Here is a 288,358-nt window from a genome sequence, read left to right on the forward strand (position 1 = left end):
CCAGGATCCAGGAGCTTCTTCCAGGTCTCCCATGTGGGTGCAGGGACCCAAGGACTTGGGCCATCTTCTACTGCTTTCCCAGGCCATAGCAGTGAGTGGGATAGGAAGTGGAGCAGCCGGGTCTCGAACCAGCGCCCATATGGATGTCAGCGTTTCAGGCCAGGGCTTTAACCCACTGTGCCACAGCGCCAGCCGCAAAGATATTCTTAAATACCACCAATATTTATAATTCGGAAAACATATTAAACTTCCATTAGAGGTTGGTGAAATAAAAATGTAATTTTTGTCTGATCCAAGATGATGTATGTCCTCTTTTTCACACCTCAGAACGCTGTACAGAAACCCCTTGGGGCCTGAGACTAAGATTCTCAGGGGTGGTTTAGGGTGTGTGTGGAGCACAAAGGTGAACAGAACCACTTAGGATGCCCACTTCTCATGCAGAGTTTAGCCAGAGCCAGCCCTGGCTGCTGCAGGCATTTAGGGAAGGAACCAGCAGATGGAAGATCTCTGTCTCTCTATTTCTCTGTGTCTTTTTCCTTCTTTTTGTTTTTTAAAGTTTTATTTATTTATTGGAAAATCAGAATTACAGGGAGATATAGTCCATCTGCAGATTCACTCCCTAGATGGCCGCAATGGTCAGGGCTGGCCCAGGCAGAAGCCAAAAACCAGGAACTCCATCTGGGTCTCCCACATGGGTGGCAGGGGTCCAAGTTCTTGGGCAATTTTCCACTGCATTCTTGGGTGCATACGCAGAGAGTTGGATCAGAAGCAGAGCAACCAGGGCTCCAACAGGCACTCTAATATCAGATGCTAGTGTTGTAGGCAGCAGATTAACCACTGCGCCACAATGTTGCCCCCCATTTTTGTTTTATTAATGTAGTCTACTTTTTTCTGGTACAAAGCTGGTCCTTCAGGGTTCTGATTTTATTTGCCCTCCAATTTGAGTGTGATTCTACAACAGGTATGTTTACCAGGAAGCAAAGATTTCTCCAGGACAACTAGTGGTTTAAAAACTTACTCATCTTTTGATTCCTGCTTTTACTTTGTTTTCAACTTGAAATAACTTATAAAAAATAAAGGAGCAGAATGTCTTAGTGTTGCCTTTTAGACCATTAATGGATTTGAATACCAGGTCTTCTATCTTACCCTGTGCAATCCTGAGCAATCTATTTGCTTTTATGCAACTGGAAAAATAATATTTATCTACATATTTGACTTTCATGAAGGCTCAAGATAATGAGTATGAAATGCCCATAAGAGAGAAGAAACCTTGCCTGGCACCTAAACAAAGGAAGCTATTACAAATTTTGTTATTAGACATTCTTGGGATAAATACCCTGAGATCTTTAAAATCCCCATATTAACCATTTTCCATGCAGACCTTCTGCCCATTAAACGCAGAGTGGCAGTGACAAAAAAGAAACTGAGTTTGAGGCCAGGGGTCTGTTACATTGTGAAGGAAGGTGGCAGCAAGGGGATTTTCTGTTTCTCCATCTTCTCGTGGGCCATTATGTATCCCAAACTGGAATGGCATAATGACGTGTAACAGTGGCATAAATGACAGTTACCTGATATACAAATGAAAAGGAAATAATAAATAGGGTAGGGACCCTGGAAAACAAGAAATCAGGTGCTTTTCTCAGAATCTTGAAGAGTAACAAGGAATATGAGCCCAGTGATATTTGCAGATTCTACCTATGCCAAGGTGGTGGCCTTAATGATTGCATTCATAACATCCAGACTTAATTCACATGTTGCTGATCCACGTACACTAATGTAATCTGAATCTGGCTTGAAAGACACTAACAGTTGTACAGACCGCCCTCTCTCCTTTAGTTAATTTGGCCAGATGAAAATTGATGAGAACTTAATGTCCACTTGTAAATTTTAGGTCTATTGGATTTTACATGTGACAAACCATCTTTATTTTAAAGACTTTTAAAAATTTGTTGACAGAAAATTGGATGATTATGGTCATTTTGGACATTTTTGTTTACTGTGACCTGCATTAACCACTGAAAGTCTTTTAAAACAATATGTTATAGCAGCATTACTTGGACATGCTCCCATATATATGGAATGTTTTCTTATGAAACTATGGAACAGGGCCATGATTTCCATTCTTTCTCATCTCCTGAAGGGTATTGGTATTAAATAGAATTCATTTTGCTGCCAACTTTACCCCATTTCCAGTGTTCATTCAATGTTCTACAAATATTATTTGAACCCTACAATGAATATCTGAGGTTGAGTTCCTTGGGCTACAGATTGTGAAATACAGATTTCCTTGCAAATGTATTAAGAAGTGCTGTGGCTACAGCAATTTTGAGAGGGGGTAGAAATGAGACTGTGTAGAAGGAGAATTTGAACTGTGATGCATTTTCAACCAAGGCCTTGGTTTCATCTTGGAGCTGGGTTTGGTCCTTAAGAGGTGTCCTGAATTTAGGCAAAGTTTTCCAAGTCATGGTACCATTGTGTTGCCCAGTCATCACGTTACAACTGTAGAGAAAACAATATGGTGGTCAAGGAGCTTTATTCTACCAAAGGCGTTGCCTGGGAAGACCCTCAGCTATGAGTTAGTAACAGCTGACATTCCTAGGAGCTAAGAAAAAGCATAGATGTATCCTGAAGGCAAGACCTAACAGTGCATTAATCACAGCGTCTTCTAACCCTGGAAGGTGCTAGCAAGCTAAACCAAACGTAGTCTCTTGCTTCAAGGACTTTACAGTCCAGTGGATATTCAGTGTTTCCTCTATTTTCTGGCCTCAGATGGTGAAACGCATACTATCTTTGGCGGTCCAGCCCCCTGATTTACCTTCATTACCTGTTCCAGATTTTTTTGTTGTTGTTTTTTGTTTGCTTGTTTTCATCTAAGAACTGTGGAAGCAATGATGATTTTAGCTAATAATGTTTAAGTCTGTGATGGGCACTTTCCTGTGTGAGGATAGTTTTATTAGCCCAATGCTATATTCTAGCTGATTTGTTATTAATCATGATATGAGATCACATTTATAACCTGAAGGCAAATTTAGGTTTGATCCAGGGAATGTGCACTTTCCAACCTTTGTCTTTCTCCACCTTCCTTTAGAACTGGCCTTGGACTAGATGCCTTCAAACCGTTGTTAGCATCAAAGCAACTTGAATCTGTTTTAAATGGAATAGATAGCCAGCTCCTGCAGTTCTAATTTAGCAGATGTAGGTTGAATCCTGGTGCCCATAACAAAGATTTTGGAAGGCATGCCTACATATTCCAAGTTTGAGAAGCATTGCTGGCTCTATGCTACCTGTTTTGTGTTTCCTCCCTTCACCCAGAATTACACTCATGGCTTGCAGCTTTTCTCCTCTAGTCAAATTATGCTCCAATTGAAAGGTGTGCTCACATATGACCACTGTGGTTAAGCAAAAAAGTGATACCATGATGGAGTGTGGGCTCTGGAATGAGATAAAATCAAATCTGTTTCTTAATGTGACAGCAGGTGGGACCAAGTTTTGTTACATAATCTCTCTGATTTTCTGGTTAGTACTGCTATTATCTCATACTATTTGTGATGGAGATTAGTGATATTTTGATTACAAGATTATATATTATTATATGACATAAGACCTGCAAAGTATTTAGTTCACAACCAGTGACTTCCCTATGTAGAGATAGCAGACACATGGATTGAAAAAGCAAGTTCTTCACCTATTAAGTGGTTAGAAATGGGACCTTAGAAAGTGTATTTAGTTTCTCTGAACTTCTTTTAAAAAGTGCTGTATTTTCTTTTTAAAATTGGAAAAACAATAATATCCACATTGAAAGATAACTGTGAGGATGAGAGATGGTAATGTACATAAAGTGTTTTGCACTGCACTTCAGCAAATATCTAATATTATGATTGTCTTTTCACCCAATTGTAAGGCAGAATTTGCTTTTCCTGTTTGGTACTTCCATACACATACATGTATGTAAGTGTATACATGTGCATGTATATGTGTGTGTATCATACACACACATACTATATATATATGAAAATATTTCAAAAAGTTCACGGAAAATAGAATTTAAAATGTGTGTTTATTTTGGTGCAATTTTGAAATCCATGTTGGGGCCGGCACTGTGGCACAGTAGGTTAATCTGCCGCCTGTGGCGCTGGCATCCCATATGGGCACCGTTTCTAGTCCCAGCTGCTCCTCTTCCAATCCAGCTCTCTGGTGTGGCCTGGGAAAGCAGTGGAAGATGGCTCAAGTCCCTGGACCCCTGCACCCTCGTGGAAGACCCAGAAGAAGCTCCTGGTTCCTGGCTTCGGATAGGTGCAGCTCTGGCTATTGTGGCCAATTGGGGAGTGAACCAGCAGATGGGAGACCTCTCTCTCTCTCTCTCTGCCTCTTCTCTCTCTGTGTAACTCTGACTTTCAAATAAATAAATAAATCTTTGAAAAAATCCATGCCTAGTTTCTTCATAATATGATTTTCCCCACATACTGTTAAAAGATTTTTTACAATAAATTGTTTTGCATCAAAATAAACTAATGTTTAATTCTATTTTCTACAAACTTTTTAAAGTAAATGTGTATATATATATACACATATAAAGCAAATGCAACTTCACAGGTGTTCAATGAATGTTAATGAATCAACCCCAAATAATTAATCAATAAGAGGTGGGATGGGCATTTGCCACAGTGGTTAAGATGCCACTTGGGACCTCTGCCTTCCACATCAGAGTTCCTGGGTTAGAATCCAGTCACAGCTCCCAATTCCCAGTTCCTGCTGATGTACACCCTGAGAGGCAGCAGATCATGGCTCAAGTACTTGGGTCCCTGCCACCAATATGGAAGACCTGGATTGAGTTTCCAGTTTCTGGCTTCAGGCTGACCCAGCAGCAAATGTTGTGGGCATTTGAGGAGTAAACCAGAAGATGAGAGATGTCTGTCTGTCCCTGTTTCTCTTTGCCCTTCAAATAAATAGAATAAACAGAAAATAGAAATAAACACAGGCCTGCGCCGCGGCTCAGTAGGCTAATCCTCTGCCTAGCGGTGCCGGCACACCGGGTTCTAGTCCTGGTCGGGGCACCGGATTCTGTCCCGGTTGCCCCTCTTCCAGGCCAGCTCTCTGCTGTGGCCAGGGAGTGCAGTGGAGGATGGCCCAAGTGCTTGGGCCCTGCACCCGCATGGGAGACCAGGAGAAGCACCTGGCTCCTGGCTTCGGATCAGCGCGGTGCGCCGGCCACAGTGCCCTGGCCACAGCAGCCATTGGAGGGTGAACTAACGGCAAAGGAAGACCTTTCTCTCTGTCTCTCTCTCTCACTGTCCACTCTGCCTGAAAAAAAAAAAAAAAAAAAAGAAAAAGAAAAAAACACAAGAGGCTATTTGAGTTGGTCCAGAAAACCTGACTATGTATAACCTGATGAGTTTTTGGATAATTAACAGCTCATCCTGTGTTTAATGAAAGTCAGGAAAGGGCATCAGATCATCCTTCTGGAACAGCTACAGAAAGATCTTAAGAGAAGATAAGTGAAATGAATGAACTAGTGCTGGGCAAGAGCAGTAGCTCTGGGGAGAAAAGTACTTGTATAATAGCATAATGACTGTGAGTGATTGACTTGGTGCCTGGCATCTTCTTGATGTTTTACCATAATAATGTACATCTTACACAGCTTTCGTGCAAATGGATGGCATAGTGTTCAAATGACCTCTATTCTACAGAGGAGGGCTAAGGCTGGCCCAGGCAGAGACTTCCCTAAGCCATATACTAGTGAAATGTTGGAAGTGGTAAAAATAGCTACAGCTAATCAAGATTCCCCTCATTGTTAGACCTGCTAGGAATGTGATCTTTAATTTTCATACATACTCTGAAAGATAGATATTAACAAACCGAAGTCCAGAGGTCCTGACTTTCTTAAAATTATGCAGTCCTTATGCAGCATAATTTGGGACCAGCCACATGGTCCTAGTGCCCATGATCATTGCATTGTACCATGCCCAGGTTTTCTGAAGCATGGCCTAGGGTATCACACAGTGAAATAGCATAGCAGCACTGGCTTTTCAACAACTTGAGAGTAGGGGGCCAGCATTTTAGCGTAGCAGGTTAAGCCACTGTATGAGATGCCAGCATCCCTTATGGGCCCCAGTTTGAGTCCTGGATGCTCCACTTCCAATCCAGCTCCCTGCTTATGCAACTGGGAAAGCAACAGAAGATGGTTCAAGTCCTTGGTCCCCTGAACCCAACTGGGAGACCCAGATGAAGCTCCTGGATCCTGGTTTCAGCCTGGACCAGACCTGGCTGATTTGGCCATTTGGGGAGTGCACCAGCAGATGGAAGATTCCCCTACCCTCTCTCTGTAATTCTTTAAAATAAATAAAAATAAATCTAAAAACAAAATTTGAGAGTAAGATTTCAGGGTTTTAAGAATGGTGCATGGAACACAGTTAAAGATGGATTTAACCTCAGGTGAATGAACTGTTACAAAACCAGGTGTTGTAGTTCATCCAATATGATTAAGTTGCAGTGGGCAGTGGGCTAGAGATGGAAGAGCTTAGGAAACCTGCTCTGGCTGGGTGAATCACACATTCAAGGACCCAGACTTCAGCTGGAAAGAGTAGCCTTTCCAAGAGAGCAGGTTCCTTATCTTTTGTTGGAGCAGCCCACAGAGAGGAGATGCTGCAGAGGCAGTGCAGTGGTGTGGTGTAAGAGAAAGCTTTGGAGCCGGCTCTGTGGCACAGTGGGTTAACGCCCTGGCCTGAAGCTCCGGCCTCCCATATGGGTGCTTGTTTGAGACCCAGCTGCTCCTCTTCCACTCCAGCTCTCTGCTATGGCCTGGGAAAGCAGTAGAAGATGGCCCAAGTCTTTGGGTCCCTGTGCCTGCATGGGAGATCTGGAAGAAGCTCCTGGCTCCTGGCTTTGGATCAGCGCAGCTTCAGCTGTTGCAGCCAACTGGGGAGTGAACCATCAGGTGGAAGACCTTTCTCTCTCTTTCTCTTTCTCTCTGTCTCTGTCTCTCTCTGTCTCTGTCTCTCTCTCTCTGCCTCTCCTCCTTCTGTGTAACTCTGACCTTCAAATAAATAAATAATTAAAAAGAGAGAGAGAGAGAGAGAGAGAGAGAAAGCATTGACTTCACAACTTTCCATCTCAGTACTGACATTCTGTAGCAGATGCCTGGGTCTGTCCCTTCACCTAGCTGAGTGTTAGCTTTCCAGTTGGGAAATCAAGGATATTCTAATCTTCTTTACAGCAATCTGATAATTATTAAATGAGAATGTGTATTTAAAATGCACTAGCAGAGATGGCATCGTGGACTTGGTAGCTCTAACTCTTAGCAAGACATTAGCTTCAGCATGGGCCCTCCCACCCTGGCAAGGTTGGAACTCAGTGTTCAGAAAGCCAAGGTGCTTCCCTGGGGCTGAAAGGTATGAGCCCAGGCAGCCCCAGCTGGTTTGGGGTGACAAGCACAAACCAGACCTTATTGCTTTGTAAGGAGGAACAGGAACATAGTTCCAGTTCACTGGCTTGTAAAGGCAGCACCCACCAGGCTAGCTGAGAAGAAAGAGGCTATGAGGACAGGAAGGTAGAGAGGTCAGGGATAAGGGGCCAGGGAGCTCTGAGCTGCCCACAGAAGAGTTGGGTGGGCTTTGTGAAGTCCCATAGGAACTAGGAAGGGACAGGAGAGAAACTGCATGCTTCTCAAGCTCACTTGCAGGCCTCAGATGTTCCTAATGTCACCCACAGCTTTGCACCGAGCAGCAAGGCAGCAACGCCACCTGCCAGATGACCTACTTGTATTTTGCCTGATGAGCAGCAGGCACTGTGGGCACAGCTTTAGAAGAGTGGGCGCTTTATCATTCCAGATCAAATGGAACCTACCTGGCACCAGGGACTCCTGTTTATTATTTCTCGGGAGCCTTTCTCTCTACTTTAATTAGCAATTAATTAGCAATTAATAGGGTGGACTGTTTTTCACTTGTCAGCAACCTTGACTGTCACTTGTCCTCTCACTGCACAGCAAACTGTGTGGCATAGGGCTGGAGAGCCTTGACTGTGAAGCACATGATAAGGGATGGACACCTGCTCCACTGCCTACTGATTGATGACCTTGAACTTCCGGGTGGGGGAACAATGCTAACATACACTTGGTGCAAATGAACTAATGCATTGTGAAGTGTTATTCTAATGCCTGGCACTTGTTAGATGTTCAATAAATGTCGAGAACATAATTAGTAGCAATCACAGTGGTATTATTAATGGAGCAATAATGTAGAACAAAGGAAATATAATAGAAATGAAATACACAGATTCCATGACTAGAAAGAAACACGGGATGCAGAATTATGGAAAGTGACCTTAAAGACATTTATTCAGGACAGATGGCCATACTGTTACCAACAAAAGTCAGGCAGCTCTAAGGGGACCTCAGCTTTAAACTGCATTTTAATGAGAAGGATTTTTAACTTAGTTATCATATGGCTCAGGGGTGTTGGTGATAATTTCATTCATTCCACAAATATTTTTACAGCCTACCATGTGCAAAAGTTTTCAAAATAAAGTAACTGACACATTTAGGCTAGAGTGATGCATATAATTCTTGTGAACCAATTGGAAATATTTGGAGTGAAACTGGAGAAAGCCGAGTTTCCCCAGTGCATTTTCCCAGTTGTTCTGTCAGTGTGCTGTCCTGTTCTGGGGACTTCCAACCTGCCCCCTACCTCCCAAAATATTCATCTTAACACAAATGTCCTTCATTGTTTTGTAGGGGCATAGAGACTCTCCCACTTCCTTTTTTTAAAAATTTATTTATTTATTTGAAAGGCAGAATTACAGAGAGAGAGAGAGAGAGAGAGAGAGAGAGAGAGAGGGCTTCCATCTGCTGGTTCACTCCCCAAATGGCCACAACAGTCATGATTGGGCCAGGCGGAAGCCAGGAACCAGGATCTTCTCCTAGGTCTCCCATGTGGGTGCAGCGTCCTAAGCACTTGGATCACCGCCCGCTGATTTCCCAAACATGTTAATAGGGGGCTGGATCAGAAGTGGAGCAACTGTCACTCGAACTGGAACCCATATGGGATGCTGACCTCACAGGTGGTGGCTTAACATGCTATGCCACAACGCTGGCCCCAACTCTCCCTCTTCTTAAACAAAAACTTCTTCTGAAAATAAAAACTTCTCTGTCCTTTAATAAATAATGCTGGGAAAGCTGGATATCCATATGCAAAAACTGAAACAAAGCTACATCCTCACTCCCAGCTTTTGCACTATACAAAAATCAACTCAAAATGATCTAAATGTAAAACCTGAACCTACTGAAAGATTATCTTTGGGGGATCACTTCAAAATAATCATTTTTGCTAAGATGCCCCCAAAAGTATATATTACACTGTACCCCATAAAATGTACAAGTATGACCATATTAATCAAAATTTTAAATAAAATAATATACATGATACATGGGAGACCATATTTAATGTTCTCATTAAAGCACTAACCACCCCAGAAATATTTACATTGTACAGGAGCATACTTGGGGACCCAATACCTTGGCACATGGAATTTAATTTAATAGGGTTTCAGGCACTGAAACAGGAAGGTGAGGTAATACAGACTATTCCACTTCTTACTCTGACATTGTAGCCAAAAGATGGGAGAAATGAAGGGGAGAATATGCAACAGGAGCAATGGACCACATGTTTCCTTGGACTGGGGAAACACCTGCATGAATAAATTAGTTTGAACAAGTCAGTAAGCAGGAAAGTAGGTGTTTTGAAGAGTGCTAAGACAGTCAATACATTTCATTGGAAACAGACATTTTAGCCATGTTACAATTGTGCCATAATCTCGACATTTTCCTTGGAGTCACATCTGCTTGCCATTTCCACCTGTCTTATCTCTTGCTCAACATATTGGAACAATCGTAAAATGTTCAATCCACTAAGAAATTTTTTAAAAGGGAGTTTGTGATGATTTCAGCCCAGTTCTGTGTGATAGTCTTTCCTGAAGTGTGTTTTCCTGACTTTCTGAGAAGTCAGACCAGTGATATTTCATGTGTGGATATTGCTTCTTGCCAAATTGTGATTATTTTGTTTATATTCAGAGCTGATGGCCAAACTATCTTTTTCCTGGGGAAGTTGCTTTAAATTCTTAAAGTAAGTAGAACATTTGATATATTAGGAAAATTTAATTGTATTTGCAATTATGCAGAAAGGAACTTAAGGCTAATTATTTGAAGCTGGTTGTGAATACTTCATGATGCAGACTGGATTTGGATTCAAGAGAATTCAGATTTCTCTTGTTTTCAATCTGATACCTCTGGAATGTGGAATTTGAAGTTGTGTCCTTGAATTTCACTCTTGGTATCAATCCATTCTCATACAAGTCTACAGAAGATGCCTCAGGGCAGGAACCCACAATCCATGTGTGGATTCAAGGCGCCCCTAAGCTGCTTGAGAAAGTATGTGTTTCCTCCTGAAATAAAGTTTATAATTTTCTTCAGCTGCTTGAGGTTGTCTATGCTCTTTATTTATTTATTTATTTATTTATTTGGGGCACATGGCACCTCTCTTCCTAGCTACCACAGTTCACATAATGAGTTTTCTGTTTTGATTCATTATTTCAGTTCAGTTTAACAAAGGCTTTTCAGCTTTTACGTGGTGCCCCATTGACTGTAAAAAACTCATGGCTGGGCCGGCGCCGTGGCTCACTAGGCTAATCCTCCGCCTTGCGGTGCCGGCACACCGGGTTCTAGTCCCAGTCGGGGCGCCAGATTCTGTCCCGGTTGCCCCTCTTCCAGGACAGCTCTCTGCTGTGGACAGGGAGTACAGTGGAGGATGGCCCAAGTGCTTGGGCCCTGCACCCCATGGGAGACCAGGAGAAGCACCTGGCTCCTGGCTCCTGCCATCGGATCAGCGCGGTGCACCGGCCGCAGCACGCCGGCCGCGGTGGCCATTGGAGGGTGAACCAACGGCAAAAGGAAGACCTTTCTCTCTGTCTCTCTCTCTCACTGTCCACTCTGCCTTTCAAAACAAAACAAACAAAAAAACAACTCATGACTGAAGCAAGCAGTCTTCCTCCCAGAGGAGCTCAGGCCCCGAATGGGAGTTTCACATACTGACTACCAGTGTTAGTGTGTGGCAGCAAGGCAATTTCCCTGATGTTATGGCGGCCCTGAGAGCAATTGAATCTTGGGTGATCAGAGAAATCTTCAGGGAGGAGGATGCATCTGAGCTGAGTTCTTACCGCCTGTGTGATTAACAGGGATCATTTATGGAAGCTTCTTCCAACCACTGTGCTCTTTCCCATGTATGTTCTGATTTCAGCTTCACAAGAATCCCATGAAACAGGCATTGTGATTTTCTCTGTTTTACAACTGGGCAAACACAGGATTAGGACCCAGATAACTCCAGTTGCCAAAGAGAGTTCTTGCTGACTCCAGAACCCTTCCCCTCCGATGCCACCTTCACCTGCTTATTTGAGGCAATTTTGCAACAGGCAGGAGAGGGCAAGCTTTCCAGACCGTACTAGACACGCAGGTGAAAAGTCTCAAAAGGCAGGGCTGTGGGAGCCTATAGAAACCATACAGGATTGACTCTCAACTACTGAATATTTGCTGCCTGCCAGGTAGTGCCTGAGTACTTCACAGACACAAAGCCTCATAATAATCTTGATAACTAGAGATCATTATTTCAATGTTTACAGGTGGGGAGATCTAGGCTAAGTTTATTTGCTTGAGGCCTCATGGAACATTGAAGAGCAGGAATTTGATGCAAAGTCAGATAGTTCCTTTCTCTAACTCATGACCAGAAAACAAATTTATAGGAAGGAAGGAAGGGAAATGGAAGTTCTTTCCATGAAATTGCATTCCTATTGCTAGTTGGAACATTGCAAGTTGGAACGTAAACTGATCCTAGAAAGAAATGAGAGTAATTCTCACCATGACCCTTGCAACACCAGTGGTGCTTTCCACATTTTTGCAAATAAATCCAAAGCCTTCCACTCAGCAAGTGAAAGGCATTAGCTAACACCAGGTAGTAATTAAGAGGCAGAAGGAGAGAATGCATCGTTGTAAGACACCTGCTATTCAGATATTTGCTCCTGGACTCCTCTGGATCATTACGTCAGAGGATTCAGAGTCAACATTTGTGCATGAGTGTTCTGTCTTAGAGTATGGATGTGGGAATTTTGGGAGTTACCATAAATGACAATGAATGCTCCTTTTCATTGTCTCATGCAATATACCTGAAGCAGTATACCTGGAGACAATTGCACAGATTTGGACCATTTCTACAAAGGAGATGGGGGGGAATCCAAGCCCCAGGGGACACTCTATGGAAACAGTATGCTTCTCAGCTCACCATGCAGTAAATGCACAAACACTTATTGGGTAGTATAATGATATTAGTAAATTACAGAGCAATTCACTGTAACAAAGAGTACTTAGAAAAACCAACTGACAGCCATGAATATCAGAGTGCTTCTTAGAGGTGAAGCGCTGTTACTAAAGATTGTGGATGGTCTAAAATAGCTCAGAGTTTAAAATTATATAACAGTAAAAATTAATATTTATTAAGAATCTATTATTGATTGAATAATCTGCTGGAGTTGAAATTTAAGGACAGTAAAATAACATATCTGCCTCTGGAGACTTTACAATCTAGAGTAAATTCCTGAAAAATTAACAACAAGCACAATAAAGTGTGGAAAGTGGTAAAATAGAAGCGCTGGGAACAAGAATGCACAGGAGAGGCACTGTGCAGAGCGGAGAACAGGGTGGACAAGGCTTCCCAGAGGAGGTGGCACCTAGGCTGAATTCTGCAGGTGAATTGGAGTGTGTCAGGTGAGTGGGGAAGAGAGCGTGGAGAGTGTTCTGCACCATTGGAATACCAGGCAGAGTCCCGGGAATAAGAAAATCATGGTATTTTTAGTAAACTAAAAACAATTCCTCTTGCAGAATAGTACAGTTCTGGGAAAGAATCAGTGAGGAAGGGGGAGAAGGGGCTGGGAAAACCCAGCTTCTAATCTTTTTCAAAAACCAGTTATTGTCCATAATTATTGTTCATTGAATGCTTCAGGGACTGAGCTTTATCAACGCTTAAAAAGTATATCCACTTTTAGGAATATAAATATATCTCCATGAATTCATTTATTTGGGAGGAAGAGAGAGACACACACAGAGGTGTGTGGGAGAGATGGACAGAGGATGAGAGAGAGTACTCATCCACTGGCTTACTCCCCAGAGGTTCACAGCAACAGCCAGGGCCCGGCTGGAGCCAAAGCTGGAGGCTGGGGACTCAATCCAGGTCTCCTACTTGGGTGGCAGAAGCTCAACTATTCTGTCCATCATTACGGCCTCCCAGGTTCTGCAATAACAGGAAGCTGGAGTCAGGAGCCAGAGGTGGGTACTGAACCAGACACTCTGATACGGGATGCAAACATCCTAACTGGCATCTTAACTGCTAGGTCAAATACCCACCCCTAAAGAACATATTTTAGTCATAAATCAGTCGCTGCTAAAGTTGGATAAGTTGATTTATAGAATCAAATCCCTTTGTTTAACACATGAGGACACTGAAGTGAAACTTAGCCAAGGTCCCTAGCAACCATATGGGGGTCTGGCATTGTGGCTTAGCAGGTTAAAAGTCTGCCTGCAATGCTGACATCTCATTTGGGCACCGGTTTGAGGCCCAGCTGCTCCACTTGCAATCCAGCTACTTGCTAATGTCCCTGGGAAAGCAGAGGAAGATGGCCCAAGTGTTTGGGCCCCTGCACGCACATGAGAGACCCAGTGGAAGCTCCGGGCTCCGGGCTCCTGGCTTAGGCCTGGCCCAGTTGCGGCCATTTAGGGGAGCAAGCCAGCAGATGGAGCACTCTCTCTCTCTCTCTCTCTCTCTCTCACACACACACACACACACACACACTCCTTCTCATCTCCTCTCTCTGTAACTCTGCCTTTCAAATAAATTAATAGACTCTTAAAAAGAGCAACAAACAAAAAACTGCTGTATGACCCAGCAATCCCACTTCTGGATGCTTGTCTAAGGGAAACGGAATCCATCTGTCTGGTGCAGAGACATCTGAACTCCCATGTTGAATGCAGGGCTCTTCCACGATAGCCAGGAAATGGAAACAACCTAAATGTCTACTCATGGATTTATAAATAAAGAAAATATGATACACTAGTACAACGGGATATCGGTCAGCCATTGAAGGATGAAAATTATCATTTGTAGTAAAATGAATGAAATCAGAGATCATTATGTTAATTGAAAAAAGCCAAGCACAGAAAGACAAATATCAACTGACTTTCACTCATGTATAGAATTTAAAAAGTAGTATTTTTCACAGAAGTTAAAAATGTAATGGTGGGGGACCAGCACTGTGGCGTAGGGGGTAAAGCCGCCTCCTGCAGTGTCGGCATCACAATGGTCGCTGGTTCAAGTCCACTTCCTATCTAGCTCTCTGCTATGGCCTGGGAAAGAAGTAGAAGATGGCCCAAAGTGCTTGGGCCACTGCACCCACATGGGAGACCCAGAAGAAGCTGCTGGCTCCAGGCTTTGGATTAGCCCAGTTCTAGTCGTTGCCACCATTGAAGGAATGAACCAGTGGACAGAAGATCTTTCTCACTGCCTCTCCCTCTCACTCTCTGTAACTCTACCTGTCAAATAAATAAACAAAACCTTAAAAGCCCTCTGGGGAAAAAAAAGATAGAATCTTGGATGTTTTCACTATAAAGAAATGTTAAATGGTAAGTACATTTAACCTGACTGAACATAGCACAACATACACATGTTGTGAAACGTCATATTGTATCCCCAAAAATAGGTATAATCTTTCTGTTAATTTTTTAAATTAAAATATTATATATAAGTAAGTACAACAAAAGTCTCATTACTAATGTATACTATAAAAAACTATAGGGGCTGAGCCAGCACCACGGCTCAATAGGCTAATCCTCCACCTGCGGCACTGGCACACCACGTCTAGTCCCGGTTGGGGTGCCGAATTCTGTCCCGGTCGCTCCTCTTCCAGGCCAGCTCTCTGCTGTGGCCCAGGAGTGCAGTGGAGGATGGCCCAAGTGCTTGGGCCCTAAACCCCATGGGAGACCAGGAGAAGCACCTGGCTCCTGGCTTCAGATCAGTGCGGTACGCCGGCCGCAGCGTGCTGGCCGCAGCGGCCATTGGAGGGTGAACCAAGGGAAAAGGGAAAAAGGAAGACCTTTCTGTCTCTCGCACTGTCCACTCTGCCTGTCCAAAAAAAAAAAAAAAAAAAACACAAAAAACAAAAAACAAAAAACTATAGGGGCTGGTGCTTTGGCACAGCCAGTAAACTTGCAGTCTGTGGAGCCAGCATGCCATATGGGCACTGGTTCAAGACCCCGCTACTCCATTCCCCAGCCAACTCCCTGCTAATACACCTGGAGAAGCAGTAGAAAATAGCCCAAATATGGCCAGCGCCATAGCTCAATAGGCTAATCCTCCACCTGCGGTGGAGGTTCTAGTCCCAGTTGGGGCGCCGGATTCTGTCCTGGTTGCCCCTCTTCCAGGCCAGCTCTCTGCTGTGGCCCGGGAGTGCAGTGGAGGATGGCCCAAGTGCTTGGGCTCTGCACCCCATGGGAGACCAGGATAAGCACCTGGCTCCTGCCTTCGGATCGGCGTGGTGTGCCTGCCGCAGTGCGCTAGCAGCAGCGGCCATTGGAGGTTGAACCAACAGAAAAAGGAAGACCTTTCTCTCTGTCTCTCTCTCTCTCACTGTCCACTCTGCCTGTCAAAGAAAGAAAGAAAGAAAGAAAGAAAGAAAGAAAGAAAGAAAGAAAGAAAGAAAAGAAAATAGCCCAAATCCTTGGGGTCTTGCACCCATGTTGGAGACTCAGAAGAAGTTCCTGGCTCCTGGCTTTGTTATCAGCCCGGTTCCAGCCATTGCAGCCATTTGGGGAGTGAATCAGCAGATTGAAGATCTCTCTCTCTCTCTCTCTGTAACTCTGCCTTTCAAAAATAAATGAATAAGTAAATCTTTTTAAAAACTACAAATGGATTTAAACAAGTTTTTGCACCTAATAAACTCATCCTTTAAATTCCTTTTCCACAAACTTTTTCGAGTTCCTTTAGTGGCCCATGAAACATCCAGAGGTGGTCCAGAAGCAGCCCATGGTTTGTAACGAGGATGCATAAAGTGTGCTGCAGCAAGCCAGAGACAGAGGCCTGGCAGGGGCTGAGGCTCCTTCCTTACCCAGAACGTCCGCAGCCGTTCTCACCTGGAGGACTCAGAACTTTCTATAAGTACTGCCGTCTTTACTGCAGAATGCCGTGGGTCCCTGATACAGTCCCTCTCCTGCTTTAATCTCAGTTTGTCCTGGCAGAGGAACTTCCCTCTCCTGGCCTGAGAATGCTGAAGATGAATTAGACTGTAAGTGATGCCTTAAATTTCAAAGGGCAGTATTTTTCTTGAGCAACAAGAGCTGACATTTTTCCATGGCTAATCAGAAAGCAACCAAGCATTGCAATGTTAGTAAGCCCTTTAGAGCTGTTGAGATACAATTTTATAAAAGCATTAATTGCTATTGCAGTTGGAAGGAAGAAGAAGAAATGATGTATTTTTATACATTTATTTATTTTTATTTTCCAGAGGCAGAGAGACAGAGGCATACAGATGTATAAAGATCTTCTATCTGCTGGTTGGCTCCCCAAATACCAGCAACAGCCAGGTCCGGGTCAGGCCAAATTCAGGAGCCTGACACGCAATCTGATTCTCCCAATGGGCGGCAGGGACTCAGCTACTGAACCACTACCGCTGCCTCCCCTTGTACACATGAGGAGGAAGCTGGAACCTAGAGTGCAGCCAGGAATCAAACCCAGATGTTCTGATATGGAGTCAGTCATCTCAAGTAGTGTCTAAGTGCTGTGCCAAATGTCAGGTTATTGATCTATCTATCTATCTATCTATCTATCTATTTATCTATCTATTTGAAAGGCAGGGCTGTGGAGAGGCAGAGGCAAAGAGAGAGAGAGAGAGAGAGAGAGAGAGAGAGGGAGAGAGAGAGGTCTTCCATCCACTAGTCCACTCCCCAAATGGCCACAAGGGCTGTTGCAGCTTAACTCACAGCAGCTAAGATATGGAATCAACCCAGATATCCATCAACTGATAATGATAAAGAAAATGTGGTATATGTGTGTGTATATATATATATGTGTGTGTGTGTGTACATATATATATATATATATATAGTGTGGAGTACCACTCACCCATAAATAAATGAAATCTTATTTTGTAACAAGCTGGATGCAATTGGAAACCACTATGCTTAATGAAATAAGCCAGTTTCCAAAAACACAAATATTATATTTTTTTCTTTTTAGCTAGAAACCTTTTATTTAAGGTATACAAACTATGTGCGCTTCATAAACACAAATTTAGGAGCATAGTGATTCTTTCCACCCTTCTCTCCCTCCCACTCTTCTTCCTCCTCCCTCTCCTATTCCCATTATAATTTCTTTTTACAAAAATCTATCTTCGATTAACTTTATACACATAAAATTAACCCTACACTAAGTAAAGAGTTCAACAAATAGTATGAAGAAGAAAAAAAACCTGTTTCTCAACAGTTCAGACAAGGACTTTTCAAAATAATCACATCTCAAAATGTCCATTTCACTTCTATAGATTACCTTTTAGGTATTTTGTTACCACAAATCAAGGAGAATATATGGTATTTGTCTTTTTGAGATTGGTTTATTTCACTAAGTATAATAGTTTCCAGTTGCATCCATTTTGTTGTGAACAACAGAATTTCACTTCTTTTACCACTATGTAGTATTCCACAGTGTGCATATACCGTAACTTTTTTATCCAGTCTTCAACTGATGGACATCTGGGTTGATTACATATCTTAATATGGTGAATTGAGCTGCAATAAACATTAGGCTACAGAGAACTCTTTCATATGCTGTTTTTATTTCCCTTGGGTAAATTCCCAGGAATGGGATGGCTAGGTCATATGGTAGGATTATATTCAGATTTCTGAGGTATCTCCAAACTGTCTTCCACAGTGGCTGCACCAGTTCACATTCCCACCAACAGTGGATTAGGGCACCTTTCCCACTACATCCTCTCCAGGATTTGTTGTTGGTTGTTTTCTTTATGAAAGACATTCTAAGGGGGGTGAGGGTGAAACCTCATTGTGGTTTTGATTTGCATTTCCTTGATGGCTAGTGATTCTGAGCATTTTTCATTTGTCTGTTGGCTGTGTGAATTTCTTTTTTTGAAAAATGTCTATTCAAGTCTTTCACCCATTTCTTAACTGCATTGTTTTGTTGTTGTTGAGTTTCTTGACCTCTGTATAGATTCTAGATATCAATCTGTTATCAGTTGCATAGTTTGCAAATACTTTCTCCCATCCTGTCAGTTGCCTCTTCAATTTGTTGAGTGTTTCTTTTGCAGGGCTGAAGCTTCTCAATTTGGTATAATCCCATTTGTCAACTTTGATTGCCTGTGCTTCTGGGATCTTTTCCAAGAAGTCTTTGCCTATGCCAATGTCTTTCAGGGTTTCCCCAGTGTTACTAATAATTAGATGGTATCTCTTATGTGTAGTTGTTAATACAGAATACCAAAAATATATAGGAATTAAATAGACATCTTGTGATTTAATTGTTGTTCTGTTTATATGCCTGTGGAACTGTGGTCTTTATACTTTTTACTTGCTGAATTTTATTATTAGTGATGCATCAAGCTTATGACAATAGAGTAGATTGAAATTATGTTTTCACAAAAATTTTAAAAAAAGGAAAGATGAAGAGAGAATAAGGAAGGAAGGGAGAAAGGGAGGGAGGTAAGTGTGATGATCTTCTTAGAATTGTACCTATGAAATACATGAAATCTGTTCTCTTTATATTAATAAAAACATTTTTTAATTTAACATAAAAAAGGAACAACTTGTAAGGAAAATAGTTAATTTCCTAGGCATTTTAAACTTAAATATAATATATAGTAATCTAACATTTCTATTTTTTTTAAAGTTTGGATATTATAATATGTGAAAGCAAGATGGACACCTAAGGATATGATCTCTAATAAGCTTAAAATCTGAAAAAAGCTTAAGTTCTGATTTCTACCAAAGTTATTTCAGTACATTCATGTAATCATTTTGGTATCTCAAGAGAAATTATGAAAGTGAAAATATTGAAGATAAAATACCTTTAAGAAAAACTTCTGCAAAACTCTGAAGATACTTTCATATTTTTTAGAAATCCTTCCACAAAGCAAGGATTGAACCTAACATACTTGTTTTGCAGCAAAGTATGCATGAATCCATGTGTATATTCTGATTCTTCCCTGTTTACCTACTTTTGATCCCTGTTGTTTTCTTTTCATTCCATCTTTTCCACCAATAAGTTCATAAATTCCACACAATTTTACCACATAAGGACAGGGAAAGAGAAAAACAAAACAAAACAAAACAAAACAAAACAAAACAAAACAATAGATAAGAGGGGCTGGTGCTGTGGCGAAGTGGGTTAACGCCTTGGCCTGAAGTGCTGGCATTCCATATGGGCACTGGTTCTAATCCCGGCTGCTCCTCTTCCAATCCAGCTCTCTGCTGTGGCCTAGGAAAGCAGTGGAGGATGTCCCAAGTCCTTGGGGCCCCTGCACCCACATGGGGGGCCCAGAAGAAGCTCCTGGCTCCTGGTTTCATCAGCACAGCTCCACCGTTGCGGCCAGCTGGGAAATGAACCAAAGGATGGAAGACCTCTCTCTCTCTCTGCTGCTCCTCTCTCTGTGTAACTCTGACTTTCAAATAAATAAATACATCTTCTAAAAAAATAGATAAAAAATCCTATTAAAACACTCCACACTTGTGCTACATTCCTCTCCACATTTTGAATTTCTGATTTTATGTTTGATCTCTTTCTATACTGCCTGTCTCTTAACATTTTAGTGAAGGAATTATGATTTACTTTAGACTTCTCAGTAAAAATATAGATGGTTTGCACCCTATGTTTACAATACTAGAGCATTCTGAATTTGTATATTACCAGTGAATTTTCTACTTCTGATAGCTTCTTCTTACTTGTTAGCATTTCTTTCTTTCAGTTTGAATAGCTCCCTTTAGCATTTTTTATAAGGCAGGTCTAGTGGTGACATATTTTCTTAGCTTTTGTTTTCTGGGGAATGATTTTATCTCTCCTTCATATCTGAAGAATAGCTTTGCTGGGTACTCACGATTTTGCTTTCCCATTATTACTGTAAAAGTCTCATCCCACTCCCTTCTGGCCTATAAGGTTTCTGTTGAGAAGTTGGCAGTCATGTGAATTGGGACCCCGTTACGTGTTATTTGCTTGCATTCTCTTGCAGCCTTGAGAATCCTCTCTTTTTTATATCATTGGAAAGACTGACTATAATATGTCTTAGGGCAAATAGACTTGGTTTGATTGAATCTGATGGATGAACATTGACCTTTCTGTACATAGATAATTATATCTTTCTCTAGGTTTGAGACATTTTCTGTCCATATCTCTTTGAATATGCTTTCTGCTCCTTTGACATTCTCAATCTATTCTTGAATCTAGATAACTGGAATGTTTTCTGTTTTCATGCTAAACCATAGTCCCATAATCTTTCTTCATTCCTGTTGATTCTTTTTCCTCCTTCAGTTGTATCTTTTCAAATCGCCTCTCTTTGAACTCCCTGATTCTTTTTTCAGTTTGATCTATTTATGCCATCTATCACAGTTTTAGTTTTGCCTAATGTACTTTTCAGTTGAAGGGTTTTTGCTTGATTTTGTTTAATCACATCTATCAAATCTCTGTTAGAATACTGAATCATTTCTCTGGATTCCCTTGATATTCTTTGAGTTTTCTTATAACGACTGTTTGAAAGTGGTCATTTAAGCATTGGAAATTTCAATTCCTGAATGGTTGGCTTCTGGTACCTCATTTTGCTCTTTAGGTGATGTCACCGTTCCCTGGAAATTCTTAGTGCTTATTGGTATTATACTAATCCATATTCAACTGTGGTTATCCTTGTAGATGTTCTAAGCTGTCTGCTTATTCTCTCTGAGCCTATGGATAACTTTACTATCTCAGCACTAGATAGCCCCTAACTTGTAGTTTTCCCCAATTCCATTGTTGATACATTTTTACTGATCTGGATCCTACAATACTCTCCAAATTCAAATTGTCCCCAAATCTCACTTGGTATGTGGGGACTTGCTTAAAATTGAGTTGTCCAGCCCTATAATCTTTTTCCTGGGCCTGCGGTATGCTTAGATTCTTTGTCATGTGCCCCAAAATGCCACAATACTAGATAACAGTCAGATTGCCCTAGCCTACCAAGGCTAATGAAGCCTGGAATGAGGACTGATGCCAATCCTGTCGTCTGAGTATTCACTGTCTCAGGCCCTTTCCCCACTAATAATTTCTTACACATGCTGCTCTTTCTTTTTCTTTTTCTTTTCTCAATTTCTTTAAAGTGAGATATATGCAATTATCAGATTGTTCCTTCAGGATAAGGATTTAATGGAGAATTCTCGTTAGCATTTGGTATCAAAGCTAAGATCTCCTGGTATCATGTAACAACCAATATTATTTACCACTTGCTATTCACCTGACACCTTTCAAGTGTTTTACATATGTTGACTTACTTAATTTCCCACAAAAATTATATGAAGTAGAGCAATTTTCCCATTTTTACACAGGAGGAAACTGAGACACAAAGGCATTCATTGATTGACTCAAGTTCTGCCACTCTGTGTTCCCAGGGATTGCTAGAAGCCAGAGACTGTGGCTAGAATATTAAGGCTGCTTTTCAAAGATGCAAGTTCATGTGCAATGGAGGTTAGGAAAGAGGTGAAGCATGAGGTGATGCTGAGAGATACTGTTGATGGGAATCTTTCCCTCTCTGACACCTTTGGCAGGAGAATGCGTGCCTCAGAGAAGACAATAGGAGGGAGAAAGGAGAGATGTTTACCCATCTGTTCCCTGCACTGTCTCATTTCATTTTGCCTGAGGTGCCCTCTCTTCCTCCCCAAGAGCTCACTGCCCCTCATTGCCAAGGTGCATCACGCAGTCCCTCAGTGTGGTGGCTGATCAGGAAGACAACCTTCTGTCTTCCAACCCAGTTGAAATGTGGAGACAATCGAGTGCAAGTGGGGTGCAGTTTGAGAAAGAACGGTGGCTGAAGGAAGCCGAGAAAGCTGGGCAGGACTGCACTCAGTTGTAACTACTAGACGGGTGACCATGTCCCCTCCATAGTAAATTCCCCTAGAATTCAGATGCATTTGTTTCCTGAGACTGCTGCAACCTACTTTCATAAAACTGAACACTTTACACAAAAGAGATGTATCTTCTCACCATTAAGGAGGCCAGAGGTCAGAAATCAAAATGTCATCAGGACAGAGCTCCCTCTGACACCTCTCTGCGAGAATCCTTCCTAGCCTCTTCTTAGTTTCTGAGTTTCTGGTGGCTCTCAGAAATCCTTGGAGTTCCTTGGCTTATAGGTGCATCCCTCTGATTGCTTCCTCCATCTTACCTCTCCTCCTCACAGGGTTACAGTCATTGGCCCATAGGTCTGCCCATACCCAAGATTTCATTTTGAAATTCTCAAATAATTGTATCTGCAAAGATCTTTATCCAAAATAAAGTCAGGTAGACAGAAATTTTTGGAAAATACTAATTTGTGACACTAGGCCTCAAGAAACCACCATTGCTATTGTCTGTAGTGAAATAAATAGAGTAGTGTGGTTGAGAAAGAGAGAGAGAGAGAGGGAGAGAGAGAGAAACAAGGACCACTGTGTGCTCCTGTAAGGCACTGATTAAAATTCTTAAGATCAAAATATCTCAAGGATATACTGATAATTTGATCCATGGAGCCTATCAGGACAAAATCACTTGACAGCTCTAAGGATTTTGAGTTAAAGTGCATTTTCTTTGGGATGCCCAACTGAAATGTGCTGTGTGGTCCTGTCATAATGCTACAAAAATAATGACAATGGTAGAGAAACCAACTATGTATGTTTGGGATGCATCTGTATACACACACGCACACACACACACGTATACACACATATCTTTAAGTAGAGACAGAGAACAAGGTTTATACTACACTGCTTTGTTATGTATGTTGCTATAACCAAAAAGACCAGAAGTTCTTTGCATTTTTTTGTGTAATTAGAGGCTTAGTTGAAACTGTTGCTTACTTTGGTTTACAAACCATGATATTTCCCTCCATGAATTATATTCCTTGCCCTAAAACCATCTCATTTTGAATGTTGCCACATGGTGTGCTGTTCTGTTGATTATTTTCTCTGTAATGTCACTAGCTAGAGGGCCACATTATTTCACGTCTTGCTTCAGTGACTCTTGAAAGCATTTTTGAGGGAAGAGGAATATGCACTGAAAAAGGAAGAGTGAAGAGTGCTTTACTTCATTGCTGTTGGCTGCATTTAACTCATCCATGCAAAAGCACACAGAGACAGCATCCACCATCAGTCCACCAGTCCTTCATGGGGCTGGGGGCATTCAGTGGCGAACACAACAGGCGCTATCCTTGCTTTCAGATGGCTCATTGTCTAGTTCATCAGGCAGCAGCTGCTTGGCTATCCTCAGCTCATTTGTCAACCAATAGTAACTCAGAAAAACCACACTTTTTGGGCAACTTCTTGCTCTGAATTTCATGTTATGAGAAGCATCAGCCAAACAGAATTCACTCTTTGCTCCTGGAGGCAGCAATTTTTAGGGTCAAAAGACTGTGACCTCAAGAGTCACTTGGTCTAGTCTCTTGATTTCAGCCAACAGACATCTGAGAAATATGAGATTACTTCAAAAATGTATGGAAAATGGAATTTAAAAGATGGTTATTTGGAAGCAAAACACTTTTAAAATTCGTGGCAATTTTGTCTTAATGTGTAATTTCCATGAAATTTTTCAATACCCCCCATAGTCACGGATTTCCAATGTACCAAGAATCATATCATGACCTGAAGAACAATGTGCACAAACAGGCACAGGATTGGCTCTTGTGGAACTTAGGATCTAGTGTGGGGAGTCAGATGCTATCAAATAATTATAAAAGTTATGCAAAACCCAAATGTGATCAGGCCATGAGAGTGTGAGCTGGGGCTTTTCTGAGTCAAGATCAGGTAGACTTCCCAGGAACTTAGACTACAGCTGGGTTCTAAGGAGGAGACAGTTTCCAGGGGCAAGGCAGGGGGAGTCAGGGAAGAGCACTCAGGCAGAAGGGTCCTGCAGGTTCTTTGTGGGCTCCCATTTTCCAGGTCCCGCTTCAGACCTCCATCAGTCTGTTACAGACTGGGATTTTGCACTTTATTATTATGATAATTATTGTTACTATTGTTTTTCACTAAGTAATTCTGATGCAATCGTGAAAGTCCTCATGTTGAAAGCACAAGCTTTGTGTTCTAACAGACATCAAAACAGACGATGCCCTGGCCAACCCCAGCTTCATGACCTTGAGCAGATTTGCCTGTAAGCATCAGTCTTCCTCAATGTAAAATCGAGATGGCAATGACCCTCAAAGGGAGCAAAGATGGCATTCAAGATAACACATACAGAAGAGTGTGCCACAGTTAGCCCCACTGATGTAAGCATGAAGAGTGGTGAGATTTCCTTTTCCTTTGCTCTGGAAGATCTACAGGAGCAAGTCACCATGAGCTAGTAGGGAAAACCTTAGACCTGACTTACATAAGGTGAATCAGAGTGAACCTGTGCATTTTCAAGAGAAGTTTTACCTTTGACTTCCTGAAGGGTGCAAAGTTGGGATTTGGATGCAATGACGAGAGAATTGAAGTTGAAAAATAGTGAATTGAAAGGTGCTAGGGAAGAGAGTCGTTGCCTCGAGTCACCAAGGACCACAGCAGCTGGAGGCAGATGTCCAGAACTGAGGAAGTCACACTGTTTCAGGTTCTTCCTTGTGTCCAATCCAGCCAGCTACCCCTTATATCCTTCAGGACCTGGAAGGAAGCCAGTGCCTATTCCACGGGGTCGCTAGAGAAAACTGTTAGAAGAACTATGTACAAAGCCGTGAGCAAGTTTAAGGATGAATAACTCAGAGCGAGCTACATCTGCAAATCACTGTGACATCACCACCCCAGTCCTGAAGGGGCAGAATGAGCAAATGAGGGAACCTTTGCCTTGGAAGATGGGCCAGCCAACAAAAGCCAAGGCTGCACATAGACACCAGGGCTTGGCAGTCAGGGAGCTGGGGGATGAATATTTTGACCCCTCTCCTCCCATCCTTCTGTATTCTGCTGGTGGCCCCATTGTCCAAGCCCAGCAAAGAGCCAGAGGGCAGGAGAGTGCAATAAGGCAGCACGTGGAGCCTCCCAGGATGCAGTGCGGGAAAGAGAAGAGATCTGGAAAGTAAAATGGAGAATATCCTATACATAACCTTGCAAAATACTTCATTTCTTTTTTACTATGAGGCCCTCTTCTTAACACTCCACATGTAGTGCCTCATTTAATTTTTATGATGCATAACAAGTAAACATGCTCATGCATGTGTGGGTACACAAATGATTATGCATGCACACACACACACACACACACACATCCTGCATAGCTTTGGCTACGCAGCAGAAATCCTGCAGTCTATTGGTGCTTCTGTGAAGGGGAAGGCAGCCCACTGTAGAGAGTTGAATTATTTTGGTAGGTGTTAATATTGCAGCATTTAAAAAAGCTGAGGTAGAAAATAGTACTAATTAGTGTGCAGTGTGTTCAGCTCCAGGCTGTTGATAGGGACAGGAGGGAGGAGACTCTGCTGCAGTTCTCAGTTCTGCTCTGTCACTGACTGCGTGGGTGGTGTGCGAGCAGGAGCAGGTGGCAGGCTCCCTGAAAGCAGGATTACAGTGCAAAGGCCTCCACACAGCCCACGTTCTGTAGAGCCAGGGGATAGCCTGCACGTGGATCAACAGCCAGGTAATTGGCAGAGGAGCCCTGCCTGGTTCTGTAGAATGTTTGGGTAAGAATACAAAATCAGAAACTTTCTCAATAAATAAATATACATCTAGGCCTACGGTCCTAGACTTTGGTATGCATAAAAATCTTATGAGATGTAGTTAAAAATGTGTATTCCTGGGGCTGGTGCTGTGGTATAGCAGGTAAAGCTGCCACCTGCAAAGCTGGCACCCCATAAGGGAGCTGCTTTGTGCCCCGGCTGCTGCACTTCCAATCCAGCTTTCTACTAATGGCCTGGGAAAAGCAGTGAAAGACGAACCAAGTGTTTAGTCCCCTGCCACCTATGGGATGACCTGGACTGAGTTCCAGGCTTCCGGCTTTGGTCTGGTTCAGCCTTGGGCATTGCAGCCGTCTGGGGAATAAATCATTGGATGGGAGACTTGTCTGATGGTCCCTGTCTCTCTGTAACTTGATTTCAAATAAATAAATAAATAAATGATTTTTTATTTAAAAAAAGTATTTCCTGGTCCCCATCTCTAGAATCTCACTTTGCTAAGGCTGACCTGGGCCCTGGGACTCTCTTTAACATGCTTCTCAATGACTGTGATGCAGGTGGCCTATGGCCCTTGCAGGCATCTGTAGTTTTGAGTGGCAGTATAGCATTACAGTTAGGCAGCTGTAGGCTTCTCAGGTGGCTAAGTCTGACATTTGAAACCCTTTGATGTAAAGTGCAAGGCTGAAAGGAAGTGCACATGTGCAGCTACAGGAATGGGATGATGTGAACATATGTGAATCCCAGCTAAAGGATAATGAACTTAAACGTGAGTCATTTTTTATTTTGTTTTAACTTTTTATTAAAATGTTAAGGGTACAGATTGACTTTCTTTTGTAAATGACAGTTTTACTTTCTCTGAAATAGGACATATAAATACTCTGATAAAACAGAATGAAAGCGCAGCTCCAGCTGTTGCGGCCAATTGGGGAGTGAACCATCGGACAGAAGGCCTCTCTCTCTCTCTGCCTCTCCTCTCTCTGTGTAACTCTGACTTTCAAATAAAAATAAATAAATCTTTAAAAAAATGGAATGAAAAGTCTCAATTCCAGGAGTTCCCATACAGGAACTCTGATACTCTGCTTTCAGCTATATTATTACACGTATGCTGTTCTGTGGGCAAGAGACAAACTGGACATCTACTTGGCTTTGCCATCTCTACTTTTTCTCATGGCCAAGATAAACCACTTTCACAAAGAGCTGACTTCTGTAGAATCCATGGTTTTCTGCCTTGCTACAAAGTGATTGGGGGGAAATAAGAGAAAAAAAGAAAACTAACACTAAAGCAATCATACTTCCCATGTCTATGAGTTGAGAAGTACAGGTAACCTTTAGCTAAAGGAAATCAAAAGTATTCCTAAAGCTGTACCTATGAAACTGGTATTCATTAAATAAAAGCTTTGTTAAGAAAAAAAGTTCACAAGTTAACTACCTAGTTCATTTTCCCTTAGCTACATTTTTTCACTTAAGGCTTTAATCCCCTTTCCAAACCAACAACAGTGTCTTAATCCAGCAATGCATGTGCCTCTGAGGCTGACTCCCCCAGGCCTCTGCACTGGGCCCCTGGCAGTGACAGCAGGCTTTCGCTGCAGGTCAGTACTGAAGACAAAGAACAGGAAATCCAACTACAGAATGCTACTCTCTCACCCCAGAAATATGCTATCTGCATCCTCCCTGCCCTCACGCAAGGAGGAATCCACAGAATTCAGTTCAGTCCTCTGCAGATATGCATCACCATCACAAAAATTACCCAGAACCTTTTATTAAAGGAAAAATGAACACATGTGCCCTCTGCACCTGAGACCACCTCCTGTCCCTTCCCCTTCCACCGCAAGGGTAGAACACAGGCTAAGATCATGAACACCCAACTGCACGCGTGGCACTGAGAAAATGGAACGCTATACAAACAGCATTCATTCCACTCGGGGGATGCTGATGTCTGTATCCTGGGTACTCACTGACACATGAGGCTGCCTGCGAAGGAGCAGCCCACAGTGGGCCCTGTGTTCTTGTTTTCCCCCATTGATTTTGTGAAGTGAGAGAAGTAGTTTCATTCCAACCCAAAAATCTGGAAAAGCTACAGATATAGACCTTTAAACAAACACCAAAAAATAAAAATAAGAAAAGATAACTGGTAAGAAGAAAAGATGTAAGCAAAAGGTTCATGAATGGCCCAATAAAGGGGCCAAATTCTGCAAGAGGAAGTTTTAAAGCCCACTGTATAAATCTTCCCTGGATTCAAACATGTACTATAATACCAGACTTTTAAGTCCTCAACTCACAGAATTAAGAGTTCTTAAGCTATTAACTTTGTCATTGTTTTCAGAAAAGTTTCCCCCAGAATCTGTGCAAAAGTAGCTGAGACACACCTGCAGTATATGACTACATGAGATGTTCTCAACTCTGAAATGAGGCAAAATCACTTTATAACTGACAATGAAAAGGTGCTATACAGAGAAATGAAATTTTACAATAGTATAAGAGCAAAGATGACTGAAATTTGTAATCTTATAAGTAAAAATAGTAACAACCCACTCTGTAATGAACTCCTGTACAGTTAACGATGTCTATACTCTGGGGTGAGGGATGCCCCTAGCTTACCACAGTGGAAGCCTGCCACTGGGATGCCAGGGTTCCACCCCTTTTCTACTCTCAGAGCACAAGGTGATGCCTTCTGCTACAAGGCAGGAGCTCAGGGAGTGTCTCTCACCAGCCTGCCAACTCAGCAAGAGTAAGGCCACCCAACTGAACTTGCCTCTAATTGTATTGGTTCATAATTTTATGAAGTATCTAAATGCCATTTACTAGTTTAAAAAAAAATAGAAAACTCTGGACCAAGAAAATTGTGAACTCAAAAAAGTTAGAAGGGAGACCAATTACAATAGCAACACTTCCTTTAAAAAATAAAATCACTTTCTTTTGAGATGCACCACAGTGGTGAGACTTGTTTTTCTTTTCAGTGACCCCATGATGGCTCACAGCTTCACTCCCCAGGTTTCTGACCTGTACCAGTCCGTGGGCAGCGTTACCTCCCGACAGCGTGGAGAAGAGCCCATGTCACCCCTGGGCGATGAGAGAGCTGACGGAGACTCTTGGCTCCTCAACACCAGACATGGTTGGACAACTTTCCTTGTTCTATGAGAAAAGTTCATGAGGAAGCTGTGAATAGAATCAGTGCAGAGAAAGAAAACTTTTTTATTTTCATTGTCCAAACATCAGTCAATATATTTTGAGCATACTGCACGTGAACATTTCAAGGTGCGGGCATTCAGTTCCTTCAGGGTCACATTCCTCTTCCCAGTGGTCTCTCCAGAAAGCCCAGATATTTCACAGAGCTTTTCTTCACTAACTGAATCTGTTCTGTCAATTTTGTTGCCCAAGATAAGGATTGGCACATTGGATATTGTTTCATCAGTCATTAAAACATTAAGCTCAACTTTGGATTCCAGGAGACAAGAATGATCTGCACAGTCCAACAGAAAGACAATCCCATTAATTGCTGGGAGTTAATTTTTCCAAACCTGGTGTTCTTGCTCATCCCCACCAAAATCAAAAGTTGCAAAAGTCATTCCAGCAATTGTCAGCTCTTCTGATGGCGTATGTAGTGTTGGAACATGTTGGCTCAATCTGTCATCTTTGATCATGTGAAGAAGAATGGTTTTGTCCGCATTGTCCAAACCCAAGAATACAGGCTTTCCAGATTTCTTATAGAGTCCTAGGAACCAGAACACACTGCTGAAGCCATTGTAGATCCAAAGCCATTGTAGAGTCAAAGATGAAAGACATTATTAATGCTTGCTATGGACCAAGGGGCTCCTCCAGTGGTGGCAGGTGGCTTGGACCCTCGCTCAGAGCACACAGACCAGCAGCAATGGTACCTGGTGGTCCAGGTACTCGCCTGATGTTAAACGTGAGTTTTAGTTAAAGGTTAAGTCAAGGTGTGACTCTGGGAAGCCGCAGACAGTGCTGGAGGACAAAAGTGACAGACCATTGGCGATGTTCACTTCGCTGACGGGAAAGTTGCTTTCAGAGAGGCTTTCTCCCCTGCTAACTCCTGGGCCTCACCACTTCTCCTTTAGCATGTTCAGAGCATAGGGATAAATGTTATGAACTGACTCTTCCAAAGCACTAGAGCATCAGCCATTTCTCCTACCTGAAGGACAGGTTCACCCAGTCTTGCCATATCAAATCTGTTCATGGACCAGACCAATGTGGGATGCTTCAGGAACTTGACTTGCAGCTGGGGAACGTAGGCTTATGTATACACCCTGTCACCCAGTGTTTCTGTGACTTGGACCTTGTTGTATCTCCTAAGCTTACATTTCCAAAGTGGTAACTGGAATTCATAAAGCCGGCTTGAGCACCTTTATGAGCTTGAGCAAAGATGAGCTGAAGGGGACAGCATTGTGGCACAGCAGGTTATGCTTATAGGAGTCAGTGTGAGTGCTGGCTGCCCCACTCCCAATCCAGCTCCATGCTGATGGCCTGGGAAGACAGCAGAAGATGGTCCAAGTATCTGGGCCCCTGCATCCATATGGGAGATCTGGAAGAATCTCCTGGCTAGTTCCTGGCTTTGGCCTGGCACAGCTCTAGCTGTTAAGTCATCTGGGGAGTGAAACACCAGAAGGAATCAATCTCTCTCTCTCTCTCTCTCTCTCTCTCAAATCTTAAAAAAAAAAAGGTGAGCTGAGATCATGAGAAAGCTCTGCAGATGGAAAACAATAAATATTTATTGAGCGCAGACTACCTGCTGAGCTGTGTTTTTTATACATTATGCATAATACCACATATATGAAATGCTACACTGTTATTTTGTAAAATTCAGGTTTAAGCACTGACAAACCAATATCAAATTAGGAAATATGGTTTAGAATGACATCACATAAAGTGTTCCCTGGTTGAATTGCTTTCTCTCTTTTCTCTTATACACATTCAAATCTCCTCAATGAAGATTTGATGCATTCTCTAACAGGTCATGAGCTCCAGATGGTGTAGGTATTCTGCTTTCTGTTCCTCCACTTGCAAGCACATGATATATTTACTAAAGCAATATCTGGAACAGCCTACATATCTCAGGGCTTCATCATCCTTGGAGATTCCCTAAAACTAATTAGGCTCTTGGCTTAGCACTGTCCTACTCCACTCCCACCAGAGATGCCACCCCATTTCCCATGCTCACAATGATCTTCTTTATCAGGATGGCTCCTTTATCTGCCCACTGCTGGAACATACCAAATCCCTGTCCCTCACCTCTGCCTCTAGTGCCCAGTGACACTTTCCCTAGAAATGCACTCTCAGGGACCAGTGCCACCCCCCATGCTCATGTGCAGGATGGATACAGCCCCTGAGAGTGGTGACACCACCTTCTCCAAGTTTTTCTCATGCTCAAGCCCTCCAGACTATCATCTGCCCATGCATGCTCTGTTGCCCTGCAGAGCCCCCGGGTTGCTCATTACATTGGTTTGCTGAATGATTCCCTCAACTCTAATTTCTAGTGTGTGTCTGAGGCCATAATGACAACCTACATTTGTATCAAGCTTTCTAATTGATAAAGCCTTTGTATTTGATATGATTCACACAACAATCTTGTGGTGAGTGGCAAACGTTGTGTTGACCTTCCATTTTATGCATGATAAAACAGAGGTTACAGGCTGTGTTTAATTCAGTGGTTTCAACCAGAGGTGATTTGATCACCAGGGGGGACATTTAACAATGTCTGGAGACACCTTTGATTGTCACAAGGCAGAGAGGGGAAATGCTCCTGACATCTAATAAATAGAAGCCAGGATTGCTACTTAACAACCTACAAGGAGTCAGCCCTGTGGCTAAGCTGCTACCTGAGGATGCTGGCATCCTATATGAGCTTCAGTTAAAGTCCTGGCTACTCTGCCCCCAATCCAGCTTCTTGCTAATGTAACTGGGAAAAAGAACAGAAGATAACTGTAGTGTTTGTACCCCTTCCACACACGTGGGACAATTGGATGAAGTTTCCCACTTCAACGTTGTCCAGCCATGGTCACTGCAACCATTAGGATAGTGAATCAGTGGATGAAAGACCTCTTCTCTTCTCTTCTCTCCTCTCCTCTCCTCTCCATTCCTCTCCTCTCCTCTCATCTCTTCTCCTCTCCCCTCCCTTTAACTCAGCCTTTCAAATAAATAAATAAAACAATAAATCTTTGTTTAAAAAAAGCTTTTATTTAATGAATGCAAATTTCAGAGGTACAAATTTAGGAATATAGTAGTTCTTCCTCCCATACCCACCCTCCCACCTCCACTCTCATCCCACATCCTACTCCCTCTTCCATCCCATTCTTCATTGAGATTCATTTTTAATTTAACTTTATATACAGAAGACCAACCAACTAAAAATTTCAACAGTTTGCATCCCCTCCCCAACACACAATGTATAAAGTACTTCTTGAGAGCAAGTTTTGCAGTTAATTCACATAATACAACTCATTAAGGACCAAGGTCCTACATGGGGAGCAAGTGCATAGTGACTTCTGTTATTAATTTAACAGTTAACACTCTTATTTATGATGTCAGTAATCACCCAAGCCTCTTGCCATGAGCTGCCAAAGCTATGGAAGCCTTTTGTGACCACAAACTTCATCAGTATTTGGAAGAGGCCATAAGCAAAGTGGAAGTTTATCTTTTTTAAAAAATTCTACAATATACAGGAAAGCCTGCAACAACACGTATCTGACCCAAACCATCAATAGTGCTAAGGCTGAGGACACCTGGTTGAAGGTCCTTTGTCTGCCTCGCAGAATTAGGATTCTGATTCAGACACTTCAATTCCAGAGGCTCTATTCTCATCAAGACCATCTGTCATTGTTCTGAGGTCCTGCTGTGATCGTTTAGTATCTAGGGAAATATAATCTCCTCACCAAGAGAAACAAATAGATGAATCTAAGTCCCCTTTGTGTCTTGTACTAGCTGTGAGTTTCAAGGTTGTAACCAATTATCTCTAAATTTCGTTCTGCCAAACCACAAAAGACTTGTCCTTAAACTGTGGGACAACTGATTGTCTGTCACAGTGAAGCACATAGTAGAGTATCTACATAGGCACACCTTATTTACCATTGCTAATCTCCTTCCTTTTCTTTCCTCAACATTGGCTCTCTTCCTTTCTTCTGTTGCCTACAGTATAAGCATGTTTAACCTCAGTGGTGCTTCAGGGTAACCAAATGGCTGAGGGGTGTCCAATTCAAAAAACCTTAAGAAATCGAAAGGTTGTGCAAAAGGTGGCAACACTGAGGATGGGAAGGACAATCTGGCTCACTCTGGCCATTCAAGACCTCCCACAGCTGAGTGGGGAAGCTGGCAAATACCCTTTCTGGAGGGAGAACATGGATGATTCAGCAGGAACTTGCCATGAATTACTTATAGCATCTATCTAAAGACCCTGCACTCTGGCCCCATAGAGTTACAGAAAAATCCCGACCAGACACCAGAATGAAAAAGAAAAAATAATGTGTACAGCAGGAACCATCCAATAATTCCCCACCAATAGTTCAGGCTAAACATATACTCATCTGGGACTAGCAACTTCATGCAGGGAGTAGGATGAACCATGTCCTCCGCTTTCACAACACCTTGTCCACGGACCTTAATGCTTCTGTGGATTCAGTTCTCTCTAGGGCAGTTCCATGGGTCTACACTCTTCCTTTCTAACCTACAATAAGATAGATGCCAATCCAGAGTGTATAAAAGTATCTCTGAGGGATGAGCTGATTCAAGGGTTATTCTGGGGGTTACCAATTCAGATCAGGCTAATGTGGAATACTCAGAATATTTCAACAATGGATTGTGTGTTTGAGGAAGTTTCCAGATATGAGTAGATCCATGTCCCCCAAAGTGTCATCTGAGTGGCTACGGGTTTGTCAAGTTTTCAGGTCTCAGGACTAATAATAATTGTTGGTGAGGATGTAGCAAAATTGGAACCTTCATACACTGCTGGTGGAAATGTAAAATGGTGCTGTAATTTTAGAAAACACTCTGTAAATTCCTCAAAAGATTAAACAGAGTTACTATATGGTTCAGCAATTGCAGTCCTTGATATTTATCCAAGACAAATGAAAGTATATATGTCCAACAAAACCTTGGACATGAATGTTCATAATAGCTAAAAAGTGAAAACCTTGCAAATGCCCATCAACTTTTTAATGGTTCAACAAAATGTGGTATATCCACATGGTAGAATATTATTCGGCAATAAAAAGAAATGATATATGGATATATGTTACAACATGGATGAACCTTGAAAACATTATACTAAGTAAAAGCAATAAATCATGAAAGGTAACATATTGAATGATTCTATTTATTTGAAATGTCCAGAATAGATAAACTTGCAGTGACAGGAAGAAGTGTGTAGTTTTTAACTAGGGCTAATGGTTTAACCGTAAATGTATATTAATTGAAAATGGGTACAGAGTTCTTCTTGGGTGATAAAAATGTTCTAAAATTAATTGTAGTGATGTTGTACAACTCTGTGAATAAACTGAAAGTCAAAGTCTTTATCTTGAATGGTTAATTCAATCTCCATGAAGCCAAAGAAGGGGGAGGAGTATGGAGAGGAGGAGGAAGGGGAAGGAAACGGGAAAGAAGTAGAAGGAAGAGGAGGAAAAAGAGAAGGAAAAAGAGAAAGAAGAAGAGAGGAGGGGGAGGGAGAAGATGGAGTTCATGGTTTCAAATGCTCAGTGGCTGAGTCTTGCCAACACATCTGTGAGCTACTTGGAGATGATCTGGCCCAATGGTTGTAAGTGTAAACTCTGGAGTCAAAACGAATGAGTTGGGGCAGATACGCTTCATTACCATAATGTTACTCCTTATGAAATAAGCTCTGCAATTTAAGCAGCAGGTTCTGAAGTTTCCTCTGAACTGCTCCTCACTTCAGCATGCATTAGGTCACCTGGAGAGCTTAGCACGCACGTTTCCATGCTGTATTCTTAGAGTGTCTGATTCAGTGGGGCTGCGTGGGACCAGAGAGTTTGCATTTCTCACAAGCTTCCATGTGATGCTGATGCTGCTGGTCCTAGAATCACCCTCTGAAAACCACTGCTCTAACTAGGTCTAACCACTAGGTCCCCATGGCCTGCAGAGTATTCTTTGAGAGCAGAAATCCATAGAGCAAATTCATTTCTTGTGAGCTCATATAGATAACTTCATAAATATGTTATTTGGCCATTATTGCTGAATGTCAATTTATAATTGCTAACTGCAGTTTTGATCAAATGATGGAAAAATTGCAGAATAGCTGTCCAAATACCTGGGGTAATATCATTCCACCTCTAGGAATGTGGGCCAAAACATTCCCTGACCAGTTTCCTCACAAATAAATCCAAATAATTTGTCGCCAATACACATTATGAGTAAGATAACACGATAATCTAGTTAAAAACATATGGTAGGTCGTAAATACATTGAACTTATGGCCCTAATGCCTGTTTATGGAAACCATTCTGTGAGCCTCCCACAACTCTCCCAAAGGCCCCAACAGTTCCTGGAACCCCTGAAACCTTGCATGAATTAGGTAATTTGAGCTCCAAGAAACAGGAGTCTACACTCAAAGTGTCCTAAAGCATAAAGGTATTTTTGCAGATAACAGGGAGTCCAACCATGGCAACTCTAGCTGTATGAAAGAGAAGTATGCAGAGTGAGGACCAGGCAGACTCTGGAAATTGTTGGAAAATAAATACATAGGCCGGCGCCATGGCTCACTAGGCTAATCCTCCACCTAGCGGCGCCGGCACACCGGGTTCTAGTCCCGGTCGGGACGCCGGATTCTGTCCCGGTTGCCCCTCTTCCAGGCCAGCTCTCTGCTGTGGCCAGGGAGTGCAGTGGAGGATGGCCCAGGTGCTTGGGCCCTGCACCCCATGGGAGACCAGGAGAAGCACCTGGCTCCTGACTCCTGCCTTCGGATCAGCGCAGTGCGCTGGCCGCGGCAGCCATTGGAGGGTGAACCAACGGCAAAGGAAGACCTTTCTCTCTGTCTCTCTCTGTCTCTCTCTCTCACTGTCCACTCTGCCTGTCAAAAAAAAAAAAAAAAAAAGAAATACATAATAAATATGAATGTTTACAAGGATTTGCAATGTCTTCTTTAAGATGTAAGATTGTGTATAAGTCACACCAAGAATGCAGAATACAAGCATCAGGATGATAAACTGGAAAACAAACCCTCCAAAGTAGTGGTTGTCAGTTCTGACTGCATATGAAAATTATACGGGAAGGTTTTATAGGACACTATTGTCTGGGTCCTTCTCGGAAATTTCTGATCTGATTGGTCTAGGGATTGCTCAATATTGGACATTTCCTAAACCTTCCCAGGTAATATTTAAGTGCTAACCAGACTGATAATGATTGCTCCAGCATATTCTAAATCACAGTGCTCACTAAATGAGGAGAACTCCAGCTGCCAGCACTGAGCAGTTACTTAGGGAAAGAAGTCGTGGGGAAAGAGAGTGCCAAATACAAGACACAAGCTTAATTAGCTCTTCAGATTTTCGCTTCTTCAACCTCACAAATGAATCCAAATAATTTGTCACCAATACACATTATGAGTAAGATAACACGATAATCTAGTTAAAAACCGGGGTCATCAGAGCAATTGCACACACACCCACAAATACACACAGTTGCTTTCTGCCCATGTGTGGCTTTCTTCAAGACTATCTTGATGTTTAATCTGTCCCGAGAGCCTGTCTGGTAATGTGCTGCAGGCTGGGCAGAGTCTGGATTCACAGTGTGATTTTCCCCTGGCTCCACATGCCTGTAGGCAGCTCCTTCCTAAACACTGGTATTAATGAGAGTCAGCTGGAAAGCATTTCTTTGTAATATAGATACCTGGACACCCCTGTGAAGTTATGACTTAGTAGATCTACTGTAGGGCTCAGGAGTCTGTATTTTATTTTATTATTTAATTTATTTAGTTATTTGAGAGGTAGAGTTACAGACAGTGAGAGGGAGAGACAGAGAGAAAAGTCTTCCATCCACTGGTTCACTCCCCCAAATGGATGCAATGGCCAGAGCTGTGCCTATCCAAAGCCACGAGCCAGGAGCTTCTTCCAGGTCTCCCACAAGGGTGCAGAGGCCCATGGACTTGGGCCATCCTCTACTGCTTCTCCAGACCATAGCAGACACCTGGATGGGAAGAGGAGCAGCTGGGACTCGAACTGGTGACCATATTGGATGCCGGCGCCACAGGCGGAGGATTAACCTATGTGCCACAGCGCCGGCCCCCAGGAGTCTGTATTTTAAAAAATTTCTTGGGGGGACTTCTAATCTAATTGGTCAACAATCACGATTTTAAGAGACTTTCTTCAGGTTGACCATGAGGACAAATGGGAAATATCATGCCTAAGACACACCCAAAGGATTCTTTTTTATTTTCTTTCCCTTTTTACTTTTAATTTTTTGTGATAACGTATTTTCAGTTTGCTTTATAAGCACATCAAAGGCTCCATGCTCCTCTAAACAAAGAAATCTACAATTAAAAAGTAGAGACACCAAAGGGATCACATAAACAAGAATAGTGTCTGCAAATACTAGCTGATAGAATAAAAAAGGGAGAGAATGATCCAACATGGGAAGTGAGATACAGACCCATAGAATGGCTAATGTCCTAACAGCACTCTGGCCTCATAATCAGCCCTTAAGGCATGCAGATCCGGCTGAAATGCCCATGAGAGTATTTCAGGCATGGAAAGCCAAGACACTCTGGGGGAAAAAAAAAAAAACAAACCTAAATGAAAGATCTCCACGAGTGAGATCCCAGTGGAAAGAACAGGTCATCAAACAAGTAGGTACCTTTCTCTGAAGGGAGGAGAGAACTTCCACTTTGACCATGGCCTTGTCTAAAAATGATCAGAGTCAGTGAACTCAGGGGGCTTCCATAGCCTTGGCAGCTCATGACAAGAGCCTAGGGTGATTACTGATGCCATAAACAAGGGTGTGAATTTGTTAAGTCAACAACAGGAGTCACTGTGCACTTACTTCTCATGTAGGATCTTTGTCCTTAGTGTGCTGTACATTGAGATTTAATGCTATAACTAGTACTCAAACAGTATTTTTCACTTTATGTTTCTGTGTGGGAGCAAACTGTTGAAATCTTTACTTAATGTATGCTAAACTGATCTTCTGTATATAAAGAGAATCGAAAATGAATCTTGATATGAATGGAAGGGGAGAGGGAGTGGGAAAGGGGAGGGTTGCGGGTTGGAGGGACGTTATGGGGGGAAGCCATTGTAATCAATATTCTGTACTTTGGAAATTTATATTCATTAAATAAAAGTTAAAAAAATAAAAAATAAAAAAAGTAGAGACACAACTGTTATCCAGGGGTATAGGCAAAGGTTATAGATAGCAATCAAATAATAAGATGTCAGTCTATCTGGACACATTGGTTTTTGTACTCTCTATATCAGTTGCAGTTAATCAGACAAAATATATAGTGTTTGTCTTTTTTGGATCTGGCTTATTTTACTAAGCATAATGGTCTCCAATTGCATTGATTTTGATGGCAAAGACGAAATTTCATTCTTTTATGGCCTAGTAGTATTCCATTATGGGGCTTCAAAAGTTCATAGAAAAATGCATGTTTTAAAAAACTATGACTGGATTTCCGAAAGCACTTGCACCAAAGTAGACTTATGATTTTTCCATGAACTTTATTCATAATTAGTTTTACATAATTACTTATACATGATTAATTTGCAAAAATTGAAAATCCCAAATGTTCTCCAACTGATAGATATTCCATATTATGGACTGCTTCTCAGCAGTGAAAGGGAACAAACTACTGACACACACAGCAACACAGATGAATCCCAGAAGCATTATGCTAAGTGAAAGACTCAACGGCTACATATGGAAGAATTCAATTCATTTAACAGGAAGGAGACCTGTGGTTACCAGTGGTAGTGAGGATTTGACTACAAGGGGGTATTAGGAGATATTTTTGGATTGATGCAATTGTTTTGACTTGATTATGATGCTGGTTACATGACTATACACTAGATGTCTTGAAACATCCATTTTGTTAATGTACTTTGTGCTTTAATGAAAAGAAAACTCGATATGAAAGGAAAAAAAAAAACAAGCATAAAATGTGGGTTATGCAGATTAACCTCTTTACATATTGAGAACAGAGCATGGTTTCTAGATGTGGCTGAGTCCAATATCCACATCTTGGGAAGAGGCTTACATTTAGATAATGCTTCACTAATCTGCCCGTACATACATATGCACCACAGGAATTCTCAAGAGTAGCTCATACTCAAGGATTCAAAGATGTTGGAAAAAGAAACCAGGCATTCAGCCATGTAGAAATCTAAATGACTCTCATCTCTCCATCTGATTATTTTGGTGTTTTGAGGTCACTGTCTGGGATTTACGAAATTCTGGAAGTGCAGGGCAGAGCGGTGTGAGGTGCTGAGAGACGAGTGACAAACGTGCTCCTCACCAGGCTTTTTCGGGTCAATGATTCTAGTGGGTGTGAAGCAGTTGGCTTTTATGAACTATCTGCAAAGTTGTTCTTTCTCCAGGGAGTTTCTCTAACGTACATGTTCCTTGCATAGTCCTAAAATTCCACCTTAAAACAAGTCGAATGTACTTATGGCCAATTTCTCAGCGTGGAAAACTTCTGCTTCAGCGATGACACACTGCAGTTGGATCCTTTCCCCCAACATCTGGAAGCCACATGTCAGTGGCAGCTGTATAAAAGTCAGCCCAGCAAACTTAGGGTGACATTTTTTTGCCAGGAGCCCAGGCAGCATGGACTTCTCTCTCCTGTGGGCACTTTTGCCATTGGTCACCATGGCCTGGGGCCAGTATGGTGACTACTATGGATACCCATACCAGCAGTACCATGACTACAGCGATGATGGGTGGGTGAATCTGAATCGGCAGGGCTTCAGCTACCAGTGTCCTCATGGCCAGGTGGTGGTGGCCGTCAGGAGCATCTTCAACAAGAAGGAAGGCTCTGACAGACAATGGAACTACGCCTGCATGCCCACACCCCAGAGCCTCGGGGAGCCCACCGAGTGCTGGTGGGAGGAGATCAACAGGGCTGGCATGGAATGGTAAGGGGCTGCTGCCACACTTGGGCTGGGGACATTGCTGCACTACCTTACCCTGAGGGCTGCTGGACTCTTGGGGATCAAAACGACCTAAAGCCTATGCAAACCACACCCCCAGCTTGCCATTGCATGCTCTGGGTGGGGCAGAGCTACTGCGGAGTGGACAAATATCACAGGACAAATGCCCAGGCAGGGAGGGCGTCTGAGGCAGATGGACCCTTTTGGGGTTCCGTTCCTTTCAGAAGCAGCAATACTCTCAGTGTGGCCCAGGGGATGGTGTGGGTCTGATTAAGTGTAGAAATGGAAAATATTGAAGAAATTACAGCAATTTCACATTGCTGTGACAATCGAATGACATTTTTATTCTGTAGCAATTTATTTCTGCTGTTTTACACAAGTATTGGTACACTATAGTGTGGGAAAAGCAAACAATTGGGCCCTCAGAATAGATAGTGTGAGAGATATTGATTTAGAGCCAGTGACTGGGGAAGAGAAGAAAAAGAAATTGAAGCAAAGGGAAGTGTAATTGAACAGTTCTCTGCTGGCTTGATGAAATGTGCCCTCTTGATTATGAGACCCGAGGTCCTTCTCTCTGCTGGAATTTAAAGTGGCCTGCGTTGCTGGAAACCAGTTTCCTAAAAGTGTTTAGAGAGAGGTGCTGCCTTTGCGTGACTGCACTCTGCCTGACTTGCGTGACTGCAAGTCAGTGGCATGGACTTGCGCTTCTTCCAGGAGGGCCCAGCCCCAGTCCTGGCTCAGGAGCCACTGACAGCTAGGCGGGTTGATTCACAGCAGCCTCAGTGGAGCTGGACTGCAGCGGCGCTGGGTGAGAGGGTAAAGGCTGACCCTGAGGGAGGGAAGCATGCGCAGTGAGGAGGAAGCCCAGCTGGTGGACTGTATATGCAGAAAACACCAGGGCCCTGAGAAGGGTTCCAGCAGGCCCTTGGTGGAGCAGCACTTGGTGGAGTGGGGCTCTGGAGTTGTCAGGCTTAAGCCTAGGGTCACACAGCCAGAAGACAAAACAATTGCAGGAAGTTCAAGGAGAAAAGATCCTGATAGGTGAAGGAGCCAGGCCAGAGAGGAGGTCTCTAAGCAATGATATAGCTGCCATTGATCAAGTGCTTACCCTGAGCAGCCACTAAGCTAAGTACTTTACCTGGATTATCTCATCTCATGCTCAAAACCTATCTATACGTTATTTTATAAAACCTATAAGCAGAGAGACTGTGGTAGAGATCAACATTTCCTCCACTGGAAAACAGGGATTTGGTTGCAGATCCAGTCTCTGCTCCTAAGACTGGGTGTTAAGCAACTGGGATGGGCTTATGAGAGCTGGCTGCCATAACCCAACCTGGGCCCCAGCGCAACAGCTGATTCTGTGATGGGAGAACCAGGCCACAGCCCCCATGTGTGCTAGAGCTCTTGGTCCTAAAGGGATGGAGACAAGCATGACTTCCTGACTGGGGAGGGACTCTACCAGTTTGTAGGTTGGGTAGGGAGAGGGGTCCCACAGGCAGCCGGGAGTGGGAGAACTGAGGCAGTAGGCTACTTGGACAGCTTTTGCTGGGCCATCTTCATCTACCCTTGCTGCCTGTGGCAAGCCAATTTAGTGATCTCAAACTCTGTCTGACAAATGGCTGGTGCACAGACCAGATTTCCTTGAGGAGAGTGTCCAGACTCCCCACAGCCAGCCCATTGTCTCGCATGCAGGATGGAAACAACCAAGTTACAACTCTCCCTCTGGTTCTCCTCTCTCAGAGGAACCTTCGTGTGGTCACAGGACCTTCTAACACCCCTCAGAAGAGCCACAGTGAAATACACTCTGCAGTGATTCCTCCAATCCCGGAGGAAGAGCTCTGGCCTCTGAGTCAGGAAGCCTGGGTTTGCTGCTGGTGCTAATGACATACGGGTGACCTTGCCCCAGACACTGAGCTCTCTAAGCTTCCACCTGAAGGGTCACACAGCGTGATCGCTGCAGGCTTCACAGAACTGCAGTTCACCCCTGAAATCGTGCTTGGCTTTCTCAAGCATGCTGGCGTCCCTTGTTCACATCAAATGATGTTTAGCTTTACACTGGACAACCCGTGGTTGAGTTATCATATATTCCCAAACTACTTGAAGAAAACGCAAAACAGGAAGGTGAAATTACATGATGTTTTTGGCCGATGGGGAGCCAAGTGAGAGGCTGACGGATGAGAGTCTGTTCCACCTCCCTGCCTCTGCATCTTTGGTGGACAGGGTTGAGGGACCTTTCTCTTCCTCCCTCCACTCTCTGTTTCTCCTTTTCTCTCACTGATCAGAGGGTTGGGCACTCACAAACAAGCTAAACAAGTTCTTTACGCTAGGACTCAGCTGCCTGGGGACTGATACCAATTACCAGGAACGTGTTTTTTAGATAATTATGACTTTGAGTTCAGACTCCCGTCTCGCAGAAAAATCTGGAAGGAAAGAAATTTCTCACAGGCTGGGGAGCAATTACATCTTCCTATTGGATTCAGGCTCTTAATCTGTTCAGGGGGAAGAGTTGGTCACACTGCTGTGCAATCTGGCTGCCTTGTGTAACAAAATTAGCTTCAAGTTTGTTTAAAGAGAGGGGAGGGACGCTGAACAGAGACTTGATCGCAGACATAGGATCAGCCAAAGAGGTCTGCTCGGGGGGCACTGTCTTTAGAAGGAGGTGCCATCCTGGCTGAGTGGCTTGTGATGCTGGGGTTTATCCTGGTTTCTCTGCTGAGAACCACACTTCAGGTCCCAGTCTGAAGTATGGATATGGCCTCTGTCACTAACTAGAGCCAGGAGATTTCACCTGGGTCCCCTAGTATCTTGCCATCTCAGAGTGTGCTCGGGGGTGTTCTCTAACTTGGGTTGGAAAAGGTGGCTGTGCACCAGGTCCTCTGTGGGACAAGAGAAAGCTGAGATGTTCTAGTGAGGCTAAGCTATGTGTCATGTGATGGAAGTTGCCCCAGGCTTGCAATCAGGAACCCTGGATTCACAGCTCCTGCTTGTGTTGTCTCTTAGCTCTGTGTCTGTGGCATTCAGTTCTTCATTCTGGAAGAAAAAGAAAGGAAAAAGAATGGGTGTTGCTCATCTTATCAACTGCTAAAGGGTAATTACTGTGACGCTTATAGGAGAAACTAGGAGAGATTTTTAAAGCAAATAGCAGTCTAGAACAGGAACATGGCACATCACACCCTATCAACAGGCAGGCAAGAAAGATTTACTGCATCTGGGACTTGGGCAACCAGTTTTACCTGCAGTCCACATTCAGAGAAAGAGTGTTCTCCATGTCATCACTTCTTTTTCCTCTGGTGTGTCAAAGAACACTTCCCCCCTGAAGTGACAGTTAATATCAGAGATGAATTCCTGAGCTCATGATGGAGGAGAGGAGAAAGGAGATATTTCCCACAGAGCCATGTCAGCATCAAGGTACATGTTGGGCAGGAGCTCAGTTTTCCTTAATCTGACCATAATTAGGTCCAACATTCTATCCAGCACTGAACAGTCATCCTGGTTCTGAGTGTTTAGTACTCATAGACCCCACCAACGCTTCTCACATTAATCCCTCAACCCACCTGTATCCTGTGATGCACTTGTCACCAATGATATGTGTTGTTCATTGCTTGTTTACCTGATGAAAACAGAAGCTTTTCGAACACAGAGACTTTGTCTCATGATCATAGTCTCTTCAGCGCCTACAATGGACCTGGAACAAAGTGAGCCCCTCAAATATATGTCGCAAGAGACTAACTCAGTCTAATTAGTTGCATGAGGCAGTCCATATCTCACCAGTGTCCCCATCATCATCAACAGGAAAGTCTGCAGAATTTCTTATGGGGAAAACATTTTTCTCATACCTTTGATGCTCAACATTCCTGAGATCCCTAAGTCGCAGAGGGTGGCTGATACACTTAATTACTGCAGGAAGAATTCTTTGTATTCAGTTTTCAATCTCCTAATAATCCTAATGTCTCCATAAACTGTTAAAAAATGGTGAACTCTTTATTTAAAAATTCATAAGAACTGAATGCTAAACAATATCTTGGTTTGGATCCTGGAACAGAAAAAGGACATTAGTGGAAAGCTGGTAAAATCCAAATAAAGTCTGAGTTTACCACTGTGCCAATATTAATTTCTTAGTGTTCATAAATACACCATAATTATTAAATATTACATCAGGGGACGCTGGATGAAGAGTACATGTGAATTTTGTGTATTATCTTTCTATAACTTTCTTCAAAATACAAGGGTTAAAAAACACACATAAGATTCCAAGCTGGCAGAGAATGCACTGGGAGTTCAAAAGTTAGGCAGAGCATAGCAGAAGGCAAACATCCCAGCATTGGGAGGGGACTCTGGTGTCATCTACAGCAACCTCCTTACATCATAGATTAGGAATTAAGGCAAAAAAAATGCAGCAACTTGATAAATAAATGAAGTCATTACCTAAATACAAATTCTATGACCTTATTCCTAATTTATAGTGTATAAAGAATTACACTCTCACAAATTCATTTGCTCATTTCTTCACTACTAAATGCTTAATATCACAAATTTTGCTAGATTCAAGGAGCATGAAGATGAACACATACCGTCTCTAGCATTGAGTGACTGATAGTCTAATCTTCTTTGGTCTTTACAACAGTGAAGGAGGCAGGTATTAACTATTGTCTCCATTGTATAGGTGAGATGTGGCTCCGAGACATTGGGAGGCCTCTTATTCATTATAGTGCATGTTAAAGGCAGAACCCAAGACAGTGAATCTAATGCCATAAGGCTACAGGTGGATATGAAATGTTATTTTTGTTCTTGGATAAAGCCATAGTGAGTGCTGAACTAAAGGAAGTCATCATATCCATGTAAGAATGACTTTGGAGGGCAAGAAGGCAGAGTGTGGGAGAACAAGGTACGGCAGGCAGATCTAGGATTCTTGCCAATTTTCCATCTAGGTCACTCTGCTAAGTACCAGGAATCAATTGTCTGGGGGAACTTGAGCTTTGCAAAAATGGTTGCTATCTGTTCTCGCAAGAATGGCAAAAGTTCACTCCTCCAAGTGGAAGAGTTGCTTCCATCTGGGTACCTGCCAGACATAATCTTCCCAATCGATAAGATATTTCCACAGTGTTGGAATACTTTCCTCTGCGTGTGTTGTGGGGATTGGGGGTAGGGGCAGTTATTTGAGGCATCTTGAAGTAATGGAAAGTTTATGAACTTTGGAGTCGAACAGAACAACCCTCACAATGCAGTTCCACTACAACCTTTCGGCAACTCCCGTCAACTCTTGAGTCTTCAGTTTTTTATCAACAAAGCAACTTCCTAGAATTGTGAGAATTAAGTGAGATAAGGTGGGTACTTCAAAAACTCTGTGGAAAGGGGGAATTAAAAGATAACTTTGTTCTGTTGCAAAGAATTTTCAAGTCCATGCATAGTTTTTTCATAGTACGTATTTTTTGTAACTGTTGCAGATCCCTCATGTATGTACATTACTGGCTGTGTGTCCTTAGGGAAAGCACTTAACATCTCTATACCTGGGTTTTCTTATACATAAAATGATGATGGTTATGGGAAACTGACTACATGAGCTATTTCATAGGATTGCATTGGTGATTAAATGGTTAATGTTTATTTGGTGCCTGGCACAGTGTCTGGCAAATGTTAAGTCCCTGATAAAGACCATTTTTCACTGCTACTATGACTGCTCTGTGCAAACTGATACTCGTGCATTTAAAACCACACCAGTGGCTGGCGCCGCGGCTGATTAGGCTAATCCTCCACCTTGCGGCGCCAGCACACGGGGTTCTAGTCCCCGTTGGGGTGCCGGATTCTGTCCCAGTTGCTCCTCTTCCAGGCCAGCTCTCTGCTGTGGACAGGGAGTGCAGTGGAGGATGGCCCAAGTGCTTGGGCCCTGCACCCCATGGGAGACCAGGATAAGTACCTGGCTCCTGCCTTCAGATCAGCGCGGTGTGCCGGCCGCATCGTGCCAGCCGCGGCGGCCATTGGAGGGTGAACCAACGGCAAAAGGAAGACCTTTCTCTCTGTCTCTCTCTCACTGTCCACTCTGCCTGTCAAAAAAATAAATAAAAATAAACCACACCAGTGATCAAAAACAAGAGAGACATAATTTCATCACAACCTCTAGATATCAAGTGTACATTATATACATCTCACAAGATCATCGGTATCTACTCAGAGGCCTTTAGGGTAGCTTCTACCATCTGCATTTTTCCAAAATGGGTCAGGAATATGTATATATATTTGGGAGAGGTGTTCTCCCTTTGTTCTTTACTTAGGCTTTCTATCCAGGTCAGTTGTTCAACAGCTCATTTGTGGTTTACCATCTTAAAACCTGGAAGACAGACTAGCAGACTTAAAACATGCATGTGGTTGGGGGCAGGTGTTGTGGTACAGCATGCAACACCAGCATCCTATGTCAGAGTACCAGTTCAGGTCCTGGCTGTTCCACTTCTGATCCAGCTCCCTACTAATGCACCTGGGTACTTGGGCCCTGCCACCACATGAGAGACCTGGATGGAGTTCCTAGCTCCTGGCTTTGGCCTGGCCCAGCTTTAGCCATGTGGTGAATTGGGGAGTGAACAGGAGCCTGGAAGATATCTCTCTCTCTCTCTCTCTCTCTTTCACTCTGCCTGTCTAATAAATAATTCTTAAAAGAAAATCCTGGATGTACAGAAGACAGCAGACTCTTACCTAGCTGCAGTGTGCACCCACCCCATTCTGTTTAAAGAGGCTGTTCATGTGCGCACCATTGTGGCAGGAGACCGAGTAGTACATGGTGCAGTGTCTGCCTTCCAAAAGGTCACACCATGGTACCATGAGATTACTCAGGGACAACACACATTAGTTGAAATGTGTGATGGTGACATCAACATGCCACAGGAAGGAAATTCTGTATGGGTCATAACTGTCAAAGAAGGAAGGCTTCTTCAGGGAAAAAGAGCCTTTAATATTTTTTTTTAATTTTCTGACATCTACTTTCTGAGAGAACCCAGTGATTATAGAAAGTGATTTTTGGAGACTAGAATGTAGCTTCCCTTTCTATTAAATTATAGCTATTTATGGTCACTCTAAAATAACAACTATGCCTTCTCTTGCCTTTTAATATCATACTTTGTGCCAGGCTCTATGCCAGGCATGTGACATGTACCGTCTCTTCATTCTTCACATAATACTGTCATGATAGGGATTATTATCCCCATTTTCATAAAAGTGGGTATGTGTATTAGCAGAAAGAGTGGGACTGGGAAGGAATTATTCTGTTCAGGCTCAAGAGGAAAATCCAGAACTTTAAAAGCCCCTTGGTTGGGGCAAACTTGCCCCCTATGCGGGTGTGTCTCTGCTTCTTGCCACTTCCCTGCCCCATGCTCCCCATCCAATCCCCTATTTCTCTTCTGCTCTGTCTTTGGTACAAGTCCACTGCATCTCCAGAATCTGTCTTATCACATCTGCTTATCAGTAGTAGTCCTCTGGAAAAAGATTCTAGACCACATAGAGCACCAGGCATAGAGTGAATTCTGGTGAATAATTATAGAAAGATAATGAACACTGTAAACTCTGTAGACTATATTACAAATGCCCAATAGCACCTCAGATAATTATTATGGGGAAAATAGTATTAACGAAAGTCAAAACCTTGTTCTGCAAAACTGAAATACAGTGGGTATAACTTAAAACCTTGTCCAGCTTAAGACAGAGGAGAAGAAATTTGGAGGAATTAAAGAGACTATGTCACATAGTCTTCCCAACACAGGAGATTAGCCACTGGTCAGGATGAGGAACTCATCTTGTCTTGGTCCACCTCTACTTTAGGGTTGTAGACCAGCTAGTGGCCTTTGAAATACATCTGTTTGTGGGACTTGGAAGAAAAAGGCCATCATAATTGGCTCTCTCATCTATTTTATTATTTTGAGAGTTTCTTTTTTTACCAAGATGGTGCTCTCCCTTCTACCCTGTCCCACAACTGACTCATCTTCACCCCCTATTTTTTTTCTGTTTGACACACTAATTTCATTTCCTTTCTTTTTTTTAATTTGTTATTTTTTTAACTTTTATTTAATGAATATAAATTTCCAAAGTACGACTTATGGATTACGATGGCTTCCTCCCCATACCGTCCCTCCCACCCACAACCCTCCCCTTTCCCACTCCCTCTCCCCTTCCATTCGCATCAAGATTCATTTTCAATTATCTTAATATACAGAAGATCAGCTTAGTATACATTAAGTAAGTATTTCAACAGTTTGCTCCCACACAGAAACATAAAGTGAAAAATAATAGATGATTTTTTTTAAATGATGATGAAATCAGATCAGACCTATTGTCATGTTTAATCCCAGTGAGAGTCAAATTGGGAATTGATAATTTCTTTTTTTTTTTTTTTACAGAAGATCAGTTTAGTATGCATTAAGTAAAGATTTCAACAGTTTGCACCCCCATAGAAACACAAAGTGAAATATACTGTTTGAGTACTTGTTATAGCATTAAATCTCAATGTACAGCACATTAAGGACAGAGATCCTACATGAGGAGTAAGTGCACAGTGACTCCTGTTGTTGACTTTACCAATTGACACTCCTGTCTATGGCATCAGTAATCTCCCTATGCTCCAGTCATGAGTTTCCAAGGCTATGGAAGCCCTCTGAGTTCTCCGACTCTTATCTTGTTTAGACAAGGTCATAGTCAAAGTGGAGGTTCTCTCCTCCCTTCAGAGAAAGGTACCTCTTTCTTTGAAGACCTGTTCTTTCCACTGGGATCTCACTCACAGAGATCTTTTTGCCAGAGTGTCTTGGCTTTCCATGCCTGAAATACTCTCATGGGCTTTTCAGCCAGATCCGAATGCCTTTAGGGCTGATTCTGAGGCCAGAGTGCTATTTAGGACATCTGCCATTCTATGAGTCTGCTGAGTATCTCACTTCCCATGTTGGATCACTCTCCCCTTTATTTATTCTATCGGTTAGTGTTAGCAGGTACTAGACTTGTTTATGTGCTCCCTTTGACTCTTAGTCCTTTCATTATGATCAATTGTGAACTGAAATTGATCACTTGAAATAGTGAGATGGCATTGGTACATGCCACCTTGATGTTCACCCCCTATATTGCTAGCAGTTTGGATCAAGACCAACAGGGACCAGAAGGAGAGATTAGAACTCCACAGAGGAGTTCACAAGCAAAAGCAGTTCCAACCCCAGCCATTCTGCCTGTCCAACGGCCCTGGACTTGATGGAGAATACAGACAACAGAGGGAAAGCCTGGCCAGAGAATTGAGCAGAGTTGACAGACAATTCCAAAGCCATTTTTCTGCTTCCTGTGAGCTCATGAACATGAACTTTGGCCTCAAACACATTGGAGTTTGGATCCTGGCCCTTTCGGTTGCCATCTTGACCAAGAGTTTTGCAGGCATTATTTCACTGAATCCTCACGGTGACTTAAGTGAGGCTGTCCCAAAAATCTGAAGGTGAGAACTAGAAGCTGCGACAGCTGATCACTCTGCCAGGGCTCTTTCCTCACATCTTGAGGCTCAAGTGCTTTCATATTGCAGACACAGGAGAAGGTTTTCTGCCTTTGCTCCCAGAGGGCCTCTATCTCAGAACAGCTCTGCAAAGCAATACTTGGCTGTGATTCTCCTTCTAGAATGTTTCTAGTGTCAGGTGGAGCAGGGCTGACAGTATTCCAGTTTGTACAACTAGAACTGAGCCTCAGCCTTCAGACATGTCTTCTGAGGTGGAGAGAAGCATCTCTGAAGCTTGGTGCCTGTGCCCATACACTCCAAAAGAACGCTCCCTGGAGTCCATGCCAATGACTCAACTGGGGCATGTCACATTCACCAGGAAAGCTAGAGTTTGCACCAATATTCTCTTCTGCAAACCATTCAACAGCAACAACCGAGTGCTGTAAAATGAGTCAAAACTTCACTATTTTTTTTTAAATTGAATTTGAATAACTTCAATGATACAAGTCCCTCTAGGCCCAAGTCCCTTTAGGCCCAGTACTTTTTTTTTAATATTTATTTATTTTATTTGAAAATCAGAGCTACACAGAGAGAGGAGAGGCAGAGAGGAGAGAGAGAGACAGACAGACAGAGAGGTCTTCCATTCAGTGGTTCACTCCCCATTTGGCCGCAATGGCCAGAGCTGAGTTGATCCGAAGCCAGGAGCCAGGAGTTTCTGCCAGGTCTCCCACGTGGGTGCAGGGGCCCAAGGACTTGGGCCATCTTCTACTGTTTTCCCAGGCTATAGCAGAGAGCTGGATTGGAAGTGGAGCAGCTGGGACTCGAACTGGAGCCCATATGGGATGCCAGCACTTCAGGCCAGGGCTTTAACCCACTGTACCACAGTGCTGGCACCCCTCTAGTCCCAGTTCTACCCATTCAGATGCTACCCTCACATCTTCCCTCACCTTCTTGGCTGCTGTGTATTTAATCTTACAGATGTGGGCCAACGATTAGGCGAGATTTGTTAAATAAGGAGCTTGAAAAAGGTGGTTGAGAGGGAAAGGAAGCATGAGGAGAGGAATACCTGAAACTGTGTTCACTTTGTATTCTCATCCCCGAGCAGTCTGAGTTTCAAAGAGAGAAGGCTGGAGTGGGAAGAAGGATCACTCACCAAGTCCACAGAATCTACTGGGTAGAGTTTCAGAACCCATCATACATTGGTGTGATGAGCTCTTCTGTGTCAATTCTGCTTCTGATAATGGGAGTAGCCCAATTAGTCGCTGGATGATCCATTTTCCCTCTAAACATTTGTAACAGTGTCAGGCACTGTGGAGAATACAAAATCAAGATTAAATGGTCTCCTCCCTCAAGGGCTTTACCATGATGCATGGTAATAATACATATCCATATACCTCCACTGCAAAGGGGGCCACTGAGACAACCAACCTCAAAGGACTTGAAATAGCAACTCAGGGAATGCATATGAGTAAACCAGAGGCACGGAGCCAAGGAGAAGCTTTCAAAAATTCTACTCACAGTGACTGTGTAGACAAAATGAAGGCACAATGCAATCGTAAATAATTTTGCATTGACAGACATTATCTTAGACACTACACGTTTGTTTATTTGGTTATCACAATAACTCCAATTAGTATGCCCATTTATTTAGTAATTTTAATTAGAATATCCAGGGCTAATAACTTTAGTATGTCTATTTATGCCCGTTTTATAGGTGAGGTAATTTGAGGCTATTAGTGGCTATGAAGCCTGGCAAGATGACATACCAAAGAGCAGTGTTGCCCCAGTCCAGCAACATAGCCGAGGCTCCAAATCCCATGCTGTACTGCTCTCCATAGTGTGAAAATGCACGCCTACAAAGATCAGTTCTAGAAAGAATTATTTCACACCACCACACGACCAAGCATTCTCACTGCACCAAAACACTAAGGGAGACAAAGCAAAGCTCAGGACAGAGGATGATGCTCTGTTATCTAAATTTTATCACATGTTTTAGGCTCTGATGAGACTGTAAGTTCCCAGTAATCTTCCCAGGGCAGTGTTATCTGGGGTGGTGTCTGAGAAAGTGACACACATGCTTCCCATCCAGGACTGTGGGGCCAGCTGCCTGGCTGACAGCCGGTGGGGAATTCATGGAACTTGGCTTGCCCTTCAGAACTGCTACTCCATGAAACAGCTTATTACCCCGCATTTATTTTTACTTAAGGGAACTTGCCACCATGGGAACTCTGTCCCCTGTGGGGATCGGGGTGCACAAGACAAACCAAAGCAGTAGAATAATACAAGAGGGCTGGTGCCGCGGCTCACTAGGCTAATCCTCCGCCTTGCGGCGCCAGCACACGGGGTTCTAGTCCCGGTCAGAGCGCCGGATTCTGCCCCGGTTGCCCCTCTTCCAGGCCAGCTCTCTGCTGTGGCCAGGGAATGCAGTGGAGGATGGCCCAAGTGCTTGGGCCCTGCACCCCATGGGAGACCAGGATAAGTACCTGGCTCCTGCCATCGGATCAGCATGGTGTGCCGGCCGCGGTGGCCATTGGAGGGTGAACCAACAGCAAAGGAAGACCTTTCTCTCTGTCTCTCTCTCTCTCACTGTCCACTCTGCCTGTTAAAAAAAAAAAAAAAGAATAATACAAGAGGACATCAAAAAGCTTGTGGAAGATACAATTAAAAATAAGTTTATTTTAGTGCAAAAATTCTTGAAACGCATGTGTACCTTTTTTCATAATACACAACTTCCATGAACTTTTTGGAGACTCTTTCTATGCTTGGATTTTAAAAATTTGTGTACCAAAATAAACTCGAGTTTTAACTCCATTTTCCAGCAACTTTCTTTTTTTATATTTATTTATTTATTTGAAAGTCAGAGGAACACAGAGAGAAAAGGAGAGGCAGAGAGAGGGAGGAGGGAGGAGATATGGAGGAGGGAGAGAAAGAGAGAGAGAGAGAGAGAGAGAGAGAGAGAGAGAGAGAGAAAGAGAGAGAGAGAGAGAGAGAGAGAGAGAGAGAGAGAGAGAGAGAAAGTCTTTCACTCACTCCCCAATTGGCTGCAATGGCTGGAGCTGCACCCTTCTGAAGCTAGGAGCCCAGAGCTTCTTCCAGGTCTCCCATGCGGGTGCAGGGGCCCAAGGACTTGGCCACCTTCTACTGCTTTCTCAGGACATAACAGAGAGCTGCATCAGATGTGGAGCAGCTGAGACTCAAACCAGCGCCCATATGAGATGCCAGCACTGCAGGCAGTGGATTTACCTGTTGCGCCACAGCACCGGCCCCCAGCAACTTTCTGAAGTCCCCCACAGATCCAGGGAAACTGCATGGCAGCTCAGCTATGAAAGACCTTGGTTTTAGAGGAAGGCAGCACATTAGTGATAGTAAGAGATGTCCTGGAAATAGGAATTCCAACATAATTTGCATAGTTGACCAGTACCAAGTCCATCTCTCAGTTCTCTCAGCACATCAGCAAAGTGATGGATGAAGAGCAGTCACATAGTATAAGTTGCTGAATGGATAAGAGAATACATGAATACATATTTGAATAACATACCAAAAATGAATAAAAGGGACAGGTGCTTTTTAACCACCGCCGTGAAATGAATTTGGTATCTAGTTTTGTCAGATCCACAGGTTCATTTCTCACGATGAAAAAGAACAAAATGAAATCCAGTTGCTAATAACATTATAGTTTTTGTGTCAGTGTGATCTCTTGTACCAGTCAGCACTTTTGTTCTTACTTTATGCTATTATTCTTCCCTTATCTACTCTATTTTCTGGAAGCTTATCTCTACTTGGAAAACATGATTATGCTCCAGCAGCTATCAGGCCATTCTACGTGAATAGCTGCCTGCTCTGCCCACTTAGAAGAGAGATTGGACCCATGGCCTGGGTGGGGAGGAAATGCAAAGAAAGAGGGGTAAAGACCTATTGGGGATGGGCTTATGCAATGGCTTGAATATGTTCTTCAAAGTTCGTATGTTGGAATCTGAATCCTCAAGTTCATCTAATGATGGTATTTAGAGGTGGAGCCTTACGCTGGTGATTGGAATGAGATGAGGTCATAAGGACAGGTCCCATTATATCATCTTTGCCTTCACAAGAAAAGGAAAAGACTTGAACTTGTGCAAGTGGTCTGTCTCAGCATGTGATGTACCCTTCCATGTTACAATTAACAAGAAGGCCCTTACCAGATGCTCAGCAGGTGCCAGTGCTGTGCTCCTGGGCTTCCTAGCCCCTGAATCTCTTTAAATAACACTTTATTCCTTATATGCTACCCAGTCATTGGTATTCAGTTATAGCAACAGGAAATGGACTGAGCTTGTGAAAAAACTTATTATACATAAAGTGGAAACCTACTGTGACCAGGGTGAAAACCACATCCTCATCAACACATTAACAAGGGGCAGCCACACGGCACCAAAGGCACCATGGGGCTCAGGGCAAGAACAGGAGAAAGTACTACTGGAAGTGGAACAAAGAAAGAAACGATTGCACGTTCCGAGCCCATGATTAGTCAGGAAGGTGCTGTGACAAGAAAACAGGCGGCTTCTGAGGTCAAATGGAAGTGGAAATTCTTTGTGGACCGTGAATCACAGCAGAGTGGTTAATGTATTTGAAGAATTATGACTAAGTCGTTAGGACAGGAAAAGACCCTTAGAGGGAACTTGAGTGTAATTGGGCTATTGCAACTCTGTAAGGCCCTGGGGATAGACTTCTGAGCAAAACACACCCTGACCGCATCGAACTTGTGGTCTAGTGGGTGGCAGAAAGATCCCTGGGCCAACAGTGAGGAGTTGAGATGCCCCGGACAAATCACTGCTCCCTCTTGGCTTTGCATGCTGTGTAAGGCAGATGAGATCATCACTCATTTCCAGGACTCTATTCTATAGCAGAAGAAATGTTTATTTGAAATTCACCAATTTGTTACATTTCTTTTTGTCTTATTTTTATATTAAACTTGAATAAAAAGAATTATGCCACATTTTATTTTAAATGACATGAATAATGCAATCATGCATTTGTAAAATTCTCAGGTGGGCTGGCACCACGGCTCACTAGGCTAATCCTCCGCCTAGCGGCGCCGGCACACGGGGTTCTAGTCCCGGTTGGGGCGCCGGATTCTGTCCCGGTCGCCCCTCTTCCAGGCCAGCTCTCTGCTGTGGACAGGGAGTGCAGTGGAGGATGGCCCAAGTGCTTGGGCCCTGCACCCCATGGGAGACCAGGAAAAGCACCTGGCTCCTGGCTCCTGCCATCGGATCAGCGCGGTGCGCCGGCCGCAGCGTGCTGGCCGCGGCGGCCATTGAAGGGTGAACCAACAGCAAAGGAAGACCTTTCTCTCTGTCTCTCTCTCTCACTGTCCACTCTGCCTGTCAAAAAAAAAAAAAAAATCTCAGGGTAAAATTCTATATCCCATTTATTTACAAATTCTTCCATCTAACTACACTTCATAGAGGTAAATCAGGGACAATGTTCTCCAAGCTTCCTTCAGTTGAAAGATTCTGGTCAATTGAATTTTAATAGTGAACATATGCCATATCTACAAATACAATTATGTCTTTATTATCCACATAAAAATGGGATATGCTAGGGATTCAAGTCAGCGAAAGAACATGTGACTGTGACAGATGGGATCTTGGGAAGGGGTCGCTTGAGCACCATTGTCCTTGGGTTCCTGAGGGTTGCTTTCTTCTCCACAGGTACCAGACATGCTCCAACAATGGCCTGGTGGCCGGATTCCAGAGCCGCTACTTCGAGTCAGTGCTGGATCGGGAGTGGCAATTTTATTGCTGTCGCTACAGCAAGAGGTGCCCATATTCCTGCTGGTGAGTGGATAGCCAAGCCTAACCTCTCATGACTCTTGGGGTTGGAGGGGAGTCTAAGGGGTTCTCTGGCCTCAGATAGGCCTGTCCCCTTAAAAACTGGGAATATTGCAGCTGGTATATAGAATAAAATGAATGAATGAATGAATGAGTTAGAAGAATGTGCACAGTGGGAGGGACTTACAGCTTACCCAGCCCAATGCTCTTAACAGAATTTATTTCCTATAGAAATAAATTTCCTAAATAAATTTGTCAGAACAGGAAACAGAACAATAGAGCAGCTTAGTGACTGGCTGGGTTCACCCAGCTGTATCACGGGGATGCCAAGTCCTGAACTGACCCCCATTGACTCCTAGCCCAGGAACATTTTCCCCTCTATGATGCTAACTTCTAACCACATCAAAGGCTGCAGCATCTACTTGGAAACCTATTTCCTGTTGGCTCTGTTTGAGAAGCAACCCTGTCATGAATTAGAGTCTAGTATATAGTTACAGGCAGAAAAAAAATTAAGAGACTCTGCTGTTTTATGCATTACTTCTCAATTACAGTCTGTGATATTGTGTTCCCTTCCTTCTCTCTGAGTTCATGCCAAATGTTTCTGGCCTATTGATTGGAGGAGTGCGTACTGGAAGAGTATGTATATATTTATGTCCTTGATAACTTGGACTTGATGCTGATAACACAGCATGTCATGGGTTCTTTCATCTGCAACCCAGCTGGGTATTTCTATCTTGGACGAAAGGATCCTGACATGTCAGCATTTGAAGGTTGTATTCCTCAAGTGATTTATTTCCCTGCAGTCTGCTGTTTGGAAGGATAGCCTTGTGGGTCATGCCTCTCTACAGTCAAGCATTGAGTCTGTGCAGAAGCCCAAGGAAGCACTGGGTCTCTAGGGACACACAGGTACTAAAGCTTAACAGTTCTCTTTTTTAGGGAACGAGAAACACCACCCAACATCTTTACCTGTATGACGAAGCCTGGACATTCCCTCACACACACGCTCTCCAAAATCACTTCCACAAAGCATTCTTACTCCACTGCGGCAGGTGAGAAGGCAAGGTCAGGGCTGATGATACAACAATAGTAGCTCCTGAATCGTAGTCCTGAAGATCCCATGTGGTGGAGCAGATAGAATGAGTGCCAGCATGGACCATGGAAACATGAGTTCCAGTCTCCGTACTGGCCCCTCCTCACTCTCTCCTTCCCTTTTTATTCCCCTCCACACTTTATTAGATAGATAGATAGATAAATATGTGTGTGTGTGTGTGTGTGTGTATTTGATGGATGGGGATGAGGGAGACAGACAGACACACACACACACACACACAGATTTTTCAGCTGCTGGTTCACTCCCCAGATGACCACAATAGCAAGGGCTGGGCCAGGCCAACGCCAGGAGCCTGGAACTCCATTCTGGTCTCCCCTGTGAGTGGTGATAAAGCAAGAGTGGCTTGTTGTTCCCAGCTTCTCGGGCTATGAAGGTATGAGCCCAGAAGGGTGAATGAATATTGAAGCAATGTATAACGAAGAGAAGCCCCTCCACACTCTAACTGTGCTGTCTCTATGGAGTCATTTACTTCTCTAGAAGTCTCAAGCTCATCATTTAAAAAGATGGTCATCTCTTGCCGGTGCCGCGGCTCACTAGGCTAATCCTCCGCCTTGCAGCGCCGGCACACCGGGTTCTAGTCCCGGTTGGGGTGCCGGATTCTGTCCCGGTTGCCCCTCTTCCAGGCCAGCTCTCTGCTGTGGCCAGAGAGTGCAGTGGAGGATGGGCCCTGCACCCCATGGGAGACCAGGATAAGTACCTGGCTCCTGCCATCGGATCAGCACCGTGCACTGGCTGCAGCACGCTGGCCGTGGCAGCCATTGGAGGATGAACCAATGGCAAAGGAAGACCTTTCTCTCTGTCTCTCTCTCTCACTGTACACTCTGTCAAAAAAAAAAAAAAAAAAAAAAAAAAAAAAAAAAAAAAGATGGTCATCTCTTCTGGGTCTTCTAAATGTTGAAGAAATGATGGAAACGGTAGACCCGGTCTTCAGGGGTTCATTTGTACAAAGTTTACAGAGCATCTCAGAAGCCCTCTCACTCTCTAAAGGCTTTCTAAGGACACACTGCCAGTATCCCCTGGACCACAAACTGAAACTCCCAGCACCAAAAGACCTCTAATCCCTAAAAATTCCTGAACTCCAAAGGTGCTTTTGCACAGGGCAAGCTGGATGCCAGACTGCCTTCAAATACAGATGGAAGGTTCTGAGATAAATTGGCCCACCTGAGAAGGGAGAGAAGGGAGGAGTCTGCTCCTGTACCTTGAGGAGCTGGGCCTTCCCCGATTTGCCCTTCCCCTGTCTGCTAACAGAACAGCCCCTCCTACCAGGAAATCAGCCTCCCTCTGTTACAAGGGATTGAAATTCAGTTAAAAAGTAAATAAATTATCTGAAAGAGCAAACAAAAGCCAGCACGCAGTCAGTTAATACCTGTACCACATTAGCAAGACTTTAGGTTGGTCAGGCTCCAAAGGAACACATCAGGATTAGGGGTGCACTGGGTGACCACATGGAGAGTGTTCAGGAGCAGGAGAGGGAGTGGAGAGGGAGAGGGCAGCTCTGAGTGGACTTCATTGGGGAGGATGGGCACCCCTGGGCAGCTGGAGCCCCCACCATGGGTGGCCTGTCCCGCTGCCCTGCAAAGGTGCCTTTGTTACAGCACATGGTCTACCTTCTGACTGCTTCTGAGCACTCATCTGTGGTTGCTTCCTTCCATCCTAGACGTAGGATGTCTGTAGGATGGAGGGACCATTGATCTTATCCTCAGGGCCCAGTCTAGTGCTGGAACTTGGGGTCTTCTTGATCACTGTTAACTGAACGTTCAAATAAACGGCTCCAAACAGCATGCTAATAAGCTGAGTAGGCCCCGAAAACAACATTTTCTTACTCCTCTAGAAATTTTCACCCCACCCTCCATTTTGCCCTAATGATAAGCTCTACATAAGCAAGAATCTTTGTACTGATGTCTGCCAAGCCTTTTTTTTTTTCAGATTTTATTTTATTTATTTGAAAGGCAGAGTGATAGAAAGAGAGAGAGAGAAGAAAAAGAAATCTCCCAGCCGTTGATTCATTCCCTAAGTGACTGCAATGGCCAGCACTGGGCCAAGATGTAGGAACTCCATCCGGGCCTCTAACATGCTCCAATTTGAGCAAGGGCTCAAGTACTTGGGTCAGTCTCTGCTGCTTTCTTAGGCACATTAGCAGGGAGTTGGATTGGAAATAGAGCAGCCAGGGCTTGAACCTGTGGTCCATTATAGGATGCTGGTGTCACAGGGGTGGTTTAACCCACTGTGCCAGTGGGCAATCACTGACATTCATTGGATGAATGAGTGAATGAATAACTCCAGTCGACTCCCATTTTGCTGTGAGATTTAAACGAGATAGTGTAGACAGCAAATTGCTATTATATATGATCATACAGAGCTGGCCCATCTTGCAGCCAAGTCCCCTTCACCTTCCAAGCTGCAGGAGAGACCCAGCCTCCTCTTTCAAAGGCAGACACTGCCCAGGATCAACCTGGTCAGGTGTCAGATCATTCTTCAGGAAGCAGAACTTGTGGCTGGAAATCCTTATGCAGAGGAGCAAGAATCATGTCCACTTCGACAATCTGCCGCGGGGGACACTGACTCATTCTTCCCTTGCAGAGGAGGAGTGAGTGGGCAGCTGTATTCCTCATCACAGCAAGGCCAAAGTGTCTGCCAAGATGAATGGGGAGAGCCTGCCGAGTCTGCGGCCAGGCGGTCATGGCCGCTTCCCAGCCAAACAGAACAACAACAAGGAGTGGGCTCAGGGCCCAAGACTTTGGTGAACGACCAAGCAAGAAACTGGTTTTAGAAAAGTCGTCACCCGGCCTGGGTTGGGGATGGATGGAGGTAAGGGTGGGCTAAAGGGAGCAACACTAAACCTTTCTGGAATCCACATATTTCATGGAAGTCCATGACTTGCATCCATACTTTGAGCATTGCTGCCTGAAGGTTATAATGTTTAGTTGGATACTGGGACTTGAAAAAGACAGGCTTTTGTGTGTGTAAAATTCCACTTGTTGTGCTAAGAGTGCCTCAGTCTTCCAGGGGTCACCTGGGAGCTGAATCTGGGCTACACAGGACACAGCCAGGTAAAGTGATGTGACAGAAGATTTCAGCCTCCCCAAATTCTGGGGTCCTTCCTCTCCCACACTTTAGAAATTGCTTTTATGGTGACAGGTGTTGTGGCACAGAGGGTTAAGCTGCCACATGTGATGCTGGTATCTCATATGAGCACTGGTTCAAGTCCCGGATGCTACCTCCTGATCCAGCTCCCTACTAATGTACCTGTGAAGGTAGCAGAAAATGACCCAAGTACTTGGCCACTGCCACCCATGTGGGAGAACAGAAAGGAGTTCCAGGCTCCTGGTTTCATGCTGTCGCAGCCTTTGCCATTGTAGCCACTGGGAAGTAAAGCTTTGGATAGAAAAGCTTTCTGTGTCTCCCTCTCTGTCACTGTGCCTTTGAAATATATAAAATATGTCTTTAAAAAAGAAATTACTTTTGAGATTCCCTCAAATGCAGCTCACCGACCAAGATTTTGAGAATTTAATGAGTAAGAGAATATATACAAATATATAGGAATAAAGTCCCAAGGTTAAAGAATGACAACTAGAGCCAACTACTTTCTCTTCAGTTGTCAGAGACATTTATGTCTCAGCTAGATCTCTGGTGGCAAAACTAACCCCAAGCCTTGGTCTACAGTGATCCTGCCACTCCCACCTCCACTGTTTGCTCTCCTCACCTCACCATCCAGACATATCACTGCTCCTTGAGAGAACTAGAAGGTGGGAGGAAGAAGAGAGGATTACTCAGACATGACAGTCAGCTTGGAAGCAAGTCCCTCTAAGGTGTGCTTTATCTTGGCTGGCTCAACTTCTGAGAGCTGAGAGCTTCCACGGTTGCCAAAGGAAATGGTCCTTTTTCAAAGCAGACCTTGGAGAAGCATCAAAATGAGATTGCAGTATGTCCTCTGGTACATCGTGAGTGAGTCACCGTCCCACCAGTATGTCTAGACATTTTAGTGACATCTTTAAATTGTCTGAGTCATGACATTAGAGTATATAGATTTCCAAATTGAACGACGCCTCCAGGGCATCAATTAGGTCTTCTTCTTCAACATCCCAGCATGTTGCCTAGCCCAATGTAGACCCTTAATGAATAACCAAATAGGGCAGGCCCCTAGGAACAAAAGCTGTGATGAAACCTGACACTGGCACGATGATATTTCATGGTGGGCTTCTTCCATGTGCATTATTTTTTTCTCATCCTTTTAACAGCCCTACCAAGGGAAATGAGAACAATTTCTCCACACCTCTGCAGAGAAATGCTGATAACTCTTCTGTTTGAAACCTTCCGTTATGCCACTTTAACCAGCTTGAATTACCTCCCAGAGAACTGGACACACGAGGGTAGGGACGGCGCTGTTCCCTCCCCAGTTTGAAAGCCATTGTGCAGCAGGCTGCCCGCCGCTGCTGTGTCCTAGCTAAGCGAGCATCTAGGGTCTCTGAGCTCGTGAGGTTTCAGGGGATGAGAAACAACAGCACTCAGGGCTGGAGAAGAATAAGTCATCCTACCAGCTCCCAAATGAGTGTGGGTTTTATTTGTTTGGTGGGAACCAAGGTGCTGCTCTTGCTGCTTTCTGTGCAGTTGCTTCCTCTCGTCTCTCCGAACTCTGGCGAGAAAGTGAATTCCTGATGCATGAGGACACGCCGTTACTCGCCAGTCCCACTGGACTACAGGAATATACATATACATAAATATACATATTTATTTATATATGAGTATTTGAATTCTGAGTCCAATGGCTGCACGCCACAAACACATGTCACTGAAGCAGCCACAAGCCTCCAGAGTCTGTTTGTAATAATCCCCTGTTCTCCAAACAGCTCCAGGGCTGCGAGCCGTGCACCAGACAGTCTCCCATCCAGGAGACTGTGTGTCTGAATGGTTCTGAACTGAGCAACTGTTTCCTTCTCCAAACAGTTCTTCTCCTGATCCAGGGTCTTTCGCTAGGTTCTTTGGATAATATATTTTGGTTTAAATTAATCATAAATTTGCTTAGATGAGGTTACATTTTCTATCAGTCCTGAGATTCAGTGATGCTCAGACTTTGAGTTCTTCTCTGCCTCCCCCTCCCTCTGTGCTCAGATCATAAGCCAGAGAGTGGTTTTTCTTAATTCCTGGATAGCTCCAGTTAACGACCAAATCAGTTAGTGAAAACGCTCTACTCCTCTCTTCCATCCAAAGTACCCCTACAAGGCTAATCATTAACTCCTCTCTTCATTGTTCAGGTTTTAATATAGCACAAGGACTGTCTGCACCACCACTCCCTGTGGCGTGTCAGGGACAGGAATGACCTCACAGACCACTCCATAGTGGTGCCCATCACCCCCACCCCTGCCTGACAAGGTCTTCCCACAGCACAACTCACAGAGCCCTGATTAGGAAGGTGGCTTCCACCTGGGCTCCTCTGAGCAGGCTGGAAGCAGTTATTACACAGATGGAGACCCCCGTATTTCAAAGTCAGAGTAGCGGATGTTACATTTTAAAGGCGTTTGCTTCGGCTTTACATGTTTCTGCACTCTACTAACAACCATTGCCTTGCACTGCACGATGTACAAAGTGTTCAATTCTGGCAGACAACAGCCCCTTTGAGCCTGAGCAACATCAGTCACTGCTTTCATCAGCTGGAGTGACTGTCCTAATGACTGTGCCATATGTATGGTTTGGACGCGTATTTGCTGCCTGTGGATGGGAGACGCCTTCCTACCTGTGCTCAAACTTCAAAAGCAGAAATTTCAGAGAGATGGCTGCCTAACCGGAGGCCAGACCCCACTAGCTACTTAGAATAAAGCTAGCCTCTCAATTACAGACCAAATCTGCTGCTGTTGCTTGGTTCTGTCTAGTCTGCTTCCTTCTACTGGATTCTAGAAGCAATCATTCCTTCCTCCATTCATTAATTCACTTAATCAGTAACTCAATGGATGTGAAAGGTTATAGGATCAGTACAGTTCACATATTTTGGCTGAATTCCTGAATGATGATAACTTTTATTTACTGACACTACCATGTGCCCAGTTATTAGCTCATTTCATCCACACACACAGAGGTTGTAAAACTCTCACACAGATGAGGGAACTGTGATGCACAAGCTGTGACTTTCTTCAAAGTTCTGAACTTGATTCAAGCAAATCTGTGTGCTTCCCAATCCCATACTCTTTGCATGGTACTGAGCTTTCCCTGAATCTAAGTTCGGAAGTGAGACCTGTGCAGGTGCAGTGCTAGAGAGCCGTGCAGCAGGCATCTAGTAGCAAAAACAGGGAAGAGTGTATTTACTTTAGTTGGAGGCACAATGCTGGGTGTGGAGTTGTCCCTGCTGGTGTGCAGGCCCAGGTGGCTGTGATGCAATGTGGCTCATGGGAATGAACATAAGCCAAAACAAGTGGGCTGCTGACCACTCCTGGGCTTGGACAGTGAGCTGGAAACTCAGCTCCCAGAGACCAATTTGAAACATGTTCAGGGACTTTCCTCTTCAAATTTAAGCCCCAGACATCCCCAGAACTGTGTCCCCGCTATTATGATACAGATCTCAACTGTTTGAAACGTTAACCCCCAAAGTACTACAAAAAGAGTGACACGAACATTTGACATTCTTTCTCACAGCTCCCAGGGCCCCGGGATTCAGGCTGTCTACACAGAATCACAGTTGGGGGACCACAGAAGTCCTTGTCACTCAGGCCATCATGACCAATCCCCATGGCTTTGGAACAGAAGCCAGGGTGACTGTTTCTCTGTGGGTGCCTTCCTTTATACATAATTTTGTTTGAGTTTTGTTTTTCCTGTCCTTGCAAAAATAGTGCAAGCAAGTTCTGATATAACGCCTATTAGGTATACTAGGCAATGACAAAGTAATGTAATCTGAAATATTCTTATTCCTTGTGGATTACTTAGAAAAGCATTGTGCAATAAGATTGTTGATGAACAGACCAGATTTATTTAAGAAAGTTTTCAGTGATTTGCCTGTCCAAAGGGAGTCTTCTTTTTAGCTGAATGCAGAAAGTAAGCCAACCTTCCCACATCGCACCAAAGAATCTGAAGTTTCCCCTCCATGCCCACTTCTGTACTAGCTTACAGAAAGTGTTCACAGTGCCAGGTACCAAGGATCCCGCAAAGTGATGACTATATTGAGCATCATCATGAAACAAGATGGTATATAGCATTCTATTATTATAATCAGATGCCAAATAAATAGTGCTGATATGTTTTAGAACATTAGAGTAAGATGCTCAAAATAAGATGCTAATCGTGAAACAGAATTAGCCATTGAACCATCAGAAGAAGCTTCTATAAAATGGTACTGGAGCATGAGCTGAACTCTACAGCATGGTCTGGAAAACATTTTCATTTTATTTGCATTTTGCAAAAAAAGCTTCTGAAGCATAGCTTCCTCAGGTAGCCCAATCTGGTTTGTTTACATGTAAACAAATCTGGGATTTGTAAACATGTTTACAAACATGTAAACAAATATTTGTAAGACTGTTTGCTTACATGTAAATTCGGGATTTTCTTCCAGTTTCTGTGGCAAGGAATCTGTGGTGTGTGCTTTTCTGGAATTCTCACAGGATAGGATAATGTGGAGGAAATGACTCCTGCAGAATTGGAGCTGGGGCACAAGGCCACATTTGTTTATGTGCAGACCAGTAGGAGTGAATGCTATGAAAGTGGAGACTCCTGGCTAATGCCAAATAATCCCATTGCCCACTGCCCACAGCTCAGACAGATGGAGCAAACAGGTCCCAGGGCTGTGAATTTGACTGTAGGTCCAACCACTTAGCTATCAGTAGGGTCAAAGGGAGGTGCATTTTCACAAAGTCTTATATTGAACTGCTTTATGTTGAGAAATAGGCTCAAATCTTTTCCTTTAACAATTGGAAAACTGATCTCTGTGAAGAGAAAGAAGCCATAACTTTTTTTAAAACTTTTATTTAATAAATATAAATTTCAAAAGTACAACTTTTGGATTATAGCAGTTCTTCCCTGCATATGCGCCCTCCCATGTGCAAAACAACCCATCTCATACTCTCTCTCCCATCCCTTTCTTCATTAAGATTCATTTTTAATTATCTTTATATACAGAAGATTAACTTAGTATATACTAAGTAAAGATTTCAATAGTTTGCACCCACACAGACATACACAGTATAAAGTACTGTTTAAATACTAGATTTACCATTAATTTGCATAGTACAACACATTAAGGACAGAAATCCTATATGGGGAGTAAGTGCACAGTGATTCCTGTTGTTGATTTAATAATTGACACTCTTATTTATGACATCAGTAATCACCCAAGGCTCTTGTCATGAGCTGCCAAGGCTATGGAAGTCTCCTGAGTTCACAAACTCCTACTTTATTTAGACAAGGCCATAATCAAAGTGAAGTTCTCTCCTCCCTTCAGAGAAAGGTACCTCCTTCTTTGATGGCCTGTTCTTACCACTGGAATCTCACTCACAGAGATCTTTCACTTAGGTCATTTTTTTGCCAGAGTGTCTTGGCTTTCCATGCTTGAGAAACTCTCATGGGATTTTTAGTTGGATCCGAATGCCTTAAGGGCTTATTCTGAGGCCAGAGTGCTGTTTAGGGCATCTGCCATTCTATGAGTCCGCTGTGTATCCCGCTTCCCATGTTGAATCGTTCTCTCCTTTTTAATTCTATCAGTTAGTATTAGCGGACACTGGTCTTGTCTATGTGATCCCTTTGACACTTAATCCCATCTTTATGATCAATTATGAACTGAAACTGATCACTTTGACTAGTAAGATGGTATTGTTACCTGCCAACTTAATGGGATTTGGAATCCCATGGCACGTTTCTAACTCTACCATTAGTTTAAGTCCAAGTGAGCATGTGCCAAACTGTACTTTTCTTCCCTCTCTTATTCCCACTCTTATTTTTAACAGGGATCAATTTTCAGTTAAATTTAAACAACTAAGAATAATTTTATGTTAATTAAAGAGTTCAACCAATGGTATTAAGTAGAACAAAAAATACGAAAAATAATAAAATAGTAAGCTGTTCCTTGACAGTCAGGACAAGGGCTGATCAAGTCACTGTTTCTCATAGTGTCCATTTCATTTCAACAGGTTTCCCCTTTGGTGCTCAGTTAGTTGTCGCTGATCAGGGAGAACATGTGATATTTGTCCCTTGGGACTGGCTTATTTCACTCAGCATGATGCTTTCCAGATCCCTCCATTTTGTTGCAAATGATCGGATTTCATTTTTTTTTACTGCTATATAGTATCTATAGAGTACATATCCCATAATTTCTTTATCCAGTCTACTGTTGATGAGCATTTAGGTTGATTCCATGTCTTAGCTATTGAGCTGCAATAAACATGGAGGTGCAGACAGCTCTTTTATTTGCCAATTTAATTTATTTGGGGTAAGTTCCAAGGAGTGGGGTGGCTGGGTCATGTGGTAGGGCTATATTCAGGTTTCTGAGGAACCTCCAAACTGTCTTCCATAGTAAGCCATAACATCTAATAGCAATTCAGTCTACAATATTGTATCAGTCAGCAAACATTCACTAAGTCTTATTAGATCTGTTGACAATTTCAGTGCTTTGTGAATCTTAGATTACAGGACCAGGTATCAGTATCAGAAATGTCTTCCATTTAAAATGGTTTTCTTCAGCCCATAGCTGACATATTAATTACTTTTCACCTCATTCAAAATCATGTGTCACATGTGGTACCAGTGGTTATATGTTATTCAAGTTCTAGGTTCATTTTGGATGAACTGTCACTCTTTCATCTTAGCAGAAAAAGCACTGTGACATGAGGAATTGCACTCCAATAATCATTCACCTAAAAATGATGGGGGGAGCGGTGCTGTGGTGTAGTGGGTTAAGCCACTGCCTGCGACACCAGCATCCCATTTGAGTGCTGTTTCATGTCCTGATTGCTTCACTTCCTATCCAGCTCCCTGCCAATGGCCTAGGAAAAACAGCAGAAGATGACACAAGTACTTGGGCCCCTGCCACCCACATGGGAGACCTGGATGAAGCTCCTGGCTCCTGTCTGCAGCCTGGCCTCACCCCAGCCATTGGGACCATTTAGGGAGTGAACCAGCAGATGCAAGATATTTCTGTGTGTGTGTGTGTGTGTAACTCTTCCTTTCACATAAACAAATAAATCTTAAAACAAACAAAAAAAGAGGAATGAGCACACACACGCACATAATAGTTTTTTTTTTTTTTTGAAGGGAGGCAAATGAGGGCCTTATAGATCCCTTTAAAAATAGACTAATTTCAGTGAATTGAAAATAGCACTTTCTTGATCTGCCTTCTGCCTCATCTTGCCAAGCTAAAACATTGTTTGATTTTTTTAATTGGTCTAGAAATGCGTGGCAGATCTCAGTATGAAGTGCGCTTTGCCAAAAACAAACTGCCTGAAGTGATCTAATCATACACAAGAAAGTTAGAACCACAGAGAGCTCTTCCCCTGCTTGCCTTCAAGAAGGCCAAAGCCACAGCTTATGAACCCTAGCCATTCTTCTACTTTGTAGCCTCCCTTAATTTCCTGACAAGTCCCAATGCAGGCTCACTGTATGCTTCTCTCTCTCTCTCTCTCTCTGAGGAGCTACTACTGGGGCTTTTATTTATTAGGCCATCATTGTGTGCTCTGTGTGTGTGTGTGTGTGTGTGTGTTTGTTTGTGAGAGAGAGAGAGAGAGAGAGAGAGAGGTCAAGAACTAAATGAAGGAGAGGCATTTGTCACAGTGGTTAAGATATACCAAATAAAACCACAGTGGATCTACTCACAGAAGTGACCTAGAATTGACTTAATCTTGGAGGAAACAGGAGAAGGAAGGCAAGAAAAAAACTATGGTTCCTAATGATTCAACACCTACCATGTATCAGTCAGTACATCATACATAATTTTATTAGTGCCAATAGAAACCTATACGGTTGCTTTCATTCTTTTTATGGATCTGGAAACTGAGATTAAATGACTCTCCCAAGACCATTTATTTATTCAACAAATATTTACTATGTATTGGGAACTATTATAGCTGCTGTAGAAACAGTGGTGGATAAGGCCACAATTCAACCTTTGCAGAGCTTACATTTTAGTTAAGTATTTTTGAAACACTTTTTTGATTGTGACTCACACAAAGAACTTTATGTTAAAATATCACATAATATACACATCATATAAATACAAACATAAATACAAAAATTGTTCAAAAATTTCATGCAAGTGAATATTATGAAAAACTCTACATGGATTGCAAAACTTTTGTGCAAAACTGAATTTATATATTAATTCTATTTCCCTATGAATGTTTATAGTACCCTCAAATAGCTGAAAAAAATGTTTACATACAGGCAAACTTATCCTTTTACAGGCAGGACATCCTCTTATATATTGTGTTGTATTATGTCTTCCTTCCGTTGGTTCACCCCCCAAATGGCCGCTATAGCCAAACTATGCCGATCCAAAGCCAGGAGCCAGGTGCTTCTTCCTGGTCTCCCATGCAGGCACAGGGGCCCAAGGACTTGGGCCATCCTCCACTGCCTTTCCAGGACACAGCAGAGAGCTGGAATGGAAGAGGAGCAACCGGGACAGAATCTGGTGCCCCAACCGGGACTAGAACCTAGGGTGCCGGCTGATGATTATCAATAAATTGACTTTCTGATCTACTAATAAGTCTTCATCCAGTTTGAAAACTTCCTGTTAGTTGACTGAAATGGAATAGGATTACTATTAATACTACTCAATATTTCTTCAAAGTCTGAGGCATTATCTACATCTTTTTCAGTGTATGATTTCAGCTAGAGAAAGGTGATAAAAGGTGAAACAAGAGCTACCTGCCTTTCTACAGACTGAAATGGTTTGCAGAGGCCACCTGACTCCAGTTTAGCTCCCCCAAGGTCACATTCTGTGTCTTCCTCATGGTCTGTCTCCTGCTTGCTCGCCAAACATAACAATGGGTTTATCTTTTTCCTCTAATCCTTTGTTCTCCTGCACAGGCTAACAACAGAATACCCAGGACACTATGGTGAGGATATGGACATGATTTCCTACAATTATGATCACTATATGCGAGGAGCAACAACCACTTTCTCTGCAGTGGAAAGGTGAGAAGGGCAGCCCGTTCCCCAGGAGCTAGGGTCCAGGAGAGCTTAGAATGAATGCCACACAGGGATCATGTCAGCAGAATCTTGACTTGAGCTTTGCCTTATTTTATTCTCCTGATTGGTCAAATATTAACTGAGGGCTTGGCTGGACAATAGGAGATGATGGAATGCAAAGTAAGCTGTTCTCATGAACTCACCCTTGGGCTCCAGCCTGCTGCAGAGCAGAGAGTCTTAAACTTGGCATCTTTGATGGTCTAATCTCCTCCCTCACTCAATTTAAAGGAGTACTTTTTCTTACAAAACATCAAGGGGAGAGGGGAACCCACTGCCAAACTGGACGCTCTCCAATCCTGTACTTGACAGGATCTCTACATTGGGTTGAAGGAAGAGAGAGAGAATTCAGAATACACTCTCTTGGTCTGTTTGGCTCCTGTGAAGCAGTACCTTAGACTGGATAACTTACAAACAACTGCTGACCTGTCTGGGGGCTGGAAAGTCCAAGATAAGGGACCAGCAGATTAGGTGCCTGGTGAGGGCCTGCTCAGTGCTTCAAAGATGGTCTTTTATCCCTGGATCCCCTCAAGGGGAAAAGCCAAGGTAGCTCCCCTCCAGCTCTCTCACAAGAACAGTAATCCCATTCCTGAGAGTAGAGCCCTCTCAAGACTTGATCCCTTCCCAAAAGACCGTGCTTCCTACCACCATAGCGGTGGTTAATCTCCAACAAGTAAGGGGACACGAACATTCATACTGTTAATCATGCTTAGAAATGAAAAATGAATATATTGTAACTCAATTAAGCTGGGATAAAATTTTTAAACAAAAGAAGAAAATTCAAAGAACCTAAACTTTAAAAAAGTACTAACTTTTTTCATTCCTTTTCTCTCATAATCAGTTCCCCAACCCTATCTCAAATATATTCAAACAAAGCAAAACAAAACCATAAGAAAAAAAGAAAATTCCTTCAGACATGATCCTTGCATGGAGTTAGTTCTTAGCTCTTCTCTTAACATAGAGAGCTGTGTGGCCCTGATTAATAAGAGAGAGGTGTTGGTAAATTCATATTCTGAAGGGTCCTTTGGCTACTTTCAGTCAAGTGATAATCACTTTATATAGAAGTGGATTCCTGAAAAGTTACCAGTAAATGTTTTGCAAGTTGAATAAAACTTACCTTAGCTCATTATACAATGGCCTAAGATGAATTTCAGTGTAACTTATCTCTTGTGAATATTTATCTTTCCACTTGGAATTGCATCTCACCCAACAGAAGTTAACTTCTTTAATACAAACATTAATTTTCTGAAAAAAGGGACACTCAGTAGCTCTGAAAAGGTACAAAATATGTCACAGCCACCATGAACAAAAACCCTAACGTTTTCCCCACAGAAGAACCTCTCAGTTCTCACACAATACTTCTTTCTATTTTAGATACACATTTAACTCACTCAGTTCCCTCTCTTCTAGAACCAGCAGAGTTAGGAAGGGGATAGGGAATAGAGAACATGGAGTGAACCTTGTTCATCAGGAAGTAGTTGGATGACAGGACACACAGAACAAATACATTTAAGCAAAGGAAAGACCCAAGAACTCAAAGAATGTGGCATCCTGGTATCGCTTAGCAAGGGTGTGTACCCCAAAGCACAGAGCTGAATAAGAGTAAATTGGTGCTCAATGGTGCTAATGATGTCTCCAGGTCAAGACAATTAGATCTGTATTTTCTATTTAAGAAGACAGCAAGAATGTGGTAAATGGAATGTCACCCTAAATCATTGCAAAATAAATATATTTTGGCAAAGCACTTAATATCTGTTGATATGTATATATTGTTATGTGGATTACATAGCATCATGTAAAACTAAGATACTATGTCACTGTACTGGCTCTCCAAAAAATTAATATACCTGTGTTATTTTGCTGCTGTCAATTACAGTGGCTTGAAGGCTCATAAAGTGGACACACATCTTGGAGAATAGTGACAGTATAGGACTCACTGAACAAGGGTTTTCCTTATTTGCAAATTGTAGTGGTTTCCTCCTGAGCTGGAGTACCTCAGCTTGTGCATTGTTAACATCTGGTGCCAGATCACTCTTTGTTGCAGGGTCTGTCCCATGAACTCTGTATTTTAGGTCACTCACTAGAATCCCTTGATACCCTGCAGACATTGATATCTGAACCCTGGGGAGCAAATTTGCCTCTGGTAGAAAGCCACTGTCCTAGAATGAAATCGGAAACTGATCCTTGTTGAACTCCTTATTCCTCTTGGGGATTCGATCCTAAATCTAAAATGTCTCATTTGTTTCTCCATATCCATTTATTGCCTCTTGGAAGAGCAGTATGAATGTGTGGCCATGATATCTTGTTTGTGTTTTCTTGCTGCACAGTTAAATAAGAATTGCCTGCAATAATTAAATTCATTTGTAAATAGACATACTGTCAATCCTAACATGCACCCCAAACAAGTTTTTCTCTCTGTTAAGAAGAAGTACAGAAACAAATACCAATAAATGGTGGATCACCAGGCCCTCAGAGACTTGTTCTGGGGTACTCTGTTCCCACTTGTTCTCAACAATCCACGTGGAGCAGCGGACTGAAAATTTCAGAGCCTGCTTCAGACTGTGTGAGCAGAGGACACCATCTCTCCTAAAATTAAGAGTGTGTGCAATTCCACTTTCCAGTTGTGGCCTTGTCAGCCATAGTGCTTAGGTGAAACTGAATTGCAAAGTGGTCTTGCAGATTGAAAAAGGAAACAGATAATGCTGAGGTTAAAAGACTCCAGCGTGCATTGCGTGCACTGGAAGGATTTACATGATCAAGAACGGAAGCTTCTTTGTTTTTGTCCTTTCTTGTCCTTTCTCAGGACTGTGGAAAGAACATGACAGCCACTCTTCTGGTGGAGTTATGGGCACCCAGCTGGAAAGATAGTGTGATGTAAGAGAAAGACCATGATTTCAGCTATACAAACGTGGCATCAGACATTGCCATCTAGTACATACATTCCCTTAAAGCAAGTCACCTATTTCTCTGAGCCTACTTCTTCACCTAACCAATGAATCATTGTGAGGATTAAATGAGAAAGCACATAAAGCGTTGAGTACAGTGCTGGATACATTGGAGGTGCTCAATAAAGAGTGGTTACGATGGCTGTTCTCAGTGTAAAATGGTATTAGACCATAGGAGTGTTGTGCAGAATGGGCACTCAGTTTTATTAAATGGATGAATAAGCCTTGCCCTTAGTAAAGAGTGTTCCTTGACACGGATCAGCACCACGTTTTGAAAAATTGAGCATCTCTGGATGCCCAACCACTTCAGAAAAGAGGCAATTCAATGTGGTGCAGGAGAGGAAGGAATTTGCTCTTTTCCTCATTTTTAGGAGTTCTGGGGCTGGTTCCCATCACTTCATTTCTCTGTAGTTGTTGTAGGAAGGATGACACATAGCATTATAGCATGGAGGTTTGCACAAGGTGAGTGCTTGATTAAAAAAAAAAAAAAGAAATGGATGGCCTTTTACAAAGACAGTTCTTTACACTGAAATAGAGACAATGTTAACAAGTGCTTTTATTCCCAAATATTAACCCATAGGTGCTTGAGGTACCTTGAGGGGAAGGCAGTGGTAAGCAGACCAGCAGGGAGGAGGGAGGAGCGGGAGCCCACACACAGCAGGTGACCTAATCAGACCCCTTCAAGAGGCAACCTGACCTTCTAAGAGCAGAGAGGCCAGGTGCCCCTCCAGCTCCTCCAGATGTGCCCCTTGCCTCCCCCAGCCACGTTCTTCCTACCATGGGTGACTTTTTCTCACTTGTGTTAATTTTCTGACTCTCACCTCCACCTCTTCCACAGGGATCGTCAATGGAAGTTCATAATGTGCCGGATGACTGATTACGACTGCGAGTTTGAAAATGTTTAGGTTTGCCACACATCAAATCTGGTGGGAGGGAAAGGGGCCAGGAGTCCCAGGGGTGCCCACATGTGTTCACATCTGTTGGATCTCCTGTAGCTATTTCTTCTCCTCTCTTTTCTTCTCCCTGAGCTGGTGGCCACAGTGCCAGCTCCCTGGGACTTTCTGCCTAGTATCACAATTATAATTAAATCCACAATTAAACCATGTTTTCCACTTTCAACACAATTCATAAGCTGCCATTCTCTGTAACCAGTGATGGCTTCCTTGTACACCACATATACAGCATGCATGTACATAGCCTGCCTCCTGGAACACCTGCCACAGCCTGGCTATGGCTTTTACAACAAAATGGGCTGCACATTCAGATAATGCATAGTGGGGGTAGAGCTTGAGGAAGGGAGCAATGAAGATTCTCTGTATTCACATCTGTTTGAATGTCACCCTGGGTCCTCACCAAAGGTAGGGCTTCTGCCCTTAGGGCACACAAGCTTCTGCTGTTCCCTCCACATGAGCCAGGCATGCTAAGAAGTCCAAGTACAGAGCTCTGAGCTCCAGCAGTGAGGGGATTGGGGGGGGGGGTGAAATGAGGAGAAGAAAGTTTTGGGACAGAGTAGAAAGATTTAGAAGAACTTCCTAATCAGAAGATAAATGTTGGCATATCCAGGAATGAAAAGATTTCAGGGGCCAGGGGCACCTGTTAGAATCAGTTTCAAGTAAGATAGGAACAAAGAAGAAAAAAAAATGTCTGAGAATGGGATTCAGATTGGGAACTGGCAGGGGACCGGTGTTGCTTGAGAGTGGCCAGGTTGAGTTTGGAAATGGAAAAAGGAATTTGAGTCACTGGCACCTAAAGGCAGCCCCAGGATTCTTATAAAGTCTGTATATGCCCTGCAGAAATGGAGAGCTACCGGCAAACTCACCTGGAAAGACTGCCCTGGGCATCTGCCTATGTGTGGCTCACGGGTGTCTTCTACAATGATAGTACCGTCTTTCTTCCTCTTGTGATGTCTTTGTCCCCAGCCCTTTGTACTCTCTTGCGCATAAAACGAATAAAAGTATTATCATTTACTATGCTGCAAACTTTATGGCTCAGTTTTTTTCCCTCTACCCCTACCCTTCCAGACCATTAATCCATCCATTCTAAAAATAGGGCTTGGTGTTGTGATTTGAGCTCCGCAACAGGCAAGACACCAGAAATACAATGATGACAATGACGAAATGTGCCTGGGCGATCAGATAATGCAAACATTAACTGATCAGTGCTTTACTTTAAGGATTGGCTAAAGCATGAAAACACATTTCTTTGTCGGTGTTTTCAGTCCTTCTCAGCCCAGTGTCACATGCATTCTTAACTGTAAGAAAGCCCTATTCCCTTTATCTACAGTTTGCCTTTTCCTTTCTGATTAGCACTGACTTTCCCACATCCTCTCTCCAGTGAAACAAGAAGAGGAGACAACCAGGCAAACACACAGGGTCCTTACAGTGTTACACAACCCTTCTAGGAGGTCCGAGATGGCAAGTCTCAGCCCTGAGCAACTGTATTTCCCACTGCAAAATCCCAGCACTGTGTGGGGAGAAGGCAGAGTGCAGGGTGTCCTCTTCCTCTTCATTCTAAAGCCCTTTTTTCATATTGTGGTGTTGCTTTATTTACTCCGTTGCTTTGTTTCTGCCTCTCTGGTAATTTAGATTTACACTAAGAAGCTTCCCAGCATTATATTTCACAAAGAGAACCATTAATATTTTAGCAGTTGCAGTGCCGGTTCAGGACAGGAACCAGGAAATGACCTCCTCTGGGTTTGTGGGGCACAGCTGGAAGGGAGACAAGCAATCCCGATTGACTGACCTGGCGTCCATGATGCAAACAGAAGACTGGTGAGAAGATGGGGTGGAGAGGCCTGTTAGCTGGGAGGAGCTGGCCAGAACACCTCAAAAGAACACAAGTCAGGGGAGAAATGGTAAAGCAACCCAATTAGAAGGTTCTGTACCAGATGGAGAAAATAGAGATTTTATTATTATTTGCTTTATAGGCCAAGCAAAGACAGGAAAGACACTGTTAACTTGGACCTCTTTGATATGAATAGTTTTTACTTTATATCAAAGGTCAATCATCAAAAATTAAGCGTCAGGAAAAAAGACTCAAACCCAGCTCTTCTAGTGAAAGTTCTTTTGCACTCTACTCTTTCTACCTTGCTGCAGAGCCTTGACCAAGTCACTTCTGCTTTCTAGATCTACTTTCTAAGTAGGATAAGACATTCATCTGGGTAATTGCTGTGATTTTTTATTTTTGGAATTCTAGAGTTACATGAATTCTACTATCTTCCCTGAATTGTTTATAAAGGAGTTTGCTAAGGCATTTTCTTCCAGGGAAGAAAGCTGGCATTGTAATTGAAGAACACCTGGCTCTGGCAGAAGGTGTTTGTGTGATGTTAGACTAATCCCCAAGCCATCATTTCCTCATCTACACCGTACAGAGAAGAATCCCTTTCCCAACAACCTCACAGGATGGTGGCCACACAAAACGAAATGAGAGACACAATTTCTCCCTCACAGGGCCTATAGTCTAATGGCAAGACAAGAAAACAGAAAGTGAAGCTGAGTGTAGGTAAATTTCCTAAAGAAGTCCAGGCTATGCTCAGCTTCATGACAAGTAGTCTACTGCAATGGGTAGACTGTGGGTGATGGGCTCAGTTGCCTGGGGAGAAATCCTGCCTCTATCACTTCACAATTTCATGACCTTGACCAAGTCACCTACCATTCCTGATTCTATTTTAGAGAGTGATAATGCCTATATCTTGTATTATTATAAGAATTAAATGAGATCACTTAATGTCTTGCATGTAATAAGTCCCCAACAAATGTAGTAAAAAGGAAGAAGGTTAGTAGTATTATAATACATTGGAAATAAAGTTCCTTGGGTGAGTTGGATGTTAGAGTAGAAAAATGATAGAAAAATTTCATAAAATAGGTATGACTTAAGTTTGGCTCCCTCTCATTCATTTCTTCATTTGTTCATCACTGAATCAATAAATTATTAAATGCTTATTAGATATATCAACCATGGTACTAGGCATGGTTCCTGATTTCCAGAGGATTTTAAACCAAAGGAGTGAGGCAAGCAAATGAGCCATTACAGTACACTTTGCCAAGTCAGCATCCAGCGGCATTTCAATAGAAGGTGATGAGGAATCAGAGTGGGATTTTTCAGGCAATGGAAACAATATGATGATATGCATAAATAACATTCAGACTTAAGGAAATTTCCCCAGAAAATATTGGCCTCATCAAGGAGGTCTGGGTAGCCCAACATGTAGCCATAAAGCCTTAAAGAAGGGTTAGTAGTTCACATCGACACCACGAGGCATTCTGTTTGTGCCTATCAATGATAATTTGTTATGTTTATCTGGAACTTAAACTTAATCTGGGACCTCCTGGCCCTAGAAATCTAAAATGGGAGATTTATCATGTGCACACATAGACACACATGTACACACATGCAATACCATGGCCTGAGGAAGTTCTCTCTCCAACCCAGCTATTCATCCACTCATATTGCTCTATAATTAACTGTTTTAAATAATATATAAATTCAACATTTTTAATTCTTTCAAAAGAAAGAATTTAATTCTTTCAGAATCACCAGCAAATATATAATCATTAGCAAATATATAAACTCAGAAAAGAGCTTTCAAACTTCAAAAACTTCATCTTCCAAGTGATTTCACCATGAAAACACATATTTTTCTCTCTCTCCAGAGGATCTCCTATCTAGAACCAAGCTGAGATGTTTCCCTTGTCCTGTGGATCAGAGAGAACATGTCCTAGTTCAGTCCATGTACAAACATTGGTGAGTGTTCTGATGGCCATGAGAACAGACATCATGTGGCATTATGTGTCTACTCTCCTTGTACAGTCTTAATCAAATTTAACCAAATCAATTCCATTTATTTCTGTTTAATTAAACCCCCTTGTTAAGGAGTGGCACCTGAACTTTTTTATCATACTAGATCCAGAGTCAGTGAGACCAGGCAATGAGAACCCTTTCAAAGTGGCATCTGGGCCTGCAAGAGAGTGTGATCCCTTACCCATTAACTTGTTGCATCTGTTATTCAATTTACTCCTTTGTGAAGCAGGATAAGAAAGCATACCTACCTCAAAAGTTGCTCTAAGGGATAATAATAAGATATTCAAACATAGCTCAAATTTTGATGGGACTTGCAACTTTTCACAGATTGTGATATCCCTAAAAACTGAAAACAAACAAAACTTCCTATTAAGTTTGAAACCTATTTATTGGACGCCACAGTGCCTTGCTAAGGACCTGAATTTCCCATTCTGTGACCACCCCCTTTTCCTCACTCTAATGCAGGCCTGTCTACTCACAAGGAAATCAGTTATCGATGTAAATGAAGAAATGTCTGCATCAGTGAAAAATGGTGACTAGAATATTGCAAAAGTAGTATGACTGCTCATTTCTTTGCTTTTTATACTTTTCTACCTTCCCCAATTTGTAAAAGCAATTGTCATTCATTATGTTTATAATCAACTAAGAAAAGCAATTTTAATCTTGTGGATAAAAATAAGTCACTGTGGTTGCCAAACAGTTCAGCTTTAGGATGATGTTCCAGCTGTAAGGTGACCATATGGTTATTTCATGGAAAGAATGAGATTATAAAACCAGACCCTTTCATCTAACTGGCTGCCTAGTGGGTCATAATTTAATATGCAGAACTACCTGCTCTTTCCAGCATCTCTCACCATCTCCAGAGACAGTGGAACAGATGTTCCCCTGCCATATGGCCAATGAGAAACAAACACTTAATGCAGTGGCTCAAATCCCCCTTCTGCCCTCCTCCCCTCACTTTAGACCTATTTCAGAGCCAAGCATAGCTGTACCTCCTAAGGCTGGGATCTTTCCTTAATTCCAGCAGCCTATGTCATCATTTTCATTTTCCTGAGGGAAGGACTCCTATCTTTCTTATTTATTGGTAGATATCTCATGCCTAGCAAAATGGTTTATTCATAGTAGACACCCAAACTATATGTTCTAAAATTAAAATGGATTTCTAGTTGGTTTCCAATTTTGGGGAGGAAGATCTATCAGAGGTCTAAATTATAATAAATGAAAGAAATAAGAAATAAGTGTAAAGCACTTTGAAAATTAGGAAGTTCTGTTAGAAGGCAAGGTATCAGGGTGCTGTGCTTTTGATGGAGGTTCAGGCCATCTCTCTCTTTCTCTAGCACCACTGGATCATCATTAATTCCATCTTTTTAAGAGCTGTTCACTAATGATGGATAAGATGTAAAGCACAACATTCAGTCACAATCGTCAATCGCACATTCAGAAATTATATGTTGGCCGGCGCCGCAGCTCACTAGGCTAATCCTCTCCCTTTGGTGCTGGCACCCCAGGTTCTAGTCCTGGTCGGGGCACCAGATTCTGTCTCAATTGCTCCTCTTCCAGTCCAGCTCTCTGCTGTGGCCCAAGAGGGCAGTGGAGGATGGCCCAAGTGCTTGGGTCCCTGCACCTGCATGGGAGACCAGGAGGAAGTACCTGGCTCCTGGCTTTGGATCGGAGCCCACTGGCCATAGCGGCCATTAGGGGAGTGAACCAACGGAAGGAAGACCTTTCTCTCTGTCTCTCTCTCTCTCTCTCTCACTGTCTAACTCTGTCAAAAAAAAAAAAAGAAAAGAAAAGAAATTGTATGTCACCTCCCTAGTGAATGCCAATGTTGGTGTTTGTATGCAGAGTGAACTATATTCAAAACAGCACCTGAGCAGCTAGCACAGTACTAGACACTCAGTGGACAAGAGATGAAGCTTGTGGAATGAACCCTCAATGGACTGGTGGACAGAACAGCCAAAGGACAAAGGGAAGCAGACTGGTAAAATAGATGACATGCAAGGAAGAAAACCTCCAAAGTAAATCAAATGGAAATATGATACAATGGAAGCATGAACAACATTCAATGGGAGCCTAGAGGATGAAACCCAGAAAATCCAGAGAGGGGTCTTCCAGAGCTGATGTCAAGTTGGTAATAGACAGATGAAGAGGATTTCTGTACATGGAGAACAGGAAGGACTTTCTCACTTAGAGGATACACCCAAGTTAATAATCACAGCTGCCATTATTGAGTGTATACAGCTGTGCCCAACACTATTCAAGGTAGGCATCATACATAGATTTATTTATCCTTCTAACAGTGTCAAAGGTGGATATTATTTTCTCTATTTCATTCTTCAAAAAATTAAGGTTCTTCCATGTGAAGCAGCTTGGCTAAAAGTGTGGGCTGGCTGTGGGGTCTCTGGCTCAAAACCACATGTCTTTCCATACCCAACTTCATTTCCATAACACATTTCTGTGTTTCATGGATGTGGATGTCATCCTTGTACAGGAACCACATTAATCCATCTGTTAATATTTGTCTCTGAGGGTAGCTTTGTTGGCAGGCTCAGAAGTGAGCTCATTAGCCATTACCCCCATGGAAAGATGTTCTTGGAAGTCAAACATGCTGTGAGTCACACACCTCCCCGTGCCCTACTTCAATGGTACAAGATATGCAGGTTAGTTCTGCCCATAGGATTCCAGAAGAAGGTAATTTAAAATCTCTCATGGTATGAAACTGCAGTTTGAGCTGGACAAGGACATCATGCTACAAAAATTCACACTGAAGCTAGGCTCTTAATTCTCCCCACACATTGGTAAGTTTTCAGAAAATTCACAGGCCTCTGCAGAAGAGGCAGGAAAAAAAGAAAAATAGTGAATAAGTAGATTGGGTTGGACAGGAAGACCAGATTCAGTTCTTGCCAGAATGGTACCATTGCTTGTTCTGCATTGCTAAACTCACATGGCTCTGTTTTTGTATACTTAATGTTGACTATTGCCTCAATAAGGTGTTATTAATCACCTATTTTGTTCCTGAGACAAACTAAAGGAAACCAAGAGACATAAAACCCACACTTTTTCTCAGAAGTATTTTCTTGTTCTAGTTAGGGAGAGAAAGACTGGATGTTTGGAAAGGTAAGGAATAAAAGAAGACTGCTTACAACTGCTCACACGGTAAGTGATGCACACAGAAAACCTCGTGTTATTATTTCAGAGGGGAAGTGGGGTCAGAATGAGCTGGAGAAAAGAAGAGCTGTGCATGCATCAGAGACTGCCTGAGCAGAGCTACGGAAGTGAGCACAAGGAAAGGGCACAGGCTGCAGCCCAGTGAGGGAGAAGACTTGCTCAGGACACTCGGAGAGCAAGTGACAGAGAAAGCTCCAGAATTCAAGACTGTGTGTTGTTAGCTTGGTGAATTACTCTGCCAGGTCCCAGTGTTGTGCTTTCGTGAGCCAAAAGGAGCAAGGGAGAAAAATAATCACAGACTCTAGCCCTCCACGCCCTGAAAGGTCTCCCTGTTTACTTCTTGTTGTAACTCCAGACAGGGGTGCTTACTCCCATTTTACAGATGGGGTTAAAGACTTCTGAAATAGTAGGCAATTTGCCCAGGAAAAATAGGATTCAAATTCTTATTCCAATATTTTAAACATTGTCCTTGGAGAGAGAGAAGGCATTGCATGTTAGTCTGGAAAAGTTATTGGAGGTCTACAAAGTTAGATGAAGGGTCTAAAAACCATTATGTTTCTCCTCTACTTTTTCATATTCATATAGACTTACCCAACTTTAAAGTCCTAGATTCAGTACTTCCTGAAGTTATGTCATTGTCTGCCTTCTAAAATGGTTCCTAAATAACAAACCCTCAATTCCACAACATAAATGTAACCCAAATAGCAGAGTAACTCTAACAACTGAGACAATAATTGCCTTTGCTTGATCCTTCAGCTTATACAACTGTTTCAGCTCCACACACAAAGTCACTATCTTCTTTATCTTTGCTGTGTGCTGTTTCTGCCTAGACAACCTGCATATTCAATAAACACCCTGTTCCTTTCTGTTGATTAAACCCCAGGATACTCTGTCTATTAGTTGAAGCATGTGGGGATGCTATCAAAGCTCTAGTTCACCTCATCTCATGATGTTCTTTTTCATCATTATCTTAGAATGTGCAGGTTGCCTGCATCATAAACTAAATTGATCACTGGAGTTTAGTAGTCATAATAGATTCTAGACACATAAATTACTTTTCATTTGCTTTAATTCCCAGTAGAGAAATTTAGACACCTAAAAAAAGCAAGTGAAAAAATGTAGTCCAGCTCTATTAAGCAATGTAAGAGCTCACTTACTAAAAGACAAGTGGAAAGGCAAGCAAATTTACAGGAGTGGCTACATTGAGGTCCTTCCACAGGAGGCCTGTCCCTTTGGCCATTAACCAGCATAAATATCAAATGGACTTACTATTAAAGCTCCTTTAATGGCCTTGGGGCTAGTCAGTCCTCCCTTAGCACCCAAGGTTCATCACTGCCTCTTCAACACTTAGCACAGTACCTAGTATATTGTTGGTACTCAGTGGACTCTGATATGTGCAGCTTGGGCCCATACTGGCCTCAATGAATTCAAAGCAGGTTTCCATCTTCTAAGGATCCAGGTCTTTGATTCTCCCATGGTTCGTTTCTCTCTCTCGCTCTCGCTCTCGCTCTCTCTTTGCTGTGTGCTGTTTCTGCCTAGACAACCTGCATATTCAATAAACACCCTGTTCCTTTCTGTTGATTAAACCCCAGGATACTCTGTCTATTAGTTGAAGCATGTGGGGATGTTATCAAAGCTCTCTCTCTCTATTTATATAAAACAGGAAATGAGGATAAAAACAATTCAGATGATTTTGTACATACTCAGATCCAGACCCTTTCCTAAGCCCATATATATATATATATATAATTTGAATTATATATATATATATAATTCAAATATTTGTAGTGCATTTACAAATGAGAAAACTGAGACTCAGAGAGATTGATTACTTTCTCTGGAATTTACATCCTACACATTGGAATAGAATCCATACTCAGACCTGAATGAGTCTAAAACATGAATATTCCAGTATATTCTATCCTAGCCTGAGATTCCAGTGTAGACTGTGCTATGCTGCTTCCATAGTCTGTGCTGTGGACAGCTAATGTTATCTTTTCTCACACCACGTAGGTCTCTACTAGTATTAGCACCAAAGCAACTTAGCTGCACAGCTCATTTGAAACTTTTGGGGCTAGTCAGTCCTTCTCTGTTATACATGGCTTATTACTGTGTCCTCAACTCCTGAAAGAGACTTCCTGGGACATCAATCAGTAAATACAATAGTACTTGAAAAGTTCATTGAAAATATAATTAAAATATCAGCTTATTTTTATGTAAAAAATTGAAATCAATGTGTAGTATTTTCATAATATAATTTCCATGAACTTTTGAGTAGATATTACATGTATGGATTTCAAAGTGTGGGACATTTGTTTTTTAAATTATACAAGTTTCATGTATTTCATATATACAGATTTAGGAACATAGTGATACGCACCCCCACTCTTCCTCCCATCCAAACTCCAACCCTTCTTCCTCCTCCCTCTCACATTCCCACTCTATGTATCCCGCTTCCCATGTTGGATAGTTCTCTCCCTTTTTTATTCTATCAGTTAGTATTTGCAGACACTAGTCTTGTTTATTTGATCCCTTTGACTCTTAGACCTATCAGTATGATCAACTGTGAACTGAATTAACACACAATTATTCTTAGGTGTTTAACTTTAACTGAGAAGAGTGGGAATAAGAGAGGGAGGAGATGTACAATTTGGGACATGCTCAAGCTGACTTGCCCCAAATGGTGGAGTTAGAAATGTGCCAGGGGATTCCAATTCAATCCCATCAAGGTGGCATGTACCATTGCCATCTCACTAGTCCAAGTGACCAATAAATCTTTTTTTACAAATGAGAAAATATCCTTTAAATATCCTTTTGCGACTTTTAAAATGCTTTCGTGTTAAACATACTTTCCTTTTAATAGCATAGTGCGCTTCACTGGCCTCCTCTTAGGTGTTTGTGTACTGGCTTGTAGAATTAATCACATCTCCCTGAAGATAATATGTCTCTTAAAAATGCCTCTGTGCACTTTCATACACTGTTGCACATGCCCGGAAATCTCTTACCTGCACCTTATTTCTCTGGTGGATTCTCGGGTCTGTATTTCCTGGTTCCCAGGGTGATATTGCCACGTACCTGATTATGTCTACTTCATAGCACCTGGAACACTTTTGCATTTCCCTGTTTCGAGAGTGATTAGATGTCCTCTGTGTCCCTATGTACCCAGTTCCTGGCATATAGTCGGTATTCATTAACTATTTTCAATGTTTACAGAATGAGGGAAGTGCCATTCAATTCCATGGAAAATAACTGCAAGTAGGACTCATTCTCTTTCCCAGACTATTTAACAGCTTTAATTCTAATCTTGCTTGCTCCATTCTTGCTTGGTTCCTTTGAATACACTTACTCATGGCTGCCAGTGACAGAACAAAGAAATCTTTGACTCTAAAGCAGGTACTTTCTGTAATCCTCATGGTACACAGGTCTAAGTTCAAGTTCTTAACAAGACTTTACTGCCCTCCATGAAGCAGTGTCCTCTGTCTCTTCTCTGCCTCCTCCCTGCCTTCATTGTTCCCTCCAGTCTGGGTTAGGAAAACTTCACAGATCTCATAATATTGTATACAGGACCATCACTGTCTGTGCCATGATGTGAAGTATTTAAAATTATGTTCTCATCATGTGAAAGTAAGTTCCTTGGATAAAAAATTGTTATATTTTTCTCTGGAAGCCTGGTAGCTAGCAGGGAGGGATGCATTAATGGGTATTGAGTTAATAGTATCTAACAATAACCACACAGTGGTTAATTGTCAGGAAACATACTACAAAGTATTGGAAAGAAAAGCAAACTTTCAGACAAAAACTAATCCTTCTAGCAGACTTTAAGTTCTATGTCTCCTAGAATGTTAGGGAACTTAGATTTCTCATTGGAAGTTTTTCAACTAAGAAAATATTCATGAACATTCTTTGGTGCAAATAAAAACCTGATGATATCATAAAAGATAAGTGGAAAATAAAATGCAAATGGTCTTCATAAAATGCAGCTAATTTCAAAGAGCAAGAAGTTTTTAATACATATTTTCAAAACTAATGATACATAATATTAACACCGTTGCATGCATTGGTGTAACACAGAGCAGTTAATTGCAATTCCATTCCATTGGCAACTTTGTGATGTCTCATCATCAGGCAAGGTTTCAGTCCACTGGAAAGCAAATGTTTATTAAAAGCATCTTGTAAGGACAGCACCGTATTGGTTTCAGTTGGAAATAATGAAATAACAGCTTTCTGACACTCAAATGTTCACAATTTATTTAGGTGGAGCAAAAAGACACCAAAGAGCAATAAAAAGATAATCTGTAAAAACAGAACTGAGAAACTAACCATCACACATCTGATGAGATGAAGGTTTGTGAAGGAATCAGGGCTCAAGAAAAGATTTGGATCATTGGAAATAGAATGAAGGAAAACATATGCCTGCTTCGTTTGTCTCTTCATTCTTTTCCCAGCATCCAACATCCCTGTGGATGTGCTCTACACATGATCATTACCGATGAACACAGACATAACAACTATATAGCTCTTCCAAAGACCCATGTAGTTATTACCGTCCCTCTTTTACAAATGAGAAAGTATGCTCCCAGACATCATCACCTGGCCAGGTTTACAGTTATATGAAATAAAACTAAGACTTGAACTCAACTCTTCTGACCCTTCAAACTCAAACTCTTTCTAGTTCTACACAAGAGCCAAATGTCAAATTTAACCAAATGTATCATTAGTCCTTCCAAATTCCTTCGACCTTGGAATTTTATAGACTATCTCTAATGCATATGAATAAGAAATATATAATGTATCCTCTAGTCTAAAACTGCACAATCCTCTCTGCTCTGTGTATCTGGACACCATCAGTGCAGCCACAATTCAATCATTAAAACTGAACTCTTCCGTCAAGGAACCAGTCAGGGAAAAAAGAAGCAAACAGTATGTCTGACTTATTTAATCAGATGATTTAAGTACAAGGGTTAAGCTGCTTAAGAGTGCAACAAAGCCTGAGTCTTAGTCAACTTTAATATAATTTCATTATTTCAGCGTGATCATATTTAATATGCTGAATCTCTTCATAATCAGCACTGTGCTCTCATTAAAACTGCATTTTGGCTATTAGAGGTTCTAATAAAATTTATTTTGGAGAATCAAAAATACTTATTATTCTCTTCTGGTTTCCTTCTTATCTCTACAGTCTCACACAACACCCTATTATTTTTTTTTTAACTTTTATTTAATGCATATAATTTTCCAAAGTACGACTTATGGATTACAATGGCTTCCCCTCCATACCGTCCCTCCCACCCACAACCCTCCCCTTTCCCACTCCCTCTCCCCTTCCATTCACATCAAGATTCATTTTCGATTATCTTAATATACAGAAGATCAGCTTAGTATACATTAAGTATGGATTTCAACAGTTTGCTCCCACACAGAAACATAAAGTGAAAAATAATAGATGATTTTTTTTAAATGATGATGAAATCAGAGCAGACCTATTGTCATGTTTAATCCCAGTGAGAGTCAAGTTGGGAATTGATAATTTCTTTTTTTTTTTTTTTTTTACAGAGGATCAGTTTAGTATGCATTAAGTAAGGATTTCAACAGTTTGCACCCCCATAGAAACACAAGGTGAAATATATTGTTTGAGTACTCGTTATAGCATTAAATCTCAATGTACAGCACATTAAGGACAGAGATCCTACATGAGGAGTAAGTGCACAGTGACTCCTGTTGTTGACTTTACCAATTGACACTCCTGTCTATGGCATCAGTAATCTCCCTATGCTCCAGTCATGAGTTTCCAAGGCTATGGAAGCCCTCTGAGTTCTCCGACTCTTATCTTGTTTAGACAAGGTCATAGTCAAAGTGGAGGTTCTCTCCTCCCTTCAGAGAAAGGTACCTCCTTCTTTGAAGACCTGTTCTTTCCACTGGAATCTCACTCGCAGAGATCTTTTGCCAGAGTGTCTTGGCTTTCCATGCCTGAAATACTCTCATGAGCTTTTCAGCCAGCTCCGAATGCCTTTAGGGCTGATTCTGAGGCCAGAGTGCTATTTAGGACATCTGCCATTCTATGAGTCTGCTGAGTATCTCACTTCCCATGTTGGATCACTCTCCCCTTTATTTACTCCATCAGTTAGTGTTAGCAGGTACTAGACTTGTCTATGTGCTCCCTTTGACTCCCAGTCCCTTCACCATGACCAACTGTGAACTGAAATTGATCACCTGGAACAGTGAGATGGCATTGGTACATGCCACCTCGATGGGATTGAATTGGAATCCCCTGGTATGCTTCCAACTCCACCACTTGGGGCAAGTCAGCCTGAGCATGTCCCAAATTATACATCTCTTCCCTCTCCCATTCCCACCACCATGTTCAACAGGGATCACATTTCAGTTAATTTTCAACACTTAAGAATAACTGTGCATCAATTACAGATCTAAACCAGTCATATTAAGTAGAACAGATAAAAAAACTACTAAGAGGGATAATGTATTAAGTTGTTCATTAACAGTCAGGGCTATGCTGATCAAGCCACCATTTCCCATAGTGTCCACCTCACTCCAACAGGTTTCCCTCTTGGTGTTCAGTCAGTCGTCACCGATCAGGGAGAACATATGGTATTTGTCCCTTTGGGACTGGCTTATTTCACTCAGCATGATGTGTTCCAGATTCCTCCATTTTGTTGCAAATGACTGGATTTCGTTGTTTCTTACTGTGGTATAGTATTCTAAAGAGTACATATCCCATAATTTCTTTATCCAGTCTATCGTTGATGGGCATTTAGGTTGGTTCCAGGTCTTAGCTATTGTGAATTGAGCTGCAATAAACATTAGGGTGCAGACCTCTTTTTTATTTGCCAATTTAAATTCCTTTGGGTAAATTCCAAGGAGTGGGATGGCTGGGTCGAACGGTAGGGTTATCTTCAGGTTTCTGAGGAATCTCCAGACTGACTTCCATAGTGGCTTGACCAGTTTGCATTCCCACCAACAGTGGGTTAGTGTCCCTTTTCCCCCACATCCTCGCCAGCATCTGTTGTTGGTAGATTTCTGTATGTGAGCCATTCTAACCGGGGTGAGGTGAAACCTCATTGTGGTTTTGATTTGCATTTCCCTGATTGCTAGTGACCTTGAACATTTTTTCATGTGCCTGTTGGCCATTTGGATTTCCTCTTTTGAGAAATGTCTATGGAGGTCCTTGGCCCATCTCTTAAGTGGGTTGTTGGTTTTGTTTTTGTGGAGTTTCTTGATCTCTTTGTAGATTCTGGTTATTAACCCTTTATCTGTTGCATAGTTTGCAAATATTTTTTCCCATTCTGTCGGTTGTCTTTTCACTCTCCTGACTGTTTCTTTTGCAGTACAGAAACTTCTCAATTTGATGCAATCCCAATAGTTGATTTTGGCTTTGACTGCCTGTGCCTCCCGGGTCTTTTCCAGAAATTCTTTGCCTGTGCCAATATCTTGAAGGGTTTCTCCAATGTTCTCTAGTAACTTGATGGTGTCAGGTCGTAGATTTAGGTCTTTAATCCATGTTGAGTGGATTTTTGTGTAAGGTGTAAGGTAGGGGTCTTGCTTCATGATTCTGCACGTGGAAATCCAGTTTTCCCAGCACCATTTATTGAATAGACTGTCCTTGCTCCAGGAATTAGTTTTAGATCCTTGATCAAATATAAGTTGGCTGTAGATGTTTGGGTTGATTTCTGGTGTTTCAATTCTGTTCCATTGGTCTATCCATCTGTTTCTGTACCAGTACCATGCTGTTTTAATTACAACTGCCCTGTAGTATGTCCTGAAATCTGGTATTGTGATGCCTCCGGCTTTGTTTTTGTTGTACAAGATTGCTTTAGCTATTCGAGGTCTCTTGTGCCTCCATATAAATTTCAGCACCATTTTTTCCAGATCTGAGAAGAAGGTCTTCGGTATCTTGATTGGTATTGCATTGAATCTGTAAATTGCTTTTGGGAGAATGGACATTTTGATGATATTGATTCTTCCAATCCATGAGCATGGAAGATTTTTCCATTTCTTGGTATCCTCTTCTATTTCTTTCTTTAAGGTTTTGTAATTTTCATCGTAGAGATCTTTAACGTCTTTGGTTAAGTTTATTCCAAGGTATTTGATTGTTTTTGTAGCTATTGTGAATGGGATTGATCTTAGAAGTTCTTCCTCAGCCATGGCATTGTCTGTGTATACAAAGGCTGTTGATTTTTGTGCATTGATTTTATATCCTGCTACTTTGCCAAACTCTTCTATGAGTTCCAATAGTCTCTTAGTAGAGTTCTTTGGGTCCCCTAAATACAGAATCATGTCATCTGCAAAGAGGGATAGTTTGAGTTCTTCCTTCCCAATTTGTATCCCTTTAATTTCTTTTTCTTGCCTAATAGCTCTGGCTAGAACCTCCAGAACTATATTGAATAGCAGTGGTGAGAGTGGGCATCCCTGTCTGGTTCCAGATCTCAGTGGAAATGCTTCCAACATTTCCCCATTCAATAGGATGTTGGCTGTGGGTTTTTCATAGATTGCTTTGATTGTATTGAGGAATGTTCCTTCCAAACCCAGTTTGCTTAAAGTTTTCATCATGAACGGGTGTTGTATTTTATCAAATGCTTTCTCAGCATCTATTGAGATAATCATATGGTTTTTCTTCTGCAGTCTGTTAATGTGGTGTATCACATTGATTGTCTTGCGCACATTAAACCATCCCTGCATACCAGGGATAAATCCCACTTGGTCTGGGTGGATGATCTTTCTGATGTGTTGTTGCATTCTATTGGCGAGAATTTTATTGAGGATTTTTGCATCTATGTTCATCAGGGATATTGGTCTGTAATTCTCTTTCAGTGCTGCATCTTTCTCTGGCTTAGGAATTAAGGTGATGCTGGCTTCATAGAAAGAATTTGGGAGGACTCCCTCTTCTTCGATTGTTCTGAATAGTTTGAGAAGAATTGGAGTTAGTTCTTCTTTAAACGTCTGGTAGAATTCAGCAGTGAATCCATCTGGTCCTGGGCTTTTCTTTGTTGGGAGGGCCTTTATTACTGTTTCAATTTCTGTCTCAGTTATGGGTCTGTTTAGGTTTTCGATGTCTTCCTGGTTCAATTTAGGCAGGTTGCATGTGTCCAGGAATCTATCCATTTCTGATAGGTTTCCCTGTTTGCTGGCATACAAGTCCTTGTAGTAATTTCTGATGATTCTTTTTATTTCTGTGGTGTCTGTTGTTACATTTCCTTTTTCATCTCTGATTTTATTGATTTGGGTCTTTTCTCTTCTTTTTTTAGTTAGTTGGGCCAATGGGGTGTCAATTTTGTTTATTTTTTCAAAAAACCAGCTCTTCGTTTGGCTGATTTTTTGTAATGTTTTTCTTGATTCAATCCTGTTGATTTCTTCTCTGATTTTAATTATTTCTCTTCTCCTACTAGATTTGGGTCTGATTTGCTGTAGGTTTTCTAGATCCTTGAGGTGAATTGAAAGCTCATCTATTTGGTGTCTTTCCAATTTCTTGATGTAGGCACCTATTGATATAAACTTTCCTCTTAACACTGCTTTTGCTGTGTCCCATAAGTTTTGGTAGGTTGTGCTGTTATCCTCATTTACTTCCAGAAAGTTTTTGATTTCTCTTTTGATTTCTTCTATGACCCATTGTTCATTCAGGAGCATGGTGTTCAATCTCCATGTGTTTGCGTATGCTCTAGGGATTCCTGAGTTGCTAATTTCCAACTTCATTCCTTTATGGTCTGAGAAGCTGCATGGTATGATTCTAATTCTTTTGAATTTGCTGAGGCTTGCTTTATGGCCTAGTATGTGGTCAATCCTAGAGAAGCTTCCATGTACTGCTGAGAAGAATGTAAAATCTTTAGCTGTAGGATTGAAAGTTCTGTATATATCTGTTAGATCCATTTGGGCTATAGTGTCGTTTAAATCTACTGTATCCTTGTTGATCTTCTGACCGGATGATCTGTCTATTTCTGAGAGTGGAGTATTGAAGTCCCCCAGTACTACTGTATTGGGGTCTAAGTCTCCCTTTAAGTCCGTTAATAAATCTTTTAGATAAACTGGTGCCCTGTAGTTAGGTGCATATACATTGATAATTGTTATATCTTCCTGTTGAATTGATCCCTTAATCATGATATAGTGTCCCTCTTTGTCTCTCTTAACAGTTTTTGTGGTAAAGTTTATGTTGTCTGATATTAAGATCGCTATGCCCGCTCTTTTTTCATTTCTGTTGGCATGGTATATCTTTTTCCAGCCTTTCACTTTCAGTCTGTATGGATCTTTGTTGGAAAGATGTGTTTCTTGTAAGCAGCAAATAGATGGGTTTTGTTCCTTAACCCAATCAGCCAATCGGTGTCTTTTAACTGGACAGTTCAGGCCATTCACGTTCAAAGTGACTAATGATAAGTGGTAACTTTGCCCTGCCATTTGCCAAAGATAAGTTCTAATATATGCTTTGAATTCCCTGTGATCTTTTGCTGTGAGGTTTCCTTCCTTGGTTTCCTTCCTTTACCTTCTTTCATATTGATGACCGTGTTTCTGTGTTTCTGTGTGTAACACATCTTTAAGCATCTTTTGCAGGGCTGGACGAGTGGCAACAAATTCTTTCAATTTCTGTTTGCAATGAAAAGTCTTTATTTCACCTTCATTCACAAATGATAGCTTTGCAGGATATAATATTCTGGGCTGGCAGTTGTTCTCTCTTAGTACCTGGGCTATATCTCGCCATTCCCTCCTAGCTTTTAGAGTTTCTGATGAGAAGTCAGCTGTGAGTCTGATTGAAGATCCTCTGAGAGTAATCTGACGTTTCTCTCTTGCACATTTTAGGATCTTTTCTTTATGTTTCACTGTGGAGAGTTTAATTACAACGTGTCGTGGTGAGGATCTCTTTTGGTCGTGTTTATTAGGGGTTCTGTGGGCTTCCTGTACTAGGATTTCTCTGTCCTTCTCCAAACCTGGGAAATTTTCTGCTAATATCTCACTAAAAAGGCCTTCTAATCCTTTCTCCCTCTCCATGCCTTCAGGAACTCCTAGAACCCGAATGTTGGGTTTTTTAATAGTATCCTGAAGATTCCAGACAATATGTTTCAGATTTCTAATTTCCTCTTCTTTTCTTTGGTCTGACTGTATCCTTTCCTGTTCTCTGTCTTCTAAGTCCGATATTCTCTCTTCTGCTTCACCCATTCTGTTTGTAAGGCTCTCTATTGTGTTTTTCATTTGATCTATTGAATTCTTCACTTCAGTCACTATCACAGTTTCCTGTTGTACTAGTTGTTTCGTTTCATTTTGATTCCTCCTTAATATTTCATTTTCACGAGAGAGATTTTCTATCTTGTCCATTAAGGATTTGTGTAGTTCCAGAATTTGTTTTTGAGAACTTCTTAATGTTCTTATCAATTTTTTGAGACCTGCTTCTTGCATTTCTTCTATGTCATCATCTTCATAGTCTTGAATTGGGGTGTCTTTTTCATTTGGGGGCGTCATGGTGACTTCCTTGTTTTTATTACCTCGGTTTTTGCGTTTGTTATTTGGCATATTGGAGATATTTGGTTTCTTCACTGTGGTGCTTTTTCTTGTTATACTATGACTCTAGATTAAGTGGACTATCTGTTTTTGATGGAGCCTTAGGGCTTGAGATGGGTGTGGCCTGAGAGCTCTGTTTGGTGTGCCAAAGGTGACACTCCCAGGTTAGGCGTGGTAAATCTCTCTCTCTCTCTTTCTTTTTTTTTTTTTTTTTTTTTTTGATTCAAAAGGGAAGTAATTCCGCACAGCTGAACGAAGTTGGAGGTAGTTAGCAGGCAAATGATATACCCACAGGAGCCAGAGATCGGAAGCTCTTTCCCAAGATCCCCACAGGGAAGCTGTTCGGCCCTCAGAGTGGGCTCAAATTCTCCTTCAGCCTCCCACTGGGTTGCCAAAGTTACGGAATTGTAGCGTCTCTGGAGAGTGCTCACGTGAATTCCGTGAGTTCTCTCCCCCACCGTCTCTTTTTTCACAGTCTCAGTTCAGTAGCACCACCAATTTACTAGGTCCTAATCTCCTGTTAATTTGCCCCGCCCAGAGTCAGGTTTTTCTGCTAGGCTCAGGGCCGGTGCAGACCTGAGGTCGCTCTGCTTATGACGTATGTCCAAGATGGCGCCTGCTCTTTGTCTTGCTCGCCCTTGAGAGGTGAGCGGAGAGAGAGAAACCCGTGTCCGTACTAGTCACCCTTTTTTTTTTTTCTCTCTCTCTCTCTCTTCCAGTTAGCCTTGTGAACTTCCCCCCGCCGGGGGTCGTTCCCTCTAGTCTCCTCTCTCCGCTTGCCTGCCGGTGTCTCGGGCTATTGAGGTTCGGCTCACCTCGCGTTCCAGCGCTGGTGTGTTGAGTCTGCCGCTGATGTCCCGAACTGTGGGCTCCCACGCTCTCCACGCAGGTCCGCTGTGAGTCACGCGTTCCGGAAGAGTTTCTTCTGCTGTTTCCTCCCCTACTCTTCCTTGAACCTGCAGTATCTCCACTTTTATTAAACTATCTCTCCCCAGACTATCAGTGTGCTCCCTTCCTATTCCGCCTTCTTGCCGGAACCCCCACCCTATTATTTTTTATTTTTTCATTAAATTACAATGTATAATTATGGTTATAATGTGAGCATTGCACACGGTATTTTGTGCACAATTGTACACAGAATTCTCTGCTTTCCTATGTTTGACCTTTGTGTCAAACTATTGAACAGAATCACTAGGAAGAGACCCTCTGAAGGCCTTTGGAGATGTCTGAGGGAAATACTCAGCTTTCATCCACTCCCACGTGGTCATTCATCTTCTGCAGAGTTAACCCAGAGGAATCAGACTGTGGCTTGCTTGGTTTAAGTACCATTATGAGCATAGCTTTGAAGTACCACAAGGCAGTTTCTCAAAGGACAGCCCAGGGGTATTATCCTTATATTTGCCCTTGAATCATGCACTGTCACAGCTACATTCTACCTTGTCCTGACTTTGTAGTCTGGATACTTGGAGTAATTGTTAAATTCCAAGACAAATGTTCTTTCTGAAATACTGGCCCTCAAAATGAAAACAATCTGCCTTTATCCAGTATCACAAGTTTTATTTAAATTTAATTTGGCAAAGAAAAGCACAAAAGAAATTTTAGGTCAATTTGTCTCTTATAACAAATTGTCTTTCAGGTGCATTCAATTGAAGAATTTGCCCCTAGATATTTCTACTAAAACCTGAAGTTAAAATATGGTAATAGAAAATTGCTCTGATCTTATGCAATAAAAGGATTTTAAAAACATTAGTTTCAAATCAGTAATTCTAGAATTGGCATTGTAGCATAGTAGGTTAAGTCTCTGCCTGCAGCACTGGCATCCCATATGTGTGCTGGTGCAAAACCAGCTACTCCACTTCTTGTCCAGTTCCCTGTTAATGGTCTAAGAAAGCAATGGAAGATGGCCCGAGTGCATGGGCCCCTGCTCCTGACTCATGGCTTCAAAACAGACCAATTCTAGGTAATGCGGCTATTTGGGGGGTGAACCAGCAAACGGAAGACCTCTATCTCTGTCTCTCCTCTCTCTGTAACTGTCTCTCAAATAAACAAATAAATAAATAAATAAATAAGCAGCTTTAATAATTCCATCTAATTTTGGTCATATGTGACTCTATTATATCTGAATGAATTCCTGCCTTGTTTTACATTTTTTAACAGTTATTTCAATAGAACTTGGTTTTTAGGGTATGTACCCCAAGAGATGACAAAATGGAAATTGATATCATTATGATTAACACAATAATGTTGGAAATCAAGGAGATTGTATGCTATTATTTGCAGTCCCATTGTGAAGTGGTGGCTCAAGTTTCTGTTACTCTGCTTCTGATTTGACTTCCTGATAATGCACCCAGGCAGCACCCAGTGATGGCCCAAATACTTGGATTCCTAACCACGTGAGAGACTCAGATTGAATTCTGCATTCCTGGTTCCACAAGCTCCACCCCAACTGTTGCAAGTAGGAAAAATGAAAGATCTCTGTCTCCCTTTATCTCTCCCTGTTTACCTCCCTCTTTATCATTCTGCTTTTCAAATAAATAAAAAATAAATAAATCAGTAAAAATAAATTGTACCTATTGACCATAGTATGAACCAGTAATAGCAGTAGTTGCTTTCTCTGTAATTCCATAGATCATGTTTCCTTATACATTTGCCACATTTCTATCATTTTCCTGGAAAGATAAAGAACCTTGTGCTAAGATCTAAGTTTTGGATTCTGTCTTCTTCTCTTCAATTATCCATCATTTTCTGGCCTCAACTCAGGAATGGCACAATCAAGGGATGACTTTTCCCTTGGTTCAGTCTCTCTAAATGCCTACGTCTTTTCACAGCTGTGCCCGTCTTCCATGGTGCCTTTGCTGCTCCATGCCTCAGAACCTTCTACCCTCTACCTCAATTATGTGTGAATCCACACAACATTGGTCACACCCAATTGGCTTTAAGTCTACATTGTCCCAAAATTTTCAGGATTTGTTTTTTTAATCTATATAATTTCCATGATCAGCTCATAAATTTATTAAGGTTAGGACCATCATATATACTTTTTCTTTCTTTATTATTTACCTTTATGGCTTTGAACAGAGAGTTAAACTCATATTTAATGTTTAGTGAACACTAACTTGCTTACAAATTTTTACCTTCTTTCAAGCTAAAGTTATTGAAGGAGTTTGAAAAGAATTTGCTCAGATAAATGAGGGTATGGAGTTAATATTTAACAACTTAGCATATGGGGTTTGTGTATTTCATCCTCTCTCAGCTGAGCCTTACCAAAACTCAGTGAGGTAGGGAGGAATTGTTGCAGTTGTCTTCATTTTACAGAGCAAGACTAATGAGGACAGAGTCACATGCCCAAGCTGTGAAACTTGAGTGTTATGGGAGCAGAATGAGAACCAAGAAATCAGACTCCACAGTCCAAACTCTCCTAACTGTGCTATGCTGCTGCCTTCCCATCCCGGTTGATCAAATATTTTCCTGTGAAACTATCTAACAATATATGAAGGGTCTTCAAAATTTCATGGAAAATGTGCAATTGTGAAAAAGCTATGTATAGACTACAAATTTTTTGCACCAAAATCAACTGTTGAATTCCATTTCCCATAAACTTTTTAACATACCCATGTACATCTGATCCAAGGCAGGAAGTATCATACCCTGCCCTAGAAGTAGGACTGTTCATTGTAAAGAAATTTTGGACTGGGCTAATGTTATGGCACAGTAGCTACTGCCTGAGATATCAGCATCCCATATGAATGCTGGTTTAAGGCCTGGCTGCTCCACTTCATGTTCAGGTCCCTGCTAATGCATTGGGAAAGCAGCAGAAGATGGCCCCCTGTCACCCATGTAGGAGACTGGGATGAATCTCCTGGCTCTTGACTTCACCCTAGCCCATCCATGGATGTTATAGACATTAGGAAGGCCTATTTAGTGAAATAATTACAGAAACTTCCCTAATTTGGAGAAAGAAAGGGATGACCAAGTAGAGGAAGCACATAGAACTTCTCTAACAGTCATGATCAGAAAAGAGTTTCATCATGACACATTGTAGTCAAACTCTTCACAGTAAAACATAAAGAAAAGATTATAAAATATGCATGAGAAAAACATTAGATTACTTTCAGAGGACCTCCAATTAGACTCATAGCTGACTTCTCATCAGAAACCCTACAGGTTAGAAGGGAATGATGGGATATAGTCCAAGTCCTAAGAGAAAAAAAAAGTCAACCCCAAATACTACACCTTGAAAAGCTCTAATTTATGAATGAAGGTGAAATAAAGACCTTCCATTACAAACAGAAATTGAAAGAATTTGTCACCACTAGTCTAGCCTTACAAAAGATGCTTAAGGATGTGCAACACACAGAAACACAGAAAGATAGATATCATTATGAAAGAATGAGAAGGTAGAAAAACCCCCAGTAAAAGTACAAAAGAAATAAAAAATAGGATTATTTATGGAAAAATGGCAAGGCCAAGTTATTGATCAATAATCACGTTGAATGTAAATGGCCTCAACTCTCCAGTTAAAAAATAAAGACTAGTTGAATGGATTAAAAAGCAGAACTCATCTATTTGCTGCCTATGAGAAACATATCTCACCAACAAAAATACATGAAGACTGAAAGTGAAGGATGAAAAAAGATATTCAATGCTAATGGAAAGCAAAAAAAGGCAAATGTCGCCATCCTATTATCAGACAAAACAGACGTTAACACAAAAACTGTTAAAAGAGACAAAGAAGGGCACTATGTAATGATTAAGGGATCAATTAAACAGGAAGATGTGGTTATAATAAATGTATACACACCCAATTACAGGACACCTGGGCTATTTAAAAGAAATGTTAATGGATCTAAAGGGAGACATAGACACCAATACAATAGTAATGGGGACTTCCACACTCCACTTTTATCAAATGGACCAATCAACTAGACAGAAAATCAACAAAGAAACAACTGAGTTAATCGACAAATGGACCTAATGGATATCTACAGAACTTTTCACCCCACAGTTACAGAATACACATTCTTCTCAGCAGTGCATAGAAATTTCTTTAGGGCAGACTATATGGTAGGTCATAAAGCAAGTCTCAACAAAGTTTTAAAAAATCATGCAGTGCGTCTTCTTTGACCACAATGGAATGAAGCCAGAAATCAACAGCTCAAGAATCTTTAGATCATATGCAAACATATGGACACTGAACAACATGCTCCTGAATGAACAGTGCATCATAGGAGACATCAAAAAGGAAATAAAAAAATTTCTGGAAATGAATGAAGGTGGCAATACAACATATCAAAACATATTGGATACAGCAAAATAAATTTAAGAGGAAAGGTTATAGCAATCAAGCTATCAATGCAACTCAAGGACCTAGAAAAACAACAAACCAAACCCAAAATTAGTAGGAGGAAATAAATAGTTAAAACTAGAGAAGAAATAAACAAAATTAAAACAAAAAATACAAAATATCAGTGAAATGAAGTTTTTTTTTAAAAAAATAAACAAAATTGATACAACATTGGCCTAACTAAACAAAAAAAGATAGAAGACCCAAATCAATAAAATCAGAAATGAAAAAGGAAATGTAACAGTAGATATACAGAAATAAAAAATCAATAGGAATTACTACAAAGATCTGAATGCCAATAAATTGGGAATCCTAGAAGAAATAGATAGATGCCTGGACACATACAACTTACAACTTACCAGAATTGAGCCATAAAGACATGGAAAACCTAAATAGACAGTAACCAAGATGGGAATTGAATCAATAATAAAGACCTCCCTCTCAAAAAAAAAAAAAAAAAAAACAGGACCAGATGGCTTCAATAATGAAATTCTATTAGACATTTAAAAAAGAACTAATTCCAATTCCAATTCTTCTCAAGCTATTCAAAACAACTGAAACAGAGGGAATCCTTCCAAATGCTTTCTCCTTCTTTTAGGCTGCCTGCATGACCTTAATTCTTAAGTCAGAAAAAGATACAACAGAGAAAGAAATCTATAGATCAATATCCCTGATGAGCATGATGAAAAAAAAATCTACAACAAATTATTAGCTAATTAAATCCAATAATATATCAGAAAGATCATTCACCCAGACTAAGTGGGATTTATCCCTGGTATGCAGGGATGGTTCAACATTTGCATATAAATAAATGTGATACATCACATTAACAAACTGAAGAAAAAATAATATAGCTATCTCAATAGACACAGAGAAAGCATTTGATAAAGTACAATGTCCTTTCATGATGAAAATGTTAAGCAAATTGGACATAGAAGGAACATTTGTCAACACAATCAAGGCAATTCATGACAAACTCACGGCCAGCATCCTATTGAATGGGGAAAAGCTGAAAGCATTCCCACTAAGATGTGGAACCAGACAAGGATGCCCACTCTCACCATTGCTACTTGATATAGTCTTGGGAGTTTTAGCCAGAGCCATTAGGCAAGAAAAAGAAATCAAAGAAATAAAAATTGGAAAGGAGGAAATGAAACGATCCTTACTTGCAGATGACATGATTCTATATATATAGGAGATCCAAAAGACTCTGCTGAGAGACTATTGGAACTCATAAAAGAGTTTGATAAAGTGGCAGGATATAAAATCAATACAGAAAAATCAATATCCTTTGTATTCACAGACAATGCCATGGCTGAGAAAGAAGTTTAAAGATCAATCCCATTCACAATAGTTCCAAAGAGAATTAAATACTTTGCAATAAATTTAATCAAGTAAGTCAAAGATCTCTAAGATGAAATTACAAAACACCAAAGAAAGAAATATAAGAAGACATTAAAAATAGAAAGATCCCCCATGTTTACGAATCTACATCATCAAAATGTCCATACTACCAAAAGCAATTTACAGATTCCATGTGATCCCAATCAAAATACCAATGATGTTCTTCACAGATCTAGAAAAAAATGATGCTAAAATTCATATGGAAACACAAGAGATTCCAAATAACTAAAGCAATCATATATAAGAAAAACAAAGCTGGAGGCATCACAATCCCTGTTTTCAAGATATCCTTCAGGGCAGTAATAATCAAAACCGCCTGGTACTGGCACAAAAACAGATTCGTATAACAATGGAACAGAATAGAAACTCCGGAAATCAATCCATGCATCTACAACCAACTTATCTTGGACAAAGAAGCTAAAATCAATCCCAGGAACAAGGACAGTCTCTCTAACAAATGGTTCTGGGAAAACTGGATCTCCACATGCAGAAGTATGAAACTAGACCCCTACCATGCATCTTACACAGAAATCCATGCAAAATGGATCAAAGACCTAAATCTGATACCTAAACCTGATACCATCAAATCATTAGAGAACATGGAGGGAACTCTACAAGACATTGGCATAGGCAAAGACTTCTTGGAAAAGACCCCAGAAGCACAGACAATCAAAGCCAAAATTGACAAATGAGATCGCATCAAGCTGAGAAACTTCTATACTGCAAAACAATAGTCAACAAAGTGAAGAGGCAACCAACAGAATGGAGGAAACTATTTGCAAACTATGCAACTGATAAAGGGTTAACATCTAGAATCTATAAAGAGCTCATGAAATTCAACAATAACAAAACAAACAATCCAGTTAAGGAATTGGTAAAGCACTTGAACAGGTATTTTTCAAGAGAGGAAATTCAAATGGTCAACAGACACTTGAAAAAATGCTCAGGATCACTAGCCATCAGGGAATGCAAATCAAAACCACAATGAGATTTCACCTCATTCCAGTTAGAATGGCTTTTATACAGAAATCAACAAACCGCAAATGCTGGCAAGGGTGTGGGGAAAAAGGTGTTGTTGGTGGGAATGTAAACTGGTGCAGTCACTGTGGAAGACATTAAGGAGCTACCTCAGAAAGCTGACAGAGACCTACCATAATATCTACACATCCCACTCCTGGGAATTTGCCCAAACCAAGTCAGCATCTGAAAGAGTTACCTGTACCCCCATGTTCATTGCAGCACAATTCACAATAGCTAAGATATGGAATCAACCCAGATGTCCATCAACTGCTGACTGGATAAAGAAATTATGGTATATATACACTATAGGGTACTACTCAGCTATTAAAAAAAAATGAAATCCTCTTTCACAACAAGATGGAAGCAGCAGAAAACCATTATACTTAGTGAAAAAAGCCAGTTACAAAAAGACAGATATTCTATGGTTTTCCTGACCCAAGTTAACTAATAGAGTACTTAAAATGTAATGTATTAGAGTAAAATGGACATTTTGAGATTTGATGATTGTTTATAGCCCTCGTCTTTTTTGATGAAGAATGGTGGTTTTTTTTCATACTATTTGTTGAACTTTTACTTATTTAAGGTTAACTATATGATCATTAAGTAAACAGAAAATAGATCTTTGTAAAAATTAAGAGTGGGAATATGAGAGGAATGAGGAAGAAGTGTTAAAATATGGGCAGGAGGGAGGATAGGGGAGAAAGTATCACTATGCTTCTAAATCTGTATATATGAAATACATGAAACTTGTATAACTTAAATAATAAAATAAAATTTAAAAAAGAAAAAAGAAAGAAATATTTTTCTGAACACATCTAGTACATCTAAACCATAAATTGTTCAATTGGTGCAAAATAATTTACTAGGGATTACATTTTCTGTTTTCAAGTATCCATACCTTTTAAGAAATGACAAGCATTTTTATAGTGTGTAATATGTGCAAGTTGCTATACTAAGGTGTTTAATAGACATAGAAATTATCTAATTGAATGTAAATTCTGAATGAACTAAGTCCTTATATACACATTTTATAGAGGAAGCTAAGGAGCAGGGATTAATTCACCCACATAAATGGCAACATTAGGATTCCAACGGGACATATTTTCAGTCACCTTAAAAATATTACTAACTTTTATATTTTCATGAGCCAATTGTTCATTTAATGTTAGAAGATTGCAAAATATTTATGGAAGAAACAGCTTAAACTGTATATCGATTATTCCATAATTCGGGGGGCTGGCATTGTGACTTAAAGAGTTAAACTGCCACCTGTGACACTGGCATCACATTTGGTGGCCAGTTTGTGTCCCGTTTGCTCTACTCCAATCCAGGCACTTGCTAATGACCTGGAAAACAGTGCAAGATGGCCCAAGTGGGAGACTCAGGTGAAATTCCTGGCTCCCAGCTTCAGCCTGGCTCAGACCTGCCCATTGCATCCATGAAGGGTCTCTGTCTCTCTCTCTGTCTTTCTCTCTGTCTCTGTCTCTCTCTCTCACCCTGTCCTCTCTCCTTCCATCTCTGTAACTCTAACTTTCAAATAAGTAAATCTTTAAAAGAAATCATTCCATAATTTTGTTTTCTCTGTGAATTGAGATGTAAATCCATTGTTCTGTCTTAGTGACAAAACACTTTTGCACTAGGCATGTTAGTTGTGGAGTATGGGACTAGCTCTGTAGGTGCTTTACTTACAAACTACCGCTAAGCAAATTAACAACTTGGAGGACAGAAGCTAGGATCTTTGCCTGGTACCAAGCACAATTCTGACAGTAAATTAACTGGCTTTCTCCAGAATTTTTATAATTTGGAGCATTAGGATGCTAGACAACATGAAGAAAAGGAATGTTGGGGTCTGGGAGATCAAGTCACCATTAAAGAAACCTGGGTACAATAAGTTTTTTTTTTAATTATTTATTTATTTGGGTGTCAGAGTTATACAGAGAGAGAAGGAGAGGCAAAGAGAGAGAGAGGTCTTCCACCCCCTGGTTCACTCCCTAAATGGCCACAACGGCCGGAGCTGCACCAATCCGAAGCCAGGAGTCAGGAATTTCTTCCAGGTCTCCCTTGGGCCCCTGCACCTGCGTGGGAGACCCAAAAGAAGCTCCTGGCTTCAGATCGGCACAACTCTGGCTGCTGCAGCCATCTGGGGAGTGAACCAGCACATGGAAGTCCTCTCTGTCTGTCTCTAATTCCCTCTGTAACTCTGACTTTCAAATAAATAAATAAATCTTAAAAAAAAAAAAAAGAAAAGAAAAAAAGTTGTGTGCAGCCTGCCTCAGCCTGACAAGCCCACATGATGGACATGAGGCAGACACAACGTGGGAGACTTGCTAGAAAAAGTCTTTCCTTCACTTTTGATCCAGGTTCAGTTTCTCAGCTCTGAAGGTGCCTTTCTGTGCCAGGAATGTGTACATAGGTGAAGACATGATTAAGAATGGCTGAAATGGTACTCAAGAAACATGTGCAATATTTTTGTTGTTATTTTTTTTTAGAAATATCTAGAACTTTGCAGAAACTTTTTGATTTGCTAGCGAGCACTTTTATAATGAGCAATACAGAGATATGGGGACATTCAGACAGCAGCTAAGAAGGCAAATATTCTCTTTACAAGACAAAATCAGTGGTGATGTTGTATTTTTAAAACCTTGAAATAGGGGCTGCCATTGTGGTATAGTAGGTTAAGCATCTCTCAGCAGCACCACATCCCATATGGACGCCGTTTAGAGTCCCAGCTACTCCACTTCCAGTCCAGCTCCCTGCTGATAGCCTGGGAAAGCAGTAGAATATGGCTCAAGTGCTTGGGCCCCTGCACCCACGCAGGAGACCTGGAAGTAGCTCCTGGCTCCTGGCTATAGATTGGCTCGGCTCTGGCCATTGTGGCCATTTAGGGAGTAGACCAGTAGGTGGAAGACCTTTCTCTGTCTTTCCCTCCCTCTGTCTGTAACTCTGCCACTCAAGTAAATAAATAAATATTTTTTTTAAAAAAAACTTGAAATAAAATTGACATCCTCAAAAGTCCTCATCTAGGTTCTTTGATTTCCTGTTTTCAAAATCAGAAGGAGCCCTAGGAACATAGGCCTATTGGGCAAAATTGAGCTCCTCACTTAACCAGGTAGAAAGATTCCAGTGCTCCGATGCCGCCTGCCAATTGTTCACCTGCAGTAAGGGAGAAAGCCAGTGAATGGAGACATTTGTGTAAAAATAAGCAGAAATAGAAATAGAGGAAAAATTTAAAATGATGCAATGTGCGTATTAGTGGTCTAGGCAATCTATTCCCCCGGTTAAAACAGCTGCCTACATGCTCAAAACCACACCCCATTCTGACTCTGGCCCCCAAGTGGCGGGAGGGGATACAGAATACATCAGTAAGGAAGGGAAGATCATTTCCAGAGACAAGTAATGCGGAACACTTCTTGTAGGAAGACTCTTGGAAAGTTAAAGAATTCCTTAAAAGATGTAGGAAAGTGAAGAACAAATATGATTCTCAGAGATCTAACCAGATATATAACAGATATGCTGGCCTCATATAAAGTTGACTCTATCAGATCATACCAATGACCAGACATAGAGTTCATCTTTGTGATGCAATGAATTAAAGCAACAAAAAGATGCTCCCCCTTGGCTCGTCTGTACTCAGGTTTGAAACATGGAGTTTCTTTTTTTAAAAAAGAAAGATTCATTTATTTATGTATTTGAAAATCAGAACTACAGAGGGAGGGAGACACACAGAGAGAGAGAGAGAGAGAGAGAGAGAGAGATCTTCCATCTGCTGGTTCACTCCCCAAATGGCTGCAATGGCCATGGCTAAGCCAAGCCAAAGCCAGGAGCTTCATCCAGGTCTCCCACATAGCTCAGGGACCCAAGCACTTGGTCCATCTTCCACTGCTTTCCCAGGCATATTAGCAAATAGCTGGATCAGAAGTGGAGCTGATGGGATTGAACCAGCGATCATATGGAATGCCAGCACCACAGATGGTGGCTTTACCTGCTTCACCACAAAGCCAGCTCTGGAAAGTGTGGCTTTAAGTCCTATTTTTATTCTATTGACAGGTAATGACTGTACATCTTTATGGGTATAGTGTGATGTGTTATATATTGTTCAAGTTAAGATACTTAGGTTATCCCTCATCTCAAACACCATTTCTTTGAGCTGAGTACATTCAAAATCTTCTCTTTGGACTATTGTGGATTACACAATACAATACTATTAACTATAACCACCTTCTGTGTAGCAGAACATCGACATGTGTTTCTTCTATCTGGATGTGGCTGTAAAAAATCAGGAAATCTCTCTCCATCCTCACTTACTCTCCATGATCTCTGGTAACCACTATGCTGCTCATGAGATCAGTTAGCTCAGCTTTTCAGAGATTGCACATGTGAGTGAGATCCTTCATGTACTTTGCTTAGAAATTCCCTCAGCTAAATATCCAACATCATCTTTACAAGTTCTGCTTGCCAACCACCACCAGAACACTGTCCAGCCAAATTTGCTGCCACCTTATAAAAAAAAGCTATCTTTCCTCCAGATTCAAATAAGATGCTCCACACTGCCTTTCTGAGATCCCACAAGAAACACTGCTATATTTCTACCCATACTTTCTTCAAGCTGATCTAGGCTTTTTCTATCATGTTTCTCAAAATTCTCCAAGCCTTTACCCATTGCCCAATTCCAAAGCCACCCACGCACATGTAGATATTTGTTGCAGCAGCATCCAACTTCCTAATGCCAGAAATAAATGTGTATCAGGCAGAGTTTATACTGAAAACAGAACGTGTGTCTGTGTGTGGGAGTGAGGTAGGGAGAGAGGGGGAAATGTTTATGTGATATGGGAACCAGTAAGTTCAAAATCTATAGGGCAGACCAGCAGGTTGGAAACTCTAAGTCTACAAATGACACTGAAGTCTACAGGAAAAAGTTATTCTACTTCAGGGAAATCTATTTTCTTTTAAAGTCTTTCAGCTGATTGGATGAGGTCCGCTCAGATTATATTATATATATTCTTTACTTAAAGTCAGCTGCCTGTAGATATTAACGATGCTTCAAATCACTTTCACATACTTAATTAAGTAAATTTGTGAAATTATTCGTCAGCATTCTCCAGAGAAAGACTCTTAGAAGCAAAACTATATTCAAGAGTCTTCAGAATCTATCTGTATCCATCTATATACAGAAATTGTCTCATACGGTCATGGAGGCTGAGGAGTCCCATGATCTGCTATCTCCAAGCTGAAGAACCAGAAAAGCCCATGACAAAATTCAGCTCAAATCTAAAGTCCTAATAAGTTGAGGAAAGGGGATGATGTGTAATTCCCAGACTGAGTCTGAGAACTCAAGAACTAGGAATACCAGTGTTCAAGGGAAAGAGAACAGAGAGATCTCATTCAAGCAGAGAGAACAAATTTTCCCATCCTCTGTCTTTTTGTTCTATCCAGCCCCTCAACAAAGCAATGCTCAACCAAATTGGTGAGGGTGATCTTCTTTATTCAGTCTACTGATTCAAATGCTAGTGTCTTCCAGAAATGTGCTTACAAATACACAAGTAACAATGTTTTTACCAGCCATGAAGGCATCCCTTAGTCCAGTAAAGTTGATATATAAATTTGATCATCACAATAGTCTAAAGTAACAAATACAACTAGACATCACAGAACAAGTCATTAATGGGGTTTGAAGTTGCATAAAGGATTTCATTCTCCCTGGCTTGCACAGTCCTTTGATACAGAAAAGTACTTACAATATTAATTGATTTGATTGCCAAATCTAATTTAAAAACATACTTACATACAGTCATGCATGAGACTGAGTGTTTCATATTGCTTATAAAAATATAGTGAATCTCAAAGAATCATCATTTAACATTATTATCCTTTTGTATTGCTTCTCCTCCTATGAAGGTACCACAGAAAGTTCATAGAAAATGCATATCATGGAAAAATGCATGGATTTCAAAATGGTTTTTACTGAAAATAATATTTAATGCTGTTTCTCCCTGAACTTCTTAAAATACCCCCATTTTCTCCCCCTTGGTTCCTTAAGTGGTATCCATAAGGAATGGTTATATCCTTGGCATTACTGCCCAGAATACTATACCTGAAGCATTCCTTTACATTCAAATAAATCACCACATAGAGAAAAATTTTTCTCTATTTCTCAAGTTAAGTTGTAAGTACTAAAAAGACTATAGTCATTAATGCATTGTCTTAGGACATTTCCTATGCTACTTTGGGAAGAAAACATAGGGAACTGGGCTCCCATTTGTATATACATTTTTTAAGATAGTGTCACCTGGGAACCCTCCCATTAATTTTGTGATTTCAGTTTGATTATCAACTCAATTTAGGATGTATGGGATATAAACATCCTCCTGATAAATTTAAATAAACATTTTTAGAGACTATATGGAAAGGGATGTTGACAAGGTTAGGGAGGACCACTTGTTATGTGGGGTAAATTAACTTCCTCTGGTGAGTTCTCTATTCATCCCTGTCTCTCAGTTGCATAGACTCAAATACACCATTTATTCAATGGCCTGGACTTGATTTGCTTCTGAAGCTAATTCAAACTAAGTTTGCAAGAAAACAATTTATAAAACCAGAAAGTGAATGTATTCAAAATAAAACCACACTAACGCAATAAGATGCTGACATTCACCTGACTGTCCCATTCTTACTTTGTAGAAAAGCCTCATGAACATCTAATTCTCAGAAGATTGCTTGGTGACCATAGAATGAGATACAGAGAAACTGAAAGAATGAGGCTTTGCTAAATGGATGCTTCAGTTTCTACAGTGGGAATTTATCTATCAAAACTAAATACTTCTACGTAATTCCACTTCTCCGGAAAGGACTTTGAACAACACATTGTCTACATCTGTATCTATTACTATTTCTATGTTACTAAGTATGATGGCCTTCAGGTACAATCTAATTAACTTAGTCTTCAGATATGTTAACTTTTTCAATATGGTTTATATCTATAATGCTGGCCTGTGAGCCAATCATTTTCTTTAACAATCATAATAGTTTTTATAGTGACCCCTCCTGGGTATATGATAAAATTACACTTTATAGATTCCTTGAACCAGCCATGTGACTGATTCTGACACATTAAGTTTCAAGTGGAAATGTTATATGTTATTTCTAGACAAGAACATTTGCATATCACTCTAAGACTCTCTAGAGTTCTCTTTATTTCCCAGGATACACAATTTGACAATATTCCCAGAAGAGTCTGTTCTGGGTCACAAAGAAAAGAAAATGTATAACACAGACCTCAAGATAACTTGTGAAGGCTACATATAATGAGCCAGAAACAAACCTTGATGTTTAAACTTTGGAGTTGTTTTCACTAGAGTAAAACCTTGCATATCCTAACTAATAAAATGCATAACATATTTACAATATTTTGGTTAGAAATTTTGCTTCTCCTTTTTAAAGTTTTTAGCAATTACCTCACTGGTGCTTTTCTACACATACGAACTATGAAACCTTAAATAAATAAATTCTAGGGGACAGCATTGTAGCATAGTGGATAAAGCTGCCACATGCAATGCAGGTACCATAAGGATGCTGGTTTGTGTCACAGCTGCTCTACTTCTGATCCAGCTCCCGGCTAAACACCTGATAAAAGCAGCAGAATATTGAAGCAAGTGCTTGGGCACCTGCTACCCACCTGGAAGAAGCTACTGGCTCTTGGCTTCAGCCTGATCCACCCCCAATCTTTGTGGTCATCTGAGGAGTGACATAGTGTTTGAAAGATCTATCTCTGTTTCTTTCTCTCTCTGTTACTCTGACTTTCCAATAAATAAATAAATGTTAAACAAATAATAAATAAACAAATTCTATACATGAGGATACTTCAAAAAATAATCATGGAAAATGGTATTAGAAAATAAGTTTATTTTGGCATAAAAAGTTTTGAAATCCATTCACATTTTTCATAACACACATTTCCATGAATTTTTTTGAAGACCACTTATGCATATACTTCAAATATCTATGACATCAACATAAACTTATCTTTTAATTCCATTTCTCAGTTTGAAGTACCTTGGCATAAAATGTTCATGAAGCTAAATGATACTGACCCAACTGACCATATCTTTGTGGATATACCCTTAATTTCCATGAAAGATCCATTTCTTCAAACACTTCAATCCAGTCATTATTAAAAAATAATTTAAGGTTTTCAAACCAGGATTTATTTACCATGTTTTCTTATCAAAACAATTAAGAAGGATCAGGTACTATATCAAGTGAGCAGTTTATTTGTCTGGTTTAGTGTCTGGTATGTTTTCTTAAGTGGCGGTTGTGTTGATTACAGAAGTTGATAAAGTAGTGAGGTTAGTTTCATCATAGTTCCCCTTCTCTTCCAGGCATGAGATTGGACTACAATCCAGACCCTCATACTAGGTAAAGCATCACAAATCCTGATAATACAACGATTCAGTGTCCAGTGAAGAAGAATTTTATGTGCATGAAAATAATTAGGAAAGGACACTCAAATTCCTTTATCCCGTGCCTTTCCTCTGCTGGAAGCTCAGTATTGCCGTCTTTTTCTCTTCTATTTCTGTTTGCAGAAGGAAAATGAATGTAGAAGTCACCGTTAAGAGAACTTTCCATACCAAAGAGTCTAATTTGCTACAATGAGTCAGATTACTATACTTGCTCTTTTTTTAGGACTTGGAGCTTCATGCACATGCAAAGGGAGCACATGCAGACTTGCAAGTACTACAGAAATGTGATTTGTTGTTTATAGGGATCAATAACTCATAAGTTACAAATATAATCATGATATACATCGTCTTCAATGTATAACTTTCAATATGATCATGTTTAAAGTCACAATTATATAAAGAAAATTAGTTTCTTCTTGTAGTTTCTCTCTTTCCTTTGATGAAGTTCCTTTGAGGTGACTGACTTATACGCTCCAGAAATTGAATCTATAAATAGCAATCTCTACAGAAGAAAGCATTTCTGGGCTTATGGCCCTGGGAATGCTGCCACCAAGTCCCCAAGTCCTTTGCTTCGGTGTGTCTGTTCAGCATCCAGCCAATACTGGCAGCATGCAAAAGACATCCCCTGTCCTATTACCACACTGTGGCCTTTAAGAGTCAAGGATTATTTTAAGCTTTTTACTGGGGATTTATATACTAAACACTGCTCTTTCATAATTATAATACTAATTTAGGATTAAAATGAGCGAAGGGTCCAGAAAAATCTTAAATTATAAGGCAACTTTAAATAATGTAATCTGTAAATCAAAAAGAAATCTGTTTTACAGTATTTCTGACATTCATTAAAGGAATTAGGCTCCATAAGCCAATAGCTACAATAGGCATCATTTGAGCATTTATTATAAATCAGAGAACATCACACCCAAAACCCCATGAGAAATGTAAGATTTTTGTCTCCATCTTAGAAATGAGGGGCTTGGGGATTAGAATAAGTAAATAATTGACCTGGGATATCAAAATATTTGAAACTACTGGCTTTTTTCCAAATTCTTGATCATAAATCCTAATTTACATTGTTTCAAATAGGTATGAAAGATAGATACCAAATAATCTCACTTGTATGTGGAGTCTAAAAATGTCAAACTCACTTCTGTGAAGAATTAGGCTTGTCAGGGGCTGAAAGTGGGCAAAATGTGAAGATGCTGATCAAAAGACACAAATGTTCAGTTATAAGCAAGTTATGGATATCTAATGTATATAATGGGTGTCAACGAATGTGCTAATTCATTATAATAACATCGTTGTGTGTATATACCTACACACACACATATACACAAATTTGTTTGATTTGTTGCCATTACTACTGCAATATACCCAGTCTTCCTGACTGATACAATCTTGAAGACTCAAAATTTCGAATGAGCATCTACTAAATGTTTTCACTGTGAGATTATGAAGATAAATCAGAAATACTTAATCATCAAGTGATTTACAACCTGATAAAATTTAGAGCCATATAGGGCAGTAGTTTCCATACCTGAATGTGCATTTGCATTGCCTATGGATGTAAGGACACTCCTATATAACTACTGACTCTTTAGACCAAAGTGAAATGAGTTACAGCCAGGCATAAACTCCAAAAGCATTGTTATTTTAGCTAAGATTGAGACCAATTGATAAAGACCAGTTGTTACCACATGCTTTTGATCACAGCGCACCTTCAAATGGCATCCTATTCAGCAGTTTAAGATGTGAAACTGGATACACATGTCTGCCCTGGCTGAGTGAAGCTCAGCTTTAGATTCCCCTCACACTAGGGTGAGTCTGAGATCCTGTTAAGAAAACCTCAAGAAACTGTGAAAAACACAGTTTTAAATGGTGGCCAACAGTTGGATAGAAATGGTAAATGCCATCAGAGTAAAATACTGTGTTTGAAGGATTCAGATAAGCTCTGTATGGGGGAAGAGACATTTAAGACAAACTTTGAAAAAACCATAAGGCTTCAATAGGTAACAGTAGTAGAGCAGGAGTGGGGAAAGGGTACACGTTGGTCTTCTTTCAATGACTATTTGAGGAGTCCCACTTATTCAGAAGCCACTGAGCCTAGCTTCCATAATAGCAGATACTTAATCTGTTTTGTTTGCTGTTGTATTCCCAGCAAATGTATCACAAGAGAGTGTGTATAATAAATATTCATTACATAAAATGGATGGAGTCTGTCAAGTATCATTGTGCTTGTATAACACATCTTTCATCAAAGGCACCTTTGGACTCACCTTTGAGTTGGGAGTAGAGAATACATAAAACTGCATATGGTTTAACTTTGAATATAAAAATAGAAATAGTAATTTGAAAATTTCTATTTTCACCTGGTAGCTACTGTCTCTGTCTTTATTTAAAATATTATTATGCATTTTTAATTAATTTTGACCTTTAAAATATAGCATTTGAATATTACTTACATAATTACTGAGGTTTTTGGTGATTTTTAAATAAATTTTGTGCCTCAGTTATTATCTCACGAAGTTGACCATAATCTCAATCTTGGAATAACTACCATTGACATATATTTGCACTTTGTTATAATCAAACACCCAATAAACATGCAGGATGATATTAATGTGAAATGTACTTGTACATTCACATTCCCAGATAAACAATTTGTGAGTCCTCCTGCATGATCTCAGAACAAGATTTGCTCTCAAAAAGAAACAGAGAATCTATATAGCTCCCTGTTATCTACCCCTGCACCAAGAGCTGAAGTCCCCTCAAAAATGTGTCAAGTAACACTATAAGCTGGTTTCCTCAAAGTTTAGAATGCATAAGGATGACCTAGTAAGATGATTTTAAATGTGTAAAAAAAAAAAAAGCCATACCACCACGCAACCAGACACCTCCCCTATAATCATCATTTCATGTATCTCAGATAGGATATAGAAGCATGCAGAAATTCAAGGGATCCTATATCAAGGGAGTCAATCAGTCATGCTTTGAAAAAGGTTGCCAGCTCTGTTCTGCTACCATCTAATTCATGTGTTAATACCAGTGGAAATTAGTTGGAAGCCATGTTATTGAAAGTGATGGACAGCTGGTTAGGATTGTTAACTCCAAAACATCAGTGATTTGACACAATGTAAATTTATTTCTAAAAGCATATAGGGCAGCATTTGCAATAAAGGTATCCCATATCCCGTATCAGTCTCAGCTACTCCACTTCTAAAACAGCATCCTGCTAACGCACCTGGGAAGGCAGCAGATGATAACCCAAGTGCTTGGGCCACTGGAATTCATGTGAGAGACCATTTGATGAGTGAGCCAACAGATGGAAGGTCAATCTCTCTCTCTCTCTCTCTCTCTTTCTCTCTCTCTCTGTAACTCTGCAATTCAAATAAATAAAATCTTTTTGTAAGTTTAATCACCAGCAGGAGAATGGAGTGAGGGCCTACTCAAACATGCAGGAACTGGGGCTAATGAATTATCTGCCATCTTCCGTTTGTAAGGTTTCTCCCAGGACCCTACAACCAAGGAATAGACCATCAAAGAAAGTGTGAAAGATTACATGGGAGTCTTGAGTGATCCCTGACTATACGTGGCAGACATCATTTCCTCCCATACTTCACCAAACATGGCCACACCCAAGTGCAAGAGGGCTTGGAAATACAGTCCCCCAGTCAGGGAGCTGCTTCCCAGCAAAGACTCTTTGTTATGGCTAAGGGTATCCAAACTACCAGTGGACAGCTAGTGCACTCTGCCATAGGCCTCTGTATGGAAAAATGATGGTTGTGATAAATGGACCAATCTCCATGATCTATTGATTTAGATAGGGTTAGTTTTATAAGCACAGTTTAAATTCAGGCTATAAAATTAGCTTTATTTCAGATTACTTTGAAATGTGGAATACTTTGTAATTGATTCCAGTCTTAGCATCTTTAGTCTCACAGCTGGAATGGAATTCAAAGTAGCATAGTCAAGTAGTTAAAGGGTTAATATTTTTGTTTCCCAGATAAGACATTTGAAGTTTGTGGTAGGCTGGAAAATACCCTCTCCCTGTACCCAAAAGACCCTACCTCCTAACCCTTGGAATTCATGATTATTATTTAATATGGAAAGAGGCGGGAGGGGATGTTTGGAAGTGTGATTAATTTAAGGATCTTGGGACTCTTTGGGGAGTTGTAGGTTAATCCTCTGTCTACAGTGCTGGCAACCCATATGGGCACCAGTTCAGGTCCCAGCTGTTCCACTTCCAATCCAGCTCCCTGCTAGTGGCCTGGGAAAGTAATGGAAGACAGTCCAAGTGCTTAGACCCCTGCACCCACATGGGAGACCTAGAAGAAGCTCCTGGCTCCTGGGTTTGGATTGGCTCAGCTCTGGCCATTGTGGCCATTTGGGGAGTGAGCCAGCAGATAGAAGCCCGCCCTCTCTCTCTCTCTCTCTCTCTCTGTGTGTGTAACTCTGCCTCTCAAATAAATAAATAAATTTTTTAAAAAATATTTAAAAATTTTGAGATGGGGAGAGTATCTTGATTTATCCAGATGGGCCCCAAAAAGCAATCATGCATGTCTTGATAAAAGAGAGTCACAAGTATGCTTTACAAACAGATACACCAAGACAGCAACAAGGAGAAGTTGGGACAGAGAGAGTTGAAGATATACATCTGAAGGCAGGAGTGGCACTAGCCAAGGAGAACCAGCAGCCACCAGAATCTGGAAGACTCAGGAGCAGATTCAACTCAAGAGCATCCAACAGGAGCACTGTCCCAGCAACATCTTTCTGGTAGTACTGTGATGCTGATTCTGGATTTCTGGCCTTAAGAACCATAACAGAATAAGTGTATGTTGTTTTTAGTTGCTGAATTTATGGTGGTGTATTACAGCAGCCATAGAAAACTGACAGAAAGCACAAGCATGCTGAGTGACTAAGCTAAGGACTCGCAGCTAATGAAGAATAGACGTCAAGATGCCTATCACTTTGCAGTGCTCTTTCACAACTATGCAATTTAGACTGAAGGGATTCTCAGGAGATATTCAAGGGCAAGAGTAAAAATGGGGATGAGAAGGCATACAAGATGAGAGTACAAGAAAATGGGAAGCGAGATACACAGCAGACTCATAGAATGGCGGATGTCCTAAACAGCACTCTGGCCTCAGAATCAGCCCTAAAGGCATTCGGATCTGGCTGAAAAGCCCATGAGAGTATTTCAGGCATGGAAAGTCAAGACACTCTGGCAAAAAGATCTCTGTGAGTGAGATCCCAGTGGAAAGAACAGGTCTTCAAAGAAGGAGGTACCTTTCTCTGAAGGGAGGAGAGAACTTCCACTTTGACTATGACCTTGTCTAAATAAGATAAGAGTCAATGAACTCAAAAGGCTTCCATAGCCTTGGAAACTCATGACTGGAGCATAGGGAGATTACTGATGCCATAAACAGGAGTGTCAATTTGTAAAGTCAACAACAGGAGTCACTGTGCACTTACTCCTCATGTAGGATCTCTGTCCTTAATGTGCTGTACATTGAGATTTAATGCTATAACGAGTACTCAAACAGTATTTTTCACTTTGTGTTTCTATGTGGGTACAAACTGTTGAAATCTTTACTTAATGTATACTAAACTGATCTTCTGTATATAAAGAAAATTGAAAATGAATCTTGATGTGAATGGAAGGGGAGAGAGAGCGGGAAAGGGGAGGGTTGCAGGTGGGAGGGAAGTCATGGGGGGTGGGGAGCCGATGTAATCCATAAGCTGTACTTTGGAAATCTGTATTCATTAAATAAAAGTTAAAAAAAAAGAAAATTTCATTCTAACACTTACAAGTCTTCTGTGACAGAACAAGGATGTAAACCTCAGCCATTTTAGATTCTTGTTACCCCTGCCTTCTTTCAAGAGACCAGTTCGGTCTCACTTCCTGTATTGTTCCCCACCCCACCCCACCCCACCCCCTGCATTTCTCTCCAGGTTTGGAAGCCAGCTGGCAAAACTTGAAGAACCAGTATGGAGAAGCTCAACTCCGCCTACCGTCCCCCACTCCCACCCCTAGCCCACTTAAGATATAAAATGGCCCAGCCTGTTGGGGTCTGGGCCTCTGCCACGTGTTCAGTTTGTGATCATGGCAGTTGGTTGACCTCTGTGAGTTTATTTTCTTTGAATAAATTCACTCTGGCTGTGAGTTTGTACCCTGTCTCCTCTCTGCTCGGTGCCTGTTTTCCTTACTTTTTGGTGTCCCATGTGAGGAGGCACTAATATGTGCCTCTTTTCCTTACACCCCAGCATAAACATTTGATGTCTTTCAATTTCACCATAGGAGAGCAGAGTTTCTAGGGCACTGACCTGGCAGCCATGTCCTCAGCAAGAACATGAGTCAGCTCACAGCAGTGACCATCGCGAGCCAAGACTGCATGACATGCCAGCTCCTTAGGTGTTTTCTTTTTGTCTACTCCATGGTTTGCAGGTAGAGAAGCATATTTTCCAACTGAAGAAAGATTCTGGAGTTTGTCAGATAAAATCTAGAGATTAATGGCCCTTTAAAGCTGGGATCTAATTAATTGATTAAAATGATAAATGTGGCCGAAAGCTATGACATGCTGCTCTCAGGCCACTGAGCACAAACACATCACAATAATCTTCATCAAGTCATCGCCTCCTCAGCCAGTACAGTATTTTGTCCTTGCTCTGTCCAGTTCACAAGGATAGTAGGATGCATTTCATTAAAAATCTCAGAGTCAAAGATGAGTCTCTGATTTGGAATTCAGAGCTTCCTATCCCCAGGGGAGTCTGAGGAAATAGGAAATCATCAGCTTTGTTCTTGAGTAACATGGTGCATATCAATGAAAGGGCTGTTTGACTCTCTGAGCTCCCAAATGGCCTGGTGTCCCTGTACTTGGGACTTAGCTACATCAAGGGAATCCAGAGGTGAAATAGCCCTGAGCTGGCTGTCAGAGGAACTGGCTTATGGTCTGCATCTCCAAGGTGATTTGGCAATTCACTTGAAACCTTTGAACTTCAACTTTATTACTGATAAAATGGTAAATTGAGGTCCATGAAAATTCTACCTGTATCTAAGATCTGGGATTCTGTATCTAGGTAATTAACATAATCAGGACCAAGTCACCTGGAAAGAATGCTGATATCCATACTCCTGACTACAGCCTTCACCAGGCAATAGGCAGACAGAAACTGGGTGTTCTCACATTAATAGAATGGATTGACACAGTCTTCTGCTTTGCAGATATTTGTAAGCTGTACTATCAATCTCATAAATGTATCTTTATCTGTTTCTTTCCAGCAGAGTGTGGTTGCAGTATGAATAATCAATCTATCTGTTAGAGAGAAGAGAGATCAGTATTAACTGAAGCTTGATGATATTACAGATATATGGAATTATCATCAAGAATGGCTTACTCTCTTAAAAACATAAAATTCTAAGTTTTATACTCCCTTCCCTAGATAGTATGATGATAATGTAACTTGGAACAGTAAAAACAAATAAGCAAGCAATCTCACAAATGAAAACCCAGTGAATCTGTCTCAAAACTGCTATTCTCTCAGTTGTTCCCATCAAGTTAAGGATGTCACCGTTCACCTGTTTGCTTAGGCCATTTCTTTCCATTTATAATTGCAAGAAATCAAGCTCTTGTCACTAAATTTGTTCCATCATCTGTCCCCTGCTTCTGACTTCCACCCCATCTCCTACTGTTTTACATTTCACTAACCAAGTTCCATTTTTACTATCCATTTTTCTATTCTTTGAACTCCCCAAGACTTTCATTGACTCAAGTCTTAGCCCTTGAAGTTTCCTCTCCTTGAAATGACTTTCTGGGCTGAATTCTTTTCCTGATTTCTAACAACATCAACTCCTCAAAAGAGTACTCATAACACATAGAGCAGAAACATTCCTTCGCACTCCTGCCCTCCTAATTGCTATGTGGTCTATTAGCCTGATTAGTTTCTTCACAGCTGTTAAAGCATTCTGAAATAATTTCATTTGTTTATGATTTTATATATTAAAACCACCTCCATGTCTGTAAACTTCATAAAGGAGTGGATTTTTCCCTCATTTGTTGGCGTATCTGTACTGCAGTTCTGGCAATCACTCGAAGAATACATATTAACTGAAAGGGAGAATAAGTCAAATGAGTGAATCAATGAGTAGTCAATATCAATGACGTGAGGATGAAGTTCAACGCCAAAGTTCTCTCTCAATTACCTCATTATTCTTCCACACTTCTGTTGTCAACAAACACTTGAAAACCATTTTAAAGATTTATGGAGCTACATTGAACACTGTGAGATTATAATTGGGAAAAATGATCCATGTTAATGTTTTAACTGTTTAATTGATGTTTCCTTTTCCAGTACCACTTTTTAAAATTTTGTTTAAGGTACACAATTTCATGTATTTCCTATATGCAGTTTTAGAAACATAGTGATACTTTCCACTCTACCCTCCCTCCTGCCTATGCTCCACAAATTCTTCCCCATCTGTCTCTTATTTCCCACTCTTAACTTTTACAAAGATCTACTTTCAGTTTACATCATACTCATAAGATTAACCCTACACTAAGTAGAGTTCAACAAATAGTATGAAGGAAAAATAAAACATTGTTGCTCAACAGTAGAGACAAGGACTGTAAACAATCATCAAATCTCAAAATGTGGATTTCACTCCAGTACATTACATTTTACGTACCCTATTAGTTATCACAGATCAGGGTATCTGTCTTCTTGGGACTAGCTTACTTCACTAAACATAATGGTTTAAAGTTCCATCCACTTTTTTGCAAAAGATAGGATTTAATTTTTTTCACTGGGTAGTCTTCCATAGTGTTTATATACTACAATTTATTTATCCAGTCATCAATTAGTGGATTCCTGGTTTGATTCCATAGCTTAGCTATTGTGAATTGAGCTGCAGTGAACAAGGAGGTACAGATAACTTTTTCATATGCTGATTTCACTTCTTTTGGGTAAATTCCCAGCAATAGGAATGATGGATCATATGATACATCTATTTTCAGATTTCTGAGTTATCTCCATACTGTCTTCCAAAGTGGCTGCACCAGTTTACATTCCCACCATCCGTGGATTAGGGTATCTTGTTCCCCACATCCTCACCAGCATTTATTGTTTGTTGATTCTGTATGAGAACCATTCTAACTGGAGTGAGGTGAAATCTCATTGTGGTTTTGTCTTGCATTTCCCCAAAGGCTAGTGATCCTGAGCGTTTTTTCATGTGTCTGTTGTTCCTTTGAAAAATGCCTGTTCAAGTCATTTGCCCATTTCTTAATGAGATTGTTTTTGTTACTGTTTTTTATCCAATTTGAGTGGATTTTTGTGTAATACATAAGGCGTGGGTCCAGTTTCGTGCTTCTGTATGTGGAGATCCAGTTTCCCCAGCACCATTTATTGAAGAGACTCTCCTTATTCCAGGGATTGATTTTAGCTCCTTTGTCAAAGATACATTGGTTTTAAACGCATGGATTGATTTTGAAGTTTCTATTCTGTTCCATTGGTCTATCCATCTGTCTTTGTGCCAGTACCAGGCTGTTTGGATTATAACTGCCATGTAGTATGCCTTGAAATATGATATTTGATACCTCTGGCTTTATTTCTATTTATAATATTGCTTTAGTTATTCTGGGTCTCTTGTGTTTCCACATGAGTTTTAGCATAATTTTTTCTAGATCTGAAAATAATATCATCCATATTTTGATTGAGATTGAGTTGAATCTGTAAATTGCTTTAGTAGTATGGGCATTTTGATGATACTAACTCTTCTAATCCATGAACATGGAAGATTTTTTCCACTTTTAATATCTTCTTCTATTTCTTTCTTTGATGTTTTGTAATGTTCATCAAAGAGATATTTGACTTCCTTGGTTAAATTTATTCCAAGGTATTTATTTTTTGTAGCTAATGTGAATGGGATTGATCTTAGAAATGTTTTCTCAGCCATGACATTGTCTGTGTATGCAAAGGCTATTGATTTCTGTTTGTTAATTTTATATCTTGCTACTTTACTAAACCCTTTTATGAGTTCCAATAGTCTCTTAGTGGAGTCTTTCAGTTTCCCTTTAAATAGAATCTCGTCATCTGCAAATAGGAATAGTTTGAATTCCTCCTTTACAATTTGTATCCCTTTGATTTTTTTTCTTGCCTAATGGCTCTGACTAAAATTTCCAAGAATACACTGAATAGAAATGGTGAGAGTGGGCTACTTTGTCTGGTTCCAGATCTTAGTGAGAATGCTTCTAACTTTTCCCCATTCACTAAAATGCTGACCATGGGTTTGTTATAAATTGCCTTGATTGTCTTGAGGAATGTTCCTTCTGTACTCAATTTGCTTAAGGTTTTCCCCATGAAAGGTGTTGCATTTCTTTAAATGCTTTGTCTGCATCTTTGAAATACTCATATAGCTTTTGTTTTTCAGTTTGTTAATGTGATATATTACATTTATTTATTTGCAAATGTTGAACCATCCCTGCTTACCAGAGATAAATCCCACTTGGTCCAAGTGAATGATCTTTTTGATGTGTTGTTGGATTAGATGAGGATTTTGCTTCTGCATTCGTCAAGGATAATGGTCTATACTTCTCTTTCTCTGTTGCATCTTTTTCTGGTTTAGAAATTAAGGTGATGCTTACTTCATAGGAGGAGTTTGGAGGATCTCTTCTCTTTTAATTAGTTTCAGTAGCTTGAGAAGAATTGGAGTTAGTTCTTTAAACGTATGGTAGAATTCAGCAGTGAAGTTATCCAGTCCAGGGCTTTTCTTTGTTAGAATGGTCTTTATTATTGATTCAATTTCCATCTTGGTTATTGATATGTTTAAGTTGGTGAATCAAACCCTCACCTCCTCTCTTCCTCTCTTCCAGTGTGATCTAAGCCCAGGTGTTAGCCCAGAGTGGAAATACACATCCATACTGCCATATGAATAACACAAAGGATCTGTGCAATCCTCATGTGAGCATGGATCCTGTCATAACGACCCACCCCAGTTAATCAGGGAACTCTGAGCAGATGGAGCCACTCACATTGACTTCCCAGTGTCCCAGCTACATTCTGCTGCTTCTCCTGGAATCAAAGTCTTAGCACACAAGGTTCCCACAGTCACGGGGTGCAGAGGATCCACTCTGCCTCACTTGCCTGTCCTGACCACAAAGAAGCAGAGACATTCCCTGAGCCAGCTGCCTGCAGGTGCTCCACCTAGACAGTTTGATCCCCAGAGTCTGTGATATTGAGAGGCTAGGGATACTTCACAGTCTTACCATGGGTACCCAGTCCCTATTAATCCTCCCAGCCAAAGTCAGTGGGGTACATGGATTTTTCCCTCTGCTAGAATCCCTGGATTACACACATGCACAGGAGCCACCCACTGAATGCTGCCCTTCTCTCCACCAGCTGCTGGGTGTGCACACCCAAGCTGCTGCCTGTGGTACTGCTGACAAGATGGTGTCTTATCCACACAAGAGCTTCTATGGCTGCTGCTTATGCCTAGAAATGGTGCCTACCATCTCTCACCCAGTTGCCGGGTGCGTTTTTTTGGGGGGGATGGGATGAGAGAAGCATGCCCCTTTTTTTAACTGGGTCAGTGGGAACACTCTCCCTCTTAGGGCTCAGGCCAGACTCACATCATGTTCTCCCTCTCATTATATCAGCAATGGCATGGGCTGCTGCAGCTTGATCTCACCTCGCTCTCCAAAGCTGATGCTTTCCTTGGGTCTCAGCTGCTGGGATCACATGTTGTGTCTGTGCTCATGCTGTGACTCTGCAGGTTCCACACCAACCCAGCACTCTTCTTCCTTCTGTAGAATTTCCTCTGTGGCTTTCTAACTTTGCCCTGAAAATGTACTTCCTACACATTTCTTTTTACTATACACCCCTAGCCTAGTGCAGTATGCCCTTCCCTTTTCAGTCATCTTGGAATCTTCTTATTTTCATCTCTTAACTTAGTTAAGAAGTGTTTCTAACTCAGACAGTCACTGGGACAAGTGGAAGTAAGGCTTGATTTTATTTTATTATTTTTTTGGTTCTAAGAACCATTGAAGATCACTATATATCAACAGATAAAGGTTTCAGAACAGTAACAACCAGAGTCAGAATTACAGGGACTGAGCCCTATAAGCCAGTTAGTAGGTGATGACTTTAGACAAATTATTAAAATTCTTGGCCGGTGCCGCGGCTCAGTAGGCTAATCCTCCGCCTTGCGGCGCCAGCACACCCGGTTCTAGTCCTGGTCGGGGCGCCGGATTCTGTCCCAGTTACCCCTCTTCCAGGCCAGCTCTCTGCTGTGGCCAGGGAGTGCAGTGGAGGATGGCCCAAGTGCTTGGGCCCTGCACCCCAAGGGAGACCAGGAGAAGCACCTGGCTCCTGGCTTCTGATCAGCATGGTGTGCCGGCCGCGGTGGCCATTGGAGGGTGAACCAACGGCAAAGGAAGACCTTTCTCTCTCTCTCTCTCTCACTGTCCACTCTGCCTGTCAAAGAAAAAAAAAACACAACTCTCTTACACTCCTTTCATCAGTTATAAACTGGGATAAAAGTAAGACAATTCCATAGATTTGTTGCAAGGATTAATATGATTCTACACGTTAAAGGGCTCTGTTAGTAAAAAAGTGCTGTCAAATCTCAGCTGGTGTCAAAGCACATTATCTTTGCATCAATGCTCTGTGTTGTGTGGGTCCTATCCAAGATATGACTCATTTTTTCTTCAGAACAGAATATTTTTGTGAGTTTTAATGTCTCATTGATCTGTCTCATGTTTGTATTTTAGTAATATATTCCAATAATAAAAGTCTTTAACAGAAATAACAAATGTAATGATAGAAACTTTAGATACTATCAAGAGTGGATCAGGGAGATTTATAAGAAGCATAGGCTTTGGAGTTGGTCCAGGTTCTAAACCCTGCTTCAGCCATTTATTAGCTGAATGACCTTGAATAAGTTACTTAGTTTTGAGTAAATAATCTATAGAGGGAAGATAATAATTCTCACTCCAGGGATTTGTCAGGAAGACAAAAAGAGGAAAATATGTGCAAAAACACCTGGACCCATGCCCAGCTCATTGGAAGAATTTAGAATTTGTGTTGATCTTCACTTTGCAATAGTTTATGGTGGGCAACATGGCCACTGATTCTTCATTTTTGGAGTAAAGAGGCACCAAAGAGGCATCCTTCTAGCAGCTTTGATTCCAAATGGGATGAGGAAGAATTTGGAGTGACGATCAGAGCCTGGCGTGGAAATAGTTCAAGTGTGGGGGTAATGTTCAATCAATGAACTCAAGAGAGGACCTGGAGTCTAAGGAATTAACAGGAAATAAACCAAACTCCTGTGTCATGTTTTTATGAGCAATGTTATCCCCTTAACCAGGATATAGGGAGAGCTCCTGCCTAACCTCAAGTTTCAACATTTACTGCCTCTTACCTCCCTCAGGAGCCACAGGGAAGGCTAGCAAAATCCAGGCCCTATTCAGGCCTGAACTGTCCCTAATTATTCAAGGTAAGAAAGTGCGCATCACAGCACACACCCCGCAGGAAAAGTTAGATGTTTTTGCTTCAGACCTGATGTTCCAGATCTGTTCAAAAGAGTGTTTTAGTTCAGCCAGAGACTGCTGATTTAATTGGTGGAATTAATTTCCAGTTAAGAGAACACTTTCTCTTTATTCCTCTGTGCTCTTTCTTCCAAAAAGAGCTTCATTGTTCCTCTTGATTAATTCCTAACTGTATATGTACTTAATAGAATTAAAAACACGTAGGTGTGCCATATGAGGAGGCATCAAATGAGCTATATGTTCAAATAGCATTTTTTTACTTCAAAGACAGTATAAGCTGCCAAATTTCAAGAGTCTGAATTGGCCTCAAAGACTGTAAAGCATTGCCATCATTGGTGATAAGTCAGCAGGGTTCCTGTCCAGGGACTCAGAGTGGCAAGTTTCACTTTGGTAAGTTTTACTTTGAAAAGCCCTGGAAAATGTATGACACTTCAGAGCTGGCCCAGACTGAGACTAGAGGTCACACCTTTTATTCTCCCAAGTATGTCAGTCCCTGCATGTGGATTGACCTGGAGGAGGTACTGTTATCTTGGGCAAGGTGGCTCTCCTCAGTTGAAGACAAGTTCCCAGAGATAGATTCAATCAAAAGTATTTGGCTCCTACAACTACCAGGAGCTGGGGAAAAAATGGCACAGGAAGAGTTAATTTTGAGTGAAGCACTATGTATCCACTATGCTTAATTTCTACATTTTCTCCCATGGAAATCAGTGAAATTCTTCTGTGTAAATTATATTCACCTTAGCCAGCATCGTGGCTCACTAGGCTAATCCTCTGCCTGCGGTGCCAGCACCCTGGGTTCTAGTCCCGGTTGGGGCACCGGATTCTGTCCTGGTTACTCCTCTTCCATCCAGCTTTCTGCTGTGGCCCAGGAAGGCAGTGGAAGATGTCCCAAGTGCTTGGGCCCTGCACCCGCATAGGAGACCAGGAGGAAGCACCTGGCTCCTGGGTTTGGATCGGCACAGCGCGCCAGCCGTAGCGGCCATTTTGGGGGTGAACCAACGGAAGGAAGATCTTTCTCTCTGTTTCTCTCTCTCTCTCTAACTCTGCCTGTCCAAAAAAAAAAAAAAATTATATTCACACTCCCCCTTCCCCCACCATGAATCAAGTTGCTATATGGAGTTTAAAAAGAAGAAAAAGAAAAAAAAAAAAAAAACCTAGTTCGGGTTAGCATTTTGTGGTAGAGCAGGTTAAACTGCCACTTGCAGTGCCAGCATACCATATGAGCACCAATTCTGAGGCCGGGCTGCTCCACTTTCAATCCAGTTCCTTGCTAATATGCCTGGGAAGGCAGTGGAAGATGGTCCAAGTATTTGGGCCCCTGCCAACCACTTGAGAAACCTGAATGGAGTTCTGGGCTCCTGGTTTCTGCTGGCTCAGCCCTGGCTGTTGCAGCCATTTGGGGAGTGCACCTGATAATGGAAGATTCACATTTCTCTCTCTCTCTCTCTCTCTCTCTCTCTCTCTCTCTCTCTCTGTTTCCTCCCTCCCTCCCTCCCTCCCTGTCTTTCTCTGCCACTCTGTTGTCAAAGAAGTAAAATAAATCTTTTTAAAAAAAACAGGTTGTCTCTCTGTCTCTCTCTCTCTCTCACTGTCCACTCTGCCTGTCAAAAAAAAAAAAAAAAAAAGAACAGGTTGATATGAATCATTTTAAAGATAAAATATTTTTTGTATTTTGTGAACTAAAAAATCAGTTTCCAATTATTTTTCTACTTCTAACCGAAGTCTGAGTGGGCTATGTATATATGTTATATTAGTTAGTAATAAACCATGAAGAACATACCGGCCTTCAGTAAAATTGTCACTCATTGGTATCAAGCTGCATTGATTACTTTTGAATTTTTCCTATCAAAATACAGAGCCACAATGTGGTGGAAAGGTACTTAATAGAGTTACACAGAGAAAGGAGAGGCAGAGAGAGAGAGAGAAAGGTCTTCCATCCGCTGGTTCACTCCCCAACTGGCCGCAACTGCTGGAGCTGTGCCGATCCAAAGCCAGGAGTCAGGAGCTTCTTCCGGGTCTGCCACTCAGCTGCAGGGGCCCAAGAACTTGAGCCATCTTCTACTGCTTTCCCAGGCCACAGCAGAGAGCTGGATTGGAAGTGGAGCAGGCAGGTCTTGAACCGGTGCCCATTCAATGGATTATTAAAAGTAAAAGAAGGCCCAATAAAGAAATGCTCAATATCAGTGTAAGTTGTTAAGTCATTATAGGATGTGACAACAGCACTTTAATTCCACACATACAAAACGAACTTATAAGTCCTAGAAACAAAACCAACGACCTCCAAAAAAACAGTTATAGCAAAGGACACTCAATGTTGAAACCTTTAAACAACATACTCACCCTCACCCATAGAGGTAAAATTTATTTAAATTCTATCACATGATAAAAGGTAGTTGTTTGAATAAATGTTAAGTTGCTAGTAATAGCCAAAACCTGATGAAATTTTGGCTTCTATAATCCAGTTTAGAATGTTTGCTCATCTTTTCTGTCTTCCAAAAGCTGATCAGCAATGTGTGTTGGGTTTTGGTGTGTGACCACAGGCAATATCAAGGCAGAGACACTTGAACAGTTTCTTCATGGGAACACCACGCCTGGAGATGCAAGCACTAGCAGCAGATGAAGAGCTCCTGGCACAAGGACGTGGCAAGGGCACTTTAGAACCATCTGTCGCTGAAGAAGAGGAGGGGCTGAAGAAGAAGGAGCTCCAGGTCCTTCCAATGCTTCCTTCCTGACAATCCTGACAATCCTGATGCATGTCTCCTGCCGTCATCTACCATTTTTTTATGTTCACATTGTTTCTATGCACAATTTTCTTCATTTTTTTTCAGTTTTTGTCATCTTGCAAGCATAAGATACTATCTTTAGCTCACCTCATATCAGGGATTAATCAAGGAATACAATAAGTAAAGCAAGTGTTCTTAATTATTTGTTGAGTAGTACTTGTTCTAGATAGGTAGATGAATAGCTTATTTTCAAGGTCAGTCCATGACAGATTATTAATGATAATGATTATAATGATTTTCATTAACTTTATTAAGCATTTATTATGGGCCAATTATTCTTTGAAGTATTACTACATGTAATGTAATCTTTTAAAATCCTATGATATCAATAACATTAACCTTATTTTACATTAGTAAAAATTAAGATTCCATAAAGGTTCAGTAAAGGTAAGAACACTGGTCAAGATCATAGGATTGTCAAGTAATAAAGGTAGAATCAGAACTCAGAGATGCCTTTCTCCAAAGTCTTAGCTCTTCATTTGCTATTAATTTACAAATGTATTTGTAAAACCTATTGAATGCGGCCGGCGCCATGGCTCACTAGGCTAATCCTCTGCCTGCAGCAACAGCACACCAGGTTCTATTCCAGGTCGAGGCTCTGGATTCTGTCCCAGTTGCCCCTCTTCCAGACTAGCTCTCTGCTGTGGCCTGGGAGTGCAGTGGAGGATGGCCCAAGTGCTTGGGCCCTGCGCCCGCATGGGAGACAAGGAGAAGCACCTGGCTCCTGCCTTCGGATCAGCACGGTGCGTCGGCCACAATGCGCCAGCCGCAGTGGCCATTGGAGGGTGAACCAAAGGTAAAAGAAGACCTTTCTCCCTGTCTCTCTGTCTCTCACTGTCCACTCTGCCTGTCAAACAAACAAACAAAAAAAACCTATTGAATGCTACATCATTAGCTAGGCTGCAGGGATACAATGATAGACAAAACAGAGTGCTAGCCTTCAGGACTTCTGAAATCAAGTAGGAGTACAAAGAGGACAAATATTTCTATGTTAAGAATATAAAGGAAGTATGTGAAGTGTTATGGGAAATTATAACATGAGGTACCTTACATACTTTAGAGAGTAAATGGAACTATACAATGAAAGAAACACTTGATTTGAACTCTGGGAAACTCATAGGAGAGCCAGATGAGGGAGAATGAACAAATAGTGAGAGTGAAGCAATAGTAAGTTTGAAGGCCCAGAAATTTGAAGGCAAGAAGTTACAGCACATTGGAGGAAGCGGCAGTCCAACGAAACTGGAGCACAGAGTGGGAGGAGAAGAAGCTTGCTATCAAGGGCCTTAAATGGAGACTGAGAGAAGAACAAGGCTCAAATCATGATGTACATGTAAACTACCTTTAGGTTATTAGATTCCATGCCAAGGACATGAGGAAAACACCTAAGGGATTTAGGATAGCATTCTCTTTATACTTAGAGGAAGGAAAGAAAAATTCAATCAGGGATGTAGGGAGCCCTTATCTGCTTTCAAAATGTTATGAAGTTGCAAGTAGAAGAGAAAACATGTCTCTCAAGAGAATTGGACTCCACTAAGGGAATACAGAAATAGGTAACACTCTGAGAATCATGTGCCATTCATTCATTTTCAAATACTTATGGAGCACCTGCTTTTTGCCCGGCACTGTTCTAGGTACCAAGAGGCACCAATGATCAAAAATGCCTATAATCATGGAGCTTACGTTGTGTACCAGATACTAAGTTCTTTACAGATATGAACTAACTAATCATCACCGCAGCTCTATGCTGTGCACTACCAAATTCTCATGCCTCAAAGAAACTGAGGCACAGCGTGATCAAAAACTGCCTGAGAGTTGCTTCCAGGTCCACCTGGCTCTATGGATACCTCTATGAGATAAATTCAATGGAAAGACAAGAGAACTCAAGTGAGCAAAGTTGGAGAACAGCATGATTGCAATGTGGGAGCAACTCAGATCCTATATGATGAATCCACAAGCTTTAACTTTATTCTTATAAATGACCCTTTTAAGCTTTATATGATCTTTTATTTTACAACAAAACCACTATTACTTTTTAATTACAGTATTTCTATTGGGTAAATTCCATTCTTTTTGGCATAGAAGTTAGCTATGCTCTCCAGAGACAGCACACTCTATAGTCAGGCTCTAGGAGGCATCATATTGTGGTGCATCAGTTTGGGGCACTTTGATGGGGAGAAAATGCTGGTAGCTGCTTTATTGATTTTCCTTTCATCCTATTCTCTCCCCCCCTTCTTGAGTCTTTAATGAAGGAAATTTTGCTTTGCTTCAATGGGGAACTGGGTCTGTAGAGCTGTGCCTATAGAGCTCTCCCTGTAGGCTGTGCCTTCCTAGTGCATTAGTTTTTAACATCTCCTAGGAATTTGGATTAAGAGACGATTTTAGTATTGGTTTCTGGTGGAATGTTTCTCAAGACATTTCCCTTAAACTCACCGTAAAGATACTGGCAGAGTTAGATACATTTTAGTTCCCAAATGGACACAACACAACCTAGGAGGCTGTTCCTCTTTCATTCTTCTGGGTCCTTCCCCTTGAATCTCTTGTCCAGTTGAAGCCAACTGGTCCAGTTAGCATCTTTTTGACCCTTGATCCATGTCATGGGATACCCGTGAGAGGTTTTATGATGGTTAGTTTTTTGTGCCAATTTGACTAGGCTAAGAGATGACCAGAGAGCATCTAGTTGCATTTCTGAAGATATTTTGGAAAGATAATGGCATTTCAATCAGTGGACCATGTAGAGAAGACCCACACTACCAATGTGGATAACCATCCAACCTGGACCAGGATTGACTAAAAGGCAAAAGAAGGATAAAGGATAAGTCTACTCTCTCTTTCTCTGTCACACATACTCTCACCCCTCCCAACACCACCTCCTTTGAGATAGGTCATCCATCTTCTCCTGCCTTCAGACATCAGAATTCCTGGTTCTTGGGTCTTTGTACTCCAAGACTTGTACCAATGGTTTCCTGGTTCTCTGTCCTTCAACTTCAGATTAGATTTTATGCCATCAACTCTTGATTTTCAGCCCTTGTATCTCAGCCTGAATTCTATAACCAGCTTTCCTGCTTTTACAGCTTGCAGATATCATATATTGGCATTTTTTTTGCCTTCAGAATCATGTGGCCCAATTTCTTATATATCTATCTATCTACCTCTCTTTCTACCTACCTACCTATTTGTCCTATTGGTTCTGTTTATCTGTAGAACCTTAACACTAGTCTTCAATGAGAAAGTTGGTTTAAAAAAAAAAAAAACCTCTTCCCATTACCATTTTGTATATGATTAAATGGGGAGAGTAAATAAAATGGGAGGTTATTTCCCCATTTCAGTAGAATCACATAAGCATTAATTAATTTCTGATTCATTGAGCTAGGTAATAAGCTCCTCAAAGATTCCATGTTCTTTCACCCTGAAGAACATTTGTGTGCTGAGTACTCTGTGTCAGAAATAGTACTCCCCTCCCAAATCCTGATCAGACTTCCATTTACCACTTAATTGCTACTCATCACCAGCTCTCAACCTATTCTATGTTGTCCTCCACTAGCACATGTTCTCATGGGGTCAGTCTTGTTTCCTCCATAATACTTGCTTCACTTGCTATCTATAGTTAGTGATATTCCTCCATTAATTCACTGTACACCCCCCCCCCCAAATCATAATACCAGAAGTGGTTTGCTAACTCTTTTTTTTAATGTATTTGACAGGTAGAGTTATAGACAGTGAGAGAGACAGGGAGAAAGGTCTTCCCTCCGTTGGCTCACTCCCCAAATGGCAGCCATGGCTGGCACTGCGCCGATCTGAAGCCAGGAGCCAGGTGCTTCCTCCCAGTCTCCGATGTGGGTGCAGGGGCCCAACCACCTGGGCCATCCTCCACTGCCTTCCCAGGCCACAGCAGAGAGCTGGACTGGAAGAGGAGGAGCCAGGATTGGTGCCCATATGGGATGCCGGTGCCACAGGCAGAGGATTAACCGAGTGAACCCTGCTCACTCTTGATAACCTGAAACTCTACCTGATACATAGGAAACACTGAAAAAAATTTGTTAGGTGAAAGAATGAATGAATCTAGATTGCCAAAATTGGAGCTTGTTTCCAGAAAAGACTTTAAACAATAATGGAAAATGGGCCAAACTCTGTGGGTCAGAGCCACATAGAGGTCTGCAATGAGATTCCAAGGACAAAATATAATTTAGAATATAATATAATGTAGGATATGCATTCCCATGAGATCCTTGTGTGCATTCTTATGGTATGCACTGATTCAACAGGTATGTCAGTCTTTCTTTTTCCACATTTATTCTATCAACCTCTGGGAGAAATGACTTGGTAAAATAATTGGAATCAATAGGTATTCAACACTGATCTGAGCTTTGTAAGGGATACAGAGAAAATATTAATAGAAATGTGGCCCTTGAAATAATGAAGTTCACATTAAAGTATATGGTAACCTCAAATACAGATGTGATTTTTCTGTAACTGGTGGCTGGGAAATAAAATTCACTAGAAATATAAACATGTAATTTTGTTCCTTCCAATGATGGTAACCAACAGTGCTTTGTTTGGTCCTGTCCATCTGAGTAATGGCATCTCTAATCATATTGTGGCTTAATTTATTTACTTTCCTGAATATTGTAGTTAATAGAACTAGCTCTGTTTAGCATTTAAAATTTAATCTTTTTTATTTATAACATTTTATGTCAAACTGAATTCAAAGATCATCTCCTTCCTTCAACCAGAGCTGTCTGTGGTTTGCTTAGGCATCATGCCTAACAGGTGCTGCGGCACATGAGTTCTCTGCATTAGCTCACAGTCTACAAACTTCACCATGATCTGTGATAATTGCAACACGCCCCACTTACAAGTCTCTCTCCTGTCAGAATTTTCTAAATAGTAATGATCCATATGAGACTTAGACCTCCTTATCAGTATGACCATCAGCTTTCTGCCGCAACTCTCTGATGGGCACATACCTCTACTTCAACTTCCATTCTCAAATTCTGTCACCATATTTTGTTTCCATCTCTCTTGCTACAGTGAATACCAAGAGTGCATGCATATATGAAGGATGAGTCTTCACACTTCCTGGGAATAGGGAACCAAGATGCAACTGTGCTTCTTTGCATCCTTCCTGGGCAGAGCGCCCCACATACCATTTTGTTCCAACTCTCTTTTTCTTACTCAAGTAGTATAAGACAGGTCAGAAAGTCAGGTGGCTGATAGACACTAGCTGAAAATAGAATGCCAATAATTTCCCTTCATGCCCAAATCCCCAATCTCTACAACTCTTAGCCTTCTTCAGTTACTTGGCTTCTGAGGAGGAAGCCCTCCACACACATACCAACCCCAGGCAGGACAGGACAAAGCTTCTCTCCTTGCATTCTGCATCCCAAAGGGACCCTTCCCCACATTTATTCTTCTAGACCATTTTGTAAACAAAGGAAGCAACAGGGTTTTTTAGAACCTGGACTAGATCCTCTTTAACAAGTCCAGTAAGTAATGGATCTTGCAGATCCTCGAACTTAGAATATTGGGTACTTATAGCCTTCTGCCTTCATTTTTGAGCCTTAGTCACACTGTAGGATGTCAAGACTCAGTGGCTATTCACACATACCCTCAGAGAAGTACAGGCAGGTCATGTGACCTTGTATAGCGCAGGTGATGGTACTGATGGTCATTTCAAAGTTTGTTCCTAAACCCCACCTCATTCTTCATTCCCATCTGAATCAAAGGTAAAATAATCCCCTTTACTTCAAGACAAATCCCTCCTGCCAACCTGATTCCTTCAGTTGGTAAATGAATCTCCCTTCTCAAGAGCCTTCACCTCACCCTAAAGATACATCTAAGTGTTTCCTATACCAGTAAACTTTCGGTCAAACTTCCTTGCTAAATCAATCAAGCTAGAAGCCAAAACTGTGACATAAGTTAAGCCTCTGCTTGCAGTGTCAGCATCCCATATGGGCACTGGTTCAAATCCCAGCTGCTGCACCTCCAATACAGCTCCCTGCTGATGCACACGGGAAAGAAGTTGAGGCCGCCACGGCTCACTTGGCTAATCCTCCACCTGTGGCGCCGGCACCTCGGGTTCTAGTCCCGGTTGGGGCACTGAATTCTGTCCCAGTTGCTCCTCTTCCAATCCAGCTCTCTGCTGTGGCCCGGAAAGGCAGTGGAGGATGGCCCAAGTGCTTGGGCCCTGCACCCACATGGGAGACCAGGAGAAGCACCTGGCTCCTGGCTTCGGATCGGCACAGCGTGCCGGCCATAGCGGCCATTTGGGAGGTGAACCAACGGAAGGAAGACCTTTCTCTCTGTCTCTCTCTCTCTCTCTCTCTCACTGTCTAACTCTGCTTGAAAAAAAAAAAAAAAAAGGCCGGTGCCGCGGCTCACTAGGCTAATCCTCCACCTGCGGCGCCAGCACCCCAGGGTTCTAGTCCCAATTGGGGTGCCAGATTCTGTCCTGGTTGCTCTTCTTCTAGTCCAGCTCTGCTGTGGCCCAGGAGTGCAGTGAAGGATGGCCCAGGTCCTTGACCAATGGAAAAAGAAGACCTTTCTCTATGTCTCTCTCTCACTCACTATCTAACTCTGCCTGACAAAAAAAGATATAAAAAATTTTTAAAAAGATAAAAAAATTAAAAATTAAATTAAATTAAAAAAAAGAAGTTGAAGATGGCCCCAAATACTTGGGTCCCTGCACCCATGTAGGAGACCCGGATGAAGCTCTTGGCTCTTGGCTTCAGCCTGACCCAGCCCCAATCATTGTAGCCATTTGGGGAGTGAACCAGAGATGCAAGATATCTCTCTGTCTCCTTCTCTTTCTGTATCTCTGCCGTTCAAATAAATAAATAAATATTTTAAAAAATTATTCAAGTAACTTTCCGATATCCTCCTTCTTTCACCCAATTCTCAAGTTCATCATTAATTTCCTTTGTTTCCAACTCTACTCACAACTCAGTCTTTCTCAATTATACTTCAGATTCTCCTACAGTCCTGAAACTTTTTCCTTGAAGGTCCAATGACCTAAGTATCAAGTTCATTTTTTCCTTCAATCTGTAAAGGACATGAAAGAAAATGATATAGATGTAAAGGCTAGATGAGAAAAATGTAGGGTTGAGGTTGAGGATACCTCAAGGAAAATCCAGAGGTAAGTATAGAGGGGAAAGCATAAAAGCAGGTCAAAAATACTCCAGGAATTGTCTCAAGGAGGTGTCTGTATGACCAACTGGTGATGGATCACACATATGGTATGTAAGCAGATCAAATTGGTTTACAGGAGGAAAGCAACCCTTTAAGCACTCTGACTCATGATTCTTGTAACTCTGTTACTGGAAGATGTAGGTAGAAGCCAAAAGTGTACAGCTGTGATGACTAGTTATCCCACATATCCTTGTGTGTAAAAAAATTCATGGATCCCTGAATTTTCCCTCTTATAGCATATGGACACAAGATCTCTTTGACCAGTGCCCTAAGGGGCCATATTTAGCAGGCTCCAGGATTTGTCTGCTGTAATCCTTACACATTTATCTCCTTCATTCAATTAATATTTAACTTATTCAACAAATTCTTACTTTGAGCATTTACTATAGGCAAGAAAATATGCTAGTTGCTCTGAGGATAAAAAGATGTGCCAGGCATGGGTTAGTTACTCCCTCAAGGATCCTGTAAACCAGAACCTCAAAAGGTTGACTATATCCAAAGTAGAAATTGGGTTTTGTCTACCTATGTATCTGAAGAGCCAGATATGTAATGTGCTTGCATCAAACATCTATTGAAGGAATGAATGAATGAAACTAACGATTCTGTCATTCAGTTTTCAAAGTTATCCTATTAGAGAATTATCCTTCATTTGTGTATTCCTTATTAAATAAATGAGCATGTCCGTTTGGCAAAGGACTATGCATTTCATTACTTGTTTATATTCCACACACCATTTAATTGATACAGTTAATTCACAATATTTTCTGAATAAAATAAGTGAATTAATCAGTAAATTAACAATTCATAACACATAAACAATTCTAATGCATTTGTCAAAACTCATAGAACTCTCTGCAAAACAGATGATTTTAACGTATGTGAATTTACTTTTACAAGTTTAAGATAGTTGGCAATACTGTACTGTATAATTGATATTTGCTAAAAGGGTTGATCTTACGTATTCTAACCAAAAGAAAATTATAACTTTGTGGATGATGGAAATGTTAATTAGCTTGATTCTGATGATCATTGTACAATGTGTACTTAGATCAAAATATCAAGTTGTGTAATTTAAATGTTTATATAATTTTATTTGTCAATTATGCCTCAATACAGCTGAGTAAAAGGGTGTTTTCACTATGACACAGTGCAAGAACTCAAGGTAAGACAACCTGTAGAGGCAGTTGACTTAACTGCTCAAAAATAGCATTAAGAATCTGAATTCTCTCTCTTGTGCTCTCTCTCTCTCTCTCTCTCTCCTGTGTGTGTGTGTGTGTGTTCTGCCACTTTTTGTTGAGTTATGCTGCTCTCAGGTAATCTCTTCCCATGGTTGCAATATTTTACAATAGTTCCAGATGTGACATCATCCAGACATGGAAACATCTGAAGGAAGGAACCATCTCTTGTCTGTATCTTTTCTAAGCAAATTAACTTTTCTCAGAGGCACCTGCAGACTTTTCTTTATGTTTCATTGGCCAGAATTGCAATTTACCTATGCCTAAAGCAAAGAGTCCTGAGAGAATAGAACCACACTGATTAATCTAGAGCATCAATATCAACTCCCTCAGCTTCTATCCCTGGACTGGCCATGGGAGCAGGCTTTCTCAGACTCATGGCTCTCCAGAGGGAGTTGCATACACTAACAAAACCATGTCTGTTAGGATTAACAGTGGGAGAAAAAAAGGATGTTATGTAGGCAACCAAAACTGCCGCTACATAGAATGGACTTTCAAAGTATTACAAAATTAAATTTTTCTTTATGAAAAGCATAGAATCTCAGGTGCCAGAACAAATTACCAAGAGACACTGAAACCAAATGAAATAAAGTTTGTCATTCTAACTCATCAACTCCCTCAAAAATATAATCCTCCTCCACATATTCTGTCTTCAAACTAATTCCAGTATCTCAAGATTCCCAAGATACCCCAGGCAGATACTGACTCCTAGAGTCAGGCCCCATCTACACCTTGCAACCATCACTTCTCCTCCTATCAGAAGTTACCTAGATTCACACTTAATTTTTTAAGGTACCATCCCCAAAATCTGATAGCCAGCACCTTTTATTTTCTCACTTCCTCTTAAATTGTTTTCAGGACACCCAGACATACTGTGTGACCAAAGACATGCATTTTGTGTGACCTACCATGGAACAAAACTGGTCCCCACTCAGAAATAGATCTTGTCACTGAGAATGATGGCTATGACCCTGAGAAAGGTCAAAGAGGAAAAGCAGGGGGAGGGAGACTTCCTAGAGATTTGCTAGCATGCGCACACTCATCTCTTCCATAAGACGACCTATCTCTATCCTGTCCTCTGTATAAGAAGGCCAGCAAAATTCATGGAAATGCAATTATAGGTTAAAATAGAAACACAAATTCCGTTGCTCTGCATAAGCTCCATCATGGTCCTCACACTTTTGTAAATGAGGATACCTGCCATTTTGTATATCTCTAAAGAACTGAGAGTGTAAATTGATGTCTTATCCTTCTTAGTGTCTCGAAATGACATGTTAGAACAAGTTATCACAAGTTTATTTGGGTGCAAAACTTGTTTTGAAATCCACAGATAGCTTTTTCATAATAAAGAATTCTATGAACTCTCTTCTGAAGATGTTTTGTGATAGCTATTGTTTTACATCAAGAGCAGGTGAGGTATTTATGACATCTCTGGCAGCTGGAAAGAGAAGGATAAAGAAGGAGGGGTTGTGGGAAGCAAAAATTCTTACTGCTTTAAATTCTGCAGCTTAAGCTGTAGAGTGGCTCAACTCTCATTACAAAACACAGTGTGACATGTCATCCTGTCCTGTATTGTCATATGCAAATGCATTCATGCCCACCATCGCCAACCTTCCCACACTAGAAACATTTTTCCTAGATTTCCTTAACTTTTAAAGAGACTCAAATATCTGGGAATAAAATGTTTCGCCAAGTTCGAGTGATGAACTTCAAACATCCTTAATTGAGAAGGTGAACTGAAAAACTTCCAAAATCTCCTTCCAGCTCTAAGATACCATTGTCCTTCCTGTCAGATTACAAACTGGTCACATAGTAGGTTCTAGCCTTAGCTCATGTATGAGCTATAAAAACTTTAGCACCTCTGTCACTAGAGGGAAATACATAAGATACAGGCTGTATATGTCACCTTTTATCTGAAGGCTTTCAGATAGCCCAGGGATAGCAACTCCCAGTTATCAGCTCAAAGAAACAAAATCTCAGTAAGTGTGTGTGTGTGTTTGTGTGCACGCACACGCACGCCCATGAATCTGCACAGGCACACTCACACACCCATAGGTTTATCAGAAAGAAAGCAAGAGAGCAGAGAATGCACTCTGTTTGATGTTGTACTATATTTCACTTAGAGAAAACATAAGCAACACAAAATTGAATTTCATATTCTAAAAACCTCTTCCATCACAGTCAAACTGTTTCTGATTGGGCAACCCACATTATTACACTACAGTGCCATCTAGCTCCACTAACCAAAGTCTGACGTCCTATTTTCAGCCAGATTGAGGGGTTTATGCTTAGTCACTGACCAGCAAAACCAACTGATAGCCATTTTTTTGATGATGAAAGTGAGAAAAATCCATGAAGAAGGTTTATGTATAGTAATGATGTACATTTAAGTTGTTCTCCACATTCCAAACAATTTCACAGTGCAAATATCAAGACACAGATCTTTCTAGTTAAATGAAGGTTAAATGTCACTCCTCTTAACTAAACTTCCATGGTACACTAAGTACATCCTAACTCCTTCCAAGAGCTGTCCAATACCAATGTTCTAGACTATAGAGATGAAGTCAACATATCATTGCTTTTCCATATTTCCACAGAATTTACAAAAATATCTAATTAGAACAGGGATAAATTTTCATTTTAATTCAATTTAAATCACTTTTAGAAAATATAACAGTATATTTGTTCAAATATTTATTTATTTAATTGAAAGTCACAGTTAGAGAAAGAGAGAGGGAGAGACAGACAGGGAGAGAGAGAGAAAGAGAGAGAGAGAGAGACCCTCCATCCACTGGATCACTCCCCAGATGGCTACAACAGCCAGACTGGGCCAAGCCAAAGGCAGGATCCAGGAGCTTCTTTTAGGTCTCCCACATGGATAAGCAGGGGCCCAAAAACCTGGGCCATCTTCTGCTTCTTTTCCCAAAGCAATAGCAGGGAGTAAGATAGGAAGTAGAGCAGCTGGGACATGAACCAATGCCTATATGGGATGCTGGCACTGCAGACAGCAGCTCTACCCTCTAGGCCACAATGCCCGCCCCCACAGTTTTTTTTTAAATGGTATTTAGGAGGAGTGTAGAGATCATGAACAATAAAATAATAAATGAGGTCATGTCTGTGGAAGATCAAAGATTATTCCTGTAGGCAAGGTCTATGAATAAGACTAAGCTCTATATTTTGTGGTGCTTCCACAGATTATAAGTCCTTTATTGAAGTATTCAGATACGGAGAATTGTGCCTGTTTCCCACTGCTTAGTACTGGCCAAGGTGGTAACACTAAAAGTAAAACAAGAAAGGAGCACGTGCTGGTCTAACTCTTCCCTCCAGTAAACAGTATCATGGTGGAAAGAAGTTGGCCTTTGGCCTTGCAGACTTGAATTCAAACAAGGCATTTCTAGATGTGAATATTAACCTACTAAGTCCTTCAGCATGACTGCAAAAAGTAGTGGAGATAATGTCTGCAAAATATCTAATACTATGTCTTTTTCAGGTAAGTGGTTTTCACTATTCAATGTAAATACTATTAAAACATCAAAGAGGAGCGTAACTGTGTAACTATGTGCTGCCACATTCGCAGATATGATTAGACAGCACAGATTTGAATGCTTGGTAATCTGGTTACGATTTGAGTCAGAGATTCACGAAGGCAAAGGTTGCTTATCACATTACCTATTCTCTGCGTCATCAGGCTTCCAAAAATAGCAACAGTGATTCTCTTAGCAGAAATAGATGTCTGGAATAGCTGTTAAACTGTTTGAGTGTCAAAGTTGTCAGTATTTTGAATTAAACTGAAATAGAGCTTAAGCAGAAAAGAATCAAAAAGTGTGACTGTCGTATTTAGCAACAGAGATGGTACTGGTATGTGGAACTTCTGGTTTCAGGGGAGACAGTTGGTAAGGAGGTAAGTCACAGATCTACTGTATCAAGAGAACTGTTTCCCCATTTGGCTTTCCTGTTTACTGGCTGGGGGATAGACCCAAGTCACTTTCTCAGAGCCTTAGTGTTCTCATTTGTAAAATGAGAATTGTATCTTTTTTAAAAAAATTTATTTATTTATTTGAAAGGCAGACTTACAGAGAGAGAGAGGAAGAGACAGAAACAGAGAGATCTTCCATCCACTGCTTCCCTCACCAGATGGCTGCAACAGCCAGGACTGGGCCTAGGACAAAGCCAGAAATCAGGAGCTTCATCGAGGTCTCCTGCATGGGAGCAGAGGCCCAATCCCTTGAGCCATCATCTGCAGCTTTCCCAGGCCATTAGCAAGGAGCTGGAGTGGAAGTGGAGCATCTGGGGCACGAACTGGTGACCATAGGGGATGTTGGCTGCATAGGCAGCAGATTTATTGCTATGCCACAAGAATTGTAACTTTACTTCCTCAAAAAGATTGTGGTAAAACCAAAACAGAGTGCCTAGCTTAAAACCTACTGCAGTTCATAGACTTAAAAGCAAATATTATTGCCTGTCTCAGTGATCAAGCCTCACCTATGCAGCAGTGTCTTAAGCTAAATTTCAGCAGTTTCCCTGAGTTCTGTCTGACCTCACCACCTGTGACACAAAGCCCATCAGTTCATCTGCTCCCATCTGCTCTCTATGCATATCCTCCAGCCGTTCTGGTACCTCATGGAAAGAAGGCACCCATCTCTCATTCTGGCCACCAAGCAATAACAATCACCTCCTAACCTAACTCCCTCTTTATATTTTGACCTCCCTAAAAACCATTCTCTGGACAATAGTCAAAATTCCCTTTTTATAACACAAATCAAGACATAATCAAACATCATGCACCCCTTTATAAAATACTCTCGACCAGCCTTGCCCGCTTTTCTGTCGTATCTGGTGCCTCATATCCAGTGGGCTCCAGCTTCCTTGGTTTAACCCAGCATCACCAAGATTTTCTTCCAGCTTTTCTAAAAGCTTTACAGTTTTAGCCTCCCTCGCCCTCTTTTTTTAAAGATTTATTTATCTGAAAGAGTTACAGAGAGAGAGAAAAAAAGAGACACAGAGTTCTTCCATCTGCTGGTTCACCCTCCAGATGGCCACAATGGCCATTGCTGGGCCAGGTTGAAACCAGGAGCCATGAGTTTCTTCCAGGTCTCCTACATGGGTGGCAGGGACCCAAGCACCTGGGTGATCCTCCACTGCTTTTCCCAGGCCACTTGTAGGAGCTGGATCAGAAGCGGAGCATCTGGAACTGGAACCGGTACCTATTTGGGATGTCAGCATCACAGACAATGCCTTCACCCATTACACCACAACACCAGCCTCTACAGTTTTAGCTCTTGCATTTAGGTCTATGATAGTCTATATCCAGTTAATTTTTATCTATAGTATGCGGTAATATTCGAGGCCATTTTTTCACATGTGGGTATCAGCTGCTTTAACATTATTTGATATAAAGATTATCCCTTCCCCATGCTTTGGTATCTTTATCAAATATCATGAACTGGGCATTTGGCCTAGCAGCCAAGACCTGCCACACTAAAGCACCTGAGTTCAATTCTTAGGTCTGGCTCTTGACTCCAGGTGCCTGCTAACATAGACCCTGGGAGGCAGTGGGGATGACTCAAGCAGTTGAGTCCCTGCTATCCATAGGAAGACCTGGATTGAGTTGGCAGCTCCCAGCTTTGGCCTGGCCCAGCCCTAGTTATGGCAGGTATTTGGGGACTGAAGCAGCAGATGGAACCTCCCCCCGAATAAATAAATAAATAAGTTTTAAAAGAATCAGTATATGTGAGGCCACTCATAGAGGCTGTTCTGTTTATCTATATAGATACATGGACATATAGCTATATGTATATAGCAGTATACAATTGCAGTGTTCTTTAGCACAGTAGGGCGAATACAGTTTATAAGAATTGATTATAGGGGGCCAGCACGGTGGCACAGGTTAATCCTCCACCTGCAGCACAGGCATCCCATATGGACACCAGTTCATTTCCTGGCTGCTCCTCTTCTGATCTATCTCTCTATTATGGCCTGAGAAAGCAGTGGAAGATGGTCCAAGTGCTTGAGTCCCTGCACCCAGGTGGGAGACCTGGAAGAAGCTCCTGGCTCCTGGCTTCAGATTGGCCCAGCTCCAGCCATTACAGCCATTTGGGGAATGAACTAGCGGATGGAAGATCTCTCTCTCTCAGATTCCCCCACCTCTTTAATCCTGCTTTTCAAATAACTAAATAAATCTTAAAAAAAAAAAAAAAGAAAGAAAGAAAAGAAAAACCAAATGTCTAATGCTTTCGGTGTGAGTGTGACCTTGGACCTTGGAAAGTCTCAACCTTTCCAAACTTCTCTTTTCATCTATAATTTGAGGATTCGAATTGTATCCATCCATTCTTTATGTACTCTGCGAGATTCCAATGAGATAATATATGTATATAGTACCTCAACTGTCACATTTTAAATGATCAATAAATGTTATTAATAATGTTATTATTATTTCGATGATTAAAATTTTTGGAAACTTGTTTGAGTTTGTTTAGTGGTAGACTAAAATCTAGGAAAAGGGCTGGCACTGTTGCACAGCAGGTTAACTCCCTGGCCTGAAGCACTGGCATCCCAAAGGAGTGCCAGTTGGAGACCAGGCCACTCCACTTCCGATCTAACTCTCTGCTGTGGCCTGAGAAAGCAGCAGAGGACGGCCCAAGTCCTTGGGCCCCTGCACCCAAATGGGAGACCCGGAGGAAGCTCATGGCTCCTGGCTTCGGATGGGTGCAGCTCCGGCCATTATGGCCAATTGGAGAGTGAACCAGCAGATGGAAGACCTCTCTCTCTCTCTCTGCCTCTCCTCTCTCTGTGTAATTCTGACTTTCAAATTAATAAATAAATCTTTAAAAAATAAATAAAAAACTAAGAAAAACTGAAGACAATAAGCAGAAGGAAAATAATTTTATAAGAACTTTTCTAGAGATAGGAAGTAGGAGATTAGTAGTAATTCTTGGGTTTTGAATCTCTTCCTGGTCTTAAACAAAACTACTGAGGTGACCATCCCTTTCTACAACCATCACTCTTCACCGACAGCCTCATTTCCAGGGAGTCATTTCTGATCTTCACTGACAAATACTTTTCATTTCCCACTGTCTTCTGCATTTTATCCAAGCTACTCTTCAGTCCCTTACCACAGTTTCTGGCTCTCCATGTCTCCAACTATCAAACCAGCAGTTCACAGAGGGGTACATCAGTCATAGTTCTTTAAAGTCAGGCTATGCTATGCTGGTGACCTTTCTCATTAATTTCTTTTGCATTAAAAACACAAATGTGGAGCAGGTATTGTGCAGCACCAGTTATGTGGAATGCCTACATCTCATATAGAAGTGTCTGGTTTGAGTTCCAGCCATTCTGCTTCCAGTCCAGCTTCCTGCTAATGTGCACCCTAGGAAGCAGTAGGTGGGAGCTCAAGTCTTGAATCCCTGCCACCCATACAGGAGACCCTTATGGAGTTATGTGCTCCTGACTTCAGCCTGACCCAGTCCTGGCTGGAAGTCCTCTTCTCTTCTCTTCTCTTTTTTTCTCTTCTCTTCTCTTCTTTTTGCTTCTCTTCCCTTGGCTCCTCTTCTCTATCTCTTTCTCTCTCATTCTCTCTTTCTCTCTCCTGTCTGTGTGCGTATATATACACATATATATACTATATATATACTATATATAATATTTACATACATATATATACTTCTTTCTTTCTCTCTCTGCTTTACAAGTATATAAACAAAAAGCTTTAAAATGTAAATGCTGTTGCATTCTCATTTGCTAGAAATAAAAGAAGATTAAGCAAGGGGAAAAAAAGCTGAGGGGAAGTGAGTGATGGTGCAACCTGCTTGATATGTGTGTTTGTTCATGTATATGAATGAGTGTGAGAAAGAGGAAGAGACTTGGTAAGGGGGGGAGGGACACTTACATTGACACTGGCTGTAACCAGAAGAGACACTTGGACCATCTCTTTCTTAAGGACTATGTCAGGGACTCAGGGCTTCCTACATATTTTCAAGACAGAATTGGAGCCCAAAGCACCATGATTAGCTAGAGATGATGACTGGCTAAATTTGTTCATTCTCTGGCTGAAGTCTTTGGCCTCAGCTAAGGACCAGGTGTATACAGAACAGGGTAGTCTGGCCAGCTGGAAACCACTCATATGACGTGGGAACAAGGATCATGTCTCCTGGGTTCAGTGCCCTATTTTGACCTTTACTATTTGAATGTCCCAAACAGGAGATAAGATTCTGCCATGTTATGGGAAAAGGTCAGGACTACCCGAAAGAACTGGGATTGTCATTACTAAACACAGAGAAACTTGCACAGGGCAGCAAGCACAGTAACCTGAACTCCAGGGAACAAGCAATGTCAGAAAGTGGTAAGACCAGAGCCTTGGTGTGCAAGTGGCAGCCACAGACTGCCCTGTTCAGGTAGGACACAATGTGCTGTGGGGCAAGGGCACAGTTGTCACCCCACCACGCACACAGAGGATGAAGGACACTACTGAAAGTCCCCTCAGTTTCCTATTAAAGCCTAGTCAGTCTAGAAAGATGGGTTTTCTTGACTGGAAAGGATGTTTGTCTCTAAGCTGGCTCTGCTTCATTGACTCTCACTTGCCCAACACTTGTTTAACACATTCGCCTGCTTGCCTTCTCTGATAGAGCAGTGTGCTGGGAAAACAAGAAAGGGGCATCCAAGAAAGGAAGGCACAAGGAACCGCAAGCCGCCTTAGGAGGTAACTAGAGAGTACAGGGTGCTCGGAGGAAAGCTGCTGAGGGTCCACCCTGACACAGAAACCATACCTGTCACCACTGAACTCAGTAAGAACCACACGAACACCCCCAAGTTGTAGCACGTGGAGGTTGTGAAGCAATTTTGACCTCCAGAGCTTGAAACACAAAGTTCTCTCCAGTTCCTACAAAGTAGAAGGCAATTGTTCCCAGTATACCAGAAGGAAAGCAAGACAAAAAGAAAGAAAGCTTAGAATCTTTGAGGCCTTCCTCCCATCATCAAGAATTCCACAATAGGCTCTTGTCCTGTCTCTGCTACAACACACCTGGTGGCAAGAATTTGCTGCCTGATGAAGCCCTCAGGATTATCAGTAACTCTACCATTAGGATGATTTCTCATACTGTGCCAACATCTGTCTGTTGCAACTTTCACAGTTTTGTTCTTTGGAGCAATGCAAAGTAACTCTATTTTTGTTCTTCAACACAGCCCTTTGAATATTTGGATATGATGATTAGCTCTATCTTACTGCATACCCATTCACTCTATTTATGTTTCTCTTCCAATTAACTCTCATGTAACTGGTCCTTTTACCTCCTGCCTCTCTCAGTTGCCTTTATTCTCCCAGCTACATGCAGCACCTGGGAATCAGGATGAGATGGGACTTGGTCCTCCTCCCTGCATCTGACAGGTAATATGTGTGAACTTGGGAAGCTGCCATACAATGAAATTTATAGGACTGGCATAAAAGCCATGTCTATTGACTCAGAAAACAGAAAAAGTGTAACCTTCCCATGCAATTGAATGGAGCTAATCCTGATGGAAACTGCCTTAGATCACTTTGGGCTGGCATAAAAGTGAATACTCAACCTTTCAAGATTAGGAGCAGATTTTTCCTGTTCCTCTTGCTTGGAGTTAAAGGGGGCAAAAAATTCTACTACCTGCCCTCTGTGCATGCATACACACACATACACACACACACTCATTTACTGATGTGCACATACTTAAGTACACTTACACTACACTAATATTTGCAAGAGGAGTCAATATGAAGAATCTCTGAAAGGGTCACAGGAAATGTGTATTATGAAGAAAACAATGCTTGGATTCCAAAAAAATTGCAACAAAGTAAAGTTATAATTCCACTGTTTCATGAACTTTATATATATCCTGTATATCTGAGGGTACCCAGGAGCCCTCAGAAGAAGAAAGAGAGAAGAAAAGAGAGAGAGAGAGAAAGAAAGAGAAAGACAGAAAAAGAGAAACACTCATAAAAAGGAACCAATCTTCCTAGATAATACATAAACCCAGGGGGAACAACCGATCTCAGGGATTCTCCCTCTTTCACAAAAAAATAAGGGGGGTTCCCTGGAAAGAAGGCAGATTTCCACATTGGCTCAATTTTCTGAGTCAGTACAATTAATTTTACTAGGAAGCTACATACATTAAATGGCTTTTCTAGGAGTTGCATTGTATGATAAGTCCTTAAAAACTATAAAACAGCCAATCCTATATGACCAAGGACGTGTTCTCAGCTCCACTCACACTTTTCACTAACCTTTTGTTAGACATCTCTCCAACATACACATTGAGCATGTCTATCATCTTTCTGGGGATCAGTTTGGAGAGCAGAAGGATCTACTTATACCAGACACTCTCCTCCCCTACAGTTCTTCCCAGAATTCTCCCCTCCTCATTGGTTCTGATCAAGCTTCTTTTGGGTGATTCAGCATTGAATTGTGTGCTTTTTATATTGTGTGTCTTTCTATAATTGTCATGGTGGCCTTCTGCACTTTGTCATGACATCTTCTAGAACTGACCCCTGATCTGTTATTTTATGTAAATTAGTGATAAAGGTCCCAAATCACCCAAAGGTGATGTAGTTAAGTCAAATAAAAGAACAAGAACAGCTCCCACAATGATAGACTGCTAGTTTGTAAAAATTCCTGTAGCAAAAGCATCTAAGTTGGTTGTTTAATACTTTAAATACATTTCCTCATGTTACCAATGTTATGCATAACATGTGATATAGTTGAAATAATGTAATTATTGTCCTATTTTGAGTAAAAGGGTTTTTTTGAGCTGGTCTGAGAACCTGAGCAGAATTTGTATCAAACCCCATTAGAAGACCCTCTTTTATGTTGCTCATTGTAACCAGGCACAGTCGGGTTTAATTGTTTTCATGGGACAAAGAAATGAATGAATAATGATTTATATTCACTCATCAAGCATTTATTTAAAAGCTACCATAGTTAGGGGTTGTGCTAGTACTGGGGATATAGGTATGGTCCTGGTCCTTAAAAAGCTCACAATTGAGTGGAAGCCAGGCAGGTAAACGAATGGTTGGAGTATCATGTGATGGTGAATTACAGGCATGAAAATAGAAGCGATCCTAAGGGAGAGTGAGTAGAGCAAGACCAATAGAGGAAAGAAGACTCCCTGGAGTACCAACTTGATAGGGGCTGATGGGGAAGAGGAGTCTGCCTGAAAAACTGGGAAGAAGATGCAGAGGAGCCCATCAGGTAGCATGGCACCCCAGAAGCCCAAAAAGGGCAGCACTGCAAGGAGTGAGTGGTAATAGTATCTCATCTACTTCTTTTTTAAAGATCTACTTCATTTAGTTGAAAAGTAGAGTGACAGAGGGCGGGGAGAGAGAGAAGAATCTTCCATCTGCTGGCTCACTTCCCAAATGGTCACAATAGCCAGTGCTGGGTCAGGCCAAATCCAGGAGCTTGGAACTCCATCTGGGTCTCCAAATGTGTGTGGCAAGGACCCAGGTACACTAGCCATCTTCCTCTGCTTTCCCAGAGGGAGCCGGATTGGAAGTGGAGCAGTGGAGATTCAAACCAGCACTCATACAGGATACCAGTGTTCATATGTGATGCTGGCGTTGCAAGTGGTGGCTTAGCCTGCTGTGCCACAACACCAATATAATCCATCTCATCACCCACTCTTTCTCTTTGGAATGTATACTCGCAGCCCAGATCTCCTCCCTGAGCTCAGGACATCCACCTGTCCCTTCCATATCTCCACATGGATATCCAGCAGACTTCTAGAAGCAAGAAATAGTAAGAGAATATTTGGACACATGTGAAGGAATAGATTATTAAACACTTGTTCATATGAGCTACAACAAAAAATCTGAGGCATGGAGGATATCAGGAAGGATTCTTAGGGAAAGTGAAGTGTAAGATTTACCTTGGAGAAGTTAGGAAAGAAGAAAGGAGAGGGTCCAGCGCTGTGGCGTAGTGGGAAAGGCTGCTGCCTGCAGTGCCGGCATCCTGTATGGGCGCCAGGTCGAGTCCCAGCTGCTCCACTTCTGATCCAGCTCTCTGCTGTGGCCTGAGAAAGCAGTGGAAAATGGCCCAAGTCCTTGGGCTCTGAACCCACATGGGAGACCTGGCTCCTGGCTTCCAATAGGTACAGCTCCGGCCATTGTGGCCAATGGGGAGTGAACCAGCGGATGGAAGACCTCTCTCCCTCTCTGCCTCTCCTCTCTCTGTGTGACTCTGACTTTCAAATAAACGGATAATCTCTTAAAAAAAAAAAAAGAAAGAAGAGGAGGAAGAGAAAGGAGAGGACAGGCCACAGCTTTGGAAAGGAGAATGATAGAACTAGAGCCACAAGTATGTCTGTCCATTAACCAAGACTGGATTTCTCAGATGATAGCTAAGGTATTTAGGGTAAGACCTAGGTGTGCAAACGTTTGAGCACTAATCATCCAAAATCTTCTCTTAATTAACACAATGATAGAATGAGAATTCATTAGATAGGCTGCTTCCTAGACTGCAATTCTTGGCTAGGAGCCCTGGGAAATGAGGAAAAGGTCAGTGTGATGGGAGTTGGGAGTGATGCATCCATCCATGGAGCAAGAACAGGTCAGTTACCAGGGCAAGCTGCTTAGGATAATAGGAGCCATTTTATCGCTCTTCAAACAATTTATTTCTGTTTGTGAGAATAAAATCTAAAGATGTCTTAAAGATTCCCCACTTCCCATGCATTTTCTCATGGGATAAACTGGAATCCAGAAAAAAAAATCACTGAGCCAGATGGTTCCTCCTACAGTGGGTCAGAATGCAGACTTTTTAGAGGAAATTAAGGTGCAGCAGGTGCTGCTGACATTTCAAGCAGTGAGCATCCTGCTCCTTTGCAAGGCACTTAATAGGAAGGGAATTAAACGAAAAGTGACTCTTGAGAGAACTTCTTCCTCTCAGCAGATGCTCAGCAAGCCCTTTCCAACATGAGCGATGCCAATGCTCACTTTTTATTTGCTTTGGTACAAGGAATTACTGCTTCTCAGCAGTTCATATTCACAGCATTTTTGTGTAATGCCAAATGATGGGATACACAGTCACAGACAAAATTTTTATTTTAGGCCAATGGTTTTTTGATTAGTCCATTTCCTTCTTTGAGAAAAGTGCTGCATGAGCTATGCACCTGTATCCCTGCTTGAGAATCCATGAAATGATAAAACTTTGGGTTGCCTTAGAAACCTGGCTAAAATTATTCCATCTCTTTTGGAACACCTGGGAAGATGGTGTCTGGGGTATTTAATATCTCTTTCCTGGGACTAATTCAGGAGGCAATGAATGGCGCCTGGTTTGTCAAAGAGTTAGATTTTTCCATAGCATTTGGGCAGGTCCCAGGTGTTGACACTAGATTGACATTAACCAAGCCCAAAGTTTGTACCTGCCACCCTCCATCATTTCTCCATGGAGGGAAGAGTGCCTAAATGTACTCTTCCACTAGTCGCTGAATCTACTCGGTACTCTTGCTGAAATGTTACTGGGTATAAACTCCACATGCCTTGCATGTCTGGCATATAAGATGTTGAGGCCAGGAGTAAGCCATGGAGCATGAGAATTCATTAGATAGGTTGCTTCCTAGACTACGGTTCTTAGAAAATGGGATGGAGGTCAGGGTGATGGGAACTGGGAGTGGTGCATTCATTAATTGAGAGCTTGTACTAAGTAAAGCTTTCAAGGAGACACAAAAATTAAGATTTCAATGGCTTCTGAAGAAAAGACATGAAATGTTCACATAAAAATACAGTGGCATAGGCAGAAATTGTTGTTCCTAAGGCTAAATCACTTCCTCACTACATGTCAAGGCCAACATGGCCAAAGATCCCCATGATGTGTTTACCACTGTCTTTAGCACCCAGAAACACAGACCCACAATTGATTCTTCAATACTCCAGCTCAGACCAATACATGTGTACTGAGAATTATGAGCAACTGAATTTAACCTACTCTACATCAGACATTGCAAGATAGTCACATGAATGCTGCACTTAAGAGATTTCATAACAAATTAAGTACATTCTATTATTCTGTTTAGTGAAGATCAACCCAGACTCAGTCAAATAGCAATGGTTCCCTTTAATAATGGGAAAGTCATTTGTATCAGTGTATGCTGAGGTACTTGATGAAGCTGCCTATCTTCCTAAGATTCCTCTAAGACTTCAAATTCAGAATATCAAATGGAGGAAACCTAAGGATCCATAATGTAACAAATTCCCTGTAAAACACTAAGAACCACACACGCATTGGTTCATGAATGAAAGTGAGCACCATAGAGAAGTCCCAGCTGCCCCTTTATTGTTAGGAGATGCAAAGTCAATACAGAAGGTTGCACCATCACTGCCAGAGTCTTTATGTTCATGAGGGAACAGAAGAAAACAAAGAACTTAGGGAGAGAATCATGCAGCATGCAAGCCCTCCAAATGGCCATAGGATGTTTGGAGAGCTCACTCTAGCAGGCCAGGGAAGGCATGACTGACAGCATACCCATTCCCGAAGGACATCAAGAAGTAACAAAGCTTTGCAGCATGGAGGAAGACTTCCGGGTGTCTGTGAACACACTACTGAGGCCATTGTCCTTCTCTTCTCATGTTACTGTGCTCTAGGGTGTCCTGGTACCTGTGTTGAGCACCTGGAAAACTTGCCACACCTGCATCTGTACCCCAAGTGATGCCTCTTCCAGGATGGCCCCAAACAAAATTCTCTCTGCTCTCTCTCTCTTTCTCTTCCTATGAAATAGTCATTTGATTTCCACACCTGTTCTCATGTTTCCCCAGCTTTTCTTTCCTAAATTGGTGATGAAGGAGACTTTGGGCCAAAGATCTGGAGTTTTATCCACTTAATTTCTTCACTCTCAATTTCCTCGTATGTAAAGTGAGCATGAGAATAATAATACTCAGAAGACTTTTGTGTGAATGTAATGGAGGTGAGAGAAGCACTTTGTAAACCTATGAAGCACAAAAGACATTGCACTGGAGAAGAAACTATTGTTCTCCAAAATATTCAACTACATGTTGGCAATACCTGGTCACAGAAACTTATGAATGGGGTGGATACAGGCCTTGGAGCAGCCTCCACAGAATGACCATGAAAAGTTTTATCAGAAGTGATGGTAAATAAGGATCCATTGGAGGCTTCCATGGGTACTTTGGGGTACCTTCAACGAGGTCATCACTTGAAAATAGGAGGAAGAAAACAAGCAAAGACATGGAGAAAGCAGTGCAAAAGGCCAAGCAGGAGGACTAGCAGACAGTATCAGAGTAACTACTGCTGGGTACCAGGTGCCTTCTGCAGGGAAGGATGGCAAAACCAGATTACTCCAGCGATGGTACATCCTATGTGACCTGGTTCCCAAGCAACAGTCCCCCTGAGGTCTGATATTCGGACACTTCCCTTCCTTCATGACACTCCTGCAATGAAACTCCTACATTCATCAAGTCCCTGTGTACACCTAAAGCAAACTCTGTCACCAAAGGAGACTCCAGTGGACCTCCACATTTTACCCTGAAAGAAACTAAAACTTAAATGGCAGATGTTGTCATTTGAAGTTGGGATCTTCTTTTGTTTGGTCCCAGACTCTTGGGCCATTTCCTAAGGGTAACTTCAAAAAAAAAAAAAAAAAAAAAAAAGATCCAGCAATTCCAGCAATACTTCCTAAACTAAAAATAAATCAATATGGATAAAAATAAATATTATCACAGCTAAAGTTGAACAGTGGCATTCATGCAGTTGAGAATACACCACAAAATTTACTAGTCACCTCTTTGACTTTCAGGTCTGCTTGTGGAAACTCTAGACCTATCCCTGCCTGGAAATAAAGCAGGATCTCCTGTGAGGGGACCCAAAGACTGGCTTTAAGGATTTTATGAAATCCATGAAATTTCACAAGACAATTAGAATCTACCTGCATTGTTTTCCAAAATTTTATCAAATTCACAAAAACATTTCAGCACCATGGAGTTAGATAGTCTTAAAGACCTTTCTGGGAGCCCTTTGACCTCTGAATACATTTATAAATTTAATCTATTAATTATTGGATATTCCCATAGCTTAGAGTTTCAACCTTAACTAGCGACTTTTTTCATAATCCCTCCCCCTAGCAACGTTTTTCTTTTTTTAATGGTTGCATGCTTCTTTATTTATTTATCTCCTTTTCCTTGTTTCTTTTCTAACTTCCTCTCCAATTTCTCTCTCCTACCTTTAGTGTAGGCCACCAGTGATTTCCCTGTTTCTCATCTTTCAAAACTAAAGAAAGTTCTTCTGCCCCATTTAAAATACCTCTTCTAAATCTCAGTCCTTCCCTACATATCTCTATTTTCTTGTGCATCTATCACTACCCTTCCCCTCTGGCAAATGCCTGGAGAGTCACACAGTATGAGTCACTGCGGTATTAATAATATTCTTCATGTAGGAAGATGACATCACCAAACTGCCATCAGTGGGACATGTGCCCTTGAGCAATTTTCTCCACAGTAGGAACAAGTGGGCTTTGTGTCTACCCACTCCCTGGATCAGTGCCCCTAAGAATGATTTCAAGAATTTTCTAGGCTGAGATTTAGCGTAGCAAGTAGACTCAAAATAGAAAAAAAAAAAAAAACTAACTTCACTGTCTCATGAGATTTTTTTTCCCAGGATAAATACACTTATAGGAAAGCCCATGTCCTGAACTAGGAATAATCAGAAAACTTTGGCTGAAAATGATTTACTTTATGACTGGTTAGATTAGGAAGAAAATTAGGTGCAAGATATTATAGTCTGTAATGATAAAGTTACTGGCTAGCAAGCATGTAGTAGATACATTACATCATCTCTAATCCTCTCAGCCATCCTTAGGAAACTGATATTCATGGAGATTAAGCTGCTTTAAAAAGCCACATAACTAGTAAGTGATAAACCCAGGTTTTGAATCTACTTTCTTTCCGTTACACTGCACCACCACATGCTAAAACGTCAGTTCCTCTCTTCTTGGATGCTGGTCAAATGAGCCCCAGCTGGTAGCAAAGAACCAAGCAGCAGTGTAAGTGACTGAAGGTCCTCCGCTGGCTGACCTTCCCCTTAACTGACACTTTTCCTATACCACGTCTGAGATGCTTTCAGTAACTGTAGCGTCAGTGACTAATGCCTGTCCTCAGAGTTTACAGTGTACACTGTCCTAACATGCTACCTTATCCCTGGCAAGGAAGTCAGAACCATTTTTCACCTGCCTTTACTGAGCATTTACCTGCCCTGATTACTTTGACCAGCTGGTGCAGGAAGTGACTGAAACCACCAAGGAACAGTTTGCTTCATTTCTGCCATGCCTGGACAGTGGTCTGGATTGGAGCCAGATGTGTCATTACTGTGCTCCAAGATCAAGCAAGAGCTAATAAATGCTGGTCTTCTACTATGTTCAGGTTGCAATTTATATACGCTGTCTTTCCCCACCTGGGTTACAAGGAGGATGGAAATTTTCTCTCTGTTAAGGAAATACATGATGATACCTACAATAACAATAATAACACGTAACTTAATGTTAGGCACTATGCTATGCTAATTCCTGAAATGGGATTCTATTTCAGAAATTATAAATTTAGCCACCAGTCTATATTGTTCCCAAAATTCTAATAGGGGAATGTATAAGTTCTTAAAATTTAAATGCACATCAACTTTCCTGCTTTGAAAATTTGAGAATTTAGAGAACTTTCCATTAATTTTATAAACTTTGGTTGAATGTCTACTACATCCTAGCCTTTGTGCTAAGTTTTAAGGATATTCATATATGTACGAAACAAAAACCTTAAATCTAGCTCAAGAAAGACACAAAGAAAAAGACTTTTAATGTTAATTGAGGGAGAGAATGATGCCATGGAAGCATGAATAAGGTTTAGTAGGAGCCCAGAGGAAGATATCTAGAGAATCTAGAGGGGATTATTACAGAGGCTGGTGTCAAGATGGTAATGGAAAGATGAAGATTTCTATACATAGAGAAGAACAAGAAGAACCTTCCCACGTAGAGGATCTACCAACTTTAATAACCACTGGCAGCTGCTATTGTTAGGTCTACTGGGTCTATGCTGTGTACCCAACACTATTCAAGGCACACTATAGACATTGATTAATTTATCCATGATAACAATGTTGAGGGTAGGTATTGTTTTCTCTATTTCACACATTGAAAAAGTAAGATTCTAAAAGGTGAAGTAGCTTGACTAAGAGTGTGGGCTGGATGAAGTGTCTCTGACTCAAAATCACTTGTCTTCCCCTAGCTGACATCATCTCCATCACATTTTTATGCTTCTTGGATGTGAATGCCATTCTTGTAGAAGAACCTCACTAATTAATCTGTTAATTTTATTGTTCATTTAAACAATATTTTCTTCTCCATCTGAAAAAACAGAGAACAGAAAGAAGTAATTCACCCTGATACAAGACATGATAAAGTAATGACTTACTGGTGTTATTGTTGTTGTTGCTGTTTTTGTTTTTTAGAAGATTTTGAAGTTTACTATCTGCCAGATACTCTTTCAAGTATTTTCTAGGTAGTAAGGAAAAACTTTTCTATAAAGTAATTACTAGGGGCCAGTGCCGTGGCTCACCGGGTTAACTCCTTGGCCTGAAGCACTGGCATCCCATATGGGCACCGGTTCAAGACCCAGCCGCTCCACTTCCATCCAGCTCTCTGCTATGGCCTGAAAAAGCAGTAGAAGATGGCTCAAGTCTTTGGGACCCTGCACTCGCATGGGAGACCTGGAAGAGGCTCCTGGCTTCATATCAGCCCAGCTCTGGCCATTGCGGCCATCTGGGGAGTGAACCATCAGATGGAAGATTTCTCTCTCTCTCTCTCTCTCTCTCTGCCTCTCCTCTCTCTGCCTCTCCTCTCTCTGCCTCTCCTCTCTCTGTGTAACTCTGACCTTCAAATAAATAAATCTTAAAAAAAATAATTACTGCTCTTATTCCTGGCATGGAGAGTTGAGTACATCAATACATTTCCAGTTTACAATGTACGTTTATTTCCTACTTCATCTACCTGATGAGATTTTCTTGTGTGTGTTGAAGAGGAGAAAAGAGATATTGATCTGAAGCATATTTTGTTAGTCCTATACAAACTTCACTCCCTTGTCAGATGCTTTCCTTACTGACACCCTTCTTCCCTTTAGCCAAAGCTCCACCTCTGAATCAGCTCTTTTAGTGTCCTTGGGCAAGTGGATTCCATTGCAGGTCAGACTTGGCTCTGCTGACAATGACGAGGGTCCCTAAATCCCCTCTGCTGTAAAGGGCAGCAGTTGGCTTGCCCAGAATGACTGCCAGGTTGGCTCAGAACACATTTAAATGCTTAAAATACCAATGCTGTCAAAGGCCAGCCTGCCAGATGGGTGCTGACTGACAGGAAGAGCAGACATTCCAGAGGAAGTGCTGTCTGCCTTCAATCCTCAGCTCTCATCCAGGATTGACCTCAGAGCTTGAAGCAAACAGCCAAGAGCCTCAAGGGTTTTGTGTGCTGCAAGAAAAAAAAAAAAAAGAGAATAGGACTGGTAGTGCACGTTTTTTCCCACCCTGAGACTCCAGCACAGTTAGAGAAAACCAGGCTAACCAATGCTGCTTTCAATATATCTGTATACTTACCTGCCATAACCCCTGTGTAATGTCCTCCTGTTATATATCCCTGGGTCATTCTATCTCCTCTCCTAGACAGGAATTTCACACCTTCCTCCCCTACTTCAAAGACCCAACACTTCCTCACCTCATTCTCAGCAGATGACCCTGCCTTTTATTTTCCATAGACGTTGGAAACAATCAGAAAAGTATATCCACATACTTCTATCTATGAATCTCCCAGCATTTCGTACCTATAGGAGTCACTTCTGTTACAGTGGACCGACTCTCCACGATCCCAGCTAAAGTCATCCTGAGTTTATGCTCTAGAATCTGTACCCTTGCATATTTTCAAGGATTTCATTTCCTCCAATGTTTCAGGTATTTCCTACAAGATGAACTGTCCTATCTTCACATAAACATATTGTTGTTAATCCCATTTTTAAACCCGTCTCTCAGAAGACTCCATGAGACAAAAGGGGAGAAAATCAAGACACCACCTCAGCCAGCTGCATGAACCACCTGCTGTCAGCTATGAGCTGCCCTCTTACCAAGTCAAGGCAGGAAGAAATTGCCATGCACTCTACTCACAGTCACCCACTGACTTTTACTTCAGCCTGGGGAGCTCACTGAGTTCTAAGAAACTGCCAGGCATGGAGCAGGAAATCTGCCTTGCTTCCTTACCCTCCCCCACTCCCACAGCATGCCATACTCAGCAATGGAAAGTCACACAGATCATGTCTGTTCTTCTGCCAGCATCATAGTCAGAGTCAGGGCAACATGTGGAGCAAAGGACAGATCCCCTGCATTCTGCAAATGGGGAAGCTTTGGAGCATTGGCCCCAGAGCTATCTCACCCACTCCATGCGAGCAAGGAGAATACACCTTAGCTTCTAGGGGCTAAAACAAGAAGCAGCCCATAAACAAAATCCTCTGCCACCATGGCAGATCTGAGTAATGCCCCCACTATACTCTGCAACACCAGGACTGTAACAATTCCTTCTAAATTTCTCAGTGCCACTGGAACCTACTTGGTGGATATACGAAAGAAGCAACCTGCATTCCAACCCTCTGGACTGATACCCTCCAGAGAACACCTCCTAAATACCTTGTAGTCACCCTGTAGAACTGGAAGAGGGTTCAGTTCACATTCCCAGCACTAAGACTAGTGCTGTTGGTGTTTTAAGCCACAATGCCAGTTGGACTCTCCTAGCAGGACCTGAGGAAAGATCCATCCCTATCACATGGTCCTACATCCACAGCAATCAGTGCCACAAGCCCCAGCATCACTCAGGCTTGCCAATAGGACAAGGGGGCAGCCACCCTTGTCTCCCTCAGCACCAAGAACAAGGCCTTGGCTATCACACTCTCTAGGGATACTGACACTGAACTCTCTGTGGACCAAAGATATACAACCAAGGAAACCCATATTAATCCCAAAGCCCCACTTCTATCCCCATGAACTGCAGTAGACTAGTCCACTGTGTCCCTCATAGACACAGCTGACACTGATTAAAACTAAAGAAATTGGGGCCGGTGCTGTGGCATAGCAGATAAAGCTACCACCTGCAATGCCGGCATCCCATGTGGGTCCTCACTGCTCCACTTCAGCTTCAGCTCTCTGCTATGGTCTGGGAGAGCAGTAGAAGATGGCCCAAGTCTTTGGGCCCCAACACCCATGTGGGAGACCTGGAAGAAGCTCCTGGCTCCTGGCTTTGGATTGGCCCAGCTCCATCCACAACAGCCATCTGAGGAGTGAACCAGTGGATGGAAGACCTCTCTTTCCCTCTCTTTTTTTCTCTCTCCCTCCCTCCCTCTCTTCCACTCTCCCTCTGCCTCTCTGGAACTCTGCAGTTCAAATAAGTAAATCAATATTTTAAAAAAAGACTAAAGAAATCATTCAGAGACTATACTCCTGAGGCAACTAGAAACAAAGCCAAAGCAACAAGCAAAGTGATATCCTGCATTCCAACTAAATCATAAACTATTTTCCAATAAAACCTACTCCATAAAGAAGGGACCAATACACGAGATGGGCAGACATAAATGTAGGGACACAGGAGACATGAACAAGCAAGACAACAAAGGGGCGCAATGCTATTCCTAAAATAGATCTTGAACTAAAAGGAATCTATGAAATGAAAGATACAGAATTTAAAATAATGATTGTAAGGAAACTCAATGAGATGCAAGAGGATCTAGATAGATTAAGAAAATGAGGAAATCAATGAGTGATATGAATGAAAATATTACTAAAGAGATAGTACTCATTAAGAAGAATCAAATAGAAATTTTTGGAAATGAAATTTTCTTAAAGATTTGTTTATTTGAAAGGCAGATTTACAGAGAGGCAGAGGCATAGGGAGAGAGAGAGGTCTTTCACCCACTTGTCCACTGTCCACTTGTCCACTCCAGCAATAGCTGGAGCTGCGCTGATCTGAAGCCAGGATCCAGGAGCTTCATAGAGGTATTCCACATGGGAGCAGCAGCCCAAGGACTTGGGCACTCTTCCACTGCCTTCCCAGGCCATAGCAGAGAGCTGGATCAAAAGTGGAGCAGCCAGGATTTGAACAGGCACCCATATGTGATGCCAGCACTGTAGGCAGCAGCTTTATCTACTACTCCACAGTGCAGGCCCCTGGAAATTAAATTTTCAATCACTGAAAAAAATAAAATAAAATTTAGAACTTAATAGCATAATAGAGAAAGTGTAGGAAAGAATTTCTGACCTTGATTACAAGAATTTTGAAATAGCTCAATCAGTCCAAAATAAATAGAAAAGAATTAAAAAGAATGAAGGAAGTCTATGTGGAACTAGACTATTAGACTATGTGGAACTGGGTCTTTTAAATGACCAAATATTCATATTATAAGCATTCCTGAAGGAGAATAAAAGGAAATTGGCACTGAGAACCTGATAAATGAAATAATAGATGAAAGTTTCTCAAGTCTTGAAAGAGACATGGACATCCAGATACAAGAAGCTCAAAGAACCCCAAGTAGACTCAACCAAAAAAAGGTCTTTTCCAAGGCATATTGTCATCAAATTGCCAAAAGTTAAAGACAAGGAGAGAATTCTAAAGACAGTAAGAGAAAAGCATCAAGTTACATATAAAGGAAAGCAAATTAGATTCACAACTGACTTTTCAGTGGCAACCCTACAAGCCAGCAAGCCAGCAAGCCAGAAGAGAGTGGGATGATATATTCAAGGTCTTAAAAGAAAAACAAACAAACAAACACCTTGAACCAAGAATATTATATCCAGCGAAGCTATCCTTTAAAAGGAAGGAAGAATAAGGTATTTTCCAGACAAGCAAAAACAGAATTCACCAGACAACCTTTACAAGAAATTCTGAAGGTTGTCCAGCAATAAAAGTAAACATTATGAAAACACATTATATCACTGAAAACTAACAAAGCAGGGAGAAAAAGTATACAATCAGCAAGATAATGGGTATTAGTTCTTATCTATTACTACTAACCTTGAATGTGAATGGATTAAATTCATCAACCAAAAAATTAGGTTGGCTGAATGGTTAAAAACAACAGCACCCTGCTGGCACTGTGGCTTAGTGGATAAAGCCGCCGCCTGCAGTGCTGGCATCCCATGTGGGCACCAGTTAGAGTCCCAGCTGCTCCACTTCTGATCCAGCTCTCTGCTATGGCCTGGGAAAGCAGTAGAAGATGCGCCAAGTCCTTTTGCCCCTGCACCCATGCGGGAGATCCGGAAGAAGCTCCTGGCTCCTGGCTTCAGATTGGCCAACTGGGGAGTGACCCAGTGGATGGAAGACCTTTCTCTCTCTCCCTGCCACTTCTTCTCTGTGTGTGTGTAACTCTGACTTTCAAATAAATAAATAGATCTTTAAAATAAAAAGTACCCCAATATGCTGCCTACAAGAAACTAATTTTACAAATTAAGATATGCACAGACTAAAAGTGAAAGGTTGGAAAAAAATATACCAAATGGAAATCAAAAGGAGCAGGTGTTCCTATCCTGATATCAGATAAAAGACTTAAAATCAAAAACTATAAAAAGGTAAAGAAGGATATTATATTTTGATAAAAGTTTCAATTTATCAAGAAGACCTAATAATTGTATATAATCATAAATATATAGAGAGAGACCACCAAGATATATACAGTGAATATAATTAGAACTAAAGGGAGAGATAGACTCCAATACAGTAATAGTGGATGACTTTAACACTCCACTCTCATTGATGGACAGATCATCCAAATGAATCAATAAAGTTACATCAGAGCAAATGGACCTAACAGACATTTACAGGACATTTCACCCAACAACTACAGAATATATATTCTTCTCATCAACACATGAAGCATTTTCTAGAATGGACCACATAGTATGCCACAAATCAAGTCGCAGCAAATTTAAACAAATTTATATAATTCTATGTATCTTCTCAAAGCATTAAGAAATAAACCTAGAGATAAACAATAAGAAGAACAATAGAATAAATACTTGGAAATTAAACAACATGCTACTATCAATGGGTCATTGAAGAAATTAAAAAGAAAAGCAAAAACTTTCCTGAAATAAATGAAAATGAAAACACAATATAGCAAAACATGTGGGTTACAGCAAATATATTATTAAGAGGGAAGTTTATAGCATTAAGTGCTTACATTAAAAAATAGAAATGTCTCAAATTAGAGATCTAATGATTCATCTTGAAGACTTAGAAAAAACAGGAATAAACCAAACCCAAAAGCAACAGAAGGCAAGAGATAATAAGGATCAAAGCAGAAATAAATTATATTGGAACCAAAAAAAATTATAAAGATCAAGAGAACAAAAAGTTGATTTTTGGGAAGATGAACAAAATAGATAAGCCTCTAGCCAGATTACCAAAGAAAGAAAAAAAGAGAAAAAACTGAAATAAACAAAATTGTAGATGAAAAAGGAGACATCACAACCACCACCACTGAAATACAAAGGATCATAAGAAACTACTATGAAGAACTATATGCTAGTAAACTGGAAAATCTCAAACAAACAGATAAATTCCTGGATTCTTATAACCTACCACGATTAAATCAAGAAACATAGACAATCTATGAGATAATCAATGAGATTAAAGCAGCAATCAAAAATCTTCCATCAAGGAAAAGTATAATCTCTTCAATAAATAGTGCTGGCAAAACTGGATGCATATGTGTAGAAGAATGAAATTAGTCCATACTTTTCACCAAATACAACAACCTACTCAAGATGGATCAAAGACCTCAATTTAAGACCTGAGAATATGAAGTTGCTGGAAGAAAGCATGGGAGAAGCACTCCAAGACATTTATGTAGGAAACAACTTCTTGGACAAGACCCCTAAAGCACAGACAACAAAAGCAAAACTAAACACATAGGATTAAATCTAACTCAGAAACTTCTGCACAGCAAAGAAAATATTCAATAAAGAGACATGGAACAGAATGGGAAAAAATATTTGCAAACAACTTATCTGGCAAAGTATTAAAATCCCAAATATATCAGCAACTTATAAAATTCAACAGCAATAAAAATTCAATCAGTTTAGAAATAGAAAAAAGACTTCAATAAACAGCTCTCAAATGAAGAAATACAAATGGCCAACAAATATATGAAAAAAAATTCTCAACATCTTCAGCTGTCAGGGAAATGCAAATGGAAACAAAAATGATATATCACCTCACCCCTCTCAGAATGACTAAAATTCAAAACACAGAGAGTAATACATACTGGCAAGGACGTGGACAAAGGGAAACATTTATACACAGTTGGTGGGAATGTAAATTAATGCAACCACTATGGAAAACATTGTGGAGATTTCTTAAAAGAAAAACTAGAAATAGACTTACCATATGATCCAGCAATCCCACTACTGGGTATATATCCAAAAGACTGAACACAGTGTATCAAAGAGATACCTGCACCACCATGTTTATAGCAGCACTGTTTACAACATCCAAAACTTGGAATCAGTCCACCATCAGATGAATGGATAAAGAAAATATGGCATATACAAAATGGAATATTATTCAGCTATAAAAAAAGAATCAAATCCTACGATTTGCAGCAAAATGGACACAACTGGAAGACATCATGCTGAGTGAAATAAGCCAGACTCAGAAAGACAAATACCACATGTTCTTCCTTATATGTGGGAGATATAATTTTAAAAAGGAAAGGAGAGGAGAGGAGAGGAGAGGAGAATGTCTGTATCTCAGCATTGTTGCAAACACAGTTTTCTAAACCTTTGTTTTATACCTTTGTCAAACCAATGGTTAAGAATGTATTACTACTACAATTTTAATGATCTGTGACTACCTTAAAATTTACTGTATATGGGTGAAATTGTCATTTTCCATTCAATTATTGTTATATCCATTGTCTATATTTCCACTAAACTAGAATCTTTGTGTTTTTTACTTGTTAAACTTCTTATTTGGTGAAATATATTAACCTTTTACTGTAATGTAAATTTTAAATATGTTATCTCAGAAACCTAAAACAAAGGACAGAATGAAGGTGAGAGGAGGGAGGGTGGAAGGGAGAAAGGGGGAGGGAAAGAGGAGAGGAATATCATTATGTTCATAGCATTTTGTCTACAAAGCATATTGAATCTGTTAAAAACTAATTAAAAATTCAAATTAAAAATTTCCTTAAAATCTCTCAACCTCACTTCTGCTTCTAGCTATTGCCCTATTTCTCTGCTCCCCTTGATAGCAACAATCATAGGAAACTCTCCATACCCAGTGTCTCCTGTTCTATTGCATTTTTTCTTGAATCCACTCCAGTCAGATTTTCCTTCCCAGCACCCGTAAATATCCCTCTTGTCAAGATTGTCTATGCCCTCACACACAGCCAAATCCAGAGGTTAATTCTCATACTTCATCCTACTTGATATAACAGTGGCATTTCACCCTAATAATCACGATTTTCTTCAGGAAGTACACCTACTTATTTGCCTGCTATCCAAATGTACACAGGACCAGAAAATCAGTACCCATGCTCCTTCCCATGGTGAACTTCCTCCAGTCTCAAGATTTAAAAGCATGCCTACGCTGATTATTCCCTAATTTATACTTTAGCCAAATCTCTCTTAATATCAGCCTTATAAATACAACAGCCAGTCAATGTGCCCACTTGAGTTTTTAATAAGCATTCCAAGGGTATCATGCCAAAAAATAACTGAATTTCTCATACTATCCCATAGCCTACTTTGTCTATCAGCTGTCTCAGTAAATGGAAACTCTATACCCTCTTTGGATCAAATCAAAACCTTGGAGTAATCTTTGACTCTTTGTTCCTGCCATAGAAGCCAGCCATGTCTATCAGATTATGCCAGAATATGACCACCATTTTTCCTCTGCCAACACCTTGAGTCCAGCTACTACCATCTCTTTCCTTTGTTGTTTCAAAGCTGTATCATTGATTTTCTTTCTTCCACCCTTGTTCACTTACAATATATTCTCTAATAAACAGCCAGAGTGATCTTTTAAAATGCAAGTCAGTTAGATCATGTCACTCCTGTGCTTGAAACCTCCATGAAAGGTGGGCATTTGGCCTGGCAGTTAGGATACCTGCATCCATATCAGAATACCTGTATTCAATACCCACCTCCAGCTCCTAACTAGCTTCCTGCTCAAGTTTATCTTGGGAGAAAGCATCTATAGTTTAAGTGATTGGGTTCCTGCCACCCAGGTGGGAGATCTGGGCTGAATTCCTGTGTCCTCTCAACTTTGCTGAGCCCAGCCCTGGCTCTCTTGCATGCATTTGGGGACTACTGAGTAGGAGATCTCTCTCTCTCTCGCTCTCTCTCTCTGCCTCCCTTCCTCCTTCCCTCCCTCCATCTTTCCTTCCCTTCTCTCACTTTCTCTGCCTCTCAAATTTTCTAAGAAAAGTTTCTTTTAAAAATCCTCCAGGATTCTCATCTAAGTCAGAGGAAAATCCCAAAGATGCTGCCATTTCTTGTGGGATAGCAAAACAGTCAGATTTTTCTGCATGGTGACCCAACATGAAAGAGTAGCCTTGACTTGTGCTCTCCTGTGTGTTCATATCAAAATGTTGGAATCATCCTTGACTTATCCATTTCAAACTCAATCTCCACTCCATCTGAAAAGCCTATCAACTCTATCTTTAAAACATCCCGAAATCTAATCACTTCTCACCATCTCCACGCTACCATCTTAGTCCAACCCATCATTATATCTTATGAATACTATTTTAATAGCACTCTAGTTGGTCTTCTTGTTTTCATACTTGCACCTTTCAAAGTAACCTTGTCAAAACACAAATGACATTTGTGTCATTTCTCTGTTTCTAATCCTCCAGTTACTTCCTATTTCAGGGAAAAATCCAAAAATTTTATTATAGGTCAAGTGGTGATATGGAGATAGCCATTTTAAGAGTAGCTTAAGGGGGAGTGCTGGAAATGAAATCTTATAGTTTGGAGAGTTGATTGGGGTGAGAAAATGAAGACAATGAGTACAAACTACTAGTTGGAGAACTGTGGCTTGAAAGAGAAAGGGAAAAATAGAATAATAGATGAAGATGGCTTAGGCCACAGATGTGAGCATATGTTCATATTAGGTAGTTACTAGAAAGAGAGGTTGATGATAGAGTTAAGAGAGATATTATATGACCCCAGCAGAAACAGAAAGCAATGAGAAATTGCAGGTTCAGTTGGAAAAGACAGCTACAGATGGGAAGCAGAGCATGTACTCTAATGAAGCAGAAAGGAGGAAAGGGTTGGTATAGATGCAGATTAGTTGTAGGGGGTAGAGGCTCAGAAGCCAATGGTCATAAAGAGACTCATATGGTTCAAAAAAGTTCATCAATATTGACCATACTCATTGAATAAACTAATGCATTGTAAAAATCAATATCAAATTCTTAACTGGCAAATACTACTACTACTATAGTAAAACAGAATTCAGTTTTGAATGGATTTTCTTGTTGAAGGAATAATTTGCAATATTACAGCTATGGAGCACATATCCTAATTCAGTGTTGGGTCTCCATTACAATGAGTCATTCCTCCACATTTCCAAAATGGTGGTTTTTAAACCCCAGGGGCTCAAAAACAAGTTTCAGTGGGTTTATTTTATTAAAAACAGCAATGCCATCTGTCTACATTGCCATTTTAAAAGATAAATAAAATAATTATTCATATTTTTCATTGTGAAATAGAAGCATAAGAACATTCAAGCAAAATTGAAAGAGACTTTATGGCTGTCAGTGGAATTCAGATGAACATGCTGATGATTTGGTGAGGTCATCACTGGGATGAAAAAGGAGAGCCAGAGAAATGTCCACTACTACATAGGTTTATGCTGATGTGGTAGTTGCAATATGTTACTTGTTTTTACCCATAAATAATGAACACAAATAGTTAATTTACACCCATAACTAACTCTCACGAAGACAGCCAGTTTCAGTCAAGTTACTTGAAATATAACATACTAACAAAGAACATAAGAAATTATAAGAAGTTTGTAAGTTTGCCCTATCATGCTGTTCACTAGATTTGCACTGAATGCCTTGGAGCAAAATCCTCTTGTACTCCCTATACTGGAAAATTATACATTATCCAGTTAGTTTTTGATGGAAGCCTTTCAATCTTTGTATTCTGTTTTTTTTTTTCTTTCTCAATTTCCAGATTCAGTCAATCAATCAGTCATGTCACCAACCCTACAGATGCTTCCTTCTCGATATTTCTTAAATAGAATCAATGATCCCATTCCACCCTCACTGTCAGTCATCAGCACTTCTCGATGGGTTTACTGCATTCTCTCAACAATAAGAAGTTTCCTGAGTTAATCCTCTTCCAACCTGGTCAAACAGCTCTGATTCTGATCCCTTGAGAACTCCCTATACCCTTCAGAGTAAAGTTTAAATTCCCAGGTAAGATTGACCCACAAGGTCAATAAATGGTATGACTACTGCTCAACTCTGTTCTTATCCTTCCTTATTTTATCCCATCTCTGCCTTATCCCAAATTTGTTTATGATTCATTTAAGGCAATAATGAATGCCTTCTAGTACAAGGGCATGACTAAATGCTATTTCCTTTGCTAAGATTCCTTCCTACTTCCTGTCAAGCTAACTCCTACTTATTCTTCAAAGCGGAATTGTGAATTTGGCATAAACTTTGAGGATTTTGTTTTAGGTCAAGTAGCAGGAACAGATTTTCCCTAATATAATCCTACTCTTTGATGATTTTTGATTCAACAGTTCATATTTCCAAAAAATGTAAGAACAATTAAATGACTCTTAAAGAGAAAAATTTGATCCAAAGAACTTGTCAGTAAAATGATGATAAGGCTCAAGTTTAGATCATATAGTCAATTCAAATGGTACATGCACTGGAAGTGTTTTTCTTCTCCTAGGATATGACACAAATATGGACTTTCCTTCAAGCACACATTAAGCTACATTGTTGGTTATGCCTGAATAATGCAGCTTATGGGTCAGTCAAAAATCTCTTCTTAGAAAAGAGATTGAAAAATGGGCCAGTACTGTGGCATGGCAGGTTAAGCTGCCACCTCCAACACCAGCATCCCATATGGGCACTAGTTCATGTCCCAGCTGCTCCAACTCCATTCCATCTCCTTGTTGATGCACTTGGTAAAAACAGCAAAAGATGGCCCAAGTGGTTGGGCCCCTGCCACCCCCAAGGAAGACCTGGATGAAGCTCCTGGCTCCTGGCTTCAGCCTGACCCAGCCCTGGCCATTAAAGCCATTTGAGGAATGACCCAGTGGAGGGTAGATTCAAATTCTCATCCTCTCTCTCTCTCTCTCTCTCTCCCTTTCTCTTCAAAACTCTGAATTTCAAAATAAATCTTTTTTAAAAGGAGGTAAAGATAACTGTACACATTTTTTAAAAATAACCATAATATCATAAGATATACAAAAGTCAAATATCAAGAAATATAATCTGCTTTGGCAGTTCAGAAATCTTAGAATATAATCACCAGATTGTAGATACTCAAAAAACATATGTTGAACAGAATCCCCTGATGATAGAATGGCACCTAGGTACTAAATATGTCATAAATGTTCCGGGATAATTCTTCCATCCCATTTTGGAATGAAAATAAAGTCCTTGTTCAGATGATATCTCCTTGTATATAGCAATTTTAATTTACTTGTATTTATATTTTAACTCAGGATGCTTAGTTTTTTTTTTCTTTTAAATACTGTAAGTTTTAACACTGTTTTCTGGCACTGTCTTGTGTAGGAGAAATCAAATATATTTAATATATTTTTTTCAACTTTAAATATTTCCATTTCAAATTCTGCCTCCACCACAGGGCCTCTTGGGCCATAGCAAGAGGAAAGCCACCAGCTCCCTGGATATATGGACTATATATATAGTCCATATATATATATATATATATATATATAAATAGAGAGAGAGTAACCTCAATTCATAGCATTTGCCAGTCTTCACGGTACAAATATTCTCTTCAACCAATTTCATAGTAGCAATGGTTTAAAAATCGGCCCAGAATTGTTAAAAAAAAAAAATGTTATCCAGTGGTATTTGTAAAACCACAGTAAGGAAGAATTTATTCCAGGACCATCATGGTAGAAGCAGGGACCATTACTACTGGGGCTTGTAGTAGTAGAGATAGATAGGGCTCAACTCCAAACACTGCATAGGTGAGTAAGAATTCATAGTCAAAGCTCAGGGTGGGAGTCAGTGCATGGGTAGTTGGGTAGTTAATAAGAGGAAACCTTAAGGGTAAGGGGAGTCAGGTGAACTGACCTAACTGAAGACTGGCCAGGGTGATCATTTATCACTTGGGGCTGTTGTCAGATAAGGAACCTGATCAGACATTGAGGTGGAAGGTTCTTGCTGAACCTAGAAGAGCTGTTTGCAAAAACCAGATCTTATAAGGAAGTGTACAAACAGGCCTAAGAGACAATGTAGAAGCCTAATTAATGTTTGCCCAAGCAAAGAATCTTTGTCAAAATATTGTTGAATATTTCACAATTACCTCGTGAGAGCAGGTTCAGGCCAGTTCCAGGTAACACAGAGGCCTCTTGATGACTGAGCTCCTGATACCCTCATGGTCTGTTCCTGCCCCACAGCAATTCCCATTATACACTTAGCACAGTAGTCACCACTGTATACTCTGACAGTGCTAAGATGCACCTGTGCCTTGTGCTCCTGGAAACAGCAAAGGTTAGGGAACTCCACTACCCATTTGTTCTCAGAAACCCTCTATCCTTTTGTGTTCTCAAAACAGCTGACTGCAAAGCACCCCACTGCATCCCAGTATTCTTCACATTCTGAGACGAGACCCTCAGTTACCTCAGTCTGTCTCTTGGGCTGTCCACTTCATCCCCAGCAGCAGAACCTCCGCATCATTGTTCATTCTGAAGTAGGAGAGCTCTCTGGGTTGAGAGAGTGTGAGCAGCTGCGGACTTGTATGAAATCCATGATCACGGTCTTCTTACTTGCGTACCAGGATCTCTCCCTCCCTGGGGTACAGTTTCACTGGCCTGCAATCACAGTGGTAGCAGCAAGAGGAGTGTTAAGTGAAAGCTTGTCCATTTCCTCCCCTGCCGACTCCCACCTTCATTCATGAACTTACAAGCTCATGCCCTGAGTCTTGCTACCAACTGGTGGGCCTGGTCTCAGCTCTGCCTCATAGCAACCCTCCCTGCCCTGCTTCACCTGAGTCTTGCCCTCCCTTGAGATCAACAGCAGCCCACTCTGTGCATTATTTAATGCCTGCACTCCTTTGAGGCCTCTCTGGACTCCTCCAAAGAAAAGCCAAGGTAGAGATGGGTCTTAGTGCATTGGTTAAGCTGACACTTGGGACAGCCACATTTCATATCAGAGTGCCTGGGCCCTATTCGTGAGTCCACTCACCACCATTGCAGATTCTTGCTAATGCACACTCTCAGAGGCAGCAGGGAGTGGCTCAAGCAGTAGGGTTCCTTCCACCAACACAGGAGACCTGAATTGAGTTTTCAGCACCTGGTTTCAACTTGGCCCAGCACTAGTTATTGCAGGCACGTGGGGAATGAATCAGCAGAAGGGAGCGCTCTCTCTGCCTCTCTCCCTCTTTCTCTTTCTCCCTCCCTATCAAATAAAGAAGATATATGAATAATCCTAGAAGAACAAGAGTTAAAGTAGCCTCCCCCTTAGGCCAGGCCCTGGAGGGGCATGCTTTCCCATTCCTGGTCATGGACACTTCCATGTCTGACTCTTACTATGACTGGGCCTTTGATCCAGAAAACCTAAACTTGATTTTTTTAAAAGATTGTTTTTATTATTTATTTATTATCTATTTGAAAGACAGGATGACAGAGAGGGAAAGATGGAGGGTGAGTAGAAAGAGAGCGATCTTTCATCTGCTGGTTCACTCCCCAAATGGCCACAACAGCAGGACCAGGGCCAGGCCTAAGCTAGGATCCCAGAATGCCCTCTGGGTCTTCCATGTGGGTGGGGAGGGGTTCAAGTACTTGGGCCATCTTCTGCTGCTTCCCCAGGCACATTAGCAGGGAGCTGGATTGGAAGTAGAGCAGCTGGGACAGGAACCAGCACCCATATGGGATGCCAGTACTGCAGGTGGAGGCCTAGCCTACTATGCCATGGCGCTGGCCCCCCAATGTTGATTCTTAACTCCATCCTTTGGAGCATTGTGAAAATGTTTCATAAATCGTCTAAGTCCTCTGTTTTCTTCTATTTAAAATAATTAAAAATAATTATCATAATAATAAACACTTCATGAGGTGATTGTGAAAATTAAACTTTTTAAAGATATTTCAATAAAATCGTATGCATTTTAGTGGTTGCTATTGATAATGAACCAAATGGAAAAGAGAGGTGACTTAGGTGATGTTCCAGAGGAGTCAGAACCTAACATATTCTCACATTAACAGTGTTTATTGAGCACTAACTACACAGCATGCAAGGCCAATGCCCTCAAGAGAATAGAGCCTGGCGCCCATTGGGATTTAACTCTGGACCAGAGTCCACAGCACCGGAAGCTCCTGGGAGCTTGTTTGGCTTGGAGGAGGTCTCAGCCCAAACCCATTACGTGGGACATTGCATTTTACCAACATCCCAAGTGATCTGTTTGCACATTAAAGCTTCTGTCAAGAGTGGGCAGAGGAAATACCATGTGCAGTGGTCTCAAGGCAAGCTCCCATCCGGAAGCACTATCTATGCATAAGCCTTGAAGTCCACACCTATTGCCTGCCAATTCAGCAGGTACAGAGCTGAATACATCCAGCAGGTACATGAGCTCAAGCAAGGCATGCCCTCTGCTTGCTGCTCTTGGAAGCCACTCCCAGAGCCCTGGCTCCTGGCTCCTGGCTCCTGGCTCAGGACCTGGCACTCTCAAGTACTCCTGGCACACCAGGGTGAGGAGAAAACCTCTCTGGCTCAGTGAATTCCTTGTTTGTAGAGTGACTCCCACTCCCAGAGGGCAGCAAGTGTGTCTTTTGGATGGATTTTCCTGTGTGTCGCTTGGGCGGAGCGATGACTGATGGCTTGATGAATTGTACACTGAACTCTGACTTTGGGGCACTAAATATAGACAGTGCACATGCTGGGAGAGCTAAATTTAGTGGCTGGCATGGAAGGGAGGGAGGAGCAGTGGGGGCTCTCCCAGGATGGGCGGGAAGCAACCTAAGCGATGCCCCAGCATCTGCGGCAACCCAAGGTTAATTTATTATTCCTGTCAGGGAAGGAGGTGCCCTGGCAATTTCATCTTAGTTTGATTTGTTTGTTTCAGGGGTTGGTTAGGAGTCGTTTTTCTGTTTAAAACAACTGCAGATGGGGGACGGTGCATGTCTGCCTCCATCTGATCCACATTCTTCCATTTGGGCTGGGGGCTTGGGGGGGGGGGGGCTCCTCCCGCTGAATTCACATCTCCTGGTGTGTGATTTCTAATTCCGTCCCAAACTGCCCCAGATCTCCTTTGTTGAGTTAGATGAGAAGGCTCTAATTACTCGGACTGAAGGTCAAAATGAGAGTGGATCTGCCGCGTTGCCAAACAGCAATGCCCTGAGGCGCCCTCTCTGGTTAAAAATTCTCATGCTCTGGTGTCCTCTGGGGAAACCCCGCCACTTAGCCGCTCCTCCTTGTTCACGCTGGGACAAAGGAGGAAGAAGCAAGACTCCTGGGCCCCTGCCTCCGCCCCAGCAGTGTGAGAAGAGAGCATTAGCACAGCACTCAGCCTCCGCTGGCAGAGAGCAGGCAGTCGATACAGGTGGCATCGGTTCAGAAACCAAAATGGCCTGCTGAGCCTGCGTCCCCCTACCGCCTCCTAGCGGCCACTGAGGGCCCAGGAGCCGCGAGAAGCATCCACCAGCCATTTTCTCCTTCAGGAAGCCCTGTTCATCTCCTGGGGTAAGGCAAAGAGAGCTCATCTGCATCTTGATTGCTGACTTTGGGTAATGACTACTGAAAATAGGCTCTGAACTCCCTCTGCAATCAGTTATCATTAATTAGACTTAATTAGGTGGCCTAAGCAGGAAGAAATCTCCTTGCCTGTCCATGGATAAAATCATATTTGATTTATTCCATTATGTTTCCCTCACTTCTTCCTGATCCCTCCAGTCTCATGAGGAATTAGAGGAGCATTGTGGTTGATTTAAGCTTATCGCCCAGTATGGAAAAGCAAGAGTCGCTGTAGAAAGAGATTTCCAAAGGTTCCTGGAAAATTGAATTAAAAGGTGAGTCTGAGTACAAAAAATAGAAAATCCATGCAGAGTTTTCTCATCCTGTGCATTTTTTTTTACCTTTGTAAAGACCTCCTCTGCCTGCTGTTTCTCCATCCTCACTCCTCACAGGGCTGACAGAAAATGGCTGGTCTCTCCTCTTAGGGAGGAAAGGGTGCCTTTGGCCTGCTGATGCCCTCACTCCCATCAGTGTGGGGGTGACACTCACACTGTGTGGTTTAGGGGATTCTCAGACTGTGCTTTGAGAAACACATCTTACTCGCTGCTAGGAAGGAAGACCAAACCCAGCACGGAGGTCCGTGGAGAAGACTTTCCAAGTTTTAATCATGCTAACTCCCAGCAGCTGCACGAGCCCAATGATTATACCCAATGTAGTTTGAAAACTCAGAGACTTTCCGCTACTCATGATGGAGACTGAATGTGTGAATATACATTCAGCTTGGAGACTGAAGTCAGGAAGAAGTCAGAGGAGAGAGCTACTCAATTTCAAGGCCCAGGGATTAGCATTGACCAACCTACAGGGGTCTTGATCAAGCTAGCCGCTTGCATTTCCTATTCTATGTGGGCACGGTTTTGCTTTCAAGACTGCAGCCGCAGAGTCCCTGAATACAACCTCTGGTACCAGCTGTCACTCCAGTGATTGCTATAAATCTCCCTCGTTTTAAGGACCTGGGTCTTCATCCTAGGAATACAAGGTGTTAGATAAGGTAACATCAGAAATACAGATTTGCCTCACTGGATACAGTCAACACAGCAAGTGTAAATACTTTCCACAAATAAAGTGCCTCTATCTCCAGCTCCATAAGACATTATTTTTTGGTTTATATTTAATTATGGGGGACTCTGTTAGCATCCCTTTCAGTAAAGGGATGGGCATTGGCCAGTAGACTTTCTATGTCAGATATGTAAGTTTGTACGTGTATGTATCTGACGTGTATGTATGTATCAGGTGAGACTCTTCAACAATTGTTATCCATGGGATAACTTCACAACTCTGAAGGAACAGAGGTTTTGGGAAGCTGATAGTAAAGCAGATGATTCTTGTCTGTAAATACACAATTAGATTTTACCTTGCAGAAATTTGATTAATTTCCACCCTGTAAAAAGATTAATGCCAGGGGCTGGCATTGTGGTATAGTGGGTAAAGCTGCTACCTGCAACACAGGCATCCCATATGGGCACTGGTTCATGCCCTGGCTGCTCCACTTCCAATTCAGCTCCCTACCAATGGCCTAGAAAAGCAGCAGAAGATGGCCCAGGTACTTGGGCCCCTGCCACCCATGTAGGAAAACCAGAAGCAGCTCCTGGCTCCTGGCTTCAGTCTGGCCCAGCCCCAGCCATTGCTGCCATATGGGGAGTAAACCAGCAGATGGAACATCTCTCTGTCTCTCCCTCATTCTGTAACTCTTTCAAATAAATAAATTTTTATAAAAATATTAACTCCACATATTATACTTCAGTGAACCATAGACTACTAACCAGTTTTGCATCGTTTAACAAATTCATTGCTGCATTCTTGACTCTGTGTGTGGTACATGTGTTCTTGTTCTTCAAGTTTCCTCTGAACTCATTTCAGCATCTTACTCATTCCCTAACTAATTAATGGGTTAAGTAGAATTTTTCAGTTTTACTCATGTTCCATTTGTATGTGAGTCATGATTTTACTTTGTTGAAAATTGTACTTTAACTTTTTGATTTAATGTTGACAGCTGTTAAATCATATTATTATTCACTATTATCTTTAATTTATATTTACTTAAAAGTGGAAAAAGAAGATAAACTTACCTATCTATATTATGTTTCCTGCTTTAAGCAAGGGAAGGAGATTTTTACATATATTCTTATTTATCTTTCAGTTAGTTTTATGTATGTTGCCTGACTTACATCTCATGGAATATTTGTGATACAACTATTCCTGCTGTCATCAGAAAATACTCTATGCATTAACATATTAATTTCTTCATTAAAGCAGATTCATGAGCTAGGTGCTATTATTATCCTCACTTTCCAGAAGATTAAATTGAGGCACTGAAAGGTTAAGACATTTACCCAAACCACATAGTAAGTGACAGATTCTACATTCAAGCCCAGGCAGTTTAGCTCCAGAGCCCACAGTCTTAACCGCTTTTTACTTAAGTCCTGCTTCACAGATGAGACAAGTGATGGCTGAGTGAAGTCATTTGCCCAGTATCACAAAGCATGCAGGTAGCAGTGTCAAGATCTAAAACCCAGATCTGTCTGATGTTAAAGGAAAGCTTTCTCTGCCAGATCAAGAAGGGAATATACTGACGTTGGGAAGAGGTGGAGATATACCTATAGCCTTTGCCCTACAGAAAACCCCATCAGATATGCAGAGACCAGACAAGATAATCCACACTGCGTTCCTCCAAAGCAGAAAATCAGCCGGAAGGAAAGAGGTTCTGGGCATCCGAGCCTAGAGAAATAAAGCAGACAGTCCTGCACATGTCCCTTAAGGTGTTCAGCGGGAAGCTTTCTTTATCTGGGCCTTTGTCCTATTTCTGCAAGCCTCAGAGAGCAGCCACATGCCCTGAAGGACCAAGCCCAGTTCTTGAAGCACAATAAGCTTCAATGAATATTGCAGGGCTGCAACTGCGCACTTACTTGGGCAGGCTGCCGCAGGATGGAGGTGCGCACTCAGTGAACTCCTGAGCATCCCCAACCACACGATTCCCGCAGCCCATGGAAGGAGAGCTGATAACTACCAGGGGCTGGCATGGCAGCCATAGGCTGGGGTTTGGAGATGTTCAATGAGGGAGGAGTCTGGCTGAGACTGTAAACAAGAAAGGATTTGGGGGAGAGGAAGGAATGGCCTAAGCAAACAGAAAAGAACTCCATAGAGAGAAACTGTCCAACTAATTAGTTAAGGGGCCTGAGACTTGAATCCCTGCCCCCTCCAATTCAGCTGCAAGGTCTCTGGCCTCCCCAGTGCCTGTTCCTTTAGCAACCTCCCACACTGGATACCCTACCCATTGTAACCCACAAGCCCCAGTTAGGCAGCTCTCCCTGCCAACCCCATCCCCGCCCTCTGAGTACTGCCAAATTAGGGCTTTGCATCCCAGCACCACCCTTGGAAGCTCGGAAACTCTTTCCTCCATCGCTGGGCTCCCCGAGGCCTCTGCATTGCGGCACGACAGCCCTGCACCTCCGCAAGCCAGGAGTAGCACACTGCCCTCCACGCTCGCATCTGCACAGCACTGCACTGCGGCGCCGCCAGCCCGCGCGTCTCGGGGTTCTCAACGCAGCGCCGCTGTTCGCAGCTTATGTAAGCCCGATGCGCACGTGCTGTGAATTCATCTTCTCCCTGGGTGAACCTCGCGGGCAGACAGTGAAAGCTGAAAAGCTGCTAGGCTCTCCCCCTCCTGGAGCTGTCAGATAGTCACGCCCTGCAACAACAAATCCGGCGCAGTAAATACTAGGTGACAGATCAGAGAGGCAGCCGATCTAACCGTGGACAGCGAATTCTTTGTCCTAAAAGAGATGGGGACAGTGCGGGAAGGAGGCTTTGACCTCTGCTGGCAGGCGCCTCACCAGCCTGCTGCAGAGGCCAGCCAACCAAAGTCATCAAAACCTACTTCATCAAGAGAAAGGAAGAACAAAATGGTTTGTGCTGAATCTTCTCGGCTACCTCACTTCACAGAATGACCTTGTAGGTAATTGCTCCCTGCCTGACTGTACTAGAATATTCTACGCTCAAAATAGTAACAATCTGATGGGTTAGTCCCTGTTTCTTGCGAGTAGTGACAGTGAGTAGCACCAACAACTCCTCCTCTTACCTCTGCCAGCCATACCACCTTCTTGAGTTTTCCTTGTCCTGCAGACCAAAAGTCATTGAACCCAGTACCCAATCCCTCTGCCTTTGTTCAATGTAGATCAAGTCACAAAGTGCCTTTCTAGTGCAGGCAAAGCATTTTGTAGGGTCTGATGCATTACCCCTAAGAGGCAGAGAAAAGGAATTCCTTCTAATCAGCACAAACATGCCTTGGAAGTCCCCACGGTCCTCCGCCCAGTGCTACCTCCTGGGATTCCTATTTGCTGTGATGAATCTCTCACTCCACCCCCCAGCAGAATCAATTTTTTAAAAAAATACTAAATGTAAAATTGAAAGAGCTATGGATTCAGGGAGAAGAGCTGGTGTAGGAAATTGGGGTTGGGGTCAGAATTGTGGCACAGGGAGTTTAGCTGCTGCCTGGGTTGCAGGTATCTCATATGAGAGCCAGTGGTTTGAGTCTTAGCTCTTGTTGCAGTTCTGAACCAGCTTCCTGCTAATGGGACTGGGACATCAGTTGAACATGATCCTGGTACTTGGGCCACTGCCACTCACACAGCAGATGCGGATGGAGTTCCAGGCTCCTGGCTTCAGCCTGACACAGCCCTGACTGTTAAGGGTATTTGGCACATGAACCAGCAGATGAAAGGTCTCTGTCTCTCTCTCTTTCTCTCTCTCTTTCCCCCTCTCTCTCACTCTGTGTGTGTGTGTGTGTGTGTGTGTGTGTAATCTGCCTTTCAAATAAATAAATAAATCTTTTTCTCAAAAAGAAGAAAACTGGGGTCATGACAGGGTGACAAACCACCCCTTTTTGCCCTGGATTAGGAAAGGACCTCGGATTTTTAGCTTGGAAAAGTCTTCGGCAGACTGGGGCAAGTTGGTAACTTAATTCAGTACAGGGGAAGTGCAGCAGGGTTGTTTCTTGGGGATTGAACTTGGACTGAAAAGGATTTTTTTTTTCCTTTCTAAAGTGCATAAGAGAACATTTGCTCCCTGAAGAGTGGATTAGGAAAAGGACAATTATTCACGAACATTTTATGAGCTTGATTAATAGAAGTTGATGGGGAATATAAACAAGACAGAATTCTGGGAGAAAGCATCAAGAAATCTCATGGACTAATAATGTTCAGAACATTTAATCTTCAGCTATGTCTTGTTTATGCCAGTTGTAATTGCATAAGCCATAAAAAAGGCCTCTGTGTCCAGGATGGCACTCACTCCACCTCACTCCACCCTGACTGCCTCCACCCCCCTCCCCTGACACTTAGAATAGTAGCAGCAGTCTACTGCCTGGTATTCACTGGGCATTGAACATGGGGCTGTTGGAAGCCCTCAGCAGCAACACAGTGGGAAGAGTTTGGCCTAGAAGTCAGGACACCTGAGTTCTATTTCCATCTTTGCTCCCTCTGACTGTATGACTCCGAACCAGCACTTAATTTCCCTCCACTGGAAAGTGTGGAAAACGATCCCTACCTTGCTTCTTCTCTCCACAGTTGGGAGAATTAAAAGAGGAATAATTGGTTTCCACTGAGTTTCAGTGACCTGCACCCTGATCAACAGTTCCCAGGATGACTCATCTTTTGCCCCAGCTTTGGGAATCATTGGATCTACTCTAGATAAATAATTGATTTTTGGCATATCTTGGGCAACTTCATCTTCTTGAACAGAGTAGCTTGAACTCTGAAGGTATAAATTCAATTTCTTCCCAAGCCTAATTAGGCTAAATTTATACACTCTTAACTACTCAGTCAGATTTTCAAGTACCCAATGTAGAGGTGCGGTGTAGGCTAACCCTAACCAATGTCTAAAGAGCCATGGCAGGCCGGCACCGCAGCTCACTAGGCTAATCCTCCACCTGCAGTGCCGGCACACCGGGTTCTGTCCCGGTTGCCCCTCTTCCAGTCCAGCTCTCTGCTGTGGCCCGGGAGTGCTGTGGAGGATGGCCCAAGTGCTTGGGCCCTGCACTCGCAAGGGAGACCAGGATAAACGCCTGGCTCCTGGCTATGGATCAGCTCGGTGCACTGGATGAATAATATTCCATTTGTATACCAAAGTTTATTTCTTCATTCACCTGTTGCTGGACACTTAGGGTATTTGCTCCTTTTTGGCTGTTGTAAGTAATGCTGCAGTGAACCTTGGCACAGAAGTGTCTGAGTTTTACTCTCCATTATTTTTCGGAGTGGAGGTACAGGGTCATATAAGTCTGTATTTAGCTCTTTGAAGAACTGCCAAATTGCTTTCTACAGCTGTTCCCACCAGCAATGTGCGAAAGTTCCAGTTTATCCATATCCTCACCAACACTGGCTATTTTGTTTTTTTTTTTTCTTTTCTTCTGTTTTCTACAGCCATCATGACTGATGTGAAATTGTGCACAGATTTCTTTAGAACATACAATCCTCTTACAAAAGTCATCAATCAATCAATACATATGAACTGAGTATCACCCATACACATTGCTTCATTTAGAAAATGTTTCCTCAATGGTTTTTTCTACTTACTGCTTGTTGAATTCTTTATTCAGCAGAGGGTTAAGCCTGTGTTTATAGAGTAAATTAAAAGTATGTCATTACAAAAATTAAAAAAAAAAGAAAGGAAGGTGGAGGGAAGGGAAGGAGAGGCTAGGGTGGGAAGTATCATTTGTTCTTCAAACTGTGTATATGAAATTTGTTCCTTTTATGAAAATAAAATATTTTTAAATACAAAGAATTTCCTGAATAAGACGTACTACAAGCAAATGTGGTTCAGGTGAGAAAGCTGGAAATAAAAACTAAATAAGAAAGTTTCTTCAACCAACTGGGTATCAGAAAGACCATTTGCCAATGCTTATGGATGATGAGCAATGATTTGTGACTTCCAGGATCTATTGATTTATTGACCTATTGATCATACTAATACCTGTTCTTTGCTTAATCTTGCTAATGCATAATGCTTGTATAACAGTCTTCACTTATCAGGCCAGTATTATGAAATTATCATAATTTCTTGCTGTCCGTGCAGTTGATGAGATGTACAAGTGATACAAAATATCGTGATAAATTCTGCTTCTGTAAACTTCCCTTAGCCCACTGATGTATATCTTTCCATTAAAGTTCCCTAGGCTGTCCAAATTAGAATTTTTTTTAATTTGGGTGAGGGAGCTTATATTCATTGTATAAGTAGTTAGAGATACTTATCATGGAGACCAACTGTCTTTCTTCCTTTTTCTCTGAGATTTTTTCTTTGCTTCCTGGTGTTTGAGTACATTTTCATTTTTCTTTTGTCAAAGAAAGGATATGAAACAAATTCCAGGCTCACAACTCACCAGCTGCACTTCAGTGTTTGTTCTCAATTCCATTAATGGCCAGACAGAGAGGCTAGGCGAGGGGGGGAAAACACAAAGCATGAGAAGTTACAGCTGTCTGAAGTCCAAAATTGAGTCTGAGTATCTCTGAAACTATAACCTACGTCAAAGGGAAAGCAGGCTGTAATTAAAAGAAAGGAGTCAAATGGGATATTATCCACAAGATTGTGTGTAGTATGTAAAAGAGAAACATAGGCATTACATGAAGTGCAATAAATTATGAGTGATTTGAGAAGAGACATCATATCTTAGACTTACATGCCTCTGGGAGAAAGACTTCTGTTTGTTCCTTTCTACTATTCTTCATTTAATTCTTCTGATTTTTTGTTAACAACTGATCACTTGGAATAAAGACTGCATGCCCCGTGCTTCATGGTAGCTGAGCTTCCCTAGATGAATACCTTCTGGAGGTCATATGTGCAACTGATGGAAAATGTCTTCAAAGGAAGAAGCATACGTTGTCTTTCCTCTTCTCCCTCCTGCTGGACGGAATGTGGCTACAAACTTGGGAATGAAAAGTGGAGAAAACCTGAATTGCATGGATTTCATCCAGCTCTAGTCTGATTAACTCCTGATTTTGTAGCCAAGGGGTGAGGTCTTGGGGAGTCCATCTAGTTTAAACCTCTGTGGTTTTGGATTTCTGGTCATTCACAGCTAAACCCACTCCCTAGTGATGCATTCCTTCAGAAGAATACTTTGCAGTCAATGAACAATTCCAGTGATCACAATTAACTAGACAAATATGTCTGGGGTATTTCCTTCCTCACATTTTTCAAATGTTCATTGTTTTGGAATCTTAAGGATACATATTAGAGGATTGGGGCAAGATTCATTTTAATACTGTGAGCAAACCAGTCAGAGGGAAACGTACATGGGTATTTCAAAAAGGTCATGGAAAACGGCATTTAAAAATAGGCTTACTTTGATGTAAACCATTTTTGAAACCCGTGCATAGTTCTTTCATAATGCACATTTTCCATGAATGACTGCCCACATATATATACACACACAATACAACCCCCCCCACACACACAAGAAGCCTTCAAACAGTTCATGAAAAATATACATATTATTTTAATTTTACTTTCTTCTATTGGCTTTTTGAAGTACACAGATGTCTTTTTAAAGTACAAAGACTTTCTATTGTCTTTTTGAAGTACACAGATGGGGGAGCTGGATGGATAATATTCCATTCAGTGTAGGGTGTGGTGAATTAGGCTATAAACACAGGTACTGTCACTGGGTGGTAGGAGTACAAAGTGATATATCCTTTTGAAAGCAGCTTGCCAATATGGATCACAACATTTACATGCTCACTCTGCTTTAACGATCTACTCTAAGGAAGGAATGTGCCCAAAGAGTGATATCCAACATTTTCATTGTACCACATTGCAAAAGTGTTTTGAACCTAAGGTGTCTAACAATAACCACATGTGTCATGAAGTGTCAGATTTAGCAGTTAACTGGAGAGCTTGCATCAGGGATAGAGTTTATGAGATTGACACCAAGGGACAGAGGTGAGGGGATGATAGGCAACGGGGGGGGGGGGGGGTCTGCCTTCCTCCCCAGCCCATAGGTCAGCCTGCCCCTAGGGAGAAGAGATTTTCCCACAGGCTCCCAAAATGTAGTTTCCATAAATGAGATATAGAGGCCAGAGAGGAGGTAGAAGACTTGGTGTAGAGCACTCTTCACTTGGTGGAGAACCTCAGTTGGGTTCACACAGAGGGATGGAGCCTGGGGGTCTGCAGCTTGGGAGCTGGAGGAGACCTGGCTTGGGGACACAAGCCAGCACTGCCCTGGTGGGTGCCAGCTGCAGTGGAGTAGAAAGGTGCTGCCTCCAAGTGGCCATGCAGATAACAAGCATTGGAAGGGCAGACAGCAGGGGAGCAGGTCACCATCTGCCAGCTCACAGAGGCCCCCAGGGAAAACTGAAATCAGATGAGTGGCTAAGATGCACACAGATATGGACACAAGCCAGTGAAATGAGTAGCCATGGGCCAGGAAATGATCAAAGTGTACAGTAGTAGGGAAAATAAGCAAATGATGGTTTGTCTCATAACGTGGGAGCCTGGTGTGCCCTGTGGATGCTCTGTGCCATTCCTGTCACCTAAGCTTGCCCCTATACCATGTGACTGAGAGCCTGGAAACCATATTTCTCAGATTCCCTTGGCACAGGGTCTGTTTAGACATTATGATTGGTGGTACTTTTTAGTTCACAAGATGGAAGAAAAGGGCGGATCATTGCTTCTGGTCTAAGTTCTAGGCAAGTGAAACCTACATTGCGGCATAGCAGGTTAAGCCACCACCTGCAATGCTGGCATCCCCTATGGGCACTGGTTCATGTCCTGGCTGTTCCATTTGCAATCCAGCTACCTGCTAATGGTCTGGGAAAGCAGCAGAAAAGGCCCAACTCCTTGGTCCTCTGCACATACATAGGAGACCCAGAAGAAGCTCCAGGCTCCTGGCTTCCACTTGGCCCAGCCCAAATCTTTATGGCCATTTGGGGAGTCAATCAGTGGATGGAAGACCTCCCTCTCCCTCTCTGTCTGTAACTCTACCTTTCAAATATATAAATTGATCTTTTTAAAAGTGGGGAGAGGGGCAGATCTAGGCACGTGTTTGGGTATACCCAAAAAGAAGCAGCTCATAGGTGCTAGGGTAGCTGAACTCAGCAGTAATGACCTCATTGCAACTTTCATGTTTCTAAATCCATGGGCCTTCTAACCATCACTCCCTTCCAATGGGAGGTATGTACCGAAATGGCATAAGCATTATGCCCCCATATTAAACTATTTCATAGTGAGAAGCAGTTAGACTGGTTTTTGTTTTAATAACCAAACCTGATTGTTACAGCACAGCTTATTGGTCAAGCAGCTAACTGTAACTCAGCCTTGGTGTAGCTCAGTGTTAGTTCATTCCCATGTTCTGTAATGAGCTGTTCAAACTTGAGCAAGTTCTCTCACCAATCTTTAGCCAGTTTCTTTGCCTGCAAAATGGATTAATAAAAGCATTTACCAATTTTTCAAAGGATGAAATACAAATGACCAAAAGTCATATGAAAAAAAAGTACTCAGGATCACTAGCCATCAGGGAGATGCAAATAAAAACCACAATGAGGTTTCACTTAAACACACTGAGGAGGGCTATAATCCAAAAATCAAAAAATAATAAATGCTGGCTAGAATGTGCAGGAAAAGTTACCCTAATACACTGTTGGCAGGCATGTAAACTAGTACAATCATTATGGAGGACAGTATGATATGACCCAGACATCCCACTCCTGGGAATTTACCCAAAGGAAATGTGAAAGAGTTATCTGTATCCCCATGCTTATTACAGTTCAATTCACAATAGCTAAGATATGGAATCATCCAGATGTCCATCAGTTGATTGCTAGATAAAGAAAATGCTGTATACATACACTATGGAATACTACACAGCTTAAAAAAGAATGAAATCCTGTCTTTTGCAACAAAATTGGTGTAACTGGAAACCACTGCGATTAGTGAAATAAACCAGTCCCAAAAAACAAATATCATATGTTTTCACTGATATGTAGTAATTAATATAGAATACAAAAAATGTATAAAAGTGAAATGCACATCTTGTGATTTGATGACTATTTTTTCCTGTTGTTTATACTCCTGTGGAATTGTTGTCTTCCTACTTTTTTACTTATTGAATATTATGGATAGTGATATATTAAGCATGTGATTATAGAGTGGATTGAAATTATGTTTTTACAAAAATTAAAAAAAGAATAAAAAGGTAATGAAGGAGGGGGGATTAATGGAGGAAGGAAGAGGGGGAGAAAAATATGATCATCCTCTTAGAATTGCACCTGTGAAATACATAAAATCCATTCTTTTTATATTAATAAATATTTAAAATCAAGCAAAAAAGAAATACAAAAAAATGCTTACCTCATAGAAATGTCACATGGGTTAAATTGCTTGATATAGGGAGTCTTCAAGAAGCTCATATAAAACACATATTATGAAAAATTATGCATAGATTTTCAAAATATTTTTGCACCAAAATTATATCTTTTAATTTTATTTTTCATGAACTGTTTGAAGTTCCTTAATGTATTGGGACCCATAAACATTAGGTATCATCATTAATGAATATTGTACAACAACTCAGTTAAAGTTGTATAATAATAGGTAGGAAAAAGGAAGGAAAATTGCATATATAGTATAATTTCAGCTATCTGAAATACACACATGGAAATGCACAAAAATATTTTCTCTCTAGGTGATTGTTGTACAGATGATTCTATTTTCTTCGGTATATTTTTCTATTTTAAAAATTATCTACAATAAGTATATATGTACTATTTTGTAAAAAGAATAACAGAGAAGCCACACAATTCAGAGACTGACGTTTAACATAGCAGTTAAGAGGCCCACATACCATACTGCACTGTCTGGGTTCAATATCTACCTCCAGTTCCTGATTCCTGCTTTCTGATAATGCAGAACCAAGGAGGCAGCAGGTGATAGTTCAAAAATTGGGATTCCTCCTACCCACATGGGAGACATGAACTGAATTCTAGCCATTGCAGAAATTTGAGTAATGAATCAGCAGATTGACTCTCCCTGCCCCCCACGCACGTGTGTATTAAAAAGTCCATATATAGGGGCCAGTGCTGTGGTGCAGCGGGTTAATGCTCTGGCCTGAAGCGCTGGCATCCCATATGGGCGCTGGTTCAAGACCCAGCTGCTCCACTTCCAATCCAGCTCTCTGCTATGGCCTGGGAAAGCAGTAGAAGATGATCCAAGTCATTGGGCCCCTGCTCCCATGTGGGAGACCCAGAAGAAGCTCCTGGCTCCTGGCTTCAGATTGGGCAACTCCAGCCATTGTGGCCAATTGGGGAGTGAACTATCAGATGGAAGACCTCTCTCTCTTTTTCTCTCTCTCTCTCTCTCTCTGCCTCTCCTCTCTCTGTGTAACTCTGACTTTCAAATAAATAAATAATTCTTTGAAAAATCCATATATATATATATATATATATCTCCACACCTCACCATAACCCAGAAAATAAACACATTGTGCAAAGAAACACCCCATTATTGGAGAGTGATCCAACATGGGAAGTGAGATACTCAGCAGACTCATAGAATGGCAGATGTCCTAAATAGCACTCTGGCCTCAGAATCAGCCCTAAAGGCATTCGGATCTGGCTGAAAAGCCCATGAGAGTATTTCAGGCATGGAAAGCCAAGACACTCTGGCAAAAGATCTCTGCGAGTGAGATCCCAGTGGAAAGAACAGGTCTTCAAAGAAGGAGGTACCTTTCTCTGAAGGGAGGAGAGAACCTCCACTTTGACTATGACCTTGTCTAAACAAGATAAGAATTGGAGAACTCAGAGGGCTTCCATAGCCTTGGAAACTCATGACTGGAGCATAGGGAGACTACTGATGCCATAGACAGGAGTGTCAATTGGTAAAGTCAACAACAGGAGTCACTGTGCACTTACTACTCATGTAGGATCTCTGTCCTTAATGTGCTGTACATTGAGACTTAATGCTATAATGAGTATTCAAACAGTATATTTCACTTTGTGTTTCTATGGGGGTGCAAACTGTTGAAATCTTAAAGAAACACCCCATTATTACTGTGTTGTTGGCATCTGATATTCACCATATTTTTAGCTCCTTTCCCACCAGCCTAAGAGCAAGTAAACATTGATAACTCCAGATCTGGGAACAGTAAAGCCTCCGCTAATGGAATTTGCAAAAGGTGAACTCTGGAAAAGCAAATGAGTTTGTGAAATTATTCTGAAGAAACTCTTTCACACAATGCAATTGGAGAAGAAGCTACTTTGGGGAAGATGATATATGGTATTCCATTTAAGAGAGGCGTCAGCAGTTTCTTTGTGTTTTATTAGCCCTCTGATTCTTGTCAGTCTCTTGGATAGTTTGTAAGATGAGGGTAGCCATATCTCCAGCTTTAGCCCTCCTTAGTGCACAGCATCAGTATTAGTAGTGTCCCCTTTCACTTTCAAAAGGGGTTTAGTTTAGATGAGTATGTATATCTGTGTCCTACACAAGAACTACCCAAACAGCATGAGCCTTCGTGTTTTAATAAAGGTCTGTATGCAGCAAACTGCTTCAACTTGCTCCTAAAGGCTCAAGAATAGCATTGGTTTGGTTTGATTTGGCTGTTTTGTTTTTATGAGCTTCCTGACTTGAGAGGATGCAGCTCATTTCCATCATACCTTACATCTTTCCTTTCTCCAACCAAGACACCTCCTCAGGTACCTCTTCAAAAATGAGTATTGCATTGAAGAAAATATTTCTTGTATATCTGTATTCATATCTGTACCTATGTAGCATGGCTGCCTGCTAAGAAATTCCAAGAATGCATCTAAGTGTCCACAATCATGTCTTATTCTCTACATCACCAGAGCCTCATAAACAGCAATTTGTAGAAGTGCAACAAACCTTCATGAACTGATTTGAACTTGCCTTGAGGTACTAACAAAGAGATGATACAAGAATCCATTACTTAGACTTCTTCATTAATCACGTTCATGAATGTTTTCTTCCAACCAACATCTTGAGAAGAAACATTTTCTTGGAAATTTTCACTTTTTTTAAATTTCCTTTTTATGTCTTCATTGTACCTGGAACTGGGTCAATATACAGCAGAGCTATCATCCATCACATGAGTCACTTAGCTGTACACTAGTATAAATAGACAAAAGATCATTACAACAGACACCGTATTTTATGCTTACAATGTAGAGTAGAAGAAAAATATGTGGATATCATGATATTTTTGCTTGTTCGCTTGCTTACTGTATAATCTGTGTAACCTACATCCTCATTCCACTCACATTACCTGGGCCTCCTTTATGTGTCTACACAAGCTTGTGACTATCTTAGTTTCAAGTTGGTGTGCTGGTTTATTTGAGGAAAGTGCGTAAAAGTTGGTCTAAAGGTAAAGATGATGGCATTCATCATTTAAAAAACCCTATAAGCATGCTTGGAAATTTAAGCAACAAGACCACTTTGTATATTAGGTGCTAGGTGAGTGCTATAGAATCTTAAAGAGGAAAAAGAGCAAACAGGCTTTGGAGTCACAAGGAGAGGACTTATGGAGGAGGCGTGACCTAGGTCCTAGATATTCAACTGATCCGGATTGCTCCTCTGGACTGGATAACACTATGCAAATGACGCCTTAAATCCCTAGCAGAAGATCTGGGCCCCCAGTGATGCACAAAAGCAGCAGGAGATTCCCATAGCTCAGAAGTAAGAGTCCCCTGAACATGGTTCAGGGATATCTCTCAATGATGGGATAGTGGATGACTGTGTGAATCGTGGTCTGGATGAGCCCTTGACAACCCACACATTCACCAGCTTTACTCACATCTACTAAAACGTAGATTTACTCCATGGTAGGAATGCCAGGGGTTGTGGGGAAAAGATGGCCCCAAACGATTGCCTAATCCTTGTGAAATGTGCTTGAACTTAATACTAAGTAGAGACTTGAACAGACAAAAAAAAAAAAAGTTGTCTCTTGCCTTCTCTTGTTTATGAACTAAGATGTTTACCTGCTCTCCATGTCTCTATGACAGCCTCACAAAATGACAGTCATCAACTGTGTATGCTGCTGGCTTGGGAAGGGACCAGGACAAGCACTTTTCTCCAGGGCCTGTCACCAGTCCTGATGTGCATGTGACTAAGCTGAGTGACTTGTAAGATGAGGTACGAGGGAGGGCAGAAAGAACGCCAAAGACTTTGAGTCATGGAGTCCCACCAGTCTGGGCACTTTCCTCTTGCCAAAGTGAACTTGTTATGAACTTAGCTAATACAAATTTTTTTTTTTTTTTTTTTTTTTTTTTTTTTTTTTTTTTTTTACAGATAGAGTTAGACAGTGAGAGAGCTACAGCCGGAGCTACGCTGATCCGAAGCCAGGAGCCAGGTGCTACTTCCTGGTCTCCCATGCAGGTGCAGTTGCCCAAGCACTTGGGCCATCCTTCACTGCCTTCCCAGGCCACAGCAGAGAGCTGGACTGGAAGAGGAGCAACCGGGACCAGAACCCAGCACCAGCTACTACAATTTGAACTGCACATTTGGGTGGTAACTCTCTGAAGAGGAGCCAGTTTACCTGTCAGTGTGTTAATTTAGCCATTAGCCTCAGCTACTCCTGAGCCAGATGAACAATTTTCCCATTGGTGCTGAATTTGACATTTCTGTTCCCAATCTAAGCATAAAGGAGGTGTTGGAGCAGACATGATGGCAAAGGATGGCAGAACAACAGACATTCCAGAAATCAGTATGCATGATGCCTGCGTTCATAAACCTCACTGACACTGGCTATATAATCACACAGTTTCAAAAACAAGTACATATTCTTTGCTTTTGAGGAAAGATTACATGAATCTGATTGGATTTACATGCCAGTCTTTCCTACCAACAGCAGTCGGTTAGGTAATTTCCTACATGGAAAGCTCCTGCCCTGTGAAAGGAGGGCCCACCAGAGCAATGACATAACAGCAGAACTGACCTGCTCTCAAAAACATAAAATAGGCCGACCGTGTCACCATGAATCACCTTTTCTCTACTCCTTCAAAATAAGAGTTGGCCAATCCAGTTCAAATCACCCATGAATCACTTTCAGGTGTCTACTGGATCAGATTTTAAAAATCTCACTAAAATCAAAATTATTGAGTGCCATTGGTGATTTGTCCCCTTTCCCAACATCTCAGGATCATAATGGAGCCTACTAATCATAGCTACTGGCCACTTGCTCTCCAGAAGTGAAGGCAAAAGCTTATACTACACTGAGGCAGGACAGAAATTGAAAATGTCAGCGCACATTTTCATTTTATGTTTCATTGTTTTTATTTGTCTTGTGTCTGTATACTGCAAAGCAATCAATCTCTGAAAGAGGCTTCCAGGATTACTCCAGAGAAAATTATTACCGGTATAGATGCTTTATATAGCTATAATTTTACTTTATTTTGTCTTTTTGTTTATCCAATCAAATGAATCAGTAATATTATCTTAAGGAAACCTCTGATCATATTATTTCATATGTTTAACATAAGGCATGAAATTACATATAATCCCAATTCTATTTTAAGAAATCACAGAGCATGGGGAAATAGCAAAATGGAGACAGAAACAATTCTATGAAATCGAAAGGCTTCCATAGCCTTGGCAGCTCATGACAAGAGCCTAGGGTGATTACTGATGCCATAAACAAGAGTGTCAATTGGTAAATCAACAACAGGAGTCACTGTGCACTTACTCCCCATGTAGGATCTCTGTCCTTAATGTGTTGCACTATGTGAATTAACAGTATAACTAGCACTCAAGAAATACTTTATACTTTGTGTTTCTGTGTGGGTGCAAACTGTTGAAATCTTTACTTAGTATATACTAAATTGATCTTCTGTATGTAAAGATAATTGAAAATGAATCACGGCCGACACTTCAGCTCACTTGGCTAATCCTCTGCCTGCAGCTCTGGCACTCCGGGTTCTAGTCCCAGTTGGGGCGTCGGATTCTGTCCCGGTTGCTACTCTTCCAGTCCAGCTCTCTGCTGTGCCTCAGGAAGGCAGTGGAGGATGGCCCAAGTCCTTGGACCCTGCACCCGCATGGGAGACCAGGAGGAAGCACCTGGCTGCTGGTTTGGATCGGCACACCAGCCGTAGCAGCCATTTGGGGAGTGAACCAACAGAAGGAAGACCTTTCTCTCTGTCTCTCTCTCACTGTCTAACTTTGCCTGTCAAAGAAAGAAAGGAAGGAAGGAAGGAAGGAAGGAAGGAAGGAAGGAAGGAAGGAAGAGAAAGAAAATGAATCTTGATGTGAATGGGATGGGAAAGGGAGCAGGAGATGGGATGGTTGTGGGTGGGAGGGAAGTTATGGGGGGCAAAAAGCCACTGTAATCCAAAAGCTGTACTTTGAAAATTTATATTTATTAAATAAAAGTTAAAAAAAGAAATTTATAATGGCTAGATTACAGAATTTTTTTTTACTTTTGTGTATTATCTAGGTTTACTATTATAATCATAATTTTACCTATTATGTCTTGGGGGAGGAAAATAAATGTGTAAGTAGCTTCAAGAAAAAACAGTACTCCAAGACCATATACTCTTTAGGAACAGTGTTGAATTGGAACACAGAGAACTAACTAGGAGTAAGATAAATGAGAACTAAGATTGAAAAGAATCTGTGGTTTATATAAAACTAAATAATAAAGGTTTATCCCAGCTAAATCAAATAATGCTAGAAAATGGAATGTTTCTAAACTCTACTAATTCTTTGTCTTGAAGGTTTTCATGTGCATGTGTGTACATGTCTGTGCATTTGTGCACATGTATGCAATGTGTGTGCATGTGTGCATATGCGTGCATGCATGTGTGTATGTGTGTGCATGTGGGAGGGGTGTTTCACTATGTCCCCAAACATATTGAGTGCCATTGACAACAAACCTGAACATTAATGTTCCTTAAAACTGGATTTCGAGCACTGCAAACATCACACCACAAAAATTAATGACAATTAATGACAATTAATTTCAAAAGAAAGATGTTCAGGCTTTAACATCTCTGCTCTAATTATGTAAAGGGAGCTAACTTGCTTGGAGCACCTGCTCTGTGCGAGATCCTGATGGACATGTTTTCTCCAGCACTTCATACACAGCTCATCCCAGAGGTAGATTAAGTAGCCTCCTTGCAATTTCTTGCTGCTTCCAAACCACCGCTTCTCTTTTAACCAGACCTTCTCTACATGGATATTTTGAAGCTAAGATCATGTGACAAAACTCTCAGATATCTCTCCCTGTTGGAGATCTCCACAGATTTTAAGTTTCCAGTGCTTGTCTTACATCATTGCTGCTGCTATAATTCTTGCCGATTTCAATACCCATGGTGACTATTATTTTCAAGTACTGGATTGATCTTCTGCCACATTTTTTCCCCTCACCACCATGGCCATGCCCATCATCATAATATACTGGCATCTCAATCTTCATCTTGGCTCCCTGCCAGTATGCTCTATCTTTGTATTTTTTAAATTCTTTCCAGTACCCTGAATCCCAACAATTGTTCAACCCTTCCATGACCCCAAATATATTGACTTTACCAGCTTTTCATTGATGGTCATGCCTAACTTACTTTCTTTCCCAGCTTAGAGTCGATGACACAACACCATTAACTTCCTTGCATACACTAAAAACATCCTTCCTCAACTCTGCTTTCTTCAGTCTAAACCACATTTCTCATATTCAATAGTTTTGCCAACCCCAGGTGTCAACTTCTTGCTTTCTTCTCTTTCTAAGCTAACAATATCTTTCTCTCCTCCTTTTCATCTCTTTTTTAAAGATTTTTTTTTATTTGAAAGGCAGAATTAGAGAGAGACAGAGACAGAGATCTTCCATCTGCTGGTTCACTTCCCAAATGGCCTCAACCTGGACAGGCCAGGCCAAAGCCAGGAGCCAGGAGCTTCATCCAGGTCTCCCATGTGGGTGGCAGGGGCTCAAGCACTTGGGCCATCTTCTGTTGCTTTCCCAGGCTCATTAAGAGGGAGCTGAATCAGAAGTGGAGCAGCTGGGACTCGAATCAACTCCCATATGGGATGCCAATGTTGTAGGCAACAACTTTACCACCATACCACAATGCCAGTCCCTCCTTCTTTTTATTCTTAACTGATAACATTGAAAAAATTAACATCAATCAGAGGTAAGCTCCCACATACTCCTTCCTACCATATCTACCAACCCATCTACAAGTCTGTTTATAAACTCCACCATTTTGCACTCACAATGGATCTAGCCCTCATGCTCCTTAATACAGGCTTGCATTCACTGGCTTTTCTAAGCCAATGGAGAAACTGAATGTGGCAGAATCATTTAATGGTGATAAAAAATGACCAGGTTTCTTTGCAAAGCAGTTTTTCATTGTCTTAACAAGTTGAACACATAGGGTAAGAACACGCAATTCCACTCCTAGGTATCAATTCAAGAAGAGTGAAAATATAAATTCACACAATGACTTGTTCATGAATAGTCACAGCAGCTGTGACTATTAGTCACAGCTAATAGTCATTAGGAGTTTTATGGCTAATATGAATATTAGCTAATAATATAATAATAATAATATTCATATTAGCCATAAAGTAAGACAATTCAAATGTCCATCAATTGGTGCATAAACGTGTAGTATGTTCACACAATGGAATGCTAATCAGAAACTCTCCCATGGAATAATGTGGATGAACTCAAAGCATACAACACTAAGTGAAATGAGCAAGACTCAAAATATTGTATGCCCAGGAAAAGCAAATCCATCAAGACAGAAAGTAGACTATTGCTTGCCTCAGACTGGGAGTGGGAGAAGAAATTAAGTGCAACTTAGAATGTGGAATCTTTTGGGGGAGATGGAAATATCCTAAAACTAGATTGTGGTGATGACCACACAACACTGTACATTTACTGAACATGTTAATTGCACATTTAAAACAAATGGGGGCAGTGTGCATGTGGCGAAGCATAGAAAGTCTGCACTTGGGAAGTCCATATCCCGTATCAGATTACCTGGTTCAAGTCCTGGCTACTCTGTACTTCCCATCCAGCTTCGTGGTAATGCTCCTAAGAGACAGCAGATGGTGGCCGAAGTACTCGGGCTCCCACCATCTACGTGGGAGACCTGGATGGACTTCCTGGATCAGGCTTTTGTCAAGCCTGGCCCTGGCTGTTGTAAGCATTTGGGGAGTGAACCAAGTAACTAAAGATGTTCTCTCTCTCTCTCTCTCTCTCTCTCTCTCCCCCTCCCTCCCTCCCTCCTTCTTCCTTCCCTCCCTCCTTCCCTCCCTCCCTCTTTCTTTCTCTTTCTGTCAATCTGCCTTTCAAACAAATAATAAATAAAAATAAATTTAATGGTGGTAGGTATATGGTGGAAGTGGTTAAGACACCTGCATCCCATATCAGTGCCTGGGTTTGAGTCCTAGCTCCATTCTCAATGCCAGCTTCCTGCCAATATACTGCCAGGAAGGCAACAGGTGATGGTTCAAGGAGTTGGGTTTCCGCCATCCATATGGAATACCCAGATTGAGTTCCAGGCTTCTGGCTCCTGCCTGGCCTACCCTGGCCATTGTAGGCCAGTATTCTCTCTCTCTCTCTATTGCCATTTCTATCTGTATCTGTATCTCTGTCTCTATCTTTCTCCCCCTCAAACTAAAAAGTAATTAAATAGCATAAAATGAATGTGGTTTTTGTATGTAAATTATACATCAACAAAGTTATTTAAACTATGTTTTGAAAATTATGATTGTGATCATTATTGCTACCTCTCCTGCTAACCACTCCAGCCACTTTGGTCTTTTGCCTAAATCATTTTAATAGCCTAACAGGAAATTCTGTCTATACCTTTGACCCTTCAGAATCAATTCATAAAAGTAACAGAAATATCTTTTAAAAATATTTTTAAAAATTTGTCTTGGCTACATTCAAACAGCTCTGATGATTCCTCTTCTACTCCAAATACTCTGCCAAATCCTCCCACGACCAAAAAGGCCCTGCATGCTCTGTTCTTTGAGCCCGCTGAGTTCCCTTCTTCGGCCCTGTCACATCAGCCCCAACCACACAGGCCTTCTTGCCACTTTTCAATATATCAACCATATCCCTGCTTGCAACATTATTCCTCTGCCTAGAATGCTATTCTTTTTTAAAAAGATTTATTTATTTATTTATTTGAAAGGCAGAGTTACAGAGAGGCAGAGACAGAGATAGAGAAAGGTCTTCCATCCACTGGTTCACTCCTCAGGTAGCTGATCCGAAGCCAGGAGCCAGGATTTTCTTCTGGGTCTCCCACATGGGTGAAGGGGCCCAAGGACTTGGGCCACCTTCCATTGCTTTCCCAGGCCATAGCAGAGAGCTGGATCAGAAGTGGAGCAGCCGGGACTCAAACCAACACCCATATGGGATGCCGGCACTGCAGGTGGTGGCTTTACTCGCTACACCACAGCATCAGCCACCTAGAATAATATTCTTTTTTTTTCTTTTTTTGGACAGGCAGAGTTAGAGAGAGAGACAGAGAGAAAGGTTTTCCTTTTCCGTTGGTTCACCCCCCAAAATGGTGCTACGGCCAGCACGCTGCCCCAATCCGAAGCCAGGAGCCAGGTGCTTCTCCTGGTCTCCCATGCAGGTGCAGGTTCCAAGCACTTGGGTCATCCTCCACTGCCTTCCTGAGCCACAGCAGAGAGCTGGACTGGAAGAGGAGCAACCGGGACAGAATCTGGCACCCAACCAGGACTAGAACACAGGATGCCGGCACCGCAGGCAGAGGATTAACCAAGTGAGCCGCGGTGCTGGCCAGAATATTCTTTAAAATATTTTCATAGTCACCCTTTGTTTTTTATTTTATATTTATTTGAGAGGTAGAGTTACAGACAGTGAGAAGGAGACACAGAGAGAAAGGTCTTCCATCTTCTGGTTCACTCCCCAAATGGCTGCAACAGCCAGAACTGAGCCGATCTGAAGCCAGGAGCCAGGAGCTTCTTCCAGGTCTCCCACATGGGTACAGGGACCCGAGGATTGGGCCGTCTTTTACTTTTACTTCTTTCCCAGGCCATAGCAGAGAGCTGGATTGGAAGAGGAGCATCCAGGACTAGAACCGGGGTCCATATGGGATGCTGGCTCCGCAGGTAGAGGATTAACCCACAGCGCCACAGCACTGGCCCCCATAGTCATCCTTTTGCTTCACTCAAATCTCCTGTATATTATCAGAGAAGACATCTCATCCCATATTATATTTAAAAGAGAACACCACTCATTACTCCTTTCCCCCCACATTTGCCCTATGCTACTGCTCTGCTTTACTTTTCTTTATAGTATTTATCACCTCCTGGTGCATTTTGACTGGGTTGTGTGTGTGTGTGTGTTTGTTGTTCCCCACTATAATTCTATCTAGAAAGGAAGTTCCATAATGACAGGATCTTACCTCTTATTTATTTTGTTCTTCGCTATATCTTATTTGATTCCCACAAGCACCATGTACTTTAGTTCTTTGTATTTATGGAGGAAGACAATGAAGTTCAGGAAATTTATCACATTATGGAAATGCATACAGCCAGTGCTTATCCAAGCTGTAACTTGAGGCCAGAGCTGTCCGACCCCAATGCCATGGATCCATAGGCACTGTACCAAGTCCTACAATCAATACACCAAGACAGTGTCTCAACTAGACCCCACCAAAGTTCTGTTTGTTTCGCTTCTCTGAAACCAGAGTTAATGAACTTATGACTGAATCCCTTGAGTTTTTATAATCAGTAAGATTTATTTAGCAAAAACATGAGATGTGGCTGCAATGTTGCAGTTCCTTCACATCTGTTCTAACCAGTAAAAAAGCCAGCCTCCATTATCCTATAATCAAAAATAAGCACATTTCAGAAAATTAAAAATTCTGTGCACTCATATAAATCCAATTTAGCATCAATATTAGAAGAGTAGGAATCTATAAGATGGATGGCACCAATTCATCACAATCTCTTTCTTCCTCTGCAGCATAATATATTACATCTTCATAGAAATCTGTGATTTATTTGTGTAATCAGGGGATAGCTACACCTCTTTGAATTGCTTTTCTGCTCATAAGCTTAACACACAAAATGTAATCAAGAAAAGCATAAAATACTTATTTACATTTAAGCCCATCTCAATGGGCTTAAATTGTTTTTGCTGTTAAATTTCTTCTATATATTAGGAATCCTCCAAATGTGCAGGTGTAACCTCAGGACACTCTGAGCATGTTTGTGTTAGGGAGATAGAAAGGAACAAAAGAGGAAGGTAGTCCCCAGGACAGTGGCAGCATGGCACTTTCCAGAACACACTCAGGAAAATATTGCTAAGCTCCCACGGTACGATTATCCTTTTGTAAGTTCAGAAGAGACAGAGATGCTGCGATCTGCAAGGTTCATGCCAATCACTCAAAAAGGCCAGAAAGAATATTCTCCCCAACTCCTCTCCTGAGCTCCAAAATGTGAGAAAGAAGAGGATGGATCAGAGACTGGAAATCGTCACTACGTTTACCTCTAGAGGTGAGAGTAAACCTCCTGCAGCCAACCAATCCCAACTGCAGACTGGAGCTTGGTACACACCTAACATGATATTTAAAAAAGAAAAATTGCATCATAGCGTAACCATAGTTTACAGGGAACAAGGCTGATTCTGTACTTCTGAACTCTTTTTTTATTGAAGAGTTATTCATGGATTTGAAAGGCATAATTATACACAAAGGAGAGATAGAGAGAGGTCATCCATCCACTGGTTCACTCCTCAAATGACTGAAATGACCAGAGCTGGGCCAAGTTGAAACTAGGAGCCAAGAGCCTGGAACTTCCTCCAGGTCTCCCATGTGGGTAGAGGGACCCAAGCACTTGGTCTATTTTCTGCTGCTTTCCCAGGTGCATTAGCAAGGCACTGGATCAGAAGTCTGGCCTTGTCTAAATAAGATCAGAGTTGGTGAACTCAAGAGGCTTCCATAGCCTTGGCAGCTCATGACAAGAGCCTAGGGTGATTACTGACATCATAAATAAGAGTGTCAATTGTTAAATCAACAACAGGAGTCACTGTACACCTCCCCATGTAGGACCTCTGTCCTTAATGTGTTGTACTATGCAAATTAATGGTAAAACTACTACTCAAACAGTACTCTATACTTTGTGTGTCTTTGTGGGTGCAGTCTGTTGAAATCTTTACTTAGTATATACTAAGTTGATCTGTATATAAAGATAATTGAAAATGAGTCTTGATGAATAATGGGATGGGAGTGGGAGATGGGATGGTTGCTGGTGGGAGGGAGTTATGAGAGGAACAGCCTCTATAATTCAAAAGTTGTACCTTGGAAATTTGTATTTATTAAATAAAAGTTGAAAAAAAATTTAAAAAAAGAAGTCGAGTATCTGAGACCTGAACCCATGCCTATATAGGATGCTGGCATCACAGACAGCAGCTTAACCCTAAGACCCTAATGCTGGCCCTAGTATTGCAGGTACAGATGAAAGATCGGGGCTTTGGAATCTTTTTCCTCCTAGCTAATAAAATGTTCTCTCTCTGTCTTGTCAAGTGCTGGAAGCAAGGTGAACAAGCAAAGAAAAATTGCATCCAAATAAACGGATCCCAGTAACACTGTGGTGGCGTGTTTTCTTGAAGCCCTGAAAATAAGAAACACCGCCACACGCTCCTGTTCCCAACAGTCCTTTCTCACCTGCACTGATACACTAAAGCTTCACAGCTAACAGTAGCTGAGGTGAGGCAGGAGGGGCAGGGACTGCCAGGATGTTAATCATGGAGATGAAGAGAAGTAAGTAGTTGACCCCGGGCCACAGAGCCAGCGTACTCTCAGGCAGAAATCCTGGCTCTGGTTCTTTATCTGTGCTCCTCCGATGCTCTGCATTAGAATAGTGATTCTTTTCATATTTAGAAAATACAGCAGTAAGTCTGTTCGACAAAACGTTCCCCTGCACATATCGAGAGTCCATTTTCTACAGGGCCAAGTGCTGGGTGTGCTGGACAGTGGAGACAATCATAGGCACTTTCTAGTTGATTTGTGATCCTCTCCTCTAGCCAGGCTTTCAGCTTTCTCAGAAGTCGGGTAGCGTAGGTTGAACTAACTACCAGCAAAGCTAGTAACTGTTGTGTTACGCTTCCCCTTGAGACACTGGTGATCATTCTGTGTTTGAAACTCTGATGACCTGAATATGGCACCGAAGTCTAAGTGTAATGGTGGAGAGGCAAATCCTCCTCAGTCAGCACAGCTCAACCACGGGCCTGGAAAATGACCAGGGGTAAATGTACAGGCACATTGATTTCCAGCTCCAGCTGTCATCAAACGGCTAATACTGCCCCGGTGTTTCTTTTTTTTAAGATTTATTTATTTGTTTGAAAGGTATAGTTATGGGGGAGGAGAGAGAGAGAGAGAGAAAAAGAGAGACAGAGAGATCTTCCATCTGCTAGTTCACTCCCCAAATGACCACAATGGCCAGGGCTGGGCCAGGCCAAAACCAGGAGCCAGGAGCTTCATCCAGGTCTCCCACATGGATGGCAGGGGCCCAAGTGCTTGGGCCATCTTCTGCTGCTTTCCTAGGTGGATTAGCAGAGAGCTGGATCAGAGCTGGAGCATCTGGGACATGAACCAGAGCCCATATGGGATGCCGGTGGTGCAGGCAGCTGCTTAACCTGCTATGCCACAATGCTTGCCCCAGTAGTGGAGGATTTTAGAGGTAGAAGATTTAGGTTTGGTAGAATGAAGGGAGATAGCTGATTTAAGTCATATTCACTTTGAAAAATTGTGTGATGTTGATATAATATTAATCATCATCACCTGTGTGAGTGCAGTAACAAATGGATATCTACAAAATGCAATAGCAAATGCCACTATCTTTACAAAAACCAAGTTTTTGTTTTTTGCAGAAGATTCATACAGAATCTCCAAGTTTCCTCTCCCAGTAGAGTTCAGGGTCTGTCTGCTGTGGAGGCCACTGGCAACAGTAGACAGGGACACAGAGTATGTGGCATCTCTCCTGCACCCTTTCTCAACCAACAAATAAGAGAAACTCTGTTCCAGCGACTGGCATTGGATGCAGCAGGTTAAGCCACACCTTGTGGAACTGGCATCTTGTATCAGAATGCTTGTTGAAGTCCTCGCAGCTCTTTCTATCCACTTTCCTGTTCATGTAACTGGAACGGCAACAGAGATGGTATAAGTCCTTTCTATCCCTCTGTCTCTCCCTCCCTCTGTAACTCCGCCTTTCAAATAAATAAATAAACCTTTAGAAAAATACACTACCAGGGCCAGCACTACAGCACAGCAGGGTAACACCCTGGCCTGCAGTGCCGGCATCCCATATGGGCACAGGTTTGAGCCCCAGCTGCTCCACTTCTGATCCAGCTCTCTGCTATGGCCTGGGAAAGCAGTAGAAGATGGCCCAAGTCCTTGGGCCCCTGCACCCATGTAGGAGACCTGGAGAAGGCTCCTGGCTCCTGGCTTTGGATCAGCACAGCTCCAGCCATTGCAGCCAACTGGGGAACCAGCAGATGGAAGACCTTTCTCTCTCTCTCTCTCTCTCTCTCTCTCTCTCTCTGCCCCTCTTCTGTGTAACTCTGACTTTCAAATAAATAATCTTAAAAAAAGAGAAAAATACACTACCATTCAATTATGTCAGATTTAACTGCCCTGTGTTCTTAACAAACTCCAGTCTTAAATGTGATGACTAAACTGAAGCAATGAATGTCTTTCAACTTTTTACTGAAATATAATACACACACCAAAAAAGTGTACATTTTGGAAGTTAGCTAATAGGCAACTTTTTATCAACTGAACATGCCTGTGTAGCCAGCACTCACATCAAGAAACAGTTCAACTGCATTGAGCACCTCACTTCTGAAGTTTATGTTCATGTCCAGTGTCATCTTTATTAAATGGTGCAAATCTCACAAAGGTAATATAAACTATAGCATATTCACAGTCAATCATGTGAACATAAGTTCTAACACAAACACACAATGCACAGTTTCTTTGACAAATATCTGAGGATTTTTGGTCTCAGTGAGGTGTAGCCAAATCAGCCATTAGATTTCTCTGCTGTCGTTAGTAGAAATTTTAAATAATTAATTCCTCAAGACGAAGGACATTTCTTTCAAATATGCCCCAAATTGGGCCGGCGCCGCGGCTCACTAGGCTAATCCTCCACCTAGCGGCGCCGGCACACCAGGTTCTAGTCCCGGTCGGGGCGCCGGATTCTGTCCCAGTTGCCCCTCTTCCAGGCCAGCTCTCTGCTGTGGCCAGGGAGTGCAGTGGAGGATGGCCCAAGTGCTTGGGCCCTGCACCCCGTGGGAGACCAGGAAAAGCACCTGGCTCCTGGCTCCTGCCATCGGATCAGCATGGTGCACTGGCCGCTTGGGCCCTGCACCCCGTGGGAGACCAGGAAAAGCACCTGGCTCCTGGCTCCTGCCATCGGATCAGCGTGGTGCGCTGGCCACAGCGCGCTGGCCGCGGCGGCCATTGGAGGGTGAACCAACGGCAAAGGAAGACCTTTCTCTCTGTCTCTCTCTCTCACTGTCCACTCTGCCTGTCAAAAAAAAAAATGCCCCATATTGGAGTAATGAATGACAATTTAGCCAATCCCAATCAAAGAAAAAAATAATCATAAAAATGAGGAAAATGACCATGACACTATACCAGTTTTATATAGTTTGCCTATTCTGTTTGTAATAAAAAAGTAAATACTCAAGCTAATATTTAGCTCAGTTGTAAAGTTAAAGGCATGGATGTATAAATAATCACTTTTTCTCTCCAATCATTTAATGTGGACATGCCTCAAGGCCCAGTAGCACAACTTTTCATGCAACTGCCCTGAATTACAAAATGAACCTGCTCTCCAAATTGAGCTACTATAGCGGGGCCAGCGAGGGGTGGGGGGAGGTTTCTCTGCTCATGTCTGCCTGTCTTGGATCTGCCATCCACAGATGAGAATCTTGCTTGTTGGTGGCATAGATCCCCTGAGGCACCCAGGTTGGTCAGCCTCAGCTGAACAGCTCCACAAGGCTGTGTGGATGGCCACTGGCTATAGTGACCTGCAGTTTCTCCTGGGGTGGACACAGATATGAGAACCTGCCATGAGGTCAACCATGGGAAATGGTTCTAAATAAACTACATGATTTCAACTGCGAGACAAATTACTCAATATCGCAGACATCACAATGAAATTCAAGTCGTCCTCTAAAAAATGTTCAACTCCAAAACCTACAAACTTCATTCCTCGGCCCCAAGAAGCCTGCCTAAGTCACATTTTCATTCGTCTTTCACTGCTATTCCATTCCTTGTTCCTACATAGTTGTCATCTTAAATCTCCTGGCCTATGCCCCATTCATTTAATTCATATTTGCTGAGCATTGTACCAGATACTCTGCCCGCCTTGGCACACAGTCATGGGAATTTACTTTCATGGAAATTGTAGCCTTAATGAGAGCAGCAAATCAATCAAATAATCAACAAAAATATCTTGATCTCTTCGACCTCCACACTCGTTCACTTAATTGTTTCTCCAATTAGCTTTTGGCTTATAAATCCTTCTCATCCTCTGTGGCCCTGTCGAAATATTTTTATCCATGCAACATGCATGCAGACTTACTGCATGCAACATGCCTCCCACTGCCAAGTGACAAGTCCCTTTTAGAACAACGCTGGTGACTCATCCAGTGGATACTGAATTCCATTTATGTGCACCTTTTCCCCCTTGGAGGGACATAAAGAGTGCCACAGATATTCAATCCTATTTTTGCCTCATTCTTATGAAAGGATTAGCGGTCAAAAGGGAATAAAAATGAAGTCTAGGATTCTGTTTGAATTACTTGCAACATGACCAACCCAGTCATCTCACAGTGACGGGCACCTTCTCTGAGCCTCATACACCATGAACCACACCAGAAATATCACATGATCTAAATGCAGGCCACCATCAGCCAGCTTATTACACAACGCAGACATCAATAATTTATTATAGCATTCTTTCTGCTGAGTCAGGGAGTAATCTCAAGCTCTCATCCAACACAGAAAGTCAGGCAGCCACTGTGAGACAACTGGAGTGATTTGAAAGAAATGTACTATCATTCTCAGGCCATTCCATTAAATAGACAGCCGTCGGTAACCTTCACCTTTTGTTATCGTATTCTCCTGTGCAGGTGTTATCTCCACAACCACTTCTAAATGACTTCAGTGGCAAGGTCTGTGCCTTATGCTCCTTTTAGTAGCTCTAATTCAGCAACTACATGAGTCTGTATGTTAAGCACAAACTATGGATAACTCCTTTGCAGGTGTTACAGAAAGCACAGCAATTGGGGCCAGCATTGTGGTGCAGCAGATAAAGCTGCTGCCTGTAATGACAGCATAGTATGGGCACCAGTTGGAGTCTTGGTTGTTCTGCTTCCAATCCAGCCCCTTACAAATGGCCTGCAAAAAACAGTGGAAGATGGCCCCAGAGCTTGGGCCCCTGCCATCCATGTGGGAGACCTGGAAGAAGCAGCTGGCTCCTGGCTTCAGCCTTAACCAGCCCCTGACATTATGGCCATCTGGGAAGTGGAAGATATCCCCCCTCCCAAATCAGTCTCTCACACTCTCTCTGTAACTCTGTTCTCTTCAAATAAAGAAATAAATCTTAAGAAAAAGGGAAGGGAAGGGGAGGGGAAGGGGGGGGAGGGAGGGGAGGGGGAGGGGAGGGGAGGGAAGAGGAGGGAAGGGTTGGGAGGGACAGCAATTAATAAGATGTAGTTTCTACTACCAAGAACTTTCGATCTCTTTTGGAAACATGAGAAGTTCACAAATGTATACGATTTGAGAAAGAATAAAATAAATGGCATAAGGCCTAGAGGTTTAAAAAAAAAATCACAAATTAGCATTGGTATTGTGTTGCATCAGGTTAAGCTGCCACTTGAGATGCTGGCATCCCATACTGGAGTGACGGTTCAAGCCCAGCTATTCTGCTTCTCACCCAGCTTCCTGTTAACGAGCATGAGAAGGCAATAGAAGACTAGAAGATGGCAAAAGCGCTTGGGCTCCAGTCTCTCCCATGGGCAGCAGGGAGAGAGAGAGAGAGAGAGATCACATGACAGCCCCTCCCTCTTTTGCCCACAGTCAATGATAGGGTTATAAAACTCACCTCTCTCATCCTCCTCCCCAGTACCCCACCCCACCACCTTGCCATCTTTTTTCACTCAGCATCTGGTAGCTCTAATTAAGATCTTCTCAGTCTGGCCGTGTGGCTTTTTTTTTTTTCTTATTCTACCAAATGAAACTTCTTTCCAAATATCTGATTCAGCAATTTCATCGTCATAAGAGCAATCACAAATTTCAGGAGGAAGCAGATTATGTAGACTAGGAAATCATTCTGGGCAACACAGTGTAACAGGAAATCAACAAACATCCCTTGTGTTAGGTTGAAATTTTGGGGGGCATTGGAGGAACAGCTCTCCCTCCGCACACTCCACCTCTCAGCCATACTTGGGCTTCTGATTCCTACTCAAAACCTTTTCTTCCACCACATTTCTCTTTCTCTCATTACAAATTCATCTCCCTGCTCCTCTTTGCCTCCCACTGCCAAGTGACAAGTCCCTTTTAGAACAACGCTGGTGACTCATCCAGTGGATACTGAATTCCATTTATGTGCACCTTTTCCCCCTTGGAGGGACATAAAGAGTGCCACAGATATTCAATCCTATTTTTGCCTCATTCTTATGAAAGGATTAGCGGTCAAAAGGGAATAAAAATGAAGTCTAGGATTCTGTTTGAATTACTTGAAGATTCAGACTGAACACCAGATTTTCATTTTTCCAGTGTCTTCTTCTCCTCACTTCCTTATTCTTGATGGTTTTTATTCTCTTTGGGATTTATGATAAGTGACTATACTGGAAATTAGACCAAAATCATTGCTATCACTTGTGCTGTTTCTTAATGAGTCACCCAAGCTTGAAACGTCAGTAGAGTCTCAATTCCTTCAAATAGTTCCTTCCCACACAACTAGACACTCAAAAAGTATTCAAGACATTGAAGAAGCTTGGTCGGTGAACCTCTGGAACCCACTGATGCCAAACTTATTGCTGTTTAACCCTGCTTCTTACTTCCTGGGAATAATTAGCTCTGATCCCCCTCTCCCCCATCCCCGATCCATTCTTGGCTTAGCCTGTAAATAATGCAAATAATTGGGCAATTCCCATAAGTATTTGATTTTCTCCTGTTCCGGTCCTGATTCCTTGAAGTCAAGGAAATTGGTGAACAGAGTAGTTGACTCAGTGCAATTAACATATAGAGCTGAGCCACACTATACAGTCAGGCAGTCATACCTAACTAACGTGCTCCCTGGTTAAGCAGGTAAAGGAAACATGATTTAAATCACGCCAAGCCATCTTCCAAAGTCACCAGGCCCAGAGCCACCTCCTGATTGGCTTCCTGGCTCCTGTCCTGTTTCCTATGTCCCATCTTCCACTCAGCACCCGGTGTTATTTCCCATGGCCTTTAAAATGAAGTACAGTCATCCCTGGCAATCCATAGGAAATCAGCTCCACCCCTGCCCTCCCCCACATGAAAATCAAATCCTTTATATAGAATGACAAATAACTGCACACAACCTACACACAGCTTCTGGTATACTTTAGACCATCCCTGGGTGACTTACAATACCTATCACAATGCACACGCTATGTAAATAGTTGTTAGACTGATTGATAGAAAATAATGACAGGAAAAAAGCCTGAGCATGCTCAGTGCAGACACAATTTTATTCCTTAACATTTTCACTTTGTGTTTGCAGGAATCAGCAGGTGCAGAACCCATGGGGAAGGAGCCCTCAGATATGGAAAATGGACTCTACATACTTCTTGGTATGGCAGACAAGCCCCTCAGTGACAATCCCTCTGTCTATTTAATCTCACATTTTGCAGTCACTCTCACTGCTCTCTAACCTTCCCTATGCCTCTCAGTCCTCCTAAACTTTCACTTCCTAGTGCATCAGAGTGATGACCTACAGACCCTTGCGCACGTGCTAGCCCCCTTGGCTTGAAGGGTAAGCCCTAGGGAAAACTCTGCCACATCTATCAGGACTCAGCAGAAAGTCTTTTCCATAGAAGCCTGGCCTGACCCTCCCTCCGCACTAAGACTTGGAGAACTTTCTCCTGTAAACCCAAAGTTCATACTCTCTGCTTTCCCTATCTTCCCACATACCACATGATGTTGAAATGGTCTTCCTGAAGGTAAGAACCCAGAGACAAGGTGTCTGCTTTCACCACTACATTCCGTTCCAGCAAAGCATCTGGAATACATCAGGTGCACAGTGAGTTATCTTTATTGGTTGAGTGAGTAGATGAAAGAAAGGTTCTGGTCATTCAGCAAGGGAGCTGCATGAGAATAGAGGCTTTGTTCTGCTCACTAGTCAACAACACTGAGACCTTTCTGAGGACAGCTGAGGGCAGCTTGATGGAGTGAAAAAGTCAGGTATTGCCCATGTCCTTCCACACATCCCTAGGGTCCAGAAAGCATTTGAGAAGTACAAAGACTTAGCTCAATCAGGAAACAATTACACTCACCTTTTGTGTCTTTGCTATTTGTCACTCTTTATAAAGCAAGACATTTATTTTTATTTACTAAGGGCTTATTTTTCTTTAAAACCATCTTTGAAAATTATGATAGATGTGGGGGCTGGCATTGTTGCATAGCAGGTTATGCCAGAATTCCATATAGGCACCGGTTCAAGACCTGTCTGCTCCACTTCTGATTCAGCTTCCAGCTTGGGAAAGCAGTGGAAGTTGGCCCAAGTTCCTGGACCCCTGGACCCACATGGGAGACCTGGGAGAAACTCCAGACTTCTGGCTTCCGCCTGGCCCAGCACTGGCTGTTGCAACCATTTGGGGAGTGAACCAATAGATGGAAGATTGATGTTTCTCCTCCTCCTCTTTCTCTTCCTCCTCTCTTTTAAACAACTAACTCTGCCTTTCAAATAAATAAAAAATAAATATTTTTAAAAAAAAATTATGATAGACAAATAACAATGAGAAAGGATAGGTGGCTCCACTTTTTGCTAGAAGGCAAGTTTTTAATGGTTTCCACTCTGGTTTACCAATGTTATGATAAGAACAGTAGAACATTGGCCAGTGCCGTAGCTCACTAGGCTAATCCTCCACCTGAGCTGCCAGCACCCAGGGTTCTAGTCCCAGCTGGGGCACCGGGATCTATCCCGGTTGCTCCTCTACCAGTCCAGCTCTCTGCTGTGGCTCAGGAAGGCAGTGGAGGATGGCCCAAGTTCTTGGGCCCTGCACCCGCATGGGAGACCAGGAGGAAACACCTGGCTCCTGACTTCAGATCGGCACAGTGTGCTTGCCGCAGCGCTGGCTGTAGCAGCCATTTAGGGGGTGAACCAACAAAAAGGAAAACCTTTCTCTCTCTCTCTCTCTCTCACTAACTCTGCCTGTTTAAAAAAAAAAAAAAAAAAGAACAGTAAAACAAGCTGACTCCAACAGGCTGCCCTCAGTGCCTCCTGAAACATCTTGATCTTGCTGAGTACAAGCAATATCAAGACTAGACAATACCTAGTACTTCTCTTTTCACTTAAAACTATCAAGATGATGTCCATTCTTCCCATTAGTGTCAAAACAGGATGCATGCCATCATCCACAACTCGGATATCAGAATCACAAGCATGAAATAAATCAGCAAATTGTTGCTGAGAATATAAGAAAGCATGAGGGGCCGGCGCCGAGGCTCACTAGGCTAATCCTCCGCCTCGTGGCGCCAGCACACCAGGTTCTAGTCCCGGTCGGGGCGCCGGATTCTGTCCCAGTTGCCCCTCTTCCAGGCCAGCTCTCTGCTGTGGCCAGGGAGTGCAGTGGAGGATGGCCCAAGTGCTTGGGCCCTGCACCCCATGGGAGACCAGGAGAAGTACCTGGCTCCTGCCATCGGATCAGCGCGGTGTGCCGGCCGCAGCGCGCCAGCCGCGGCGGCTATTAGAGGGTGAACCAACGGCAAAGGAAGACCTTTCTCTCTGTCTCTCTCTCACTGTCTACTCTGCCTGTCAAAAAAAAAAAAAAAAGAAAAAGAAAAGAAAAAGAAAAGAAAGAAATAAAGCATGAGGCTTGGGTGTTGAGGGACCAGATGATCATTTCATTAAAAGTTTACTGCAAATTGTGATCATATCAAAAATGTTCAATGCAATAGTGTTAGGGACATTAAAAGCTTAGTGACAGTAAAGCCTGACTTGAATGATTCACTAAATCGGCAACAACCACAGAAATCACAAAGAGAGATTATTGTCCAACTCAAAAATCATTAATATTTACTTAAAGTCTTTTATATCAAAAGTCCTATTTTTACTAAACAGATCAATGAAAGAAGTAAAAGCCCTCTCCGCTTTTTTCCTTTAACAGGAGATCAAAGTACAACACAATGAGGTAATTGAATTTGCTTGAAATCAAATTTAAGTAAAGTATCTTTTTTTATTTTTTATTTGAAAGGCAGAGTTAGAGAGAGGCAGAAGCAGAAAGAGAGAGAAAGAGAGGGAGAGAGAGAGAGAGAGGTCTTTCATCCCCTGGTTCACTCCCCAGATGGCCGCAATGGCTGGAGCTGAGCCGATCCGAAGCCAGGAGCCAGAAGTTTCTTCTGGGTCTCCCACGTGGGTGCAGGGACCCAAGCACTTGGGCCATCTTCTATTGCTTTCCCAGGCCATAGCAGAGAGCTGGATCAGAACTGGAGGAGCTGGGGCTCAAACCTGTGCCCATATGGGATGCTGGCACTGGAAGCGATGGCTTTACCTGCTGCACCACAGAGCCAGCCCTGTGAAGTACTTTTTTTAATGTTTCTTTATTTATTTCTAAGACAGAGTGATAGAAAAAGAGAAAGAGAGGTCTTCTCTTGTACCCCTGCAGCCTCATGGGAGTTCTGAAAGAAACTCTGGCCTTCCAGCTTTGGCCTGGCCCCCAGCCCCAGCCATTGCAGCCATTTCGGGGTAAATCAGCAGATGGAAGATTCTCTCTCTCTCCTTTTGATCTGATGGATCATTCCCCAAATGCCTTCAATAGCCAAGGCTGTGCCATACCAAAGCCAGGGACTTGTATCTCCATCTGAATCTCCCACATGGGTGACAATAACCCAAGCACTTGGGCCATCATGCACTGACATCCGGGTGTATTAGCAGAAAGCTGAGCCAGAAGCAGAGTAGCTAGAACTTGAATCCATATGGGAGGCATATTGGTGGCTAAACCCATGTGCCACAAGGCCTGCTGTATGGAGCCTTTTTTTGAGTAGTTGAGCCTCAAAATGGGAACCCAGTAACAGTTGGATTAGTTTTTCGCTTATGTTATAAATAAAACTCTATTATGAAGACAAATTGATATAGGTCATGAACTGTTGCATTTTCACAGTCTTAACTATGAATCGTGTTTAAGGATACATTACAAGCTAGAACTTAAAGTAATAAATTTAGCCTTTGCCAATAACAAACTGCAGGCTAAAATCTCTCCCATCATGGATACCATCAAAGATGGGTACAGTTAGGACAGAAATTAAACATAAATATTTCCTTTCCCAATATAGAGTGTATAGACCATGAAATAATTCTTAACAATAAATATTTATTAACTAGGGTTTCTAAGAATGAATATGAAAAATCTTAAAATATAAAAATATAAGAAAATAATTTTATTCATGCAGCATTTTCATAGACAGTGAACATAGCCTAAGTCCATAAGCTTCTAAAGTGAAATGAGCTGGTTGGCTGGGAGGGGACAAGGTGTGAGGGGCCACTATGCAGTCAGGGTCACAGCTCTCCTGGTGGACTGTTGGGTTCCTGTAGGCTGGGTCTGGGTGGTGCTCCTTCTGGTGCTGGGCTTGTTACTTATACTTTTGATTGCTGTTTTCACCCACTTGGCTTGTGGATCAGCACAGACTTTTAGGCCACGTTTGGTAATAAAACTGCAATGGAAGAGAAAGACAGAAAAGTTAGCCACATTCTCTAAGCCTCAGGGCCTTAGGTCAGACCAGACAGGAAGAGTTCTTATGCAGAACAACGGGGAGAAATAGTCTTTCAGAACCATAAGACCATAAATGAACACCTTTCTTCTGGCATCTATCTCAACTCAAGGGAGAACTACCTCTAGAAAACTCCTTGGTTCATCCTAATTGACAGGCCCCTTTTCTCATCATCCAGTTTAATTATTGTAGCTTCTTCCATTCCAAAACTACATGCACTCATCTGATTTTTTTATTAAAGATAATGTATTTTAATTTTTGAGGAGAAATTTTGGAATAATGTGTTAGGAAGAACTGCTGCTTCTAAATATGAGGTCCTGGAAAGAAAGCAGTACCACATAGGCTGCTTTTTACCCGTATCCTTGAGCTACAGTAACTAATTAAGCACACACTCTTCTCAAGTCTACCCCTAACCATGGCTGTGTGGACAAGTCCTGACACAGGTCAGCCATCTGAAAACCCAGTCCTCAGAAGTAGGTGCAGAATTCACCTGATTCCCTATAAATTAAATTAGAATGGAGGACTAATCTTTATTTTCTGACTGCATTTTCAGAGGAATCATTATTTGATAGGACTTCAGGGAGACAATTAATAAGAAAAACTAAAGTGCTATTGGTTAAGTTGAGGTTTTCCTATATGTTGACCTATTTTTCCTGAGGAGGGCAGCATTTTTATCAACTGTGTTTCTGTATTTCTGTGCTTCACCAAGTCAGCTCTGGGGATTCAAACTCACATTACTGCTTTCATGGGGCCCTCCTTGATGGTGTAGGTCCTGATCCTGTTCACTGGCAGTGGCTGGGTAGTCAGACTGACACAGATACTCTTATCTGGAACTTCACTCCCCACACCTGAAGGGGAAAACAGACAAATAAGCATACAACTCAACAAATATCAAGCTCCATAGAACAATTGCCTGTTAGATTATTCTAACAGTGCTGTACAAATACAAGTCCAATTGCTCCTTGTAGAAGAGATGGTTCACATTGGTATTCTCAGTGTCTTACATATCATAGATTCTTAGCACATGCTTGACTAATTAAAAAAATTGAAATCATGGTATTATTTCAGGAACTTCATGCTAAGAGAAAATAACAAGGTGTTGTCCATCTACGTTTAGTTTCACCAGTACACCAATGATGGCTAGCAGATGCCCCAATGGCATTCATTCACTCATTCATTTATGCAACAGCTCTTCATTGAGTGCCTATCATGACCCTAGTATTTATAGCACTAATTAATACAAACATTGATCCTGTTTTCATGGAGCACATCTATGCCTCAAGTAGGCAATAAACAGGTAAACAGAGAAGATCATTTGAATTAGTTATAAGCACTACAGTGCTATAAATGAAGGAGCAAAAGAATCATGCAATGAAGACTCCTTTCAGCAAGGCGACCTCCAGTGAAGGGGGGCAGCTTTCTTTTCGCTGAGTAAAGGTGTTCTCATTTTAGGAAGTAGCTGCTAAAGCATTCATCCTCAACAGAAATGACCCAAGAGGAATTGAAGTCAAGTGTGGGGAATGATCTTCTATTGCAAGCAGCAAAACAACTTGGAGGAGTTAATAATATCAAATGTTTAGCAAAAATCTAATCAACATTTCTAAGTGCTGATTTTCTCCTTAGCTGGAGACACTGGCATTTGCTTCACAGAGAATCCCCAGCTAAAAAGCATCTAAAGTAGCCACCAGTGGTGATCAAGTTGTATCATCCCATCAGAAGGCATTAGAGAAAAGCGCCCAGGAGCATTGCTTTTCCTCATCTCTGATTTCTCATCCTCAGTGCCAGTCTGCAGGTTCTTGACTCTCTAGCTCTCTGCCAGTTTACTTTTCCAATGCTAAACTACCCCCGAACCCAGAAAAAGCCACAAGTCTGCATTTTTGCAGAATCTCTCAAGACCAAAGAATTCTATATTATTCTAAACAACAAAACATTTCTTTATTTTCAGCCATGTTACTGTGTCTGTATTAGCCATTCAAACATCACCTTTGTTCAGGCTATAAAGTTGAATCAACACAGATATTGTTTTGTTCCATTTTGGTCCATAAGAAGCTAAGTCCCGGTGGGAATTATAGAATTCCTTCAAGTAGGAAATTTGAGACAATATCTGCAGGTCTCCTCAGCATCCCTCAGATCTGGACCTGTATCACATAGCACACCTATTGTCTCGGCAAAATGCTAGCCACGTGGCAACACGGGACCTGATTTAGTAGTTTGAAACTGGGTTTCACCAGTATCTTTGGTTTTGTCCACAATTTCAAGAAGTTCCAGATTTTGCCACCTTTATTTATGGACTCTCTCAAGGATGCATGATCAGGTCATGATATTGTAGTTAAGTAAGTCTACAAATCAAGATTACACGTAAGTCTATAATTAACTCTGGCCAGAGCGAGGTTAATTAAAGCTGAATCTCATCTGTCTGTGTCTTGCAACTGTGTTTGCCTGTGTTGAAGCTGTCAATCTACCTGTTAGTATTCACTATCACCTGATCTCTTACAAGGTCAAGAAAAATGTATCACAAATGACAATATTCATAGCAGTGATAATAGACTCCTCTTCATACTTAAAACTAATATTAATTTTCCAGATATGAAGTTATGGATGCCTAGCCATTTTTTATTTTGCTTTTAAAAAATATATACATCATCTATCTCATTCCCACATTATAACTGAACTCCCAAAGATTTTGAGAATTTATCAAGATCAATGTTTAATGTACAAAACTATAAATGCATTTATAATCATCATCACCTTTCTGTAAATAATAAGCAAAAAGTATTATTTGTAGGGAGATCTAATATGATTAAAGAAGTCACAAATAAATAATCAGTCATAAAGTGTATTTAATTTTAATCCCAAAATAGAAAATCTGTTATTATAGTTGATTTTAGACTGATAAGCATAGGCCCAGAGTGGTTAAGACACCCTAAGTCCCCCAAATTAGGAACAGTATGAGCCCAGATACTAACCAAACTCTCCCTGTCTCAGGAGTCTAGAGTGGAAATTACCATTCCCAAAATGCACATGGAAAGCAGGAGAATTGAGAAAGCTGCTTATTCCACGTAAAAACTGAGCTAAACCCAAAATAGGTGCCCCCTGCCTCAAATCCCTGTTCTTATCCAGAGCTTCTCTGCTTACCTTCCACAATGGATGTGGTGAGACAGCAGATGCAGAGGAGGACCAGGAGCAGACGTCTCATGGCTGAGGTCCTGCTGAGCTGTGCTGGGAGAGTGAGGATGGGGCTCCGCAGGTGCCTCTTTTATTCCTCCAATGGTCAGCGCACTTCCTGTGGGGACAGGGGACTTTCAAGGTGGGTGTGGAATTGTGGAAAGTCTTTGCAATGCTGATGCTTTTTTTAATTAGAAAAAAAACTTCCTTTGCTCTGTTCACATTAACCCCACACCTTGTGGCCCTTTCCCTCTCCTGTGGTTAAACGTGTCAATGAAACCAAACCCATGCACAAAAGAAAACGTGGTTGTTTCTTCTCCAGCCACCAATCTAAATTCAGATCTTCCAGTGCAGACGTGCCCCACGGCTGTGGAGATGTCACAGCCTGGCAAGAGGACAGTGTAAAGGAAATAAGGTGGGAGCAGCCACTGCAGTCCAGCCAACCTACCTCCTGGGACGTGTGGCTTCCACAGCCTTAACTCAGGAGCCTCCTGTGCTCCTGTATGCCAAGGGGGGGCGGGGGGGAGGGACGCTGCTGCCACTCTGGAGTTTCTCACCCTCTGCTCTTTTTCTTCTCATTTCTCTCCTCTGCCCTTAGTTAAGTTGCCCCCGTTTCTTCATTTGAGTCTCCTCAGGTACCTACAAAACATTTAAATAGGTATTCTGAGTATGTCTATGTATGTATGTTTGCTTTATGGCACCTTAATATAAACACCTTTTTTGATCTTTTGAAAAGTTGTCCTGCAACAACCTTATTTTGAAAAAAAAATATATGATTTACCATTGTGATAATTTTCATTTTAAATGTTTTTTGTGACCCTCCTTTGGTATACGTATGTTTGCATAATTGTGATCAATACAAATACTATTTTAACATCAATTTAAATATTTCAGGGCTGGGGTCATGGCACAGCAATTGGGCTAAGCCACTGCCCACAAGTCCAGCTTCCCAAATCTGAGCACTGGTTTGTGTCCTGGCTGCTCCACTTCTGATCCAGCTCCCTGAGAACATGCCTAGGAAAACCACAGAGGATGGTCCAAGTACTTGGGTTCCTGCCATCCACATGGGAGACCTGGATGGAATGCCACGCTCCTGGTTTTGGCCTCAACCTGTCCTGGCCATTGCAGCCATTTAGAGAATTAACCAGCAGATAGAAATTGTAGAAAACATTTGTAATCTATACATCTGACAAGGAGTTAATATGCAAAATATATAAAGAACTGAAATAACTCAACAGCAAAAAGGAAACAAAACCACCAAATAATCCAATTTAAAAATAGGCAAATAATCAGAATAGAGATATCTAAACAGAGAACATACAAATGGAAATAGGTACATGAAAAATAAATGCTCAGTATCACTAATCATCAGAGAAAAGCTAATTAAAACCACAATGGAGTATCACCTCATGTATGTTAGGATGACTATTACAAAAAAAAAAAAAAACCAGGAGATAAACATCAGCAAGGATATGAAGAAGAGGAAACCCTCACATACTGTTGATAGGAATGTAAACTGGTAACAAAACATATTTTTTAATTTTTTTTTATTTGACAGGTAGAGTTATAGACAGTGAGAGAGAGAGAGAAACAGAAAGATCTTCCTTCCCTTGGTTTACTCCCCAAATGACTGCTATAGCCAGCACTGCGCTGGTCTGAAGCCAGGAGCCAGGTGCTTCTTCTGGTCTCCCATGTGGGTGCAGGGGCCCAAGCACCTGGGCCATCCTCCACTGCCTTCCCGGGCCACAGCAGAGAGCTGGACTGGAAGAGGAGCAGCCAGGAGTAGAACCCGGCACCCATATGAGATGCTGGTGCCGCAGGCAGAGGATTAACCAAGTGAGCCACAGCGCCAGCCCCACAAAAAATATTTTTGAAATCAAATATTTAATATTTTAATTAAATTGTTTTAATGCAACTTTAAACAAATGCCAACTGGAAGACCAAGCCCAGTAACTTTTAGAGGAAATAATTTTCTAAACAACACGAAACACCAAGGAGAGCTTCTTCCACTCTGGCCACAGTACTGCAAACTAGGAAAATCATTATGAAAAATAGCATTAGGTTCCTCAAAAAATTAAAAACAGAATTACCATATGATCCAACAACATCACAACTGAATGTATACACAAAAGAATTCAGTATGCTGAAGAGATATTTACACCCCCATTTTTCTTACGATGTTATTCACAAGAGCAAGATACGAATCAACCTAAGTGTCTACCAACAATGAATGAATAGATAAAATGGGGTACATACAAACAACAGAATCCTATTCAGCCCTAAGTGTGGGGGAAATCTAATAACTTGGATGAACCTAGAGGCAGAAATCATTAAAATAAGCCAGTCACAGAATAACAAATACCACATGATCTCACTCATATATGGAGCCTAAAAAGTGGATCTCATAGAAGACAATAGAATGGGAGCTACCAACAGCTGGGGCAGTTGCAGGGTGTTTTGGGGGTGGGAGTTCACAGGGGATTTTTTTGTGTGATTTTGTCTAAGAACACAAAACTTCAGTTAGATAGGTGACATTATCTATTGTACGACAAGTTGACATATTATCTATCTATTGTACAACAAGTTAAGTATGTACTGTATTTTCAAAAACAGCTGAAAGTGGATGTAAAGAACTCTCACCACAAAAAAAGCCATGTGAGGTAATACATACATTGTTTAGCTAGAGTTAGCCATTCTACAATGTGTATATACTTCAAAACTTCATGTTACTTATGATAAATACATACAACATATTTGCCAATTTAAAAAATAAGATAAAGTAGATAATTTTTAAAAAACCAGAGAAACACAAAGTCAGGAGATATACCTATGGCTTTATCACATTTTCAGTCAAATAGAAAATTTGGCCAGTGGCTAAATCATTATTTTGTGTATTGAAATTTAATTTCTTAAATTCCCAGAATGAATTATTCACTTTGGGTTTGTCAAAGCTACAGTAGGGGTTCTTGTGGAGAAGAATTAAGTCACCTACAAGACAATAGAAACCTAGAGTAGAGTGGAGATAAACTGATAATATGTGGACATCGACCTACAGTTATTAGTTAAGGGCTATTAGTCACAATAAAGTTCTTCCTCTGAGATGCTACGTCTGATCTGTCAGCAGATACCACTGGCTTTGTATCTCCAAAAGAGACTCCCAACAATTCTCACCTCCCTAAACCATTCTGCTCCAGTCCACCATCTTCTCTCATTTGTTCTCATGGGTTCAAGCAATAGCCTCTTAACTGGTCTCCATGCTGCCACCCTTATTCTCTTTCAGTTAATTTACCACGCCTTTCAAATGATCATCATATCACCCCCCTCCTCAGAATCCATAATGGCTGCCCGTTGTTATGGGTTAAATCCAAGTCTTCAAATTTACAAGTGTCTCCATGACCCATGCTCTCCTCTCCCATTCACTCGATGGCACCATCTCCTGTTCTAGAGACCTGTCAGTCATATACTTGCCTCAGAGCCTTTGCACTTAGTATTTTCTCTGTCTGATATTCTCTTTTTCAGATATAACATAGCTCACTCTAGCTTCTTCTATTCTCAGCTCAAATACTACTTTCTCATTGTGAAAAGTCACCCAATTTAAAAGCATGCATTCACCCCTCCTGGTGGGATTTGATCTATTTTTGCTGCTCTATTTTCATTCAGAACATTTACAAATAACAGTAATCTATTTTTTTATTTATTTACTGTCCATCTCCTTCCAAGAATTCTTTGTCTTTTTCATTGCTGTTTCCTCAGAACCTAGTACCTGACACAAAGGAGCTGCTCAGTTAGTGTGTCCAGAATCAATGTAAGTGTGTATGAGTGTGTAACAGCATCGGCGTACAAGCATCCATGTGCACATGTAAACATCAACATTTCCACCTGCAAACCCCAGTACTCTGCAACATTGATACTGTTTATGTATGTGTGACCATAGAGCACAATGATAAAATCCACTTTTAAATGAAAAGATTCATTATGGACAGAAGCCAACAGATGCATGAGGAGTGTATGTAAAGGAAACTCAATATGTGCTCTCTCTTTTTTTAACTTTTCTGGTCTGGATATTTGATTCACCTACAAAAATTACTTTTCATTTTGACATATAAAATATGCAATACATATAATTCCTCCCTTGCAGAACATATGGTTATGTGATTTTCCAATTTTCTACTAGGTAAGTTGTTTTTTTCTTACTAATATGTAAGAATTCATCATATATTTTTCCTACTGTTCCTTTGTCATAGGCATTGCAAAATTTCTTCTCAGTTTGAAGTATATATTTTCCCTATTTTTATTATGTCTTTGATGAACAAAACATATAATTCTACTGTAGTCAAATTTGTCACTACTTTATTTTAAAGTGTAGTTCTTTTGGTGCCCTAATAAATCCTTTCTTTTCCCAAAGTCAGAGAGTTATCACTTCCATTTTCTACCAAAAGATTTAAAGTCTTGCATTTGACATTTACATTTTTAACCTTTCTATTGTGAATTTCTGTATACAGTGTAAAATAGGGATCCAAAGGCATATTTTTTCTTTATATAATCAAATTTTCTGTCAAGTTTTGTATAGGTCTGTCTTTCCCACACTGTCTGTCAAATTCCAAAGCTCCACAGATCTGTGCAACTATTTCAGATTCTCTCTTCTGTTCCATTGGCTAATTTGTCTATCCCTCCCCAGCACCCTTCTATCTCAGTTATAGTAGCCTTACTGACATCAGCTTCCAGTAACTCAAGTTCCCTCTCCTTAATCTTCTTCTCAAGAAATACCTTGTCTTAAGCTGCCTTGTCATCATGAAAACGGAAATTAAAAGACCAATGTGTGACCCCATTTTCCACACATTAAACTTGCTAAAATGAAGAACCCTGATAATGATACTGTAGAAGCCAGGATATGGAGCAATGTGTATTACATATGGTGTTAGAAATTGACACAACACTCTGAAAAACAGTTTGACACTGATCCAGGAATTCTGCTCCTAGATATATGAGCATACTTGGATAAGTTCAAAGTAAGGAAGCACAAAAAAATAAGGAGTAGGTGTATGCTCAGGTCTATAGTTTGAGATTAATGGTGTTACATAATATAATTAATTCAATAAAGCAGGGTCATTTGTGGACCTATTATGATAATTGCATCATTCAGATTAGACAACACAAGCATAGTGCAGGTATTTCTAATGAGTTGTCTCTCTTGGTAATTCTTCTCTAATAGGTGACTCAGGAATCTAACTGCTTTGAGTGATAGCGTCCTGTATGTCCGGGGAGTCTTTTTCTTCCAGCTGTAGGATGGAGAATAAGAGAGCATGGGATGCAGGAGCTCTGTCCTCAAAGAGTCGCATTATCAGACTTAATAGTAAGTCTTGATCTCAAAGCATAACTTTTAGTGTATTAAGTGGAGGATATTCTTATGTACCATAAATGATAATTAAGTCTAAGTGCTCACAAAAGATGTATCATTCTTGGGTTCCTCTTTAAAGATAATTAAGTTCCTGAAAAAAAAAAAAGTAAAGTTACCTTCAAGATGCTGGGCCAGGTGCTGTGGTGTAGCAGGTAAAGCCACTGCCTGCCGTGCCAACATCCCATATGGACGCCAGTTCAAGTCCCAGTCCCCACTTTCCCAGTCCCCACTCCTCTCTGCTACCACCTGGAAAGCAGTGGAAGATGGCCCAAGTCCTTGGGCCCCTGCACCCATGTGGGAGACCCAGAAGAAGCTCCTGGCTCCCGGCTTCGGATCGGTGCAGCTCCAGCTGTTGCAGCCAATTGGGGAGTTAACCAGCGGATGGAATCTCTCTCTCTCTCTTTCTCTCTCTCTCTCTCTCTCTCTGCCATCTCCTTCTCTCCTGTGTAACTCTGACTTTCAAATAAATAAATAAATACATCTAGAAAAAGAAAGATGCAATGACTTTGAACAGCCCTTGTCTGGATTGCTGAGGAACACCTTTTTTGTTGTTTTGTTTTTGTTTCTTTTTTTTCCTCTTTCTTTTTCTTTTCTCATACAAAGTATTGAACTCTTTACCTATAATAGAATTAATATTCTGTATAGGAAGTTAAATTAAAATAGATATTACTAAGAAAACAAGACTGGGAAACAGGAGAGGGAAGAGCAAGAGGGGTGGGAGTGTGGGTGGAAGCGTGGGTATGGTGGGAAGAATTATTGTGTTCCTAAAGTTGTATTTATGAAATGCATGCAAATAAATAAATATAAAATTTTAAAAATAAATAAAGTAGGTACATCATAAAAACAAAAAACGATAAAACAAAAATAGAGCATGGGAAAGGCATGCCTACTCCTTACTATCTAGAAGAGGCATGCATTCTTTATTCACATTTCATTGGTGAGAACCAGTTATCTAGTCCATCTAGAAGCAAGGATAGAGTAGAAAGGGGAACGGGTTCCATCCAGGAGATACAATCTAGAACCGTACCCAGAATGAGGAGTAAACAAGACTATCATGGCTTGCCATATTCATGTGATTGTAATCAATCAATTGTACATAGGCGGTATAACTATTAAAGGTTAAAAATAAGGGAAATGTTGCTCTGATTATTATTTGTTTTGGAACATTTTCCCAGAACAACATCTCTTAAATTATACTTAGGTTTTTTCCTAAATGAAGATTCTTCTGGGGACCAGCATCGTAGCACAGCAGGTTAAGGAACTGTCTGTGATGCTGACATCCCATAAGGCTGCTGGTTCAAGTCCTGACTATTCCGCTTTGGATCCAGCTCCAGGTTACTATGCCCAGGAAAACAGTGATAGAACCCCAAATGATTCAGCCCCTGCCACCCATGTAGGAGACCCACACGGAGTACTCCTGCCTGTTGGACTGGCCCAGCCCCAGCTGTTGCAACCACTCGGGAAGTAAATGAATGGATAGAAGGCCTTTCTCTCTCTCCCTCTGTCTCCCTTTCTCCCTCTCTCTCTCTGTTTAACTCTGCCTTTCAAATAAATAAATCTTTTTTTAAAAAAATACTATTGTATTTTTAATTATCTCTTAATTGAAACATAATATTGTACATATTTATGGAATACAATGTAATATTTTAATACATGTATACGATGTATAATGGACAAATCAGGAAAATTTGTATATCCATCCCTCACATGTTGCATTTTTTCTATAAAAACAGTATGATTATTGAAAATTCAAACATTATAGAAAAGGTCTTTTAAAATAAAGTTCACCTAAATCTCACTACCCAGAGTTAACCACTTGATCACCGTTGATGTTTCTTCCAAACATCCCCTTAGGTACATGTATCTATCCATATATCATTTCACAATTTTCTACAAAGTTTAATGGTAGATTTATTTTGTGTTTGTAATGTGTGAGACTTAGTACAGAGCACTAAAGTATATTAACACATTTGATCTTCAAAACAATATGAGTTAAGTAGAATTATTATCCAGATTTTACAGACGAGCAAATTGAGGCTTAAAGAGACTAAGTAATTTATTCACAGTCACAAATCTTAGAGTCTTAGTGAGGACAGGATGAAAATTGAAACCTACATCTGCTAGACACTAAGCCCAAGCTACTAACCAGTATCATATTCTCTGAGACACCACCGCTCCCCTATTAATGGGTTGTTAATTTATTTCATTTTTTTTCAATCTTAACAACATCATCCTAATGAGCATACACATTTCTCTGAACATTTTACACCTATCTGTACATGCTTTTAATATAAGTCTTCTCCAGGAAGCTTGTTTCATCCAAATGAATTTCTTAAAAGCTGTGCAGAGGCCAGCGCTGTGGCATAGCAGGTAAAGTCGCCGCCTGCAGTGCTGGCATCCTATATGGGTGCTGGTTTGAGTCTTAGCTGCTCCACTTCTGACCCAGTCTCTGCTATGGCCTGGGAAAGCAATAGAAGGCCCAAGTCCTTGGGCACCTGCACATGCGTGAGAGACCTGGAAGAAGATCCTGTGCAGCTCCAGCCATTGCAGCCATTTGGGGAGTGAACCAGTGGATGGAAGACCTTTGTCTCTCTCAATCTCTCTCTCTCTCTCTCTCTCTCTCTCTCTCTCTCTCCATAACTCTTTCAAATAAATAAGCAATTCTTTTAAAAAAAAAAAAGTGTACAAAAGTTGAACATGTGAAAATGAAACTTACTGGCAAGCTAATGCCACATACATAGTCTCAATGGTCACTGCTCTTATTCTCGGGCATTCATACTGGAGCGTGGTTAAGACACCGGTGATAGGAGAGGGCGGAGCCAAGATGGCGGAATAGTGAGGGTGCCATGGACTGCCAGTCTGTGAGGCAGAGGCAACACAGAGAGGTTATGATCCCCAGGAGAACACTGAGAAGGGTGGTTTTATCAGCATTTCCCAAAGGGTTTTATATTCACAGTAATCCCAAGGTTTTTCTATTTAAAAAGCTGGAGTGGGGTTGGGGTGCATTTCAACTAAACATGCGAAATTTTGTGTATTTTCACTGCATGGGCTATGTCATGCTCTGAAAAACCCCACAGTAAAGTCTGGCTAACAGCATTTCCTGCTTTTGTTTGTTGGCGTGTTTGTTTAGGTTTTTGACTACAGAATCGCTTTCCATGGAAGACTTAACCCAACTGGAGGCACATTTCAAAAGCACTAATCCAGGGCATGAGCTCTAAGACACATGTGTGACGAGGGTGGGAAGCTAAACACAGCAGCGTCTAATCCAGGGCCTGCCCTGGATCGAGAGAGGCTGGAGGCACTTTGGTGGTGAACTCTCAGGTAGAGAAAGAGAACTTGACAGTAGAAATGCAGTTGGATCTTCTCAGCCTGAGAACAGATCTTGGATCTGCGTTACTTTCCCCTCATCGTACTCTTCAGCTTCTGTTTATTTTTCAGTACCAAGGAATATGTATCTGTACCTGTTTTCTCCTGCCTTAGAAAAAAAGGTCCAATCAGTAGCCATTTAAAGCAATGACTGATGTTGCTAGTTCCAGAAATTGCTAATAATCAATAACTTAATTTTTACATTATTTTTTAAATTTTACATGAGATACTGTACAAAAATAACTAATTTCCTCTCCAAATAAATAGACATTACATAAGAAAAAAATGAGTAGTCATTTCATTGCCTTGGACTTTTTAAAAAATATTTATTTATTTACTTATTTATTCAAACTGCAGGGTTTCAAAGAGAAGGGAGAGAGAGGTCTTCCATCCACTGGTTCACTCCCCAAGTGGCCACAATGACCAGAGCTGGGCCAGGCCAAAGCCAGAGGCCTGGAACTACATCTGGGTCTCCCACATGAACGGAGGGGCTCAAGGACTTGGACCATCTTCTCGTGCTTTCCAGCTGAGAGCTGGATTGGAAATGGAGCAGCCAGGACTCAAACCAGCACCTGTGTGGGATGCCGGCATCGCAGGCAGAGGCTAAACCCACTGTGCAGTATACCAGCCCCTGGCCTTGGACTTTGAGTAATGATTTTCAAACCTATAAATTTGTTACCATGAGTCACTGGGCTTTTGCTAAATAAGTGAATTTTAATGAACCATACTAAACAGATATATGATCTACAGCTAACAGATATTATCTATAATAGTCTCACATTAATAGCACAGTACAAGGATCAGCACAAAAAGGCAGCCTCATGACTTTGTAGATAAATCTGATGGGAATACAGCATGCTGTGGCTGCTTGTTCATGACGATTAGTTGCAAGGTCCTCGGAGCCTCAAGTATGTGCAATCTGGTCCTTTACAGAGAAGCTTGTAGGTCAGACCCTGGTTTGCATCGAGATCAGCTATATTCAATTAGATATCAACTATATAAAATAAAAAGAAAGAAGAAAAAAGCTAATGCACACAGACACATTTACAGTGAATTCCCATGAGTGGTCTCAAATTCATGCTCAGTTTGGGGGACTGAAAGGGAAACCCAAGAAGCTATCTGCTCATATTGCACATTAACTCTGTTAGTTATTTATTCCTTGTCAGGGAAAGTATGTGCTATCAACACACAGGCACTTTCTCATCAGCTGAGTTTCTATTTACCTTTGCTTCTTGAAAAAAGGTACACAGCCATCAAGAAAGATTTCAAAGAAATTTCTAAAAAGACTTGTGGTTCTCAAACTGTTGAAAACCACTTCTTTGCACTATGCAAGCATTGCTCAGGGCAGGAACCGGGGGCTCGTTTCCAGAGGAAATGCTACGTGTTGTTCACTACGTAGAAGTTGCTTAAAAATAGTCGTGGTTACACTGTCCACTGTTGAGAGACCGGTGAAGAATTAGCACAGAAGCGGTGACCAATACGCAGTAACCAAATCTCCAGGGAAGGTTAGTTGGGAAGAAGAAACACACCCAGTCTCTATGGTGTCAAGCCAACCACCTTGGCAAGCAATTAAAATTAATAAGCGGAGGAGTATTTTTTCAAATGTTCCATTTTTACCACCACGTCTGCCTTAAGTTTAAAATGCTCTTGGGACAGAATTCAAAATTGATAGATTTCCTGAACTGGATATCAGTCAAACTCAATCATTCTGCCAAAGAAGTAAGCACCGGTCAGAACTTGAAGCAGATACTAGCAGCCTAAGCAATTTTTCCTTGAGAAGCTGTCTACTCTACTGGGACCCATGAGCTATAAAATCAGATCAGCTTCGTCTTCATCCTGGCTCAGACACCACAAGATATACTAGTGAAGAAGAATCAAAATCAACCCTCCTACACAGCCATTGGAATTAGAAACAGAACACGCAATGTGCCTTGACCGCAGGAGGAACTCAATACATGGTGGTTATTATAACTAAAAACCATAGGCATTGAAACAAAGACCTACATCTAAGCATTTGGCCTAGAGGTTAAGTTACTGGTTGGGACACCCACATCCCATAACACAATACTTGGGTTCAAGTCTGATTCCAGCTTCCTGCTAATGTACACCCTGGCAGGCAGCAGGTGATGGCTTGAGTAATCGGATCTCTACCACCCACATGGAAGACCTGGGATGTAGTCTCAGCTTCTGGCTTCAGCACACCAAGCATCTGCTGTTGCAGGAACTAGGAGAGTGAACCAATGGATAGGAGTACACTCTCTCTCTTTAAAAGTAATTTTAAAAAAAAACTTTTAAAACTCTGAAAAGAACAATGTGTTTTTCATCAGAGATTATAAACTTTCTGCTATAAATAGATGGTTGATACCTTTCTGAATCCACCAGCGTGTGCCTGGTCACCTTTGACCTCAGCAGGAAGATAGGTCCACAGTGGGATAAGGAAAGCGTAGCAGGCCATAAATTACCCAAGTTTCACATCAACTAAAATATTTTTTATGTTAATATTTAATGAAAAACGTTTTGATGTGTTTTTTTTTTCTAGTGAAACAGAAAGAAAAAAACAAGTCAAATATTTAGTTAATGTTATTGCCTTGGGCCAATAATCTAATACACGGAAACTGGAAAGGCTCTTGCGCTGCACGCATTACCTTCCATGGTGTCTGATGTTGCACCAAATCTGAGTGCCAATCCAAAGCTGACTGTGGAAACCAACCAACCAATGCAGCTTTATCAGACATCTGCCCTCCTCACCCCATATAAAATAGGAACCCTCACCCTACTTCTAATGTTTCTAGTCACCTGCTGTATTGTAATCCATAGCTCTTCTCATAACCACCTGACAATTCTATAGACTCTTTGCATTATAATTCTCTCCCTACTAGAATATAATGTCCATGAGTATAAATGCCATAAGTATTTATTGATTGAATGAATGAATATAAATCAATGTCCTTGTCATTTTCTTCTTCTAAGAACTAATAGCGGGAGCCTTGTTCAATTTAACTTGGTTTCTGTTGGGGTAACATCAAAATACAAAGTATACTCTCTTAAATATTTTATTTTATTATTATTTATTTATTTGAGGAAGAAGAGAGAGAAAAAAACTCCCATACACTGGTTTACCACCCCCATGCTTACAGAGCTAGGCCAGGACAAGGCCAGGAGCCAGGAATGATCTGAGTCTCTCATGTGAATGCTAAGGACCCAATTATTTGAGCCACCACTTGCTGCCTCCCAAGATATGCATTAGCAGCATGATGGAATCTGGAGTAAACCTGGAACACAAACCCAGGCACTTCAATATAGAATGTAGTTGTCAAGTGGCCTCTTACTCACTGTGCCAAATGGCTGCCCCCTTAGACATGTAGAAAGTGCACATGGGGTCGGTGCTGTGGAGCAGCAGGTAAAGCCTCCACCTGCAATGTGCCCACATGCCATATGTGCAGCGGTTCAAGTTCTGGGTGCCCCACTTCCAATCCAGCTCTCTGTTATGGCCTGGGAAAGCAGTGGAAGATGGCCCAAGTCCTTGGGCTCCTGCACCCACATGGAAGATCTGGAAGAAGCTCCTGGCTCCTGGCTCCTGGCTTTGGATTGGCACAGCTCTGACCAGTGTGGCCATCCAGGGATTAAACCAGCAGATGGAAGACCTCTCTTCTTTCTCTCCACTTTTCAAGTAAATAAATAAATTTTTTAAAAAGAAAGTGCATGTTATAGTATCGTCAACTAGACGCCTTCTGCTTCACTGCAGATCTCTAGAAATTTCCTTAAATGAAACTTCACCCTCATTGTACAACTCCCATTTTCCCCTCTCCACGTTCCTTGGCAACCATTTTACTTCTTTAGTGAGTTTGGCTATTTCAGATGACTCTGTAAGTAGAATTATGTAGTATGTGTCCTGTGACTTTTTTTTCCACATATTCGTTAATATGTGAATATTTGCTGTCTTTTGTTTTTTGTTGTTTGTTTTGAGTTTTTGTTTTGTTTTAATAATAAACACCCTAACAAGGGTGATATATCACATGTGGTTTTTTGTGTTTTTTTTTTTTTTTTGACAGGCAGAGTGGACAGTAAGAGAGAGAGAGAGAGACAGAGAGAAAGGTCTTCCTTTGCCGTTGGTTCACCCTCCAATAGCCGCCACGGCCGGCGTGCTGCGGCTGGCGCACCATGCTGATCGGATGGCAGGAGCCAGGTGCTTCTCCTGGTCTCCCATGGGGTGCAGGGCCCAAGCACTTGGGCCATCCTCCACTGCACTCCCTGGCCACAGCAGAGAGCTGGCCTGGAAGAGGGGCAACCGGGACAGAATCTGGCGCCCCGACAGGGACTAGAACCCGGTGTGCCGGCGCCGCAAGGTGGAGGATTAGCCTAGTGAGCCGTGGCGCCGGCTCACATGTGGTTTTAATTTGCATTTCCCCAGAGATTAATGATGTTAAGCATTTTTCATATATACATAAAACATCATTATATATATTTCATATGTATTAGCATCATTTTATATATATAAATATATATCCATATCTGTTGGCCATTTATCTGTCTTTTAAGAAGTGTCCCTTGGGATCTTTGACACATGGTTTAATAGCAAATTGTGGACTTTCTTTTGTTGTTTCGAAGGGTTTTTAGTTTGCTGTTAGTTTTGCCATGGAGTTCTAGGATTTTCACTTCTCTTTATGATCATGAATTTTCCCTGTGGTTCTCAATCAATGAGCAATCTGTGGTACTGGTAGTCACTCCACTTGTGCCAACCTCTACTCTCCCAGAACCTGCCCTCCTTTCTGTTCTTGTCCTTCTTTCTTTCCTTCCATCTTTTATGTTATTTTTGTCTTTAAGAAAGTGTTTTTGAGGAGTGAGTACTTAGCGTAGCAGCTAAGACACCCTTGTCTTATATTCAGTCCTGACCTCCTGACTCCAAAAGCACTCTGTGAGGCGGTGGTGATGACTCAGGTAATTGGGTTCTTGTCACTCACGTGAAGCTCTGGATTGCACTGTTGGCTCTCGGTTTCTGCTCTGGCCCCAGACCCAGCCCTAACTGCCGTAAACATTTAGCAAGTAAACCTAAATATTCCTTTAGGAAGTAGATCGATCGGAGCTCTCTCTGTCTCTCTGTGTGTGTATGTGTCTCCATCTCTGAAATACCTATTTCGAGAAAATGTAAGTATTTTTTTGGTTATTTCTTCGGCATCTAGACTTTTCTCAGAAAGCCAAAATAAATTTTCCAGAGATCCATACAAGCCGTGTGTTTAGAATGGGTACTGTTGGAAGAATACATTTGTTCTGGGGGCTGGCACCGTGGCTCACTTGGTTAAACCTCCGCCTGTGGTGCCAGCTTCCCATATGAGCACCAGGTTCTAGTCCCGGCTGCCCCTCTTCCAGTCCAGCTCTCTGCTGTGGCCTGGGAGGGCAGAGGAGGATGGCCCGAGTACTTGGGCCTCTGCACCCGCATGGGAGACCAGGAGGAAGCACCTGGCTCCTGGCTTCGGATCAGTGCAGAGCCAGCCGTAGCGACCATTTGGGGAGTGAACCAATGGAAGGAAGACCTCTCTCTCTCTCTCTCACTGTCTATAACTCTACCTGTCAAATAAATTTAAAAAATACATTTGTTCTACACAATTAGAGATGGCTTCACTTGAGAAAGAGATACTATATAGTCTATTTATTTCACTTGACCCTTTCAGACTCCCATGTGGATAAAGAGACACAAGCACTTGAACCATCTTCCACTGCCTTCCCAGGCCATCAGCAGAGAGCTGGATCAGAAGAGGAGCAGCCAAGACTCAAACCGGTGCCCATATGGCATGCCGGCACCTCAGACAGATACTTAACCTACTATGCCACAGAACCAGCTCCCCAGTAAGATAAATCTTGAAAAAAGAAAAATAATTTTATCTTTTCCTTATCATATGAATAATTTAATATTAATTGTAGAAAAATATATGAAAAGTAGAAATTAATTGTAGAAAATTATTTGAAAATTAATTTTAATTAAATTAATTTAATTGAATTGTAGAAAATTACTTGAAAAGTTAAAATCATCTATGATTTTACCATTTTCAGCATTTTGGTATTTGACTTGAGGACTATTTCCTATGTATTTAAGTAGATACATGTCAGAAAAGAATTACATATGCTCTTTCTGAGTCTGTTTTCCTTTCACCTAAGAATATTTATAAGCATATTCTGGGTCTGCAAATATACAATTCTATAATTTTTAATGGCCACAGAGAACTCCCAGAAAAACATATAATAAAATGTGTTTAATTCAGCTTCCGTTGATGGACATTCAGGTAATTTCCATGGTAGAGACATTACCAAGACTGCAGTGAACATGGTCCTTGTGCCTCATTCAAGCTTAGGTTTAGGCACATTCCCAGAAGCACAACTCCTAGGTGAAACGATTATGCACTGGTTTCCAAGGATGAGAATCATTACACGCCCAGAGTTCACCTCAGTGAAAGGAACCAAAACAAGTCCACAGCCGATTTGTAAAGAAGTAGTACAAAAGCATGGTGGAAGTAGCCTTACTAAGAGCTCTGGCACATAGCAATGCCACTGTCCAAAGAGTTAGAGCAGAAAATCACACACTGCTGTTTTCTTTCTTTTGAGATTTATTTATTTATTTGAAAGGCAGACTTACAGAGAGGCAGAAACAGAGAGAGAAAGAGAGAGGTCTTCCATCTGTTGGTTCACTCCCCAGATGGCCACATCTGATGCCAGGAGCCAGAAGCTTCTTCTGGGTCTCCCATGCAGGTACAGGGGCCCAAGGATTTGGGCCATCTTCTACTGCTTTCCCAGGCCACAGCAGAGAGCTGGATCAGAACTGGAGCATCCAGGACTCGAACCGGCACCCATATGGGATGCCGGCGCTGCAGCCGGCAGCTTTACCCACTAGGCCACAGCACTAGCCCCACCACTGCTGTTTTCTTAGTCTCTCTCTCTCTCTCTGTCTGTCTCTGTCTCTCTCTCCCTACACACACACTCCTAATCATACACACACCTTTGCCTGCATGCATTGTGTCGAGTGTTAGCTACATCACATCAGTGGAATTCACAGTGGGTCTATGTGGTTTATTGCAAGTAACCAAAGGTGCAGTGAAATTTCGTCACCACTGGTGATGAGTACTTTCAAAACCATGAGCCTTTAGAGGCTCTAATGGGCCCTCAGAGGCTAAGCTGAGTCACATGTGCTGAACTTTCTCCAGTCACCACTTTCCCTCCCTGATGTCACTGATCAGGAAGGCCAGATTTCTTGTCTCAATTTATCCACTCCTTCCATGTGTTTCTATGAGTTCTGATGCTAGGTTATGTAATTAGGAGTTAAAATCAGCCTGTTCAGTGCAAATATTTTATTTTAAAATGACAAAGTAAAAAATATGTGGGAGATACACTATCATTTCATGTGCAAGTAGGTAAAATGTAAGCACTTATTGATTTGTTTTCACAATAAAAGCTATACAATTAAATATTTTTAGGGAGAAACAGAGAGAAAGAGAGATATTCCATCAAATGGTTCACTCCCTAAATGGCAGCAATGGCTGGAGCTGGGCCAGGTGGAAACCAAGAGCCAGGAGCTTTATCCGGACCTCCCACGTGACTTGGGCCATCTTCTGCTGCTTTTTTCTGCACGTTAACAGGGAACTTAATCGGAAGTGGAGCAGCCAGGACTCAACTGGTGCCCATATGGGATGCCAGTGCTACAGGCAGCAGCTTAACCCGCTATGCTACAGAGCTGCCGCCTACACTTAAATCTTAAAAGTAAATAAATAAATCATAGGAGGCCTAAAACATAAGAGAAAATATTTCCCTCATTTTTTACCCTTTATTGCCAAAAAATTGGTATGGAAAATGCAAAGCACATAGACTTACCCTGGGAAATTACAAGAATAGAGTTCTCCACTCCAAAGTACACAGGAAAAAGACTTCTGGTTGCTAGCCTATAACAGGCCATCATTTTCTCACCCAGAAATGTACTTGTTTTGTGACAGGAGAATTTCTATAGGCAAGTTATACCCAAAGGTATAACACTCACGTACAATTGCAAAACTACAGCATGATCAAATTCTGCCTTTGATAGGTCAAAGGGAAAAGCTGCAAGTATTTGAGCCTCAGGAAGGAGACTGATTTTCAACTACAGGAAAGGAATTATTTGGAATTTATGTGCTACACTGGATCAATTTAGGATGAGTGGCAGAAAACTACACAGAATAATCTAGCAAACTAACTGATGCACTTCAGCAGTTTCTCACCCTACAGGTGTTAAGTAGAAGTTGACAAGGCTCACAGAGATGCCATATTTAATCAAGACGTGAAAATCAGGAAGTCTACGAAAGTTGTAGAAACTAATATGCGGGCCAGCGCCGCGGCTCACTAGGCTAATCCTCCGCCTAGCGGCGCCGGCACACCGGGTTCTAGTCCCGGTCGGGGTGGCGGATTCTGTGCCGGTTGCTCCTCTTCCAGGCCAGCCCTCTGCTGTGGCCAGGGAGTGCAGTGGAGGATGGCCCAGGTGCTTGGGCCCTGCACCCCATGGGAGACCAGGAAAAGCACCTGGCTCCTGGCTCCTGCCATCGGATCAGCGCGGTGCGCCAGCCGCAGCGCACCGGCCGCGGCGGCCATTGGAGGGTGAACCAACGGCAAAGGAAGACCTTTCTCTCTGTCTCTCTCTCTCACTGTCCACTCTGCCTGTCAAAAAAAAAAAAAAAAAAAAAAAAGAAACTAATATGCGGTCTCAGACCCAGAACATCCTGTGTACACTATATTTAACACTACTTTGTTTATTTGTGGAGCGTCTACCTCCATGAGGTGACCCACTATAGGAGGTAAGAGCCTGGGCTCTGAACCAGACTACCAAGTTCATATCTGGCTTAGTCGCTTAGTAACTGTGTGAACTTCAGCAAGTTATTTAATGCACTAAACTTCTCTATGCCTTAGTTTCCTATCTATAAAAAATGGGAATAACAATAATAATAATTACTACATTGTGCAGTTACAAGAATTAAATAAGTTAACACATGCAGGCTATTTAGAATTCTTCCTGGCATGTATAAAGATACTTCAAAGAGTTTATGAAAAATTGAATTATAGACATGTTTATTTTGGTGCATTTGAATTTCAGATAAATAGCAAATAATTTTTAGCAAAGGTATACCCTAAATATCATGTGGGGTATACTCACACTAAAAGTTATTTACTATTCATCATAAATTCAGATGTAACTGGGCATCCTTTATTTTTATCCGGTAAATCTGGAAGCTCTGCTTCCAACTCTAAGACTATAAAACTATGATTTACTTAGGAATAGATCTTGGTTGCTAATGGGAAAGAGAATGTCATTTTTCTCTTAAATTTTGTGGCCCATCCAAAATCTACTCTCATTACTTTTCTAATATAAGCAATAGCAATCTTATTTGTGTGATTTCTTTTTCTTAGAATCTACTCATCAGTATGGCAGTATTTTCTAGGTTTTTTAAAAATATAATTCAGATGACAGAAAGAGAAGCAGAATAAATTTGCTTCTATCATCTTTTGTTTTCTCATATAGGAGAAGATTTTCAAACTGACAAAGATAGCCTAAGCACTTAAAAGCAAGTTGGAGTTAAAGATAGTTAGTAAATAACAAGAGAGAACCTAAAAGAGGGTATTTTTCAAGTTTATGCAAAATGGAATCAAAGATAAGTTTATTCCTGTGTGAACCCATGCATAATTTTCTGTTAATATGCATTTCCATGAACTTTTGGAAGACCCACTTGTGTGGACCAAGAGCCTTTTCTGGGTCACTATAGCTGGGACCATTGATTTCTTCCTTTGTAGGCACAGTTCCACATTTGATCACTAAAAAATCTGGACATGGCACTTGGCAATCCAGAATTCACACATCCGTCCTTCTGGGCCAACATCCAAGATAAATGAGAAGCAAATCCCACTCACCCACTCTGGAAGCAGGGGGAAGATATGCTTTTCCTTCCCAATCTCCTGGACTCAGGCAAGTTTGATCAAGTAGTGGTTTCTTTCCAAAATTCTGAGCTAAAGACAGTGATAAATGGTTTGGGACAGAGATTATTCGTGGTGGATAAGAAAGAATCAAGAGTAAAAGCTATCACGGCTGAGGGCCAGGGTGGCAGTCAGTGCTTGGGGAGTGCTCAGTGGTCATGGAACCAGTCTCATTATCCAGGATTTCCAGCAATTCGGTAAGCTGCCCAATAGCATTCTTTCTTAATGTTACCTAGCGTTATTTCATCTTTGAATCCTGGAGCTCCGACCAGAACAGCCCCCAAGCTATTGCCCTCCCAAACTGGGCAGGTCTCAATTCCTGGGCAGAACTCTTGCTCTGCTCTTAGACTAACTGAAGCTCTTGTCAAACCTCACAAAAGGACTCAATATGAGTGGACCCTGGTTCTTCCCCTCCGTGCAGACCTCAGAGATGGGAAGTTGTTTTGACTTCCAAGGAGGTGCATCTGCTCAGATTCCATGACACTGTGCTTTGCCAGCCTGCTTGGGTCTTTCCATGACTGAATCATTTCTGAACCTGTGCTACAACATGAATCTAGCCCCACCCAGCCCACCCATTCTTGAACTTCGTGTTGCTTCTTTCTCACTGTCTGTGTTCCTTTGCGTTACCACAAGTAAACATGCCAGCATACAAGAGTACTTCAAAAAGTTCATGAAAAATAGGATCAAAAGATAAGTTCATTTTCATGAAAAAATGTTTAAATTCATGCATACAAAGGACCTGATTTTAAAAGTTCAAGGAAAAAGCAAATTAGGAAAACACTGTGAATGGATTTCAAATTTTTTGCATCAAAATAAAGTTGTATTTTAATTCCATTTTTCACATACTTTTTGAAGTACCCTCATATAAGTAGTGAGAATAAGATGTAAAGGATCAGAAAACTGATGCAATTCCAGGAGATGGAAAAAAGTATCATCTCCATTTTCACATACAAGTATATGGTAGATTCTAAAATGGTGAAATGTCACTTTGACCCAACTGCTAGAACAGATTAGTAAATAAATTATATGTAGAAAAAAGAGCGGTGATTAATAGAAATCAAATCAAATTTATTTTGAAAATGTCATATCAGCCTAATAAATATATCTTTTAAATTTCTGTTGTTACACTTAGACTTGGTTTAAAAAATCTCAAATAACTCTTAAAAGCAAAGATTTACAATGAAAACAAGAACCTGTGATTCATACTTCTACCCTCAACCTTGTTCCTAATAAAGAACTATGTTTAACTCTTCAGCTATTTCTTTAATACTTATAATAACCTCTCTACACATATGTGTATTGCTTATATCAATATTTGTAATTTGTGAATTTTATACATTATCTATTGACTTGATTAGAATTCCCATTTTTTACATTATTTTTTCTTCCTACATTTCATCCTTCCAATAGAAAAAAGAGATTAATTCAATAATTGATGTTTATATTGTTATGAATATGCATTATTAAGTATACAGCCAAACAGTGTTTAATTATTATCTTTCTTTGTTATGCTTTTTATTTTCCTTAGAGTTTCTAGTTGACCACTCTTAAATTTCTTTTGCTTCATATACAGTCCTCAAATTCATACTTTTTCACCAAATGCTGCACATACAAGTAGCCTTCTGAGATGTTCTTATCCCTAGAGCCTCATGCCACACTCCTAGCTCCCCAGGTGTTTGTTTTTTTTTTTAAGATTTATTTATTTATTTATTTGAAAGAGTTACAGAGAGGCAAAGGGGGAGAGAGAGAGAGAGAGAGAGAGAGAGAGAGAGAGAGAGTCTTCTATCTACTGGTTCACTCCCCAGATGGCTTCAACGGCCAGAGGTGTGCTGACCCAAAGCCAGGAGCCAGGAGCTTCTTCTGGATCTCCTACATGGGTGCAGGGGCCCAAGGACTTGGGCCACACTCTACTGCTTTCCGAGGTCATAGCAGAAAGCTGGATTGGAAGTGAAACTACTGGGACTCGAACTGGCGCCCATATGGGATGCCAGCACTGCAGACAATGGCTTTATCCGCTTTGCCACAGCGCCGGCCCCCTAAGGTGTTATTTTAAAACCTCCCAGTACTGGGGCTGTTGCTGTGGTGTGGCAGGTAATGCCACTGCAGGCAGTGTTAGCATTCCATATGGGCACCAGTTGGAGACCCGGCTGCTCCACTTCCAATCCAGCTCTCTGCTATGGCCTGGGAAAGCAGTAGAAGACGGTCGAAGTCCTTGGCCTCTGCACCCATGTGGGAGACCCAGAGGAAGCTCCTGGCTCCTGGCTTCAGATCAGCCCATTAGCTTTAACCATTGCAGCAATTTGGGGATTGAACCAGTGGATGGAAGAAAGATCTCTCTCGCCGCCCCCCTCACCCCCCCCCCCACCTCTCTGTAACTCTGCACTCAAAGAATTAAATAAATCTTTATAAAATAAATAAATAAAACACCCAGTGCTGATCTCTGGCATTAAATTGATGATTTCATAAAGCCCACATCTTCTTTTTTCTTAGTTTACCTTCTTTGTCTTCCTGGAGCACATCCTCAAAAAGCTTTATAAAGAGTTTTTAAAGGGAAGAGGGAAAAAGATGTATGGTGGTTAAACTTTGAACTTTTTTCCTAGACTATGTCTGAAGTAATGGATTAAGTGTTATGGGTTGAGAGGCCGATGCTGTGGTGTAGCAGGTAAAGCCGCCGCCTCCAATGCCAGCATCCTCTATGGGCACCGGTTCTAGTCCCGGCTGCTCCACTTCCGATCCAGCTCTCTGCTATGGCCTGGGAAAGCCGAGGAAGATGGTCCATGTCCTTGGGCCCCTGAACCCACATGGGAGACCCAGAGGAAGCTCCTGGCTCCTGCCTTCAGATCGGCACAGTTCCAGCCATTGCAGCCAATTAGGGAGATACAAGACTCTCTCTCTCTCTCTCTCTCTCTCTCTCTCTCTCTTTGCCTCTCTTTTCTCTGTGTGTAACTCTGACTTTCAAATAAATAAATAAACCTTTTTTTTAAAAAAAAAGAGTTATGGGTTGAGTAAGAGTACTGTGAAAACACAACGGGAAAAATGTGAGATGCTTCATACTACTTAAATACAAAGTCTTACCACACTGCTATTATTATAAGATGCCTATTTTTCATGCCCTTACCATTTCTAAAATTGGAATCAGTCTTAGAATATTAATTCTATATATAATAGAATCTTTTTTGTATGAAAAAAATCCTAACAAATAAATGTCTTGCCATTGGCTTTATTTCAGAATGAAAGTAACATTTTTATCAAGCATTTGTACACTTTACTTTTATTTTGGATTTATTTATTTATTTGAAAGGCAGAAATAGAGAGAGAAGGGGAGAGAGAGAGAGAGAGAGAAAGAATATTCCATCCACTAGTTCACTCAAAATGACCACAATGGCCAGAGCTGGGTCAGGCCAAAGCCAGGAACCAGGAGCGTCATCTGGGTCTCCCACATGAGTAAAAAGGCCCAAATAATTGGGCCATCCCCCTCTGCTTTTCCAGGTGTACTAGCAGGGAGCTGGATTGAGTGGAGCTTGACGCAGTGCCTATATGGGATGCTGTCACTGCAGGTGGAGGTTTAACCTGCTGTGCCATAGCACCAGCCCCACTTGTACACTTCAGAACATGGCAGTTCCAGAAGTTGCTTGAGACTATTTAAGTTACTCTGCATTGCTGGACAAAGACATCAGGATAAGAATGGATGCAAGAGGTCCTACTCCTGAAACCAAGTGAAAGATGATAATTAGTACTGTTGGGGTGGTAGTGGCAGAAAACCCACTGATACTAGTTGGGGTGAAAATGGGATTATTAAAATATATAATGGTGGGGCCTGTGCTGTGGTATAGTGGGTTAAGCCGCTGCCTGCAGTGCCAGCATCCCATATGGGCACCAGTTCAAGACCCAGCTGCTCCACTTCTGATCCAGCTCTCTGCTATGGCCTGGGAAAGCAGTAGAAGATAGGCCAAGTCCTTGGGCCCCTGCACCAGCATGGGAGACCAGAAGAAGTTCCTGGCTCCTGACTTTGAATTGGCACAGCTCCAGCTGTTGTGGCCATCTGGGGAGTGAACCAGCGGATGAAACACCTCTCTCTAAAGGCCTCTCCATCTCTCTGTGTGTAACTCTGACTTTCAAAAAAATAAATAAATCTTTTAAAAAAATAAAATACATAATGGTAACTCCTGGAAAACATAGATAGAGATATCCCCAGGCCCAGAACCATCTGAAAACAGGGTTGTGGCATTTTAGAGGCTAGAGGTGGCCTCTCCCTTCCTCTCCAGGTCTCTTGGAGCAGGATAGCTTCCTTCACCCTATGGCAGCCTGCATGGTGTCTGAGAGCCACCCTGGGATCCACAGTCTCTGCTCTAAATCTTTGCCATACCACAACTTGAATCTCACAGTCTTCATCTAAAAATTCCTGGGGCGGGGGAGGCCTAAACGAAATGTTCATTCCTGGATAGATCAGCTATTGCCAGGGCAATGAGGATCTCATTAAGAGAAAGTGGCTGTGATCTCATAAAGATTTGTGCGGGATAGTGGGGAGGGCAGCTTTCAGAAAATTGTAAGAAGAATCAAGCAGCAGATGTCCAACGAAACTGACTTATCCAGCCAGCGCTGTGGGGTAGTGGGCTAAGATTGCAGCGCCAGCATCCCTTACAGGAGCTGGTTCATGTCCCTGCTGCTTCTCTTCTGATCCAGCTCTCTGTTTATGGCCTGGGAAAGCAGTAGAAGATGGCCCAAGTGCTTGGACCCCTGCACCTGTGTGGAGGACCCAGAAGAAGCTCCTGGCTCCTGACTTAGAATCAGCCCAGCTCCAGCTGTTGTGGCCATTTGGGGAGTGAACCAGCAAGTGGAAGATCTCTTTTTCTCTCCCTCTCTCAGTCTGTAACTCTGCCTCTCAAATAAATAATAAAATCTTTTAAAAACTGACTTATCAAAAGACAAAGCAACAAAACAAAGTGAACAAAAAAAGGCACACTGTAAATCTCAAATTGAGATATAAAAATTCAGTAAGGCTCAGACAGGCAGAAAGCTGCCTCCTCCTTTCCTTCCCTACATAAGATCGAGGCAATCAAGGGTAATGATACATTTCTGAAGTCGTTTAAGGGCAGTGGGAGAGAAAGGGTTCAGAGGAGAGTGGAGGTGTTACCAAAAGATTTAAACCTAAATCCCCAAGCTCTGATTTTCAGGTACTTCTCATAAGTTAATCCATGGTTTCATTCAAAATAAGGAGAATAGAATTAATGATCATTTTCTCACTGTGCTTAGAACTTCTATACCATTGTCCCAGTTTCATAGCTTCTTCCTCATGTATTCAGTCACCTCTAAGACGTTGTTCTACCAGACCTCAGGGCCTTCTCACATGCCGTTCCCTCAGCCTGCCTTACTCTTCCCCCCAAGTTAAATCATCGCTAGATGGGCAGCTCTAAGAGTGCTGTCTCCCTGTCCTTGAGTAATAAAGGAGGCTACTACTCAGTACCCAGTCGGGAAGCCCTTGAAGAAGTTGCTCCCTACCCCATGTAGGTTATGACTGTGATTTAAATATCTCCTCTCTAGTGCTAAGTAGCACCTGCAGAGCAGTTATGTATTTCCTCGTGCTCCAACCCCTGTTGTTATTTACAAGAGACAATTAAGCACGTTTCCTTCTTCACCGACCTCATAGGAAAAATGGAAAATAATTTCCTATCAGTTCCTCTATCTGGGAAGCACCCACTTACCCCTTGGGGAATAATCCCATACTCCTTCCCTTTGTGTGATGGTTGACCAATGACAAGTTCAGAGGTACAGTGAACAATTGATTCCCGTACTCAAGGATCTCCCAAGCAAAGTTTCCAGATCATGAATACAAGGAGGCTTCAAAACATTATTTAAAAATATGTGTTATCTCTTTTTAAATTATTATTTGTTTATTTATTTGAGTGGGAGAGATAGATTGAGAGAGATGGACAAGACAGAGCTCCTATGTGATGGATCACTTCTCAAATGCCTGTGATGAGACTGGGCTCAGGACAGAGCCAAGAGCTGGAAACTCAATCCAGGTCTCCCAGGTAGATGGCAGGGACCCAATCACTTGAACCATTATCATTGCCTCCTGGGATTGGCACTAGCAGGAAGCTGAAGTTGGGAGCTGGAGTTATGCACTGAATCCACGTACTCTGACGTGAGACTTAGTTGTCAGCTCCTGAGCTAAATACCTACCTCTGCATTATCTTTTAATTTGATTTTTCCACAAAATTTATAAGTATCCTCATACCTCTCTGCACTGCTTACATTCTTGTCTACAAGAACTAAGAAGCAATGTGTTTTTCCCAGAAATCCCTCATGAGCTACATTCCCTCTTTAAGTTAATCACACAAAGAGCAAAAAAAAATGACTTTTTTTTTTTTTTTTTTTTTGGTCTGGCATGGGCTGAATCTTCCTCTGCTTGGTGCAGTGCTGACAGGAAGGTTGGTGGTTTCTCCACTGTCATTCAGTACAGAATGTTTGTGGTAGACCACCTTGAAGTCAAGATTGGGGGCAGGCAGGGAGCAGGGAGGAAACAGTTTCTATTTTGAGAGTTTTGAGTGGAGAGGAGCTAGAGGCAGAAGGGGGAAAACTCTGACCTACCCCTCGGCCCCCAAGTTTCTCAGCCTTTGCTGCTGACTGACTTAAAATCTTACTCACTAGACTTTCCATGGGGGACTCTGGTTATCAGGCCCCTCTGTTACATTAGAGATTCCCCTGAGGGTGGGACCACTGGTGCAGCCACTTAACCAGCACACTGAGTGGACGTCATCTGCAGGGGTGGGCTGTTCAGAAGAAACCAAAGAAGGGAATATGAGTAGACAGCTGAACCGGGTTCCATTCAGCCACACACAGAGTCACACGGTGGTTCTCTGTAGACCCCAGGAGACAGCACTTTCATTCAGTATGTTTTCTGTTACTTGTTCTGTGGGATAGAGGAGACAAAGACAAAATATTTCCTCTACAGCTGCTGCTTTCACATGGCCTTTACCTGACATTGCTGGGGAAGCACTCACTACCCTCTATAACAGAGGATCCCTGTCACCTTCTTGGTCTAGGATAGCTAGGATCCTTCAGACACCCCTTGAAAGGATCCTATCAATCCCTAAGGGCTCGAGGGCCAATGTGACAGTTAGGATTGTACAGTTGTCTTAGACCATTTGATGCTGCTAGAGAGAACACCTGAGGCTGGGTAATTTATCAGGAACAGAAGTGCTTCTGTCTCATGGTTCCAGAGACTGGGAAGATCACAGCATTTGTGCTGTGTCATCTCATGACGGAAAGCAGAATGGCAGGAGTGAGAGCAAGACAGGGTCAAACTTGCTGTTACAGCAAATAACCAATCTGCTTCCGTGATTATGACATGAAGTCATTCAGGGGGGCAGAGTCCTCATGACCTAGTTACCAATTATTAGGTTCTACCTTCCAACCCTCTTGTATCAGAGATTAGCTTTCTAAAATATGAACTTTGGGGAACACATTCAAACCATAATGTTCCACCCCTAGGCCCCAGTCCTTATCACAATGCAAAATACATGAATTCCACCCCGATAGTCCCCAAAGTATTAAGTCATTCCAGCATCAACTTAAAATTCCAAGTCCAGAGTCTCTTGTGAAACCCAAGGCATGATTCATCCTGAGGCAAATCCCTTCCAACTGCGAGTCTGAGAAATCAAAACAAGCTATCTATTTCCAAAACACAATGGTGAGACAAACACAGGATAGACATTACTATCCCAAAAAGGAGATATAGACAAGAAGTAAGGAATAACTGTCCCCAAGCAAGTCCAAAACCCAGCAGGGCAGACAACATTAAGTCTTAAGACTCAGAATAATCTTTCATGCTATGTTCAGTCTCCAGGAAACACTGGAATAGGGGTTAGATCCACAACTGGAATGTCTCCATGGCTTTGCTGGGCTCGAACAGTGAGTCTACTATCTCAGGTTGGAGTCTATGCCTGTGGCTCTCCTGGACTGACATTGCCTGCTTGTAGTTCCCCAGTTCTGGGATTTCAGCGGCAATCCTACTCCCACAGCTCCATGAGGCATTATCCTAATAGGAGCTCTCTCACTCCTATGGCTTCAGGTATATCCTGGAGCAGCAGGTTTCTGCCTGGGCTTCGAGGCTGCCCATGACTCTGGTGAATCGAGGTGGAAGCAACAAAAACCCCATAGCCCCTGCATTCTGCCTGTCTGGAGAGTCAACACCATGTGGGCACTGCCTAGATTTACCATTTGAGCCTCTTGGAGCAGTGATTCAAGTTGCCGCCAGTGTGCGTGAGTCACATCTAGGGCAGCCAAAGGACACCGTGCTGGAATATAAGAGCAGATTCCCAAGGTGGCTCTGGACAGTGAATGCTGTATCCTGTAGGTTCCCTATGAAAAACTAGCCACTCAAGGTCCTAACCTTGAAGATCTCTGAAATCCTTCACAGTCATCTTCCTCTTGTCCTGTGGAACAGCACCTACCTCCTTTCTATCTATGATGACTTCTTTAGCTCCTTAGTTTAACTTGGCCAGATCCTTGATGTGTTCTCCTTAAGACACCTTCACATGTGGTTTTACAGGCTGAAGATTTTCCAAACTTTATACTTTGTTTTGCATTACATTATAATTATTTTCTTTAACTCATTGACCTCTTTTCATATTTTACTATATGCAGTTAAAGTGGCCATGCATGTCCTTTGATATTTTGCCTAGAAATTGCTTTCACCACATAGCCTAGCTCATTGTTCTTAAATTCTGCCTCCCTTAATGCCCTCATGTATGAATATAATTCAAACAAGTTATTTGCTACTTTTCAACAGGTAGGGCCTTTTACTCAAGTTTCCAATACATTGTTCCTCATTTCTATCTGAGATCTCACAAAATGACCTGTACTGTCCAGATTTCTATCAACATGCTGAGCATAACCACTTAAATAATTTTCAAGGTATTCTAGATTTTGTGTACATTTCTTCTCTTCTTCTGAGCCCTCACCAGAATTACTCTTAACACTGACGTCACAAAAATCCAGGCTTTTTCAAGCCTTCTCCTCTAAATTCTTCCAGCCTCTACTCATTACCCACTTCTAAAGCAACTGCCACATTCTTGGATATTTGTTATATAACAGCCCCATTTTCAGGTAACAACTTTCTGTCCTACTCCATTTGGTTCTGCTATAACAGAATACACAGAGTAATTTTAAATGAACAGAGATGCATTTAGTTCATAGTTCTGGAAGCTGGGACGCAAGAGCATGGCAGCAGCATCCCATGAGAGACTTCAAGTTATGTGATCCCGTCGCAGGAGGCAGAAATGCAAGCAAGGGCAAGAGTGAGAGCGAAAGAGGGTTGAACTCACTGTTATAAAAAAAAAAAAATGCACTGTAGAGATGCCTAAGCCACACCCACCATGGCATTAATTCATTTATGAAGACAGTGCCCTCAAGACCTGGTCACCTCTTATTAGGCTGACTCCAAAACTGCTATTCAGAAAATTCAGAAGAACTTTCCAATACATAAATTTTGGAAACATTCTCAACCCTAGCATCATCTGAGTGCTCATGGTGTGCTGAGTTCCATCTGCTGTGTCAGAGGCTGTATGTGCAATTAGAAATCACTTTGACAGTCATTGCCCCATATTCACAATTCCCTCATGTTTCACTTCTTTGTACAGTAGCTGTTTTATTGAGGCCAGTGACAGTGCTGATCACAATGGATGAGTCAAAGAAGTAGTTATTATAACACACAGTAAGAGCTGTGCAGAAACTGAAAAAAAAAAAAAGCAAATAGTTTTATGAGAGCTTGGAAAAGGAGCACCTTCCCTAGTGGGTAAGGGTGGGAGACATAAGGCAGAATCACAGAAAAGTGATCACTCAGGCAAGTCTCAAAAGTTGAGTAGGGATTAGTCAGATAAAGAATAGAGGAACAGTGCTCCAGCTTTCTTGACAAGGGGAAAACCCTGTGGCATAGATGAATAGAGAGGTCAAAGGCATGAACACCAAATGAGGCAAGGTGGTTAGGGGCCGTGGCTCACTCAGTTAATCCTCCGCCTGTGGTGCCGGCATCCCATATGGGCTACAGGTTCTAGTCCTGGTTGCTCCTCTTCCAGTCCAGCTCTCTGCTGTGGCCCAGGAGGGCAGTGGAAGATGGCCCAAGTGCTTGGGCCCTGCACCCACACGGGAGACCAGAAGGAAGCACATGGCTCCTGGCTTTGGATCGGTGCAGCGCCGGCCGTGGCAGCCATTTGGGGAGTGAACCAACGGAAGGAAGACCTATCTCTCTGTTTCTCTCTCTCTCTCACTGTCTATATCTCTACCTGTCAAATAAATAAAAAACATCAGAGATAAAGAAACCAAATGGCACAACAGTTCACCTTTTAAACCAACACATGTGGATTTTGAGCTATAAATGATTGGGGGACCACTGCTGACATCTTTAAACAGAGGAGTAATGAAATTAGATGTTATGTAGAATTTCGCTGATGCTGTCAGAAATTCAATCAAAAGAAATGCTCTGGAGACATAACAGATCCTTGAAGACAACCTGTAGATTTGACAGCCACCTTCTATGTCAAAATTCTGCTTCTTCTTTGAGCACTGATGATGCATGGGCAGTATCTCGTTCCACTAGACATCTAGGGAAATGTCATAAAGAGCATGGACTTCTCTGTGGCTTTTGGCATTTCTCTGCTGACCTCAGAGGAACTCTTCAAGATAGTAGAGAATGACATATTGGAGAATGAGATAGCTTGAACTCTGGCCAAGAACACCAACACTGCAATGAGTAGACCAGTTAAATGAACTGTACTGAGGTACTCACCAGATGGTAGAATTCACAACAGGGGAGCATCTCTCCAAAGACAGTTAGTGAAGAAATCAGAAATAAAGTCTTAGCTGCATCACTGCCCCACTGTATCACCTCGGACAAGTCACTTACATGAAACCTTCCCTCTTAAAAAAGAAAAAAGGAAAAGATAAGATCAATCCAAGTTACTAAATATGACCTCAGAATGAAATAAGACATAAGAAAATGCATTGTGTGTAGTAAAATAATAGGTATTATTGTTTTATTGTTGTTCTTAGTGGCCCAATATAGAGTCTTAACCTCCCACACAATAAAATGATAGCCCTTATCTTCCCTTATTAGTACTAGTCCCATCCCTTTGCCTGGCAAACAATTATGGCAGCAAAATCTGTAATGTTTGTAAAAGAATATGTGGTAAAACTTATATTAATACTATTCTTTCTAATGAAAATGCTTTTTCTGTACTTTATTAAGGTATCAGTAAATATGCAATTATGCACATATTGAATTGAATTTTCACATAGCCTTTAACAACCTGGAGGAACGTATTGCATTGTCTCCATTTACAAAGGAGGAAATTGAACTCCAGATGGTTTCAGTAACTGACCTGGGACCTACAGCCAATAGATGGCCGAGCTGTTTGCCTTCAAATCTCTCAGTCTTAGTAACAAGTTAGAACTAAATGGGTAGTCATCAAATGACTTCTTAAAATCTACACTCACTACAATTAATATGGTCATTTTTCAGTCTTTGAAAATTCCGGAAACCTAAGATGATAGCTGAAGTTCAATGATTAGGAATGGCAAAAATCATTCAACTTGAAATGATGAAAGAATTCTTTTCAAATATGTATTTGGAAAGAATGGTGGTAGGATATAGTTCTAAGAGTGGTTTATCTTTGACAACATTCAGTCTCACTCATTTGTGCAACAAATATTTACTGAGGCCTATAACATGTCAGCCATTGTTTCTCAGAACTGGAACTACAAGAGTAAACAAAACAAACTAAATACTTGACTTCACACAGAAAATATTCTGGTGCAGAACAGACAATAAACAAGATTAAATAATAAAATATGTATCAGCACAGGCTTTAGATGGGATAGCTGGAGAAAGGCCTCAATGACAAGATGAGTTTTGAGCAAAGAACTTCAGGAAATGGGGGAGTTGGCCATGCCTCTACGTAGGGGAAGGACACTCCAGGCAGGGGAAGGAAACAGCAAGTACAAAGGTGCTGCAACAGAAGTGTGCCTGGTACATGCCAGAAATGGTCAAAAGGCAGGCATTTGGCACAGAAGTTAAGATACTGCTTAGAATGCCTGTAACCCACATCAGAGTGTCTGGGTTCAATGTCCTGGCATTGTTCTCAGTTCCAGCTTCCTGCTATCCAGCTGCTTGGGAGGCAGCAGATGACGGCTCAAGTCCCTACCAACCACGTGGGCAACTTGGATTAAGTTCCTGTCTTCAGCCTTGCCTAGCCATGGCTGTTGCAGGCATTTGGAGACTGAGCCAGTAGATGGGATCTGTTTCTCTCTCTCTCCCCCTCCTTCGCCCTCTTTCTCTCTCTCTCTAATAAAAAAATAAAAAAGGAAATATCAATGTGGCCAAAGCATTTTGTTTGAGAAATTAGGAGAAATAGAAAATGAAGCAAAGACCTGACAAGGAGCAAGACCATTCTGGGCCTTACAAACTGTTGTTAAGACTTTGGCTGAGAAATGATGGTTCTGGAAGAACATGTGAAGAACTACAATACAATGTAGCCCAGTCTTCAGCAGGTTTCTCTGACTGCTGTGCTGATATGAGATAAGGAGATTAAGACAGACATGGGGAGATCAGTTAGGAGGCTATTGCAATAATCCAAGTAGGATATGACGGTGAATTGGACCACAGTATTAGCAAGAGGTTGGTGAGGAAGGTTCAAATGCGGGCTCTATTTCTGACAACATTTGCTGACAAACTGTGCAAAATGGTAGAGAATGTAAAGGATGAAACCAAGGCTTTGGATGTGAGCACCTAGAAGAATAATGTTCTAATTAGCTGAGATGGTGAATTGCAGAACCTGATGGTTTGAGAGAGAATATTAGGAGCTCAGTTTTCAACATGTTAAGTGTGAAATGTTGAGTAAATGTGCAAAGGGAAATATCAAGTAGACATGCAAGGCTACTTCAAAAAGTTCACAGAGGATAAATTAAAAGATACATTTGTTTGGGGGTAAATTATTTGAAATTCACACTTAAATTTTTTCAAAAATCATGCGTTCCATGACTTTTTTGAAGACCACTTATATAGTTCAAGAGTTCAGAGGAAATGCCTGGACTGAAAGTAATAATTTCAGACTCATCAGCATATTTAAAGCCATGCTAATGCACAAAATACAGAGTTAATCAGAGTTGATAGGAAAGGGAAAGGATTCAAGGGCTGAGGCTTAGAATATTTCAAACTCTACAGTTTGGGGAGATGAGGAAGAACCAACAGGGGAAACTGAGTAGTCAGAAGAATGAAAGGAAATCAGATTTGTATGGTGTGTTTGGAAACCAAGACAGGAGAGTGTTTGCAGGAACAGAGTGAGAAATTTTGTCAAATTCTGTGGATATGTCATAATATGGGGACTTAGAAATGACAGCCACATTTGGCAACGTGGCAGTCACAGATGACCACAAGGGGAAAAGTTCCAGTGGACTGATTGGTTGATGGGAACAAAGACTACTGCGGAGGGGCTAAGAGCTGGGGGAAGAATTAGATAAGCAGCAAGATAGCTGTTTAAAGAGAAGAGTTTCAGACCACAATTGCCTCCTAAGTGTCACATTGAAATAGGAAAAGGACAAGCACTGAAGGAGGAAGTGGGGTCAAGAGAGCACATTTTTTAGAAGGGTTTTTATTTTTATTTTTAGATAGAATAAATAATATCAAATTTGTATGCTGATGTGAATGACCCCTTGAAGCTTTTCAAATACTCATTGCATCAATCATACCTATTTGATTTCCTTCTAACAATTTAAATTCACAAACATATTCTCTAAAACCAGGCTATGCATTTGTTGTTTATGCTTTCAATACCATTACTTTCACCAGGAACTGATCATGTTAGCAATTTGGTCTATGGTCTAACTATTCCCTGGAAGGTATGGGTAAGAAAGAAACAATAAATAATACCTTGCTGGAGTCCATAATCATTACACTTTTTGATAAATATATGATTCAATTACAAGACTTTTATCAATGGACACTAAATAAATAACTCTCAAGTCTTAACAGAAAGAAAAATCACTATTATTTTCAAAATTAAAAAAATATATTTCCAGGTATAGACTGAGTCCTCTCCTTCCCATTTCAGTTGCGAATGATTAGCATTTGACTTAATCCTGAATGCTTATCCACAGGCCTGGGGCAGCAGGGCGAGCTTCTCCTAAAACTTAGATGTGTGTGGACCACGATCCCCTACTAGGAGTGAGGTGTTAACATTTGATGTAATTCAGGAGGAAGTAGTTCCCAACCCCGGCAGTCACCGTCACCAGCTTCAGCATTATTTCTTGCTCATGCTGTTACCAATTCCTTCGAGAGAATGTTCTCTTTAAAATTGTGGTTTCCTGCCCAACTGCAGCTTACTCTTACAATAAAACACCTTCAATTCTTCCTTCCTGCCCTTGTCACAAGCCAAGAGCTGCGAAAACCCTGCCAAGTTGCAGCTCTGTAGTTTCTCTCCCAACCTCCTGATCCCTGCTTTCACTGGAGATATAATTACTAAGGCAATAAAATGATTCATAATTATCACCAGAAAACTCCTTACCTCTTTTCTATTAAATATTTAATATTCTATCAGTTCTTGGTGCCACCAGATGCCTCAGTTTTATTCTTTCATAACATCTTTCAGGCCTTTAGGTATTGAGACTATATAACCTCCCACATTTGATTATTTAATTATTTAATGTTAATTGTTAACTATTAATATTTTGAAAGTTATGCCTTTTGAAAAGATACAGTTGCATTTTGAAACCAATATTTCTAGGCTGCAGCTGCTTCAGAGGGCCATTTAATATTTTCAAGGGCAAATATATTTGTTTGTTTTTCATTTACACATTCACACATACATTCACATTTTCATGAGGTGGAGTATAGCAAACTTACCCTATTATGTGGCTGTAAGCATAAAATTGCTCATCATACTAATAAAGATTTACTAAGCACTACTCCATATCTAGTACTCTGCTAAGCCTTTGGCATACATGCTCTTATTTGATTCTCTATTTTACTTCTGACTAAGAATTCCAAGAGGTTAAGGCACCTTGCCAAGATTACATAGCCAATAAGCAACTGGGGATTTGAACCCAACTAATATGAATTCAGTAGCCACATACTTTACCATTCATACATAAGAGAGCTTTCTTGGTAGGAAAATGTGTTAGGGAAGTGTCCACAAAGCTTGTATATCCAAACCACTTCCATAGTTGACAAGGCCTTGAGCAAGGGGAGCAACAATACATTGTAATTGCAAAAATTCCTTGGTGATTTATCTTAAAATCTACAACAATTCTGGCCCATAGTTTGAAAACACTTCAAAAAGTGTTTGTAAAATAGAGTTAACACATAAATTGATTCTAGGGCAAAACAAAATGGAAATACGTGCAGAGTTTCTCACAATATGCATTTTTTTTTTTTTTTGACAGGCAGAGTGGACAGTGTGAGAGAGAGACAGAGAGAAAAGTCTTCCTTTGCCACTGGTTCACCCTCCAATGGCTGCCACGGCCAGCACAACGCACTGATCCAAAGGCAGGAGCCAGGTACTTCTCCTGGTCTCCCATGGGGTGCAGGGCCCAAGCACTTGGGCCATCCTCCACTGCACTCCCTGGCCACAGCAGAGAGCTGGCCTGGAAGAGGGGCAACCGGGACAGAATCCGGCGCTCCGACCGGGACTAGAACCCGGTGTGCCGGCACCGCTAGGTGAAGGATTAGCCTAGTGAGCCACGGCGCCGGCAGTTTCTCACAATATGCATTTTCAATGACCTATTTGGAGATGCCTCTTGTATGCATGGATTTCAAATATTTTGAACCAAAATATATTTATATTTTAATACCATTTTACAAAACCTTTTTGAAGTCCCCATATCCATATCCATATTGCTTTATGATAAAAGTAATATTTGATGAAAGATGCAAATATTTATGAAGTAGATGAAAAACATTGTAAAGATGTCAATTTTCATGGGGCCGGTGCTGTGGTATAGCAGGTAAATCCACCACCTGCAGTGCCAGCATCCCATATGGGTGCCGGTTTGAGTCCTGGCTGTTCCACTTCTGATCCAGCTCTATGCTGAGGCCTAGGAAAGCAGTAGAAGATGGCCCAAGTCCTTGGACCCTGCAGCCACATGGGAGACCTGGAAGAAGCTCCTGGCTCCTGGTTTCAGATTGGCACAGCTCCAGCTCTTGTGGTCATTTGGGGCGTGAACCAGAGGATGGAAGACCTCTCTCTCTCTCTCTCTCTCTACCTCTCCATAACTCTGCCTTTCAAATATAAATAAACAAATCTTTCTTAAAACATAAATTATCTACATATATGAAGAAGAAAGGAGAGGAAGGAGGTGGACAAGAAAAGGAAGAAGAGGGAAAAAGGAAAGGAGGGAGGAAGAAGACAGGAGGAGAAGGGAAAAAGAAAGAGGGAAGAAAGGAAAGAAGACAGGCAGGACAGTATCTCAATATCTTTTACTACTTCTGGATGAGGAAAAGATACCATAACCATATCCTCAAAGAACAATTCATACAGAAAAAATCTGATCTATTTTACTAACTCAAATATACAAAATTGCTCTCTACCTCATGGTTCAATTAATTTTTTTCATAGTATCTATCACTTTCTGAAACTGAGTTGCTTCTTTCCTTGATCTCTGATCTTGCACTCTTTCATGGAGAAAGGCTTCATGAGGGCAGGCATTTTGCCTAAAAAAATGTTTACACTGCAAATGGGCATCGTAGATTAGGTAGGCAACAAATGGGTCCTTTGTACACAGTTATAACAATGTTCTAAATGTTCTTGTGTGCTGCAGATTCTGCTGCTCTCTGGTGCTCCCTTTCCTTACCACCGTGTTCTACTGAACTGTACTCCAGTATAAGCTTTAAAGGGGATCTGCAAGACTGGTGATTGGTTTCAACTGTGCCTGAAACCTTGACTGAATTCTGGTAGGGTGGAATTACCCAGGGGAATAATTTGGACAGTGTCACTTGAACACATGATGTAGGACTGATCTGTTTAAATAAGAAGGTACTTCAACAAATTCATAAAAAAAAAATCAAAGGGTAAGTTTATTATTGCAAGAAATTTTGAGATCCATGTGTCATGTTCTTAAGATACACATTTTTCGGGCTGGCGCCGTGGCTCAATAGGCTAATCCTCCGCCTAGCGGCGCCGGCACACCAGGTTCTAGTCCCAGTCAGGGCACTGGATTCTGTCCCCGTTGCCCCTCTTCCAGGCCAGCTCTCTGCTGTGGCCCGGGAAGGCAGTGGAGGATGGCCCAGGTGCTTGGGCCCCTGCACCCCATGGGAGACCAGGATAAGCCACCTGGCTCCTGCCTTAGGATCAGCGCGGTACGCCAGCAGCAGCGCACCGGCCGCGGCGGCCATTGGAGGGTGAACCAACGGCAAAGGAAGACCTTTCTCTCTGTCTCTCTCTCACACTGTCCACTCTGCCTGTGAAAAAAAAAAAGATATACATTTTTCATAAACATACATTTTCTTATGCATGAATTTCAAACAACTTGGGCCAAAATAAACTTATCTTTTAAAGTTTATTTGTTTGAAAGGCAGAATGGCAGAGAAAGATAGACAGAAAGAGAAAGATTTTCCATCCATTGATCTATTCATGAAATGTCTGCAATAGTAAGGGCTAGGCCAAGCAGGAGCCAGGAGCCAGGAACTTGATCCAGGTCTCTCATGTAAGTGGCAGGGGCCCTATAATTAAGCCGTCATCTGCTGCATCCAAGCGCTTGCATTAGCAGGAAGCTGCATAAGAAACAGAGATAAATTCCATCCTAGGCAATCCGGTATGGGATCTGGATGTCCAGGCAGTGGCTTAACCTTCTGCACCACATTGCCCTCCCTGAAAAATTTTAATTCTGTTTTCCACAATCTTGAAGTCCAATGAGGCAATTCCTTTAGGAGATCAATATGACCAAAGGACATAAAATAAATATAGGGAAGCAGATTTCACCCCAACACTCTGTTATTTTCTCCCAGTTGCAATCATCCAGAAATGGAATAGCTTGACTTGAGACGCAGTAAATGACACATCACTGAATGTGTTTGGAGGACCACTTAGTAGGGGAGTAGGAAAAAGAGGTAAGAAGAAATGATACCTGAGGTTCTTTCCACTCCTGAGCTCCCAGATCTTTAACATGTCCTTCTTATACCTGCCTCCTCTTTGCTGTGCTGTCCCCCTTCATCCTATCAAGAAGATCCACTGAAAAGCTCAATACCAGGGTGGTGATGAACACTGAGTTACTATTACTCTTGATATCTGGTGAGGGACACCAGAAACCGAAGGAAGCTCATTCAGTAAAGCAAATACTCAGTGGTGTACTTATTTTGAGCTCTGAAATACAGAGACGTATTCAGAGGCACACACTCATCCTCCATCCCTAACCCAGACCCCCAGCCCAGTCAGAGGAGCACACGTAAACACTGAAGGGTCAGCACGAGATAAAGCATGCAGACTCCTGCCTTGGAATCCCAAGGAGAAGCTTGCCCAGGCACAACCAGACACATCAGGAGTTTTGCTCTAGATTCTCTCTGTAAGAAGGGCTCTGCCTTCTCTTTTTCCCTTTTTTTTTTAAAAAAAATTGGGGTTTCCATGAGAGTGGCCCTAGAATTATGTAAGTAAACGGGGGTTCTGAGCATGGGTATCAGATGCTTAGGAGTTGCATTCCTGTAGTGATAGCACCCAGAGACCTTGTGGGTACCTGAAGCAGCAAACACTGCCCCTCAAATTGACGGACCCGCATCCCATCCCTCCACTCCCCACTTCTCACTCACCCTCTTACCTTGGGTCCCAACACTCATTGCCAGAAATCCCCAAGCTATCACCAGGACCCTTCAGCATGCAATGCCTCTCATGTCCCTATACTGTCCTCTGCCTCACTGCCCATCCCAATTCTCTGAGCCAACAGCCTAGACTTGCTTACACCAGAGCCTTTGGTACTATAAGCACTTTCACATTCCTTACTTGGTTTGATTCTTTTAAGAGCCTTGTAGGAAAGATAGAGCACGTATGATTAAGTCCAGTAGCTCATGAAGAGACCAAGATGCAGCCAGACTATAGTGACTTGCCTAATACATCGCATTATATAGGCCACCATTTCGTGCATTCCCCTCCAAAATTGATATCCCATCAGGTTATCAGGCCATGAACTACCCATGTCAGAGAAACTCGAACAGAAAATGTGATCCCTGTCCCATTAGCTCTGGGAAGAAGAGTAGCTCCAAAAGATCTCTGAGATTCTGCAGAAATGAGAACTTGACGCAATTCCTGCCAGAACACCTTTCTCATTGAGCTGTGTGGCCTTCACTAAGCACTAAGACCCATTGCAGGCCCCCTGGGAAAATAACACACCCTCATGCAGAGTGAGCTGAGATGTTTAGCTTACCTATTCTCCTCCCCTAGGTAAAGATTACATCAGAAGAGAGAGTGACTTTTGTCAGTATTTTCTGCTGGATCACAGCTACCACAGCTCTTGTCCCTGACTCAGCAGTGGGACAGGATATGCAAAGGACAGAAATGACTACTTGAACAGACTTCTTTAGGTGATAATCAGTGAGATGCCTGAAGTATCAAGAATCATTAGCAGAAAGAGATGGGGTTAGAAATCAGGTTTCAGGGGCTGACATTGTTGTGTAGTGGGTTAAGCTACTGCCTGTGACCCCAGCATCCTGTGTGGGTACCAGTGCATGTCCCTACAGCTCCACTTCCAGTCCAGCTCCTTGCTGGTGGCCTGGGAAAAGCAGCAGAGGATGGCCCAAGTGATGGAGCCCCTGTTACCCACGTGGGAGACCTGGAGGGGAAACCTGGCTCTTGGCTTCAGCCTGGCCCAGCCTGGACTGTTGCAACCATCTGGGGAATGGACCAGCAGATGGAAGACTGACTCTCTCTCTCTCTCTCTCTCTCTCTATATATATATATATATATAACTCTGACCTTCAAATAGATAAATAAATCTTTTAAAAAATCAGATTTCAGTGGCAGAGCCTAGCACCCCAGTGATTAAATTAGAAAACTGATATCACTTGACTTGTACCAGTGACCAGAATTCTGACCAGCAGTATATAACGGTATATTTAAACTGAAGAGATGCTGGATTAGGAGTCTGAACACTTGGGTGGCTGTGATCCCTAGGACAGGTTCCTCACCCCTCTGAGCACTAATTTCTTCATTTATAGAGAGCTGCACGGAGTTTCCTGCTCTCAGCTCAGGCTTGCCCAGCCAAGTCTGTTTCAGCCACTTGAGGAGTGATCCAGCAGATAGGAGATCTCGCTACTTCTCTCTCCTCTCTCACTCTTGCTCTGTGTGTGTGCATGTGTGTGTGCCTACCTCTCTGCCTCTCAGGTAAGTTAAATTAAATGAACGAATTTTAAAATTAAAATGAGTGATCTGGAAGTGCTGACGTATGTATATACTCTTAAAGCCACAATCAAGAAAATGAACATACCCATCGCTTCCAGAAGTTTCCTCATGCATTCCCTCTCATCCTTCATTGTCTTTATGCCCCCAAACCACCACCGATTTCCTTTCTGCAAGTAAGATCAGTTTACATTTCCTAAAGCTCAGTATAAATGGAATTGTACAGTATATACTCTTTTGATTCAAACTCCTTTCATCAGGCATAATTATTTTGTAATTCATCCATGTTTTCAGGTGTATCCAAAGTTCATTTCTCTTTATTGACCGGTAATATTCTGTTATATGGATATACCACAATTTATTTAACCACTCACGCATGATTGACATTGTGTTCTTTCCAGTTTGGGCTCTTATAAATAAAGCTGCTATGAACGTGTACAAGTATTGATATAGACATATCTCTTTATCTGTTAAGTAAATATCTAGACGTGGAGTTGGTGGATCATAGTACAGGCACGTGTTTAACTCTTAAGAAGTTTCCGAATTATTTTTCAAGTGATTCTCCTATTTTGTGTTCAGATAATATAAAATGTGTATTAGAGATCCTGCGTTTCTACATTCTAGTCAACCCTTGGTGTGGTTAGACTTTAAATTTTAGTCATTGCAATAAGTGGTATTTCATTGTGGTATTAATTTACATTTCCTTAACAATCAATGATCAAACCTCTTTTCATGTACTTCTCATCCTTTAATCTTCTTTGTTAATGCGGGAACCTGTGTTGTGGCATAGCAGGCGAAGCAGCCACCTGCGACACTGGCATCCCATATGAGTGTTGATCCTGCTCCTTGATAACGGCCTGGGAAAAGCAGCGGAAGGTGACGCAAGTGTTTGGGCTCCTGCCACCCACACAAGAAACTAAGATGAAGCTCCTGGCTTCTGCCTGGCCCAGCCCTGGACACTGCGTTCATCTTAGGAGCAAATCAGCAGATAGAAGATATCTCTATCCCTGTCTCTCCCTCTTTCTGTAACTGACTTTCAAATAAATAAATAAATCCTTTTTTTAAAAAAATTGTCTTTTTAAATCTTTTATCCACAAGAGTGGGACAATCTTGTTGTTGTTGTTTCATTGTTTTTTGATTTAACATGTCCGTTTAATTTTTTAAAAACTCAGTAAATCAGCTATAGGCATCACCCTTCATAACAAAAGAATCTTAGAACTCTAACTCTAAATTTAAAAGTTCCATCTTCTATGCTGTGATTGTATTGTATTTTCATTTGCTTAGTTTTAACCACTCCTCCCAAAAGGAGCCAATTTTTTTGGTACATCTATATTTACTTTGGAACTACCAACACATCACCAATGTCTTTACTCTTAGTTGTTACTCACATCCCAATCCTTCCCTTTGATTTAATTTTTCCTCCAGAACTAGACTGATTAATTTTTTCACATAAGTAAGAAGTGAAGCCAGTTGGAAGAGTTTTCACCTTTCTCATACTTTGTTTTATATCTTCAGAGTCTTAGAATTTGAAAACTCACATCTGAACTATTTTTTTTTTTTTTTGACAGGCAGAGTGGACAGTGAGAGAGAGACAGAGAGAAAGGTCTTCCTTTGCCGTTGGTTCACCCTCCAATGGCCGCTGCGGCCAGCGCTCTGCGGCTGGTGCACCGCGCTGATCCGATGGCAGGAGCCAGGAGCCAGGTGCTTTTCCTGGTCTCCCATGGGGTGCAGGGCCAAAGCACCTGGGCCATCCTCCACTGCACTCCCTGGCCACAGCAGAGAGCTGGCCTGGAAGAGGGGCAACCGGGACAGAATCCGGCGCCCCGACCGGGACTAGAACCCGGTGTGCCGGCGCCGCTAGGCGGAGGATTAGCCTAGTGAGCCACGGCGCCGGCCACATCTGAACTATTTTGTAACCTAGTTCCAAACATGTTCTTAAGGTTAGAGTTAGTTTATTGACACAAATTAAAAGGTGATTCAATTTATAATGTATTGAAAATTTAATTTGCCTAGAAGTTTCTCTCACAGACAGCGTATACCTTGATTTGTGAGAGGCCAGTGCCTCTGGTTTTAAGAGCTACAACCTTGTCTTGTGTATAGATGCACCACTATAAAAATATTTACTAGATTTTTCTGGGTTCAAAGGACCCCTTGAATCTTGGAATCTAAAAGTGATTAAACACCCAGCATGTGTGTGGCACACACACTGCCAGTGCCAGTTGCCCAGTGTTCCAGTGCAAGATCAGCAGGCAGAAGGAGGTAGCACACAGAGGAAACAAGTCCAGTCTGGCTGCCATGAGAGAGAAAAATCTCATTCTGCCAGAAAAAAAGCTCTGCTGAGCTTCATGACAACCAAATGCCTTGCTTCCCACGAACCCTCAGGGACTCCTCGGTCCCTCTGACTTCCAGGACTGAGTTAAGGTCTCGAATTCCAAGGCCTTTGTAGTTTCAGAACTCTCTGCACACTTTCTGCAAATCCCTAGACTTCTCCTTTCTTGTAGCGTTTTCTGCCTCCAGCTCCTGCCCCTTGGTATCCCGCTTCTGATGTGTCAACTCCACACCAGTGCTTACAAGACACTCAGCTCTTCATGTTTCAGCAAAAACCCTCCTGCCATCAAGAAGTTGGAGATGAGTAACTTCACTCAGCTCCAGGGATGTGATAGGGAGGACTGGTGTCACATCACACGGTCCGCAGTTCCCATCAAGTCACTCTTTCTCTGCTTCTTCTCTCAGCATCCTCCCCCTACAAAGTAAAACACATTCCTCTCCTCTCTCAGACCAGGAGCTGGAGAGCAGGTTTTACCAGAAAACATACTGAGCCCTTACCCTTGAACCCAAGCCATTGACCAAAGTCAATTTTCTGAACAAATATGGCACTGTGTCTAAAAGGAATGTAAGAATGTTGACAAATACATTTCCTCTTTGCATCCTGGCACTGCTGTTTGGGGCTGATAAGGCAACAGAGTCAAGTGCATCTTGGAAGAGTTCTCCATGGAAGGTAAAGAATTTAACCTCCTACCCTGGGCTCCATGCAAATTTGTCTGCACTTCCCTCAACTTCCCCTTTTCAGGTACTAACATGAAAACAAAAAAAGGCAAGGGGCGGGTGGTGGGGGGTGGATTCCTTATCACTTTGTATGGGAAATTAAGTAGACTATTCCTTTAAGCAAATATGCTGGACTTCAGCAACAAAGTTTCCAGCCATCCTGAATACAGAGTGGGCAGCATCATTGGTCCAACCCCCTTCACTGAAAGCCTTGCCTGTAGAATGACCTAAAAGGTCACAGAAGAGAATGAGGGGGTCATGGGGGCGGGGACATAGTGGCATTTACAAGGGCCCCAAGGACTGGGCCAGTATAGATTAAAATAGACGGGGTTGGGTGGGGTGACAGGGAACCCACCCAGCACCGGCAGAGTGCACCACGGTGCTTTCCCCCCAGAAAGACGTGTGCTGTCACTTACCAGGACCCATTCACTTGGTCACACCTACAGCTGCCTGTGGGAAAGCCACATTGCTGTTCACACAGGACAGCTCTCCGCAGCAAGGAAAGGTAGGCGGGGCTGTGACTGGGCCTCCTCCCCTCTCAGACAAGCGTTGGAAGCACTGAAGTCAGGAGCCGCATGGGAGGGCAGTGAGGAGGCAGAGTAGGGAGACCTGTGAGATCCCATAGAGATGGGTTTCTGTCCCCAGTGCCTCCTCTTGTACCCTTTCTATGAGAAGTAGATTTCTGCTGTTTCTTAAGGTCCCGTGTGCAGTCATCAACCCTGCTTTGTCCAAGAAGCAGAAAATGAAAGCATGCACCCACAGGAAGTTACACCTCTAAGTTGTGTTCTTGTGGCTACAACTGTAATATGAGGCTTTGGATTCATTTTACAGATCAGCTCAGACTATTAGGTATATCAGGTATTGAGACCATGCGTTAAGGAGAAAAATATAAGCTGAAGAGTGAGCAGAATGATCCAAAAGCAAGTGAAGTCCTTAATCCTACCAATGCAAGAAGACTTCTTTTTTCTGGTACCTTTTCCATTCGTTATGTCTTTTGTGACTTTCAAAACAACTCTGTGAGACCTAGGAAGGTGGTACTTCATGTTTAGCTACCACCAAACCTTCTAGTAAGAGACAGGGAATCAAGCACAGAATACTGATCTGAAAGGAGAGAGACAAGGAGAAGACCGGCTGATCCCTGGAGCAGAAAAAGGCCCTGGAAACAGACCAGCTCATCTATGACTGAAAGGCCAGCACCGCAGATTAGAGGGGACAGGCAGACTATTTAATCAATGATTCTGAGGCTATTGCACAACTATATAGAGAGAAATGAAATAAGGGCCTGATAGTACAACAACAAAAATTCCAGAAGGATTATTGAAATGAAAAAATTAAAATTAAAATTTTAAAGAAAACGTTGATGATCTTTTCTTTTTTCATTTTTAAATTTTTGTTAATATAAAGAATAGATTTTATGTGTTTCATAGCTACAAATCTCAGAACCATTTTTCCCTCCCTTCCTCTCTTCCTCCCTCAATCCCCACCCTTCCTTCCTTTTTTTTTCTTTAATTTTTACAAAAAACGTAATTTCAATCCATTCTCTAATCACAGGCTTAATGCAACACTAACAATAATATTCAAAAAGTGAAAAATAGAAATGATATTCAACAAGTAAAAAGTAGACCACAGTTCCACAGGAGTATAAACAGAACCACATATCAGAGAAACATAGATATTTGTCTTTTTGTGACTGGTCTTTTCAAATAAAACAAAACATAAAAAATGAAACCAAAAGATTTATAAGTTTGGGGCTGGCACTGCAGCATAGTAAGTTAAGTCTCTGCCTGTGGTGGTGGTGTCCCACATGGGCGCCACTTCGAGTCCTGGCTACTCCACTTCTGATCCAGCTTCCTGCTTATGGCCTGGGAAAGCAGTGGAGGATGAACCAAGTGCATGAATCCCTGCATCCAGGTGGGAGTCCAGGAAGAACTCCCGGCTCCTGGCTTCCGATTGGCTCAGCTCCAGGTGTTATGGCCATTTGGGGAGTGAACCATTAGATGGAAGACCTCTCTCTCTCTCTTTCCCTCTCTGTTTCTGTAACTGCCTCTCAAGTAAATAAATAAGTCTTTTAAAAAAGTGTAAATTTGGTTATATTGCAATCAAAAATCTTGTTCACATAAAGGTATATAACAAGGGCAAAAATACAAATCATCATTTGGAGGAAATATTGCTACACATGTAAGAAACAAAAACCATTATCCAGGAGCAAAAATATTACTGTTAGTAAGAAAAAGATTTAAAAAAAGTTGAGAAAGGGACAGAGCCTATGAACAGATATTTTATAGAAGAATAAATACAAAGAGCACATAAATTAAATAGAAATATGTTCAACCTTAACCTCATTCATAATTGGGAAACAGATTCAAACTAAACCATACCAAGTCTCTCTCTCCTGATAGGTTAAAATAAGAAAGCTGAATAATTCCAAATGTTGGAAAATATATATGTGGAAAGAGAACTATCAGTCGCTGCTTCTGGGTGCATTAATGTACAGAAGTATTTTGGAAAACACTTTGGCATAATCTGGTAAATTTAAACATTCACATATCCAATGACACAGAACTTTAATCACAGGCTTACACCTAGAAAAGAGGTATATTCAATATAATCATAATAATTATGAGCTACTTATATAGCATACATCAAAAAGATACACTCTGACATCAATCAAAGAGAGATTAGATTCTTTTATATCTAAATGGGTATTGTTATTTGCAAATTTTAGATTTAGAAACCAAAATTTATTCCCTTGTTAGTATTTCCAGTGAGTATTTGTGACAAATAATGAGCCACACCCAATTTCCCCTTTTTTCATCCAAATTCCTTTCTAACCTTCCCATCCTTCTCAGAACATAGTAATCCACACACTATGTTCAGATTGAGGGGTTTTAAATTATTATTTTACTTCTGAGGTATTTGTCTTCCTGTGTCTGGCTTATTTCACTCAACATGATGTCCTCTAGTTCCAAACACTTTACGCAAAATTTGGATTTCATTTTTTTTTTTCAACAGGCAGAGTGTCGCTCCCCGTCTTCTTGGAGGAACGACACTAAACCCTGCCTAGGCTTCATATCCGAGTCATCACACCATTATGTCACTGCCCGTCTTCGTGGAGGAATGACACAGGACCCTGCGTTGTTCTTTCATCTGCTCGGCCCTCCCCGGGTTTGCTGCTGGTTCTTCCCGGGTTGGCTACCGTCCCTTCCACCTCCGTGGAAGGGCGGTGCCCCCTGCCACTTTCCCCACTTCCGCGGGGGAGCGGCACACCGCCGGCCGGCTCTCTCGGGGGCTGCACAGGTGTTCCTTCAGATAGATGTTCCCCGTGCATGTTGTCTCTCTCCTCCTTTATAGTCCTCTTCTACCAATCCCAACTCTGCTACCCACACGCCGAGTACGCTGCTCTCCTCCAATCAGGAGTAGGTCCTGCTGCTTATTGGTTGAACTGGAGGCAGCTGTGTAGAAGCTGTTTCTCCCTTCTCAGCGCCATATTGTGGGAGAGCAGATGCGTAGAATAAGTCTTAATTCCAGTAACTTAGTCTAGTCCCAGTTGCTCCCCACACAGAGTTGGACAGTCAGAGAGAGAGACAGAGAGAAGGGTCTTCCTTCTGTTGGTTCACTCCCCAAATGGCCGCTACGACCAGCGCTGCACCAATCTGAAGCCAGGAGCCAGGTGCTTCTTCCTGGTCTCTGAATAGTGTTCCATTATAAATGGGATAATATTCCAATATATAAATGCGGACATGATGACCCATTGAGTTTTGCTCTTACTTTGGATAGATACTCTGGGAGTATTTGTTCTTGTATCAGCACAAAAGAAAAGCTTTACCTGATATGCCACAACACAGTCTCAAATAGATGACTTTTTAAATATTGTGTCCCAATTAGAATTTTTATATTTTAATTATGTTTAATATAAAGAGAACAGATATAATGCAGTCCATAGATACTGATAATTCCCAGGTTAGAAAATTATTGAGAAGAGAATACATGCATATTCATAACAACTATATCTAAGATTCTCATGGATTTGGCCTCTGTATTTTCATCACAGAGTCAGTCATCAAAATAGGGACAGAACTTTTCATTCACAGATGTAAGAGTTCATCTGAGTTTTAAACTTCAGATTTTTTAAAAGGTAGAAAGAGAGGGAGGGAGAGTGCTGAAATCCAGAGACACAATAAAATGAGTCCATGGAGAAAACCAGGAGGAAAGAAGAGGGAGCAGCACGTGCAGACATGCAGGTGGAATGGGACATGCCTGGTGTGCTTGAAGAACATCTGACCCAATACGGCTCCTGTTGGTGGACAAGGAGTTGAGTACAAGGCTATGAGGTCAGAGAGGCAACCAAGCCATATCACGGGGGCCCAGCACCAGAACCATTCAGGCTGTTTTGTAGCAAATAGAGTAAGAGACAAGGTAGAGGCAGGAGAACCAGTTAGAAGGTGACCAAAATAAATAAATAAAATCTGGTAGCAGCCTGGACTATGATCATTTTGAGGATGATGCAGAAAAAGTGCTAACTAGGATATATTTCAGATTTAAAGCTGTCATCTTTGTTAATGGATTCAATTGGGTGGGGATGAGAAAGATAAAAGGAATCATGATAGCTCCAAGAGTTCAGGCCCATGGAAGCAGAAGAAAGGAGTCATTACTAAAACGAAAAACACTAAAGGAGAGTTTAGGAAAATACAGGGCTTGTTTTTTGATGTTCTAAGCCGGCTATGTTAGTAAGAAATGTAAATGAAGATGATGAATTTTTGGAGTTCAGAGGAGATGTCCAGGCACAAAATATAATTTAGGGCATCATCAGCATTTAGATTATGTAGATCATGTGTAAAGCCATGAAGTTAGATACAATGACAGAGCAGGCACTTGGTGCAGTGGTCAAGGTACTGCTGATGATGCTTTTATCCCATATTGGAGTGTCTGGGTCCAAGTCCCACTCTGCTCCTGACTCCAGCTTCCTGCTAATGCACACCCTGTGAGGCGGCAGTGATGGCTCAAGTGAATGGGTCCCTGCTACCCATATGGGAGACCAGCATTGAGTTCCAGGCTCCTGACTTTGTCCTGTCGCAGCACTAGCTGTTGCAGGCATTTGGAGAATAAACCAGTGAATGGAAGATTGAACTATGTGTGTGTGTGTCTGTCTGTCTGTCTGTCTCTGTCTCTCTGCCTCTATGTGTGTATGTGTCTGCCTCTCTTCCTTTTTCTAATAAATAAAAATTTTTAAGGGAAAAAAGAAAATTTATCGTAATGTATTTAAGAGAAAAGGTGAGAAAAGGAAGTGGAGATAGTTAGTAAAGATAACCATTTTAAAGAATATAGCCACAAAGGCAGCAGAGAAATGGGCCAGTAGTTTCAAGGGATGTGTATGTAGAAGAGAGTTTTTTTTAATTTTTTAAAAAGATTAATTTGTTTATTTGAAGGAGTGCACAGAGAGAGAAAGAGAGAGAGACAGAGATCTTCCATCTGCTGGTTGAATCCCCAAATGCCCACAACAGCCAGGCCTGGAGAACTCTATCCAGGCCTCCCACATGGGTGGCCGGGGCCCAAGCACTGGAATCATCACCTGCTGCCTCCCTGGTGCATTTGTTGGAAGCTGAGTGGGAAGGAGTAGGCAACCTGAATCAGCCACTCTGATATGGAATTCAGGCTGCCCCAGCAAGGGCTTAAACCACTGAGCCACAACAGCTCCCGCGAGGGATTTACTTTTAGATGGGAGGTAGCATTGCATATTCATAGACTTATTGGAAAAATCCAGAAGGGAGAATGATGCAAGAGAGCAGACGTAAAGCTGGAAGAGTGGCCTTCTTTGGGAATGAGGAAAACGGGGTGCAGGGCCTTGGAAGAAGGCCTGGCTTGGGTAGGAGAGGAAATGCTTCATCCTCAGGAAGAAAGGCGGAGTGGGAAAAGTGGTGGTGGAAGCAGGTGGATGCTCTCTTCCCAGTGTTTGTGTTCCCTTGGTGACTCTGGAAAGCCAAGTCAAGAATCCAGCCAAATGGAAAACAGACTTCATTGCATTCTCAGGGCAGAACAAGCTAAGTCACTGCTTCCATTCTGGTTTGTTTGATTCCTTCAGGGCAAGGGCTCGTATCACCCCCATTATATCAATAGAGTTGCTGTCAGTGAGGTTCCCCTGTCCATCATGTAAGGGAGGTGGGAACTTCCCTCCCACCAGGGCATTTTGGTACCATGGCAGGGCATTGGGGTATAAGGTACAATGGCTACAGCCAGGGATGGACCTTTATGGAAATGGAATCATTTGTGGCAGAGTGAGATCCTTGGTTAGACATGGAAGGTTGGATGCAGTGCTCTAGCAGAAGATATATTTGTGCAAAAGAAAATCCTGAACTCTTTGGAAATTCTGATTTAGAGTCACATACTCCCACCCCACCTTCTGCAGCCCACTGACAATAAGGCAGAGAGAAAGAAAGGAGACTGTAGATGGTTTACTTTATTTTAGCAAGTGGGCAGGATTTGAATAAATGATGTGTTGGAAGAGGGTCTTGCAAGCAAAGGGAAAGCCCCGGAGAACAGTCAGGAATCAGATGTAGTCAAGGCTATGCACAGCACACCTCACGTCAAGGAAGAGCTCCACAACATCCTCTCCTCTCGTCGTGCAGAACAGACTTCAAATCGGCCTCCATGCTGCACAGCTATGGCCAGTCCCGCTCTCAGCTCTCTAATGCATGACAGGAAATGGTAACTTCCCACAAGTACACTCCATTCGTGTGTGACTTTGAAATCCCTTAGCATTTGACAGTACTTTTATTTTTAACAAATGCACAGCCATTTGCTTGCAACAGCTATCACAAAATCCTCTTATTCTTTTTTTTTTTGACAGGCAGAGTGGACAGTGAGAGAGAGAGACAGAGAGAAAGGTCTTCCTTCCATTGGTTCATCCCCCAGTGGCCACTGTGGCCGGCGCACTGCGGCCGGCGCACAGCGCTGATCCAAAGCCCGGAGCCAGGTGCTTCTCCTGGTCTCCCATGGGGTGCAGGGCCCAAGCACTTGGGCCATCCTCCACTGCACTCCCTGGCCACAGCAGAGAGCTGGCCTGGAAGAGGGGCAACCGGGACAGAATCCGGCGCCCCGACCGGAACTAGAACAAGGATTGCCGGCGCCGCAAGGCGGAGGATTAGCCTAGTGAGCCGCGGCACCGACACCACTCTGCTATGTTTTGAATGTGGTTTTTCCCTCCTCTGAATCTCATGTTGAAATTTAATCCCCATGATAACAGATTAAGAGTTGGGACCTTTAGGAAGTGATTGGGTCTGTGCCTTCACAATGGACTAATCCACTCATGTGATTAATGGACTAATTGGTTATCTTGGAAATGAGCCTGCTATAAAAATCATTTTAGCTGAGTCTCACACACTCCCTTCTCTTGTCATGTGATGGCCTATGCCATCTCAGGACCCTCAACCTTGGACCAGAACCATGAGCCAAAATAAATCTCTTTTCTTTACAGCTTACTCAGTCCATGACATTGTGTTATTAGCAACGTAAAATGGAACAAGACATGGCTGGCTTCCAAAAACACTGTGGATTTTATATTAATAAATTTATATAAATCAGCAGATGAATGCATGAGGGTTTGGGAACCTTATCCAAGCACTTTAATTCCTGGGTCAGTGGTCTCATTTAATCTCTTCCTTAACATTTAAACTTCATGAGAATTTTCCTCCCTTCCTTCCTTTAAGGTAATTAAATCCCTTGAAACTGTTTGGACATAGGACATGACTGCTAAAGGATGGCAAAGTATTGATGAGCTTCTGCACACTTTAGTTAAACACTTACCCATCAAGTGACATCCATACACGGCAAATAAGCCCTTGGAGAGAGCATGGGAAGCTGAATCCCAGAAATCCATGACTCTGTCCATGGAATATGCGACACAAGGATGTTTTTCACTGCAAGTGACAACAATAGTATGTTATTGAGTGAGGTTTTGCAGGTGTCTAAGATAAAATGGCAACATTTTCTAGACTTCTTAAAGTAAAACCTTAAAAAATCTCCTGAAAATAAAAAAATGCCACAATTCCTCGCGTCAGGGATAGAAGCAGAGTAATAGCAAAACATGCTGACCTAACAGACAATTTCCACTTCTTAATAAACAACCATTTAAAAACTTTCCATGGCCCATCTTGAGGCCTGGATCCACAAGGCAGATAAGAGGGTAAACAGTCTGTATGAGTTCACATCTTGGATCCATCACTTACTGGCTTCTAACACCAGGCAAATATATTCAGTTCTCTGTGCCTCTATTTCCTCACCCTTACAATGGGATTAAAGAACTCCAACTGGAAGAATCACAGAATGTGACACATGTGTCCTGACCCTGGGTCAGCACTGAATGCACATTCGCTAACAGCATCTTTACTCAGATGCCCTAAATTTCATTCCAGGTATCTACCTTAAACTCAGCATGCTCAAATTTCAACATTGGCTTATCAGGGCCAATGAATTTACCACTGGACAAGTTGGCTTACTGAGAACTATGCTTAAGAACTCTCTTGTGAAATAGAAACTTTTGTTCAAGAATTATTTGTCAGCTAGATGATGTGACAGAGTCCTTCTTAGGGAGCGGAGCCCACTCCAAGTCTTTAAAGTCACACTAAATAATTTAATGTAGCAGAAAAGAACCAGCCTGCTTTCCAACTCCAAGTCACAGAATACAGATGCTCAAACTCTGCTGCTGGCTTCCATACTACAATTCCTTCCCTGTGTTTTCCAGCAACATGCTCCAAAATCATTTTTAGAGATGTGGGAAGACCACAGGAACAAACAGTTAAGAACTTGAGTTCTGTAATATCTAAGACATAGGATTAAATCCTAGCTCACCCATTCATAAGCAGCTCCAACTTATCTGGTTCCAGCTTGTGGCTCTCAGATTAACTACCTTCTGTGCTGTGGACAGGGCAGCTTCATCTCTCTGGGCCTCAGCATCTTAATCTTGAATTAGATGAGATAAATTCCCTCTATTCCTGACATATTCAATGTGGTGATTCCTAGTTCCTAGAATGTTAAACATCTGTGGTAGTTATTTGTTTATTTATGCATGTGAAGGGGAGAAAGGCAGATGGGGTGAAGGGGGAGAGATAGAGATAGTGATAGTGATATGATAGTGATAGTGATAGTGATATGATAGTGACAGAGAGATAGAGGTAGAGATAGAGATAGTGATAGTGATATGATAGTGATAGTGATAGTGATATGATAGTGATAGAGAGAGATAGAGGTAGAGATAGAGATAGTGATAGATAGAGATGGAGATGGAGATGGAGATGGAGATGGAGATGGAGATGGAGATAGAGATAGTTAGAGAAATGTTCCCATCTACTGGTTCACTCACTCAATGCCCAAAATCACCAAAGCTGGGCTAAACTAAACCCTAGAACTGGGAATTCAATCCAGTTTTCACCACTGCTTTCCAAGATCTGCATTAGCAAGAAGCCAGAATAAAGATCAAACTCAGGCACTCCATTGTGGGATGCACCATCTTAACCAGCATCCTAACCACTAGGCTGAATGTCCTCCCCATCTGTGATTTTAGTGATGTGATTCCCCCTCCTCCCTGAAGGCTTTCTACCTACTCCTTCCACTAGTCAATGTTCTTTCATAGCAGAAGACAAGGAAATAATTCTCATTCTTCAAGGTTTTTCTCAAAAGGAATGATTCATTGGTGCCTGAGGGGAAAATTTGATACCACCTCTTTGGACAAATCTCAGATCACTTCTGACTTTTAGTCTTCTCCCTGTAAAAGGAAAATAATACCATCCACCCACTGACTATTTATTTGTAGTCTTTATAATTAATAGTTGTAAACAAGATATTACTGCTTGTCCTCTCCTCTGTGAGCCCTTCTCCTTCCTCTCAAATACTGACTACACATTGTGCCTTGAGTGTTTGCATATACCACTCAAATACCACCCTGCAAGCCCGTTTGAAGGTAGTTTGCAGCCAACTCATCATACCATCTTCCCAAAACAGTCACCCCAACTCCAGCACACTGGCTGTTCAGTGAACACTTCTTCAATGCTTTCCTTCATCTAGAAAATAATTTTTTAAAGATTCATTTATTTATTTCAAGGTCAAAGTTACACAGAGAGAAAAGGAGAGGCAGAGAGAGAGAGAGAAGTCTTCCATCCACTGGTTCACTCCCCAGATGGCCACAATGGCCGAAGCTGTGCCAATCCAAAGCTAGAAGTCAGGTGCTTCTTCTGAGTTTCCCATGCAGGTGCAGGGGCCCAAGGACTTGGGTCATATTCTACTGATTTCTCAGGCTATGGCAGAGAGCTAGCTGGATTGGAAGTGGAGCTGCTGGGACTCAAGCTGGCACCCATATGGGATGCCAGCACTGCAGGTGGCAGCTTTATCCACTACACCACAGCAAATAATTATTAAACTCTATCAGATTATGAGATGCCCTGAAGAACAGGATGGATACAATGGTATATGGAAAAGAATGTTCTAGATGATTGAGATACTAAACAGACCAGTGTAGAATGGATTAATCATAGCAATAAATGCTAAGGAAGAAAACTAGCAATGTTAATAGTGTGGGTATTTCTGGGATCCTTAATTTAATGTGAGGGATCAGAGGAGGCTCCTTGAAGAAACAATGGTGAAACTGTTATCTAAATAATCATGCTGAGTTAGCGCTCTTCAGAACTAAAAACCAAGAGGAAAACTCAAGTCAATACAATTAACTCTCCTGCCATTGGGTCTTCCAGGTCAGCTGAAAATATTCCATTTGTTACTTGGGTCTGTGTACCCAGTCAGACTCCATATGCGCAGTTTCTTTACCCTTGATACACATCAAACTCCTTCAACGAACAGCAGCGTGACCATGTGCTGCCAAACAGCATCAACTATAGCTTGCAGCCCTTTTTCTCCACCACGAAGCAGCCCACTGCAAAGAGGTGAAAAGTCAGCATGCTCCTGCGATCATCTCAGCCCACAGACACCACCACTCCTTCGTTCCTCTGGCCGTTCCCCCAGCCACCTGCCCCAACACTTCACACGTCATCTCCCTTGACGTTGGGTTTGGACTTTTGCTCCTTCATTCCTTTTTAGCACCCTCACCAATGTCTCTGCTCCTACGTTCAATGTCATGCAGATATTGGATGAGAGAAGTGAGCTTTCCTTCTGCTGCAGTGGTTTCTCTGGGCTATCTGAGATGATGCATAGTTCCTGAGCACCCAAACTGAGTCCTAGCTTATCATGGATTATGCAAAACCTATCACTTTTCTCATCAGCAGGATGGACAGCAGGCCACATGATGTCACAATGCCAGCCCTGCTCAAGCCCAGCTCTCTCACAAGCTCTGCAGAGACCACATAGCCCTCTGACATTCAGGAGCTGATTTGAAAGTAGTTGTGGTATTAACATTTTTCTGACCATAATTAAACCAGGGTGTGGACTTTCCCCTGCAATGACTCAACTCCATTACGCACTGCATGGGGGAGGACATGGGGCTATTTTAAGTGTTCAACTCAACTTACTGTGTGAACTGAATTCTGAACAACTTAAAAACTAATGAGACCGTCCTCCAGAAACAAAATAAAAGTTTGGGACTGAGTTTTTAGAAATTCCAAATAAGCATTATATAGCTTAAAAGAGCATTTAAGTTAGACCCACCCAAAACAATATGTCCCTAATTAGATCATATATAAAATAGGAATAAGAAGAATATACAAGCTTTAATATTTGATAGAACATAATCATTAACAATAGCAAATACATTATAACAAAAATGTAGTAGAGTTGCAGCAAGTTCTTATTGGTGGTGAATTAAACATAGAAGAAAGTTTACATGAAAAAATCATTCATGCAGGAGCACTTCTCTGAGGAAAGGAAATCCAAGGGACTCATAGTTGGCCTGGGAGTTCTTAGACATACATCCACCTACCTGCAACCGTGGGCACACACATCTTCCTCAAATGGCTTTCCTAGCATAGACCTCAGTGTAGGGAAGATGAAAAGGCAAGAATTCAGTGTGGGCTTCCCCTTCATGGAGGCAAAAGGATACAAAAGACCTAAGCATTGGGAATAAAAGGAGATGACACAATTCCAGAAGGGTTACCAGTTAGCCGAGTAGAAAGGACTAGCAGACATTGATTTAGTGAGAGTCCAGAGACAACCCATTGCAACCTAGGTTGTCCAAGGTAATCACTTCCTGAAAGGCTAAGAAAAATTGGCCTGGAGATTAAATGATGGAAGCATGTGCTAGTTGACTGACTAATATTTTACTGCCCAGGAGTACATACAGATCAGAATCCAGCCCTGTGTTGACTTCCCTTATGTTATATGTGTAGTATGTTCTAGAAAGTGTAAATATAATCTGAATATCTGGCATCAGAATCACCTTAGAGGTAGAACCATCTTCGGGGAATCATTGGGGAAGAAGCTAAAACCCTGAGTGTATGAGAAGCTAAAAACAAAGAAAATAACAAGCAAGAGGCAGAGGGAGAGAGAGACAATGGCCAAGTGACAGGGCAGACTGCTCGAAGGACTTTCCATGACATAGGCATTTCATAGTGCATTTTGAGGCTTTTTTAATCTTGTTTAAATTAAATTTTGTATTTCTTTGCCTTTTTTCCTAGTCTTCAGTCCTTCAATAAAGTCTAGCGGACCCACAAAGATGAGTGTGTGTGTGTGTGTGTGAGAGAGAGAGAGAGAGAGAGAGAGAGAGAGAATAAAAGAACAAGGCCAAGTGTCCTAGCCATGCTGACCAGCATGGAACAACTACTATATATAAAGAATGCTGACCAGCATAGAACAGCAACTATACGCAAAGAATTGTCTAGAAACTGAACTATTCAATGGCAGCAGAAGCTCAAAGTTCAGAACCAGAGATAATGAGGAACCATCAGTCCCTTTATGAAACTGCAGAAATCTCAGGAAAGGCATTGGACATCTACATGAAATTATTTTTAGGTGACTCAAATAAAATCTTTACAAGGTAAGAAATCACAGAGAACATCTGGTCATGTCTATGTTATGAGTATGCTGAGAAATCTTATATTCATGTTTTCAGGAAGCAACACAACCCAGACAATTTTTATCCTTTAGGACAAACACTGAAAACCCCGTTGTATCTTTCAAGGCTTAAGAAGCAAACAAGAACTATGATATCAAGCAAGGGTGTGTTTCTCCAGCCAGAATGACAAGAAGACTACATTTGCTCAGATTCTTTGACCTCATGATCAGCAAAGTCAATGTGTACAGTGATGCATGATGCTGGTAGGAATATCTATAAGAAAGTATCTTGAGATAAGGGGTCTATAATAAATGATGCCTAATATCCTCTCACTGTCCACTCTATCCTTTCCCGAGCTGCTTATCTGTGGAATTACCAAGAATACCACATTGCCACAGTTCCACCTTAAAAAAAAAAAAAGTTCATTTCATTTACATGAAAGACAGAGTTACAGAGAGAGAAGAGAGAGAGAGAGAAAAAAAAAGGTCTTCCATCCACTAGTTCACTCTCCAAATGGCTGCAACTACCAGAACTGGGCCAGGACAAAGCCAGGAGCCAGGAGGAGCTTCTTCCAGATATCCCAGATGGGTGCTGAGGCCCAACCATCTTCTGCTGATTTCCTAGGCACATTAACAGGGAGCTAGATTGGAAGTAGAACAGCCAGGACTCAAACCCATGTCCATATGAGATGCCAGGGCTGCAGGCAATGGCTTAACTCACTCTACCACAATACTGGCCCCACAGTTCCTTCTTGAAGAAAACTTTAGACATGACTTTTGGAGTTGCCTGGGGAAGGAGTTCAGGGTAGCACATATCAGTACCACATGCATAGTGCTCCTCCCCAGAAAACTTCTCTGTGCCCTAAAAAAGTGTCATTTATTAAAACCACTAGTCTCTTCACCACATGTCAAAATGTGGTCATGACTCCTTTTAAGGCCATTTGATCCCTGAGTGAAGTAATAGCTAACCAAGTAATTACTAGGGCCTCACAGGCTGTCTGATTCACTCCATTTATAACCCGTGTTATTTATGTTTTGTTGGAGATTGTTGCACATAGATTAATTTTCATAGAACCTATTCATAGAATCATCTATCTCTGCAGACTAATCTCCTGTACCTTAGAATGAAGACTTGATTTTATTAGTACAGAGTAGATCACCCAACAGCACACCCAGAAGTCAGATTAAATGTGTAGAATTCACCTCCTAACAACTTGGACTACCCAAGAGCCAGTAAACAAGAAACTAGCAGCAGTAAGGAAAATCACCAGGCCTCTGGCTTCTGTGTCTGGAATAAGTCGCCAACACTGAACTTTCTACCTGGGAAGTTCATTGTTGGGAAATCATCTCCCCGAGCAAAAAAGTGCAAGTCCAGGCTGAAAGACCCCTGATTTCATTGGTTGAATTTATTGAGACAGACATGAGCAATCAAAAGCAAAAACAGTGACAACCCAGACCAACATCCAGCCTATGTCTGGATCTGGGCCTGAGATGTTGAGTGGAAACAAAGAATCACAATGCTTTGCAGCAGGAAAGGATCACACAGTTAATCTCATCCAATCCTTTTGTTTTACAGATCAGAGAATTGAGGCAAGACCTGGCAGGGGAAGTGACTAAGGTCATAGTCTAATAAACACAGACTCAGAACCGACACCCGGGTCTTGAGATTCAAGTCTGATGACGGTTGCTCTGCAACATCACACTGCAGGGAAGCAGTAATGCAGGAGGAAAAACCCTCCAAAATTCCAAATAAAGTATTTGACAACAAACTGTGTTTCAAATGCACCTTCCATGCGCTAAAAGAGAATCCTTTTGCTGTCACTATTATCTCTGGTAGGAATAGCCAGGTAACAATGATGAACAACAATTTTCCAACAATGCCAGGTGTTTTCCTAAGAAGTTTGTCTGCATTATTTCATCTAACTCTCAGAATAATCTGATTAGGTGGGCACTATGACTACCCACATTTGCAGGAAATAAAGACATCAAAATATAAAGTAATTTGTCCATGGCTACACAGCTGCCCTGTTAGAGGATGCAAGGTTCACATCCAGATCGCCCACCTTCATAACCCAGGAACTAAGTCATTCTGTTATGCCAACAATAGACTAACAAAAAATACCACACAAATTTAACCAAGATGCATAAAAATGGCTATCTATGGAAAAGTGAATCATTTACTTCTCTAATCATGACTTACTTGGGTCCCTGAGACACTAAACACATAAAATTCCAGCCTTTGAAACTGTCAGGTTCACTGTGGAAGGAAGTTTTGCCATCTCCTACACCATTACAGCCATCCTCTGAAGCTGCAGGCCAAAATTCTGCTGAGGTTTGGGAGAGTCTAATGTCTTAAAACCTCTGCCCCAGTCTGCTTCCATGTGGCTCCTGTTTGGAATTCAGGGCACACCAAGGAGCCAGGATGAAATTAGCTCCCCGCCCACTCCTTCTTCTATATTCTGCAAATGAAAGCGTTAAGGACAAAAATGTGAGCAATCCTAACTGTTCTCTTAGGGGAAGCAGAAGGGATGGGGCGGGGAGGTGGAGGAGACACCAACCAGGTCTGAGTAAGACTGGGTGATGGGTAGGGTCAGGGATAATAAGGGCAATGTGGGTGGGTACATGGCTTGATTTAAACCAAATTTATTGGTTTATTCTAGGGTCTTGTAAAAGTACAGTTGTCAAAAAAGCATGTGTCAACAGAAGCAACTGGAAATCTGTTTCAGCAACAGAATAAGAGTCCTTCTAGGGTCCATCTTCAGACCTGACTTACATTTAGAAGAGCAATTACTTTGACCCAGGATGGGTCCACATTTCCCCAACAGCCCCCTCATGTATTTAGTTTTGTCAGAGCTGCCATCGATAGCAGAGGAAGTCTGTTAGCTCATAATTAGAAGAAACGGCTCAAACTACTGAGGTCAGCTTTTTTCCAGAAACGTGTTTGAGGAAGGGGAAGAAGAAGGAAAGAAAGAGAGGGCACTGGCTCTTGAAGAAGGGAAGGGATGGGACATGGCACGCCAGTGACAAACTTTGCTGATGATTCAGTGTTGTCCAGGATTGTTCCACCATATGGGGAAGATAGAGGACTTGGGGTTGGTGGGAGTAGAGGGTGGTAGGAGAGACAGTGTATATATAGGTAAATATTGTGTTGTTTTCATTTAAAACACCAAAGAGATAAGACAAAATATTTCATTTCCTGGATGCTTCCAGGCTCTTCACTTGTACAATATCTTTTAGCCTCCTTGCCAGCCCTGGGACGGAGCTCTGTACTGGCTGCCTTGAGTGATTTCTCTAGTAATATCAGTGAAGTGAGGGAGTGGAGGCTTAAATCCAACTCATACCCAACCTGCCAAGCTAAGGGCCCACAGTCCACAGGGGATTCCTTTCTTAATGCACACAAAGATATTATATGGGCTATCAGCAGCAGCTCTGATGCTAGTGCCCCACATTGTAGCCAGGAAACCAAGGCAGAGATGGTGAACTGCTCGAACAGGGTCACAGCAAGAAGTAAATAACAGAAGGAGCAGTCCAAACCAGGCCTGTCTTCCCAACCTCATTTTGGTCCACTCTGCTGGACCACCTTGGTATTGGGGAGTGGCAGGAGGAGGACAAGTAAAGCCTTAGGATCCATAGAGTGAAGAGTCTCAAAGTAAGGAGTCTCTGAGGTAGATGGTGGAAAGTTCTGGAACAGGGGACAAGTGTTGTGGCATAGCAGGTAAGATGGCCCAAGTGCTTGAGTCCTTGCCACCTGGGTGAAGCTTCTGGTTCCTAGCTTCTGCCTGGCCCAGTGCTGGCTGTAGTGGCCATCTGAGGAGCGAACCAGCAGATGGAAGATCTCTCTTTCTCTCTTACTCTCTGTTACTCTTCCTTTCAGACAGATAGATAGATGATTGATGTAGATCTTTATTTAGAAAGGAAGAGAGAGAGAGAGAGAGAGAGAGAGAGAGAGAGAGAGAGAGAGAAAGAGAAGGAGAGAGGAAAGGAGAGAGAAAGAAAGAGAAAGAAAAAGAAAGAGAGCGAAAGCCCCGTGGATTCTTTAAGCCGTGGTAAAACCCAGAAGGTAAATTTACAGGCAGAGGTCTTGTAACTACCAGGCACTGTGCTGAGCAGTACAGTGAAAGCCAAGGTGGAAATGACTATGCCCCACCTGTGTCTCTACTGCATTTGCCGCATGAAAAAGCCCATGTCACAGCCCTCCTCTCCACAATCTCTCTGCTGCAGCAGCCAGGGCTGTCACAGAACAGAGAGAAAGAAAAATGATCCTGAGGGAGGAGAACGGACTCCCGCACTGTGGCTTGACATATCGGATTTTCCAGGCATTACAGCTCCCTTTCTTGAAAATCTCAGTCTGAAAAGCTCCTCTTCTAAAGTGCTTGGGCACAGCTGTGGCCGTGTGATAAGGACTGAGAGTCTCTCAGAAGGTTGCTGCTGTAGGGCTTGCTTGTCTGGGAGGTGGCAGCCGGACTGCATGCCCCAAACTGAGTGTGGGGCTCAGACACAGTGCTGCAGTCCCTTCTCCAACTCCTTCCTCTCACCAGTCCTAGGGAGGAGAGAAAACAGATGCGAGCCGAGAGTACACCACGCTGGACGCACTTTGTCATTCTGTCCTTGCGGCACCACATGGAGGAAGAGCTTGTTTATGCTGTGTAAAAGATAATAAACAGAGGTGCTGGCAGTCTACACAACTTCACTGAGGTCCCACAAGCATGCAGGAACAGAGCCAGCAGTGTAACCTGATTTCCAAAGCTGAAGTGCTTTTTTGCTTAATCCGGGCAGTTTAGTGGGGTGGTGAAGAGTGCAGCCTCAGGCTCCTGGCTGCCAGGGTCTAAAGCCCAGTTCTGCTAATGACCACTTGAGAGACCCTTGAAAGTCCACTACATGTCTCTTTGTCTCACTTTCCTCCTGTGTGAAGTGGAGTTGACAATACTGAGGATCTCATGGGTTAATAGTTGTAATATGCATGGGGTCTCGCATGGCCCATAGGAAGAGTTATACAATAACTAGGACGATGTCACCATGCAGAAAAAGAAGCAAAAGGCATTTTGAAAACTGTGAGAGGAAGAAGGAAATAGGAAATAATGGGGAAAAGTTAGGGAAGGCAGGAGAAAGAGGAAGAAGCAATGCTAGAAAACCCACTGATTTGTACTTCAGCCACACCTGAAATCTTCAACCTTGCTTGTACTTTCTTCCTCACGACAGAAACCAGGCCACAGCCACACTCATATTCAGAGCTGCAAGAAGCCTGTCAATAAATAATTAACAGGATAAAGACTAGACAGGTAGATGACAGATATAAAGGAAAAGCTGCCAAAAACGAATGTTCTGATCATGAGTGGAGATCTCCCTACAGAAGAAAGGACACAAAAATTGAGTATACCTCCTTTGTCCCACTTCTATCCATAGCTCAACTAAGAAGGCAGGTCTGGTTTGTGCCTCACCTTTAAAGTCTGCAGAGCTGGGTGCACCTGTCCTACAATGGGCCTACTGCTCACCAGGCTGCCAACATGACCCTCTCAGCATCAATGAAAAATCCTTCTCAGGCCGGCGCCGTGGCTCAACAGGCTAATCCTCCGCCTTGCGGCACTGGCACACCGGGTTCTAGTCCCGGTCGGGGCGCCGGATTCTGTCCCGGTTGCCCCTCTTCCAGGCAAGCTCTCTGCTATGGCCCAGGAGAGCAGTGGAGGATGGCCCAAGTGCTTGGGCCCTGCACCCCATGGGAGACCAGGAGAAGCACCTGGCTCCTGCCTTCGGATCAGCGCGGTGTGCCGGCCGTGGCGGCCATTGGAGGGTGAACCAACGGCAAAAGGAAGACCTTTCTCTCTGTCTCTCTCTCTCTCACTGTCCATTCTGCCTGTCAAAAATAAAAAATAAAAAATAAAAAAATCCTTCTCAAAGAAGGAGGAACTCTTACTAACCACCAGGGGCAGTGATCATGGCTCCGAGGGGAGCATGTAGCTGGAATCCAGCGATGCATAGGAGTAGAAAGGATAGAATGACAATAATGGTATGAAATCACCCTTCCTGTGGGGTATCCTTTATGGTGCAGTAGAAAGAGTCTGGAGGGAAGATGTCCAGGAGGAGCTCTGATCCATTACCCTGAATAACTCCTTTCACTTTCCTCGGTGCCACCTGTAAAGTCAGGATTATCATTTTATTCTACTGTGTCTATCCTAAAGGGTTTGTAGGTCTTTGTACCAGGTTGCTGGGACACAGTGTTCTAAACCTTTGAGGTTTCCCAAGTGATGAGAGGTTCGTTGTTATTCATGGAGGGCCCCTGGATCACAAGGGAGTTTATGCTAAAGTGATGACTCAGGATGAGGGCTGGTCATGCCAGAAAAGGCAACTATCTAATTTTTTAAGTTAATTTTAACAGTGTGGCACTTTCCTGATCTCTGTGAGTCATTCTAGGAAAGATCAAACCTGAGAGGGCCTGGGAATATCTGAATTTGTACTCAGTTGGTCAGAGGATCCCCTGAACGTGGGCTGGCATCTAAACTGACAGGGATCTCAATGGGGACCATATCCTTTACCTGTGAAGTCTGTACGTATTCTAAGTGGATAATGTCAGAATTATAGTGCAATATGTACACCCAAAAAAGTATTTTAAGAGTGAAATACAGGGCAGCACTGTTGCACAGTAGGTTAATCCTCTGCCTGCAGCCCCGGAATCCCATATGGGCGCCAGTTCTAGTCCTGGCTGCTCTTCTTCCAATCCAGCTCTCTGCTATGGCCTGGGAAAGCAGCAGAAGATGGCCCAGGAGCTTGGGCCCCTGCACCCACGTGGGAGACCCAGAAGAAGCTCCTGGCTTCTGGCTCTGGATCAGCACAGCTCTGGCCATTACAGCCATTTGGGAAGTGAACCAGAATAGAAGATCTTTCTCTCTGTCTCTCCCTTTCACTGTCTGTAACTCTACCTCTCAAGTAAATAAATAAAATCTTAAAAATTAATTAATTCATAAAATAAAAAAATTTAAGAATGAAATACAATCACATATAAAAAAGGGTCCTACAAATTTTCTTAAATAAAGGCTTAAACATTATATAATAATGACATAAGGCTATAGTATTGGTGAAAATCAACAAAGAAATACCTTAAAGTTGATTTTTCAGTAATTTGGATGGACTTCTGTTATCCCACCAATACTCTCATGATTAACACTTTTATCACTAAATGTATTACTTCAACAAAATGTGATAGAAATGTGATCACAAAAGCAAACATAAATCAGAGAACATATGCAACAAGAGAAGCATGGTTAAGCCAAAAAGGAGAGATTATGTCTGAGGGAATCAAAGAAAACATGCAGCGGAAGAGGCATTTGCATCAGGCCCTAGGAGATGCCCAGGTTTAGGAAGACAAGCAAAGGAGAAAGGACATTCCATACTGAAAGGGCGATGAAACAAAGCAAAAAGGCAGCAAACCACAGGCATGCGTGGAGAGACACATTCATGAAAGCAAGTGACACCACAACAGCACAGAAAGACAAATTGGAGCCTGGTAAGAGGGCCTTGAATGTCAAGTGAAAGAGTTTATAGTATCCTATAAGCAAAAGGGAACTTGTGAACAAGTTAGCACAACTGGAACGGCAATTTTATGTATATGCTTTTACTCTTCTCTAGTAAAGGTGATTTGATATACAAGAATGAGAAGCCCTGACCAGCTTCTTCATTTTAGAGATGAGCAAATGAGAATCTACACGTTATGTGATATGTCTAATTCTCATGAAAAAATAAGGGTCAAATTAGAGAGAGAGCGGGATTGCAAACTTCTAGCCCAATGCCCTTCCCACAAATACATTCTCTCTCACTTTAAGCCAGCAATTTCAAGGTCAAGTCAGCAATAGTTTAATGGCTTGCCCTTCAGACTGAAGAGAATGCCCATAGCTCCCCTTCAAGAAATATTTACTCTAGAAGCAATAATAAAGAGAGCAAACACACAAACATCTGAAGGCCCTGAGGGGAGAGTGAGTCCTTGGTGCAAAATCAACTCATCAGAAATGAGCCCACAGCACTGGCCTCCTGCACATTAGGCAGCTGTGGAGTTCAACAAGGAGATGCAGGGCCTGCACAGCATCAACTAAAAATAGCACAGGACTGTTCAATGGAAAGCATACGTTGTGTTTTCCTGAAACAGCTGGATCATGTGAGATAAAATCAAACACCACATTCCTCTGGCCAAGTTAAAGTGGAGCTGGGACAGGCTATTAAGAGAAACCTGAGTAAACCTACCCATTCTCTAACGCTGTATCGCTAATGGCTTTTCCTGTATACTTTCTCAGTCCACCTGTGACACGTAACTATGCTCATCCATCCAACAGCCATGGAAATTCCCTTGGGAGTCTTTGTTTCGTTTGAGTCTGAACATTGTTCAGAGGGTCAAGAGTCCTGGATTTGTCTTCACCAGTTCCTCCTTCACCAACGTGAGATTCCCAAGACACAAAGGAAAAGTTTCAAAGCGGCACTGATGTGATAGATTCTGAACTTTGTTAACCATCAAAAGAATGTAATTTTTTAATTCCAGAAATACGAGCCAATTTAATATTTATCCCTAACTGCCTGCGATTAAGGCACTCAGTCTCAGATGCTACTCCAAAGTGCAGTGATGTGGTCCCAGGATATAAAGAGCCATTGAGTTGCCCACTTTCTAGGCAGCATGGTATATTGGCCTGTGTTGGGAGCAGGGCTGGAGAGCACCTCTCCAGGGTTCCACCCCCTCACTCTCAGCTGCCATGAAACCTCAGAGTTCTCCGCCCATTGTTCCATAATTTGCTTTCCTGAGCTGTCCCACGAAATCTACAGGAACAGACCTTCCAACACACATTGCTGGGATTACAGGCAGCCATTTTTACTAGTGGGCTCAAGCAGGTATCCTTTGAGTTCATGTCAAGCATTGTTTTAAATATGCTAGAGAGCAAATGAGAATGTTTATCCCTGCTTGTCGACAATTTCTCATTCATTCTTAAAAGATGAGCAGATACTTATAGCAATTTATTTTCCTGTTTTTTTTTCATAATTTTCTGGGTTTTTGTATTCCAGCTATGAAAAAAAATTATATTCCTTAGACAAGTGAACAAATGCCACTCATTTCTTTGTTCAACAAATAATTACTGTGCCAGCTACTGTTTTAGACACCAGGGATCTAATGATTAACAACAAAGTCTTTACTCCATAGAACTTAAGTATAGTAGAGGAGAAAAGTGAAAAACAAATTTAAAATAACATAACCACACAGATATAAATTACCAGGTAGTGGTAAGCTCTAAGCAACACAAAAGTGGTTAAAAAAAAAAAAAAAAAAAAAAAACAGGGTAAGGGAACAGAGAACATATTTTGGTATTATTTGATTGTTTGGCCTCCACCAACCCTCCTCAAATGCCAACAGAAAGTAAAATTCCAGATATGCAGAGAAGCCAGGAGAGGGAGCTTAGAACAATGACTGGAATTCAAAGCTGGGTCTACCATGAGAAGACTTTGCACCTGATAAAACCCAAAGGCTTCCACCACCCAGCCAATGCTTGAAGTCCAAGACTCTAGATGTTCCTGTTAACAGGTGGATACTTGCAATCTGATGGGTTGTGCTCATTTTGGTGTGTGTCACTGCCAGCATCAAGTGAGTCTGGAACTGAAGAGCCCATGAGAGCATTTCAGGCATGGAAAGCCAAGACACTGCTGCAAAAAATGTCCTACATGAAGGACCTCGGTGGGTGAGACCCTGGTGGAAAGAAGCCATCATCAAAGAAGGATGTACTTTTCTCTGAAGGGAGGAGACACTATTATACATAAGAGTGTTAATTGTTAAATTAACAACAGGAGTCACTGTGCACAAACTTCCCATGCAGGACCTCTGTCCTCAAAGAGTTGTATTATAATTATGTCTAACCATTCGCAAAAGGTGTATCATTCTCATCATTCTTATCATAAGTTTCTAAAAAAAAAAAAAAAGAAATGAAATGAACTTCAAGATGCAATGACTTTGAACAGCCTTTGTCTTAGTTGAGGAACAATTTTTTGGTTTTTGGTTTTTGGTGTTTTTTTTTTATTAAAATTGTTGAACCCTTTACTTAGTATACACTTGGTCTTCTGCATATAAAGTTAATTGAAAATGAATCTTAATGGAGAATGGGACTGGGAATCAGAGAGGGAGGTAGAGGAGGGGTGGGAGAGTGGGTAGGAGAGCGAGCTTGGTGGGAAGAATCACTATATTCCTGAAGTTGTACTTATGAAATGCATGAAGTCTGTACTCCTTAAATAAAAGATTTCTTTGGAGGGAAAAATAAATTTTAAAAAAAGTGGGCCTGGAAGGATTTGCTGTGACTTTGTGGGGCCCAGATACTACAGGACCCAGATGTGACCATTCTGCAGCCAATTTGGGTGGCCAGGGAATTGCCTTCCAAACATCAGCACACAGTAAGGGACAAAGGACCTGTGTCTCGAAAATCAGTACAGTGCTGGTAAGCCCAAGCATGGCAGATCCTAGTGATTTTGAACCCTAGCCCATTGCCTGTGGAAGGAGTCCCTGGACTTGACCCAACATCCGGCAGGGACATTCACTCTGATGAGCGAGACTTCTATTGGTGTGTAGAAGCATCAGTTCTCATGGGCTGGCTGCACTCCCGAGGATGCACCTCCTGGTGATTGTGTGACCCACTTAGGGCCTGCATGAATAGCTGAGGAGCTTACACTTTTACTGCTCCCACAACCTTACACAGACATCAAGGAATCCCAGGAGTGTTTTAGAACCCAGTGACAGAGTGATTAAAATGAGCACTGAGAAGATCCCAATAGTATCTACCCACAAGCCACCTGCAGACAGAGCCACCACACCTGCTTCAGCAGCCAGTGGAGTCCCATGGTTCTCGTTGAGTAGTCTCACACCTCGGCCACCAGCACCACCATGGTTGATAGGTACAGCCTGGAGCAGTGACCCCATCTCAGTAGCAGACAGACCATAGCCCTCCTCAGCAGCAGAAGAGGCTGCTTAGAATACCTGAGACAGTCACAGGAAGGCATATTACAGTACACAGCTGGTGTAGTCCAGCAAGCATCAGGATCTTCCAGGAAACTATGACCTCACCTAAAGAGCATAATAAGATGCAGAAAACAATGATTTAGGAACTGAAATTTCCACAGCAGCCAGGGCTAGGCCAGGCCAAAGCCACGAGCCTGTAGCACCATTTGAATCACCCATATAGGTGGCAGGGGCCCAAGCATTTGGGTCATCTTCCACTGCCTTCCCAGGTACATTAGCAGGGAGCTGGATGGAAAGTAGAACAGCCAGGATAAAAATCAGTGCTCTTATGGGATGCTGGTGTCACAAGTGACAGATTAACTTCTCGACCACAATATCGGCCCCTCTTTTCCTAGTTCTATCATAATTGTCAAATTGTTATCTTGTCAGTATAGTTTGCCTTAGCCAAAAGAAATTTTTTATAAGCCGCATGATAACCACAGAGCAAAAACTATACACAGACTTACCAGAAAACAATAAGCAAGGAATCAAAGTACACCAATAGAGAAAATCACTTATCCACAGCTGATGATTATAATTAAGGGACAAAGAAAGAAATGAACTATGATAAAAAATGCAAAAGAAGTATCAAATAATCACAGATCATTAAAAGGATACTGTTTATAACCCTTGTCTATATCTCTGCTGAACTACAGTCTTTTCACTTGTTGAACACTTTATTTAGTGGATTACTAAGCTTTTACTATAATGTAAATTACAAATGTTACCTCAAAAATTAAAAAAGAACAAGGGAGGGAATGGGAGGGAGGGAGGGAGGGAGGGAGGGAGGGAGGAAGGAAGGAAGGAAGGAAGGAAGGAAGGAAGAAGAGAAGGGAGAGAGAGGGAAGGAAGGAGTGGGCAGAGATGAAGGAAAGTATCATTGCATCCTTAAAATTATATCTATAAACTACACTGAATCTGTTCACTTTATATTAATATCACTTTAACATGAAAATTGATGAGAATTATGCTGTAATTATCATGCATCTTCTGTGACCCTGCAAATCTAATATATTAATAAATTTCTTTTTAAAAGAAAATAAAAAGTAGCAAATGGAAACAGTAAGAACTTATCTATCTGTAATTATCTAAAATATCAATGGATTAAATTCTCCAATTAAAAGACATACTGTGACTGAATGGATTAAGAAATAAAACCTGGGGGGCCAGCGCCGTGGCTCACTTGCTTAATCCTCTGCCTGCAGCGCCGGCATCCCATATGGACACCAAGTTCTAGTCCCGGTTGCTCCTCTTCCACTCCATCTCTCTGCTGTGGCCCGGGAGGGCAGCAGAGGATGGCCCAAATGCTTGGGCCCCTGCACCTGCATGGGAGACCAGGAGAAACATCTGGTTCCTGGCTTTGGATCGGCGTAGCTCTGGCCATAGTGGTCATTTGGGAGGTGAACCAATAGAAGGAAGACCTTTTTCTCTGTCTCTCTCTCTCACTGTCTAACTCTGTCTGTCAAACAAAAAAAAAAGAAAAGAAAAGAAATAGGACCCAGCTATATGTTGCACACAAAAAAATCTCTTTGGGGCCAGCGCTGTGGAGTAGCGGGTAAAGCCGCCAACCGAGTCACAGACATCCCATGCGGGTGCTGGTTTGTATCCTGGGTGCTCCACTTCTGATCCAGCTCCCTGCTATTGGCTTTGGAAAAGCAGCAGAAGATGGGCCAAGTGCTTGGGCTCCTGCCACCCACGTGGGATACCTGGATGAAGCTCCTCCATCCTGGTTTTGGCCTGGCCCAGTGCTGGCCATTGCAGCCATCTGGGGAGAGAACCCGCAGATAGAAGGTGGAAGGTTTCCCCACTTCCCCCTTCTTTGTAAATAAATAAATAAATCATTTTTTAAAAACTCATTTCCTAAGGACACACATAAAGTGAAAGTAAAAAGAGAACAAAGTAGTCTATGCAGATAGAACTCTAAATAAAGCAGGAGTAGCCATACTTCTCTCAAAAAAATTAATTTTGAATCAAAAACAGTAAAAAGAAAGCAGAAAGGTTATTATATAATGATAAAGGGTTCAATACAGCAAGGAGAAGTAAATTGGGTGACCCAACATTGGAGTACCCAAATGCGTATATATCACTTTCAGAAATGGACATATCATCTAGAAAGAAGATCAACTAAGGGATGACAATTACACCCTAGACCAATTGAACCTTACAGACGTCTACAGAACTTTCCATCCAGCTGCAGTTGCATAAACTTCTCAACAGCACATGGAACACATACCAGGTTCATACGGTACATCAGAAAACAAGTCTCAGTCAGTTTAAAACCATAATGCAGTAAAACTGAAAATCAGCAAGAAAAATATAAACTACACAAATCACAAATGCTTGGAAATTAAGCAACTTGCTCCTGAATTTCAAAAAAAAAAAAAAAAAAAAAAAACAAGGAAGAAATCAAAGGGGAAAATTTAAAAATCCTTGAGATGAATGAAAATGGAACCACATCATATAAAAACCTGTGGGATATAGAAAAGCATAAATAAGAGGGAAGTTTATAATCAATCAATAACTGCATAAAAAAAAACAAAATTATCTCAAATGAGCAACTTATCATTGCACCTCAGGGAAGTAGAAAAACAAGAACAAGGGCCATCATTGCTGCACAGTGGGTTAAACTGCCATTTGTGACTCCAGCATCTTTTTTTTTTTAACTTTTATTTAATGAATATAAATTTCCAAAGTACAGCTTATGGATTACAATGGCTTCCCCCCCATAACGCTGGTTCAAAGCCTGGCTGCTCTGCTTGTGATCCAGCTCCCTGCGAATGCACCTGGGAAAACAGCAGATGATGTCTAAAGTGTATTGTTCTCTGCCATTCATATGGGAGACCCAAATGGAGTTTCTGGCTCCTGGCTTTAATCTGCCCCAAACCTGGCTGTTGTGGCCATTTGGGAGTGAAATAGAGGATAGAATCAATCAATCAATCAATCTCTCTCTCAATCTCTCTCTCTCTCCCCTCTCTCCTATCTCCATTGTTCTTTCACTGAGTAAATAAATAAATCTTTTTTAAAAACAATAAAACACAAGAACTAATCAAATCTGAAATCAGTAGGATAATAAAACTCAGAGCACAAATAAATGACATAGAAACAAAAAAAAAAATGAAGCAAAGTAATGATTCTTTTAAAAGATAAATAAAATTGGCCGGCGCCGCGGCTCACTAGGTTAATCCTCCACCTTGTGGCGCCGGCACACCAGGTTCTAGTCCCGGTCAGGGCGCTGGATTCTGTCCCGGTTGCCCCTCTTCCAGGCCAGCTCTCTGCTGTGGCCAGGGAGTGCAGTGGAGGATGGCCCGAGTACTTGAGCCCTGCACCCCATGGGAGACCAGGATAAGTACCTGGCTCCTGCCATCGGATCAGCGTGGTGCACTGGCCGCAGTGCGCCGGCCTCAGGGGCCATTAGAGGGTGAACCAACAGCAAAGGAAGACCTTTTTCTCTGTCTCTCTCTCTCACTGTCCACTCTGCCTGTCAAAAAAGAAAAAAATAAAAATAAAAAAAGATAAATAAAATTGATAAACCTTGAGGCAGACTAACCAAGGAAAAGAGGGAAAAGTTTCAAATATATAAAATTAGAGATGAAAATGGAGACATCACTAACACCACAAAATACAAAGGATTTCATTCCAACATATTACTGTAGACAATAATGGCAACAAATTTGACAACCCAGAAGAAATTCTTGGACATATAGATTTACCAAGATTGAAATATTAGTAAATAGAATACCTAAACAGACAAACCAAAAGTAATATAATTGAATCAGTAATAAAAAATCTGCCATCAAAATAAACCAATGAGCAGATAGCTTCACTACTGGATCTTAACAAGCATTTAAAGAAAAATAACAGCTATCCTTCTTATTTCAATAAACAGAATGAGGGAATTCTTCCAAATTCATTCTATGAGGCCAGCATGACCATGATACTAAAATTATATAAACACACATACACACACACAAGAATGCTACAGGGGCAGGTGCTGTGGCACACTGGATAGTTGCTGTCTACATTGCTGGCATCCCATATTAGGCACCGGCTCAGGACCTGGCTGCTCCACTTCTGATTCAGCTCCCTACCATGGCCTGGGAAAGTAGTGGAAGATGGCCCAAGTCCTTGGACCCCTGCACCCCTGTGGGAGACCTGGAAGAAGCTCATGGCTCCTGGCTTCGGATCAGCCCAGCTCCAGCCACTGCAGCCATTTGGGGAGTGAACCAGCAGATATAAGACCTCTCTCTCTGCCCCTGTTTCTGCTTCTGCCTCTGTCTCTGCCTCTGCCTCTCTTTTTTTTTTTCTTTTTTGACAGTCAGAGTGGACAGTGAGAGAGAGAGACAGAGAGAAAGGTCTTCCTTTGCCGTTGGTTCAACCTCCAGTGGCCGCCGCGGCCGACAGGCTGCGGCCGGCGTACTGCGCTGATCCGATGGCAGGAGCCAGGAGCCAGGTGCTTTTCCTGGTCTCCCATGGGGTGCAGGGCCCAAGCACCTGGGCCATCCTCCACTGCACTCCCTGGCCACAGCAGAGAGCTGGCCTGGAAGAGGGGCAACCGGGACAGAATCCGGCGCCCCAACCGGGACTAGAACCCGGTGTGTCGGCGCCGCTAGGCGGAGGATTAGCCTAGTGAGCCGTGGCGCCGGCCTCTGCCTCTCTTTAACTCTGCCTTTCCAATAAATAATTTTTAAAAAGATTAATTTACTCAAAAAAAAAGAATGCTACAGAACAATTCCATGGGTGAACATAGATCCAAAACTGAACAAAACACTAGCAAATTGAATCCAACAGCATAGTAAAAGATCAAATGGGATGCATCCCATAGAAGGATGGCTCAACATATGCAAACCAATAAATGTTACACACCACCATCAACAGAATGGAGGACAAAAATTCAATAGTTGCAGAAACGGTATTTGATAAGATTTAATATATACCTTCATGATAAAAACTCTAACCAAATTAGGTATAGAAGGAATATACCTCAACATAATAAAGGCCATACATAACTAACATGAACCAGTAGCTAACATGATATTGAGTGGGGAAAAGCTGAAAGCTTTCTAAGATCCAAAACACGGCAAGGATGCCCACGTTTTCACTTTCACTCAACACAATACTAGATATCCTAGCTAGAGCAATTATGCAAGAGAAAGAAATGAAGGGCATCAAAGTTGGAGAGCAGGAAGTCAACTGTCATTGTTTGCAGATGACATGATCTTATACATAGAAAACCACAACGACTTCACCCAACAAAATCAGCAATTTTTCAGGATACACAGGTAATGTGCTAAAGCCAGTAGCATTGTTACACATCAATAGTGAATTACCTGAGAAAGAAATCAAGAAAACAAATCCACTTGCAATAGCTACTAAAAAAAGGATCTGGGAATAAATTTAATCATATATATCACTAATTAAAGAAAGTGAAGAAGACAGAAAGAAATAGAAAGACAACCCTTGTTCATATATTGGAAGAATCAATATCATGAAAATATGCATGCTATCTAAGAGAATTTTAGATTCAACAGAGTCCCTACCAAAATCTTGATAACATTCTTCACAGAACTAGAAAAAAAAAAACACTACTAAAATTTTTATGGAACCACAAAGACCCCAAATAACCAAAGCAAAGGAATCCTGAACAAAAAGAACAAAGGTGGGATTAAACTACCTGCCTTTAAAATATGTTACAGAGCCACAATAATGAGAACTGTATGCTATTGGCATAAAAACAGAATCCAAATGGAACAGAATAGAGACCTTAGAAGTAAACCCAGGCATCACAGCTAACTGATCTTTGACAAAGGTGTTTAGGACATGCTTTGGAGAATGGTAGTCTTTAATGAATGATTTTGGGTAAACTCCAGATTATATGCAGGAGAATGAAATTAGATCCCTCTCTCTCATCATTTACAAAAATCAGCTCAAAATAGATTAAACACCTAAATGTAAAAACTGAAACTGAGACTACTGGACAAAAGCATAGAGATAACACAACCAGACACTGGAATATAAAGGATTTTCTGGATCAGACCCCAACAGCAGAGTAAATAAAAGCAGAAACAGACAAATGAAAGTTCATCACACTAACAAGTTCTGGCACACCAAAGGAAACAATCAACAGAAAGAAAACACAGCCTACAGAATGGGAGAGAGTATTTGCAAGCTATACATCTGATAAGTGGTTAGTATCCAGAATATAGGGGTCGGTGTTGTGGCGAAGTGGGTAAAGCCACAGTCTGCAATGTGGCATCCCATATGGGCACATTTTTGTGTCCCAGCTGCTCCGCTTCTGATTCAGCTGCCTGCTAATGTCCCTGGGAAAGCAGAGGAAAATGGCCCAAGCGCTTGGGCCCATGCACACATGTGGGAGACCTGGATAAAGCTCCTGGCTCCTGGCTTCAGCCTGGCTCAGCCCTTGCCATTATGGCCATCTAGGGAGTGAACCAGTGGATGGAAGATCTCTCTGTCTTTCTGTGTGTCTCACAAACAAATAAATAAATTGTTTCTTTAAAAGTAAGATTATTTAAAATAAAATGTCCAGAATATATAAAGAACTCAAAAAATTCTATAGCAAAAAAAAAAAAAAAACAGCAGGCCATAGATCTAAACAAATACTTCTCAAAGGAAGACATAGAAATATTTAACATCACTAATCATCAGGGAGATGCAAATCCAAACCACAATGACATATCACCTCACTCCAGTAAGATTGGCTTTTATCACAAATACAAAATATAACAAGAGTTGGTATGAGTGTCAGAAAAGAAACATCTTGTGTGCTGTTGGTAAGAATGTAAAGCAGTACTGCCACTGTGGGGAAACGGTATGGAAGCTCCTCAACAGGCAAACACAGATCTATCATATAATCCAGCAATCCCAAGCAAAATGAAATCCACCTGGCAAAAAAAAAAAAAAAAAAAAAAAAAAAAAAAAAAAAAAAACCTGCATTCTCATGTTTATTGCAGCACTATTAAAGATTTATTTATTTATCTGAAAGGCAGAGTTACATACAGAGAGAGGGAGAAACAGAGAGAGAGAGATCTTCTATCTGCTGGTTCATTCCCCAAATGGCCTCAACAGCCAGAGCTGGACCAATCAGAAGCCAGGATCCAGGAGCTTCTTCCAGGTCTCCCATGTGGGTGCCAAATCCAAGCACGTTGGCCATCCTCCGCTGCTTTACCAGGTTGTTAACAGAGAGTTGAAGCAGAAGAGGAGCAGCCTGGACACAAACCAGTGCCCTTATGGGATCTTGTCATTTGCAACAACCTGAATGTAAATGAAGGTCATTATGTTAAGCAAAATAAGCCAACCTCAGAAAGATAAACATCACACTATCTCACTCATATGAGAAGGCTTTTTTTAAAAAAGGTGATCTCATAGAAATTAAAAATACAATTGTGGTTATCAGAGGCTTAGAAGGGAGTGGGGAAGGAGGAATAGGAAAAGGTTGATTGATGGGTACTTTGTTATAGCTAGATAAGAGTAGGGAGCTCTTGGGTTCTATTGACTGTAGGGTAAAGACAGATGTTTACTTACTATATAATTCTCTCTTAAAACAAGAGAAAATAGTATTTCCGGATATTTTCACTATAACAAAATGCTAAATTCTTAAAAGGATAAATAAATTTACCCCGATTGGACATTATACAATATAGATAACAAAACATTACACTGTACTCCATTAAAGTGTAAAATTTTTTAAAGTTTTATTTATTTATTTGAAATGTATAGTTACATTTCAGAAACAGAGAGAAAGATCTTTCATCTACTGGTTCACTCCCAAATGGCCATAATGGCAGGAGCGGGGCCAATCCGAAGCCAAGAGCCAGGAGCTTCTTTCGGGTCTGTCATGTGAGTACAAGGGCCCAAGTACTTGGGCAAAATCCACTGCTTTCCCAGGCACATTAATGGGGAGCTGGATCAGAAGTGAAGCAGCGGCAGGTGCCACGGCTCACTAGGCTAATCCTCCGCCTTGCGGCGCCGGCACACCGGGTTCTAGTCCCAGTCAGGGCACCGGATTCTGTCCCGGTTGCCCCTCTTCCTGTCCAGCTCTCTGCTGTGGCCAGGGAGTGCAGTGGAGGATGGCCTAAGTATTTGGGCCCTGCACCCCATGGGAGACCAGGAGAAGCACCTGGCTCCTGCATGGGATCAGCGCAGTGCGCCGGCCGCAGTACGCCGCCCACGGCGGCCACTGGAGGTTGAACCAACGGCAAAGGAAGACATTTCTCTCTGTCTCTCACTGTCCACTCTGCCTGTAGCCAGGACTCGAACCAGTGCCTACATGGGGTGCCAGTGCTACAGGCAGCAGCTTTACCTGCTATACCATAGTGCCAGCCCCAAAATGTATAATTTTGTATAGCAATATTTTTAAAGAAAAATTGAGGAAAAAAAAAAGAAATCACTCTTTCACTTTATAAAAACTGAAACCCAGGGGCTAGTGCTGTGGTGCAACAGATTAAGCCAAAGCCTGCCATGCTGACATCCCTTATAGGTGCTAGTTAGACTTCCAGCTGCTCCACTTCGGTTCAGCTCCCTGCTTATGCACCTGGGAAGGCAGCAGAAGATGGCCCAAGTCCTTGGACCCATGCACCCATGTGGAAGATCCATAAGAAGATCCTGGCTCCTGGCTTTGGCCTGGTCATTGTGGCCATTTGGGAAGTGACCCATCAAATGGAAGATCTCTCTCTGTTTCTCCCACCCCCATGTAACTCTGCCTTTTGAATAATAAGTAAATCTATCAAAAAGGCAAGGAATCCCTTAAAAATTGAAATCCAAACTTAATTAGAACAAGAAGTGGCAAGATAGATAGATGATAGATAGATAGATAGATAGATAGATAGATGATAGAGTAACTTGCTCCCAGCTGCACATGTAGTTAGTGAATGAACAGAAACAGGAGTTTAATCCCCATCTCAATGGAGTGCTCTCGCTCTAGTAGAGACTAGAATTTCTGGAAGAAACTCGCATGAAAAAATAAGTGACTAAAAGAAGTTATCAAACTTAGTTAGCAGTGCAAGGTTGCAGCAGCTCAATATTCAACCTTGCGGCTGTTGACAACGCTGCCTTGCTGGCACTGTCTTTCTCTCTTGAATGAATCCTGTCCCCAGTGTCGCCTCAACCTCCCATTAATGTCTACACCCATAAGAGATCACTTTTTCCCAGAACAGCAGCCTAATTTCTCCGTCGGAAAATTCTGCTGATTAAAAAATTTAGAAAGTCAAGCTAAGCAATTTTCTTAATTGAATACAAAGGCATACGCCATGGTGAAACCAAATTATTTTATAATAGAGACTTTAGTAGAAAGAGAAGGAATTACATGTTCAATATATGGCCAATGTAATTAAAATTAAAAGTATATCTACCGGAAATGTTACATAAATTATCTATCTGGGTTCATTATTTCTCTAATGCCTCTAAAACTATCTTTCTCAGAAACATAAAGAACTAAGTTTGGGAGCTGGCACTGTGGCATAGTAGACTAGCCTTCACCTGTGGTGCTGGCATCCCCTATGGGCACTGGTTTGGGACCTGGCTACTCCTCTTCTGATCCAGCTCTCTGCTATGGTCCAGGAAAGCACTAGAAGATGGCCTGTCGCTCCCCATCTTCGTGGAGGAACGACACAGGACCCTGCGTTGTTCTTCTGTCTGCTCGGCCCTCCCCGGGTTTGCTGCTGGTTCTTCCCGGGTTGGCTACCGACCCTTCCACCTCCGTGGAAGGGCGGTTCCCCCTAGCCACTTTCCCCACTTCCGCGGGGGAGCGGCACACCACCGGCCGGCTCTCTCGGGGGCTGCACAGGTGTTCCTTCAGATAGATGTTCCTGGTGCATGTTGTCTCTCTCCTCCTTTATAGTCCTCTTCCGCCAATCCCAACTCGGCTGCCCACACGCCGAGTACGCTGCTCTCCTCCAATCAGGAGCAGGATCAGCTCCTGGAGGTCAGCACTCAAGTTGGCAAGAGGCAGCTGCGTAGAAGTTGTTGCTCCCTTCTCAGCGCCATATTGTGGGAGAGCAGATGCATAGAATAAGTCTTAATTCCAGTAACTTAGTCTAGTCTGAGTTGCTCCCCACAATGGCCCAAGTGCTTGGGTCCCTAAACCCCCATGGGAGATTCGGCAGAAGCTCCTGGCTTTGGTTTTTGGCCCAGCTCCAGCCGTTGCAGCCATTTAGGGAGTAAACCAGCAGGTGGAAGACCTTTCTCTCTGTCTCTCCCTTTCTCTGACTATAACTCTACCTCTCAAATAGATAAATAAAATCCTAAATAAAATAGCTAAGTTTGGACTTAAACACCTTTGCCTTAGCCAAGGCACTAAATATGGATTCTGCTTTTGAAAAAGACATAGCAGAAAAAATAGATTTTTTTATCTTTAAAGATTTATTTAAGAAATGGCATTTTCTTCTCTTTTTTCTAAAGAAACATTTTATTTAATGAGTACAAATTTCATAAGTACAACTTTAGGAATATAGTGATAAAACATAGACTTTCAAAGGCAAGTTGCGTATTGTTTTCTGTCCTTTTTAAGAAAATTATTAAAATGTGGGAATTTGGGATTAAAGGACACAATGAGTGAAGAAAATCACCATGAAGTTGCGGTATTTGATGTAAAATTCAGCAGAAGCTGGGAAGAGAGATAAATCATGCCTCTGTTCTTCAAGCCTACAGAAATGCCAACTGTACATTGGCACTATCAAGGATGTTGATTTTTTTCCCCATGTTTCATTTCTCCTGAAAACTACAGAAATGGACATGATTTAGAGTGCTCCTTTCATGAACAAGGATAATGTACAGTTTCTGGTCTCCAAAACACACTAAACGACTTGCTTAGCAAAAAACATGAAAGACAGATTTTTTTTTTTACAGGCAGAGTGGACAGTGAGAGAGAGAGACAGAGAGAAAGATCTTCCTTTTCCGTTGGTTCACCCCCAATTGGCCTCTGCAGCCGGCGCGCTACGGCCTGCGCACCACGCTGATCCAAAGCCAGGAGCACCATGCTCTTCCAAAGCCCGAGCCAGGTGCCTCTCCTGGTCTCCCATGTGGGCGCAGGGCCCAAGGACTTGGGCCATCCTCCACTGTACTCCCAGGCCACAGCACAGAGCTGGACAGGAAGAGGAGCAAAAGGGACAGAACCTGCGCCCCGACCGGGACTAGAACCCCATATGCCGGCGCCGCAGGCAGAGGATTAGCCTATTGAACCGCGGGGCTGGCCAACAGAATATTTTTAAAGAAAGTCAGCTTTTGGGCCAGCGCTGTGGTGTAACAGGTTAATGCCCTGGCCCGAAGCACTGGCATCCCATATGGGTGCTGGTTCTAGTCCCAGCTGCTCCTCTTATGATCCAGCTCTCTGCTATGGCCTGGGAAAGCAGTAGAAGATGGCCCAACTCCTTGGGCCCCTGCACCCACATGGAAGACCTGGAAGAAGCTCCTGGCTCCTGGCTTCAGATCAGCACAGCTCCGGCCATTGCAGCCAATTGGAGAGTGAATCAGCAGATGGAAGACCTCTCTCTCTCTCTCTGCCTCTCCTCTCTCTGTGTAACTCTAACTTTCAAATAAATAAATAAATCTTTTTTAAAAAAAGACAGTTTTACCATTTTCACAAATATACAAAAAATACACAAAATTGATCAAATATAATTTAATAATCCTTGGAAAAATTCTTGTATGGAATACATACAGATCTTTTGCAACTAGCAAATCATTTTTAGGATGCTAGCAGCTTGAGAATATGCTTTCCTCTCAAAGTCATCAACTCTCCAAACCTTGTTTCCTCTATTAATTTCTTAAATGATTCAGAAAATAGAAAAATTGCGATGCCTGTTCCAAAGACGTCAAATTTATAATCACTACCTTTAAATCTCCTTTTCCTGATCTTCATATATACTCTGAGAAGATAAAAGCAGGAGAGTGCAACAAAGTTGATGTCATTCCATAAGACAGGTCATCAATGGAGAATTTTGTAACCCATGCAATTCCAACAAGGAAAGGAAATAATTAGTATACAATGTGCTGAAGTCACTCACTCTCTTACTGTAATAAAACCAGGTAATAACCTTTCCTTCCAATTTTTTGGAACATTGTTAACCCTATTTGAATAATTTAACACTAGATAAATTTCAACACTTATGTCCCTAAATTTAAAATTTCCACAATCATTAGCCAAGGGATTTCTATGACTTTTCAACACTAAATATAGACATAAAATTTATATTACTTTTGGCTTATTTTTCAATTGGTCATTTGTACCAAACTTTAAAACCGCTCTATGTTCCTCTTAATATTTTATGAGTAACAGTTGGTGTCTGGAAGTATTATCTTAGATATTTATAAAGCTGACCTGACCTATATTTCAGAACTCTTCTAGCCCAGCACACCAAGAGTACCCTTCCAAACTGCTGTGTTGAGTGTGTTGTTTAGGCATTTTTGCTCCCATTGGCATCATAAGCAGTTCATTTTCAGGATAATTGTGCCATCAGGGGAATGGAGGAATATTAAGGAGAATAAAATCTCATCTCTACAACGTCCCCTTTGTCCTTCATTTTCATAAGAATCTTTATAGGTAAGCACAGAGCAGCAATAATTCAGAATTTGAAAGATGAATGAGGATAATAGTAAAAGGTAGAGAGTGAATCTGGGATTCTGTTGGGTTAACAAAAAAGAAGCAGAGTGCAGGGATCCTTCATGATAAGGAGTTTCATGTGATTTAAGCCAAAAGTGGTATTGCTTGTTGTTACTGCTTTCTAAAGAGACAGAAAGGTAAATAACCCGGACTGGACTGAGTTACTGGAATTAAGACTTATTCTATGCATCTGCTCTCCCACAATATGGTGCTGGGAGAGGAGAAAACAGCTTCTACGCAGCTGCCTCTTGCCAACCTGAGTGCTGACCTCCAGGAGCTGATCCTGCTCCTGATTGGAGGAGAGCAGCATACTCGGCGTGTGGGCAGCCGAGTTGGGATCGGCGGAAGAGGACTATAAAGGAGGAGAGAGACAACATGCACCAGGAACATCTAGGGGGAACATCTATCTGAAGGAACACCTGTGCAGCCCCCGAGAGAGCCGGCCGGTGGTGTGCCGCTCCCCCACGGAAGTGGGGAATGTGGCAGGGGGAACCGCCCTTCCACGGAGGTGGAAGGGTCGGCAGCCAACCCGGGAAGAATCAGCAGCAAACCCAGGGAGGGCCGAGCAGACAAAAGAACAGCGCAGGGTCCTGTGTCGTTCCTCCGTGAAGAGGGGGAGCGACATAATGGCGCCGTGACTCGGATATGAAGCCTAGGCAGGGTTTAGTGTTGTTCCTCCATGAAGAGGGGGAGCAACATAATGGTGCCGTGACTCGGATAGGAAACTTAGGAGGGAAGAAACGGGAAGAAGTGGGAAAATACCGGAGAGAGAGAGACTAGCAAAGAGCCTAGGGAAAAGCCAGACGAAAAAGGTGCCGGAAGAAGCTATTGAAAGCCTAGGCATAGACTCGGATACGGACTACGGGGGGAAGCTGGGAGAAATCTCTAAGGTCGAAAGCGAAAGTGAAAGCTAGAACAAACAGACTCGGATACGGACTGTGGGGAGAAGCCAGGAGAAATGAGGGAGGAATATTGTTGGAAGAAAACTTAGGGAAACATACCGGGTAGAGAAAAATGTTAGGGAAATTGAAGCCGCGGGGCCAGGCCGAGGCGGAGACGTAAGCCAGCTTGGAATTCTTTAAGTCAGCCCAGGGGGCAAAAGGCGAAAAGTTAAACCAGAGGCGGAAACGTGGGCCAGGTTGGAATCCGTCAGATTAGCCCGGGGAGCAAAAGACGGGAAGCCAAACCATAAGGCGGAAACGTAAGCTATAGGTTGAATTCGCCAGGTTAGCCCGGGGAACTTAGATTGAATGCTAGTGGCGGAAACGTAAGCTACGCTGTGTGATTCGCGGAAGCCGCCGCGTGCAGAGAGAGCACGGGGCGTGAATAGATAGGGAACGTGGGGCTAGCGCGAGGCCATGGTGCGGGAGCGAAGGGCGTGGAGACCGCGGAGTGTGCGCGTGAAACCAAGCCGCGCAGAGCCGGGAGCCCGCCGCAGGGCGGGCGCCGGGAAGCCGCGCAGATGAGAGAAGCGCGGGTTGAAGCGGCTCAGAGCCGGGAAGCCGCTGAGAAGCAGCCTCGGGGCGGGCGCCGGGAAGCCGCAGGGATAAGAGAAACAGAAGTTTAGAAGTAAAATGAGAGAAATAGGAATGCTGGTAGATAGAAATAAAATAGGAGAAATAGGAATGCCCGGAGATAGAGAAATAAATAAGGCCTCCCCACAATATGGCAATGAGAGAGCTTGGATTCGGTCTGCCTGATTAGGGAGGTGGTGAGCACCTGCGGGCGGCTAGCAGCTTATGCGCCGCAGGTCACCGAAGACAGGCATGAATCAACACCAATAAGTCTCCCCACAATACAGCAATGAGAAGGCTTGGATTCGGTTTGCCTGATAGGGCTTGTAAGCACCTGCATGCAGTTCTAGCAGAGCAGAGCATGCGCTGCAGGGCACCGAACTCAGGCACGCATCAGCGCCTAAAAACCTCCTCACAACATGGCGAAGAGAGGACCCAGATTCAGTTTGCCTGATTGATAGGACTTGTAAGCACCTGTGGGCAACTCTAGCAAGCAGAGCAGAGTGTGTGCCGCGGGACACCGAAGACAGGCGCGTATCAACGCCAAAAAATAAAAAGAAAGGGGGATCTGTGGGGAGCAACCCGGACTGGACTGAGTTACTGGAATTAAGACTTATTCTATGCATCTGCTCTCCCACAATATGGCGCTGGGAGAGGAGAAAACAGCTTCTACGCAGCTGCCTCTTGCCAACTTGAGTGCTGACCTCCAGGAGCTGATCCTGCTCCTGATTGGAGGAGAGCAGCGTACTCGGCGTGTGGGCAGCCGAGTTGGGATTGGCGGAAGAGGACTATAAAGGAGGAGAGAGACAACATGCACCAGGAACATCTAGGGGGAACATCTATCTGAAGGAACACCTGTGCAGCCCCCGAGAGAGCCGGCCGGTGGTGTGCCGCTCCCCCGCGGAAGTGGGGAATGTGGCAGGGGGAACCGCCCTTCCACGGAGGTGGAAGGGTCGGCAGCCAACCCGGGAAGAACCAGCAGCAAACCCGGGGAGGGCCGAGCAGACAAAAGAACAGCGCAGGGTCCTGTGTCGTTCCTCCGTGAAGAGGGGGAGCGACATAATGGTGCCGTGACTCGGATATGAAGCCTAGGCAGGGTTTAGTGTCATTCCTCCACGAAGAGGGGGAGCGACAGTAAAGAGGGGTGAACCTTAAACAAAGGGAAAGCTGACCACTGAGATGGAAGAGAATGAGTTGCATCAGCCAGTGTTCTAGATGGAAAACGGTAACCACTGTAGACAGGGAGGTGGAAGGTGGTAAAGAGACATGTATGCACCCACAGGAAGGGCCAGAAGAGTACCATGTGGGCTGGAGATCCAAGAATGACCCCCGACCACCAGACTCTCCTGGGCATCTACAACTACAGGACCCTGGAAACACTGTTTTCAAAAGGCAGGTGTGATGCTGATTAGCACGCACACATCCCATGTCCAGGTACCTGAATTTGAGTACCAGATTCACTTCCTGTTCCATCTCTCTGTTAATTTGCAGCCTGGGAGACAGCAGGCTCAAATAATTGGGTCCCTATTTCCAAGTAGGAAACCTAGATTGAGTTTCCAGCTCCCAGCTTTAGTTAAATCTGAACCCTTGCAGTCAATTGAAGAGTTGACCAACAAATGAAACGAGATCTGTCTGCCTGCCCCATGTGTTTCTCTCTGCCTTTCAAATAAAAACTCCTTAAAAAGAGAGCTCATCCCTTCAACTACAACTTAGGATGCCAGGCCATGAAAGTGCAGAAGCTGCCTTTTCACACCCTCAAATCTGATAACCAGGTCTTGGAAACTCGGAGTCCCGCCACTGATTCATTCTCAAGTGTGTCTCCAAAGCAGATGAGCGTGAGAGAGATGCTGCAGAGAAACCCCAAAAGGCATTCTGAGGAAGGGAGAAGCGATCCACACAGATCAAGTAGGAGGGTTTTGCTGTGGCCCCCAGGAGAGTTGAGGACATCTTGGTGTTGGTAATAGTTATTCTTAAAGGCAGATGGCAAGTGCTAATGAGGTTTTGTAGACTGAAGCTGCAGGACCATTTCTATAATATAAGTTCAGAACTACTGCCCTTGACAACAGCCACTGTGGCTCAAAACTAATTGGCAGCCGAA

General features: G+C 41.9%; 2 protein-coding genes, 2 long non-coding RNA genes and 1 pseudogene across 10 annotated transcripts; 1 reads left to right on the forward strand and 4 right to left on the reverse strand.

Moving 5' to 3' along the window:
* Positions 1-28,895: 28,895 nt before the first annotated feature.
* On the reverse strand, positions 28,896-29,699 carry LOC100349002 (small COPII coat GTPase SAR1A pseudogene; annotated as a pseudogene).
* Positions 29,700-38,574: 8,875 nt separating this feature from the next.
* On the reverse strand, positions 38,575-47,992 carry LOC127493552 (uncharacterized). Its single transcript, XR_016210424.1, has 2 exons — positions 43,253-47,992; positions 38,575-43,049 (listed from the first exon to the last, which is right to left on the reverse strand). It is a non-coding gene; the product is annotated as an uncharacterized LOC127493552 (long non-coding RNA).
* Positions 39,668-73,453, forward strand: DPT (dermatopontin). Its single transcript, XM_002715598.6, has 4 exons — positions 39,668-40,004; positions 55,146-55,271; positions 68,371-68,478; positions 72,313-73,453. The coding sequence occupies exons 1-4, from the start codon at positions 39,697-39,699 to the stop codon at positions 72,377-72,379; spliced, it is 609 nt and encodes a 202-aa protein (XP_002715644.1). The 5' UTR covers positions 39,668-39,696; the 3' UTR covers positions 72,380-73,453.
* Positions 48,380-164,551, reverse strand: LOC149125389 (uncharacterized). Of its 7 annotated transcripts, XR_016210418.1 has the most exons (4): positions 164,344-164,551; positions 163,780-163,970; positions 143,790-143,933; positions 142,859-143,643 (listed from the first exon to the last, which is right to left on the reverse strand). It is a non-coding gene; the product is annotated as an uncharacterized LOC149125389 (long non-coding RNA). The 7 variants fall into 7 exon arrangements; XR_016210419.1 differs by lacking the exons at positions 142,859-143,643; positions 143,790-143,933 and adding an exon at positions 48,380-50,769; XR_016210423.1 differs by lacking the exons at positions 142,859-143,643; positions 143,790-143,933 and adding an exon at positions 72,312-74,298.
* Positions 164,552-202,455: 37,904 nt separating this feature from the next.
* On the reverse strand, positions 202,456-206,325 carry LOC100349255 (lymphotactin). Its single transcript, XM_002715218.6, has 3 exons — positions 205,950-206,325; positions 203,548-203,662; positions 202,456-202,757 (listed from the first exon to the last, which is right to left on the reverse strand). The coding sequence occupies exons 1-3, from the start codon at positions 206,008-206,010 to the stop codon at positions 202,589-202,591; spliced, it is 345 nt and encodes a 114-aa protein (XP_002715264.1). The 5' UTR covers positions 206,011-206,325; the 3' UTR covers positions 202,456-202,588.
* Between the last annotated feature and the right edge of the window lie 82,033 nt (positions 206,326-288,358).

The sequence above is a fragment of the Oryctolagus cuniculus genome, chromosome 7 (genome assembly GCF_051225735.1).
Source record: "Oryctolagus cuniculus isolate XC-2025 breed Fujian yellow rabbit chromosome 7, ASM5122573v1, whole genome shotgun sequence".
Classification (NCBI taxonomy): Eukaryota; Metazoa; Chordata; class Mammalia; order Lagomorpha; family Leporidae; genus Oryctolagus; species Oryctolagus cuniculus.

Excerpts from the sequence above, each read along its gene's own strand:
- LOC100349255 (XM_002715218.6), bottom strand. The coding sequence starts at position 206,010 with ATGAGACGTCTGCTCCTGGTCCTCCTCTGCATCTGCTGTCTCACCACA. Across the intron at positions 203,663-205,949 it reads CACCACATCCATTGTGGAAG|GTGTGGGGAGTGAAGTTCCA; the intron begins GTAAGCAGAGAA and ends TTTCCCCTTCAG. Across the intron at positions 202,758-203,547 it reads GGCCCCATGAAAGCAGTAAT|TTTTATTACCAAACGTGGCC; the intron begins GTGAGTTTGAAT and ends CTTCCATTGCAG.
- DPT (XM_002715598.6), top strand. The coding sequence starts at position 39,697 with ATGGACTTCTCTCTCCTGTGGGCACTTTTGCCATTGGTCACCATGGCC. Across the intron at positions 40,005-55,145 it reads AACAGGGCTGGCATGGAATG|GTACCAGACATGCTCCAACA; the intron begins GTAAGGGGCTGC and ends TCTTCTCCACAG. Across the intron at positions 55,272-68,370 it reads AGGTGCCCATATTCCTGCTG|GCTAACAACAGAATACCCAG; the intron begins GTGAGTGGATAG and ends TCTCCTGCACAG.